We start from the raw sequence: 257,214 nt of genomic DNA on the forward strand, positions 1-257,214 counted from the left end.
ATTGTGATTTTTTTCCATGTGTTTTTCCCCCATGTTTTCCATATTTGGATTCTGAGTTTTTATTTTGGGGGCTTTTTAGTAGTTTCAGATTAACTCTAGCATAGCTAATCTTATTTTTTTTTATTGAAAAGTTTTACAATACATTTTTTAAAAAGACAAAACCCCTCCCAACCCCCTCCCCTCTCCCCAACCCTCCCCAACACCTCCCTCCCTTCCCCCTCCCCCCTCCCCGACTTCCCAGAGCTCAATACAGGGTATAAAAATACAAGCAATCATAGTCTACCTTATGCAAACAACAATAAAATATTAAATTTATCGCACTTTAACTCTTATAAAATAACTACAAGCAATATAAATATCACATCAGTACTTATTCAAATGCTAGATGAAACTTTTTAGTCCCGTATTTATTCTGAATATAATCAATCCATCTTCTCCACTCCACAATATATCTCTGTTGCGTATCATAGCTAATCTTAGAATCTTGGCAGTTTTAGGTAACTTGGGTTTGTTAATTGCAGTTGGGATTCTAATTTTCTACTGTTTCAGGTGAGAAATATGTTGTGTGCTTAGGAAGAAGAAGAAAGAGACCTCAGTTCCTGAAGTGTGCTCATTGTAATTATAATTGTATTATTGCTTGTTGTTGTTGTCATTGCATAGAATGAGGTTCTCACCATAGTTATTGTAATATTCCTTGCTTAAACTATGAGGATGAGAATATTACTGTTGTCATTATGTGGCCTACTCTCCAATATAACTGGGACTTTCAGTGGATCCAGAACCCAATGCAGGTGCAGTTCGAGAATTAAAAGTAAGACACCAAACCCTCAAGCCTTTAGTCAATAGTTAGCCAATAATTTGTGGAAACGGTGGTACCCTAAGTTTATATTAATTCATACTGCTACAGGACTGTATTCATGGAATGAGGTAATTCTTATCACTAGCAATGAATTGAAGCAGCAGGTTAAGACATGCATTCAGATGAAAGATGGAGATGGCAATAAATTAAAAAGAGTTTTGCAAGCCACTCCTGCTCCTTCTGCTATGTTTGATATCACTGTTATAGAGAATAACATTTTTTTCTTTTATGATATAGATATGGAAGTCATGGATACTAAATCCCTGACTGGTGCATCAGAGGAAACTTAACTACTGGAGATAGCTGGTGTAAAAATACTGTAGTCAATGTCACCATGACTCCAGACTATTCAAAACATCACTAGAAGTTTGTTTCAACTATCCACAAATGAGTCCTTGTATAAGGCTTATCAGAATTGTGCTATTGATGATCTGTACTGTCAGTGGTTCTATGCTTTGGAAGTTGTTAATAATGCCATGATGCAGGATCAAAAAGGCACGATAGTGTTGCTAATGCCTAGACTGTGAAGTAATATTTATTACTGTTACAATGATGAAAGTTTCCGAAATATGTGAATATGAGATGGACTGGATGGTGTTATCTGACTAAATTGGTGCCAGTGATGGAAGTGCAGGATGGGACACATATATTCACACCAGAACATCCCAGGTATTTACTAAATAGGAGAAAAAGGGATGATTCATTTGGAAAAGATGACATATAGTGGACTTTAGCCCTCTTATTTACGGGATGGAGATGGGAAATGATGAAAAGAATAAACAATTATACCAATATTATGGATGAATTAGTAAATGTAACCCAAGGTGATATAATGTTCTTAAGTGAAGAATTAAAAATAGTAAGGACAACATTGTTAAGACAAGAGCTAGAAATTGAAAGTTTAGCAGCTGCTGTGAGTGGGCAATGTGCAGAATGAATTGATTATAGTTGTTGTACATGGATATATAATACTTGTGAAGAGTTACCTGATTATTCTGAAATAATTGAAATACATCATGAACAAATACATAAATTACAAGAAAAGGCTAGAACCATAGAGAATCCCTTGAAAGGAGTCAGTGTTTGGATCTCTAACTTGACCGGATGGGTAAAACAATTAGTAGTGTTGGGAATTTTAGTATTGACAATTGGAATAATAATTTTTTGTTGTGTGCAGCTTGGACCAGTGATGATAACATGTTGTAAGGAATGTATGGTTGGAGGGAGAATGAAAAATGAAAGTGAAAAGGGTGGAATAATGTTGCAACAATTTGAAAAATATGAATGTAAAAATCAATAGAAAGCATGAAAAGAAAAAAGAGGGATTTGTGGGAAAAAGAACTTACTGTTTTTATAGAAACTGTAAGAAGACATGCTAGCCTGTGAAGAAAATACATTGTGTATATTTCTAATCTTATGAGCTTGGCTGAAGTTTGGAAACTATATGTAGGAGCTAGGATCAGAGGCCTTGCTATGTTAAAAAAACAGTATTAACCAGAATTTGCTGATACTCCAGAGACAACCCCTAGGAACTAGTAGACATAAAAGTAATTTGTAAATAAGGGCAGGAAGCAATAGAATTTGAAGAATGGGAGATATAATTAGAGATGGGGATAATGTATTCTTTTAAGGCATTTCGGATAGGTTGTGACAGCCTGAGTACTAAGCCAATGAGGAAAAGGTGGGAGGTAAATTTGTGACGGCAATAAAGAATATAAAGAAAGACTATTAATGATTTAAGGTGTGTCCACTGTACTTGCATGTATGTGATACACCCTCTTTGCAAAGTAGTTCAAATAAATTACCATTGTTTTCTCTTGGGAGCTTTAGCTGGTGATTGTTTATTCAAAATTAGACAACAAATCCCACATTTAGCATGCTTTGTGAATGTAGCCATTATTTCTAAAAACAAACTCAGATGACATGGAATAGTAAATATGGAGCTTGTTTGAAGCTACTGAGAAATGAAGAGGAAGTACAGAATGCCATGGGAGTCTCTAGTTTTTGACTATAACAGATCGATTGTAGTTGTGTCTGTGTATCACAAATGTGCACACAAAAACTAACAAAGAGAGACATAGCCCTTTATTTCTGAGAGTTGAGCTCCACTTCTGATAATTAGTAGTAGGATATCAGAATAGTTTTCTCCCATCCAAAGATTAGCATGGCCAATTTTGTGGCCCTAATTGGTGCTATTTTATAAATGACCTGCAGAGGTCGTTTCAAGGCAAGGAAAATAGATCTTTGGTCCTGTTAGCTTCAAAATAAAACAAGTTTAGCTTGCCTATTTATTTATTTATTTATTTAATTAGATTTTTATACTGCCCTATTCCCGAAGGACTCAGGGCGGTTTACAGGGCAGGATAAAATACAATATAAAGATAATATAAACCTTCTACCCTAAAAACTGTTATGCCTCATCTCAGGTACAGAAAATGTTTCCAAGTATTTCTAAATAATTCTATATAGGCAACAAGTAATGTTTATTCTGGTTTAGAACACTAATGAGACTACAAATAAACAGTAGTAAATGGATTGTTTGTTTATTTATTTATTTATTTATTTATTTATTTAAATTTATATACTGCCCTATTCCCGTAGGACTCAGGGCGGTTTACAGGGAAAATTAAAAGTTAAAATACATCACATACAATTAAAAACGATTAAAACTAAGATTAAATTAATCCCTGAACTTAACTAAAACCCCATTAATTAAATAATTAAAACCCCTCAGTCTGGGCCAGACAGCTCAAAAAACCAAGTTTTCAAGTCCCTACGAAATGAGCGAAGGTCGGGGGCGGTCCTAAGCTCCGTGGGAAGCTGGTTCCAAAGGGCCAGCGCGCCCACAGAGAACGCCCTTCCCCTGGGAATAACCCGCCGGCATTCCTTAACCGGCGGTACCCTAAGAAGGCCCTCCCTGTGGGAGCGCACAGGACGATGGGAAGTTGATGGCAGCAGCAGGTGTTCACTTAGATAATCCGGACCCCAGCCATTTAGAGCTTTATAGGTCATTACCAGCATTATACATACCAATATAATTAATTCAAGCAATTTTATGTTTATGTTTTCTAATTTTTGAAATTCCTAATGTTTGACCTTTCTGTTTATGTATATAAATATACATCTCTTTTTCTGACAAAAAGCAGCTGATTTCTTTTTTAGAAAGAAATTTAGATATTATCTAAAACTTTGGAAAAATAATGATGGATTAGGTTAGAATCAGCTGCTGGCATCTTATAACCATAATGCCTGTTCTCTGGGGTAGGTGATGAAATGAAATGCCCCTCCAGGTCTTATTAGGAAGAGAGCAGGCCAGTGTTGCCAAGGTAAAGGCAACTGTGCTTCTGGTTGCTAGGAGATGTGGATCCCATCATGGCAACAGGGTCGAATCCCAGGAAATAACTAATCAAGGGGATCTGAATAACTGACAGGAGGAACACAGTGCAATGGGGCATCCAAACAGTACCTCTGCCTCTTCAGTTTGATCTCTAAAGAATGACAATGACAATCAAGCAGTGGCAACAGTTGCCATAGCAACAAACATATTGTTTTAGATGCTCAGTTGTGCAGGACTATAGTGGTACTATGAAAAAGAAAAAGAAAAATGGAATACTGGGAGTTTTTAAAATCAGAATTTCCTGATTCAGGGTTGGAGTCTATTCTGGTATATAAACATATCTGTGCACATGTTCACAACGGGACACAACCACACACATGCATATTTGTTTTGAGGCTATTGTTATAGAGATTGTGGCATATTTGTAGTAATGCTTTTTTTAAAAAAAAAAGTTGAACATTTAACAAAGCACAGAATCAGTTTCTTTGAGACATTATCAACTCTCATCTAGGATTTAGAACAAGTTGTATACAATATGTCATCATAAATTCCTTGTGATCTGGTATTAACCCCAGCACCTTTTGGTGGAAAAATGTGTCTCTAGCCTATCTCTCTTCTGAAGCCAGAAAGGGTTTTTTTTGCTTCTTTGGTCAATTTGTTTAGTATAATGTGATTCCAGCAGTCTTGATATCTCCATAGTTTATGGATCATTATTTGTTTTGTTCATTCTGATGGTTGCAGTATTAACATATTTAGAAGCAGTAAAGAGAAAAGATCTATCCCATTTAAAACTTAATTTTTATTAACAAAGAAATGAAGGGGTTCGTGCCACAGAGGATGTTAGATTTAAGAATACATCAGCAATTTTAAGGAGCCATGGAAGGAGCCCCTGCAGACACAAATTGGCCCTGAGAGCATCTGGCAGATCAAAGACACCCTTGCTTTTTTTCTTTTTTTTTAAGTACTACATGTTCCATCAAAAAGCGCCATTGAAATCTTTGCGATGTTTCTCCTAGGTAAATGCATTCACTATGACAATGCTGTAGCACTTCAGTAGAAGGTAGAATCAAATGACTTAGGAGGAGATACAGAGTTCTTTAGGATTTTAAAAGGGAATAAGTAGCTCTTTCTAAGGTTTACTAAAACATTTAGCCATACAACTGCATCTCTACTTCAGAAAATGTCAAAATGTGATCCAGCATATTTCAGTCGGGTCTTCTGTCAAGCTTCCTCCAGTGGTGAAATCGAGGGTGATAGTAGTTGTAACTGAACAGGTCTTGGCTAGAGAGACTATTTTATCCTTTCCACCATCACCACCAACCCGCAGAAACATGAAAAGCTAAGAAGGGAAGGCTGTATGAAAAAGAACAAGCAAACATGCTTACCTTTCCTTTCCAAAACTGGTAATATGCAAATTAGTTGGATTTACAAACATAAGCTGTGATTCTCACTGTGCCCCTCTTTCTTATATCATTTTTTAAAAGAAAGAATGTGAAGAGGACAGAATAGACAATATTTGGTTCACCAAATATCCCTGGTGGTGGGTGGGATAATTCTGATTTGTAGAATTTATTCTTCCAGATAATCTAATTCTTACTTAGGCCATAAACCTGCATTTGACTTATTATACTTCCAATTTGAGGGGGGAGGGTCACATCACCTAATATTCCTCTATAAAAAACAAAATCTTCAACAGAAAGACTCAGAGTCTCCTTGTCATGCTTATTTTTATATGAAACGTGACAGTTTTAAGATCATCACCCAAGATCCTTGTATTGTTTCAATAAAGTTTGCCTCAAATTTAAGACCTAGAGTTGGAAAAAGAATTTCAGACGTATTTACCATGCAAGGGATTTACTTCTGTTAAGATTTACACAATTGACACATAAAAGGCAATGGGATCAGATTTTTAAACATGTAGGACAACTACGTTGCCAGGCTCAGAGACTTAATAGCATGTAATGATTGTTTCCCATATTAACTGTTACTTATTTATTTATTTATTTTGGGGACTTATAGGCCGCCCTATCTCCCGAAGGACTCATGGCGGCTAACAACAATAAAAACAACAATACAAAAGTTAAAAGAAATTAAATAAACAGTCCCAATAAATAAGTTAAACTAAACAATTAAAATTAAAAAAAAACATTTTAAAAAACCCTGTTGTCAGTACTTAGTTTATTTCTATATTATTTTAGAAGGATTTTTCTGGGATAAACCTATTTGCTCATTAAAATATGCAAAACAGTAAAAGAGCTGGGACTGGGGATGGTTGTAATACAGGATCTCTCTACTGTGACTCCATGTATATACAATTCACCAACAGAACTGAAATTCTGAAGGGTAAGACAGTGGAGGAATTCCTGGGCTGAGTTGCATCTGCAACAATTTATGTTCGTATGGGCAAGAAAAAGTCCTGAAGATAACAGTCCACAAAAAGTTTCAAATTCCAAATGTATAGTTTGGCTTTAAGACAGTTGCTTTGCATTTGAAACAGACTGCCTAATCCTTCTGAGACTGTTTAAACAGTTTGAAATAACTCTTCAGATTGAAAACATTTCAAAACCCCTAATTTCAAACATAAGTAACAGTTTCAAACATGAAGAATTTCAATTCAAAGTAGTTGTCTATAGAAATAAAGAATATTATTTACTCATACCTGATTATTTAGAAATAAAGAGTACTAATATTTGTTGATTCTACTAGAGGCATAGTTACCAAAATCAGCTGAAAAGATGGCCAGCTTCTTCTTGTCTCCTTAAAATCTGTTCTACACCACATCTGCAAATATTGGCTGGGTTCATAAAGTACCGGTACATAAGATAGCGGTTAGATTCTTACTATACTGTAAGAATCTAACTTATAGTATACTTATAGTATACTAGTCTAGCATGTTGTACCAAAACATTCATTCAGTTCAGCAAGAAGTATTCATGGTCTATAAATGTGGCCCAACAATAGTTGTCAGTATTCACATCCCAGGGAGCCAAACAGGAATACAGGAGCAAAGATCAGCATTATCCAGAGGGGTCTAAATTTCCCATTCCTAAGAAACTTTATTTAATTTTGAAAATAGTTTGTCTTTTTAAGGAAATGCTTTCTTGCTATTTAGTGAAATCTTAAAGCATTTACTACAGTATATACAACATTTAGGGATGCGGTGGCTCAGTGGGTTAGGACGGTGAGCTTGTCGATCAGAAGGTTGGCAGTTTGGCGGGTCGACTCCCGAGTGCTGCGTAACAGAGTGAGCGCCTGTTACTCGTCCCAGCTTCTGCCAACCTAGCAGTTTGAAAGCATGTAAAAAATGCAAGAAGAAAAATAGGGACCACTACAGTGGGAAGGTAACAGTGTTCCGTGCGCCTTTGGCATCTAGTCATGCTGGCCACATGACCACATAGACGTCCTCGGACAAGCACTGGCTCTTTGGCTTTGAAACGGAGATAAGCACCAGCCCCTGGAGTTGGAAATGACTAGCATGCATGTGCGGGGCAACCTTTACCTTTACCTTATAAAACATTTATGTAGTGCTCTTAGAGGGTTTACAATAAAATATTTTGTGATATTTTATGGCAACACTAAAAAAGATGAGTTTTATAATGCCCATGTTATTAATTAGGGGCAGAGGCTGAGAGAAGCAGCAATTGCTCAGAGCCAGCTAGAATGTGAAATTAAGCTTCAACCTTCTACATCATCATCATATTGACATTGGATCTAGTTATCTCTCTATTTTACTTTAAAAGTGTCTTTTAAAACTTTCTGTGGTCAGAGTTTTGTAAAGAACTGGCACATTGTTTACTTGATAGTGAACTGTTTTGAGTGTTTCTGAAAACAAATCCCATATGAATAAGAACTAAATGTAACAAAAATGAGTTGCACTGAGTCTCATGGAAAGTATCACAGGGTGATGGAATACTGGCCTGATCATAACAGGCATTAATGGTTATATGCCAACTCACATTTATATCTTTTGAAAATAGGTAGACCTATAGGATTTTGAACAGGTAGCTTCAGTAAAACAGATTGCCATATGTTTTCCAAAATGAAGCCACTAGAATCTGTTTTTGGCCTCAGAACCACATGGGTTATATTGTCTTGATTAAGGAAGGCAATGCTTTTTGTCTGCAGGTGTGTATTCATTTTACCGTGGAGCAGTCTTAAGGGCAACTAGAATTATATTCTCGTGTCAGAGAAAATGCAAGCTAGCTATATCTCTCACATCTTTTGACTTAGAAAGAGCAGCCTGGTACAGTTTAAATGTGATGGCTTGTCAAAATACATTAGATCCTATGCAGGGGAAACAGACTGGTGTTTCCTAATGAATTATTCTGTTCTCTCCAGAGTGGGGAAAAAAGAGAGGACAATTTCCCAGAATACCCTCCTCAGCAGATTATCTATTTTATAACAGTTGTGTCTCAGGAACTGAAGGCAGAAATCAACTATAATTGCCAGAAATTTAGAGATCATTCATATACCCTCACTTGCATCTTTTAACAGAGGAGAAGAGAGAAAAGAAAAAAAAGAAAGATCAACAAATTATAGGAAAAATCCTTTGGTTCTTACAGCAGACTTGAAAACATGTGGACTTGCGCTAATATAAAATAGATGCAGCAAAGACCTCAGTACTGAAGTTTTTGAGAAAAGGAAATAGCAAACTCAAGAAATAAATTTAATCAACAACAAAAAAATCTACCAATTGATCTTTATTTGAATCTACTTGGAGAAGTAATTCTACACTGAAGTGACTTGAGGCTTCAGACAGTGAATTTGAGGTCCTATTCAGGGTGGTGGTGAGGGTATTAATGATTCATAGAACGTAATCCATTAGAAAATCTTCCATCCAAATCTCATCAGAATGAATATTCACTGCTCTAGTATTTTTGTTGTCAACTCACATTGATTTCAATAAGCCTTGCACTGGTAAATTTCCTGTTGGATTATGTGACATGTTAAGTAATTCATTTAGATTTTCACTGCTTTGGATCAGTCTATGATCCCTTAATTCACATATATACAAAAGTATATATGTATATGTATATTTGTGCCCATTGACCATTGACCACTGATATTAGATTGAAGGGTTGAGGAAAATAGAGTATGACTCTTCTGAATCTGACAATACATTCATAACATTACTGTTTTTAAAAATGTATCTACAAGATTTATGAATCGATGGTTGTATAACTGTTATTTATAAGTACCTTGAAAACTAAAATATTCCAGCTGTCAGTGATATATAATTTTTCAAAAGAATAACTTTTAAAAACAAATACAGTAGTGATAACAATATATGCATTTTAAAAAACAGGAAGTTTGGTGCTGGTGACTGTGAAATCCTACGCACCAAATACCCTAAAGGAAGAAGTTGTGGCAAAAAGCTTCTTGGCATCAGTGAAAGCTTTCCGGACTAGAGCAGAAATAAAAGTTTGTTGGTGGATAGCCCTGCCCTAAACAGGTGGGGAAGGAATTCTGGGGGGAAAGAGAGGTGACAGGACAAAATATGGGTGAGTTAGAATGAGAAGTCATATTAATTGTATGTCCAGAGTGATGATCACCATGTTCCTTATCAGCCCGAGGTTGATCTGTGGGACTTACAGAATCACAAGAGGTGGATCTCCTCCTCTCCTGGGGTTCAAAGAGTTCCATGTCCTGGGAGGCAGTGGAAGGCAGAGAGCTGGTGAAGGCAGAAAAATCCAGGCTAGAAGATGCTGGAAGGCTGGGGAGCATAGGCAAGGAAGAAGCCAGAAGGCTATGAGGTGGCAGGGAAACTGAGGTTCGAGAAGAAGGCAACCTGCTTACAGGAGACAAGGAAGGCGAGGTCTGCTCACCGCTGTGAAGACAGACTGAGGTAGGATTGGAGGAAGACTGAGTGGCAAGCTGGCCCTGAAGAAGATTCATGAGATGCTGTAACTCTTGGCTAAGTTGGGAAACTTCCCGATTCAGGTTGTTTATCTGTAGGGAGGCAAGGAAAAATAAACAGAAAAGCAAGGCCACCCAGAATCTTTTTGGAAAATGTCATCAAGCATTTTTACAATATGGTATATTGGAATGATTATTTTATGTAGCAATAGTGGATAAGCAATAAGTAGCTTGCCTAAGATCCTTATATATTAAGGGTAAATATATTCTTCAGTATTAATTACAGCCAGTGGCGTAGCGTGGGTTGTCAGCACCCGGGGCAAGGCAAGTAATTTGCGCCCCCTAACCCGCTGGGTGGCCGCTGCACTGTCCCTCCCCCAGATAGTCCCTCGCTCTCTCTCCGCACCGCACCGCACGCCTGGCACCCCCCCTCCACAGTGGGCGGCGACCCAGCGGCTCGGATCGGATTCGCACAGCCAGCACTGCAGTGAGAGAGAGTGAGTGAGCCAGGCAGGGGCAGAGAGCTGCGAGTGTGAGCGCCCCCCCAGATGTTGCGCCCGGTGCGGCCGGTCCCCCCTGCACCCCCCACGCTACGCCACTGATTACAGCAATTCTTCAGTCTATCATGAGCTTCTAAGTTCATCTCTTGTGCCAAAGAGGGAAGGTCACTTCCTAGCTGAGCCACATGATCATGCTGAGCACTTTCTTTCTTAACCTCATTTTCTTCCTTCTTGATTAGCTGATCTTAGGAGTAAGATTAATGACTCAAAACCTGAGAAAAAGTATACTTCTATGATTCTTTTATGGATGTTATCATTTAAAATTTTTATTTTGTTCTCCAATGTCTCTTTCAGTGCACCTAGATCTTACCTACCTTATTTATCACCATTGGATATAAGATTTTACTTATGCATACTTACACATACAGAAACCCATATCTCTATACATTCACTTAATAGTATAAAACTTAGTATGTAGAATTCTGCTACTGAATTTTGTTTCTGAAACACTTTTATTAATCATTTATTCACTTAGATTCTATTTTTATATACATTATCCTGCTATCCATAATTATTGTATTGTACTGCAACAAATGACATATGCACTCCTATTAACGTCTTAGAAATGTTTCAGATCTTGAGCAATGTTACTGTACTTCTAGATAATCTCCAAGCTTTCCTCTCTACGTTGTGGCTTTCTGTGCTTTGATTTTTATTCTTTTATGATGTTGATAGTTTAATTTGATAGTGACTGTAATAAAGATAATTATCCATAAATATTTGTTTTTTGTCATCCAAACTTTTTTTTTTAAAAAAATTCAGTGGGGGGCAGATTTCATCACTTGTCTTCCTTTCTTTCCTTTTGTGATCAAACCCGGCCCAGACAGCATCCCTATCCATTTTAGCCAAAGTTCCCATTTTGAAATAAAAATATAATAATTAATTGATTATACAGTAAAGAGAAGTGCCTCTGAGCATGTATCAAGGACCCTTTCCATACTAAACCAATCATTCTGTTAATTTCTCTTCAGAGTGGGAGAGTTCCTTCCAAAACTAATGACAGGTTACCCATACATAACTGTTCAAAAATTAAATGCTGCCTTCACCTCTTGCTACTCGATGATATTTGAAGATGGTAGCCTGATCAATTGAGACGGACAAACTTTAAAATAACAGCCAATGATATTAAAACCTTCAATCTAATCAATTCATACAAGCCCTCTCACATTTAGGGATGCTGAACGCATTTAAAAAAAAATGGTCATCCTTATTTTGTCACTTGCACCCAGCTATCCATTGCAAGAGTCTCAGCATAAGAAATAGGGAAGACAATTAACTGAGAAAAAGAAATTGAGTGTTGTGAATCAACCAGCACCGATGATAATCTTCCTGTTCAAAGTCCAGTAAAGGACTCACACAGTCAATCAGTCACATTTTAAAGTTATGTGATTATTGAAATCTAGACTTGGATTTCTACTTATGTCATCCTCTGTTCTGGTGTCTGTAAGGAAATTATAGACAAAAGGACCCCAAGGAAGGACCCCTAGAAAGTGAGGTCTGGTGGAGATGTGGAGGTCCCTCGATAATCTGAGTTTTTCCATAGAATGCATAACACAAAGACAACTTAGAAAAATGATGGGAGAAAAAAGGAATGGGCAGGTTGTGTTGCTAGGTAATTGTCACCTAATTTAAATTTTAAATTAAATTTTAATTTAAACTCTTACACCCACAGTCAGAAACGCCAACACAGGGGCTGTCTATGCAATTTACACTCTCACCTTTCTTCATCCTGCCATGGCAGAAAAAAAAATACAACTGATCCAAAAAAACAAGGAGTTAGACACAAGGAGTAATCTTTGGGGAGCATTTATTTTTTCCACAGCTTCAGGCATCAAGTGAGTGAGAAGGAGGAGGAAGGACCTCAGATCAGGGCCAGCCTTGCCATTAGAGAGAAGAGGCAACAGTCTCAGGTGGCTGATGTCAAAAAGCAGTAGCAAAAAGTGCTTGTTTTTGCTTAGTTTATTGGTTATCTGTCTCTGTTGGAACACTGATCTATCTGCATCTTAAAAATAAGCAAGGAAAATGGTAAGATAAAACCTATCCACTCTAGATGAGTACAAATCACCAGATCATATTCCAGAATTCTGAAGATGCTGGCAGACACGATCTCAGAACTACTGAACCAAATCTGTTAAAGATCCTGGAGCACCAGAGAACTACCAGAGGACTGGAACAGAGGTGACATGGTTCCAATCTTCAAAAGTGGGGGGGAATAGATCCAGGAAATTACATACCAATCAGCCTGACATCTATACCTGGAAAGACCCTGGAAAAGATAATCAAACAATGAAGCTGCGAACACCTAGAAACAAGCAAAATTATTACTAGAAGCCAACATGGTTTGTCAAAAACAGATCATGCCAGACAAACTTTATTGCATTCTTTAACAAATTACTGGACCAGCGAAATGCTGTGGGCACAGTACACTTGGACTTCAATACTGCATTTGACAATGTGGACCACAATCTTAGTAAAATAAAAATATGTGGGATAGACAGCATCACCACCAGATAGATTCACAACTGGGTGACTAACAATACTCCATGTGTAGTCCTCAATGGAACTACATCTACATGGAGGGAAGCAAGCAAAAAAACCCCCAAAGTTCTGTCATAGCTCCAGTACTCTTCAACATCTTTGTAAACATTTTATTGGAAGGGATAGAAATTTGTAGATGATACCAAGCTGGAGAGAAGAGCTAACCCCTTAGAAAATAGGCTCAAGATCCAGAAGATCTTCACTATCTTGAACACTGGATCCTATCTAACAAAATGTAATTCAGTGGTGAGAAAAGTAAGATTTTACACTTAGTCAAGAAAAACCAAATACCCAGGTACAGAAGTGGTAAATACTTAGCTCAACAGCAGGAACTGTGAGAGGGATCTAGATGTCCTAGTGGTAAACTACTTAAGTATGAGCCAGGAGTGTGCTGCAGCTGCTAAAAAAGCCAATGTGGTTCTAGGCTACATCAACCGAGGGATAGTATTAAGATCACATGAAGTGTTTATACTGCTTTGGTAAGACCACATTTGGAATACTGCATCCAGTTTTGGTTTTGTTGTTGTTAGCTGCGAAGTCGTGTCCGACCCATCGCAACCCTATGGACAACATTCCTCCAGGCCTTCCTGTCCTCTACCATCTTCTGGAGTCCATTTAAGCTCACGCCTACTGCTTCAGTGACTCCATCCAGCCACCTCATTCTCTGTCGTCCCCTTCTTCTATTGCCCTCGATCTTTCCCAGCATTTGGCTCTTCTCCAGTGAGTCCTTCCTTCTCATTAGGTGGCCAAAGTATTTGAGTTTTAGCTTCAGGATCTGGCCTTCTAAAGAGCAGTCAGGATTGATCTCCTCTAGGACTGACCGGTTTGATCGCCTTGCAGTCCAAGGGACTCGCAGGAGTCTTCTCCAGCACCATAGTTCAAAGGCCTCAATTCTTTGGCGCTCAGCCTTTCTTATGGTCCAACTTTCACTGCCATACATTGCAACTGGGAAGACCATAGTCTTGACTATACGCACTTTTGTTGACAGGGTGATGTCTCTGCTTTTTAGTGTGCTGTCTAGATTTGCCATGGCTTTCCTTCCGAGGAGCAAGCGTCTTTTAATTTCTTGGCTACAGTCCCCATCTGCAGTGATCTTGGAGCCCAGGAAAATAAAATCTGTCACTACCTCCATTTCTTCCCCATCTATTTGCCAGGAATTGAGAGGGCCAGATGCCATGATCTTGGTTTTCTTAATGTTAAGTTTCAACCCAAGTTTTGCACTCTCCTTCTTCACCCGCAACAAGAGGCTCTTTAGTTCTTCTTCACTTTCTGCCATTAGAGTGGTATCATCTGCGTATCTTAGGTTGTTGATATTTCTTCCGGCAATCTTAATTCCAACTTTTGATTCATCTAGCCCTGCCTTTCTCATGATGTGCTCTGCATATAAGTTAAATAGGCAGGGCGACAGTATACAGCCTTGCCGGACTCCTTTCCCAATTTTGAACCAATCAGTGGTTCCGTGTCCAGTTCTCACTGTTGCTTCTTGACCCGCATATAGGTTTCTCAAGAGACAAATAAGATGGTCTGGTACTCCCATCTCTTTAAGAACTTGCCACAGTTTGTTATGATCCACACAATCAAAGGCTTTAGCATAGTCAATGAAGCAGAAGTAGATGTTTTTCTGGAACTCCCTAGCTTTCTCCATGATCCAGCGTATGTTGGCAATTTGATCTCTAGTTCCTCTGCCTCTTCGAAATCCTGCCTGTACTTCTGGTAGTTCTCGATCCACATACTGCTGAAGTCTAGCTTGTAGGATTTTAAGCATGACTTTACTAGCATGAGAAATGAGTGCAATGGTGCGATAGTTTGAACATTCTTTGGCACTGCCTTTCTTTGGAATTGGGATGTAAACTGATCTTTTCCAATCCTGTGGCCACTGTTGAGTTTTCCAAATTTGCTGGCAAATTGAGTGTAGCACTTTTACTGCACTGTCTTTTAAGATTTTGAATAGCTCAGCTGGAATACTGTCACCTCCACTAGCTTTGTTGTTGCTCAGCTTTTCTAAGGCCCACTTCACTTCACATTCTAGGATGTCTGGCTCGAGGTCAGTGACCACCTCATTGTGATTATCTGGGACGTTAAGCTCATTCTTGTATAGTTCTTCTGTGTAATTTTGCCACCTCTTCTTAATCTCTTCTGCCTCTGTTAGGTCCCTGCCATTTTGGTCCTTTATCATGCCCATTTTTGCATTAAACGTTCCCTTCATCTCTCCAATTTTCTTGAAAAGATCTCTGGTCCTCCCTATTCTATTATTTTCTTCTATTTCTTTGCACTGTTCATTTAAGAAGGCATTCTTATCTCTTCTAGCTATTCTCTGGAATTCTGCATTCAATTGGGCATATCTTTCTTTTTCTCCCTTGCCTTTCGCTTCCCTCCTTTCCTCAGCTATTTGCAAAGCTTCCTCAGACAGCCATTTTGCTTTCTTGCATTTCTTTTTCTTTGGGATGGTTTTGGTTGCTACCTGTTGTACAATGTCGTGAACCTCTGTCCATAGTTCTTCAGGCACTCTGTCTATCAGATCTAATTCCTTAAATCTATTTGTCACCTCTACTGTATATTCAACAGGGATATGATTTAATTCATACCTGAGTGGCCTAGTGCTTTTCCCTACTTTCTTCAGTTTAAGCCTAAACTTTGCAAGGAGAAGCTCATGGTCTGAGCCACAGTCAGCTCCTGGTCTTGTTTTTACTGACTGTATAGAGCTTCTCCATCTTTGGCTGCAGAGCATATAGTCAATCTGATTTCTGTGTTGACCGTCTGGTGATGTCCATGTGTAGAGCCGTCTCTTGGGTTGTTGGAAAAGAGTGTTTGCTATGACCATCGTATTCTCTTGACAAAATTCTATCAGCCTGTGCCCTGCTTCATTTTGTACTCCAAGGCCAAACTTGCCTGTTATTCCAGTTATCTTTTGGCTTCCTACTTTAGCATTCCAATCCCCCATGATGATAAGAACATCATTTTTTGGTGTTAGTTCTATAAGGTGCTGTAGGGCTTCATAGAACCGGTCAATTTCATCCTCTTCAGCACCGGTGGTTGGGGCATAGACTTGGACTACTGTGATATTGAATGGTTTGCCTTGGATTCGAACTGAGATCATTCTGTCATTTTGAGGATTGTATCCCAGTATTGCTTTTCCTACTCTTTTATTGACCATGGAGGCTACTCCATTTCTTCTGAGGGATTCTTGCCCGCAGTAGTATACCTGATGGTCATCTGAATTAAATTCACCCATTCCTGTCCATTTTAGTTCGCTGATACCTAAGATGTCGATGTTCAGTCTTGTCATCTCTTGTTTGACCACATCCAGCTTTCCTTGATTCATGGATCTTACATTCCAGGTTCCTATGGAGAAAAAATCTTTACAGCATCGGACTTTCCTTTCACCACCAGACACATCCACAGCTGAGCGTCCTTTCGGCTTTGGCCCAGTCGCTTCATTCTTTCTGGCGCTACTAGTACTAGCCCTCTGCTCTTCCCCAGGAGCATATTGGACGCCTTCCGACCTGAGGGGCTCATCTTCCAGCGTCATATCGTTTTGCCTTTTGGTACTGTCCATAGGGTTTTCATGGCAAAGATACTGGAGTGGGTTGCCATTTCCTTCTCCAGTGGATCACGTTTTGTCAGAACTCTCGGCTATGACCTGTCCGTCTTGGGTGGCCCTGCACGGCATAGCTCATAGCTTCATTGAATTACGCAAGCCCCTTCGCCACGACAAGGCAGTAATCCATGAAGGGGCCAGTTTTGGTTAGCATGATACAAAAAAAGATTTTGAGACCCTAGAAAGCATGCATAAAAGAACAAAAAAAAATGATTAGAGGTCTGGAGACTAAAACATTTGGTGAATGGTTGCAGGAATTGGGTATGTCTACATTAACAAAGAGAAAGATTAGAAGTGATAGTAGTTTTCTAATATTTAAAGGCTGTCATAGAGAAGAGGAGGTCAACCTATTCTCCAAAATACCTGAGGGCAGGACAAGAAGTAATAGATGGAAACTTATCAAGTAGAGATCTAACCTAGAACTAAGAAGAAATTTCCTGACAGTGAGAACAATTAATCAGTGGAATGACATGTCTCCAGAAGCTGTGGGTGCTATATGACTGGAGATTTTAAAGAAGATATTGGATAGCCATTTTTCTGGAATGGTATAGGGTCTCCTGCCTGAATAGGTTGGGCTAGAAGACCTCCAAAGTTCCTCTCCAAATCTGTTATTCTATCATTCTTTGCTTGTCTTTCTATATTCAACTGACCTACTGTATTCCAGTTGATAGAACTTGCACTCATATCATCATTACTAAACTAATATTCAATTGGTAATTCAGTTAACTTCTGTAATGTGTAGTGTATATATATCAAGTTCCTCAGACTGTAAGGTACAGGGCTTTTTTTCTCATAGAATGCTTAGAAAGACGTTCCGGCACCTTTTTTTGCAAAAAAAAATGCTTTTGCACAAGCTGTGCTGCTATTGGCTTAAGCCTATTGCAGGCTTTGCTCTTTTATGACTCATGGACTTCAACTCCCAGAATTCCTAAGTCAGCTATGCTATTGGCTTTTGGAAGCCAATAGGAATTGCTGCTGAGCTTGCCAAAAGACCCGGCAGGCAAACGTTGCAGCGAAGACAGGAACATGGCACTCTTCCATGCTCCCCAACTACACCATCTCAACTAGGTAAGTAAGATATTATTTTCAAATAGGATATCCAAGTATGACTCAAGGAAATTTTCCCTGCATGGAGGGAGTAGTGGTTTGTTTCACTTTGTTTTACTTTTCAAATTGCTGTAGGGAAGAAATGATGATTAGAAAAAGGCAAGAAGTTTTTTATTTTTATTAGGAAGAATTCATTTATCCCATGCTAGATCTTTGGGAGCGTAGTACCACCAGCACAGAACATTTGCTTTTCTGAAAATTCATTCAAATTCAATTGCTGATAGGGGCATTTGAAAAAAAATGTTATTTATTAAATTTATATGCTGAGTATGTCACCAGGATGACTCTGAAGTCAAGGAGAGGGCTTGCAACTTCTGTTTGTAGTTATCCACGTTTCTGCACACTGAGATAATCGGCCATTGTACAAATACAGAGCCTATCATACTTTTATATTTATATGGAACAGATACATTACCTGAAATTTTTGGAATGTGTAAAAAATTTGAACCAGCCCAGAAACTCATTTCCCATTGTTTGTGTATATAGAAAGTAAACCCTGAAATAGATTTGGAAAGATCAAGGACTTTGATTAAATGGAAATGTTGCTAAGCATAGAACTGTTGAGTTAATTTGCAGCTGTTTCTGCTGTTTTCTTTTTATGTGCTTATGATTTTAAATTACATTTTAAAATCAGCCAAATCAGGAATAAGATTGTGACTGAAAGAATACTAATTCTGAAATATAGTAAATATCTTTAACAAGTAACGTTAAATTTAGCTTTAGTGTAATTTGCTTGTTTACTGTAGCTAAAACTGAAAATTATATTTCTAAAGCATTAGTTTGGATCATTGGAAAGAAAAAAGATTTAATATTTATGATTCAAAAATATAAATATATGAGAAACATGTTTTTAAAGACCTTTGCAGCTTGTTCTCTGCCACAAAGGAATAACTAAAATTATGAAATTTAGAATCTAGCAAGCTTCCCCCCCATGGACAGAAGACAATCCATGGGAAATGTGAATCCATAATCCATAGCTTTAGCAGCAATAATAAATCTAATTATGCTATGCATATTTAAGTTAGCCAAACCCTGGAGCAGTGGTAGCAATCTTCTATCACAATGGCAAACCCTTTAAGATTATATATTGTTAATCATATAAGTGAAGAAATGAGGAAAACTGTGGTTAAAGAAATTGTTTGATCCAATAATAAAATTTCATTGATAATTGATGAATCAACCACAATAAGCAAAAAAAACTACCCTCATAGTATTTGTTTGATGCTGTATCAAAGGTATGGGAATGAATTCACCAGTAAATTTGTTTTTGGACTTGGTAGAACTTGAAAAAGTAACAGCAGAAGGAATATTTGATTCCTTACTCCAATGTCTTTACTCTTATGGGATGACAGAAGATTATTTGAAAAAATATTTGATTTCTCTGGCATGCGATGGTGCCGCTGTGATGATGGGATGTAAAAGTAGAGTGAAAAAATTGCTGTCAGAACGTTTTCCTTCTATTATAGTTTGGCATTGTGCTAATCACAGACTAGAATTATCAGTAGGTGATGCTGCCAAGGAAACTTCAGGAATAAATAGATTCCAATCATTTATTGATAAACTGTATGTCGTATACCATGCTTCACCAAAGAATAGCAGAGAGTTGCATTCATGTGCAGAATTACTGGGGACTGAGCTGCTGAAAATTGGAAGAATTTTAAGTACCCGATGGGTGTCATCTAGTTTGCGTACAGTTTTGGCTGTATGGAATAATTTTGAATCCCTTGTGTATCATTTTGAACAATTAAATGGTACCGCCCCAGACGCTTAATGGATCCCCAGAGGTTCCAGGCGGCGCTGGGGTCCCCACCTGCCTCCCTTGCTCACAGCTCGGCAGATGCCTTAGTGGAAGCCTGGGAAAGGATGGCCACTGAGGCTCTTGACCGAGTTGTACCCCTGCGGCCCCTGACCCGGTGCAGATCCCGTCGAGCTCCATGGTTCTCTGCGGAGCTCCGGGAGATGAAGCGTCGGAGACGGGGCCTAGAGAGCGGTTGGAGGTCCAGCCGATCCGAATCCGACCGATTGCGACTAAGAGCCTACATTAGGTCTTATCTCGCTGCGATAAGGGAGGCGAGGTCTAACCACTTCGCCACCCTTATCGCGTCCGCAGATAATCGCCCGGCCGCCCTGTTTAGGGTGACTCGCTCCCTCCTAAATCAGGAGGTGAGGGAGGATCCCTTGCAGGGTCGTGCCGAGGAGTTTAACCAACATCTGTCGGACAAAATCGCTCGGATTCGGACCGGTCTGGACTCTGACTGGGCAGAGTCTGACGTTCAGGATGCGGGCGGTCTTGTCGATATCACCTGGGAGGAGTTTGATTCTGTGACTCCGGAGGAAGTGGACAGGATCATGGGGAGGCTGAGCACCACCACATGTTTATTGGACCCGTGCCCTTCCTGGCTGGTCTATGCAGCCCGGGAGAGGACACGCAGCTGGTTCCAGGCAGTTATATCGGCTTCTCTGAGTGAGGGTAGCTTCCCCGCCGTCTTGAAGGAGGCGGTGGTGAGGCCTCTCCTCAAGAAGCCTGCCTTGGACCCAGCTGTATTGAACAACTTTCGTCCTGTCTCCAACCTTCGCTTTCTTGCGAAGGTTGTTGAGAGTGTGGTGGCGCATCAGCTCCCTCTGGTCCTGGATGAAGCGGATTATCTAGACCCGTACCAATCGGGTTTCAGGCCCGGGCACAGCACGGAGACGGCATTGGTCGCGCTGGTGAATGATCTCTGGAGGGCTCGGGACAGGGGATATTCCTCTGTTCTAGTCCTATTAGACCTCTCGGCGGCTTTCGATACCATCGACCATGGTATCTTGCTGCGGCGTCTCAGGGGACTGGGAGTGGGAGGCACAGTCTTACAGTGGTTCTCCTCCTATCTCCAGGGACGTTCGCAGTCGGTGTTGGCAGGAGGGCAGAGGTCGACCGCGAGGTCTCTCATTTGTGGAGTTCCTCAGGGGTCGGTCCTCTCGCCTCTCCTGTTCAACATCTACATGAAACCGCTGGGTGAGATCATTCGTGGCTTTGGAGTTGGGTATCATCAGTACGCTGATGATACCCAACTTTTCCTTTCGACCCCAAACCACCCCAGTGATGCCCTCAACGTGATGTCCCGTTGCCTGGAGGCGGTTCGGGTCTGGATGGGGAGGAACAGACTTCAACTCAACCCCGACAAGACCGAGTGGCTTTGCATACCTTCATCACGGGTTTATTCGGACATTCCACCTCTGGCTATGGGGGGTGAACTATTACCCCCCGTAGATAGGGCTCGCAACTTGGGAGTCCTCCTAGATTCACAGCTCACCTTGGAAGACCATATAGGAGCTGTGACTAGGGGGGCCTTCGCCCAGGTTCGCCTGGTGCGCCAGTTGCGGCCCTATCTTAGCCGGGATGATTTGTGCACGGTCACTCATGCGCTCGTGTCCTCTCGTCTGGACTACTGCAACGCTCTCTACATGGGGATGCCCTTGGGGACCACCTGGAAGCTCCAACTGGTACAGAATGCAGCCGCGAGAGTTGTGTTGGGAGTCTCCCGATACTCCCACGTTACACCTCTGCTCCGTGAGCTGCATTGGTTGCCAGTTGTCTTCCGGGTGAGATTCAAGGTACTGGTAATGGTGTTCAAAGCCCTCCATGGCATGGGGCCGGAGTACCTTAGGGAACATCTGCTGCCGGCATCAAGCTCCCTGCGCCCTGTGCGTTCCCACAGAGAGGGCCTCCTCAGGGTGCCACCGATCAGAGAATGTCGATTGGTGGCCCCCAGGGGGAGATCCTTCTCTGTGGGCGCTCCGGAGCTGTGGAATCAGCTACCGGTAGAGCTCCGGATGGCGCCCGATCTTCGCTCCTTTCGTCGCGATCTCAAGACGTTTCTGTTTGTACAAGCCGGCCTAGCCTGATGGGGATTGGTGGGGTTGTTTTATTCTTTGGTGTCTTAATTTTATCTTGGGGTTTTTAGAATTGTATTCCAATTGTTTTAAATTGGGCAATCATTTAATCTCTTTTTAATGTTTGTATTTAGTATTTTATTCTGCCCTGTGAACCGCCCTGAGTCCTCAGGGAGAAGGGCGGTATATAAATATTATTAAATTAATTAATTAATTAACAAGCAATGCATGATCCTACAAGAGATAAAAATGATAAATGCACTTACGATGGCTTGAAAAGAAAAATAACATCTACAGAATTTTTATTGGACCTAGGATTGATGTGTGACGCTCTCCAAGAATTGTCAGATTTAAGTTTGGATCTACAGGACCGCAACATCGACTTGTATAAGGCAAATAAGAAAATAAAAATACTGGTACAAGTTTTTGAAGAAAGAAGACAGAACTTTGGGCCCTATTATAAATGTACTGTTGCTGCTGTAGGTGATCTTCGCTTTCGTGGAGTTTTACTTCACAAAAGAGATTCAAGAAAGGATCCTCCCATTGACCCAAGTATATTTCATACAAAATTGAAAGAGTCAACTGAAAAAAAGATTACTTGATAGCAAAGATGATGAGTTGGCGTATTGGTCTCGCGTACTTGATCAGAAAAATTGGCCTGAAGATGTTAATACTCAACTGACATTTAGAGAAGTGGAAATTAGAAACTTATCAATCAGACTGCAACCAAATGAAAGAGAAATGATTCATGGATTCCGTGAATACATTCTCAAAAAGACATATCCAGAAAAATTATTGCATTTGATACGGACTCTGAATACCATAAGGGACGCGGTGGCTCAGTGGGTTAGGACGCTGAGCTTGTCGATCAGAAGGTCGGCAGTTTGGCGGGTCGAATCCCGAGTGCCGCGTAACAGAGTGAGCGCCTGTTACTCGTCCCAGCTTCTGCCCACCTAGCAGTTCGAAAGCACGTAAAAATGCAAGTAGAAAAATAGGGACCACTATGGTGGGAAGGTAACAGTGTTCCGTGCGCCTTTGGCGTCTAGTCATGCTGGCCACATGACCACGGAGACGTCCTCGGACAAGCGCTGGCTCTTCGGCTATGAAACGGAGATGAGCACCGGCCCCTAGAGTCGGAAACGACTAGCACGCATGTGCGGGGGAACCTTTACCTTTACCTTACTGAATACCATTCCTATTTCTTCAAGTGAATGTGAACGTGGGTTTTCACAGACGAATCTAATTGCCACCCCAACAAGAGCTTCATTAAAGACTAAGAAAATTTCAGCACTTTTGTTCATCAAACTTGTCGGACCACCTCTGAGACTTTTCGATCCTTCAAAGTACGTTGATCTGTGGTTACTCAGAGGACGACATTCTGCCATAGATACTAAGAGCAAGGAAAGGAGTCAAGAAGATTTGCCAGACAAGAATTGGACAAAAGTTTGGAATTTTCTATGAACATTTGCCTTAAATACAATAAATTAAATGTATGTTAAGAATTGAATATATAATTGTTTAATTATATAAATAAAATTATATAAATAAAAGATTAACAAGATGAGAGTTCCAGCACCTTTTTTTTTTTAGAAAAAAAAGCCCTGGTAAGGTAAATGCACTTTGCACATATTCATAAGTATTTCATTTCACATATAATTTTATACTTTTTACAGCAATGTTCTGATACAATAAACAGATTTTAGAATGGAGCCCTATTGACTCTGTCCACAAATTAACGCTTGTGTCTTACCTCTTGATTCAGCTTTCTGATGTTCTGCTTTACCTCGTCAGTTTCTGTAACACAAGATTGTGTTGGTCCTGTCCCTGGGAGAAAATCCAAAGGAATGAGGGATGTAATTGTAAATTTTCACAAGTTGGTTTCTAAGCTATCTCTAATATTAGATTCATATTAAGGTGACTATTTATGTATTGTTAAAAAAGGAGCCTTGGTGGAGCAGTGGGTAATGCCTCCTTAAGTAACACCAGCTGCCTGCAATTAGTGCAGGTTCGAGTCCCACCAGGCTCAAGGTTGACTCAGCCTTCCATCCTTCCGAGGTAGGTAAAATGAGGACCCAGATTGTTGGGGGCAATTAAAGCTGACTTTGTAATAATGCCGCTTGGGGGGGGGGGCGCGAAAGCCCTAATAAGCAGGCATATACATAGAATGAAGGCTACTTCTAAGCTTGTAAGCCGCCCTGAGTCTTCAGAGAAGGGCGGGATATAAATGGAATTAAAATAAAAAAAATGTGTAACCTAAACAAGAAAACAAAAAGATGAGGGTCAGATATTATTTATACTGAAATACAACATATCTCCCATTGCATTATGTTTTACATAATGCAAAATACTGTGCCCCACTGACCAATGTGTCTGCTGACTACCAATTGACAACTTGAAGGCTCTTCCTGCTTCTCTTCTGAGCTTGAACTGGACATATTTCAAATAGGTGAGCTTTGAACAAAGAACTAAAAGTAGATCCCTGGATTTCCTTCTTTATACTGTAATGAACGTGTAAGCATGGTTCATATATTGTTATATGTTATGTTATGTTTTATGCTGTGTTGTGTTGCTATATAACTAATTCTTTTTAAATAAAAAATAATGCCCCAAGAAAACATAATGCTTACAAAGAAGATAAGCCTGGTTGTTGTTGTTGTTTTTTTGGAGGGGGGCGGATGGCATCATGTCAGCTTTGGAGGGAATTTACAGGAATATACAAAATCTAAATCTCTATGCAGGGAAGAGAAAGAGAATGTTACAGAACCAGTTTCATTTCTGATGAAAAACTGATATTTGGGTGGAACATAGATAAAAGAGCTTTCAGTTACGTGAGCCTCCTCCAGCAGCAAAAAACTGGTACAGGCTGGACAGAGTATTTGCAAAGAAAAGTTGAATTTCACAATCCCTCTATACATTTTTCTATATATTTTATAACTTGTTGCACAGAGTAACCTTATGGGGGGAGATGGGCAGCATAAAAATTTAATAAACAAATGCATACTATAAAAATGTCAAGCAAGAAAGTCAAACTGCATACCTTGCTTTTACTTTTTTAATAAGGAAGAGTCAAGATCATGCTTGCACTCTTAGCAGCAGAAGACCAATATATTTAGAGAGTACCAGTTAAGGGAAAGCAAATTTAGCTTATAATGAGGTATTATTATTTATATTCCCTATTTCTTCTGGTAGGCTAACTTTGCATTATATCCTTTATTTTAGAAGATAACCTTCTGCCTGATGACTTCTTCTGTTTCAAGGACAATTTAATCTAAATCCCATTTAAAGGTAAAGAACCTAGAAAGAGAAACTAGGGTTGTTGAAGATGCTCATCAATATTGAAGACCAAAAGCATACGATGAATATAGACTCATAGATCACATATTCATAGTTTTCCTTATTATGCACAGTAGTTCAATTTAAAAATTTTATCATTTCAATTTGGTATATTATTTGGTACATCCATGTATTTACTTTCCAATTTTTGGGGACTGACTAGAGGTATAAAGAATTCAATTATGCTAGTCAAGAGTTCAGCAGCAATAGTTTGCAAAATAACATCCCTAAAATAAAGAATATAAATAATGTATCCTTGTACAGCTACACTAGAAAATTGTGAAACAGACTCCTGACTATTTTATTAGCTATCTTCAAGCCATTGCTCTCCAACCCCATCTTGAGCATATGAGATAATTCCCATCAATTAGCATTGGCTGCATTGGCTCTTGAAGGTGAATAGTTTTGGGAGGGATAGTAGGGGCTATAGGCCACATGATCAGGAAGATTTTGATGTGTTTGAGCAACATGGTGGAACTAAGGTAACATACGACATATGACCGACAATCTTTGCTGGCATGGCGAGTTTCTAGTTGTTTTGGAACTGTTGGTGAGACCGTTGGGAGTCGTTGGCGCTGTTTGAGTTTGTTCTGCCAGCAGCAAGATCTGACTGCTGGCCTAGTGATGGATTGTATTGCAAATCAGGGCTGTTTCCAGAGGAGGCAGAGGAGGAGAGGACCTGGAGCTTATGGAGTGAAGGAACTGGATGAGGCTGTCGGCAGGCCCAGAGGAAGAGAGAGAGGCTTTTGGAGGAGTTGGTGGCGGCAGCGGCGTGCTCCAGGGGTGAAAAGAAGCAGGGCCTCTTTGGGGAAAAGGTGGAAGAGTCAGGATCAGAAAAAGGAAAGAAGGTGAGGTTGTCAGAATACAAGTGAATTTGAGGGCTAATCCACATGGAGCCCCATTTCCATCTGTCCTGTTTGCCATCGTTCTCTCCCTAGAGACTAAAATGGACAATGTGAAATTTGAGCGGGCCACGAACAAGGAGTATATATCGGAGGTGGTGACCCTTTGAGAGCTGTATGCAACAAAATTTCATTTTGATGTATGCCAATTGGTGTACATTCAAAGTGACAATAAAGTTATCATTATCATTACTATCCATCAATGCTCATTTAAACATAAAATCTGCCAGTGCCATCCAGCCATTGAAAAGGCATTGCTCAAGCTTCTTGTGTTCCAAATGACATCTAGTTCTAGAAACATCAATGGTTTATTAGTGCCAATTAGCAAGCAGGCTATATAACAGATAAGTCATCTGACAACACTGCCCACTGTGATTTTGGTTATTATTTTTCTATTTAATTTAACAACAATAATTTAGGAAGTCAAAACAAAATCATCCATTAAAACCTTTTAAATCAAGACAGCTCATTCCAGGGCCTGGAATCTGACATAGCTTCCACAAAGCAACTGATAGGAAGGCAAGATTGAACAACCAGGGCAATATTCAAATTATGTGGAAAAACATAGGACTTTCTTAAATAGGGCTCTTTTCTCAAAGTTTTCTCAAAATTCACAAATATACACACTCTACTCTGAGGATTCTTTAGGACAGCACAAACAATCGGAAAATGTTTTCCTAATGAGAAACCATAATCAAAGGAGATGGTAAAATACATTAATATACTATAAAAATAAATATTATGCAAATAATAAACTCTTTTACATTTATTCCTTAATTATTTCATCAACCAGACACCCTTTGATAGATCTGATAGATCAGATGATGCTGATCAAAAGGCTTTGGTTGTTATATAAAAGTAAACATGGAAACAGAAGTGTTATTTTTCTATGAGACCTGTCATAAAGAGTTACTGACCAGGATCAGTGAGTTCCATAGATACAAAAGGAAGAGAAAGAGAACTATTTTTGGCTATTGCCATTTACAGTGACTAGGTTGAAGTCTAATTAATGGGTAAACATTGATGGAGGTTTGTGGCTGTGTAATAGAGAATTGGATTGTGTGATTTTTTCCCCTAATAAATTTATTTTCTACATGAATAGTTCATTTATAGTCATCATTAATGAAAGCTATTTGACAAAAATAGTTTCTCCAATTCACATTTTATATAAGATCCAAAAGTTTTTTGTCACATATTTGCTGCAGTAAGTTTAGATTCAATTTTATCTGCATTTGTTTTTTAAGGATATTATTGACAAATATGTAGAACAAATATGTTATCTGGCTTTCTAGTTATCCCTCATTTTTAATATTAAAATTAAAAGTCTTTAACTTGTACTATTGTATTTTTAAATATGATTATAATTTTTCTTCTCTTTTTTGTTGTTTACAATAGCAGCAAACATAGAGAACTATCTGAGTAAGCAAGGTACAATTGGTTTCTCCCTTTACAAACAAATAGAAAGTCTTCAATTACCTATTGTTTTCTGTTTTATCAGATTTGTAAAGCGATGATGAAAAGATTTGAAATCAGCCAGATTCAGATAACCCATTTTCCATTCAGTTCCATTTTTGTTTCCTGTCCACTCTGCCTTCAAGATTACACATCATAATTTGATGACAAATTGCTGCTTTTCAGTAAGATGATTTTTCATATTTGTAAAGACTAAATTGAGACTGTGGTCATGGACTTTTAGGGCCAACTATATCCACTCACCCAGTTGCAATGTATGGCTGTGAAAGGTGGACCATAAGAAAGGCTGAGCGCCAAAGAATTGAGGCCTTTGAACTCTGGTGCTGGAGAAGACTCCTGCGAGTCCCTTGGACTGCAAGGCGATCAAACCAGTCAGTCCTAGAGGAGATCAACCCTGACTGCTCTTTAGAAGGCCAGATCCTGAAGCTAAAACTCAAATACTTTGGCCACCTAATGAGAAGGAAAGACTCACTGGAGAAGAGCCTAATGCTGGGAAAGATTGAGGGCAAGAGAAGAAAGGGACGACAGAGAGTGAGGTGGCTGGATGGAGTTACTGAAGCAGTAGGCGTGAGTTTAAATGAACTCCAGAAGATGGTAGAGGACAGGAAAGCCTGGAGGAACATTGTCCATAGGGTCGCGATGGGTCGGACACAACTTCGCAACTAACAACAACAATATTAACAATAAATTTGTTAATTATTATTATTATTTTAAAGCTCTTGTTGATCTTTTTGCTGACACTTAGATTAGAGGAGACTGTTATGTATTGAATATATATATAAAGTTCCCTGCTAAAGTGAAACTAACTTAATTCCTACTGCTTGTGAAGCTAAAATGAAACTAACCTTTAGATGACCCTGACTGTTAACTCCCAACGGTTTTGGAGGGAAACTTTGAACATTCATATTTGGGCGGGTTTTTCAATTATTGTGATTGGTTAAGGCCCTGTGGGCTTAGAGTATAAATTACAGGCAATTGCCTGAAGTTCTCCAGTTCTAGTTTGAGTCAATAAATGATGTTGTACCTATGCTGGTCTGCTCCTTGCCTACTGAAGCCCACTACTCAATAGTGGCGACGAGGATAGGATGCTGCAGAGGAGAGAGCTGCTGCTAACTAAGAGACTGAAATGACTGTGTGATAGGCTGGGTAAAGAGCCCCGGCAGGCCTACTTCTCACCCCACACCTACAAGTAAGCCACACTGGAGGCACGCTGAAATCACTGGGTGTCAGACCAGGTAAAGAGCCCTGGTGGGACTACGCTCCCTGCCCTGCCTGCCAGTAATACACACTGGAGGCACAGATATGCCTGAGGGATCTGTTCCCAGGATCCCAAAGTGCAGCACAGCTCCAACTGCAGCAGTACAAGCATTAACCAGCACCACAGGGGCCTCCCCAAAATGGCTAAATTGGGAAGACTCAACGAGTTCACTATTACTCATCCGGAACAGTGGAGCTCATATGTCTCCCGAGTAGACAACTATCTCTGGGCTAACCAGATCACAGACGATGGCCTGAAGGCAGCAACCTTACTATGTGTCTGCGGACAAGTCACATTTGATATTGCTGAAAACCTGATAGCATTGGCAATATAGAGACTGTGGCCTATGCAGACCTCAAGAAAAATTAAGGGAACATTTTGAGCTGAAACTCTCAGTAATCACCTGGCGCCATGCATTCAAGCAATGTGAGCAGAGATCTGGGGAATCTGCAGCAGAGTTTGTGGCAGTTCTTTGCCAAGCTTCACACCAATGTGAGTTCCCTGACCTGGAAGACCGTCTCAGAGACAGGCTTATTTGTGGCCTGCATAATAGAGAATTACAGCAGCGCCTATTTGCCATGGAGAAACTGACATCCCAAGACGCATTGAAGGAAGTCATGGCGGAAGAGGCTGCCAGAGGGGCAGTGAAGATTCTCCGGCCATCTAAAACACACACCAGCTCCACAGCGATCCACCAAGAGACTGCAGAAGGCTTGGGGAGACCAGTGAGAGTGAAGAAATCAACTGTTTGCGGAGAGAGCCACCCAGACGGCCACGCTTCACCAAGCAAGCAACTTCCCCACAGAGCTGCACAAGCTGTGGGGGACAGCATGAAAGGGCAGAGCACTTGCCTGTGGAAGTGCCATGCCTGTGGAAAGCAAGAACACCTTGCCAGAGTTTGCAGAGGTCATCAGCAGGAAATGAAACCTGCGACACAGCAGCACAAGGGAAAATGGCCCCCAGGACAGAACAGAGTTGAATACTGCTCAGGAAGGTGTAGCATCCAACACACAGGGGCCCAACGTTCCATCAAATAAAAGATAAGATTCCAACTAAGACTGTAAGGGGTCCCATGCTCCATGGAGCTAGATACTGGATTGGCCCTGTCCGTTATCTCTTTCAGGACTTTTGACCACATTTTCAAATGTAGCCGATGGCGGGTCCCACTCAAATCATTGAGCTTAGTGCTAATGGACTTCCAAAATTGCCATGTTCCCATAAGGAGTAAGCTACAATTAGAGAATAATTCAGAGTTTGAGGGTCCCCTCAGCATAGTGGTCATAGAGGGACCATGCACTAGCCTCATAGGACTGGACTCGTTCGAGGCCCTGGGCATCAGGGTGACAGGCATCCATTGAACACAAATAGCTGATCTAGCAGCAGTATGCTAACAATATGCTGACTTATTCAGCACAGAGTTGGGACAATACAAAGGGGCACCCATTTCACTCAACCTCGATCCAGCAGTAACTCAATCTGATTAAAACTGTGCAGGGTTCCCTTTGCATTGAAGCCAAAAATTGATGCGGAACTAGACAAGCTGGTACAGCAGGGAGTGCTCTAACCGGTGGACTGTAGCCAGTGGGAGACTCCAATAGTGACCCCAGTTAAGCCTAATGGGGACGTCCACATCTGCACAGACTACAAGTGCACCATAAACAAGGCACTACAGCAGCATGCTTACCCTGTACCAGTAGTGAGCCACATCCTCGCTTCGTTCCAAGGAGGCCGAATCTTCGCTAAGTTAGACCTTGCCCAGGCTTACCAGCAGCTACCAGTAGACGATGCTACCACAGAAGCACAAACAATCATCACACATAGAGGTGCATTCCGAGTGTGCCGCTTGCAGTTTGGGGTAAGCGTAGCACCAGGGTTGTTCCAAAGTATTATGGAACGAACTCTGAAGAACATTCTTGGTGTCTGCCTGTATTTTGATGATGTCCTGATCACGGGGGAATCCGCGGAAGTCCAGGTGGAATGTCTCTGTGCAGTACTCCAACATTTCTGCGAGGCAGGCCTAAAACTCAAGAAGGAAAAGTGCCAGATCGGCATGGAATCCACAGAATTCCTGGGTTTCCGCATCAATGCTGCCAGAATCCACCCATCTGATATGAAGCTAAAGGCAATTCAGCAAGCCCCCATACCAAAATCCAAGGGGGAGCTACAAGCATTCCTGCGCTTGCTCAATTTTTACCACTCCTTCTTACCACATAAGGCTACCCTGGCAGAACCGTTACACTGCCTACTGGACAAAAAACACCCTGGGTCTGGTCGCACACCCAAGACAAAGCGTTCAAGATGGTAAAATCATTGTTATCCTCAGACTCCGTCCTAGCTCATTTCAATGAAAACCTACCAGTAATACTAGCCTGTGATGTTTCACCATACGGCACTGGGGCAGTACTAAGCCACAGGATGCCAGATGGTAGAGAGGCCCCCACTGCATACTATTCTAGAACATTATCATTGGCTGAAAGAAACTATGCCCAGATAGACAAGGAAGCCCTCGCCACAGTGGCTGGCATTAAGAAGTTTCACGACCTTATATGGATGAACCTTCACCATCTTTACAGAGCACAAACCTCTGCTTGGTCTCTTCACAGCAGACAGACATCAGAGATCCTGTTGCCGCGAGTGCTACAATGGTCCATTTTCATGGCTGCATACTCATACCGGCTAGTCCACAAGCCAGGTAAGGAAATGGGCCATGCCGATGCTCTCAGCTGACTGCCTCTACCACAGACTGATCTGGACCCAGCCTCAGCTTGTTGTATCCTGGTGATCCAGGACCTGCCTAAAGCACCCCTACATGCAGGGGAGGTTGCAGCTGAAACCACCACGTACAGAACGCTTAGCCATGTTCTCAACTGGGCGTTAAGGGGATGGCCAAAGACCTGGCCAGGCCCTGAGGTCCATCACTATGCTTCTCGGAAAAATGAACTGTCGGCCCACAAGGGATGTGTGCTCTGGGGCAGCAGGGTCATCATTCCACACAGTCTTCGCTCCAGGGTGCTGGATTCCTTACATGAGGGGTACCCAGGAATTGTTCAAATGAAGGCTATAGCCAGGAGTTACTTGTGGTGGCTAGGACTGGACAAGGACATTGAGAGTCAAGTAAGGAGTTGCCAACCGTAGATGCCAAACCCAACCGTAGATGCCACAACACCAGTGCACCACTGGGAGACCATGCACGCTCCATGGTCTCACATGCACATTGACTTTGTGGGCCCCTTCCAAGGGCAGATGTTCCTAATTGTAGTAGACAGTTATTCCAAGTGGTTGGAAGTGGTACCGGTTTCATCGATGAGAACAACCAGGGTCATCCAAGAGTTGTGCTGGCTGTTTGCCACACATGGTCTGCCAGATGTAATCATGTCTGACAATAGGGCACAATTCACGGCAGGAGAGTTCCAATCTTTCCTCAATGCCAATATGATTCAGCACATAACATCTGCTGCATTCCCCCCGCAACCAACGGTCAGGCCAAATGAATGGTTAGGACCACAAAGGAGGCGCTCAAGCGGATGACAACTGGGGACTGGAATCACTGCCTGGCGAACTTCCTCCTGTGTCAACACACAACTCCCAGTACAACAACAGGTCGCAGCCCAGTGGAGCTGAGGTGGGGCCATTGGCTCACCACAAAGCTCTACCGACTTCAGCCAGACAGAGTAGAGGCAGAGACGGCTCAACCAAAGCCCCCCAGGAACTTACAGCTGGGTGAATTGGTCTGGGCCAGGAACTATGGAAGTGAGGTACCTTGGGTGGCAGCTAGGGTAACTAAGATAATGGGGCCCTTGTCATACGAGGTTATTCTGGAAAATGATCATATGGTCAGATGCCACATTGATCAGTTATGGCGTCGGCAGGCTTGGCCAGTCCTGGGTGAGGATCCCAAGGCTTTATCAGACACACAAGAGAACTGTTTTCCTCTGAGTTTGCCTACATCACTCGTGGCTGCCTCTGGCGATATGGAGGTACGCAGGGCTGTAGAGCTGCCACCACTCACGGGCAACCTAAACGGCCATCACGACTCTGTTCAACTGGAGATGGATAATACTCCATTTAAACAGGATTCTCCAATAACATTGCAGCAGTCCACCAGGATCTGTGGCCCCCCGGCCTATCTCAAAGACTATGAATATTGAACGGACTGAGGATAATAAGTATCCTAGGGGAAAGGGGTGTTATGTATTGAATATATATAAAGTTGTGTTAATCCCTGCTAAAGTGAAACTAACTTAACTCCAACTGCTTGTGAAGCTAAAATGAAACTAACCTTTAGATGACCCTGACTGTTAACCCCAACTGTTTTGGAGGAAAACTTTGAACATTCATATTTGGGCAGGTTTTTCAAGTATTGTGATTGGTTAAGGCCCTGTGGGGCTCAGAGTATAAGTACAGGCAATTGTCTGCAGTTCTCCAGTTCTAGTTTGAGTCAATAAATAATGCTGTAACTATGCTGGTCTGCTCCTTGCCTACTGAAGCCCACTACTCAATAGAGACATGTCTACTGATTTGCTTATATATGTGTTTTATATCTGTTAATTAAGAGGAGGTGAAGAGATAGTGAAATTATTAATATTTACAATGATGACGTTGAGAAATTGCTTTCTTTGGATTGTTTTCTCTATCACTCCTTTTCTATTTCTTTTTTGTATTCATGCATTTTTTCTTTCCTTTCTTCGCTTTTTCAGTTTGCATTATCTCTTACTATTGTAATTAAATTTTTAAATAAAATTATTTTCTAAAAAGAGGAGACTAATTTTAATCTGATTATTTGAAAATGAGCCATGGTGATCCTCTTTTGAGTTCAGAGGAGATAAGTAATAATCTACAATATTTTTTAATGAGTAATGATGGTTAATGTATAAATAGCTTCTGATCTGTTAAGAACCTGTAAAGATCCTCTCTTCTGTTGTCAAGGTTACCTGTTATCAAAGGATCCTGCATCAAATTCTGCTGGGGTTGTTCCACATTAAAACTAAACGTTTGTGTCTCTGATGCTCCACTGTCATCTTCAATGCCATCAACAATTCTAGAGAGGTGGGAACAGGGAATCAACCAAGAGTTATGGGACAAAAAGTAAAGCTTCCACATTCAAAAACTTTCTCTCTATGAATAAGAAATTGAGTATAAAGAATACAAGCTACCTTTCTCCATTACTTCCTTTGTGTCCCCTACGATAACTAGTGTTTTGCCATTGTGTACAAAACACACAAAATTGATTTGCAACTCAGATCTACATTGTTAATCAAATGGATAATGTATTATCCAAACCCAAATACTATATAACCCACTGAGAAAAAAATACTCGTTCATATGAAGATGGAAAGCAGGTTTTGAATGGCGGCAGAGATACATATATCCACACAGATACCCACACAAAGAGATGAAAAATTATAATCTAGGGCAATGCTGACCCAAGATATTTGGCACATGTGACAGAAAATCCAAATGGCACAATCACTTTCTCTGGCTAATTAAAGTGGAGCATAACCTAAAGGATATTATAAAAAAAACACATTATCATAAAGGGCCACCTGATCAGGAATGAGCTCAATAGGAGTTACAAAGGAGCACCCAATCATCTTTGACTGTTTTTTTTAAAAACCAGAGATGGCTAATATTTGCATTCCAAACCACCAGGGCTGTGGGTTAGACTGGGATGTTGGATGTTCTTGCTGTCAAAAAAGCGCATAGATTTCTTTTTCTTCCTAGCATTTTGTCTACTAGTGCAGGTCTGTTTTTGGGGAGTGGGTGTCGATCCATTGGTTACAAAAGCATCTGACTGACCCACTTGTTGGCTGAGCCTGATGTTTTAGGCTGAGAGTGACCGCCCAAAGTCACCCAGCCAACTTTCATATCTAAGGTGGGACTAGAATTCACAGATTTGACTCAAGAAAGTATTTATCTGTATCTTAGAGAACAACATACAAGAGTATGAATGGCATTTGGCCAAATCCCAAAGTTTCTAGCTTTCCTGCTGCTTTGCTAGTGATCTAGAAATTTGTACTGGAACAGATCTAACAAAATAATACCTTTTCTGCTAAGCTGATCATATAAGGAAAATGCAAAATCAGAAGTGGAAGGAGGCACTAGAGGTAATACATTTCTAACCTTTGAATAAACTAAGTTACAAAGGAGTTTATGGGGGCTTTACTAATTCTATCAGCCTGGAGCAAAAGTATTAAAAGAATATTGCCGCAATCTATGGGATCCACACTAAATCATTGGCTTGCACAATGACTTATGTTCAAATTCTTTAAATCCCATCAACCATCCCTACCCAGCAGAACTTCTGATACATTACTACCTACAGAAAATAATTATTTATTATTCATTATCAATTTATCATAACTTCCAAGATTCCCACACATTCCCTTCTGAGAAGCATGTCTAAGAGTTGTTCTGGAACTGGGTGATGCCAAATCTAAATAAATAAATAAATAAATAAATAAATAAATAAATAAATAAATAAATAAATAAATAAATAAAGTCATTTTCATACAAACTGCCAACCGAAACCATAGAAATAGAATGTGATAAAATCATCCCCGATGTTTACAATTACATCATAATTACCAACAAATCTGAAATTTTGAAGGCTTCCTAAGAATACTTCGTCCATATTCCATATTTATAACAATCTTTCCCCAAAGGTATTCTCTTTTGATAACCGTCTAATGGTAAAACCTACTTGTTCATAAAGATCTTGAATCTGTAAAAATTAAATTTGACAAGCTTGATTTGTTGCTGGTAGGGGGCAGCTATGCCTGCAGATTTACCCCACCTCTGCTAAACAAATATAGGCAGCATTTGTGGGGGGGGGGAAATACAACAAAATCGAAGCCCATTCACATAATTATCTGATATTTGGCGTTCTGTATCTCTGAAATAAATTTCCCTAGATATTGAAATCAATTTGACCAAATTAAATTTTTAAAATCTTGGAAGTAATAGAATCATTTAGATCATGATTTGCATTTGGGCCAAAATTTCTAAAACTAAAGAAATGTAAGGTGCTAGTTAAGGTTAAAACAGAACTTTGTATTTGAATCGAATCTCTTCTACATGTCCAATCCACACTAATGGAACGAATGTTCAAGAACATATGGTGTATTATATATACATATTTCACGAGTTAAATCAAGGATGATGAGGCCCTCTTACCTGGGGCTGAGGTCTGGAGGCCCGCAGTGTGTGAGAGAGGGAATGAGAAGTTTGCTAGGCTTCCGGCCAATGAGGCCCTCACTGTCAAAATGTCGCTCCTCCTGATGGCATCGTAGAGAAGGACTGCGGACCCGGTTGCAGCGGACTGGAGACCGACAAGTTCTCCTCAGGGCAGAGAATTGGCGCAAATCATCTCCCAGAAGACTGCTGATCGAGCCCCGCCTTACTGGGCTGTTGAGGTTGGGCAACATGATTTTTCGACGTGTGATTGTAGCAGGTGAAGGCTGAAAGAAGTCCTCAGAGTCCTCACTGTACTCCTGGATGGAAGGTAGGATCTTCTCAGGGGCAGTGGCACAACTTTGAAGATGAGGCTGGCCAGGTGGGAAGAAGAACGTGTAGACTAATGAGGCCTATTTAATTTTAAATTCTTCTCACACACTAGCTGGGTTCATAGAACATGCTCAAACAATTTGCTAATGTTCTAAAGATTGTGTTTGTTAACTTTGGATAGCTTAACATGCAGCATTATCTAAACACAAGCCCAATTGGATAATTTATGATTCAGTGTAAGATGGAAACCAAAAAATGATTACTTGTTCTGAGTAATCAGAACCCAGCTATTGTGAATATATAATGTGTTATTGTTGAAATATAAATGAACTCCAGTAAGTAATTTGCGCTTGAAAATGTCCTTAGCTTTCAAATGCTCATTTATCATTATATCCCATGTTTTATAACTTTTAAAGTATAGATATTGATCTTGGAAGCTTAGCCAATTTTTCTTCCCATTTTATAACTTTTTGGTAACCAAGATGAAAACAAATAATTGTATGAACAAAACCAAGAGTAGACACTTGAAAAAGAAATTTTATGAGAACAGAAGCAATTCTGGATCACGATCCCAACTCAAATTCATACCAGTTCACAATCTAACACGAGAATTCAGCTCACTATAAAATATAGGGCTTTTAATGTCAAATTTGTCTTACAAATTTTTATTTTGGATGGAAGATAACAATTATAGACATTTAAACTTGAAATATCATTACAGTACCCTGAAATAGGATAAGATGATATCAAACATGTCATTGCTTGATTAAAAAAAGATGCCATGTCTGAATGCCCTCATCTGGATACGGTAGGTCATGATGAGAGGAAGTTTCCAGGATATCCCTATGTGTCACTGTTCATTGGTCCGGAAAATCTTCTATGTCATTCTTCTGCAACTGGGTACTGTTTAGATGCATTAAAACTTTAACTTCCGGGTGGGAAGGCATCGCCGCAGGCAGCCATTCTGGCTGTCAGCCCCGCCGGCTCTGTAGAGCCGCCGAAAACAGCACCAATCAGCTGTTTTGGCAGCTCAGAAGCCCCCTCCTCGGGAGAAGAGGAGGGGGTGAGCGCTCAGGTAGGGGTAGAGCTCTCCGGGGTCGCCAGAGCTAAAAGTTTTGGCGGCTGAAGGATTGAGCCCCCCCGAAGCCTGAGTTTGCTCCGGACTGCGGGGCACCTCTGCTCCGGGTTTTTTGGAGCAGAGCAGGGCATCAGCAACCATCCCTGCCAGCAAGAGAGAACCTTTGAGAACCTGGATGCAGGCAGAGCGATACAGGAGATCCAGGTGAAAGTGAATTTATGATCTTTAACTCAATGGACTTTGTGGAGTTTGAAAGTGAAAGTGCGTAGCAGGCAATAGTGGGTGAAAATGGCTGCCAAATCCTCTAAAGTTCCTAGAAGCGCGGGGGCTTCTCCGGTGCAGCAGTCTTCGTTACAAGCTTTAATGCCCCCTCCCTCTGCACCTGCACCTGTACCAACTGTTACAGTTAAAGACCTGCAGGATGTGCTGCAAGAGGCTATGAAAAAGCAATCACAACAATTAGCTGAGCTTATGGATGAAAAGCTTACAGAGCTTCTGGATGAGAAGTTAACAGAAATTAGGGCAGACATCTTACTTGCATTTCAAGGCATGGCTGTATGCATAGAACGCTTGGACGAGAGAGTGGAAGATCTCAGCCAAAATAATATTAGATTAGATGCAAAAATGACAGAGACTGAAAATGTGGTGGAGAAAATTGATAGTGATTTGACCTTGGTACAGTACCATGAGATGGAGTTTGCGGTGAGAATCAGAGGCTTAAAAGAGGATCCTAAAGAAAATTTGAAGAAAATAGTTTCTGAGGCTTTGGAAGGTGTGCTGGGGCGACCAGCAGATGCAATTATGGAAGATATAGATAAAATTTTCCGTGTTAATTCGTGGATTGCAAGACAAAGGAAATTACCCAGAGATGTGGTGGTTTATTTTACAAAGAGAGCAATTAGAAATGAGGTTATTCAAGCCTTTTATAATACTAAATTTGCAATTGCTGAGCAAGAAGTTTTGATTTTAAAAGAGATCCCTCCAAGAATTCTAAGGAGAAGGAAGGAATTTGCCTTTTTGGCACAAGAATTAAGACGACGTGATATTAAGTTCAGATGGGAGATACCAGTGGGTATGGTGGTGATGCATGGAGGCATGAGACATCGTCTTACTACAGTGTTGCAGGCACATGATTTCTATAGTAATGTTTTAAAAGCAGTCCCCATACCACTTTTGGAATCTACAAAGAAGAATGGTGAGGGAGAGCCTCAATTATGTAGTGAGAATTTACAAGGTGCTGAAGGAATGATGCAGATAGAAGAGAAAGCTACAGGAGTGGATCAAATTTCAGTATCATCGGAGGAGGCCAGAGACCAGAGGATGACGCGTGCTGCTTCGAGACGAATGAGACGAGAGCAAGAACAAGAACAGCAGAAAGTCATGATGGCACCTCCAAAACTTACTTATAGTGAAGCTGTGGGAGGAGCGTGACCTAAGAGAGTCCAGGTGATTTTGGAAGAAGCGCTCCAAAAGCTTCGGGTCGTGAAGGATGGCGACAAAGTTTCTAACTTGGAATGTTAATGGCTTAAATTCACCACAGAAGAGAAAGAAAGTTTTTCAATATTTAAAACAATTTAAGAATGATGTTATTTGTTTACAAGAAACACATATTAGAGTTACGGATCAAAAGTACTTATTAAATTCAAGACTGGGTACACAATTTATTGCATCCGCAACGGATAAGAAAAATGGAGTGGTTGTCTATGTTAAGAATACCTTGACAGCGGAGTTAATTGAAGCAGATAAACAAGGAAGATATGTTATAATTGAACTGTTAATAGAAGGCAAGAAAACACTTCTGGTTGGATTATATGCTCCTAATCAACAACAAGCAGACTTTTATAGTTTACTACACAGCAAGATTACTCAGTGAGATTATAAATCTTTTATTTTTATGGGAGACTGGAACGGTGTTTTGGATGTACAAATGGACGAGTGGTTTTTTTTAAAAGTATTCCAAGTCATGCTAAACTGCCTAAATCTTTTTTTGAAATGAAGGATGATTTGTAACTGCTAGATATTTGGAGAGAAAGAAATTTGCAAGAGAAGGACTATACTTTTTTTTTCTGATAGACATCAATCTTTTTCTAGGATTGACTTTATACTAATTACTAATGATTTCTTTTCCAGGATTAAGAAGATTAAGATTTGTCCAAGAACTATGTCTGATCATAGTCCAGTCTGGTTAGAGATAGAAAAAGATAATAGAGATAGGTGTTCCTGGCGTCTAAATGAGAATCTGTTTAGAAATCAGGAAAATGTGGAAGAATGTAAAAAACAGATGAAGGATTTTTTTAAAATTAATATGCATAAAGGTACTTCTATTGAAATGGTCTGGGATGCTAGTAAAGCTTATATGAGAGGTGTATTAATATATTTGAATAACAAATATAGACGCAATCTGGAATTCAGGAGGAAGGAATTAGAGAATGAAATTAGGGAAAAAGAAAAGGCTTTAATTTTGAATCCATCGGATGTGAAGATTAAAGAGGTAATTAATTTATTAAGGGGACAGTTCGACAAGTTGATGGCTGATCAAGTGGCAACTAACTTAAGGTATGCTAGACATAATACTTTTTGCAATGCCAATAAACCAGGTAGATGGTTAGCTTATTTGTTAAGGAAGAAGCAAAGGGCTTCTAATATAGATAGAATAGAACATAAGGGTAAGGTAGTGTATCAGCAGAGTCTTATTAAGAAGACTTTTGTTGATTTTTACTCTAAGTTATATGCTAGAGATAAGATTAGTGAGGCAGATATTGATGTATATTTGATGAATGCTAATATTCCTGTTCTTACACAAGAACAAAAGGAAGAGGTGAATCAATTGATAACTGAGGAAGAATTTTTTTCAGCAATTAAACAATTGAAAGTGGGTAAGGCGCCAGGTACGGATGGATTGACTGCTGTGTATTATAAAAATTTACAGTTAGAGATGGTAAATCCATTAAGGGAATTGTTTCAGACAATTCAAATGGGAGGAGGGGTGCCCCTGTCCTGGAAAACTGCTTTTATTTCTCTGATTCCGAAGGAAGACCAGGATGTCACCCAAGCAAAAAATTATAGGCCAATATCACTTTTGAATACGGACTACAAGATATTTGCTAAGGTTTTAGCTAATAGATTAATGAGGGTATTGCAACAAGTAATTCATGGTGACCAAACTGGGTTTATAAGTGGTAGACAAATGAAGAACAATGTGAGGCATATAGTTGATTAGTTGGAATTTTTGGAAAGAAACAATCAGATCCCTGCAGCGTTGATCTTCTTGGATGCTGAAAAAGCCTTTGATCAATTGGATTGGCAATTTTTGTTGAAAGTATTAGATAAAATGAATTTGGGGGATAAATTTTTACAACCAATTAGGGCACTATATCAAAAGCAAACAGCCCGTATAATAGTTAATAATAGTCTGACGGAAGTATGTAACATTGAAAAGGGCACAAGGCAGGGGTGCCCGTTGTCACCTTTACTATTTGTTTTAACATTGGAGATATTATTGATTAAAATACGGGACTCGGAAAAAATTAGGGGAATTCAAATAAGAGATCAGGATTACAGACTGAGGGTGTTTGCAGATGATCTGGTTGTTACGGTAACTCAGCCTGAAGACTCAGTTGTAGAACTGATGGAGATAATAATGCAGTATGGGAAAGTTTCTGGATTCAAGGTTAACATACAAAAAACTAAAATGTCTAAGAATATGACAGTATCACAAAAGGCTGTTTTAGAAGAGCTAACGGGATTTGAAATTGTTAAAAGGGTTAAATATTTGGGGATATATTTGTCACCCTCAAATGTAAAGCTATATAAAAATAATTATGAAAAGTTATGGGGAAAAGTTCAAAAAGAATTGGATAGCTGGAAAAAACTACAATTATCTTTATTGGGAAGAATTGCAGCAGTGAAAATGAATGTTTTGCCGAAATTTTTATTTTTATTTCAAATGATACCTATTCTTAAAAAGGACTCAAACTTGGAGGAATGGCAAAAGGGTATTAATAAATTTGTCTGGGCAGGGAAAAGGCCACGAGTTAAATTTAAGATTATGCAGGATACGCGTGAGAGAGGTGGTCTTAAAATGCCTAATCTTAAACTATACTATGAAGCTGCTGCTTTGTCAGCGATAAGTGATTGGATTAATTTAACACAAGTGAGATTATTAAATCTTGAAGGCCATGATTTGTTATTTGGTTGGCATGCATATTTATTGTATGATAAGAAGGTGGATAATGTGTTCAAGGTACATATTTTAAGACATGCTCTGTTGCGAGTTTGGAAATAGTATAGACATAAGTTAAATTATAAGATACCTATATGGGCAATACCGAAACACGCAATAGAAAATATAAGTGTTGGGTTTAAATATGATGTGACTACATATAAGGAAATTTTAAGTTTGGAAAGGAATGTATGGCATTTGAAGCCGTATAATATTTTAAGAGAAGAAAAGATTGTACAAACTTGGTTTCAGTATGGGCAATTACGGGCCAGGTGGAAAGAAGACCAGAAAATTGGTTTTTCAATGACTGATGAAAATCTGGTAAAGCAAATTAGAGATCAAGGTCAAGCACATATTAAAAGGATATATCTTGCATTGATAGAAATTGATTCAGAGACAGAACTTGTTAAAGATTGTATGATAAAGTGGGCTCAGAATTTTCAAGAAGTCATTACAATGGATACTTGGGAAAAGATTTGGGTGAGAAATGTAAAATTTACGCAAGCTCAAAACTTAAGAGAGAACTTTTATAAAATGTTTTATAGGTGGCACTTAGATCCTAAAAAAATAGCAAGTATGTATCCGAACTGCCAGCCTAAATGTTGGAGGTGTGGTGGTGAAGATGCAACGTATTTTCATATATGGTGGACCTGTAAAACGGTTAAAGATTTTTGGATTAAAATCTGGTGGAATATGCAAAAGATATTTAAGAAAAGGATAAAGTTTTGTCCGCAATTGTTTTTACTGGGTATTATTACTGATACTACTGTTGTGGACACTAAGTTGATGTTGAATTTAATTACGGCAGCAAGACTTTTAGTAGGGCAATATTGGAAGAAGGAAGAACTGCCGACTATAGAAGAATGGACTTTAAAAGTTTCCAACCTGGCGGAAATGGCAAAGATTTCAGCGTACTTGAAAGACCATTCGCAACAGAGATATATTGTGGAGTGGAAAAAATGGATTGATTATATTCAGAATAAATATGGGACTAAAAAGTTTCATCTAGCATTTGAATAAGTATTGATGTGATATTTATATTGCTTGTAGTTATTTTATAAGAGTTAAAGTGTGATAGATTTAATAGCTTATTGTCGTTTGCATAAGGTAGATTATGATTGTTTGTATTTTTATACCCTGTATTTAGCTCTGGGAAGTCGGGGAGGGGGGAGGGGGAAGGGAGGGAGGTGTTGGGGAGGGTTGGGGAGAGGGGAGGGGGTTGGGAGGGGTTTTGTTTTGTTAAAAAATGTATTGTAAAACTTTTCAATAAAAAAAACCTTTAATATGGATGTCTACACTGATAAGGAGTTAAATTCAAAGGCCTAGACAGGATTGTAAGTACAACTCTCTGAGCCACAAAGGAAACTTCTCAAATTACCCCTTGCCCCCGGTATTCAGGGCTAAATAAATAATCCCATAGCCAATGCAACTGAGGACACACAAAGGAAATGGAAGAAAAAAGTCACACAATCTCCTTATTCATTCTGTCACCACAGCTGTAATGGACTTGTCCTTATGAGGGTTTCCTCTCATGTCCCTATCCCCCAAAATATTACTCCTCCCCCTTTACTTGCTTTCTGCCATCTAATTAATGATAGCTGACTCTAGAACAAAAGCAGATGAGGTGATAGCTATGGTGTCTCTTCCATCACTTGTTTCCTCTTACCTACTGTACAGGGACTCCAAGATGCAGTTTCACTATATTTATGCCAATGATCCTAAATATCATTTCTGTAAATTTATTAGACTATGACTCCCAGTATTCCCAGCCAAGAATTTCATTCACATCCACACACTCCCCAAAATTCAACATAATCCAATGAAAAAACTTTGCCTACTTTTTCCTCAGTATAAACTTCACGTTACCTGGGATAAACATGGGGATCTGGTAAATCGGAGAAGCCCCTGGAAGAAAAGCAAAAACAAGAGCATGAAAATATTTAATTAATTACTTTTCACAAACCTATCCTTTGTGTGTTTGTGTGTGTGGAGGGTGTTTATGGGCTTTTTGGCACTAGTGTATTATGCAATCTCTTCTCTAAATTATCAAACACAGCCTGTTTCTTCAACACAAGCTACATCAAAGTTATTATTAAGAAATCACCACCTGCTGCCATTTTCAACCTCCCATCGCCCGGTTCGCTCCCACAGAGTCAGCCACCTCAGGGTTCTGTCGGCTAGGCAATGCCGGCTGGTGAGCCCTAGGGGGAGAGCCTTCTCTGTGGGCGCACCGACCCTCTGGAATGAACTGCCTCCGGAGCTGCGGACAGCCCCTGACCTTCAGTCCTTCTGCCATGACCTGAAGACATGGATGTTCCAACAAGCGGGCCTGGACTGACTATGGTTTTAAATTTGGCTTTTATTGGGTTAAATTGTCATTTATTTATTACATCCATTGTTTAATTCTTTTTTAAATTTTGTACTTTATGTTTTTTAATTTTTTATTGTTGTGAGCCACCCTGAGTCCTTGTGGAGAAGGGTGGCATATAAATTTAATAAATCTAAATCTAAGGAAGGAAGGAAGGAAGGAAGGAAGGAAGGAAGGAAGGAAGGAAGGAAGGAAGGAAGGAAGGAAGGAAGGAAGGAAGGAAGGGCAACATAGATAGCAAGTTTCCCAAATTCAAAATTTGCTCATTAGCTGAAAACAGTTAAAAATTCTGTGCCTAGTCATTCTGATGCAGAACAAAGCTATTAAAGATTGCTAGTCAAGTTAAGAATAGATAGTCATCAGGACAACAGGCAGCACACCACTTGGAATATCAATATACTGAAAGCAGCTGCAAGACAATTCTATTTACTTTATGTATAGCTTCAAACTAGCTGAATATATATTTCCAAATGCTTCCAACTACCCCATATTTAAAACCCTCTGATTTATTCAGGGTTTTCTGATCATCTATGTAAGACCTATTCCCATTGACTAGATAAGTGATTCTATTCTCAACAAAAGTCTTTTTTAGATCATGGCATGCAGGGCTTAGGTATTTCCTAGAAATGAATTCTAAATTCTCCTGCTGCATGAGACATTTGAGACTTAGATTTAGACTGAGTTCATAGACTGTTACGTACTGGGCTTTTTGAGGGAATACCATGTGGGTTGCTGGAGCAGCTAACAGCTCTCCAGCAACCCAGACTACAAGTCTCGTGTGCTGCAATTGGCTATCTCCAGGTGGCAATGGTTGATTCAAACCTTTTGGCTGCTGCCTAGGGGCTAGACTATATATTGCGGCTGGTTGCAGCCATTTCCCTCAGTATAGTCACAGCACAAAATAAACTGAGTTACCTGTACTCTGTTCGCATCTTCATTCCTGCATCAAAGAACCCGCTATTTAACAGTGGCGACGAGGGTGGGATTCTACTTCACTGACTAAGAGCTGAAGTCTACGAGGGAAAGGCAGCACACGCCGGAGGGAAGAGGCATTCCCCCCCCTCAAGGCCGGCTAGCAAGCTACGCTAGCGACCTCATGCTCAGTGGACTCATTCCCTGAGCCTGGAAGCAGGATCCTGAAGAATGCAGGAACTAGCAAGAAGAATCTCGAAAGTTGGAAAGCTGCGAGAATTTGATGTGAAACACCTGGAGGAATGGCCATCATATTTATCGCAAGTAGAAAACTATCTCAGAGCCAATCAAATAGCGGAAGAAGGACTGAAGGCCACAACGCTACTCTGCGTGTGTGGCCCAGCAACTTTTGATTTAACCGAGAACCTTTTTGTGCCGACACCAATCAAAGTGGTCTCCTACACAGATCTCAAAAAGAAGCTAACCGGGCACTTCCAGCCCAAGATGTCTGAGATGGCTTGGTGGTTCAAGTTCGACCAAAAAGTGCAGCTCCCTGGGAAGTCAGCTTCAGAGTTCATAGCGGGCCTAAGGCAGGCCACACACCTATGCAAATTCTCAAATTTAGAAGAGCGATTACAAGACCTGCTCGTCTGTGGCCTATGGGACAGAACGCTTTAGCAGAGACTATTTGCTAGGCCAAATTTAACGTTTTCTGAAGCACTGGATGAGGTGATGGCCGACGAAGCTGCCGGGGGCGCAGTTCAGACAGTTCAGCCCACCAACTCGACAAAGTTCGAAGAAACGGTCCATCGTGAGGATGCCAAATGCACCAGAAAATCTTCTGAGGAAGAAGAACCTGAAATCAACCGACTCCAAAAGCAACCCAATGCGCAACACCGCGACAGCTACCAGCGAGAGGACAGTTACAAGGCAGTTCTCTTACCGAGGTGTAAGGGGTGTGGCGGCAACTATGTTCGCGCCAATTGCAGATTTCGTTCAGCCACGTGTAGAGCTTGTGGAATGACAGGCCACATTGTGGTGGTTTGCAGAGCCCACCAGAGAGACCGGCTACTCAAACACCAGTCGGAAGAACCGACTAGGAGAGGTACTGGCGCCAAGGGTCCGGTTAGTGTGGGATTTTTCAGAAGCCATAGAAGCGTATGCTGCACCGCCCCTCATCGCCCCCTCAAACCCAAACTTAAGCTCATGGTAGAGCTACAAGGAGTTCCATGTAAGATAGAATTTGACTCTGGCTCTGCCATCTCAATTTCTCAAGACACTTTTAACTTCGTGTGTAGGCGCAGTAACAATTGGGCCAAACTAAGACCCTCAGATATAATCCTAACGGATTTTCAAAATGCTCACGTTAAAGTTAAGGGAGAAACCACCTTGTTGGTTAAGTTTAAAGGGTTTTTGGGGCACCTGGATGTAATAGTAGTAGGGGGCCAGAGAATGAATCTCATTGGACTCGATTGTTTTGATGCCTTAGGTATTCAGATTACTGGCATAAACTGGACACAAACTGCAGACCTTGCGTCAGTGTGCGAGGAATACGCGGATGTTTTTGATTCAACCCTAGGGACATACAAAGGCCCGCCTATTTCATTTAAGCTAGATCCCAATGTAGTTCCAATCAGGGTTAAGCCTCGTAGGGTCCCCTTTGCCTTAAAACATAAAATTGATTCCAAAATTGATAAGCTTGTACAACAGGGCGTGTTACAGCCTGTTGATGGTGGGGAGTGGGAAACTCCTATAGTCACTCCACTTAAAGCCAATGGGGAAATTCGCATTTGTGCTGACTATACATGCACCTTAAATAAAGCCCTCAAGCAACACGCTTACCCAGTCCCTGTGGTCAACCATATTTTAGCCTCATTGCAAGGGGGTACTATTTTTGCTAAACTTGATTTAGCACAGGCCTATCAGCAATTGCTGGTTGATGAAGCCACAGCCGCAGCTCAAACGATCGTGACTCACAGAGGGGCAAAGTTAAACGCTTACAGTTTGGAGTCAGTGTTGTACTGGGTATTTTTCAGGGAATCATGGAGTGTACACTCAAGGGTATTCAGGGCGTCTGCCCTTATTTTGATGATGTTCTTATTGCAGGGTAATCCCCTGAAGTATTGGCCAGTAGGCTCAGGGCTGCCTTGCAGTGGCTTCACAAAGCAGGCCTCAAATTAAAAAAGAACAAGTGTACTATTGGGGTTTCTTCAACAGAATTCCTGGGTTTCCGAATTGATGCTAATGGCATTCACCCCGCTGATTCTAAAGTAAAGGCCATTAAAATGGCTGCTAGGCCCAAATCAAAAGGAGAGCTACAAGCATTCTTGGGTCTCCTAAACGTCTATCACACATTTCTACCTCATAAGACAGCAATAGCAGAGCCCCTCCACAGGCTTCTAGATAAGAAAGCTCCATGGAAATGGACTAACTTACATGAAAAAAGTTTCCAGGACTTAAAAGCACTATTGTCAGAACAGTCCACTGTAACTCACTACAAAGAGTCTAAACCTGTATGTCTTGCATGTGATGCATCTCCCTATGGGGTGAGGGCAGTTTTAAGCCACATAGAAAAAAATGGGAAACAGGTTCCTATAGCATTTTACTCAAGGACATTGTCCTCTGCTGAGCGAAACTATGCTCAGATTGACAAAGAGGCCCTGGCCATCATTGCTGGAATAAAAAAATTACATGACTATTTATATGGCAGGGATTTCACAGTATACACTGACCACAAACCTCTGTTGGGACTGTTCACAACAGACAAACAAACCCCCCACATACTATCTCCAAGAATGTTGAGATGGTCTATTTTCCTATCTCCATACAATTTTAAATTAATTCACAAACCGGGCAAGGAAATGGGCCATGCTGATGGCCTCAGCAGACTACCACTACCACTAATGGATCCAGATCCGACTCCTGCTGCTAGAATATTGTCCATACAGGACATATCTGAGTTTCCCCTCCATACAGGGGACATTGCTGCTGAAACTGCCACAGATAAAATACTTAGCAGAGTGTTGTCATGGGTATATATGGGCTGATTGGAAAAAAATCCAAAAGCTCAGAATTTCAGAGCTATTTTGTCAGGAGGCATGAATTATCTGCCCATAAAGGGTGCATTTTATGGGGTAATAGAGTTATAATTCCCACTTCCCTAAGAGACAGGGTTTTAGAATCATTACATGAAGGCCATCCAGGCATTGTCAGAATGAAAGCTTTAGCTAGAAGCTACCTCTGGTGGCCTGGCCTTGATAAGGACATTGAGGCTCAAGTCCATGGTTGTTATACATGCCAGCAATCTAGGCCTGAAATGCCACAGGCTCCAGTTCATAAGTGGGAGGAAACGCACACTCCCTGGTCTAGGGTTCACATAGACTACGCTGGGCCTTTTCAAGGACAGCTCTTTCTTATAGTAATGGATAGCCACTCCAAATGGCTGGAAGTAATTCCAGTTCCTAATATAACTACTGCTAGGACTATCCAGGTGCTGAGAAAATTCTTTGCCACACGTGAGTTGCCAGATGTCTTAGTTTCAGACAGTGGGGCCCAATTCACTGCTGCTGAATTTCAGGCTTTCCTTAGAGCTAATCTCATCAGACATGCAATGTCTGCACCTTTTCATCCATCTTCTAATGGTCAATCTGAACGCATGGTGAGGACAATGAAGGAGGCACTCAGGCGCATTGTCACAGGTGACTGGCATCACAGATTGGCAGATTTTTTACTCTGCCAGCATTCTACGCCCTGCACTGCCACAGGCAAGAGTCCTGCAGAACTACGTTGGGGGAGGCGTTTGATTACTAAACTGGACAGGTTGCATCCAGATAGAGTGGCAGCAGAAGCCTCTTGACCAAAACCCCCAAGGTGGCTACACATGGGCGATTGGGTTTGGGCCAGGAACTATGGTCAAGGGAATTTATGGGTTCCTGGTCAAATAACCAAGGCATCTGGACCCCTATCTTATGTAGTGGGGTTGGAGGGAGGTCGGGTTGTCAGAAGACACATTGATCAGCTCAGGAAACGGTTTCCAGAATGGCCACTAAGTGAGGACTGCATCATAAGTCTCTCCCAAGGTCCTCAAACATGTGGTCAAGCCAGTCCTCACATGGACTATCAGGACTTTTCCTTCTTAACTGAGGCAGAACTGGAGGGAGAAATGGGGAGCCCTGGAGTACAACATGGGTCCCCTGAAGGAGCAAGCCAACCGAACTTCAGCAACCGCTGTGCCTACTCTGCCGAACTGTCTGACTCTGGGGTGGGCCAACTGGAGAGTCCAGCCAGAGTGCATCGAATCCCCTTGACTCAGGAGCACAAAGGGACACAAGTCTACCCAGCCCACTGGGTAAGCTGGTAGACCACAAAGTGATGGGAACTCCGAGACGTTCCTCTAGGGCTCACAAGCCTCCTTCATATCTTGCAGATTACATTGTAAAATAAAGAGTTATATGTTGTGTAAATACTGTTGCCACTTGACTACAGAACTAGTGTTATGATGTAAATGTCTAAAAGTGCCATTTTGGTAACCTATTCATTCAGACGTTGTTTAATAACATTGTAGTCCACATTGTTTTTTTATCACTTTACTTTAATGTGTTTGGATATTAAGTTTTGACAATTGTTGTGACTAATTGATATTATTATGGTCTGAGCTAAGGGGGGAGGGGTGTTATGTACTGGGCTTTTTGAGGGAATACCATATGGGTTGCTGGAGCAGCTAACGGCTCTCCAGCAACCCAAACTACAAGTCTCCTGTGCTGCAATTGGCTAACTCCAGGCGGCAATGGTTGATTCAAACCTATTGGCTGCCACCTAGTGGCTAGACTATACATTGCGGCTGGTTGCAGCCATTTCCCGGTGTTATGTATCCAGGTGCAGGCTTCTGCATAGCAGCGGACACCAGGGGGCGTTGGCCTGGAGGGTTTTGGCGGGAAACCCAGTTTCGGCGGGAAACCTAGGGCCAACCCCATTGGCTAGCCGCCTACCTGGCCAGGTATATAAGGAGGCCAGGTAGCCCTTGTTCTCCAGTACGCGACCCCCTCCCACAATAAAGCGCTGAACACGTACTCCGGCTGACGTCTCTTCCTTGCGTCGGACCCGCTACATTACACCCTCAGTACAGTCACAGCATGAAATAAACTGTGAGTTACCTGTACTTGTACTTTGTTCGCGTCTTCATTCCTGCATCAAAGAACCCGCTATTTAACACAGACTTTGTCTGGGTATGAGTTCTGTCCCAGCCCACGTCAGTCCTTGTTATGCTCACACGGAGAAATCCCTCTTCCAATCAAGCAGGCAAGAACCACAGGGAAAAAACCCAAACCCCTTTTATTATTCACAGACCGAGTCAATGTCCAGGGCAAACAAACACAGTTCACAGAAACTTGATCCTCAACACGAGCGATTGCCTTTGGCAACCAGTACCTCCCACACCTACCCTTTTATTATGCAGCTAAGGCGTGGCTTTCCTAATGCCTGCTCCTTTGCCTTTGGAGCAGCCCCATTGCATTCTTCTGTCCTGCTCTCTTTTCTTGCCGGCGTTTATGTGCATCCTGGATATCACCCAGCTGTGAGTCATAACTGTCCAACTCAGACTCCCAGCACAGCCTGAGCGTGAATAGAGGGGCCAGGCTCCTCTTCAGACTGTAAGTCTTGGAGCTCCTCAGAGCCATCCACTGACTCTGATGTCACTCCAGGCCCCTCCTCCTCCTCTGATTCCTCAGACTCAGCTACTGGATCCACTGGCTGATGAGCAATCACAACATTTGTATGTGCAAATGTTCCTGTAGGTAAAATCCTGAATCTTGCATCAAAAGTTAAATTGTCAAAATGATTTGGAAACCCTTAATGGCAACATAAGGAGATTCAGTATTTAAGGGCCTGAAGTCTCATTCCTAGATTATTAGGACTTTAAAACTACCATTGCAGCTTTAATTAGGTGAAATTTGTATAAACTATATAGCCACTTTCAGATATAGCAGCAATATCAAATGTAACTATGCCAGACCTGTGACATTATTGCCTCCCAGGAAGAGAAGAGAAGGTATGCTTAACATTGGAATCCTTGATTATAGCAGGTTCACTATGCATTTTCTTCCATGTAATGAAGTAATGTATTGTGGATGTTCCTAGTCTCTCTACATTTGATGTCTATCTCTATAAATTGTGCAATTGAGGAAACAGAGTGGGCTACACATCCTTAGGGACGTGGTGGCTCAGTGGGTTAGGACGCTGAGCTTGTTGATCTGAAGGTTGGCAGTTTGGCGGGTCGAATCCCGAGTGCCGTGTAACAGAGTGAGTGCCTGTTACTCGTCCCAGCTTCTGCCAACCTAGCAGTTTGAAAGCACATAAAAATGCAAGTAGAAAAATAGGGACCACTATACTGGGAAGGTAACAGCGTTCCGTGCCCCTTTGGCGTCTAGTCATGCCGGCCACATGACCACGGAGACGTCCTCGGACAAGCACTGGCTCTTTGGCTTTGAAACGGAGATGAGTACCGGCCCCTAGAGTTGGAAACGACTAGCACCCATGTGCAAGGGTACCTTTACCTTTACCTATACATCCTTTGCTCTGGATAACATAATCAGGAGAGAATGGACTTACATACTGTATGTAATTACTTTCCAACATTTTGTTGGCTGTGAAAATAGCAGCTAAGAATATTAACTGGAGAATTTTGAGAGCTGAAGTCCACATATCACAAAGTTGTTAAGGCTGAGAAATACTGGTCTGCATAATTATGGTAACCACATAGAATATGGAATAAAATCAAATCCCCCTTTCCTGTTCTACTTCCATAAGGTTGTGGGATAGAGACAAAATATAAAGGAAGCAGAGAACTTCCTTTCCATTATTACGTAGAAGAGCTCTTCCAGAGTTGTCAGAGTGGAAGCATGGATTCTAGTGGCTTGGACAAAGAAAATTCCTGCGTAAGTCGAATGATCTTCACTTAGAATCGCTCTGCCAGGATGAAGAGCTAAAGGCACAGGACAATGTCATCCATATCCACCTACCTCAATCTCACTACCCTCACGTAGGTTGAAAGTGAGGTCCTGCTGGATGTCTGCCATGAACTTGGCAGAATATTCAGGGTACAACTCCAGAACCTCAAAAAGTCCACGTAGGCTGATGTATTGGAGGTCACAGTAGGTCAGTGCCTTGACATCTGCATTGGTCTTGATGACTTGGTCTTTACTGGGCAGATCAGCACCAATAAGATCTCCTTTACCTACAAAAAGTTAAGGTTTGGGATATGTATGAATGGGATGGGAGGCAGAGAGGTTATTGCTGCCTCTGCCTTTGTATACTCAAACAATGTTTCAAAGTCATAGAATGAGTGGCTCACAAGTTATGCAAAGCCATCAAATAATTTGCTTCGTTTTCGTTTAGAGATTTGGACTGTCCTCTGTAATATGTAAATCATGGTTGATAACTTAATGGAGTGTGTGAGCTTAGGCCACTCTTGCTACATCATTCCATAGTTAAGTAAATCACAGTTTATTATGAAGTTCAAATGCAAATACTGTCTGGACCTTGGGACAAGGATTTTGCCTGATGAAGATGGATTGTATTGTTATTCTTTCTTTGTTTTTGATTTTTTAAAGTTTTTATTTTTATTAAAATTACAATAACTCTAAATTGCCTGCTTTCTCAGTTCTTACCATTCTTTTCCATGGCTATGGTAAACAGATTTACATCTGGTATTTACATTTAGTGGGAAATATTTATTACAATTTCACTTTTACAAAAAAGAGATAGAAAAAAATCCGGAAACAAAAACAAGAAAAAAGGGTTCCTCAGACTGTATTAGGTTTTGTGTTTTTTTTTTGTTCCATGTAGTAGATTCCCAAAACTTGGGTGGGAAAATTTGATCTGCTCTTAGTATACAGAAGACTGCGCTAAACATGGCTTCTTCCCCCACCTAGCAATGATGGCTAAGAACTCTGGACATTACTGTCAACACATCTGGAGACTGCTGGTGCTCAGAATCAATTCTGAAATTGACCTTTTGCTAGGTGGTGACTAAGTTCACACATTATGCTAGCTACAGCTTATCAAATCAAGGTTTATTGAATAAGCACCAATGAGCTGGATTCACACAGACAACTCTGGAACTATTGCCAAACAAGTCACTCACATTTGCTTTTTTAAATGACTTTTCTAAAGCTATACAGATTGTCCTGTGAGTTCCTGTACTTGTTAGAGAATATAAATGTCTAAAATGGATACCCAGCAGCCTTTTGTTTTGTCAAAGAGCTCATCCACAGTTTAATCATTTGCTGAACTTCACTTCCTAGCAACCAAGCTCATCATTCAAATTCTATAAATTTTCCGCATGGTCATATTAATATGCTTTCTTCTTTCCTTGAATTGGGAGGAAAATATATTGACAAAAATTGTGCTGCCAACACAGCCAAAAGAGATTACCCTAACTATAAGTTAACAATAAAGCAAGTAGTTTTGCTGCTTTGACATAATTTTATGCAGGATAGTTCCAAAGCAGTCTCAACTGTGCTCTGCAGCTGCTACCAGCTAGTGGTAAAAACAGCCACCTGTTGTATCCCTGAACACTGGGAATTTAAGCCTTGCTTTTTCTTTTTTATTCACCTGTCCTTCATTTTTGTTTCCTACAAAAATATTTGCATTCTTATGACACACACACACACACACACACACAGAGAGAGAGAGAGAGAGAGAGAGAGAGAGAGAGAGAGAGAGAGAGAGAGAGAGAGAGAGAGAGAGAATACATCTGAGTTTTTTCAAAACACCCAGAAGTTCTATGATTTTGCCAGAGAACTGAGAACTGAGAATCTGCTGTAATGATAGCTCTTGGTGCTATTTTGCCTTTGGATCATCTTTTCATTTTCCCTCTTGGAATTAATTGCCTCCATTAATAATTTTTGTTGGTTAAAAAGCCTCGGCTCTCTCCCCCTTCCTTATCCTATGTTTATGGAAGTCTGTCTCACTTTCCCTACTTTATGATTGCTGCAGTGCATGCACGCACACCCAAAAACATAATAATCAGATGTAGCAATAGAAGAGTTGCTGGCTGATCTCCTAAAGAAAAAAAGATCAGGTGTCTGGTCTATCTCACAATCAAAGCCCAAAGAGCCAACAACTGGATGTGGAGATGTTTCTGCAGCAGTCTTGTAGGATCAACTTATCATTGGACCTAACAGCATCACCTCAAACTTTTTTCCCTCCCAAGGTATCATAGGTAATCCACATGGAAGATTTTGTATAAAAAGAAGTAAGAAACTGCTTCTAAATTGGAATAATGGAATGGACCTAGTGGATTTACAATGAGAGGGAAGCAATGTTATGAGGAAAATGCCCCTGGAAAAGGTTTTGTAAAGTGTCTTTGTGCTAAAAGGAAATGAGTACAAGCTCCAAATCTGGACTATTGTTTAGTTCCCATTGTCCCCTGACCCAGGAACTATCATTCCCTGCCCAAATGGATGCTGTATTGCCTACTCTTTTTCCTGGGCCTTACCCAAAATGGCCAGCACAATGTTGTCCTTGAGGACTTCAAAGGATCCTGAGCACACAAAATAATTTGCTTGCAGGGCATCTCCCTGACGTAGTAAATACTCGCCAGGTGCGCAGAATGAGGTCTTGATGTGCAGGGATAAAGCCCGTAGGCAGCCACGGCTGGCACTCTCAAACAACGGCAACTGCAGAATGTCCTTGTTCAAGTGCATAGCAATATCAGCTCGTAATTCATCTGGGAAATCATGCAGGAGCTACAGAGAAAAGGCAGGAAGGATGCTTTTGTATGGAGTTTGGTGCCAATTAAATTTACTGCTACACCAGTGTTTTTCAGCTTTGGTAACTTTAAGATGTGTGGACTTCAACTCCCAAAATTCCCTAGCCAGAGGGCTGGGGAATTCTGGAAGTTATAGTCCACACATCTTAAAGTTGCCAAGCCTGAGAAACACTGCTACATTGTAATTTCCCATTGTGCCAAGATTTAACTTCCTTTACTTCTAGCCTGTTTAAACTACTCTCTCCCATCAGTTGAGGCCAGCTCACTTATTTATCAATGAGATGATTGATAGAAAATTGTCATATTTTGTAGTTTCAGCTGGAATTAGATAAAGGCGATTCCATCATTCTTTTCAGAATATCAGCTAGATCAGACTCTTTCTTTCATTGAAGCATATCTAAATGATGATGTTTTAAATCAACCTTCCCTTTCCCTTCCTATGTGGCCATTGCTAAGAGTTGAACAAACATGCATTGGGTGGGAAAACCTGATACACAAATCATTGTTACTCTTTAAGAACTTGTTCTTAAGCTTGGTGGATTCTATTTTTCATTTCCTTCCACCTCCATCTTCCTTTTACATAGAGAGGGAGCTTTTTTAAAAATATTTGCCTTTAATCCATTTTTCATATGACAGATGGGATTGAAAGTGTTTTAAATAAATGAATAAGGAGCAGCTGCTTTTATTCTCCATTGTGCAGGGTTGATGAAAACTCAGGGAGAAAAGTCTAAGAAATGTAAAACTATACTGTAGTCCAGAATCCAAGGAATGGGGGCGGGAAAAACTTGGGTGGGGTATAATTGTTGGATTCTAATAATTCATCATAAAAAATGGCAGTAAAACTTGGGGCAGATAGATTAAATTTCTGAAGCCAAGAAGAGAATAATGTGTCATCCATTCATCACTTTATTTTGAAAATCTCTTTGTTTTGGAGACTCCAAAGATTAAAAGAGATGTGAAGCAGGAATGATTAGATTTTGATCAGAAGAGACTTGGAAGGGTAAGGGCAAAGAATTTGGGAACTTTTGACTCCTCAAAAAAGAAAAACCTCTGAAGTGGGGTGCATGTGTGGAAACAACTACTCTGGAAGAAAACCCTTTAATTCTTTTTGCTATTTTCCTGCTCCATAATTCCTCTCTCAAAAGATGCTTTTACTCCAGGAAAAAAAATGCAACGTTTCTTCCTCCACTACTATTGCTCTAAGCCAGTGTTTCTCATCCTTGGCAGTTTGAAGATGCAAGAATTTCAACTCCAGGGGTGTCAAACTCACAACGTCACGTGACATGTCGTGACGTATTGCAACTTTTTTCCCATTGCCGGCAATGGGGTGGGTGCGGTTTCGCCATGATGCATCTGGCCCACGGGCTGGCAGTTTGACACCCCTGTCCTAGAATGTCCAGCCTGCATGCTGGCTGGGGAATTCTGGGAGCTGAAGTCCACACATCTATTACCAAGGCTGGGAAATATTACTGTAAGGAAAATAGAATCTACTTTGTATCTTTAATTTGGGGTTACATCCTGAGGTTTGGCAAGTTCATTTGTAAACTTTTTGTCCTCTGCTTTTATTTTCTCTCTCGTGTCTCCAAAATTAAAGCTTACCTCAGACAAGGTAAAAGCCAAGATTTATTTCAGAGTTACTATAATGCAAACTGATAGTAGAGTCTGGCCACATTAAAAGAGGCTAAAGATTGATGTGCTGATGTGGAAATAAGTTATTTTTGCACAAGCTATATTAAAATAAACCAGTGATGCACAAGGTAAGTAGTGCTTTTCTCTGAATTTGTATCATTTCAATAGCAATCCTTTATATTTCTAAAGATTTCACAATTATGGACTCTTCCAACCCATCAACAGCTATTACACTAGCTTGATATTTGAGATTGTAAAGCCTGCTCCTTCGTGCAAATAAATGGGTGACAAATTCAGGCCTCTTGAATTCATGCTGTCCTCTTTAGCCATTAGACAATGTTCCCTCCCAATCTCCCTCTAGAAAATTGCCCCACCTCATTTGCATCAATGCCATTGTTGACAGACCATGTGGTCTGAAAGTATTCCAGCATACGCTGCTTGAGCTGCTGGGGCAGGCGGTGGACACGGATGAAGTCCTTGAGATCCTTCATGCGGGTATGATACAGGGAGCGCCGTGAGTACATGCGTTGTATGATGGCTGTCACATTGCCAAAGACCACGGCATGCATCAGAGCTGAAGCAAAGAGAAGAAATGAGGACAAGCATTTATTTGGATTAGGTGAATGACCCTTCTAATAGGAGCTGCTTTCAACAGTTACAAGACCTGCTTCAAGGAAACCAGCCTTCAAACCTGGCATAAAAGGAATAAAGGTAAAGGTAAAGTTTCCCCCGCACATGCGTGCTAGTCGTTTCCAACTCTAGGGGCCGGTGCTCATCTCCGTTTCAAAGCCGAAGAGCCAGTGCTTGTCCGAGGATGTCTCCATGGTCATGTGGCCGGCATGACTAGACGCCAAAGGCGCACAGAACGCTGTTACCTTCCCACTGTAGTGGTCCCTATTTTTCTACTTGCATTTTATGTGCTTTCGAACTGCTAGGTTGGCAGAAGCTGGGACGAGTAACAGGTGCTCACTCTGTTACACGGCACTCGGGATTTGACCCGCCAAACTGCTGACCTTCTGATCGACAAGCTCAGTGTCCTAACCCACTGAGCCACCGCGTCCCTATAAAAGGAATAGCCCTTCATTATTATTTTCTCACTCTCTCCTTTCTTTTCTCTTTGCTAATATGGATTACAATTGAGCCCAAAATTTCTGTTGCTAAGTGAAAAATTTATTAAGTCAATTTTGCCCCACTGTACGACTTTCCTTGTGCCAGTTGTTAAGTGGATCACTGCAGTTATTGAGTTAGTAACATGGTTGTTAAGTGAATCTGGCTTCCCCATTAACTTTGCTTCTAAGAAGATTGCAAAAGATGATCACATGACCCTGGGACACTGCAACTCATAAATATGAGTCAGTTGCCAAGCATCGAAATTTTGATCATGTGGCCATGGGGATGCTACAATGGTTGTAAGTGTGAAAAACAGTCATAAGTCACTTTTTTCACTGCCACTCTAACTTTGAACAGTCACTAAATGAACTGTTGTAAGTTGTGGACTACCTGTAGGATGTTTTGGATTACAGAGGCTTAATTTAATCATTTAGATCCAGGGCTATGATGTAACTTAATAGACCTTCCCTTTCCCATTGCCTTTTTTCCCCCTCACAACTCCCCTTGCATAGTTGGAATCATATCTGAGACTTTGGGAGTTGTAGTCCAAATATCTAAGTTGGGAAAGATGGTTTTTGATGCCAGTGACATTTTTTCTCCTATTAGAGCATAAGAGAAGAAAAATATTTCCATACACAGGGTGTACTTACCACCAATGAGCATGGTGCAGATCGAAAATATTTTCTCAGCATCTGTGTTGGCACAGACATTGCCAAAGCCTACACTGGTCAGGCTGCTGAGGGTGAAGTACAGGGAGGCAATGTAGGCACTGCGGATGGATGGTCCACCCACAGAGATGTTGACATAAGGGGCCTCAATTCGTTTGCCCAGTTCATGGAGCCAGCCTGCTGGGCACAATGAAAGGTTAATCCTCTTGGGTAGGCAAGAGTTCAGAGTTTATATAGCTAGTGTCATTTTTAAAATTGAAATATAATTTGTTTGGCTTTACCTTAACATAATCTTTAAATTTATTTTTGTTGACATCATCAATGAAAGCTTCTAATAATAAAGGACTGAGTTTACTCATTGTTTTAAGTTCTGGTTTATTTTTTACCATGGTTTGTAGAATTACCCACAATAACTAGCTTTACATATACCAGGCCATGATTCACTTGATTGTGGTTTGTTAGAAAAATAACAATTGTTTGCATTCTTGCAACATGATAAGCTAAATAAATCATATTGATAAAGTCAACATGTGAACACATCCAGAAGTTATACTAAGTATAATAAGGCATCTTAGAACTTGAGATTTATAGGATGAAAGTCTCAAGAGGTCTGCCCTAAACAATTTTCTTGTCAAAGCAGAATAGCAAGTTAAATACTAGATCATCAATCATTTTTTAAATTCCATATTTCAATTAATCAAAATGGGTAGGACTTTCATCATAATAAGAAGCTTGGCATGTGGCAGATTTTGACATACACCATGCAAAGTCCCATTTTACTCTGATTACTTTGATTCTCCAGATCACTCTTCAAAGACTGTATAGCAATAGCACTTAGATTTATATACCACTTCATAGTGCATTACAGCAGTCTCTAAGCAGTTTACAGAGCCAGCCTATTGCCCCCAGCAATCTGGATGCTCATTTGACCAACCTCAGAAGGATGGAAGGCTGGGTTAATCTTGATCCAGTCAGGATCAAACTCCTGGCAGTGAGCTAAATTATCTGCAATATTGCATTCTAACCACTGTGCCACCATGGCTCCTTTTTTTTTAGCATCATCTTTTTTTTTGCACTGATGAGTCTGTTTGATTACTAGGGCAAATGGTGAGACATAAACGAGGGGAAAAGACTTCATATGTTGTCCCTATATCTATTTCTCATCTGATCTATAGCTAGTTATGAACTAGTTATGAACAAGGTGTTGCTAGTCTCTGGGCTTAGGAGAGAAAGGAAATTTCCTAGTTCTCGCTCCCTGCCTTATACTCTTTAAAATCTGGATTTTTTTTAAAAAAATGAAAGTTTTCTATTTTCAACAAAAGTATATTCCTTGAGATAATGAGCATGGGTTTTTTAAATGGGATATCCTGCTACTTAATTATTCAATATTCTTTCTGTCTGCCATACAATCCACCTGTCCAAGGTTTGGCAGATAAATAAGGAAACTTGGCCACCAAGCCTTCATTTTAGGATCAGTTCTGTCATTTAATCATCTAGAATCACAAAATATACATGGGTTTTTTTAAAAAAGCAAATTGTATAATTATTCCAATTCTGTTCAAATATAATTAATTGGAAATATTAAGTTTCAAAATTTCTAATACCTCCAATTCCAAACATATACAATTTGCTTTTAACTGGTGGAAAATAAATATTTATAATTATTATGTAAAAACATTACATTAAGCTTTAGTTATGATAGCATATTGTTGATTGTATTCTCGTAAAGTTGTAGAGAATTTTATTCTGGACATTTTATTTAACCATCCTCTAACTTGGCAACATCATTATAAGGCAATACTTCTGAAAGCCAAATCTATTATGACAGCCTTGTTTCAATATTTTTACTCAAAATCAGGGGTCTTCAAACTTGGCCCTTTTATGACTTGTGGACTTCAACGCCCAGAATTCCTCAGCCAGTTCACAAGTCATAAAAGGGCCACGTTTGAAGACCCCTGCTCAAAATGAAGATTTGTTCATGTAGTAATACAAGTTTTTAATGCCAATATTGCATATCAAATTTTATATGGAACTCCAATTTGGATCACATTTGCTAATAATAACATAACACAACTGTAGGTGAATTTTTTAAGATCTCTTTTAAATGTCCCATGTTATGTTCCAAAGTCTATTATTCTCTTGTTTAACATCTATATGAAGCCGCTGGGTGAGATCATCCTTGGCTTTGGGATGAGGTATCACCAATATGCAGATGACACCCAGTTGTTTATCTCCATCCCGAGCCAACCCAGTGATGCCCTTGACGTGATGTCCCGGTGCCTGGAGGCGGTGCGGGTCTGGATGGGAAGGAACAGGCTCAGGCTGAACCCCTCCAAGACTGAGTGGCTTTGGATACCAGCATCTCGCATTGTCCAACATGTTCCATCTCTTTTGATGGGGGGAGAGCTATTGCCCCCCTCAGAAAGGGCCCACAACTTGGGTGTCCTCCTGGATTCACGGCTTAACCTGGAACATCATCTAACCACCGTGACTTTTGCACAGGTTCGCCTGGTGCACCAGTTGCACCCCTTTTTGGACCGAGATGCCCTATGCACGGTCACCCACACCCTTGTCACTTCTCGCCTGGATTACTGCAATGCTCTCTACATGGGGCTGCCCTTGAAGTGCACCCGGAGGCTTCAGCTGGTGCAGAATGTGGTCGCGTGGGTGCTTATGGGAGTATCTCGATACTCCCATGTTACACCTCTCCTGCATGAGCTGCATTGGCTTCCAGTTGCCCTCCAGGTGCGATTCAAGGTGCTGGTAATTACCTTTAAAGCCCTACATGGCTTAGGCCCGGGGTACTTGCGAGACCACCTGCTGCCAATGTCAACCTCCCATCACCCAGTTTGCTCCCACAGAGTCGGCCTCCTCAGGGTTCCATCGGCCAGGCAATGCCAGCTGGTGACCCCCAGGGGAAGAGCCTTCTCTGTGGGCGCACCGACCCTCTGGAATGAACTGCCTCCGGAGCTGGGGATGGCCCCTGACCTTCGATCCTTCCGCCGTGACCTGAAGACATGGTTGTTCCAACAAGCGGGCCTGGACCGACCATTTTTTTTAATTTGGTTTTTATTGTGTTAAATTGTCCCGTATTTCTTATATTCATTGTTTAATTCTTTTTTAATTTTTGTATTTTATGTCTGTTAATTTTTATTGTTGTGAGCCACCCTGAGTCCTTAGGGAGAAGGGCGGCATATAAATGTAATAAATCCTAATCCTAATCTTGGAAACTGGGCAATGCCCTTTGATAACAAAGATTTGGTTAGCGCTGTTATAGTTTGGTTACAAATACGTTGTTTTTTTAAAAATGAGGAAGAATTCTCCAAATGAATCCTTTGTAAATATGTAGTTTAAACAGGTGACTCAAAATATTAGTTAGATTGGCATTGATCCTGATAATTTATTGTCCAGCGATATGTCATCAGCAGTTCATTGACCATGAATTGATTATGAAAACAAAGGCAATGGGATCGTTCAGTGTAGGAATTAATAGCTAAATCCAGTGTATGGTGCTCAACTGCAACTTTGGGAAATAATTATAAGGTATACTTTTCAACTCCCTAAATATTTGAAGAGCTTCTATTTTTGTAAATACAGAACATCTTTTTCAAAATCAACTTAAATAAGCTATATGGTAGATTGTTAAAAAATTCCCATCTCTCAAAGATTTTATGCCTGTAATGATGCTGATTCTGAAATGGTGGTTCATATTTTATTGTAAATTTTTAAGAGTCTTCAGCAGGAAGTTATCTGGCCTGTTAAATATTTAAACCAGGAACATAAAAAATTTCACTTGCAGATTAAAATATATTTACTTATTATATCTTTAAAAGCATTTTATTACTTTTTAAGTATCTTGGTGGTGAACTTGCATAATACTCCTTCCTTCTCCCATTTTCCCCACAACAACAACCCTGTGAAGTAGGTTAGACAGATTGTGATTGACTGGCCCAAAGTCATCCAGTCAGTTTTCATGCTGAAGGCGGGACTAGAACTCACAAGCTCCTAGTTTCTAGGCCAGCATTTCAACCATTATACCCAAATGGCTCTCTGTAATCCTAAAATTACAGCAGCAACAGATTGTTGACTATAAAAACATTGGCATTAGTAACAAATTAATGACCTCGGGTTTTAAGTGTATAATATATTCAGTGCTTTTTTTGTAAAAGAAAAAGGTGCCGGAACTCACACATGTCATACAACCTGCCTTGCCTACCCTACAAGGTTCCATCCCAAAAAGGTGCTGGAACTCCGTTCTGAGCATTCTATGAGAAAAAAAAGCCCTGAATATATTATTTATTAAATATTTTACTTGTTATTCAATGTCAAGTTTAGATTATGTTTATAATTTGGGTCCTTTTGACCATAAATAAATAAATAACAATAAAAGTTGCATCACTATTCATGGGATTCTATGTGCTAGCATGAAGTGTTGTTGATGTTGCTGACATTAAAGTTCTTATGCTCCAAAGCTGCTTTTCCCTAGATTAAATCAAATTATGTTGGACACTTGTGCAACTAGATTGCCACAGTTTGGCAAAAGCTTGGCAAAGGTGGTTCCAGCCCAGTGCCCTAAAAATGTTGCATTTCTTTCAAACTCTTTCAAAAGTTTAGATTCTATCCTGCTGAAATACAGAAGGTCCTGGCTATGAATTCTGCGAAGAGATGTGCCTGATGCTGTTTGGTGCAATGCACACAGGATTTGTATGACAAGGGCTTCACAGTCATGCCCTAAGCTCACCAATGTCCCAGGTCACAGGGTCGTTGCTCTCCTGCCGGCCGATGACATACCAGATGCAAGCCATCCAGTGAGCTAGCAGGGCAAACATGGACATGAGTAAGGTCAGGACCATGGCACTGTACTGGGAATAGCGATCCAGTTTCTGGAGCAAGCGGAGCAAGCGCAGGAGACGAACAGTCTTTAACAGGTGTACCAGGTATGTCTGGGAAAGGCAGGAAGAGAAAAACAGATTGACATAAAGGAACAAGCCACTAGACCATTCAGCCAAACCCCACCTGATCACAAAGATGAAGAAGTGGTCACAGGTCAGTAGCTGCAAAGTTCATGCATAATATTAAACATTAATGTGGTGATTTTGGGTTGATGTGTAAACTCAGCTACTATATTTTTAAACCATAATTTATTGCTTGTCTAAGAAATCATTGACTTGTGGGATCCAAATGACACTTTTCACAGTTTCCAACCCAAGTTCATGTTAAGATGTGCCCAAGCTCTTCTCAGGGGGTGGGTGGGTGGGCATGGTGAGTTTATTTCTGGACCATGGCCCTCACAGCTCTTCCTAGTGGTGTAACACAAATGGTACCACTGGACTAAAGCCAGGTCACCATCATCTGAAAGACAAGGTAAAACTGATAAGCCGTGAATTGGAGAGTAAGATACTGGACATTACTGATCTTCTTTTGTCCTCTGTGTTGTAAGGTTGCCCAGAAATCTCATTAGCCAAGAGGCTGTATTGAAGGCTTAAAGTGCTTGGTCTTAATGGCATGCACACCTCAACATGCCAGCCTAATGAGAACCCCAAAAAGAAATGAAAGGCAAGAAAGAAAGGTGCATCCAAAGAGAAGGAGCTAGGGGATCTCTCATTTGCCAGAAGAAAAGACTCTAAATGGAGTTCAGCTGGAATCAGAACAGTGTCTAGATCTGCTCTGATATTCATCTTGTCAATTCAATGCTGAATTTCAAAACTGTTATGTATTGGGCTCACTTGTAACACCACGTGGTAAGCTGGAGCAGCTAACGGCTCTCCAGCAACTCAGACTCCCCGTCTCCAGTGCTGCTATTGGTTGCCCCTAGGTGGCAATGGGTTGCTTCAAACCTATTGGCTGCCGCCTAGGGGCCAAGCTATAAATTGCTGCACGCTGCAGCCCAATTCTCAGTTCAGATCCTGCAAGCATATAAACATGATCATTGCTGAACTCATTTGCCTCATCTCCATTCCTGCGCAACGAACTCACTACACAACAAAAATGCTCAACTTTTCTGATTTTTTCCGGGGCTTTGAGGAACATACAAAACTTAGGCTGCAATCATGGTGTAAATATATTGTTAAAGAATGCCAATTTGCTGACTGGTTCTTGAGAAATTTTTTAAAAAACACCACTCTAACAGATTCTTTCATATGTGCCCAAAACTCACTATATTTCACTAATAGAAACAAGTAGATGGCTGCATACAATATATAGACAGTGATTCATTCTCCTGTGTACTAATCATTCTGTAACCCAGACAGCTGCACTTGTGAACAAGAGGGAAATGTGAACAGTTCAGAGGAATTCAATTATGCAGAAAAATGTTGAGCTAAAAGCTGACTAGTTTAGTGTGCATGAAACAATAACTGTCCCTTAACAAAATAAAATGGGTCAGCAGGAAGAATGAAGTTTTCTGAAAAAGTGGGTGTGAGGGTGACCCATTCATTATCACCTGAATCTCATTTCAAGAATCATGTTTACATCTTATGTCCAATTATGTACATGTCCTTCTACATAAAGCACACTATGATCAAAGTAAGTCCACTTCTTGTTCAGATAACGTGCTGAGTTAGTATAAAAAGCCTCAGTCTCAACATCTCCCTTGAAAGCAAAATCACCAAAAGTGGGACAGACCTTTATGTCGAGTGGGAATTAGAAAAGAGAGGGCTGCATAGTTAAAATCTAAGCTGGAGGTCTGGGATTTTGCAAGAGTGGTAATTACTATTTCCAATAGGATAACTTCATGTGACAGTTTTTATTTTATTTTCTTTCACAGTAAACTGTCCCAAACCCAGTGGACTTGGGGCAGAACAATAACATTAAATGAGAGGAGAAGGAGGAGCCCAAATCTATACCAAACCTAAAACTTTAATTACAAAAAAGCAAGGATAAAGCCCTTATTAAAAGACAAGATAGGCATCAGCAAGCAGCTGTGACCGAAGGAACAGTGAAATAAAAGTTCCTGGCAGACCATATTCCATAAGGTGGGTGCTATTCCAGAGAAGACCTCACCTCTCATCTCTGCAGAAGTGTGAGAGACTTTCAGCAGGCGCTTTATGCATCATGTCTGGCTAAGTAAATTCAACTGTGGCAAGGTGTTGAGAGGTTTAGGTCATTTTTCTCCACACCTGAGACAGTGGTAAGGCTTTACCTTCGCCTTAATGGAAATAGATTTTTCAGCTACTTCTAATAGCAAAATATCTGATGTATATAGGATGAATCTCCCCCAGGACCTCACTTCCACATATGCTAGGCCTGTATCTGAGTCTTTAAAATATAGACTTATCTGTCACATAAACTAATGAGAACTGATTTTTCAACTGAGTTTTGACATAATCAAGTTATCATATTAAAAGGGATGTGTTGGTAAATTCAGGGGGCATAGAGATTTTCAGAATAACCTCTTTCTAAAGGGGACATGAAACCCATTGTGGAAGGACAAACCAAAAGCTATTGTATCCAGTGAGGGGAGAATATGCCCAATGAGTATGAAATGCAGTGGGCTGAAGGATGGAGGAGAAGAATGAGTGAAGTGGAACATGGCTGGCAAACTGAAAGATCACCTGAGGGAGAGCAGCTGCTTGGCTGCAGATTATCCCTGTGGTAAGAGCTAATAACATGATCTGGTCTTCAAGAGCACTGCAATTAATGTCTGTAAATACAGCATGTTTACTACTGTTGAAGCCTTTAACATGTTCAATGGATTATTTTTTTTTACTCATGGCTTACTAGATATTAGACATACTAATTCACACAACAGAAGAATGGATGCTAAAGGTAATGGAGTTGGCAGGCAAAAAATTGACCATTTTAATTAAAGAGAAGAATCCATCTCATTTTGTTTCTAATGGGAAACCATCTCTGGACTTTGTGCTTGAACTTGAAAAACAATGACACTTTAATTTTAGGTTATGTTGACTAGATTGACTTTGTTGTTATAGAAATGGGTTGAAACAGATAGAAATGTAAAGCAAAAGATTGAAGTTGTAACTTTTTTTATTATACTGCATTGAAAAAAGTTGGAAGTCACCACATTCTTCTTTCTGTCTTTCTTTCTTTTTCTTTGCCCTCTTTTCTTTCTTCTTTATTTTTCCTGATTTTTTATTTGCATTTTATCTCATAACAAAAAAATACAAAACATAGAAAAGGGCTTACTAGATATTGATCCACCCTCCTTTATATATTTAGGCTAACAGAGAAAATATTGGTATTTACCATTATTTTGGCACCTTATCATGTGTAGACCACTTTACAGGAATAACATCTTTGACCTTGTACAATTATAAAGATCTGCTTGGCCATGTGGCTTAAAAGCTGGTGCCTCTGAATGGACTTCTCTTTTTGGAAATTCATCATTTGGCTGGGGCCTTTCTTATGGAGTGCTTTTGCTCATTACCAGGAGCAAATGTAAAGCATTACTCACCACTGGAACATTGAAGGCATAGAGGAGGTCAAAGGGCAAGGCTGCGATTAAGTCCACGAAGAACCATGTTGCCACATAGTGGAGGCAAATTGAACGCTTATTATAAACCACCTGGCCTGATTCACTAACATATGTGGTACGAAAATTCAAAATAATATCTGTCAAAAAAGAAAAAAGGGCACTTACACATTTACCAGTACCAACTCTCCATGACAGCATGTTCTACAGGAAGGAACATTTGATAATGCAGAATAGGAGTACACAGGGCTGTGTAGGATTCAACACCACAAAGTGCTTTGGGGGTAGCTCTTCATATTACTTGCATTTTGCCCAGGATCACACGGCTGTTCTACCGCATTGCCCAACTTGGTCTAGGAAACTCATAAGCAGTAGAAGTTGGAGTTTGTGCTTCGGTTTCTAGGAATCACAGCTATATATCTTTGGAATATTAGAATTCTATTATTGGCATATTGAAATTTGTTTAACATACGTTTAATTCTCTGTGAGGTAGAAAATACTCAAAACATGGAGAATTGTGAAAGTCTGAAGATTCTCTAAAAGAAAAGCCTCAATAAGTCCAACAATATTCTATAGGGACATCCTGGCTGTTTGGGGTAATACTTGAAAGCATTATTCAGTGGTCAAACATTGTATATTCCATTACTATGCAGGTATAGGGCTGGTACAAGGCTAGGAGCTGACTGTTCCTTATTCTAGAACAGTGTTTCTCAAACTCAGCAACATTAAGCAAAATTAAGACTACAACGCTCAGAATTCCCATACCCAGTGGGTTGGGAGAATTCTGGGAGCTGAAGTTCATACATCTTAATGTTGTTGAAGAATGTTCTAGAAATAAAGAATACTACATGATTTGGTCTCTGTTCTAGGAATGTTGATGCCCATTTCACATGTCTGCTCAGGTGTATCCCTTTCATCCCATTGTTAATATATATTTGACTCCCCCCAACCCAGTCTTAAATCCTTACCGACAATGAAAAGCATCTCCACTACAATGTCACTGACTATGGTGCTGCGGGCAGCTGTCAAGCTGTCCTCGGCGTCAGTGAAGCAGACATTGTAGGGAACAGTTACTGCCACATAGAAAGTAGCCAGGAGGATGAGCCAGTCCCACAGGGCTTTGAAGATGCTATAGTGAAGAAGGATGAAGCGTGACTTCTGCACATAGGCCACTTTGTACTCTGGCACTGAGGGCTTGTTTTCAAAGACATCCTGAAAAGGACAAGAGAGGAAATGCAATTTCAGCTATCATCATCATCATCATCTCCTGAGAAGCCTCCGGGGTGGGGGCGGGCTGTCTTACAATAGGCACTAGGCTGAAATCAGCACTTTTTGCAGGGAAGACATCTTCCTAATCCTGCTGAAAAATAGCCCCTGGGAATGGCATTGTGTAATAATGTCATTCTCTGGAGTGGCTGGGGCCAGCTCTGCTTAATAAGATTTTGTGTGAGGGAAAATAGGAGAGAAAAGAGGAGGAATAGAAGGACAGGGCAGTATATAAAACAAAAGGACCCCCCCCACACACACACACACATTGTAGAATGAGGTTACCTAGTCTTCAGCCTCAGCATTCCTAAACATAGTTTTGGAAAGCTTGGGAACAGCAGCCAGAGTTCCTGCAGAAGCTGTACCAAACTGTAATTTCTATTGTATGAAAAAGTCAAAACAATGTGATGCATAGAATATAATCCTATTGTCTTTTGTGAGTTTTATGTAATATAATTTAAATGAATTAACTTTAGTTTTTGTCTTGGATGTGTCCACTTCTTTGTCTTGTCACCATTTCTTTTGTCATTAACATGCTACTCAAAGGGGGAGTAAAATGTAGCCTTCACTATGAAAAGTGTCATACCACATTAGAATGATTCCTCCCAAAATCTCTGAATTCTCTTCCTTTTATAGTGGCATGAGTGTTTGTGAGTCAATAGGCTTACAATTGGTGGAGACACGAAGGTGGTTCATGACTCATATTACTAATTCATATATAGTAAGTTCTTCCTATGTTTCAAGAAAAACTGCTAAAGTAATAAACAATTTTTTTTAAACTAGACATATGCACAACTCAGAATATGAAATTATTATGAAACAAAATGTGAAATTATTAAAATCAGAAAAAAGTTAAAACATTTTGAGTATCTCAGGAAACAAAGCACTTGACATTAGTCCCTGACTTCCTCATTTTTCATTTCAGATGGGATAGCAATCCATGCTGATTGCTACTGACCAGCTACTTGGTGAAAGATTGACAAAAGACCCCATCAGGAAAAAAAACAGAATAAAAATCTCAGGCAGCTCTAATTGAAATAGCACTTCATTCTTATTCTGAATTCACAGATCTAACACGTAGGACAAAGAACTATTTTTTCATATTTTTTTTCTATTAGCAATTAGTTATTACCTCCCATTACGGCCAAGGAAGAGGCAAAACTCAGTCCAAACAAGCACTGAAAGGTTTTTCAAAAATTATCACGCTGATTTGATGAACATAGATGAGCACAATATATACACTCTGAATAAGTTCCAGTGTTCTGTTGATGTAGATTTTTCAGAAGATTTTTAAAATGAGGATTCATTTCATCTATTAAATCCTAAAGCTAGACATCAGCAGGGCACACAAGAGCATGAACAGAGAGAACACACAACCTCAGCAAAACAACTCACCAACATTTTACTGACAATCTTCATACAGCTTCTAAGCACTGCCAGCACCTATGTTTGAAGCACAGAAATTCTCACACCTGCACACAACTTTGCATTTACATGCTTTTTTTTACAGGCAAATATACTCACAGTATGCATATTTGCAAGTACATGCAAATACACTTCCATAAAGTTCAACTTCCCCATAGCAATTAGGAAAAAAAGTCTCTTAGTTTCCAGGCAAACAGGAATGGCATGAAAAAATTAAAGCAGTTTTCTCTTCTGTGGTCTGCTGGTCAGAGCATTCCTGCTGTGCTGGATGTGGTACCTATGATGTGCATCCTTTCTGACTTAACTGAATTAGCGAGTAAGCCAAGCAACAACAACACTGGACATGTGCAAAAGCAAGAGTGGTAGTGGCTGAATTCTACTGCAACCTAGCATGGTTCAGAAACCAACAGAAAGACATCTAGATGAGCCCCATGAGGTCTTCATCCAGAGGGAGCATGATATAGATGCTCCTAAAAAGACTGGTAGAGATATATCTAAGCAAATCACATGAAGCCTCCTCCCTCTCCTATGCATCTCTCAGATGACACGAGCCATTGTTCAAATAAGCTAACAACTGGCTGTGAGTTTAACCCAAGTTAGTGTGTGTCTGCCTGTGCTTTGGAGGTGGATAAAAAAGACCAGCTCTCAGAAGTAAGTCAAGAAAGCCCACCAATGGGAGTTTCATCTTAAGGAAGTCAAATTCCTTCACCATTTCAGCTTAATAAATCATAGAGTGTCATTGCCTGCCTTGAAGAAAACTTTACACCTTGCATTATTGATTCGTAAACAATGTGATACATTAATGCCAAGTCTGATTACTCAAAACAGGAATGGGTCTATCATTTGGCTTTTCTTGGTTCATTTAGACAGGACAGGACAGTTTATAATGTGAAGACTTAAGGAGACACATATACGTGTACCTTGCTGAGTCATCTATGACCATTTGTTGCTCAAGTGGTCACATGACAGCTCATTGGGTCAGAGGAAGTAGGTTTCAGGACAGATGGAATCCAATTTATCTGGTCTAGCATTTCCCTTCACTTCATTTTCCACTGAAAATACTCAGCAGTCTAGCCCTGAATTTACCATTTAGCAAAATAACTGCTTGCTTAGGCCACCAAAGGAAGGGGGCACCACAGAGTCCCATCCCCCCCCCCCCGCTCTGATGCCTTTAATTCTTTTGCTGCAACAACTGACTTTAGTCTAAGTGTTTATAATTGTCATTATTTGCTGTGTTAACTTTAATTTGCATTGTTTTCTTCGGCATGGTGAGCATCTAAAGTTTAAAAGCTTAGTTTGAAGGTGTTTTAGGTATCATATTGGTTTCTCTCTTATGATATGAAAAGTTGCTTCTATCAAGAGTTACCATTGCTGATATGTGCCCTAGGACATCAGTTGAACTTAGACTGACCCTGCAGTATTGATATGAGATTTATCTATAAGAGTGCTTTGTGATACCCTTCATGTCTTGAAAGACCTTGAAAATGAAAAATCCCAAACCAGGTTGTTCTGATAAACAGGTGTTCTGTATAAGCAACATTGCAGAAGACAATAAAACAGAAGTTAAGAGTACATTGCACTCTGTTGTCTCTTTTCAAAAATAAGACATTCAAAGCAGTTGATACATCATGTTTTGGACATCCCAATTAAAAATAATGAGCGAGAATCCACATCAAAGCAGATCAGTTTAACTTTCTGTGCAGTCTGACTGAACAAGATACATTTAATTCTAAACTGAGAAAGGAATTAAGATCCAACTCCTGAGTTGAAGCACTGTTGCCAACGAATCTGAATTTTTCTAAAGCTTGGAATATTAAATATTAATAGAAGTGCATAAGATTCCTTAATAGTGACCCAGCATGCCAATTTCCTCTGTTGTTTAAGGAAATCACTGATGAATGGTCCAGAGTATTTAGAACAGAGTTTTTTTTTCTTTAAAAAAGAAGGAACCATTTATAGAAAATGCAATATATTTGCCCACACCTAGCTGGAAAGAGATGAGTGAGTGTCTGCAATAAAGAAATAAAAGACTAGAAATAGTCTGAGAATTACAAATAACATTTTGCTCTGGAAATCTATACCTTCTAAGTGTATTTAGCTGCTTCCTCTCTAGGAAATTTGATGGAGGCAGTATATTTCTTACTAGTGAGGAGAGTATATTATCTGTCTCTTTATTGTTCAGCTTGTATATATACGGTATGTAAATAAAGTCAAATATAATAAGCTATTTAGGCCGCCAGAGAGCTCTCTTCTTACAAAAGGAACAAAGGAAATGAGACATTCTGGAAAATTTAAATATTTTTAACTGCATATGTAATATTTTTCTCTCATACACTTTTTGTCCCTTCTATCTTTTTCTCTTAATTTCTCAATTTCTTGCAATAAATTTTTAAACAAGGAAAAAGAAAATGCAGTGGGTTATATGAGTTTGAAGTACTATAGTTGCAGGTTACCATAACTCATCAAAATCTAGTCACTGGCCATCACTCATCTATGATAAGAAGGAAAACAAGGAGGGAGAAAAAAAGGAAGGTATAAATACCAAGAGGTTACTTCCATAGTAATAATGTTCAGCATTTCTTTTTTGTGTAGCTGCCAATCATCTCACATTACAACAAGCATCTGAATATGTCTCATATATGAAAATCAGAAGGAAACAGGATGTTCTCCTCCTACTTTTTCTACTACCACTCTAATACTTTGGAGGCCACTTTCTTTTTCAATATTCTCTTCCAAAACTCTTCAACGTGTGAAAACATGTGCACATCCCCTCACTGTGGATGAGGATCAGGACATCCCCTGCCCCAGAGCAAAGGCAAGCCACCATTATCAGCTTAGTATAAGTAAACACAGATTTTCTCATGGCAGAGAAGGGAGTTACCCAGCTTGTAGCTGGAATAGATATCTGCCTGCGCAGCTGCTTAGGCAGTTCTTCAACTAACTCTCCTCCCTCCCAACATCCAAGCACCACCACACTTCCCTCAAACAGATCAAAGCCTTTTAATCTGTCCTGGTCTCAGATCAGGAGGGAGCAGCTGTCAAGGACTTCTGAGTAGGAAATGAGAAAAGCAAAAATCTGGATTGTTAGGTGCACAGGATGGTTTTCTAGCAGCTACCAGAATCTACCCCAGAACATCCAGATGTATCTGGATGCACCCCAATTACATGGCCAGGTAGCATGTCCATTTCTCTACATGTAACTTAGAAACAAGCAAGACCACCTCCATTCTGCACAACAAACTCTGCTGAAAACAAGAAACAAGCTGCAGAAAGGAAGCTGAAAAATGCTGACTTTGCAATTTGCAGAAGACTTTTAAGAGGAATCCCTATGAAGCTCCCTTTAATATTGAGACAATGAATTGCTTTAGCTGTACACGTTTCAGATAAAATGCTAGCAGAGGGTAAAACACTTTTACAAAGTGAGTCTTACTGCTATTAACCACATAACAGACCTTGTGGTCACCTCGGTTTATATCTCTCAATTCATATCTCTTTGGAGATAGTATGGGAGTGGCCTTACATTAAAAGCTGTTAAGTCTTTAAAGAGAATTGCCCTCCCCATCAAAATATTCTCTGTGCCAGATGATCTATAGTGCTAAACAGAGACTGCAAGCTGTACTCTCATGAGCATCAAAATCTGCAAGATGGCAAGTGGTATGTTGTGAACAAAGTCCTGTATATTCAGCACATTCATGAAAATGGTGGGGCTTGGATTGCAATGCCAAACATGCCATCCTGCAGATTTTTGATACCCACTGTTCCACAGACACTGCACTATCCTGGAATGTCCTCTCATTTTGGCAGTGGGTGATTCTAAAGAGTTGAACCACAAAGTCCACAAAGAAATTTTGGATATATGCTAATGGAAAAACTATGTGACTATCATCATAACTATAGTTGAAAAAGCTTAATTCTCTCCCTTGCCCAGAAATAAGGGGTAAGAATGTAGGGGATATCTTTACACTGTTTATCTTCATCTCTGTCCCTTCCTTCTTGTTGAACTGCCTGGTGAGATGGTGCAAAGCATTCCGCCCTTGTTTCCTGGCCACCCACAAGTGGGAGCTCCTTGCCTTCTTGCAGTGATACTTTTCTGAAAAAAAAAAGAGTAAGACTAGAATCATGGTACCAATTATCAGACAGGAAGAGCTTGTATGTGGTGGTTCTTTCAACTTAGCCATTCTAACTTGCTTCCCTTTTCAACCAGAGCTATCATTGTTGTTTGCCCTCACTACCTCATTCTAAAATGCTGATTTCAGAATTTTATCTGTCTGTCTGTCTTGTATCTCCTGACCAGCTCTTCCTATTACTGAGAATTTCTATCAAGTGATTTGTGAAGGGTTCACACAGCTGCTAGCCCTAGGGCATCTTTCTAAGTGAAAGAAACAATTCAGGAAAGAGGATTATCATACAAGTTTTCTCAATAATTATCAATAGTTAAACTAGAACTAGATCATCTTCTCAAAAAGAGATGGCTGAGAAAGAACATTTATTTTATGTATTACATACATATTACGTATGAGCTAATTACCATGTTTTTCATAGCAGAACTCTAAATGCAAACATAAGATAAATGTGACTACTATGTCTATTAAACCCAATGTATTATTGAAAATAGGTATCTTCCTTGAAACTATTTTAGTTAATCCACCCTTGTTGATAAGGACCTGTATGCTGATTACTGATGGCTTTACTTCTTCCTCTGATATAGGGACTTCTTTGATTTAATCTAATCAAATATTTGTTTGGCTAGCATATTCTAATGGAGTTTCAGTAAAAAAAAACACCTGTTAACTCAGTTGGCTTTCCAAATTGTTCTTCTGACTAGCCAATCAAAATATATATTCTGAATCTAGAATTTCCACTATTGCTTTCACTGGGGAGATGTGTATAGTTCTGAACACTTAAGAATTTCAGTCTGGGAATATTTTTAGAAATGTGTACTTTAATGAAGCCTTTAACAGCAGTTTCATGCCTTTTTGTTTAGTTGCAAAATAACAGGGAAATCAGATTAAATGATTTACCAGTAAGCATTTGCAAAGGTTGCATGGACTGAAAACAGGCTGATTATTTCATTATATATTAATTCAGCCCCCTGCTCCTTGAGCCTGTTGTTTTTCCTCCAAACATCCTCACCTTCCCTTTTTTCACTGAGATGATTCTTTCCGTGACTCTTGGTAATATCTTTGAAGGAGAAGAGGAAAAGGACCACCTCGCTTTTCTCATTCTTGATAGGGACAATGTCCAGCAGGCACCAAAAGGCTGTTCCTAAACCAAAGAGGAAAAGAAAAAAAATGATCTCATGCAATCATCTGTCTTCAAGGGTCTTTGTCCAGTCCACCAGATCTGACAAAGCAGGCACACGCCAGATCCCCTCTGATAAATATTGTCATCTTGCAGGGCTGAGGAAGCATGCCTTCTCTGTTATGGTGCCTACCCTATAGAACAGGGATTCCCTCTCAAATTCAGAGGCCTGAACTCTCTTCGACTTCCAGAAAGCAATTAATATTTGACTTCTGCTTCAGGAAGTAGAGTCAGGAGGAGGTTAAGGGAATCTGATATAGACTTGATTGTGAAATTGCAGTACCTTATAGGACCATGGTTTTTCTTCCAAATGTTGGATTTGTTTTTCTTTTGGAAACTGATTTGACAATATCAATTCCCATCTTATATGCTAAATATTGCGCTGAATTGTGATTACTCAAAGCAATCTTTAGTATATAAGATGGGCATCCATATCCATACTTCTGAATTTAAAAATATTGTAGTTGCAACTGATCTTATTTCAAACACTGGAAAATAATCCAGTAGATAAATAGACACAATAACAATGATGCATCTTTTTCTTTTAAGCATTTTTATTAAACCAGTGGTCAGGTCTTTTTTTAACATCTATACATATATAATTTTTATTAATGAGTTTTAAAAACAAAGATTAAAAACATACATGAGAAGAGCTGGTTGCAGAGGTATATGGCTCACTCATTTACAATTATTAGAAAGATTTAAAGTAGATGAAAGAATTTATAGATTTGAATATTGTAAGACTGAGTTTGAAATAAAATTGTGTAAATATTAAGAATATGTAATTGCTAAAATCTGCAACAGAAGAAGAAGTGCAAGAATATATAATAAAGTAGGCTACAATGTTTGGTTATAATATACAAATGGAACAATAGGAAAAGGATTTAAATTTACACTGTGTTATAATCGTAAAGAGAGTTTATATAAAATGATGTACCATTGGTCTGTGTCATCAGTAAAAATGTCTAGAATGTATAAAGGCACTTCAAATTTACACTGGAATTTTGCTGTTGTACATGGTAACTGCAGTTTGATTACTTCATGCACAAAGAAAGATTCAACATTATGCACAATAGAAGAATGGTTGTTAAAGATGATAGAACTTGTTGAGCTAAATCAACTTTTTAATCAAAGACAATGCTATATCTGTGTTTATAGCTAATTGGACATTTTGGATAAATCAGAAAAAAATGAACTTATGATTTATGACTTTGATAGAACAGATTATAGAAAAAAGATGTGTGTTGTGGCAATAGAGTAAGAGCTAAAATTATAATTGTACTTATAGCTGCTGCTGCAAAAAAATTGAAAACTATTTCTTTGATTCTTTTTTCTTTCTTGTTTCTATTTTTCTTTTTTCCTTTCTTGAATTTTTAGCTTTCTTTTTTATTTCTTTAATTTCTCCCTTTTCCTTGCTTTGTTTTATTTTGTTAGTTTTTAAGAGAGGGAGAGGGGGAGAGGGAGAGGCTTAGGTCTCTGGAAACTTGTAGCTACTTGGAAATCTAGTTGGAATCAATCTTTTAGCTGCCGTTAAAGGTCTGTTTTATAGGCATTTGATGACCTCCTAAAATATACATTACAGAATAATGGCTGCCAATAAAACTGAATCTCTGTCTGCCTTTCCAGATGTTTTTTTGTCTGTAATTCCTTTCAAACCCAGCCAACACTCTAATGACAATGGATTATGGAAGCTGTAGTTAAAACATCTGGAGAGGAGCATCCTGCTGATCATTTGCATATATCCTTCAACTCCAAATATAGCACAGAGGTGAAATAATCATTGCTTTTGGCACCGGGATGGATTAAGAACAGCCACACTGAGAATTCATTTCAGAGGTTTGCAAAGCCCAAGCTGCTTAGTGGCTTTGTCATTTAAGAAGCCACAAAACGCATCATCTCAAATTGCCTCTAAAGAACATGGGTATCCTGGGTTCACGTTGGAACACTGTTTTAGCATTCCACTGGAAATACTTCCAGATTGCTTCCTACTGTTGTGGGGAAAACCAATTAATTGTGCATTCTGCAGTGCTCTATTATACTCCAGGACACTGTGTATTCTTCAATTTAAATAATCCACTTAGAGCATCTCTCCAATTCTGTCATCTAAAAGGATTTAGGTTCTACAGAAGCCTCCCAATATCACCGTCACCAGGGATTTGTCTTCTGGCTTGCATTCCCAGGCTCACACATGGAAGCTCCCATAAGCATTAATCAGAAAGCTGATCTTTAATGGGATGTTCCAGAGGTGGGCAATGGTTATGGAGCTCCTGAAGGCAAGCTTGTGATCTAATGCAGCCTCAGTGGGAAAGGGAGGAAATTAAATTTTAAAATCCACCAAAAGAAAAAGAAAAGTTCTGGAAACCTTACTTCCACCTCCAATTTTGGCAATCTATGTTCTGGTTTGGATGCACTGTGGTTTCCTTGACAATCCATCTTTTATGGCAAGCCACATTAAATTGCTCTGCCCTTCAGTGTTTACAAATCATTTCCCTATCCATCTTCCCTCCCATTCTACAGTTCTACAACTTGTATAGATTGGATTACTAAAACGTTCTTCTTTTTATTTTTTAATCTCTGGCAGGTTACCAGCAAAAACAGTATATGGGCTTTCAGGCAGACTTACAGAGTAGAAACTTTCCCTTTAAAATGTGAAGGCTAATGTTCTGAATATCCTCAAGCAGGTAACCACTAACTATTTCTGCAGTTACAAAATTCATACAAAACAACATGCTGGGCTCTTATTTTACATATAGTAAATAAGGAATTCTGCACCTCTGGATTCATGGCAAATGTGTAGGATATATCAGATAAAGCTTTGACCTGAGTGCCCTCAGGTTTTGTCCTGAAACCTGCTGTTGTCATATCCTCTGGAGTCACATTCTGAAGGAGAAGAAAGTCACATGAAAGGGCTTTCCCAAAACTCACCGCCCTTCTTGTAGAAGCAGACTTCTGTCTGGTATTCCTGCTTTCCTTCCAACACTTTCTCAATGCGTTGCAGAACTGCCTCACTGGTCTCACTGCCATATAGGAAACGGCAGCTGCAGTTTTTCTGCATGACTTCTGTTCGTGCAAAACCAGTAAGGTCACAGAATCCATCTGAGCAATAGACAATGGGGAAGCCACGATGTACTTGAGCGTTGGCCAGAAGAAAGTTGCTATCTGTGAAAGGCACAGAAGAAAGAATTTGACCCTGAATTAATATGTCAACTTGCAAATAGCTGAGATATCAAATGTTAGTAGTAATTTCAGTCCTAGATTGTTTCATGGAATGCTTTCTTCCAACAGGAAGATACCTAAGGAACCCCATTTCCCAAACCCACCGCCAGTATTGACTAGGTAAAGAGTGCACATCCTATCATCAATATATCATTTCTGATGTTATTGTTTCAAAAGCCACAAAATGTTTGTGATGAGAGGAGATGAAAGACATTTATGGGTGCATGAAAGTGCCATAGGCAACTGCACCAAATGTTTTAAGACTGCCTTTTAGAGGTGTTCTCCAGTTGAGGTCAACTTTCTTAATCCCTACCCTATACTGTACTTCTGTAGGGCAAAGCATTAGAAAAGTCTATCTTAAGAACTGCTTCCAGCCATATATTTCATTAAAGCATGTAAAAAAAATCCCACCTCTTTGAGCACAAATCAGTGACCTTTACCAAGGGCTTCCACGGAGAAGAGGCAAAGAAATCAAGAGGGTGGCCACTAAAGACTGATCCCTTTTTTAAAATATGCACCACAAGTTTAAAAAGTGGGGGCAAGGCTTCAGTTGTGTTGTTTCAGCCACTATCTTGACTTTTTGTCCCCCTGCAGATCCCCTTGATTTTTTTTATTGTCCCCTACTTTCGCAAATGTATAATTAAAAAACCTATTTTTTCCCAACACACAAGGCCAGGTTCTCATCCCATCTTTGCTCTTCAGTTCCTCCCTGGATAATACAATGGGGACACAGACTAAATAATATTTGCCAAGTATTGAGACTCACTGCAATTCTGTATCAGAAAGCTACATGTATGATGTGGCAACATCATCCCACATTTCATTAGAGACCCTTTTCCCACTGAGTTCCGCATTTTTAAGGTCAGAATGAAGGAAAGTCTCTGCTGCTATTTCTTTCTTTCTCATGGAATTAGAATTCAGTCCTGTTTTTGTTGTGTCACCTGCTTAGTGGTACTCCCAGCTTAGAGAGTCTCCTCTGTGCTGGTTGGTCTCTAGAGGGCTTTTGAAAGCTGACTAAATCTTTTTTGTTTACGTTGGACATTTTGTCTCTCTGCTACTTGATGATGTTGAGGCTTTGCACTAGTACACAGAACATTGTCAATGCCAGCTGTAGCTGTTTCTTGAAAAATGGCCCTATAATCAGTGATGGGCAGCTGATATTTCCTAAAAGCCTTATAATTATACTTCAACAAGACATTGTGGAAATTAACAAGGTTGCTATTGCATGGTGTTTAGAATTTTAGTCTGTAGAAGTGATATTATAGAAATTAGTCCTGACAAAGTACTTCAGAATGTCAACCAGTTCAGGGCTTCTGGTCTTGACAGCCTTATTTAGCAAAGAAAAGAAACCACAGGGAAAGATTGTTGGGAGTTTGGGAGTATGATGTCACCAGAACAGAGATAATACCCAGTGCAATTTCTCTCCAAGGAAAAGCTTTAACATATCGCAAAGGCCACTGGTCTTGATAAAAACTGGTGTTATTACTCTTGTAAGTTTCAGCTTGCATTCTATAATATGCTTTGATGGTTTAACAGACATGTTTTGCTACCAAAATGAAACAGGGCAGCAGACCTTTAATAGTATTAATGGCAGCCCAGTGGCATGGAGATAGATAATCAAATAAGGGATCTATCTATAACTATGACAGTTCTCTCCTTCTGGGGAAATAGCAATTAAAGAAGGGATCATCATTCTCTGGAATGCTCATAATGGACTGTTTTTTATTTTCAGGGTGACTTCCGATCCTCACCCAGGAAATCTGCTTTACACACATACACAAACAAACAAACAAACCAGTCCAAGGGTACATCCTCCCAGGCCTGCCCTGATGTAAGTGTCTTTGAATGTCATGGCTAGACTGTGAAATTCATGGTGTTATTGGGAGAAGGGCATTCCCAAGATGAAACTGTATATTCTTTTACTTCAAAAATTATCCAGCCAGCCTGCTATATTTTTGCCCCTACCTGTTCATTCTACTGATTGAAGTGCAAAGCTCTATCCTGATTATCAGTAAACTGAAAGTTTCATTAACAAACTGTAAATAGTCAATGTGATTAGCTCTCCCCTGGATTGTGTGAAAAACTCCCCTGCACTATGAATAAAAATGTAACTGCTTCTAGGTTTGCCAAAATTCAAAATATCCAGAAAGCTCAGAAGTGGGAATAGAAAACTGATGTCTTTCCCAATATTTCCACCCAATATGGCCAACAGCACGGTTGGTGGAAGTAAAGTATTGAACACAGAAAACACTGCCAAAAAACATTTTATTTTTAATATTTAGTGTATAGTACTAAATCATAGCCCCAAATTTAGCGGCACATTGCATTACTAAAATCTAGAAGCACGAGGAAGAGCAAGTTTCAGAAGCCAAGAACAGACATGCTTCACTCTCCAATGCTCTAATGCTTAGTAGTGGTACAATAGAATAGATCTGTTCTATCACCATTATACTAGAATTAAAGTAGAACCAGAGTCCAGCCCTGTATTCTGTCTTCTATGCTAGTCTCATAATATGGGGCAAGGAACACCCATAAGAAGGCCAGGATGTATTCCATGCACATTTTCAGCTTTTGCACATTTCCTCCCCACAAAGGGCTTGGAAATGTATTTGAAACGATGGGCATAACCTCCCAACTGAGCAGAACTCAGATTTATGATTTTTCTTCTGCATTGGTTTCCCTCCCCATTCTACGTTAACCCAGTTGGAGTTTTACTCAAGGTCATCTCAGGTCAGGGCTTGGATTAACTTGAGAGGGGCCAAGTGTTTCTGTGTGTCTGTCAAAACATAGTTTGCATCTGTAGCTAAGTCTAGTATTTGGCTTCCAGACTGCAGGATTAGGGGATGCTTAAATGGTTCCGTATTAAAATATCCACTCTCCATGGTCCTGAATATCTTGCTTCCATTCTCTCGCTCTTTTGCTCTCTCTCCACATTGAAAGACTAGCTTCCTGTGTAAGTACAAGAACTGCAGCCCATAAGCTTTGCTTTCAAGAGAATCCTAATGAACTTTTTGGCTAAATAACTAACACTGAAGTTCTCCCAATAGTGTAGAAATATTTTTGGGGATCAAAAAATTATTTTACCATGACTGTTCTAATTCTTTTTTTCCAATTGCATTTTCAGCTGTAATAATGAACTAGGATACAAATAAGGAACTAGCAGCTGTTCAGTTTCGTCTGAGGCATGAGATATCACTGCCAGTCCTTAAAACAGTAACTTCCACACAGTTAAATAATGTTTTATGCTTCAGATTTGTAGAATTGATAATAGACTTGTAAGTAGTTAAGGCACAAGTTTTTTCCTTTATATTTTATAACCTTGTAACAAATGAAAGCACAGAAAGCTCCTTAGAGTTCACCTATAGGTGAAAACTGAATGGAAGCATAAGGTTGAGAAATAGGATGGATGAGAAATAAGATAGATGAAATTATAGGATGGATGAATTTATAAGTGAAATATCTTCATTTTAGTTGGCCTTAGTTAGATTTAGGCATCAAATTCTATAATAGAGCACAGAGACCAATAATGTTTGGAATACAGGGTGTTATGTTTCAGGAAATGGGGAAAAAGCCCCAGATCAACTAACTCGATCTTATCTAATAGAGAAATGTTCACCAGTGAAATGAAAATAATGGAACTTTGGGGAAAACTGCCCATATCATCTTGGTATCCATTATTTCATGAAAATACAGAGATATAGAACTATAGATATCTGATTTAACAATAACACATGTGAAAACAGTGGCCTCAGCAGGGCAAAAAAGGCAGAATGTCAAAAGCAGCACTGCCACAAAAACTCTGTCCTTGTGTATATGCAGTGTGACATAACACACATGTACAAAAGGAGTGGAGCATGATGACAGCAGAAAGCTTCTGCAGAAGCCCTTGTACGAAAGTTTGTGATCTTGATGATCACAAACTCAACTTCAGTGTTTCTCAACCTCAGGAACTTTTTAGATGTGTGGGTTTCAACTACCAGAATTCCTCAGCTAGGAAGGGATAGCTGGGGAATTCTGGGAATTGAGGTCCACACATTTTAAAGTTGCTGAGATTGAAAACTCTACACGAGCAGCGTAGAACATGAGACAGCTGTCAAAAAAGGAAAGTAGAATCTTTAGGTTGCTTTATGATAACTCAGAAGCTAGTTTTTGATTTATTGGAAATAATCGCACCAAACTGATCTCCACTAGTCAAACCTCACGGGAATATTGTAACACATATTAAAAGGATGTAGACAAACTGAAACATGTTTGGGAGGGGGGAGATCTGTGAGGAACATTTGAAGGACCCGAGTAACTTTTATTGAGAAAACAGAGATTAAAGGGAAACGTGATTTTTCTTCCAACAGAGTATATGAAAGGTATGGGTATTAGTTAAATGTTAAGAAGCAGGTCTTAGTTGAAGAAAAAGATGATAGATTAATGTTAATGTTCTTCAAGCAGAAGCTGGTTTACCATTGGTGATGCTGTTGCTTTGGTCCTTGCCCTAGATCAGTGTTACTGTATTGACCTTGGCAACTTAAAATTTGTGGACATCAACTCCCAGAATTCACTCAGCATGCTGAGAAATTCTGGACTTGAATCCCACAAATCTTCAAGTTGCCAAGGTTGAGAAATACTGCTCCAGATTAAAAAGAATTGGAAGTAAAGATTATGCAGAACCCAGCCAGGTAACAATTATCTACAAGTGAGATAATTATGCTCAGTCTACACAGTTTTACAGCAGTTTCAGTATCTTAGAACAGAGTGTTTTCTAGATATATCTGGAAGGACCATGATTTGAACCAGGAGCATTTTGCATGCAAATTAATATCCTAATGCTAAGTTATTACCTTTTTCAGATAATCTCTCAGCTAGAGGACTTGACCTGCTAAGCTTCAGCAATGGCATCAGAGGGCAGAATGGATGATATTTTGTCATGAAATGCAAACTCTTTGGCCAAATGTATGAGCAATAGTTCCTTTCTCCATGCGTAAACTTTTATGGTTCTGAAATCTTTCCATTCTTTGGGGAATCTGGATGTTTTTGTTTTTATATTTGTTTTTCCAACTTAGATAACTCAGATCTAATATTGTTTTTATTTACATTGCATCTCTTTTTAAGTTCCATATGGTTCTTCTAATGGAAAAAATAAGAAAGAGGGAACTTGCCAAAAACAGGAGTCATATATTTAGATGCCAGACTTCATAACATTGGATAGGTCATGAGGACACAGCATTTCTGTGGATGGAAGATAATCCAACAAAAGCCATTCATGTTGGAGGCAATGAAATTTGTGCATTGAAAATCCTAAGCAATTGAGCCTCAGGATGAATGAATTTCACAGACTCTGTGAAATGAATATTAATCTTTCAATATGCAGCAGCCATGCATGATCCTTGAAAGACCTCCACAATTACAGTGCATTTGAACAGTCAGTTTCTGACATTCATGAATTTCTATTTTAACAATTTTAACAACCATTCCATCATTTTCTGCTTTAACCAAAATGGATAAGTTGGATATAGGAATGAAAAGTCTTACTCTACCTTTACTCTAATATTCATTGAGCCCTTCATTCCTATATCCAACTTATCTATTTTAGTTAAAGCAGAAAATGATGGAATGGTTAAAATTTTAAAATAGAAACTTTCTGTAGTCTAAACAGAAATACAGAATTCCTGTATTTAGGAATTTAGGAGTAACCATATCTCACATATAACCGAGAAACTCTCTCTCCTAATCTTAGATGTATGATGGCAAATATTTTATACATCACCAGCATTACTTTTCATTATTGATTTCTGTGTTCCTAACCATGAAAAGGTATTTGCTTAGATCTGTCTGAGCTTCCATTCCCATACTTCTCTGAACCCATTTTCAAATACAAGAGTCATCTGAAAAATACCAGACATAAAGTGAGTATAATTGGGCACATATACACCTTTTCTTGCACCATAATGCAAGAAGGCACACAAAACCCTTCAAAGTGCATTTAGGAACTGTCCAAGCTGGGAGATCCTTTTTTTTTTTTGCATATTTTTATTTAATATTCTGGCTTTTGTTTGGGAACTCATAATATCTTTTCATAATAACCAAGTCAAATTGAGACAGAGTCACTGACAGAGTCACCTTCCATAGCCAAATTGGATTAGAAATTGTATCTAGCTCCTATTGGAATAGCTCCTATTCCAACAACTTAACCACAACACTATACTTGCTCCCATTCTCTTTAAATAATAAGAATTCAGGTTCTTTTGATAGCCAGAAGAATATGAAAACTAGATAGTGAAGGAACTTACAAAGAGCAACCAATGCTTCATTTATAGTCTTATACAATGAAATATACCAAATATTTGTGGAAAATGCACATTATTATGTGTCCTCAGATTTGCCCGAATTGTACAGGGCATTTTTTTAGCCCTGACCAAACATCTGTGCCCAGTTCTAGGTAAGTGATATAATTAAGATATATATTATCATGACCTGCATGCTGTTCTACAAAATTTAATTATGATACCTCTTTTTCAAGGTAGTTGCACCAGATCATTGTTGGTTTAGTGAAGAACAAAGAGATGGGTTATGATAAAATGCAGAATTTGGAGTTAGGAGTGAGGATATCCAGATACCTTTTCTTAGAGAAGCCATTTCTAAGTTAGTCTCCTTAACAAAATGCTGAATTAGTTTTCATTGATCTTTTTGAAAGCATTTAAATCCTTCCCTTACACCCCACCCAATCCACACCATCAGAATCCTCTTAAGTCAAAATCCTCTAACCACAATATGGCATTTTAGTTGTTTCTTTTAAACCATGCATGATTACTACACCTTTCTTTTCTATTCACATCTTTCTATCTAGGCAAAGCGGGGTGAAAGGAAGGGAAAGAAAAGAGACTAACCTATGCTTAATTTAAATCAATGTCCCAAACTAGGATTTTATGGATATAAAATAAGAAAAGAAAACCATTTATAGCGCATGTAAAATTAAATTTATTTACTAGATCCCACACAAACCTATCAAGAATAACTTTCATGTGACATAGTTTTAATCCTTACATTTTCATACCTTGGTTTTTTAAAAAAATAATAATTTAATTTTAATGTAAACCAGCCTTTGCTGTCAGGGGTTGCCTAATAATTCCTAATAACTAGAAATACAGAGAAATGACTGTGTTAATGCTAATTAATGTGAATAAAAATTAATTTTGCATATAGGCAAAGTGATATTGATTTATACATCACTTTCTTCCTTCAAGCTCACAGGGTGTAATAAGATGGAGGGTTTGTGTCACTGTAAGTTGAGGGTGGGGACACGAAGGGAGGCTCAGCCAATCTCAGTGTATACATGGTTGTACTTTGACAATAAAAGTTCATTCATTCAAAGACTGTGTATGTCCTGGATATGCTACTCTTATTCCACATATCAGCATTTACCTAGCAGTGGAGGTATAATTCTCCAAACCATTTTTAAGGATGGAGTTTTGGTAATTTGTTTCAGTTAAATGAACCTTCATATGCATTGATCTAACTGCACCTTTCCTTGTAAATATGTTCTAGGGTTTGAGTTCAAGTACAATAACCCACTTGAAGTCAATAATTTACCATTTTGCAGGAGAAAAAAGAGGAAAAGTACAGTTACTGGACTGTCTGGAAAATAAAAGCTAGAAATATGAAAACAGAATGAGGAAAAAAAACCTGGAACGCTATTCAACCAGAGCATGCTTTCCACTGCTAATTCCAGAAGTGCTGTTATATAAAGACCTCATACTCATAGTTGCTAAAGACATAGATCTACCATATCTGGGCTACAGAAATATGGACCACCACAAGAATACAGATCTTCCAGTGGTGATCCAGATTTGTAACCCAAATATGTTGGTCTAAAATAAGGACCAACATGTTATTAAGAGATTGAAACTCTAAATTGATTCTAATGGACCAATTCTAACGATCCATTTTAATTATTGTAGTCTGAACTGCACCCCCCCCATAAATAATTTAAAAGTTTATTTTTCATTTTCAGAAAGGTAATCCCTAGACATAGAGATAGAAGATATGGGTGGTCCAAAGAGTTCACTGGCATTTAAACTTAGGTCCCTGAAATTGTAACAGAAGTTGTCAGCATTGTATAATCTAATCAAGCAAGCATACATACACTTAATAGTTCCACTGAGTTTTAAAGTTCTTATTTCCATTCCAACTAAAAGGAAAAAGAAATTTAGTGCACTTATCACCATTAAAAGTATTTTTTCTAAGAAGAAATAGTAATGTCCTGAATCATGGACTGAAAGATTGAGGCTGACATAGGAAACCTTATCTGATAGAAATTGCTTGGATGTAATCATATATAAATAAAATACACTGGGGTTTATTTATACTGTAGTGGAAGTGTAAGCAGTTTCATGACAAAGATCCTATATAACATTTATCATATACCATTTCCTACCTTTAATTCAAGTACCAAGTATTTGTTAATGAGATCCAAGGTTTTGAAATGCATAATCAGCCTTTTAACTAGGATACAACATTTCTGGGAAGTTCCATTAGTTAATTTTTCCTGAAAGCTAGAAACATCTGGTTAGAAATCAAAAGAAAAGGGGTTCACATTTTCATGGACCGATGTTCTATACGGATGGTGTCCCTGATCTATGTATTCTGTGCATCTTCACTTGTTCCACTGAGGATAGGAAAACAGGTACTAAACATTTTTCTCGAGGTGGGGGCATTTTCAAGAACATATGATTTCCATTGGTAGACTTGTTTCCTCACCTGTTCACTCCTGTCAATACTTAATATTAATATCAAGATAGCAGTACTTGATAGAATGAGCATTTGGTCTAATGGTCAAGGCATCGGGCTAGATAGCAGGAAACCATGAGTTCAAATCCTGCATTAGCATGAAAGCCAGCAAGGTGACTTTGGGCCAGTCACTCTCTCTCTCTCTCTCAGCCCAGTCAACTTTGCAGGGTTGTTGTTTATTTATTTATTTATTTTATTATATTTATATACCGCCCTTTCCCGAAGGACTCAGGGCGGTTTACAGGGTGATTAAAACAAAAAATACAAAAGTTAAAAACAATTAAAAAAATTATATCCATTCCTGAACAAATAAAACCCCAGTTAAAATTAAAATTAAAATTCTCAGCCTGGGCCAGAATATGGGGAAACCAGGAGGAGGAAGGTGTTGGATATGTTTATCACCCTGAGTTATTTGTAAAAATGATAAAGGCAGGATATAAATAAATAAAAAATAAAAATGCATCCATCAATGAGAAGGAAGGGAGGAAGGGAGGGAACAGGATCTTTCTATCAATCAACTTTAAAAAAAAAGCAAAGTCCAATCTTTCACTGTTCCATCCATAAACTGGTAACTCCGGCCCAACTACTTCCTTGTTAGTTAAATCCAATGCCCCTTCTGAAATTATATTGTTTGGAGGATCTCCTGATGCATCCATTGTATGGGATTTGCTACATTTTGTTTCAATGGCATTACAGTATTGCAGCCAAAATATTTGGTGGCTTATTGTGGGCTTGGCACCCCCCCCCCCACAATGTAACCTATGTCACAAGGCAAAGGCTGATGATGGTCAGCCTCATTTCCTCCACTCAGCAAAAGAAGCAGGAAATCTTCCTCTATGTAGCAAAACTACTTTACCTTAGTAATGTAAATAAGTGAATAAAATGCCCATCACTATCTGACACATAACATCCCATAAGACTATTAAACTGAAATCTAATAATATCTTACTGCATCCTGATTATGCCATTTTAGCAGGAATTGTGCAGCAATACTATAGTGTGAAATGGGACAGCAGTCAGCTTACTACAGATTTTGATACTCTTAACACACCTAGAAACCCAAAACTAGAGCTTCTAAAAGTTCAAGGAACAAAAGGCTCTTAAGAGTCAAGGAAGATCAACAAGAACAACAACTTGAAAAGTTCTTAAACTAAATGATGTGTACGACTTATGGTCCCTTATTGACAGATTGCCCCTCCCTCTGCAGCTTTGGGCTATTGTTTCACAACCTATGTACCAGGTGCTTTATTAAAAAGAGGTGAATGGGTCCCACCCTCTCCCCCAGAAACTTAGAACCTAACATATTACAATGACAGAGGGGGAAGGGAAAAGAGGGGCAAAATATTTTTAATTGGGGAGAAGAGATCATTTTTCATACCATCATCTATCAGGAAAGAAAAATTACTTTGCACATACTCAGAGGCATTCTCCTACACAGATCCACATTTCCTGGCTTTGAAAAGAGGAGGAGTGGCCTCAGATCAAAATTTTGGGGCAGAATCCCTCACTCCATCCCAGCTTATGCCATTTTGGACTGAATACACAAGGTCCCTTTTTAGAGTGAATTTTGGAGGCTAGCCAGTGGTTTAACTGCTTTATTGAAAGACAGATTCCCACCTCATGGGAGGGGGGGGGAGAAGATTAAAATGTTCCCCCTCCCCTCCCCAAACCAGGCCTGCCTACCATTACTTGGGTCTCCTTTCACACATCTAAACAAGCATAGTTTAAAGGAGAGCGCAGGTAAATAACTCCTAAATGTTTAATGAATGACTACTAAAAATGCCAATCTGAACAGCCAAAGGAAAGAGTTCATCAATTCATCTGAACAGCCAAAATTGGGCCCAGGGAGGAATTTTTCCTACAACTGCTGAGGCGTGTCCGCCCCCGAAAATATCGACCTTTTCCCTGATGGGGGAGGGAGAGTGTGTCTCAGGTTGCCGCTCGGATAAAGACAAAGAGGGTTTATCGGTTCTTTGTTAACTCGGGAGCGGGGAATCGGGGGAGACGGGGAAAGAAAGCGGGACGGGAGGACGCAGGAAGAAACGGCGCGGAGGGCCCGTCATTGTTCCTTTGGTTGGGCACATAACTCGTACCTCCCCCCCCCATCCCAAAAATCTCTTTCCTCTCCGCGTTTAAAGAGACCGGGGGGGGGAATCTTGAGGTGGCCTCTCACCCCCACCTGCCTGTCTCCTTCTCAAGTGGAGTTTTAAGTTTCCAACCAGGAGTAGGGATGGCGCGTCGGCCAGAGAGGGGAGAGAACGCTCTCTGGGTGCGGAGGAAAGCAGGGGAATCCAAATCCAAGAGTTTGCCCCGATCCCTCCAGTGAACTCCGCGAGGGACCAGGGCGGTGCCGCAGAGCTCTTCTGCCCGCCCTCCAAATACAAAACCCTGGCCGACGAACTCTCTTCCCAGCGATGGAGAATTCCAGGGGCCACTTACGTGTCCCGTCGAACCTGTTGGCGATGTTGTCCAGGAAGGTATTCTGTGGGGCTAGCAAGCCTTTCATCACCGGCATCGCGGCGGTGGCACCACCATCGGCGCCTTGCTGCCCCCGCGGGGTCCGCTGGCCAGCGGCGAGAGTCCCAAGAGCAGCCGGACTGAAAGAGCGCAAGATGGGGCGGCGGGTGGCGGAGGGGGGGGGGACGCGCTATGTCCTGACTGGGGCTGGCGCGAGGGGAAATGCGAGGTGAAACAGCTGCCTGGGAGCTCACCGCCTCCCTCCCTCCCCCTCGGCTGTCATTACCCTCTCTGCTAATCCCAGCCGTGCAATTAGCGGACTGGCGCGGACGGCGGGGCTGGGGAGGGATCCAGAGGGATCCCGCCCAGATCTCAGCGTCCGCTGTACCTCGTGCGGGTTCCCACGAGCGGCATTTCAAGCGATTAGTTCAGTGCACCGCGTGCAAACAACGCGGAAAATCCTTGGGCAGAATGGCCTTGACTCGCAACCAAAAAGAGCGGGCACCGGGTGATTAATCGAGGGGATTTCTTCTTTTTTTGGAAATCTACAGAAAATGTTAAGATAAAGTACAAATAAGAGGCAACATGTGAACCAATGGACCCACTGACTAGGGCAGACTTAACCTGGTTATTGAATTAATCCATTTTCTGAGTTTTCACAATAAACTAATCCAAGGGGCTGAATTCACACAATAGGAAAAAAGAAAGTTAAGTTTCATGTGTTGTGAGAATATATTTTTTAGGTTTGTACGTGACCTATTTGTTCTGTGATCACAATCACATGCTCACCCATCACCAATCAAAGATTATAAATTAGGTTCCATTCCTACTTGCAATTTAAGAAAACAGAAGGATAACAAGTTCTGGTGCTGAATTTTCACAAGTGAAATTGTGCCAACACTAAGAAGTGTCTTTTTCTGTCTCTTTTTTCTTTTTCCGAAATTGGAATGTGGAACTCAGTATGTTATACATGTTTACTACATATTATATGTTACATACACATGTCAAAATCTTTTGGTTTTATTTGTTGTGTGAAAATTCTGACTTTATGATTAGTTTTTACTAAAGGGCCTCACAGAATGCTAAATCCTATTTCAAAGGGATCTTTTTCAAATATTTGCATTCCTCTCTAAACCTCTGGATTCCCCACCCTCCCTTCATTAAATTAGCCCAAAGACTCTATTAAATTGATTGGGAACCCCCATGCAAACCTCAGACTACAGATAGCTCAATTCAGCAGCAATATAATTGACTGCTTGCCCCAATGAATCTGCGAATTATGATGCCTGCTGTCCGCGCAGAGGATGTTATTGGACTGAATTGTATTTAATGCTGGCTAGAAACAAATTACTGCTCAATTTGTAAAAAGTGAAGAAGATGAAAAAGGAAAGAACCTTTTATTTAAATATACATCAGTTAGCTTCATTTGGGCTAGGATTCTGTGCGACAAGGAAGCCCCAAATAAGAAGCGTTCCTGAGCCAACTTTGCACTAACCACAAAGATTTCTTACATAGTTTGAATTATAGATTCCAGATCAGACTGCCCTAGCCCTTAGATGGTCAATCAAACATCTGTCAGCACACAAAAGAATCTAGCACACAAAGAGATTTGGAGTAGCCAGCTTTCTTTGCCAACACTGCCCTCTGGCTGCCAACTGCTGCCAACCCCATGAAATCATACAAAAGCAACAGATCTGGTCAGGCAGTCTTAGATAGGCAGAAGCAGTTATTGTAGAGATAGATCAGTAGAGCTCAAACAGTTTGGGAACACAAGAGATTACTGCAGTGGAATTTGCCTTTAAAAAAAAGAAAGCTTTAAAAACCTTAGCATGAACCACATCTGGCATAAAATGGGATGGGCACTCCTGCTGGGTTAACATTCATGATTGACAAGGAAAATGTCAAGGAAATTCTGCGTGGATGTTTGGCTTGCTGAAGGTTTATTGGTAGTTTTATAGACAAATGGAGGCAATATAGACTAGGCAATTTTTGCTTTCCTATTCAGAGGTGTTGTGGCTCTGAGCAGCAGAATAGGGAAAAAACGTTCTTATATATCCTGCTTTCTGTATAAAAGAGTTTGAGAAGTAGAAAGCTGGTACAGATGGGTCATTAGCTGATCCATCAAGGGTTTCTGGGTTGAATTCACAAAGAGCTTTGGACAAAGCAGTTATTAAACACAAGAGGCTTTATTTGGAAGAGAATGTGGTGACAGATAAATGAAAGAGCTATTTACAGAATGAAAGAACTGCACCGCTGCTATCTTTGGGCAGCACCTAGCACCTGGCTGGTGCAAAATAGCAACCAACAGCAGTGATGATAGAAAGCAGGAAGGACTTGTGTAAACTCTTGAAAAGGGTTTCCTTATTTGTAATTTCTTAGTAAATGTGATTCACGGCGCTGGTCTTCTGGGGAGTCAGGCATCCCATGACTGGGTCAGGCTCTGCAGCACAGGGGTGGGCATCATCTGGGAGATGCTGGGTGCATTCTTGTTGAGGTGCAAGGGTACCCCACTTGCTCTCTTGCCCATTGTGAGAATCCCAGCAGCCTGGTTTTCTGACCCATGCAAAAGGCGGTAGAGGCGGCTCTGGAAACCCTTAGTAGTCGTGGTACTGCTACGCTTGCCGATGGTCAGGATGCCGGCGGCATGGTTGCCCATCCCATGGAGCAGATCAAAGATGTGGCATGAACATCTCTTTTGCCGGCAACAGTCTGGCATGGCTTGCTTGGCCCTGGCGAAGGAGCACAGCAGCAAGAACAGGAACACTGAGGTGGCCCTCTGAACCTGTAAAGACATGATCTAAGTGAGCACATTTCAAAGGTAGGTCAAAGTCGGAGAAAGTGTGATATCCCAGAACTACATGTCCCAGCATGCCTCATTAATATAAAACCTGGTCTGCATGGATGGAAGATGAAACTTCCATCAGAGAAGTTTCAAAACAAGGAACTTCCCCGTTTCTGCCTTAAAAAGATATTCTGTCGTGGAGATTACGTCACCAATGTTCCCCTGGCATGACTTTCATGAATATAATTAAAAAGATAAATTGGGGTCACCAAGGTTTATTTTAAGGTATGTTTTGTTGAATTGTGGGTGAGTTCAAACATTACACTATGAGAAACAAAAAGGTACATTATGGCTAGATATGATGTGTGAATCAAAAACCCTGAAAGTCTATGAATGAGGAATCAATCTCTGGAACAGGACAGATACCAAAGATATAAGGAAATTTAGCTGAGAGGGTAAGAAAGGCAAATTTAGTTTACTAGGTGGGAAGAAGATATTGAAACTTTTTAAACATTTTTTTTAAATCTGCAGAGATGTCACAGCAGCAAAGCCATCAGTTTTAACTGAGCAGTGAGCCAAGACATTGATGGTTGCCTGAAATAGACTTGCTTCTACCATTAGTCTAAAGCAGGGGTAGGCAACCTCGGCTCTTTTATGACTCATGGACTTCAACTCCCAGAATTCCTGAGTCAGCCATGCTGACTCAGGAATTCTGGGAGTTGAAGTCCATGAGTCATAAAAGAGCCGAGGTTGCCTACCCCTGGTCTAAAGCCAACTGCTGATTTTGTATTGAAAAGCAAGTGAGTAAATGGTTGTGTTATTTTGCCATAATTAAGAGTTGTATTTAGAGACAGAGAGAGGGATCTGAGATTTTACCTCTAGTTTAAAAAGTAACTTGAGCAATCCTGGGTGTTATGATCAGCTCTGCATAGCATCCAAGGCAGCTCTTGGTGCCCCTGAGGCAGAAAATCCTATAAACATCTCTAAATAATAAAGAGAATAGCTAGCCATTTGCTTCCTGTTCATGATACTGAAAATGATTGACTGCCTTACTCTGCCTAATAGATAGGGTACTGGCCACGGAGAAGAACATAATCTCAGGGGGTGGGGTGGGATGGAGGAGAATTGGATTTGATGCCTCCTGGGTGTGTGTTTGCACACTGCATATATATTGATTTGCAAGGTAGTTTTTAAATTAGGGATTCTAGCATGAGCATCCTTGGTACTAAAATGTGGCTCTGGTTGTGTTGATGGCATATTGACCAAAATAAACAGGAAATATCAGTGCTTGTTCTTGCTTTCAGCAGAGAATATTGCAAATAGCATAAGTGTAAACAAGTCTGCTAGCCTTGTCTAATCCTTGTGCAAAAACCTTGATTGATCAAAGCTAGGATGGCATTCGGAGGTCAAGGTCTATAGGTCCATCTGATGATTTCCTATATGAAAAATTGAGATTTAAAACATGAGGAATAAATTAAAAGAATATGAATTAGCAAATGAATGAAATAAAAGTAGATCAGAATAGGATAGAGCTGGAAGGGACCTTGGAGGTCTTCTAGTCCAGCCCCCTGCTCAAGCAGGAGAACCTATACTATTTCAGACAAGTGGCTGTCTAATCTCTTCTTAAAAATCTCCAGTGATGGAGCACCTACGATTTCTGAAGGCAAGCTGTTCCACTGGTTAATTGTTCTCACTATTAGGAAGTTTCTCCTTAATTCCAGGTTGCTTCTCTCTTTGGTCAGTTTCCAACCATTGTTTCTTGTCCTGGCTTGTGGTGCTTTGGAGAATAATTTGACCCTCTCTTCTTTGTGGCAGCCCCTCAAATACTGGACTACTGCTACCATGTCACCCCTTTATGACTGTGAAATTAAGAGAAAGACGAAAGATGTAACAGACCTGAATGAGGGTGGTTTCATCATGGAAAAATGGATAAAAAACATCTATGGAAGGTAAAATGCAGACTTAAATTATGAATCAAAGGACTAAAATTATGTCACAAAGTATGAATTGGTGCTATCTTGGCTTTGGATACACTTGAAAGTAGGATTTTATAGTTCCATGCTGTACCCCAGAGAATGGGGATAATGAAACCACCAGGGAACAATTGTATGGAAACCATACAATATTCTCAATGAATCTGACCTAGAGGAAAATGTTTTTCCACTAGGTTATACAAAGCGATGGGTGAAAATGTGAGGCAAGAGCACAGAAAAAGTCAAATCAAGTCATTTGGAGATCCAGAAAAGGATGCCAATTACCATTCAGAATTGAAAATAATAGCTTTATTCTAAATAGAACTAAATCTGTAACTAGTAAGATGTGCAAACTATTTTCATTATAATATTTTGAATGGAATGAGTGACTATAAATAAATAACAAGTTTTTTAAAGCAATTAAATTGTAAATTAAAAGTTCAGAATAGTTTTTTAGTGGATACACAGATAACCCTCGACTTATGGCCACAATTCAGCCTAAAATTTATGTTGCTAAGCAAGGCAGTTAAGTGATTTTTTTTTGCTCCATTTTATGATGTTTTGCCACAGTTCTTAAGTGAATCACTGCAGTTATTAACTGAATCATGCAGTCATTAAGTGAATCTGACTTCCTCAGTGCTTTTTTTGTAAAAGAAAAAGGTGCTGGAACTCACACATGTCATACAACCCGCCTTGCCTACCCTACAAGGTTCCATCCAAAAAAGGTGCCGGAACTCCGTTCTGAGCATTCTATGAGAAAAAAAGCCCTGGACTTCCCCCATTGACTGCTCATAGAATCCTGGCATGTTGCTGTAACAAACATGAGGTCATACAAGCTGGACTTGCAGTGGTCAGAATGCCAGGCATCCTTGCTCTCCTTCCCGATATTCCCATACATTTCCTTAGCATTCAGTTTTCTATCCAATAACACAAACAGCCATCTTATATACTCCATGCCCCCCCCAAGTATTTATTTTATTTTTAATTATTTATTTATCTATCTATCTATTTTCAGTATTTCCCATCTCACTTGCACATCTCTGAGCATTTTAAAATAAAACCACAGAATCATATAAAAGTCATAGTACGCCTGGTTTATATTTGTGGTCTTTGAATCACTCTTCTCCACAAACACCATTAGAAAAATTTACAGTCCTTTCCCCCCCCCCCCTCTTTTGTTGAATGATCCATTTAAGCTATCAAAGAGCAGCTATAGCAACTTATTATTAAGGACTTAATAGAAGTTGCAATCAGGTAGTTGATCTGTTAATCTGATTTTGTGAGTTCACACAGCCCACTAAACCAGTGTTTCCTCAACCTTAGCAACTTCAAGATTTGCGGACTTCAGTCCTAGAACTGATTAACTGAACAATCTGGGAATTAAAGTCCACACATTTTGAAGTTTCCAAGATTGAGAAACATTGCACTAAACCATGAATTTGTCATTCAGACCAGGTTTGCTGACATAAAAAGATGACTGGCTGGTTTGCATATGAACCAAATCTATGTTAATAATAAGGATGCTCTATGCTAAAGCATACCATTTTCCCTGAGAAGCTGAAATTAATTCTGACAAAGAAACTTAAGAATGCACCAAGGAGACCAGAGAATATAATATTGTAATAAGGTTGCTTTCCTAATAATAATGCCCTCCAGATATGCTGCACTGTAATTCCCATAATTCCAACCAACATTTCAATTATCCTTCCTTTGGTTAAATTAATATGCATTCAGATTGTAACAAAGAGACACTTCTAAATAGGAGGAATTGGGGAGGGGGAGCAGAAAAAAAGATCTGGATTAATAACTATTTGGGTCTTTTTGTTTTTCTAACATAAATGAGTAAAAAAGGGAGGAGGCTTTAACTACTTGTAGTGGGTGTCCTTGCACCAATGACTTCTTTTCAAGCCTCAAGGTAGCTCACATAATTTTTCTTTGCTGCTTCCCAGTTCTTTGATCAGGGTTAGTACAGGTGCATTATGCAAAGCAGCCACTGGGGTTATTTTATGCAGTGTGAACCCAGAGAATTGGGATGATTGAAAAAATCATGGATAGGTTAGCCATAAGTGTGTTCTGGGAACTAAGCCATTTTTTTGTACTTTATATGCAAAATAATTGATGTTTCAAAATGCAGATGGCATTAACTAGTAAGAGACATGGGGATCTATAACCCTTTTCTCCTTGATACTGGGAAAACATTCTTTTTTTTATTGAAAAGTTTTACAGTACATTTTTTAAAAGACAAAACCCCTCCCAACCCCCTCCCCTCTCCCCAAACCTCCCCAACTCTTCCCTCCCCTCCCCCTCCCCCCTCCCCGACTTCCCAGAGCTAAATACAGGGTATAAAAATACAAACAATCATAATCTACTATATGCAAACAACAATAAAATATTAAATTCTATCGCACTTTAACTCTTATAAAAATAACTGCAAGTAATTTATATATCACATAAATCCAATACTTATTCAAATGCTAGGTGAAACTTTTTAGTCCCGTATTTATTCTGGATGTAATCAATCCATCTTCTCCACTCCACAATATATCTCTGTTGCGACTGGTCTTTCAAGTACGCTGAAATCTTTGCCATTTCCACCAAATTGGAAACTTTTAAAGTCCATTCTTCTATAGTCGGCAGTTCTTCCTTCTTCCAATATTGCGCTACTAAAAGTCTCACTGCCGTAATTAAATTCAACATCAACTTAGTGTCCATAACAGTAGTATCTGTAATAATGCCCAGTAAAAACAATTGCGGAAAACATTCTTTATTGAGACTAATTTCATGAACTGGAGCAATTCAGCAAACCACAACCATTTTGTGTAATGGCTAATGAGACACTTCAAGCAAGTTCATGAGTAGGATCAAAAACCTGTAATACCTCCAGTTTGCGTTCTCCAGCTCAAAGTGTTTTGAGTCACACCGTTCAGTGGTTACATATAAACGGCAAAACTAGTGGCCATCAATAGCTCCCATCAATTTGTGTGATCCCTTTTTAAAAGTGACCTAGCCAGTGGCTAGAAGGAAAACAAAAACTCTCATTCATTTTCCTCCATATCGTGCATAATTTCATCAACTGATGCTATACACTAACTGTAACTTATAACTTGACCATTTGTTTTTTGAAACTAGCAAACCTAGTTTGCGAACTTTCTTTGCATCAAAAGTGCTTTAACTCACCACTCCATTCTCAATCATTTGGGCTCCTTTTTTTGCCACTTTCTCAGCCCCAATTTAGTATTTTCTTTCTGATATCCGGTAGCCAGAACTCTTTTTCCACCAGTGAATTTCCTGCAGTGCTTGCAGCTTTATTTTCATATATATATATTTATTAAATATTTTTAAAAGGAAGCTAAAAACCAATTCAGATGAATATAAAGTAAGAAAAAGAGAAGAAAAGAAGTCAAATAGAAAGGTAAAAAGTACAAGAAAAAAATAGGAAGAAAAAGGGAGAAAGAAAAAGGAAGAAAAAAAAGATACACAGATGTAGGTTCTGATCTTTACAGCAGTTATAAGTACAGTCATAAATTTACCTGTTTCTTTTTGGTTACAACATAAATCTCTTCTTTTACAATCTACCCTGGCTAATCATCTAAACCATAAATCATAAATTCATCTCTTTTTCTCTTTTAAGCAAAAATTCCAGAAAGTGTTTACAATCATTTACTTGCATCTTCTTTTCCAGATGGCTTCATATAAAATCTGGTATGGAATGCACCAGCGGCACTTAAATTATTCAGCACCCTCTCCTAATCCAGAGATATTTTTGTCCAGATCAAGAAAGACAACTCTTACTGGTCTCTTTTTCCATCTTCTCTCTCTCTCTCTCTCTCTCTCTCTCTCTCTTACTCTATTCAAGCACATTTACTGTTGACCCTTTGATTGTCTTCTCAGCACTGTTTCTTCATGCAGCACAATATCAATTTTTCTGCTAGGAATCCTGCTTCCCAGGATCCACCCCACAAAGGTCTTTGCTGAATGAGGGCTACTTGACTCGACTTTTCATCCATTTAATCCAAGGTTAACATCAACATCCTCAATGTGCATTTATTCAAGGTGGACATTTCTTCTACCTAAGGTCTCTAAATTAATCTGACCAGAGATAATATATTGCTTTTCTTCTCCATACCCTTCTTAGTGCTGATGCAACCGAGACGTGAGAGCACGGTAGAAATCAAGAGTCACAAAGAGAAATCAGTTACTTCTAAGCATAGCACAAGTTTATATATCCATTGCATCGATTTTAAATTGATTCAAATATTTGAGTTTCATAGGATTCTTTTCTCTACTGACCATTCTATACAATCAGCAAGATTGCAGTCTGCCATATAGACCCAAGCCTGTTGAAATAAATATTTTCAACATACAGATTTAATTTCAAGTTCTATAGTAACGTTAAGATTGGTCAATTATTTTCCATTATTTTCTAAATTAGTCCTCAGCGATTTTTGAGAGATTTTCAGCTTGCATCTCTCTTCAACTGCTGTTTTAAAGCCAACATAAACCTCTTTTTATACATTTTGGCCAATTACAAAGGGGCGTAACTGTTACCTTAATATTGTGGTTCATCATAGTCTTGGTTTCTTCAAGGCCACAAGAGGGCTTGTGATACCACCTTCCAGGGCAAAGCTCTAATCAAATGCTGGAAGAAGATGCCGTTTTATAAGGTCAGGTTATGTGCAACTGCATTGTTCCCATTTATGTCCGCCTCCCTGCCAAAGTAAAATTTTCCCCACCGTCCCTCAAGATACGGTCAAGAAAAAAAAGCTAAATAACCTTTTTGTGTACCGTCTCTTAGAGACAAGGGGAGACATCTACCTGCTTTGTCATTTCTCCTCAACTAACAAAACCTACAACTGTCTGCAGAACCAAGCAACCACTTAGAAACCTACAAAAGGAGCCGTAGGCTAGCCAGAGATAATGAGACAGGCTGCATTCGTAAGCATGGCCCCATTAGACTAATTGCCTCAAAAATACAGACCAAGAAGTTACTCATGCCCTTTTCTTTTCCTAGTCTGGCACGTGGTGTCAGCATACTTCCACAGAGGCACATGGCTCTTGAGAGAAGAGAATCGAGAGCCCCCAAAATTAGTCTGGGGAGAATGCATCATCCAACAGTCTTATACTTTTCAGTTGAAAGGGCTACTAAGAATGAAATTGTGAACTCTCTTTCTAACAAAGATAGGATCTTAAAAGTACACTATCTCCATGACCATCTCTTTGTGCATTGTGATAAGCGAGCCATAATATGGTTCATTTGGTTCTGGCTTAATGTGTTTTATGCATTTATAACATGTCATTGTATATTGTAAATTAAGACCTAACACATGTGAACTTAGACAGTTCTAATTTATTAAACCACAGTTAAACAAATCAAGGCTTAATTCATCAAAACCATCAGTTTCCATAGCTTCAAATCCTTAAATGAAAAAAGCAACCTTGATATTAAAAGCTCCTGAAAGAGTTGCATTCATGTGATTGTTGTTGTTGTTAGTTGCAAAGTCGTGTCCGACCCATCGTGACCCCATGGACAACATTCCTCCAGGCCTTCCTGTCCTCTACCATCTTCTGGAGTCCATTTAAGCTCACGCCTACTGCTTCAGTGACTCCATCCAGCCACCTCATTCTCTGTCATCCCCTTCTTCTATTGCCCTCAATCTTTCCCAGTATTAGGCTCTTCTCCAGTGAGTCCTTCCTTCTCATTAGGTGGCCAAAGTATTTGAGTTTCAACTTCAGGATCTGGCCTTCTAAAGAGCAGTCAGGGTTGATCTCCTCTAGGACTGACTGGTTTGATCGCCTTGCAGTCCAAGGGACTCGCAGGAGTCTTCTCCAGCACCAAAGTTCAAAGGCCTCAATTCTTTGGTGCTCAGCCTTTTTTATGGTCCAGCTTTCACTGCCATACATTGCAACTGGGAAGACCATAGCCTCGACTATATGCACTTTTGTTGACAGGGTGATGTCTCTGACTATAGCCTGCGGATAGCCTTGGGTTAGGCTGAAACAGGAAAGAAAGATTTAACTAGCAAGATATTCAAAAGACTTGACAAATACTTAAAACATATATATATATATCTCATATATATATGAGATTTGGATTTGTCACATATCAAAACAAAACAACATATTTCACAGGTTCTTCATGCTGAGTCAAATTATAAATGCTTAATCTGTGGAACTTGCTAGTAGACACAAATATGAAAGACTGAAGACAGCCCTGAAGCAACTTAGCAAGAGAGGCAGGATAATAGTTCTTGTTAACCTTTCTAAAAAATGAAGGCAAGAAGTGCTTTATATAGAATTTTATGGCTTGTGTACAGTTGTTGAACTTACAAAGATCAAAAGAAGACAGAGAAGGGAATATAAAATTCTTTTTTAAAAAAGAATAGGAGTAGGAGGATTACTTTCACAGGTTCTGTAATATCTTTTCATAGTAATTTCTTTTCTTTCTCAGACGTCTTGGAGTGGAACACCATGGCAAGTAATTTCACACTGATGTTGTTAGGACTAGAAAGGATTATGGAAAGCATTTATTGTCCTATTACATTCTTCCAAGGAGGTACCATGAGATATCAAATGTATGCTGAAGGAAGGGTCTGTACCTATCACTGTGGAATCAAAGACATTGTTTCTATCTCTGATTCACAGGGTAGAATTCCAGGTCTTGGAGTTGAGACGAGAACCCTCATGAATGTAGCACAGCCACATACGTGCATGCATGGATTAACATTAGATTAGATGAATGGAACAAAACTGCCTCCTTACTGAGGGTGGAATGTATTTCTGAAATCAATATAACAGACTGAAGTGCTCCCTCGCACAATAAGGCCCAAAGGTGGGAAGATCTATTCTCCCTTTCCTATTTAATAAGTTGTTGTCAAACATCTAAAATCTCTCTCCTCCCAAACCACAAAGGCAAAGAGAGTTACCCTCCTAGGGCAGGAGCATAATGCTCAATTTTATGTGTCTGTGAAATGTGGTTCTAATAAGCTTAAACTAGAAGGTCAAAGTGACAGGCTAACCCTCCATAATTCTTGATTCCAAGCATCTCAAGAAGTTTAGTTTTCTTTGCATCTCTGTGTAGGTTTTTGAAATATAAGGAAATGCACAACAAAAAAAGGGAAGGAATTTGCCTGAAAGAGCACGTCCTCAATGCTGCTGTTCACTCAGAAGCTGAAGGAGAACTGAAGGGAAAAGTAGGACTTGCTTTGCACAAGTGCAGTAGAGGATCAGCTTCTTCTTTACTTCCTCTTTTACTGCTTCAGGTGTTGAGGGACATACAAAGTTCTGGTTCTTGCTCTTCTGGAAGCCTCAACCATTGCTAATTAATGCTGTTGTAGTGTGTCTTTGATATTGTCTCTCCATCTAAATCAGCAGTTCCCAACCTTTTCTATACCCCGCACCCCTAGAATGCTTCTGATTTATTCTCACACCCCTTACAAGTGTTCGAAATAAAGGAAAGGAATTATGCATATAATAATAATAATAATAATAATAATAATAATAATAATAATAATAATAATAATAATAATAATAATGTTGGAAGGGACCTTGGAGGTCATCTAGTCCAACCCCCTGCTCAGGCAGGAAACCCTATACCATTTCAGGCAAATGGCTGTTCAGTCTCTTCTTAAAAACCTCCAGTGTTGGAGCATTCACCACCTCTGGAGGCAGGTTGTTCCACTGGTTAGTTGTTCTAACTGTCAGGAAGTTTCTCCTTAGTTCTAGGTTGCTTCTCTCCTTGACTAGTTTCCATCCTTTGCTTCTTGTCCTGCTTTCAGGTGCTTTGGAGAATAGCTTGACTCCCTCTTCTTTGTGGCAGCCCCTGAGATATTGGATCACTGCTATCATGTAACTATAATTTTGAAACTATAATTTTGAAATTTCTAAACCCAAGTTTTCGCACCCCCTGGAATATAGTCTCGTACCCTTGATTGGGAACCCCTGATTTAGATGATGGTTGTGCCCCCCCCCCCAAGTTTTCTGTTTTAGAAGGTTCCAGTATGGACTCTGTGCAGGTATTTAACCAATATACCTGAATGTTTAACACAGAAGTACCATGTTGATAATTCCTTGTCTAGGAGCCATGTGGTGGCTATTATTAATAAGCTAGTTTGAGTCTGTTGCATTAGTACAGGGTTCTAAGATCAAGGACGATCATTAGTACAAGGAACAGCCAAAAGAGAAGGTCAGGCTTTATTGAAAACAAAATCCAGCCCATCAATTCCGAAATAAGTCTTCTACGGTAGGCAAGAAAAAAGTACTGCAACCTTACCTCCTCCTCCCAAGTCCCAAAGAAAAATGAAAAATAGAGCTCAAGATACACAACCAAAGCCTTGCTTTGCACAAAGGCAGAGCATAGCAATTTTCATCTCTTCAATTCCAAATCTTGAAAAACCTTGAAAAGTATCCAAATTTAAAGAGTTGTGAATAATTTCTCAAGATAATGTTAAGCATTAGCTTCTTTAACTGAATTTCCTAAAGAAAATGGTGTGAATGCAATGAGAATACAATTGAAGAAACAGAAACAGTTTAAAATTTGGGTTTTATATGGTATACTGATTTATGATCAACATAAATCTTTGCAAGATTAACTGGTTTTATTTCCCCAGTCTGACTACCTCATTCCCCTCCTTTTTTCCCCCTTGATTTTTTTAAGGGGAAGCGGAAAGGGCAACCCTAAACTTCAAATTAGAAGAATAACCAAATTTAACCTAGGAAATCTTAAGAATTCTCCATCGCCATTCACCCTACACCCTTTCATTTCAGGAAGGAAACAAAATGCATACAAAAAACATGAAGACCTTCCTTTTAACCCAGCAGTTCTCTATCTTGCCTCTCTCAAATGTTGTTAGACTGCATTTCCATTATCCTCAACCATTGTAGCCAGTGTTCTATGGATTGTGGGAGATGTAGCCCAACATCATTTGGAACCACTCCTACTTCTGCTGCTAAACTGTTCTAAGGAAAGCTACAGATAACACTTCAGGCAGGGAAGAGTGGATGAGAAAGAGAAATTGTTAATATTGCCATCTCAAGAAGATCCAAATAGCAGTCCTCTCTCACTCATTAGAGGATTTGCAACAACTCATAACCAGAAAGGCTCATGTTTGCAATAGATCTTCAGCCAAGAATCCTCAAGCAATATTAGACAGGAACTCAACTTGGGCAATACCATCAGAGTCTATCACTATTCTTGCTAGGAGACTTAAGCAAGGAACTCCAGAACATCCCAGTTGCTATATCCTAAGTTCCCTTCAAAGGATCTGCATCATCCTTACTTGCTGGCCCTGGCCATTAGGAGATCTGTTTGTTGTTAGCTATTGGCTAATGAAGCCCTACTGAAATGTACAAAGATGTTTCTGTTAATTTTAGTGTGTCTTGAGTCAAAAATCTGTAACTTTCACATAAGCTATTTCCCAGGTAAGAGCCATATTTTCTGTCACCTAAAATTTTCTCCTTGGGGTGGTTGTTTGTCTTGCAATAAGGGACCCCTACATGTTGTTATAGACACAAATAATTGCAAATTGATTGACATTTTTTCATTTGCCTTCCCAGTGTTGGACAATCCTTACGCCGTGTCTTTTTAAGCACCTGCCACATTGTCTAAGTCTTTATATGACAACCCTTGTCCACAAATGCCACTGGTCCCCATAGTCTTAGCCGTTTCCAGTCAGGAAGAGCCCGGCTCGCAGGCTCCATCAGCTTCTGGGATGGGGTCAAGAACAGCTCGGTTGCGGAAGAGGTCAGGAGAGGCAGCTCCATTCCGTCCAATGCCACACGACTGAGCTGCATTGTGGATTTGCCATAGTGTATCTAGTGCTTCAGCCTTGGAGTGCTTGAGCAAATCAGCTTGGCCCTATGGGTGAGGAAAGGTATGAGAAAAGAAGGATGGTTAGAAAGCATAGGAAAGAAAATGTGAAGTTAAACAATGCAGTACATCGAATTTTTAATTACATTTCTGCTAGCTTGAGAAATCAGCAAGAACATCAGCAAGAAATGAATGAAATATTTATGGTTGGGAATGGAACATTGCTCAAATATAATTTTGCTCAATGCAGGTGCTCCCCAAATAAGTTTTTGTTCAAATCCTTCCCCTCCAATCTGGAGGAGAATAGTTTGGTCTAGTGTCTAAGGCACCAGGATAGAAACCAGGTGAGTGACCTTGGACCTGTCACTGTCTCTCAACCCCACTCACAACAAAGGATTGCTGTTGAGGGGAAATTTGGAGGAAGAAGGAAAATTACAAAAATAAAATAAAAGTGGGATATAAATTAAATAAATGAATAAAGAAATATGCACGTAGTAGAAAAAACAATTACTGTGAGAGGGACCTTGGAGTCCTAGTAGGCGATCACTTAAACATGAGTCAGCATTGTGTGGCAGCATCCAAAAAAAGCCAATACAATCCTTGGTTGTATAAACAGAGGCATAGAATCAAAATCACATGTAGTATTTAGTACCACTTTATAAAGCCTTAGTAAGGTCACATCTGGAATACTGCATCCAGTTTTGGTCACCACATTACAAAAAAGATGTTAAGACTTTGGATAAAATGGGGGGAAAAAGAGCAACTAAGATTATTAAAGGCCTGGAGACTAAAACATAAGAAGAATGGTTGCAGGATTGGGGAATGGCTAGTCTAGAGAAAAGAAGGACTAGGCAGGATATGATAGCAGTATTCCAGTATTTGAGAGGCTGCCACAAGGAGGAGGCAGAAGTTGTGGGTGCCACTTGTCTGAAATGATATAGGGACTCTTGCTTGAGTAGGGGGCTGGATTAGAAGACCTCCAAGGTCCCTTCCAGCTCTACTATGATTGATTGATTGATTGATTGATTGATTGGTTGGATAATACTTGTATATTTCTTCAAAGAAGAAAAAGCAAGTATTGCAAGGGGTAATTCTCAGTTACAGCCCCAAAATGTGTGCATTTATAATGAAGAGTATGCTTCTGGCCATACAAAAAATGTTCTTCTATGTATAAGATAGACAAAAGATTATCTATATTAGCATTTCAAGTCTGCAGCTTGCATTTCATTACAGACATACAGACTTATCAGCAAGTTAAATACTGATTTAGCTTTTCATTTTGCCTCTGTTGCTTGCTTTTAATGATTTTCTTAATAGAACTGCTTAAAATAATTAACTTACAAATGTATCTTTTAAACTTAATCTTTAGTCTTGCATATTTAACAATCTGGATAGAATTTAAATTGCAAACCTGTTCTGCGATTGGGGACAGAAATTATGTAGGGGGCATCAAATACATTGGCAAACAGAAGTGTTCAAGACTATGAAAAACAACACCCAAATTATTAAACATGTCTTGTAAAATCATGACACAAGATCCATTGCATTATTGCATATATATATATATATATATAAAGGGAAAACTTCTAATTGCAACATATGGACACCACCATCTGTCCATATCCCATGTATACGGCAGCCCTGCCCAAGCTACTCGATGTCCTCTCAGGGTTGGTGGTTGAATTCCCAAAACTCATGGTCTTGGGCGACTTTAACCTACCGTCCCTGGGAGGATCGTCCGAACTAGCTCAGGAGTTCATGGCTTCCATGGCGGCCATGGACCTTTCGCAAATAATTTCTGGACCGACTCATGAGGGAGGCCACACCCCCGACTTGGTGTTCTTGTCTGGACGGTGGCGTGATGATATCGGTGGGGGCACCACGACCGTTACGCCCCTGTCATGGACCGATCATCACCTCCTACGGCTAGACTTCCCCTTTGCCACCCCCCGCCGTGGGTGCACGGTGCCAACCAGATGGTACCGCCCTAGGCGCCTAATGGACCCTGATAGGTTCCAGGCAGCGCTTGGGAACCCACATGCACTCCCTGCTCACAGCTCAGCAGACGCCTTAGTGGAAGCCTGGGAAAGGGCAGCCACGGAGGCTCTGGACCGAGTTGTACCCCTGCGGCCCCTGACCCGGCGCAGATCCCAGCGAGCCCCATGGTTCACCGCGGAGCTCCGGGAGATGAAGCGTCGGAGACGGGGCCTAGAGAGCCGTTGGAGATCCAGTCGATCCGAATCCGACCGATTGCGACTAAGAATCCTCACCAGGTCTTATCTCGCAGCGATAAGGGTGGCGAAATCCAACTACTTTTCCACCCTCATCGCGTCCGCAGATAATCGCCCAGCTGCCTTGTTCAGAGTGACTCGCTCCCTACTGAACCAAGAGGTGAGGGAGAAACCCTTACAGGGTCGAGCCGAGGAATTTGGTCAATATCTGTTGGATAAAATCGCTCGGATTCGAACCGGCCTGGACTCCAACTGGGCAGAGTTGGAGGAACAGGACATGGAAAGTCTTGTCGACGTCAGAATTTGATCCTGTGACTCCGAAGGAAGTGGACAGGATTATGAGGAGGTTGAGCTCCTCCACATGCTTACTGGACCCGTGCCCTTCCTGGCTGGCTTATGCAGCTCGAGAGGGGATACGAGGCTGGTTTCTGGCGGTCATCTCTGCTTCTCTGAGTGAGGGTCACTTCCCCACCGCCTTGAAGGAGGCGGTGGTGAGACCTCTCCTCAAGAAGCCCACCTTGGACCCAACCTCATTGAATAACTTTCGTCCAGTCTCCAACCTTCGCTTCCTTGCGAAGGTTGTTGAGAGCGTGGTGGCGCATCAACTTCCTCAGGTCCTGTATGAAGCGGTTTATCTAGACCCGTGCCAATCGGGCTTCAGGCCGGGCTACAGTACGGAGACGGCATTGGTCGCTCTGATGAATGATCTCTGGAGAGCCCGGGACAGGGGCCATTCCTCTGTCCTAGACTTATTAGACCTTTCAGCGGCTTTCGATACCATCGACCATGGTATCTTGCTGCGGCACCTCAGGGGACTGGGAGTGGGAGGCACGGTTCTGCGGTGGTTCTCCTCCTTTCTCCTGGGTCGCTCGCAGTCGGTGCTGGCAGGGGGACAGAGGTCGACTCCGAGGCCTCTCGTTTGCGGAGTCCCTCAAGGGTCGGTCCTCTCGCCTCTCCTGTTCAACATCTACATGAAACCGCTGGGTGAGATCATTCGTGGTTTTGGAGTAGGGTACCATCAGTATGCTGATGACACCCAGCTTTTCATCTCAACTCCAAACAGCATCAGTGATGCCCTCGATGTGATGTCCCGCTGCCTGAAAGCGGTCCGGGAATGGATGGGGAGGAACAGGCTTCAACTCAACCCGGACAAGACTGAATGGCTGTACATACCGGCAAGCCAGGATACTCAGATCATTCCATCCCTTAACATCGGGGATGAGTTATTACCCCCTGTTGATAGGGCCTGCATCCTGGGTGTCCTCCTAGACTCACAGCTATCCCTGGAAGATCACATAGGAGCTGTGACCAAGGGGGCCTTCTCCCGGGTTCGACTGGTGCGCCAACTACGACCTTATCTGGACCTGGATGCCTTACGTACAGTCACCCATGCACTTGTGACCTCTCGCCTAGACTACTGTAACGCTCTCTACATGGGGCTGCCCTTGAGAGCCACTCGGAAGCTTCAACTGGTGCAAAGTGCAGCTGCACAGACACTTTTGGGGGCCTCCCGATACTCCCATATCACACCTCTCCTCCGTGAGCTGCACTGGCTTCCGGTTGCCTTCCGAGTGAAATTCAAGGTGCTAACAATGACATACAAAGCCCTACATGGCATGGGTCCGGACTACCTACGGGAGCACCTTCTGCCAACGTCAACACCCCTCCGTCCTGTGCGCTCCCACAGAGAGGGCCTCCTCAGGGTGCCACCGCTCAAGGAATGTCGGCTGGTGGCCCCCAGGGGGAGGGCATTCTCAGTGGGTGCGCCAGCCCTCTGGAACTGCTTGCCTACCGAAATCCGGATGGCCCCTGACCTCCGCACCTTCCGGCGCGATTTAAAAACTTACCTGTTCCAGCAGTCCGGCCTGGCCTGATAGCTCTTGGGGTCTCAGTTGTTTTTACTATTGTTTTTCTCTATTGTTCAATCTGTATACCTACCTTACTCTGTACACCGCCCCGAGTCCCTCGGGAGAAGGGCGGTATATAAAAACAAACAAATAAATAAATAAATACCCTTCTCCATCATAACAACTTATTTATCTCTGAGTAATATTTGTATGCTACCTCAATTAGGAAAATAATTCTAGGCAACATATATATTATACCTGTAAAAGCTGCTGAACATGTTTTTCAACTTTCAGCCCCAAAGATAAAAGTGGTAGACTTAGATTTCTCACGTGCTTTCAAAACAATAGCTTTACATTAAAATAAAGGTCTCTATTACATGCAGTGAATGCTGGTGGGAAAACTCAGAAAAACAAATACAAAAAACCCCCAATCAATAACCCTCTCTCTCATAAAAAGATAATTCCATGTAGTACAGTAATAAAAAATGTGAGGAGTGTTGCTGAAGAAAACTATTGATTTATTTCAATGTTCATTTGTTCCTTCCTTTTTGACTCCAGTTCTAACAGTTGCTAGAGGTGAATTGTTTGTCCTATTTTGGTAGTGCACATTATTCAGTTAGCACTATAAAATTATTCTAACTGTTCATTTTTTGTTTAATTAGTGTGTTATATTTACTTTTAGCATAAACATAAAACAGAATTATCTTCATTACTTTAAATCTTGGTCCATGTTTTAGATAGCACTAGAAATGGAAAAACAGCTGACAACAACAGTAAGTATTGCCAAACAACTTGTCGATCAGAAGGTTGGCAGTTTGGCGGGTCGAATCCCGAGTGCCGCATAACAGAGTGAGCGCCTGTTACTCGTCCCAGCTTCTGCCAACCTAGCAGTTCGAAAGTACGTAAAAATGCAAGTAGAAAAATAGGGACCACTATGGTGGGAAGGTAACAGCGTTCCGTGCGCCTTTGGCGTCTAGTCATGCCAGCCACATGACCACGGAGATGTCCTCGGACAAGCGCTGGCTCTTCGGCTTTGAAACGGAGATGAGCACTGGCCCCTAGAGTTGGAAACAACTAGCACACATGTGCGGGGGAACCTTTACCTTTATCTTACTTGATTTTTGTAAATTAAAATGAGAAAATAATCAAAACATGTAATGATGACAAACTCTTTACATTGGTTGGAATTGCATGGACTCGTAATTCTATACAAAAATAAAGAACTCCCTCCCACTATAACACTTGTATAAGCCGCGTAGAATCTCGAGGAAGGGCCCACTTATTGGGACCCTGAGAGATGGCTGGGCACGGGTAGGGGTCTCCGACGTAAACCTAACAAGAGGCCCCTGGTTAGTTTTTTGTCGAAATTTTTTCGGGGGTTAGGGAGGAGGGAGGGTACTTCTTTTGGTTGTTTAGACGAGGGGGGCAGTCCAACAACCTCTGTTCAGGCCAGTGCCGAGGCGGATCGCGGGGGGGAGGAGCGGGGGTCGGTTGCTTCTGGGGCTCCAGGGCTGGTCGTGGGATTACCCATTCCCACGACGTTAGGGAATGGCAGCAGGTGGAGGAACAGAGGGCCGTATCGATCTCAGGGAAGGTCTCTCCGCTGCTTACAAGCGGTGAGGCACTCCGACCCTCTGGCTCCGCCCCGAGGTCCCGGGAGTGAGGATGTGCAGCCTCCTGAGCTCCGGCTGGTGTACTTGAATGCCAGGTCTGTCGCTAACAAAGCTCTTCTCGTCCGTGACTTGGTCGAGGGTGAGCAGGCGGACCTGGCTTGCATCACGGAAACTTGGTTGGGCCCAGAGGGCGGTATTCCTCTGGTTGATCTTTGCCCACCAGGTTTCCGGGTGCTACACCGGCCTCGGGCTCAGGGTAGGGGTGGGGGAGTGGCTGTTGTTATGAGGGAGACCTTGTGCCCACGGGAGGCCACCGTTCCCCAGATAGTCGGGTGTGAGTCTCTCTTTTTGAGATGCGGCCCTGGTGCGCAGTTGGGCTTGCTGCTGGTGTACCTTTCGCCTAGTCACGCAGCAGCAGCCATGCCTGAGCTTCTTGATGTCCTCTCTGGGTTGGTGATTGAGTTCCCGAAACTTATAGTTTTGGGGGACTTCAATCTACCATCTCTGGGAGGATCATCTGAGTTGGCTCGGGAGTTCATGGCTTCCATGACGGCCATGGACCTGACACAAGTAATTTTGGGACCGACTCATGAGGGAGGCCACACCCTTGACCTAGTTTTCTTATCTGGACGGTGGTTAGATGATCTTGGTGGGGGCTCCCCAATTGTTATGCCCCTGTCATGGACCGATCATCATCTCCTGCGGCTGGTCTTCCGTTTTGCCACCCCCCGCCGTGGGTGTGTGGAACCTATCAAATGGTACCGCCCCAGATGCTTAATGGATCCCCAGAGGTTCCAGGCGGCACTGGGGTCCCCACCTGCCTCCCTTGCTCACAGCTCGGCAGACGCCTTAGTGGAAGCCTGGGAAAGGGCAGCCACTGAGGCTCTTGACCGAGTTGTACCCCTGCGGCCCCTGACCCGGTGCAGATCCCGTCGAGCTCCATGGTTCTCCGCAGAGCTCCAGGAGATGAAGCGTCGGAGACGGGGCCAAGAGAGCGGTTGGAGATCCAGCCGATCCGAATCCGACCGATTGCGACTAAGAAACTATACTAGGTCTTATCTCGCTGCGATAAGGGAGGCGAGGTCTAACCACTTCGCCACCCTTGTCGCGTCCGCAGATAATCGCCCGGCCGCCCTGTTTAGGGTGACTCGCTCCCTTCTGAATCAGGAGGTGAGGGAGGAACCCTTGCAGGGTCGTGCCGAGGAGTTTAACCAGCATCTGTCGGACAAAATCGCTCGGATTCGGACCGGTCTGGACTCTGACTGGGCAGAGTCTGTCGAGCAGGACACGGGCAGTCTTGTCGATATCACCTGGGAGGAGTTTGATTCTGTGACTCCGGAGGAAGTGGACAGGATCATGGGGAGGCTGAGCACCACCACATGTTTATTGGACCCGTGCCCTTCCTGGCTGGTCTATGCAGCCCGGGAGAGGACACGCAGCTGGTTCCAGGCAGTTATATCGGCTTCTTTGAGCGAGGGCAGCTTCCCCGCCGTCTTGAAAGAGGCGGTGGTGAGGCCTCTCCTCAAGAAGCCTGCCTTGGACCCAGCTGTATTGAACAACTTTCGTCTTGTCTCCAACCTTCGCTTTCTTGCGAAGGTTGTTGAGAGTTGTGGTGGCACATCAGCTCCCTCTGGTCCTGGATGAAGTGGATTATCTAGACCCGTACCAATCGGGTTTCAGGCCCGGGTACAGCACGGAGACGGCATTGGTCGCGCTGGTGAATGATCTCTGGAGGGCTCGGGACAGGGGGCATTCCTCTGTTCTGGTCCTATTAGACCTCTCAGCGGTTTTCGATACCATCGACCATGGTATCTTGCTGCGGCGTCTCAGGGTATTGGGAGTGGGAGGCACGGTTTTACAGTGGTTCTCCTCCTATCTCCAGGGACGCTCGCAGTCGGTGTTGGCAGGAGGGCAGAGGTCGACCGCGAGGTCTCTCATTTGTGGAGTTCCTCAGGGGTCATTCCTCTCGCCTCTCCTGTTCAACATCTATATGAAACCGCTGGGTGAGATCATTCGTGGTTTTGGAGTTGGGTATCATCAGTATGCTGATGATACCCAGCTTTTCCTTTCGACCCCAAACCACCCCAGTGATGCCCTCACCGTGATGTCCCGTTGCCTGGAGGCGGTTCGGGTCTGGATGGGGAGGAACAGACTTCAACTCAACCCCGACAAGACCGAGTGGCTTTGCATACCTTCATCCCAGGTTTATTCGGACATTCCACCTCTCGCTATGGGGGGCGAATTATTACCCCCCCGTAGATAGGGCTCGCAACTTGGGAGTCCTCCTAGATTCACGGCTCACCCTGGAAGACCACATAGGAGCTGTGACTAGGGGGGCTTTCGCCCAGGTTCGCCTGGTGCGCCAGTTGCGGCCCTATCTAAGCCGGGATGATCTATGCACGGTCACTCATGCGCTCGTGACCTCTCGACTAGACTACTGCAACGCTCTCTACATGGGGCTGCCCTTGAGGACCACCCGGAAGCTCCAACTGGTACAGAATGCAGCCGCGAGAGTTGTGTTGGGAGTCTCCCGATACTCCCACGTTACACCTCTGCTCCGCGAGCTGCATTGGTTACCGGTTGCCTTCCGGGTGAGATTCAAGGTACTAGTAATGGTATTCAAAGCCCTACATGGCAGGGGTCAGGAGTACCTGAGGGAACACCTGCTGCCGGCATCGACTTCCCTCCGCCCTGTGCGTTCCCACAGAGAGGGCCTCCTCAGGGTGCCACCGGTCAGAGAGTGTCGACTGGTGGCCCCCAGGGGGAGAGCCTTCTCTGTGGGCGGCCCGGAGCTATGGAATCAGCTACCGGTTGAGCTCCGGACGGCGCCCGACCTTCGCTCCTTTCGCCGCGAGCTAAAAACATACTTTTTTGAACAAGCTGGCCTGGCCTGATGAAGGGATTGGGGGGGGGTTTGTTATGGTTATTTTATTGAGTTTTAAAGATGTATTTTAGTATGTGGGCATTTATTTAATCTTGTTTTAAGTTTTGTAACTTGTATTTTTATTCTTGCCCTGTTCACCGCCCTGAGTCCTTTGGGAGAAGGGCGGTATAGAAATAGTATTAAATAAATAAATAAATTTTGTGACATTTGCTTTAGATTCTTTTCATACACTCCCAAAGAAACACACATTGTCTGCTCCTCACTTTTGATTTAAAAAGCAATTTTAAATTCTAATCTGATTGCTGGGGGAGAAAATAAAAGATTCTAGTGGGAAATGTGTTGTAAACATCTACTTCTTACATCAAATACGTGGCTCACAGAAACAAAATCTCTTCTTGTTCTTTTCCTCAAATGAGTCCAGTGACCACAGGATGGCAGTATGTGCCAGCTTTAGATTTTAGGGAAAGCAGCTTGCAAGAGAGATTGCAATGTCTCAATACACTCAAAATGTTTGTTGTTATTTTTCTAAAGGACAACCACAGGAGGCCCAATTAAAATCAAGGCGTGACAAAGGAGAGATTAGTCTTTTCCAGGACTGCTGTAAGTCTGGAGAAAATCCCCCTCCTAATCCTATGAACCCCACCACCACTATCACCACTCTGTATAAACAAAGGCATAGAATCAAGATCACATGAAGTATTAGTACTGCTTTATAAAACCCTAGTAAGACCACACCTGGAGTATTGCAACCAATTTTGGTCACCATACTACAAAAAAAAAATATGTTGAGGTCTTGGAAAAAGTTCAAAGAGCAACTAAAATGATCAAAGGCCTGGAGACTAAAACATATGAAGAAGGACTTGGGTTTGGCTAGTCTAAAGAAAAGAAGAAATAGGGGAGACATGATAGCACTATTCCAGTATTTGAGGGGCTGCCATAAAGAAGAGGGGGTCAAACTATTCTCCAAAGGACCAGAAGGAAGGGCAAGAAACAATGGTTGGAAACTGATCAAAGAGAGAAGCAACCTGGAATTAAGGAGAAACTTCCTGACAGTGAGGACAATTAACCAGTGGAACAGCTTTCCTTCAGAAATTGTGGGTGCTCCATCACTGGAGATATTTAACAAGAGGCTAGACCAGGGGTCGGCAACCTCGGCTCTTTTATGACTCGTGGACTTCAACTCCCAGAATTCCTGAGCCAGCTATGCTGGCTCAGGAATTCTGGGAGTTGAAGTCCACGAGTCATAAAAGAGCCGAGGTTGCCGACCCCTGGGCTAGACAATCACTTGTCTGAGATGGTACAGGTCAGGGGTCGGCAACCTTAAACACTCAAAGAGCCATTTGGACCTGTTTCCCATGGAAAAGAAAACACTGGGAGCCACAAAACCCTTTTGACATCTAAAATGAAGATAACACTGCATATATATCGTTTTTTTACCTTTATGCTATGTATAAAAAAAAACTACAGTTCATGAAATCAATGAACTGCTACAAAAAACACAAATTTTTATTTCTGCATGCAACAAAAACATTTTGAACTCCAAAAAAAAGATGCTGGGTCTAAGGTTACTTTCAAATAAAATACTCAAATGCCTATTTGAGTCCTCCTCATATTTATGAAATAAAAAGCCGGTGCAAACTATAAAAACTACAAATGGAAAAATGGAAAAGAAAAAAAATGGGGGGGGGAAGAAAAGGACAGGAGAAAGAGGGGAAAAAAACCTTTCTCCTTCATCCCAACAGGTAAAAACAATTTTAGTAGCTTATCTACCATCTTTAAATACCGCATAATTATCCACATACCTCATCTCTTAAATTTAAAAAAAATCTAAATATTTCATTAAATGTTCTTTACTAAAAGTCCAGTAAGGACAACCACATATGAGTCCTTCGGGAAAGGGCGGTATATAAATTCAATAAAATAAAATAAAATAAATATATTCATATTTTGTCTCTCTGTCTCTTTCTCCCTCCCTCCCTTCCTCTCTCTCTCCCTTCCTTTCCCTCTTTCTGCCCATTCATTCATTAATCCGGTCCGAGCACCCGCACGTACCACACACACAAATTTTTATAACTTGCTCTCGAGGGGATCGGGGATCGAGAGGAGGAGGAAATGGCCCAAACAGAATGGGACAAATGAAAACGGCTCCCTTAAGATGCCCGCTGCATCTTAGGCACCCCACCATGGCTGACACACCACAGACATTCTTATTCGGCTGGCTCTCCACCGGTGCTCCTCTCCTGCCCTTGGTCTGCCAGTCCTCTTCCCCCACTCAATGTGTGTGTGTGTGTGTGTGTGTGTGTGTGAGAGAGAGAGAGAGAGAGAGAGAGAGAGAGAGAGAGAGAGAGAGAGAGAGAGAGAGAGAGAGAGAGAGAGAGAGAGAGAGAGAGAGGGGCTTTTTTGGCTGCAATTCTGACTGGGATTGGGCTGTCTACTTGTGCCGGCAGAGAAGGCCGGCTTTGGGTCCGCCTGCCCGATTATTCTGGCTATGGGGATCCAGGAGAAGGAGGGCCTTCTCCACTGTGGCCCCTGTCCTTTGGAATCTCTTGCCCCTCGATATGAGGTTGGCCCCGACCCTCCTATCTTTTCATAAAGGCCTAAAGACGGGGTGTGCCAGTGGGCCTGGGGCCACAGTGGGGGATCAGCGCAATGGAGGTGGTTGATTGAGGAATAAGAGGAATAATGAGGAATATCCTCAGGGCCTTGTTGGTTGTCTCCCATAGTCCTGTTCTTTTCAGTCTCTCCCCCCCCCCGGGGGCAGGCTTCTGAAGGGCTTCCTTTCTGGGGCTGGAGCAGCCGGAACTGGAGAAGCAGGGGGACGAGAGAGGCCCCAAAGCTGCCACTTCACGGAGTAACCCTTGGGCCCTGCCGCTTCTGGAGATGTTTGAGGGAGGGGAGGAAACAGGGCTGGGGAAGAGGGGAGTTCTGGCATTGCTCTGTGCACCAGGCTGCCCAGAGATGTTGCGGGAGAAGACCAAGAAGACCTTCTTGCCCAGAAGGAAGCCCTTCAGGCTCTGAACTCCTGTTCTCAGGGAGTAGCCAGTTGGCCTGACACCCGGACACAAAAATACCCATGTTGGCCCATTTTGCAGATCAGGCTATTGATAGGAGCTACCCAGCAGCTAAACCACCAATCCAAAGCAGAAACTTCAGGGTGAAAACCTGCCACAGGCTCAGCCTCACCCTGACCTGCTGCCACTGCTCTGAATTAAGGAAAAGGTGAGGGTCCTCCGGGGGTGACTTCCATGCATATTTTGGGGGCAGCAGCAGCCACTGGTGCCAGCCTGCCCTGGGCACGCAGGTCAAAGGGTAGCAGCTGGCACGGCTGCAGTTGCATTGGCGCACCCTTTCCCTGTGGATCCCCACTGGGGAGTTGCGAAGCCCCCGGTCCTGCCAGAGACCCCGCACTTCCCCCTGACCAGGCAGCCAAGGGCTTTTCCCGGCTCGCCCTCAGCCTCCTCTGCGTGACCTGCTCCCAGGTGCCTGCCGAAGGCACCTGCTCCCAGGTGCCACCTGCGCCCCATTTACCGTGGGGCCTTGGGATCGACCGTTTCGGAGCTTGTGGCCTCATCCCCCTTCTGGGCTGCTCCAGCCACCCCGTTTATGATGTGATGCGGGAGGCTTCTATGCCAGTGGCTACCCCCTGGTCCCTCGTGTGCCAGGCCCCCTGTGGCAACGCCACTCCCCCGGGTCCCCGCCGGCAGGTGCGACTCTAAATAGCCCAATCAGGGACATGGCGGGTCCGGGGAGACTGAGGACACAAAGGCCAAAGCACAAAACCAGAAGGGCAGCTTTTGCGGGGCATGCCAGCGCCCTGCAGCCCAAGCCGGGTTCCGTGCAGTGGAGCCCGCGCACAATCCCTGCTCCATCCCAAGGGCTGTCCTCAAGTTCAGTTGTGGTCTGTGTTTGCGCTTTGCATGTGTGGACACACAATCTGACTGACAAAACTCATTTTGTGTTCTCAGCACTATCAGGGAGGTTTGCTACTACTCAGAGTGAGGGAGCGAGTGTCTCTGTCTCTCTTTCTCTCTCTGCAAATGGCGGAGAAGGACTGGAAGCCACAGTAGAAGGCTGAACGAGCCGCATGCTACTCCAGAGCTGCGGATTGCCAATCCGTGCTATAGGTTCTCCTGCTTGAGTGGGAGGCTGGACTAGAAGACCTCCAAGGTCCCTTCCAGCTCTATTCTATTCTTTCAAAAACAACTTCTCCCTAGGTGAGCAGTAGAATTTTCCTGTGTGGAAGTCAGTTTGCCTTTCTTTTTAATCCTGTCCAAGATGCATCTATAGCTAACAATAGTTGCCTCTTCTCATGTCACCATTCTTATTATTTAAGTTCATTATTTATTACTATTTATTTTTAAAAAATTATATGGATGTTCATATTACAATACATAAAACAATCTAAGTAGCTAACAACCAATGCTGCTGCATTCTGGATCAATTAAAGTTTTTGGATGGCATTCAAGGGCATGTTGCAATAGTCTAAATGGAAAGTGACCAAGGCATGAGTGACCATGTACAGAGTTTTCCAGTCTGGAAATGGGAGCAACTGGCACACAAGATGAATTTGTACAAAAGAACCCCAAAGCTAAAAGTGCCACCTGCTTCTTAGAGCAGGGCTTTTCAACCAGTGGTACGGGTACCACCTGTGATACATTGGAACCTGGCAGGTGGTATGTAACCATCCTAGAAAAGTGGCAGTGGGGGAGGGGAATGAGCTGAACCAGTGGCAGCACCACACAAGCCTGAGCGAGAGACAGCTAGAGCTGCAGGGCTGTCAAGGCTCAGCGGAAGCACCAGGATCAACGCCACTTTCCAGCTGATTGGTGCTTCTTTGGGGCTGCCAGGGCTCAGTGGAAGCGCCAAGATCAGTGTCAGGTTCCAGGTGGAGCTCAATGCTGATCCTGGCACTTCTGAGCCCAGAAGAAGCACCAATCAGCTGGAATGTTGCAGCATCTCCAGGGTCTTGTGATTGACATTCAGATGCTTGGCAACTGATTCATATTTATGATGGTCACAGTGTCCCAGGGTCATGTGAAGTGACCAAAACCTGCTGCAACCACCCGGCAGACGGGGGGAATAAAAACCAAACACCCCCTACCCCACCCCCGCTGCCAATCCTCAACAGAAATGCTCACAACAATGAAAACCTCAGACAGGCGGAAGAGCGCCACCGGGCGGGCAGGCGGGCAGGTGTCTTGCTCGGCTGTGGCTTGGGGGGCACTTTTTTCTAGTGCAATTGTAACTTTGAACAGTCACTAAGTGAACTGTTGTAAGTCGAGGACTACCTGTACTTCATCACTTTTTCCCTTTTTTTGTCATCAAGTTTTTGACACCTTGCTAGGTGACTGGTGGTACTCGGATGTTGCCATATCCTAAAAGTGGTACAATGGGTGAAAAGGTTGAAAAGCCCTGTCTTAGAGAACTCCCAAATTTTGCACCAATTCTACTCAAGGGAGTGCTACCTCGTCAACAGTTAAAACCAACAATTCTTCAGCTCTAGAGGACCCCACAACTCAAAGACACTTCATCTTGACTCCTCCCAATTCAGAATCTCATACCTCTAGGCACTGGGTAAGAATAGTATCACTTGTCTGGCCTGGGGAAAAGGTGTAAAACTGCATTTACCGTATATACTTGAGTATAAGCCGACTCGAGTATAAGCCGAGACCCCCAATTTCACCCCCAAAAACTGGAAAAAGTTGTTGACTCGAGTATAAGCCGATCCGCCGTTCTGCAAGCCTCTGCGGCCAGCAGAGGCTCGATCCGCCATTTTGCAAGCCTGAATACACAGGAATACCCTGTGTGGCCGCGGCTCTCGGGGAAGCCCTGGCTGTCAGCTTCCTCGCTCCACGCTGCCATTCGGGGCCCGCGCGTTCCCCGGGCAAATCGCGGCGCCCAGCAGGCGAGGAAACACGCCCGCTCCAGTCGCCCCCCCTTCCCTCAGGAGACGCGAAGCAAGTGACCGCCCGGAGCTTACCGAGGACTTGCTTCGGTGCTTCCAGGATCGCGCGCACCTCTCCCAAGCCGCCGCCGTCCGGAGACCTGCCGAAGTTTGGGGAGGTTTGGGGAGGTGCGCGCGCACCTCCCCAAACCTCCCCAAACGTCGGCAGGTCTCCGGACCTCTGCGCCCTGCCTGCCTGCTTCTTTCCGTAGCGGAAAGAAGCAGGCAGGCAGGGCGCGGAGGAACGGAGACCCGGCGACGTTTGGGGAGGTTTGGGTGCCTCCCCAAACCTCCCCAAACGTCGCCGGGTCTCCGTTCCTCCGCGCCCTGCCTGCCTGCTTCTTTCCACAGTGGAAAGAAGCAGGCAGGCAGGGCGCGGAGGAACGGACACCTGCCGACGTTTGGGGAGGTTTGGGCGCCTCCCCAAACGTCGCCGGGTCTCCGTTCCTCCGCGCCCTGCCTGCCTGCTTCTTTCCACAGCGGAAAGAAGCAGGCAGGCAGGGCGCGGAGGAACGGACACCTGCCGACGTTTGGGGAGGTTTGGGCGCCTCCCCAAACCTCCCCAAACGTCGCCGGGTCTCCGTTCCTCTGCGCCCTGCCTGCCTGCTTCTTTCCACAGCGGAAAGAAGCAGGCAGGCAGGGCGCGGAGGAACGGACACCTGCCGACGTTTGGGGAGGTTTGGGCGCCTCCCCAAACCTCCCCAAACGTCGCGGGGTCTCCGTTCCTCTGCGCCCTGCCTGCCTGCTTCTTTCCGCTGTGGAAAGAAGCAGGCAGGCAGGGCGCAGAGGAACGGAGACCCGGCGACGTTTGGGGAGGTTTGGGCGCCTCCCCAAACGTCGCCGGGTCTCCGTTCCTCTGCGCCCTGCCTGCCTGCTCCACAGCAGGCAGGCAGGGCGCAGAGGAACGGAGACCCGGCGACGTTTGGGAAGGCGCCCAAACCTCCCCAAACGTCGGCAGGTCTGTGCGGAGGAACGGAGACCTGGGGAGGTTTGGGGAGGTGCCCAAACCTCCCCAAACGTCGGCAGGAGGAACGGAGACCTGCCGACGTTTGGGGAGGTTTGGGGAGGCGCCCAAACCTCCCCAAACGTCGGCAGGTCTGCGCGGAGGAACGGAGACCTGGGGAGGTTTGGGGAGGCGCCCAAACCTCCCCAAACGTCGGCAGGAGGAACGGAGACCTGCCGACGTTTGGGGAGGTTTGGGGAGGCGCCCAAACCTCCCCAAACGTCGGCAGGTCTGCGCGGAGGAACGGAGACCTGGGGAGGTTTGGGGAGGCGCCCAAACCTCCCCAAACGTCGGCAGGAGGAACGGAGACCTGCCGACGTTTGGGGAGGTTTGGGGAGGCGCCCAAACCTCCCCAAACGTCGGCAGGTCTGTGCGGAGGAACGGAGACCTGGGGAGGTTTGGGGAGGCGCCCAAACCTCCCCAAACGTCGGCAGGAGGAACGGAGACCTGCCGACGTTTGGGGAGGTTTGGGGAGGCGCCCAAACCTCCCCAAACGTCGGCAGGTCTGTGCGGAGGAACGGAGACCTGGGGAGGTTTGGGGAGGCGCCCAAACCTCCCCAAACGTCGGCAGGAGGAACGGAGACCTGCCGACGTTTGGGGAGGTTTGGGGAGGCGCCCAAACCTCCCCAAACGTCGGCAGGTCTGCGCGGAGGAACGGAGACCTGGGGAGGTTTGGGGAGGCGCCCAAACCTCCCCAAACGTCGGCAGGAGGAACGGAGACCTGCCGACGTTTGGGGAGGTTTGGGGAGGCGCCCAAACCTCCCCAAACGTCGGCAGGTCTGCGCGGAGGAACGGAGACCTGGGGAGGTTTGGGGAGGCGCCCAAACCTCCCCAAACGTCGGCAGGAGGAACGGAGACCTGCCGACGTTTGGGGAGGTTTGGGGAGGCGCCCAAACCTCCCCAAACGTCGGCAGGTCTGCGCGGAGGAACGGAGACCTGGGGAGGTTTGGGGAGGCGCCCAAACCTCCCCAAACGTCGGCAGGAGGAACGGAGACCTGCCGACGTTTGGGGAGGTTTGGGGAGGCGCCCAAACCTCCCCAAACGTCGGCAGGTCTGTGCGGAGGAACGGAGACCTGGGGAGGTTTGGGGAGGCGCCCAAACCTCCCCAAACGTCGGCAGGAGGAACGGAGACCTGCCGACGTTTGGGGAGGTTTGGGGAGGCGCCCAAACCTCCCCAAACGTCGGCAGGTCTGTGCGGAGGAACGGAGACCTGGGGAGGTTTGGGGAGGCGCCCAAACCTCCCCAAACGTCGGCAGGAGGAACGGAGACCTGCCGACGTTTGGGGAGGTTTGGGGAGGCGCCCAAACCTCCCCAAACGTCGGCAGGTCTGCGCGGAGGAACGGAGACCTGGGGAGGTTTGGGGAGGCGCCCAAACCTCCCCAAACGTCGGCAGGAGGAACGGAGACCTGCCGACGATTGGGGAGGTTTGGGGAGGCGCCCAAACCTCCCCAAACGTCGGCAGGTCTGCGCGGAGGAACGGAGACCTGGGGAGGTTTGGGGAGGCGCCCAAACCTCCCCAAACGTCGGCAGGAGGAACGGAGACCTGCCGACGTTTGGGGAGGTTTGGGGAGGCGCCCAAACCTCCCCAAACGTCGGCAGGTCTGTGCGGAGGAACGGAGACCCGGGGAGGTTTGGGGAGGCGCCCAAACCTCCCCAAACGTCGGCAGGTGTCCGTTCCTCCGCGCCCTGCCTGCCTGCTTCTTTCCACTGTGGAAAGAAGCAGGCAGGCAGGGCGCGGAGGAACGGAGACCCGGCGACGTTTGGGGAGGTTTGGGGAGGTGCCCAAACCTCCCCAAACGTCGGCAGGAGGAACGGAGACCTGCCGACGTTTGGGGAGGTTTGGGGAGGCGCCCAAACCTCCCCAAACGTCGGCAGGTCTGCGCGGAGGAACGGAGACCTGGGGAGGTTTGGGGAGGCGCCCAAACCTCCCCAAACGTCGGCAGGAGGAACGGAGACCTGCCGACGATTGGGGAGGTTTGGGGAGGCGCCCAAACCTCCCCAAACGTCGGCAGGTCTGCGCGGAGGAACGGAGACCTGGGGAGGTTTGGGGAGGCGCCCAAACCTCCCCAAACGTCGGCAGGAGGAACGGAGACCTGCCGACGTTTGGGGAGGTTTGGGGAGGCGCCCAAACCTCCCCAAACGTCGGCAGGTCTGCGCGGAGGAACGGAGACCTGGGGAGGTTTGGGGAGGCGCCCAAACCTCCCCAAACGTCGGCAGGAGGAACGGAGACCTGCCGACGATTGGGGAGGTTTGGGGAGGCGCCCAAACCTCCCCAAACGTCGGCAGGTCTGCGCGGAGGAACGGAGACCTGGGGAGGTTTGGGGAGGCGCCCAAACCTCCCCAAACGTCGGCAGGAGGAACGGAGACCTGCCGACGTTTGGGGAGGTTTGGGGAGGCGCCCAAACCTCCCCAAACGTCGGCAGGTCTGTGCGGAGGAACGGAGACCTGGGGAGGTTTGGGGAGGCGCCCAAACCTCCCCAAACGTCGGCAGGAGGAACGGAGACCTGCCGACGTTTGGGGAGGTTTGGGGAGGCGCCCAAACCTCCCCAAACGTCGGCAGGTCTGCGCGGAGGAACGGAGACCTGGGGAGGTTTGGGGAGGTGCCCAAAGCTCCCCAAACGTCGGCAGGAGGAACGGAGACCTGCCGATGATTGGGGAGGTTTGGGGAGGCGCCCAAACCTCCCCAAACGTCGGCAGGTCTGCGCGGAGGAACGGAGACCTGGGGAGGTTTGGGGAGGCGCCCAAACCTCCCCAAACGTCGGCAGGAGGAACGGAGACCTGCCGACGTTTGGGGAGGTTTGGGGAGGCGCCCAAACCTCCCCAAACGTCGGCAGGTCTGCGCGGAGGAACGGAGACCTGGGGAGGTTTGGGGAGGCGCCCAAACCTCCCCAAACGTCGGCAGGAGGAACGGAGACCTGCCGACGTTTGGGGAGGTTTGGGGAGGCGCCCAAACCTCCCCAAACGTCGGCAGGTCTGCGCGGAGGAACGGAGACCTGGGGAGGTTTGGGGAGGCGCCCAAACCTCCCCAAATGTCGGCAGGAGGAACGGAGACCTGCCGATGTTTGGGGAGGTTTGGGGAGGCGCCCAAACCTCCCCAAACGTCGGCAGGTCTGCGCGGAGGAACGGAGACCTGGGGAGGTTTGGGGAGGCGCCCAAACCTCCCCAAACGTCGGCAGGAGGAACGGAGACCTGCCGACGTTTGGGGAGGTTTGGGGAGGCGCCCAAACCTCCCCAAACGTCGGCAGGTCTCCGTTCCTCCGCGCCCTGCCTGCCTGCTTCTTTCCGCTGCGGAAAGAAGCAGGCAGGCAGGGCGCGGAGGAACGGAGACCTGCCGACGTTTGGGGAGGTTTGGGGAGGTGCGCGCGCACCTCCCCAAACCTCCCCAAACTTCGGCAGGTCTCGGACGGCGGTGGCTTGGGAGAGGTGCGCGCGATCCCGGAAGCACCAAAGCCTCGGCCGCGCACAAGTCCTCGGTAAGTTTTTTTGTTGACTGGAGTATAAGCCGAAGTGGAATTTTTCAGCCCAAAAAGTGGGCTGAAAAATTCGGCTTATACTCAAGTATATACGGTAATTCCTATGCTGTTGAATGACGTAACCTAATGATTTCCTGCAGATTATAGATAGGAGAGATATCCTGAGCAGGATTTGGGAGGAACATCTAGGGATGTGTTCTTAAATCTTTTGGGTAGGCATGTTTTGGAAAGCATGCTTAGTTACGCAGCTTGCCAATCATGCCCAGACTTGCCAGAGTACTCTTACAGATATGATTTCTAACCTGAAAAAGGCTCCTAGAGCTAGGTCATCCCCAATCCAATGCTTCATCTACCTTGAGAGTAGTGCAGATCCATGCCCACAATTGGTACACAACCATTTACCATGTTGTCATTGATTCATAAAATTTCCATGTCTCTTCTAACAGCTGTGAGGCACACAATGAAATGTGGAGACTTGTTGTGAAGGGCAGAATTCCACGCATTGAATTTTGCAAAATATTATGAGCCAGAATGAGGATGGTTTGCAAATATATCCCTATTATATTTAGATTACCCAATTATTTTTATCCTGGTGGATTATGTTTTAATTAGAATGCTTCCTATTTTGCCAACATGCTGTGGAGTGGACCTCAGTTCAGATGTGCATTCCTCGAAATATTTGTTCTTCTATTTCTCACGATTAAAGTCTTAATAAGTGGAATTACAATAAACTACAGCTTCAAATTACCTTAAGAACAGTGATGTTCCAGGCAAAACTTTCCAGAGCTTTTTGTAACTTCCGTCCTTTCAGACCCTCCTTTGCCTCCAAGCGGTGCAATTCTTTATGAAAGCCCATCCCTGAAGAAATTCAGGTGAGGAGACAAGAGCAGCACAAGGGATGAAGGAGAGACAAAGCAGACAGTGTCAGAGGTTGCTGCCATCTCCCAATAAAATGATACATCTTTGATTCAGGCTTGAAATTTTCTTGTTCCAAGAATGCTAACAGAATAACAGTTAACATCACCCAACTATGTATTCTCACCTCACTATAGACCTATATAGGCTCTGTAATTTTTTGCAGTATTTTTAAAAAGCATGCTTTTTGTCCAGTGTAAATGGAATACTAGGTTGTACCATACTCAGGGCTTTTTTATTGTCATAGAACGCTCAGAACGGAGTTCCGGCACCTTTTTTGGATGGAACCTTGTAGGGTAGGCAAGGCGGGTTGTATGACGTGTGTGAGTTCCGGCACCTTTTTCTTTTACAAAAAAAGCACTGACCGTACTATAATGCCAAATGTGTCTTTTCATTAAACATTGTGGGTACTCTTCTACTCATCAATTTAAATTTTATTAATTGTTTACCCTTATCCTGGCCTGCTTTGTCCCCTACCTACAAATTAATTAAGGAAGCTTGAACTGCTTATTCAAAACAAAAGAAACCAGAGAGTCTTAAAACACTAGAAGACATGGAACCAAGGAGGTCTGTTTACTTAAAATATAATGCCGCCTCTTACCTGCTTGTTGCACTTGAATAATTTTGGCATGAACAGCATCAGCTGATTCAATTAATGTCCGGCTGGTTTGGATCATCTGGAGATTAAATGAGGGAGAAAGAGATAATGTGTCATAGTTGGATGGATTTAGAATAGCCGGTAAAGTGTCCCAACGTCTCAAGAGGCCTTTGGATCAGCCTTCCCCTTGCATTTTAGCATTTATAACAGGATAGACAATATAGTATTTTTTAACTGCTTCACTATTCCTCGAACCAGTGTTTCTCAGCCTTGGCAACCTGCAGATTTGAGGACATCAACACCCAGAATTCTCCAGGCTGGGGAAATCTGGTAATTGAAGTCCATATATCTTCAGTTGCCAAGTTGTCAAGTGGCCAAGATTGAGGAACACTTCTGTTACTTACAGCCCTTATTCCCTAAGAAAAGATAAATGTGGCCTTTAATTGTACCATTAAATGGCTCCACCATAAGCACACTCCTTTCGTGAACTATCTCTGTTCACACAAGTTAGTCTCTTGGTTAATTGTCTATGTACTGTTGTTTTGGGATTGAGGATTATTGTTATTGTTGTTTTTTATATTTTGCTAATTTGAAGAAATGTTCTGTTATATCAATTCCCTTCTTTATGGACAGTGTTAGTAAGCCCAAACTTGGGCTTGCCACGTCAAATGTCAACGGAAATACAAGCAAACCCTTCCATATATATTTTTTTAAGTACTTCAAACACAAGACAAAACTCCCCAGCTATTTCCAGCTTAGATTGCTGAGAATGATGGGAAATGTATTCCGAGAATGGCTGGATTCACATCAGTAGTACACTATATCACATTTTCTTAAACATGCCACATTGACTTATTTCTCTCATAACAGTAAGACATAAACGGTAGTTCACAATTTCTGGGTTCAAACAAATATTATTATGAGCAATATGATATACAAAAGTGTCTAATGTCTGAGGATCCAAAAACGGGAACTATGATTTTAAAGATTCAGATTCTGGACAAGAAACCAGAGGTTTGTAAGTTCTGGAGTCCCTTGCATATGAAAGCTGGCTGGGTGGCTTTGGCCCAGTCACCTTCTCTTGGCCCAATCATACTAATTAGATTAAAATTATTGTAGGAAAATTAGAAAGTGAGAGCATTATATATGTTGCCTTGAGTCATATAAAATAAACATGGGAGGAGGACAGCAGTTTTTGAAGCTTCTATATGTGTAAGGGTGTGACTTCTCTCACATACACTTTAAACTATACTTATTTTTATATACATAATTTAGTCTTATTCATAACTTAGCACCATTTCTCCAAACCATCATACGTATTTCCCCATTCTACTCACCCCCCCATTTTTTATATTTACAACAGCCACGTGAGGGAGATCAGGATAAGAAAGAAAGACTAGTGAGTCACAAATGGAATTCAAGAATGGGAAGAGACAAAGAATGTGCTGATTTTTCTAATCTGGGAAGAGACTGTTTTCTGGGCTTGATTTGGAGAGGTGTGAATATTTAAAACTCCCAATGAATGGTTGACAAGTGTCTGGAGCTGCTCAAAAAGAGCAGTCTCACCCTCCATTCTTGTGCTAGATAAATGTTCTAAAGACCAGTGTTCCATGCTTGCCTGGATCTACTACAAAATGACTTCTATTAGAAAGGTGAATTTGCCGGCTTATCAGAATAGAGCGCAATTCACTAAGAAGCAGCCAGCATTCACTGCTTTGGCCAGGGGGACATCAGCACAATCACCAGTTGCACTCACAGTGTCATAGGCAGCAAGTACTTTTCTCAAGAGTTCAGGAACAGGCCCCTGGGTCTCCATGGAAGGATACTCTTCACCCAGGTTGAGGGTGACAGCTGGGGGATTGTCCTTCTCGCTGGGCTGAAGCCATGTGGCCAGCTTCAAGATGCATTGTTTGATGTTGGCAGCTGGTGTTAGGCCACACAGTTCTTTGAAGGAGACCAAGGCATTCTAGGAAAAGAGGATGAGGGCAAAAAAACCAACTCAGAAGAACATCACTCTGCCCTATTCATTTCTGTTTACTCTTTTCTACTGCAACTTGTAATGACTCCATCCCCAAGGATTTAGAAATATGAAGGTCATGACCTTACCCCTGTTTGGGGGGAGAAATTTCTGATGCGTACTGAATATCAGAGTCATTCTGTACAATTCTTTTTCAGCATAGTCACACCTATCACGAAAGCAGTGAGGAGTGGAGGTGGGAGGCAGGCAAGCAAAGTCAGTGGGGAAATTGACAGGAGGGCACAAATGGCAACCAATGACGTCCTCACTTAATGACCTGCAGTGATTCACTTAACAATGGCAACCATATCAGCATTGCCATTGCTAAGTGTTGCACTGCACTTCATGACTCTGCTGCTTGGCAATGAAAATTCTGGACACAACTGCCATCCTTAATTGAGAGCTACTTGTAAAGTCAAAAATACCAGCAGGGGCAAAAGGCAAACTACTGAGCATTCAAATAGAATTAAAGAAAAGAAGAATTACTTATATTCAGTTTTAATCACAGAAAAGGATCACTGATTTCAAGTAAGGCTAAATTTAGATCTGATACACATATTTTTATATGAACTTTCCTGTGTGTTCAGGTTTATGCATGTATACTTTTGCTTGTATTTTTATTATTTAACATATTTCTATACCACAAAGAACTTATCACTAATGTCATTGATAATTTTATATACATATATACATATACATATACACACACACATACACACACATATATGTAATCAAATTGTTATTATGTAACAGTTTAGTAATTTATCAAGTTATTTAATTTGCTGGAAAAAGTTCATAAACTTTTCTATAGGTTTTAAAATTTCTGTGAAAATCTGTAAAAAAATGGGATTTAATTTGTTGCTTCAATTCTCTTAAATATCTGGAAATAACTATTCTAAAAAAGGTTCTTTGTGGATGAAAATATATCAACATTTTAATCTGATGAAAAATCAACAAATACTTAAAACCTAGTAATGGAAAAAGAATTTTTATTTATTTATTTATTTTAATTCTATTTATATCCCGCCCTTCTCCGAAGACTCAGGGCGGCTTACAAGCTTAGCAGTAGCCTTCATTCTATGTATATGCCTGCTTATTAGGGCTTTCACACACACCCCAAGCGGCATTATTACAAAGTCAGCTTTGACTATTACTCAAGATTTATGTATTTACTTAGAGGTATTCATCTGCTAATAGCTGAAAGTTATTTTAAGCAGATTGATAAGATATTTTGAATTTTTTCTACGACAAGGACAAACACAGTTTATTTAATTTATGGGTATCATGTGATGATGGGGAGGGAGGTCTTAACTTTTCTGACCTTCAACTTTATGACTGAGCATATATTTTGACTCCAGTTTCTCCATGGAACATAAATGACCATGTTAAAAAACCCCACAGTGGGCTAGATTAGAAAGTTATTATGTGATAGCAGGGCTTCTTTCCACATTTAGTAACAGGTGTGTTGTATTTCTGTGCTGCACTAGAGGCTGCAGGAGACACATTTGGAAGCTGTAGTGACTAAAGCATAATGCCAGTCCTTATTTGCATGACAAATTTAGACTGAAATCACCCGAGTTTTAAAATTGTATTTTTATACAATTTATTTATTGTTGCTTCCCAAAGCCATGGGTATTTAGGGATATGAATACTCTAGCTCAGCTTACTGCCAATAAAATTTTTAACAATATGCATTATTGCGAGAGAAATCTGTACTGTTTACAGCTACATAAGGGCTGATTAAATTAAAATTAAATTAAAAACATTTCTTGATTTCATAATTCAATCCAAATGAATTATGTCTAAGCAATATCTAAAGCTCCCAAAATAATGTCAGTAGGAAATGTGTTTGAATGATTTGCAGAATTTTAAAATAAAACAGTTAAAGGGTATGGCCGAGGTCAATATTAGTTATTTGCAAGAACTCTGGAATAAACAATCAGAATATCCCAAATTAGCAAATCAATGCCTAAAGGTTTTAAAGAATATTAAATATGTTCCTTGTGATTTTAAGACAAGATAATTCAACAAAAGGTTTTCTTTCATGTTTGTCAGACACTCCAAAGAATGTTTAAGAAGGCAGTTCACTGTCCTCTTTTCTATATTAGAAGAATAAAAGGGATGAAAGAATCTTTATTCTTATGACAAGGGCTTGTCACACTATTACACCTTTTGGTTTTATATCAATAAATTCATTAATATAATATTATAAAGAAAAGATACGTTTAAAAAGGTGAATGTAGTTTATGTGCTGGAAAGACTATTCTATATGATCAAGGTTTAATGTGTTTAAAAATGGGCTAAATAGCTTTTTATATGCAATATAATGTTTGTGCAAGTTTTTTAAAAAATTTTATTGATTTTTTTTCTTTTTTTACATTAAAGCAGTCAGAGTACTTTTTGCAAAAAAAAATCAGATCTATATTCAAAGGATTTCCCCCAAACCTCAAAAAATGTCAGTCTCCATCATCTTTGTGCAGACCAGGAGAAAAGACAGGTCTTGCCTTTAAGTCATTTTCCTAAAGGAAATTCATTTTTAAAATTATTTTTCGTTTTCATATGTTTCATCTTTACCATTTTGAAATGTTTCAGAATACAAACGTGGTACAGAAAATAGATTACTAGATGGTTTTCCAGAAAACTTCAAATTCCAGGGGCCACATTTTGCTCTTTTCCAAAATTTTGCCAACCACACTCAGGAGCCTAAGTTATTGTATCCCACTAACTGGATACCTGCATGTTCTCCCGCAGGTCTGTTGCTTCCCGCAATGGCTGAGTAGCTGTGCGAAATACTTCATCAATGGCCTTGACTCCCATAGCCTTAGTGGATGTGTACTCCCGCATGTGCCGTCCCTTACGCCCTGAGAGCCCCCGTCGCTGTGCTTTGCCTCCTCCCCGCCGGTTGGTGATGGCCATATGCACGAACAAAGTAGCATTGGGGAGTGGCTCACCGGTCACAGATTGAAGAGGCACGTGACGATAGCCTGTCTGGAGACACTCAAAGGGGATGGTATATTGAGCAATGAACTCATCTCCAATATAATCATCATCAAGCACCATGAACCGGAGAATGGCTAGCTCAGGGAGATTAACCTGGAAGTCCAGGGTTTCCTCAAAAACAGGGTTATCTCCACTCTGCAGCACTGTTTTGGTGCGTTTTTCTGCACAGTCAGCAGGAATACCATGCATCTCAACACAGACGTATGGCTCTACCACATCTCCCTTGGCTCCAGATCCTTTGGGTTTAGGCAGATTCTGACCACTAATGACTTTGAGATGCAATAATTGGGCTGAAATGCCAGGTAAGGTATCCTTGGTGTTTGCACTGAAGTAAGAGATTTCCTCACGCATAATTGCTGGGCGGAGCACATAGCCACAACCCCCATTCTGACGGAACCAGCCGGCATTCAGATCTATCATGAGACCAGGTGTCTGGTAGTTCATAGCCACCATCTGGCAGCCACATTTCCAGAAGTCCTGAGGGTTCATGTTGCTAGCATCAATGCGCATGGGGCTGGGATAAACTCGTGACAGGAAGCGCTTGTTGTAGGCCACAAAGTCCTCTGGCTCCTCATTGGCATAACGTCCAGCCTCCACCTCACTGAAAGAGCACACCTCCCAATAACACTGGCTCCGCCGAGAAGTCTCAAAGCTTTGGAAAGACACAGTCTGGCACAGGCTGATGAGATCTGAAAGTTCACGGCACAAGATGCGTTGAGAGCGGGGATGCTCTCTGTCCCCTTCAGAAAGTGGGAGGCCTAGCTCTGAGGCCTCATCATCATCAGATACATCTCCCTCACTTGACTGACAGTTTGGAAGAAGCTTCCGGCTTTTTATGAGGATGTATCCCTTGAGTCTTTCCGGAGACGGCAAATAGGTTTCATTTGGGTTTGGAGGTGTCAAGTACAGTTTATCCCCAAAAGTCTTCCTCAGATACTCAGCCATGAGCCTCTGCTGGGCAACACAGCAGCGCACTGAGAGACATAGGATAAGTGGAAACTTGGAGGACTCAAAAGCATATTCAGCAACAGCAGCCACCACCCTAGAGAAGGCCAAACGGCTCCCTGCACCAACCACAGGCTCGCCAGATGAACCATCGCAAACCACAAGTTCCAAGCTACGGCAACCAGCCTTAAGGGCTGCCACATAACCCCCAATGTCTGAAGTGGAGCCTCCCCAGAAGCAGCTGTCCTCAGCCAAGCATGCTCCATGTGCAGAGCTAATGAAATAATGGGAAAGTGGCTGATTCATGTCCTGGCACACCTTCCGGTGCTGTGGGTCAAATATGTCACAATCAGCTGAAAGGAGGTAGCGAGTGAAGCCATCAATTGCCAAGTAGCCCTTTTCCCGACCCTCCTTGGATGGCTCATATTTGGCAATGATCTCCATGCACATCTCTTCGGTTACTTCTTCCATACCCTGCTCTGCCTCTAAGAAACTCATCAGATCCCTCAGACCCATGTATTCTTTATTGCTGGAAAACTGAACCAAAAGGAAAAATACCTCAGGCCTGGTACATAGCTCACAATACGCCTTTATGAAGATTTGACAGTTCACCTCCTCTCGAAGTCGCTTACTGGCTGCTTTCTGGAGCTCTTTAAACTTCAACTCAATTGTTGAGGCCTTCATGCCAGGGTTGAGAGCACGAATGAGCTGCACAGCACGAGAAACTGGGATTTGACCCTCTTTTTCTAGATCTGCAATGTCAAAAACAGAAGAGATCCAGGAGGTGCGGGGATTTGGATAACCAGTCTCAGGAGCCTCATCCGGAGTGTGCTTCCCATATGAGGCCAAATATCGCAGCCCCATCACCCAAGCATTCACCACATCAGCAGAGCTTGCCACCAGGTCAAGGGATTCATAATTCTCTCCATAGATTATGGAGAATGCACATTCATCTGGGAACTGGTCTGAGAGGCCATTGGAACGCAGCACAGGAGTTTTTTTCCCAACTCGCACTTCCCTGACTGACTTGATTTCGATTTTGGCTTTCTCAGAATCCTTCTTGGATGGTTCCCAGTGCATGAAACGTAGGTCTGGGTCCAGCACAAAGAACCGGCTGTACATGCGGGAGTTAGAACGCACTTTTTTCATCTCACAGCCCTCCAGCATGAAAGAGATGCAGGCTGCTGTGCTGTTGAGCTTACGATTGCTAGGCATGGTGCTGAAGGAGACTGTCTTCTTCTTCTGGGGCTGCATATGGCGCTGGCGGGATACATCCTGCAAGAATAGGAAGGAGAACAGATAAATCAGGAAATGCAATGGAGGGTAATGCCTCATTTTTTTTAAAGGGGCAAAACAATAAAAAAAAAGATGAGGAAGAAAGGAAGAAATATTTGGCTTCATTCTGAATTCCATCATCCACTATGGCTTCCTATTATAGCAATGTGACTTGGAACGCAGAGAAAGGCCTTAAGCCAGAGTGAAGAGATTACCTCAAGGAAAACAATACAGGACATGCAAACCATGTAAGATGAAGAAACAAGGAGACTGTGAATAGTTTTTTTTTTAAAAAAAAATCTCAGTATTGATCTACATTACAAATAAAGACAAAATGACTGGCATATTTTTTTTAAATTGTTGCTTCATTCAGGTTGAGAGAACTATGGAAGAGACCCATTAGGCAGGAAAGGAGAAGCAGGTTTTTTTCTCAATGTGATCATGTTTAACCTTACCTCACTAGATAAGGCCCACTCCCAAGGTACAGGGGACAAATAAAGCCCATTCCTGGTGCTAAATATACCTACATCCGACTATTCTGCTCTTTCCTTCCCCTCTTCCTTCCTGATGGTTCAACCGGAATACCAGTTTGGGGAGTATGGCTGGAATTGACATAATGGAGTGAAAAATAACAGACAGTATGGAAGAAGAGGAGAGGAATGACAAAACTGAGAGTTGATTTCTCAAAAAAATTCTACTGAGACCTAAATCTTAAATATATATTAAATGTTGTATATTATGTGGACAGAGCCACACCAATCTTGATTTTGGATCTACCCTACTGTGAGGACTATTTTAACTCATTACTGAGTTGCTTGATATATGATTTAAAGGTAAAGGTAAAGGTTCCCTCGCACATGCGTGCTAGTCGTTTCCAACTCTAGGGGCCGGTGCTCATCTCCGTTTAAAAGCCGAAGAGCCAGCGCTTGTCCGAGGACGTCTCCGTGGTCATGTGGCCGGCATGACTAGACGCCAAAGGCGCACGGAATGCTGTTACCTTCCCACCGTAGTGGTCCCTATTTTTCTACTTGCATTTTTACGTGCTTTCGAACTGCTAGGTTGGCAGAAGCTGGGACGAGTAACAGGCGCTCACTCTGTTACGCGGCACTCGGGATTCGACCCGCCAAACTGCCGACCTTCTGATCGACAAGCTCAGTGTCCTAACCCACTATGCAATTATATATTATTATATTATATTATATTATATTTATATTATATTATATTATATTATATTATATTATATTATATTATATTATATTATATTATATTATATTATTATATTATATTATATTATATTATATTATATTATATTATATTATATTATATTATATTATATTATATTATATTATATTATATTATATTATTATTATATTATATTATTATATTATATTATATTATATTATATTTATTATATTATTATTACTGGACAGCCATTTTTTCAGTTTTGCTTCCTGAAGAATTTTCAGTGATTATGATAGACCCCTTCAAATTGAATACAAATATAATTTCAGAAATGTTTGCATCACATGGGAATCTTGAGAAATATGAAATTAACTTTTAATTAACTCTAATGTATTTAATCACATAATGTTTCTGACATGCTGCATGAGTTTAACAGAGCTAAAAGTGTTTTGCTGCTGGTTTACATTTATATTCAATGTCTGATGAATCTTGCAGCTGTGGCCAATAACAGCCAGCCAGCACTGATGGATTTTTCTGATACAGTTTTTCCATTGTGGCAATCTCTTGGTAAAACCTTTCAGTATGTTCATCACTGACTGTACCTAGATTTTAGAAAAAAAGTACAATGGGAATGCAGAAAATGAACCTTCAATGAACATTTGCATGTGATTTTGTATGCTGTAAGAAGTTTGTAATGGATGTGCTTTAACAGCAGTTCCATGTCTTTGTATGTTCTGTGCACAGGTACTGAAGGATGTACATTGTCATTGTGTAAGAACAGATTTCTATAAAACAGTACGTGATAGGTTAAATTACAGGTTATTTTCATGATTAGCAGCCAAAAATCTGTAAGATACACCCAAAAGTGTTCAGGAAGCATAATCTTTGTTGTCCAATACTATATTATTATAGTATTTTATTGTTATTTTTTCAGCTGCTTTGAACTTTTTTAAAAAGAAGCCCCAGGTACATTTTAATAATGGTTAAACAATTTCTCCACATGCATGCTTCAAGCTACATGTTGAAGGATTTTGAATCTCTCGTTAAACACTGCAAAGAGAGTAACAGAACAGCACAGAACTGGAGGGGAGCACAAGGGTTTTTGCCATTTTTACTAAAGTTACATTTAAATGCAACAGGATTTGTCTGCATGACACACTAAAATTTTCACCCACATCTCAACTAAAGTACTATAGACTCCATTCTTCAGCCATCAGAAAAAAGTCAGCATAAAATCAACTGTTCCACTATTAAACTCTGTCTTGCCATTGTAACTGCAGTTCTTCTGGCCGTTTATTCTTATTTTAGGTTTACAGAATATATTAAACAGACCTATCACCAGCTGGGGGAAAACCATCCACCAATCACACTGTTGTGATTGGCAAAATAGTTTTGAGAGATAGCCAGACCTGCATGATTTATTATATTTTAAAGCCAGGGATCTTTGCAAGCCCACATATCAGATAATGAGTGGTGTGTGTGTGTGTGTGTGTGTGTGTGTGTGTGTGTGTGTGCCTGATAAAGTGGGAATGCACAGAGCCCATGGATCAGTTATTTGGAGGGTATGCTTTGAACATCGGTTTAGTATTTAAATTAAAACTACACACAGATAAACAAACCATGAGCCACAGTTCTTTCAAATCCAGAGAAAGATTTTAACTTTTCCTCCCAATTTACCCATATGATGAATCAACAAATTGCACTGAGTTGCCAGAGAAGGTGATCAGAACCAAGGGGCAGAAGCTTATAAGCACCAGCCTGAAGTGACAAGTACAGAGTTCATCCCATCCCTCACACTGACTATACCACTACAAAGTTTGGCAGATTGTACACACCGTAAACTGCCAGATGCTATCAAGGGGAAAACAGTAGTTTAACTCTAGTAAAGCTCACCAGGCTTAAAGCTGCTCACATCATGGGCACATGGAAGAATAAAAATATTGCCAGAGGATGTTTATAGCATCATAAGGTAGAAGTGGGAAAGACTTTAAGCTACAGTTGGCATTAATTAGGCTGGGAAATGAATCTGCTATTCATTGCCCAGACCCCCTCTCAAGTTAACTACTGAGTCATTGGATTTTGCTCCTTCGTTGTGGAAACCAGATATCCCAGCAACCTGAGCCCATGACAGTCCAATGGGCTCAGAACCACTGTGTGTGTGTTTTGTGTATGTAGGTGTGTGTGTGTAGGTGTTCTTTTTCTTCTTTTTCGCCAAATAAACAGCCTCTAAGAAGTAAAGAAATGTAAGCAAAGCTACAGAAGCTGTGATATATAAGCAATTTCCACTTTGTAGCCACTTTGACTTCCCTTTATATTTCACAGAAATTACATTTTGTTTTGTTTTATATTTTAAAGTAAACGCTAGAGTATAATAGCAAGTGAGGCAGAAGTAAAATGTGGCATCAGCTGAATACCCGTCTAATAGTAAATTTAAAAGATAACTTTTTTTTTAAACTGACCCCAATCCAGTGGGAGACAAAAACCTATTTTGCAAAAGGAAAATGCAACAAATCAACACATTTCAAGGACAGAGATAAGCTGTTCAAATAATTCAGTCCAAGGAATGGTGATTCAGTCATCAACTAGCCCAATTGGAGATGGATGGGTTTAAGGCACAATCAACTGTTGCAAGTTAGACTGTGTTTGTATATATATCCTATCTGAGGTTAAAAAAAATTGCATCGATGACAAAGCTAAAGCAACATTCATATTTTAAAAATAGTCTAAAATTCAAATTCAGCTAGCTCAGGGTCCATATTTTCCTTCCATGCAGTTTTTTAAGGTTGTTGAGCTTGCTCCCCACTTTCCAAATTATTCTGTTTTCTGACCCACTCTGAAGATTGAGAAGAAACTACTCAAATGTGCAAAGGTCGTAGGGGAGCACTAATCCAAACAGTGGATTTGACTCTAGAGGATATCCAAGTGTCTCCTTTACAACACTGTTGTAAACTGATTACAATCTTGCAAAGAGTTGCAATAAATATCTCAGTGCTCAGGATTGGGGTAATGGAATGTAAGAAAGAAGCAATCACATCCAGCCATTTCAATCTGAGTCTTTTGTGAGCATTTACTCCAGTTACTCATGCCTTGACCAGCAGAGAGGAAAAAAATCCTATTTACTTTAGAGTTAAATTGATGCTAAAGAGTTGTGCTTTAATCCAATATCTGCACACCCATTAAGGCAATAAAGGGCTTTTGACCAGCATGTCAAACATACCTGGGCATCACTAGACTAGACTACAAAAACTCTGGCCTGAAGCTTACACAAGCTGTTAACAATCAGTGTTAACGTTGCTTGGATATATGGGTATATTTTAGGTATTAATACAATTTCTAAGACTGCCCAGTTGCCAAAAGGCAGTTCAAAGATTCAAGGCAGTATACAACTAGGACTGAAAACACCATAATAGCAAAGAAAAAGAAATGATAAAACAACTATTCAAAGGGATGAGAAACACAACAATTTGCTAACATTCCAATGGGGCCACAAACTGCCTTGACCCAATGCCTGCAAAATCACCTGGGTTTTTAAGGCCTTCCTAAAAGACAGCAGACTCAGGGCAGTACAGACTTTGGTTTGTATTGGACTGGATATAAGGTTACAGATGGCTGATGCAGTAATAGGTAACATATATCTATGGGCTTCCATAAGTTGTCATTGTTTTGTTGACAGGACTCATAGTATGTTAATCCTGTCTGATCTTATACAAAAGGCAGAAATTATTGAAGAAGGTGATCCTGCAAACATCCAGGCCCAAAGTCTTAGCTCAACAGTCTGAGTCACTAAAAGGCAATGTTTTTTTTTTAAAAAACCAGTATTTATACACATATAGAAATCTTCAGCTGTTTTAACACCTTGTCTTCAAGGGCACCACAAGATGGTTCATCTGGGTGTCTGAAAATTAATTGTATTTTTTCTCTGTCATATTTTGGACAACTGGGCAGCATTTTCTCATTGGGCAATATCATTGTCGGCAAAATGGGAACACTTCCAAATTCAAATCAAGGTGCTGGTGATGGCTTCTAAAGCCTGACATGGCCTAGGGCTGGAATATTTGAGAGACTGTCTCACTCTGATTCCATCCACCCATCCCCCCTCGATCCAGCAGGGAAAAAAAACATATTGCAGATCAACATGTTCCTGATGGGACAAAGGAAAAGAGCTTTTTCTATCACAGCCCTGTCCCTTCAGAACATCCCCCCCCAGGTGACACTAAGACTACTTTGCTGACCTTTTGGAAGAACCTAAAGACATGGTTTTGCAAATAACCAGCTAAATTGCTGCCTTTAGGAAAATGAACGAGGTGTCTCACAGCTTACATTTTTATTGTTTTAAGAGTTTTATTGCTTTTAATAATTTATTAATTCTTGTTTTGTTCTGTGGATGTTTAACTTTGAAAGAGTTATGGCTGTCTAACGGGTGGCTATATAAATTTAATAAACAAACACTATGATACACCCATGCCACTGGACTTGCACAAAGGCCAACTTAATAAAGCATTTGAAGAGCATCACTTATTAAAAATGCTCTATGAATGAAGCTTTTCTTCTTCATACAGCATATGGAGCCAATGTTCAACTATGATTAATAAGCAAAAGGACAAAACTGGCTGCTGTCCCAGATAGCAATTGGCTCCTGAGAGGGGAAATTTATTAACAGGAAAACCAGAAAGCCAGTGCTGAGGGCCACCAGTAGCAATGCCCACTTTTTTTTTTAAAGCTGCCACCCTCCCTCATTTTGTCAAGTCACTGTGATTGCAGCCACCCAGGAACTCAACGAACCTGTTCTATCTATTGGCAGCCAGACACCAGCGATGTCAATGGGGCAGAAAGCCAAGCTGATTTTTTTAGATGACATTTCACTTTGCCAGCCTGGGAAAGAAGCACATGAATATTTGTAGAGAAAAATCACAGATATTTCTAGATAGGCACTTTGGATCTATTGTTTGATGTGCTAGACAGGAAAGATCTAGGTTCAAAATACCCATTTAGCAATTTAGTTTACTACAGTAGGTAATTTCCACCTATTACAGTAGGTAATTTCTTTCTTAGCCTAACTTGCCCCACATGACTGTTGTAAGGGTAAAATGGGGGCATATGGAAATGTAGAGTTCCTGGAAGAAAGGATGGAAATAAAATAAATAATACATAATAAAGTATTTCTGGATGGGAGCCAATTTGATGTAGTAGTTAAAGCATCTAGTTAGAAAATGGGAGACCATGAGTTCTAGTCTCTTCTTAGGCACTAAGTCAATTTGGTGACCTTAGGATACCTTCTCTCTCTCAGCCCTAGAAAGGAGGCAAAAGCAAACTACTTCCTAAAAATCTTGACAAGGCAGTAATCAGGAATCAAAAATGACTCTAAGGTGCATGTGTACATGCGTACTTACCGGTAATGCCTTACTTGGTTGGTGTTTAAGGCACAGAGCTGGTATCTGCTATACCTTCTTTTCTCACCACATCACTAGTCTTTACTGTACTGGACCAGTTAACTTCCTGCCACCCTCATGCACTGTGATTATGACTGTGTTCCCAAACATACCAATCCAAGAATCTGAGTTCATGAGTGCACAGTCATTGCTGCTTCATCTGAAACATCTCATGTTCATGCCCCAAATAGTTAGTTAGAAAGTTGGCTTGTTCATTCTAGTGCACATCTAGCAATAAACTCTCCCTTTATTTAATAATAATAATAATAATAATAATAATAATAATAATAATAATAATAATAATAATAATAATAATAATAATAATAATAATAATAATAATAATAATAATTTTATTTGTATACTGCCCTTCTCCCGAAGGACTCAGGGCGGTGAACAGGGCAATAAATACTAAGATACAAAGATACAAAAATTAAGAAAAGATTAAACATAATGCCCAATGCAATACAACAATAAATTACAATACATTAAAAGCAATAATAAAACCCAAACCCATCAGACCAGGCCGGCTTGTTCAAACAAATAGGTCTTTAGATCACGTCGGAAGGAGCGAAGGTTGGGCGCCATCCGGAGCTCAACCGGTAAGCGGTTCCACAAATCTGGCGCACCCACAGAGAAAGCCCTCCCCCTGGGGGTCACCAGTCGGCATTCTCTGACTGGTGGCACCCTGAGGAGGCCCTCTCTGTGGGAGCGCACTGGGCGGAGGGAAGTTGATGCCGGCCGCAGGTGCTCCCCTAAGGTACTCCGGACGCATGCTATGTAGGGCTTTAAAGGTCATTACCAGCACCTTGAATCTCACCCGGAAGACAACTGGAAGCCAATGCAGTTCACGGAGCAAAGGTGTAACATGGGAGTATCGGGAGACTCCCAACACGACTCTCGCGGCTGCATTCTGCACCAGTTGGAGCCTCCGAGTGGTCCTCAAGGGCAGCCCCATGTAGAGAGCATTGCAGTAGTCTAATCGAGAGGTCACGAGCGCATGAGTGACCATACGCAAGGCATCCCGGTCTAGATAGGGCCGCAACTGGCGCACCAGGCGAACCTGGGCGAAGGCCCCCCTAGTCACAGTTACTATATGATCTTCTAAAGAAAGCTGTGAGTCTAGGAGGACTCCCAAGTTGCGGGCCCTATCTACGGGGGGTAATGACTCACCCCCCATAGAAAGAGATGGAATACTCTGAATTTCCCGAGATGCCGGTATGCACAGCCACTCAGTCTTGTCAGGGTTGAGCCGAAGCCTGTTCCTCCCCATCCAGACCCGAAACGCCTCCAGGCAACGGGACATCACGTCGAGGGCATCACTGGGGTGGTTTGGGGTCGAAATAAAAAGCTGGGTATCATCAGCATATTGATGATACCCAACTCCAAAACCACAAATGATCTCACCCAGCGGCTTCATGTAGATGTTGAACAGGAGAGGCGAGAGGACCGACCCCTGAGGAACTCCACAAATGAGAGGCCTCGAGGCCGACCTCTGCCCCCCTGCCAACACCGACTGCGAACGTCCCAGGAGATAGGAGAACCACTGAAGAACCGTGCCTCCCACTCCCAATCCCCTGAGACGCCGCAGCAGGATACCATGGTCGATGGTATCAAAAGCCGCTGAGAGGTCTAATAGGACTAGGACAGAGGAATATCCCCTGTCCTGAGCCCTCCAGAGATCATTCACCAGAGCGACCAATGCCGTCTCCGTGCTCTACCCGGGCCTGAAGCCCGATTGGTACGGGTCTAGATAATCAGCTTCATCCAGGACCAGAGGGAGCTGATGCGCCACCACGCTCTCAACAACCTTCGCAAGAAAGCGAAGGTTGGAGACTGGACGAAAGTTGTTTAACACAGCTGGGTCCAAGGCAGGCTTCTTGAGGAGAGGTCTCACCACCGCCTCCTTCAAGACGGCGGGGAAACTACCCTCACTCAAAGATGCAGATATCATCGCCTGGAGCCAGCCTCGTGTTCCCTCCCGAGCCGCGTAAACCAGCCAGGAAGGGCACGGGTCCAATAAACACGTGGTGGAGCTCAGCCTCCCCATAATCCTGTCCACTTCCTCCAGAGTCACAGGATCGAACTCCTCCCAGATAACATTGACAAGACCACCCATGTCCTGATCGTCAGACTCTGCCAAGTCAGAGTCCAAACCGGTCCGAATCCGAGCGATTTTGTCCGACAGATGTTGGCTAAACTCCTCGGCACAACCCTGCAAGGGTTCCTCTCTCACCTCCTGATTAAGGAGGGAGCGGGTCACCCTAAACAGGGTGGCCGGGCGGTTATCTGTGGATGCGATGAGGGTAGCAAAGTAGTTAGACCTCGCCACCCTCATCACCGCGAGATAAGACCTAGTGCAGGATCTTAGTCGCAATCGGTCATATTCAGACCGGCTGGATCTCCAACAGCTCTCTAGGCCCTGTCTCCGACGCTTCATCTCCCGGAGCTTCGCGGAAAACCATGGAGCCCACTGGGATCTGCACCAGGTCACGGGCCGCAAGGGTACAACTCAGTCAAGTGCCTCCATGGCTGCCTTTTCCCAGGCTTCCACTAAGGCATCCGCCGAGCTGTGAGCAAAGGAGGCAGGTGGGGACCCCAGCGCTGCCTGGAACCTCTCAGGGTCCATTAAGCGCCTGGGGCGGAACCATCTAGTTGGTTCAACAGGCCCACGGCGGGGAGTGGCAAAACGGAAGACCAGCCGCAGGAGATGATGATCGGTCCATTACAGGGGCAAAACAATTGGGGAACCCCAACCAAAATCATCTAACCACCGTCCAGATAGAAAAACCAAATCAAGGGTGTGGCCCCCCACATGAGTCGGTCCCTGAATTACTTGCGTCAGGTCCATGGCCATCATGGAAGCCATGAACTCCCGAGCTAACTCAGATGATCCTCCCAGGGATGGTAGATTGAAGTCACCCAAACCCATGTTTGGGGAACTCAATCACCAGCCCCGAGAGGATATCGAGAAGTTCAGGCAGGGCTGCTGCTGCGCGACTAGGCAAAAGGTACACCAGCAGCAAGCCCAACTGCACCCTAGGACCACGTCTCAGGAGGAGGGACTCACACCCGACTATTTGGACAACGGTGGCCTCCTGCGGACACAAGGTCTCCCTCATAACTACTGCCACTCCCCCGCCCCTACCCTGAGCCCGAGGCCAGTGCAGAACCCGGAAACCTGGTGGGCAAAGATCAACCAGAGGGATACCTCCCTCTGGGCCCAACCAGTTCTCCGTGATGCAAGCCAGGTCCGCATGCTCACCCTCAACCAGATCCCGGATGAGAGGAGCCTCATTGACAATGGACCTGGCATTCAAGTACACCAGCCGGAGCTCAGGTGGCTGCGCATCCTCGCTCCCAGAACCTCAGGGTGAAAGCAGAGGGTCGGAGCGCCTCACCACTTGGAGATAGCGGAGACGCACTCCTGGATGTTGATACGGCCCTCTGTTCGTACACCTGCTGCCATTCCCTAACGTCGTGGGGATAGGTAATCCCACGACCCGCTCCAGAGCTTCGGAGGCAACCAACCCCAGGCCCCCCATGTGATCAATCCCAGACCTGGCCTGAACAACAGTTGATGGACTCCCCATTTCCAACCAACCACAAAATCCCTCCCCCCTCCCTAACCCCACAAAAAATTTAACTAAAAAAGTAAGCAGGGGCCTCTTATTAAATTTGTACCGAAGGCCCCTGTCCCTGCCCAGCCATCTCTCAGGGTCCCAACAATCGGGCCCTTCATCAAGAGGCAGAGTGGAAAATAAGGCAGGTCGCACCCAGGATGGGGGGCACCCCTGAGGGCGAACAAAACCGTGCTAGAATAACTAAGGCGCATAATGATTATCAAATAAGTCTGGCAAAAAGGCAGACCTAGATCGAACGGGAGGATCTTAAGTCAGAAGGTGGGTGTCCAGACTGCAAACCCAGCTCCACTGCCACTTGAGCTGGGTAAACCCTGGAACAGATCAACCCCCATCCTCTCACGACGGTTAGGAGCGGGGAGCAGCATGGAGCACACAACCGGGGGAAGGCAATACCACCTAGAGCTCTCACCTCTAGGAAGGTAGCAGCTGGAAAATCTTAACCACTCTCCCACAGTGGTTTTACACCCGGGACCTTCCGAAACCATAGGGGAGAGGAAGGGGGGCGACAGGGCAAAAGAGTCAGTGGGTTAATCTAAGGCTAAAAGGCCTACAGAGTCACAAAATGGTGAGGAAAGTTCTGGCTACAGAGTTCTTCTTCGCGACGGGAAAGGACCAGGTGATAGTCAAACCAATAGAGGAGGAAACCAGGAAACCCATAGTACTTCCACTGGGCCACAAAACTCGGTCTAGCTGGTTTCTGGTGGCGCAAAACTGGTTTGTGCCTCCCAAACGTCCAAGGCACAAGCGTCCGCACTCCACCACTGGGCCATGGTCGCCATACCGGAGTGGCCGTGGCGCTCCAACTCCCCTCGTCGCCAGCCACCCCAGACGCCAACCAGAACATCTCCACCACTCCACCGCTGCTCCAAGCCGCAACTCCACGGTACCGACCATCAATCGGCCAGTGCCCCACAGAGCGCGGCTCCTCCAAGCAGCTGGAAAGCTCTCCCGAGCACCGCCAAGCTCCGCCAAGTTGTCCTGGGCTCCGCCAAACTCCGCCAGGCTCCCGCAACACCATAGCAGCACCGACAATCAGCTGGTCGGTGGAGTGTGGCTCTCACAAGTTCTTCCGAGCCCTCCGCCAGACTCCACCGGGCTTCGCTGAGCTCCCGCGGCACCAACAATCAGCTGGTTGGCGCCGCATGAAGCGAGGCTCTACCAAGTTCTTCCGGGCCTTCCAGGCCTTCCAAGGCTCCTCCGGACTCAGCCGAGGGCCCTCCGAAGGTGCAGGGCTCGCGGAGCCAACGGCAAGCTGCACAGCCGTTCCAGGAACAGCCACCAGCAACTTCTCTTCGTCCCCCGACCCAAGCCCCTTCACAGAAAGTAAAGACATTTCTGTGGGACTCCCAGGGCCGCAAAATTGCTGAAGCTCCTCACGGAGCTCAGCCGAGCACGTCTGCCATCTTAGCCTTTACGCAGTTTTAAAAGTAAGCTTGTGTGAGAAAACTGGCTTTCCCAAAATGTTAACATACAGTTCCTGTCATCCTGACTGATGATGATGGGAAGAACAGAGCAATATATGTGTGTGTGTGTGTGTGTGTGTGTGTGTGTGTGTGTGTGTGTGTGTAAAATGTTAGGCTAGAAAAGACTGTTGTAAGTCTAAGATTCCTATATGCAACTAAGAGGTACTGCATGTCTCCTGCAGTTATGAAATGCGAAACAGATATGGAAAACTGAGGAGGCAAGCATCATTTTCTCACTGCAGAGGTATCTATAATATGTTCAAATGGAGAAAAGAACTCTATACGTAGTCGATCCAAACAGAACACATACTGCTGAATCTGGCTCACACAGAACAATTGTTCCTCAGATAAACTGGTGTTTCTGGAACCCAGAGGTTTGAGGTTTCAATCAATGGCAATAAGAACTGTGAAAACCAGAAGGAGTAGGCAAGGGTATTAATTTGAGAAAGAAAGAAGAAAAAGCTGCATTGTTTCCTTGACCCACAACTGGAATGATGCCAGCCTAAGGCCTTTCCCAGGCCACCTGGAGATGTTTATGAATCCCATATCTTAGGAGGGGAAGATGGTACCATCCAGAGAAAGGGAAAGACAAAATTGAGAGAGAAGGGGAGGAAGAGATGAGTCAGGCATCATAACAGTTGCATAATGTGCCATCTCTACAGTTACCACAGGAAGGAGGAGAAATTGATGGTTTCTAAATTGACAAAGATCAAGGGATGGTGGTGGAGGAAGGGAGATGCTATTTCCACCTCATCAACTTTTGGCAGTAATAATGGGAAAGAGAAAAGGGTTTGACTCTCAATGTGTGGATGAATATTTCTGGAGCTATTTGGCTCCCACACATTAAAAAAACATTGATTAGAGAACGCTCTCTGAAGTGAAGATCCTATTTTTGGAGAATGATGAGAGTTGTACTTCAGTCATAGATGGAGTACACTACGTTAATTTTTTTTATTTGATAAGAAAAATCTGTTCATGAGCTCTAATTTTGTTTGCTCTAATTGTAGGGGCTCCCTAAGCCCTCTTACAGAGGTTATTTAAATCTACTGTACAATCTTTTGCTTTTGTTTTTTAAACCAGAGTTGAACCTAGGGTGAGTTTAACTCTGAAAGTTTTAATATTCAAAGAAATAATATTATAATATTGTATAAATAATATAATACAAAAGAAACCACAAAGAGTAATTGAGTCAAAATGCCAGAACATCATAAAAATTCAAGATCATCATTTGATTCATTGCCTTTTGTCTCAAAACAGTTATGGAAATTTAGTGCATCCTTCTGCAATTTAGTATCCTCCAGAAGGGATGGGACTGCAACTCCCAGAGTTCCAAACTCAAGGAACTCTGACATCAACGTATCTGAAGAGCACTAGGTTAGCAAAGGAAGATTTCACGCAAAGGATGTTGAGGATTTTGAAAGTAAAGATGGAGGAGCAGGGCAGCTGTTGGTGAAAATGCTTCTACTGCAAACTCAGTTCTTTCCTATCCACATCTCCCTCTATTACTGTACCTTTTAAATTTGGCAACTTTAAGGTGCATGGACTTCAGCTTCCAGAATTTCCCAACTAGCAGGCTGACTGGACAATTCTGGGAGTTGAAGTCCATATATCTTAAAGTTGCCAAGTTTGAAAAACACTGCTCTACTCTTTTTACTCTCGTTAAACACCATCTTTTTATTTAATTTGCTTATATATTTAAACTATTTATTGGGCCACCAATCTCATTATCACAACCTGGGAAGCTAGCAGTAATAAAAAAGCAACAATGAAAAACTGTTACAATAACAATCAGCTACTATACTGTAAGAGCTCTGTAAAAGCAACCAAAAGTTTTAATACCCTTGCTATTAAGAAACAGAATTTGCTTTCAGCTATATATGCACTAATTTTTAGTCTTACATTTATGTTTATAAGATGCTGACTTACTTCCCACTTCTCTTCTTATCATCATCATCATGGCATGTTTCAGGTCTGTCCATTAAACAGTGCCCCATCTGACAGGACACAAGTGGTATGCTTTTTTTGGTCAATGCACTTATATTCTGGAACTTATTCCCTTTAAGATCTGCCCTGAATGTGCCTGTTTTTTAAAAAAGCTTTGAAGACCTGGTTCTTCCCATAAGCAATGGCATCCCATCCTTTGAGTTGGACTGCTGTATAAATTTATGATTTCTTTCTTGTTAAGCTCTTTTTATTCAAGTTTTATTTTGTTTTAATTTACTGTACAGTTTTTAAACTTGTAAAAGTACCCAGTTTTTTTTAATGGGAAAACAAGTAAATATCTTTTTCTTTTTTTTAACCTGTGATGGTCTGGCATTCCTCAGCAATTGTCTTAGCTAAACATGCTCAATAGAAATGACAGATGTTTAGATCAACAGTTCTCAGAATGAGGTCTGGGGACTCCTGGAGGTCCCAAACCATTTTAGGAGGCCCAGGAAGGCAAATAAATATTTCAACATTTCTCAGATTTAGTTTCTAATAAAGTACCGTAAATAGTAGATATAACCCTATCAGTAATAATAGAGGTTCTTTTGAGGTCCTCAATCATTTTAAAGAATGCAAAGACCCAAATGTTTGACAACTGCTAATTTAGGTGATCATCTGAATCTTCACCTCGCCATTACCATTATTATCTAAAAGTAAAGGTAAAGGTATCCCCCATTGTTGTTTGACACTAGGGGAAGCTGCTCATCTCCACTTCTTGGCTGAGGGAGCCAGTGTTGCCTGGAAATACTTCCGTAGCCATGTGGCCTCCATGACTATATGTCAAGGTACACCAAATGCTGTTATCTTCCCGCTGAAGTGGTACCTATTTATCTACTCTCAGTTTTTCTAAAAAACAAAACAAAACCAGGACTTGACTCTCAGGGCTTAATAGATTGAGATAAGATTACAACTCCATCCTGTGTGAGTGAATCCCTTGCTTGCCATTTTTGTTAATGTTAAGGCAATTTTAATGTTAATATTTAATATTTTATTTAATGTTTTACTTTATTTAATATTTTATCTTGCTGTTTTTCATTTGGTTGTAAGCTGCCTCGAGTCAGGTCTTGGTGAGATGGGCAGTATATAAATTTAATAAATGAACAAACATACTGCTGGGCTGAAGGACTTGGCAAGGCCTCCTAACAGAGAACTGAGGATTGCTTCTCCTTCCCATCATCCTAGCAATGGTTGGACTCTGGTTCAAGTTTTGGCTTCTCTAGTTAAAAAGAATCCCAGGAAGCTTTTCTTCTATATATCAAATTGTCTCACAATGCCCATTTGTTTTTGTTTTTTTGTTTTTATTAAAGAGTTTTACAAAAACAAAGTTTTACAATATATCCCCAAATCCCCCCCACCCCAAACCCGCCCACTTCCCCCCCACTTCCCAGAGCCCATTTGTTGACTATCCTTTCCCCAATTCAGTAATTAAATCCTATTCCTATCTCATTTCTGGGTTAAGATAAAGCTTAAGTCATACAATGTGGATTTTCTCCATCCTTCCCATTTTGATCTCCATGTTACCATAGTTTAGCCTTGCAATTTCCACTTTTTTTTTTTGAAAATGCACTTTCTCTCTAAAGTGCTAGAAACTGTGTTGCATAATTCCCCAAATTATGTTTAGCATTAAAAAGCCAACTATTCCTTACACAGGGAAGTTAATCACTGAGGCACTGGCTCCCACCTCCTCTAATGCAGAGATTACATAATCCAGCAATCTTCAAAGTGATGGAACTTCTGGTGTTCTCTCCCTTACACAATTACCGCCATTTTGCAAACAATAGACAAGACCACAAACATCTATTTGAGTTCCGAGTCACTGTCTGCAAGATAGTCTTTGCTAATCCTTTCCTCAATCCTTGTTTCCCAAAAGAAGTCCACATTAGACTGTAGGAAATAAAAATAATATGAAGTTTAGCTGCAAAGGGGTCTTAATTTTGCAGTTTATTTTTAATTTCAAGTTGTTGCTATTTAGGTATTCACGGTAATCAAGTAATCATAAACTAGCTATTAATCTGGGTTCAGACTACATGCTGAACAAGGTAGTTATGTATGTAAAGTCTTCTCTGAGTAGAGTTCAGTGCCTGGTGATTAGGTTATCCATGTGGTTTTCTTAGAAATGGTAAAGAAAAGGTTTGCCATTGCCCTCTGCCAAGATGATTTTTTCTTTAGTTTTCTAGATCAGCCTACAGCCCTGATGTCTCCCCTCCAAATACATTTGGGCCCTGATCTGTTTAGTTCCCAAGCCCAAGGCAAGGTCAGCCAAGTGATTCCCTGTGCAAAAGCTATAATAAACTGGTTATTAAAGCTTTATTCTTAACCAGTCCTTATTGCACAAATTACACAATAAACCAAATCACAATAGAGTATGGCTTAGCATGTCATGCAAACAACCTAGGAAACATATTTGAACATCTCTCGGAGAAACGGGCAGACTCCTACCCCCAGCCAGAGATGGTACATCATGCTGCTTTGTTAAAATCCAAGGTCCTTCTCAATCACGCAGTTGGGGATGAGAAAACAGCAGCTTCGCCACTTCCTAAAGGGAGACCCCCTTCCTATACATTTGTTCACCAACAAGCCCAGCTGAAAGGCTAGATACAGACTTCCTCAGGAAGTTTGTACAAGAGAAATAACTTTTCCTGCCTTTAAAATCAGAACAGGTGCTTTAGCCTAAAGTGTGGTAATAAAACAGTGGAGAAGGAACACAAAGTAAAGTAAAATTAGAGCCAGGAAGGCATGATTCCCAATAAAAAGGCCAGACAAGCAACTTGCTTGGCAAAGGCTTAATTTAGAATAGATCTCACTGGAATTTGGCTTTTTATTGATCTTGGCAACTGATACCAGTAAGATAATTATCAAGAAAATCCCCCATGCTGGGGATACAAAGTTGGGTATCTAACTTATGATGCTCTAATAGGGACATGGCTTGGCTATTCAGAGAGGATTAAAAGGAGCATTGCCAAACAACTCTTACGTAAGTGTCTTCCACAACATTTGTGTACTCTTGACTGCAGCTGTTGCATCAGACTTACAACAGCAGGAGTGATGGAACATGAAGGCTGCAAGATTCATCCCAGCTAAAAAGCAACCTCCATCAAGCACCCCTTCTATCAAACATCATCTAAGAAGATGTAACAACACTGAACTCATGCTTCTACATACTACAGCAACAGCAACAGACACCAATGAAAACTTTTAGAAAGGAATGAGTGCCACAGTGATGCAAGCCATGTCATGAACATGCGATGGGCACTCCCTTTTGGTGATAGCACTGTTTTTCTTCTCCTTGCCTTTTGTATGGGACCTTTTTTCAGAGCTCACACTATAGGTTTTGTGTGTTTACCTCCTCAGAATGGTGGGAAACTGCACTACCAATTTTTAAATAGTTTTGCCACAAAATCTTAGTGATTCAGAGGTTGCAGAGGCTGGAAAAAGGTGAAAGCATCACAGACATTTAACTAATCACTGAGCTTTTATTGTAATTAAGATATAAAGTTAGGGTTGTTGTTGTTCTGTGTCAGGTCTTTTAGACTGTAAGCCTAATGACTGACCTCTATAAACTACTCTGGCATCTGTTTGGCTAAAAAGTGTAAAACTGTTTCAAATAAATAAGTAGCAGGTACACAATATTCTTCTGGGAGTATAGACATCTAGTTTGTAAGTTTTCCCAACACATTACTGTCATTACTCAATATTTGCCAATATTTTTTTTCTTTTTTAAAATAATTTTTCAGGCCAATATTCCTCAGATGGTGTTGGACCTCAATTCAAGAATTTCAAGCCACGCTTCAATTAAAAAATCCCCACTGATAACCCTGCAATGGTCTGACTCAGTTAATGGTTGCTTGATCAAAATATTTATTTGTATTATTTGTTCTTCAGCCCCTACATCTGCTCAAAAGCTCCCCCAACAGCTTACAAAGATTGCTAATGACAGTTCATATACCCCAGCCCAAAATGCAACAGATCACAAAAGGAAAATTTACTGAAGCAGATGAAGAAAACATATGAACTCAGGTTTAGTTATTCAGTTCTTGCAGGGAATCTTTGCAGAACAGAGAAAGAAAACAAGAGCTCTACAACTGCTCCTATTTTGGCCGAACTAGTTTCCCTGTTGTCATGATGTTCTTTTTGAAAATTAGGAAAATCAGTTTTCCAGTAGCAAAAGGGTTCAAATTCACCAACCTAAGGTAGAAGGTCATTGATCTGCTAGTAGTAACTTTCCAGCAGTGCCATTTTATTTTATTCATTTATTAAATTCCAGAGAAAAGGGCCCTCCAAGACACATGGACATACACACACGTATGCCTTTTGGGGCAAAACTCAGCAATTAAGCAACCAGCTCAACCAGGCTTTACTCTCAAAAATCAGAATGTGTTTATCTGCTGTGGAGTAGAATTAATTTTGCAATGGGATTCTGGAGAAAACTTTATTTATTTATTTGTTTGTTTGTTTGTTTGTTTGTTTATTAATTAATTAATGGGACTTATATCCCGCCCTATCTCCCGAGGGACTCAGGGCGGCTAACAACAACAAAAATTAAAGGTCTCTGTACAGTAAATTAAAATTTAAAATTGAAATAAATTAAAGATTAGAGTTAAAATTGTAAACATAATTAAAATCCCTGTCAGTCCAGGTCAGCCAGGTGGAAAAGGAGTGTTTTGAGGCCGCGGCGAAAGGATTGGAGATCTTGGGCCATCCGAAGCTCAGGGGGGAGCTGGTTCCACAGGGCTGGCGCTCCCACAGAGAAGGCTCTTCCCCTGGGGGTCGCAAGCCGACATTGTACCCTGAGGAGGCCTTCTCTGTGTGAGCGTACTGGGCGATGGGAATTCGTTCCCGGCAGCAGATGGTCCTGCAAGTATCCCGGGCCTAAGCCATGTAGGGCTTTAAAGGTAAGTACCAGCACCTTAAATCTCACCCGGAGGGCAACCAGTAGCCAATGCAGCTCATGCAGGAGGGGTGTAATATGGGAGTATCGGGGTGCTCCCATCACTACCCGTGCAGCTGCACTCTGCACCAGTTGAAGCTTCCGGGTGGTCTTCAAGGGCAGCCCCATGTAGAGAGCATTGCAGTAGTCTATACGGGAGGTAACGAGTGCGTGGGTGACTGCTTTATCCCATCTAAACTCTAGCTCTGGCTGATATCTTCAGAGCACACCTGAAAAGGGAGCCAAAGTGGACAGGGAATAACCGCTTTAGGAGCAAAGTCCAGCACTTGGGTACTGAAACAACTGAAGCATCATATCGGTCTTACTGCCTTTCCCTGCAATCTTTCAGATCTATCCAGACCTTCTCTTACTGGCAGGATACATCCCAAGCCAAAGGCTCATTTGAAATTCAATTGAGGGCCCAGCTGGAAAGCAGCCTTCTGCTCCTGCTGAATGCCCAAAATAGTTTACCAGCCACCTGTGAATTCTCTCTGAAGTGCAGCCTCTGCCGGTTCCCTGCCACCAACCTTTCCAAAGAGTCACATCTTTTGGCAGCAGCACATCTCCTGTGACAGCTGCAGGTGGGGATCGTTGCAACAGGGCTTCAGCTGTCACTTGCACACAGATAATACAGTAATCGCTGCATCAATCAGCCAGTGTAATGACGACAATGACTATAAAGCAAATTTGTGGAGAGGGGGAGCATTTTCATTAAAATCACATTTTAAAGATTAATCATGATTCTTGAACTACAGGTATCTGAGGGTCTCTATTGATGTGCAATACTCTTCTCCCTTAGTATTTGACAAAGATTTCACTATAGTTAAAAATTCATTTGTGCTGCCCTTTTCCATGCTACTGTGTAACAAACCCTTATTTTGGGGAAGATGAAAATGCTGTCCGAAGCACCTGGGGGCAGTTTGCTAGACTTATTTTAAAGGTTGCCAAAAGCCTTCAGATTTGGTAGTTCAAATGAAACATAAATTTGGTATGGTGACCCCAGGTCTGAATGGACAGAATTCAAAAATGCATATCCCTTCGAACTAATTTTACACAATGAAATATATAGTGAAGATTAATCCCCGTCTTCCTCATTTAATTACAGGGACCTCAGGAAGATAAGTTCAGCCACCAGATATTTTTTCATTTGAAGGTTAGACTTACAATGTTAGAAATTGAGATTTTTCCTTCTCTTGGGAAAGAAACAGTCTCCAGGAAAAGGTTTGCAGTGTAACGCGATGATGCTCAATTTACATTCCTACACATACAAATATAATAAAACAAGACCCATTATATTAAAACAAGACCCATTTTATTCAGTAAAGTAGGAAATCCACCATAGGTGGTGTCAGAAAAATACTACTGCACAGCCAAATAAATCTGGGGTACTTTTGGCTGGCACAGGGGTGGGAAAATGGATAGAGGTGCCAGGTTGTAATCAGTAAGGTGAGGTGAAAATTCAACTGCAAAGGATTTCACACCTATCAGAATTACATAGCCTTCCATTTATATTCTCTCCTTTCCTTGATTACTTCCTCTTGCTCAAATTTAAGGTCATATTGTTCGTGCAAGGCTCTTTCTTTGTGATCTATAAATACTGTTGTTATATTTTATAAATAACATTAATGATAGCCAAGAGAGGGAGAGCTGATTCCCAGATTGGCAAACAAAAATCCAAAATAACCAGTAGATGTGGCTTCCTCCATTAAATAGATAAACCTCTACCCCTTCATATATAGGAAGTGCATGAAAAAGGAGCACAATCCTCCCAGACAAATGTCCCTACAGACAGTACTGTAGAGTACTCCGATTACTACTCTGATTACTACAACCTACTACTTGATAAGATAGAAAAATGTGGGTTAGACAGCATCACCACCAGATGGATTCGTAGCTGACTGACCGGTCGTACTCAGCATGTGGTCCTCATCTACATGGAGGGAAGTGTGTAGTGGGGTGCCCCAGGGCTCTGTTCTGAGCCCAGTGCTCTTCAAAATCTTCATCAATGATTTGGATGACGGGATAGATGGGGAACTCATCAAATTTGCAGACGACACCAAGCTGGCAGGAATAGCCAATACTCCAGAAGATAGGCTTAAGACACAGGAGGATCTGGACAGACTTGAACACTGGGTGCTATCTAACAAAATGAAATTCAGTGATGAAAAAAGTAAGGTTCTACATTTAGGCAAGAAAAACCAAATGCACAGGTATAGTACAGGTGGTACCTTGCTCAATAGTAGCAACTGTGAGAGGGATCTCGGAGTCCTAGTGGACAATCACTTAAATATGAGCCAGCAGTGTTCTGCAGCTGCCAAAAAAGCCAACACAATGCTAGGCTGCATTAACAGAGGGATAGAATCAAGATTATGTAAAGTGTCGATACCACTTTACAATGCCTTGGTAAGGCCACACTTGGAATACTGCATCCAGTTTTGGTCACCATGATGTAAAAAAGATGTTGGGATTCTAGAAAGAGTACAGAGAAGAGCAACAAAGATGATTAGGGAACTGGAGGCTAAAACATGTAAGGAACAGTTGCTGGAATTGGGTATGTCTAGTTTAATGAAGAGAAGGAGGAGGGGGGACATGATAGCAGTGTTCCAATATCTCAGGGGCTGCCACAAAGAAGAGGGAGTTAAGCTATTTTCCAAAGTGCCTGAAGGCAGGACAAGAAGCAACGGATGGAAACTAATCAAGGAGAGAAGCAACCTAGAACTAAGGAGAAACTTCCTGACAGTTAGAACAATTAACCAGTGGAACAACCTGCTCCAACACTGGAAGTTTTTAAGAAGAGACTGGACAGCCATTTGTCTGAAATAGTAGAGGGATTCCTGCCTGAGCAGGCGGTTGGTCTAGATGACCTCCAAGGTCCCTTCCATCATCATCATCATCATCATCATTAACATTCTTAATTAACTTTCTAATTAGAACTCAAGACTCACTTTTATAATTAAGGGCTTGTAATCTGGGCTGTTCCCAGAAGGCTATTATGTACCACTTTTTTAGGTGGGACAGCACTAAAGGTTCTGACAGCAGTACAAGAAAATTGCAGGACAAAACCTGGAGATTAAAGTCCAAGTTTTAATCTCTGAACAATCCAGGAGAAAACTACTAGGTTTCACCCTCAGTTTGGTCATCTGCAGAATGGGAATATTAAGAATCTATCATGTAATTCTAAAATAGAGTTGACTGCTATAGCTATGTACATGTGAGCCAACGTGGGAGGGGATTAGTGGGTGCTATTCTTTATATTCATTTCACAACTTCCAAATTTACGAAATTAGCAAATTTGTCTCTTTTCTACAGAGCTCAGAACAACATATGGGGGGAAAATTAATCTCCTTTATTTTCATAGTAGGCTAGAGTGAGAAAGTACATTAGATTAATTCTGATGGTCTGGGTTTTTTCCCAGTGAATTTGGAAAGAGGTATCTATCTCTACCTATTTCAAAGACCAGACTTGAAAGGGAGTAGACAGCTCTTTCTCTCCCTTAATCTTTTGCTTATAAGTCAAAAAGAGTTCAGAGCAATAAAACTGCCACAATGGCCTTGATTATTTTGTTATGTTATTTATTTAAAATGTTTATTTAGCTGCCTATCTTTCAACCGACTCTGGGCAGCTCTAAATCAAAAATTAAAAGACACATAAAATAATTTTAAAAACAACTATTTAATACATATATTCTATTGTTATCATACTTGTTATCATATTGTAGGGTATAAACATAGTCCATCGTATACCTTCTTGTTACATTCAGGTGGTTCAATTACCAAGAAGCTCCTTGGTAAATTAACAAGTTGACTAGGGCCACATATTAGAATCTCCTGTACCAATGGGGGCTACTAGTATGAGATGAATCAGTCTACCACGTTTTGGGTCTCCTGAATATATTTCACTGAGTACCATTGTCTGTAAGGAGGACATGTTTGCCTTATATGAGAGTCTAGATCTTATTCAGTAGTGGACCGACTTTAGGACTCATGTGTCTGATATTAACCTTGGATTTTAAGTAGGCAAATTCCATTTGCTTCCAACCCACAGGAAGGCTGATGCTATGTTCGTTACTGAATTTCCACTTTAGCGGGAGAAGATGTTTCTTTGGTTTGGGGCTGGTATGACCTGTTTCAGGATCTCCGATACTCCCTCAAAGTTTGTGAACCTTGCCTTCATGCTTTTGTTGGTTAATGGCAGGAATTTCTTCTTCTCGTTGTCTGGAGAAAGACATTATTTATGACCTCTCTGTACAGTTTACTCCCCCTCCCTTCAATAGATTTGATAGAAGGAAGAATGTGGATTTAGAATCTGTACTCCAATTCTTCAGTCACAATTGTCTCCCAATGATCATGTTAGCTACAGTGAGGGGAAAACATTATTTGATCCCTTGCTGATTTTGTATGTTTGCCCACTGACAAAGAAATGATCAGTCTATAATTTTAATGGTAGGCTTATTTTAACAGTGAGAGACAGAGTAACAACAAAAATATCCATAAAAGCACATTTCAAAAGAGTTATAAAATGATTTGCATTTTAATGAGCGAAATAAGTATTTGCCCCCTTTGTAAAACAGGACTTAGTACTTGGTGGCAAAACCCTTGCTGTCAATCACAGAGGTCAGACATTTCTTGTAGTTGGCCACCAGGGTTGCACACACCTCAGGAGGGATTTTGTCCCACTCCTCTTTGCAGATCCTCTTCAAGGCATTAAGGTTTCGAGGCTGACGTTTGGCAGCTCAAACCTTCAGCTCCCTCCACAGATTTTCTATGGGATTAAGGTCTGGAAACTGGCTAGGCCACTACAGGACCTTAATGTGCTTCTTCTTATAGTCACTCCTTTGTTGCCTTGGCCATGTGTTTTGGGTCATTGCCTTGGTGGAATACCCATCCACGACCCATTTTTAATGCTGACTGAGGGAAGGAGTTTCTCACCCAAGATTTGACGGTACATGGCCCCCATCCATCATCCCTTTGATGAGGTGAAGTTGTCCTGTCCCCTTAACAGAAAAACACCCCCAAAGCGTAATATTTCCACCTCCATGTTTGATGATGGGAATAGTGTTTTTGGGGTCACAGGCAGCATTCCTCCTCCTCCAAACACAGCGAGTTGAGTTGATGCTAAAGAGCTCGATTTTGACCTCATCTGACCACAACACTTTCATCTGGTTCTCCTCTGAATCATTCAGATGTTCATTGGCAAAATTCAGACGGGCCTATACATGTGCTCCTTGAGCAGGGGGACTTTGCGGGTGCTGCAGGATTTCAGTAGTTCACAGCATAGTGTGTTACTAATTGTTTTCTTGGTGACTATAGTCCCAAACTGCCTTGAGATCATTGGCAAGATCTGCCCATGTAGTTCAGGGCTGATTCCTCACCATTCTTATGATCATTGAAACTCCACGAGGTGAGATCTTGCATGGAGTCCCAAACCGAGGGAGATTGACAGTTATTTTGTGTTTCTTCCATTTGTGAATAATTGCACCAACTGTTGTCACTTTCTTACCAAGCTGCTTGGCGATAGTCTTGTAGCCCATTCCAGCCTTGTGTAGGTCTACAATCTTGTCCCTGACATCCTTGGGCAGCTCTTTGGTCTTGGCCATGGTGGAGAGTTTGGAATCTGATTGATTGACTGATTGCTTCCGTGGACAAGTGTCTTTTATACAAATAGCAAGTTGAGATTAGGAGCACTCCCTTTAAGAGAGTGCTCCTAATCTCAGATCATTACCTGTATAAAAGACACCTGGGAGTCAGAAATCTGGCTGATTGCTAGAGGATCAAATACTTATTCACTCATTAAAATGCAAATCAATTTAACTTTTTTGAAATGCATTTTTCTGGATTTTGTTTTGTTATTCTGTCACTGTTAAAATAAACCTACCATTAAAATTATAGACTGATTATTTCTTTGTCAGTGGGCAAACATAAAAAATCAGCAGGGATCAAAAAACTTTTTCCTCACTGTACCAAGCCTCTGGTTATGAATTGAATACTGTCCAAACTAGTGTCTCCATGAAACTTGGCTAGCATGTTTACACTCTGGGGGAATGTTGATTTAGACTGTTTGGTCCAAAGGATGGACCTTGGCAAAACTGAGATCCTTGAAGATAAAAGTTATTGCTTCATACACTCTGAATAGCAAGATCTCCAATTTTTTTTGGCCTTTGGGATTTCTTCTTCATTTCTGTCTATTAGGGTCCCTGAATCTAGGGCTACCAGGGGGTAACTAATAGATGAGAGTATTGGCCTGATCTAGGGCTGCCTGGAGGAATGTTCAGGGGTGTCAAACTCAATTTCATTGAGGGCCGGATAAGCATTGCGGCTGCCCTCAAGGGGCCAGGTGGGTGTGGCCTGGGTGGGCGTGGCCTACTGTGTGGGCATGGCTAGAGTGCGTATGGCCTACTGGGTGGGCATGGGCAGCTCTACCTCGTTGGCATCAAGGGTGCCTATGGGGGCCTGGGCAGGAGTGGGACAGATCTGAGGGTCTCTGGCAGAAGGAGGGTCTCTGGGCCAGGGCCAAGCAGTGGGGGCCGTTCCTTCACTGTTTCCAAGATGGCTTCGTGGGCCGCATGAAACCACTTCACGGGCCGGATCCGGCCCCCGGGCCTTGTGTTTGACATGTCTGGTTTAGATGGTCAGAGAAAAGTTCATTCCTCACCATTTCCAAGTCTTCCACTTTGTGGTCTTCTCTCCTTCTTCTCTCATTAGACCACAGTACTGCAGATATGGCCAAAGAATGCTATTGTAGAGAGCCACAGAGATGGTCTTCATAAGCCATTAAAGAAACAACAAGGAAAAAAAGCATTCTTTAAGCCCTAGGAAAGGAAACCATGTTAGGAAGAAATTCAGATTGGCTTCTCCTTGACTCAGTGGCATATAACTATCTGCCAACTGTAACAAACTAACTACCAACTATCACCACCATCTCCACCACAGATACACCAACAACAGCCAAGCCTCCTACAACTGACCCCATCCCTTTGGGCCCCACACCTCTGGTGATCACAGAAAAATATGTGCAAGATCTATTTCACAGACAAAAGCCTGGAAAAGCACCAGGCCCAAACAAGGTAACTCCTTCTTGCTTGAAAGCCTGTGCTGACCAATTGACCAAACATCTTCACCCGCATCTTTAACACCAGAAATGTGTTATGTTGCTTCTTGCTTCAAATGCTCTCCTATCATCCCAGTGCCAAACAAACCCTCCATCAAGGAACTGAATGACTATAGACCGGTTGCTCTAACATCCGTAGTTATGACAATCTTTGAAAGGCTAGTGCTGGCCTACCTGAAAACCATCACGGATCTACTGTTAAACTCCTTGCAACTTGCCTACTGAGCAAATAGATCAGCAGATAATGCTGTTAATATGGTTCAGCACTACATCCTATAACATCTTAAATCTCCAAGGACCTATGCAAGGGTCCTTTTTGTAGAGTTCTGCTTGGCATTCAATACCATCATTCCAGATATTCTTCTAACTAAACTGATGCAGCTAGCTATGCCTGATCACACTTGTAAGTGGGTCATAAACTTTCTAAAAGCAGAAAGCAGCAGGTGAAGCTAGGCAAAATCATATCAGATACTGTACAATTAACACAGGGCCCTCCTCAGGTCTGTAACTCTCTTAATTCTATATACCAATGACTGAATCTCAAAGAATCCCTCTGTTAAAGTACTGAAGTTTGCAGTTGATACAACAGTGATGGGTGTCATTCAAGACAATAATGAATCTGCATACAGGGAGGAAGTTGAACAACTAGCCTTGAACAATCTTTAACTGAACACACTCAACACAGGAGAAATGATAGTAGATTTTAAAAGAAGCCTTCCTATTCTACCTCTTACAATACTAGACAATACAGTATCAACAGTAGAGACCTTCAGGTTTCTAGGTTCTATAATATCTGAAGATTTAAAATGGACACCTAATATCAAAAATGTCATCAAAAAAAGGACAACAAAGAATGTTATTTCTGTGCCAACTCAGAGTGTCATTTGCACCTCTATAACTGTCTGGTTTGGCACTGCAACCAAACAAGACAGACACAGACTTCAATGGATAGTTAGAACTTCAGAAAAAAGAATTGCTACCAGCCTGTCTTCCATTGAGTCCCTATATACTGCCACCAGCCAGAAAGAGGGCTGTGAAAATATCTATAGACCCCTCACATCCTGGACATAAACTGTTTCAACTGCTTCCTTCAAGACAACGCTATAGAGCAGGGGTGTCAAACTGCTGGCCCACAGGCCAGACACGTCATCTGGAAGCCGCATCCATCCCATTGCTGGCAATGGCAAAACCATCCCAATACGTTACGTGACGTCACGTGACGTCACGAGTTTGACATGTCTGCTATAGAGCACTGCATGCCAGAACAACTAGACACAAGGACATTTTTCCCCCATACCATGACTCTGCTAAACAATTAATTCCCACAACATTGTCCAACTACCTAGTAAGGTTGTATTACTATTATCCTTATCTTTCCTATTACCTATTTCCATATCTTATGACTATAACTTTTTTGCTTGTATCTTATGATTTACATTGTATTATTTAGTATCCCAATATGATTTATGTTGATTATTTTAGTATCATATGACTGTGACTGAGTGTTGTATCTTATGATTTATGAGGAATGTATTTTATGATGATTAAGATCATGATTTTTCACTTGTTGCTTGTATGTACACTGAGAGCTTATGCACCGGAGACAAATTCCTTATGCATCCTATCACACTTGGCCAATAAAGAATTCTAATATAAGAGGGAAAGATTTAAAACATAAGCAGACTTGCAAGATTCTATTATTATATAATCTATCTCAATAAAGTATAATTCTGCTCTTCCTATGGAGTCTATTTCCTAATCTGGGCTACTTCTTAGGGCTGACAACGATGCCCTTAGGATATCTGGAGGACAACAAATCACTGGGCTTCCAGGAATTAATATTATCCGATAAAATCAATTTAAAGTATATTGGTATAGTGATTAAGGCACCAGGCTGGAAACTGAGAGATTGAATTACCTGAGCCATAAAGCCAGTTGGTTGATTTTGGGCCAGTCATTCTTTTTTCAGCCTTAGGAGGAGGGCAGTGGGAAACCATTTCTGAAAATCTTATCAAGGACACTGCAGGTAGCAGTCCAGGCAGTTACCAGGAATCAAGACCAATTCAAAGGCACACCAAGCTTTGAATAATTTTTTCTATCAGTGAAAAGCATGGGGGATGATCAGCACCTGCTGCTGCTTGTTTGCTTCTATCCTCTCCTCAGCCTGGGCTACCTTAGTTGCCGCTGGGAACAGCAATGAGTAACTGCGAAAAGTATGTAGCACGTGGTCAACAACTTGGGAATTGCAGTACTGATAATATTTTACTTAGAAGATCATGGTGCAGAGTTAAAGGTGTTTGTTGCTGCTCAATGAGAGGTTAACCCCCTTACTCATTGCCTGTCATTGAAAAGATCTTCCAAGATATCCTTGGGATAAAATAAAATAAAATTTAAAAACCTAAGTACAATAACCAAGGTGCAGTTGAGATATTCATGACCTAGAGAACGGCAGTGGAATTCATAGGAAAGCATGTTCTCTAGAACAAAAAAGGACAGATAGTGGAGACCAGAGTTATCTCCCCATACATGAATTGACATTAGGGTTTTTTTCTAATCCTCTGCTTCTGGGGCAAAATGGAGGGAGACCTCTATTTCAGAGTGGCCTGCCTCCAGCATAGTAAAATCAGACGGTATCCCAACTTAGATTATTGGCAAGCTAAGCTATCAGTTTAACCATGATATGCAGTCACATTTATCATTAAGCCATACTTTTATCAATCAAAATGGCTGCTTCACAGGGCATGCTTAGCAAAGACCAATTAAATCAGATTATGACTTACTGTGTGACATAAAAATCCTGTAAGTAAATTTCATACATGCAAAAAGATGTAATACATCAAGCCCCACTCCAGGTGATTGTTCCACAATATATACTGCTCAAAAAAATAAAGGGAACAGAAAATAAGACATCCTACTATTAAATACAGTACATTGTGTTGTTTAAGTGTTCCTTTTATTTTTATTTTTGAGCAGTATATTTCATTTTGGGATTTTAGGAATAGTTTGGATCCTTCAAAGCAACTTAACTTAGAAATTTCTCTGCGTGTTTTTTTCCCTCCTGGATTTCTCTACTGTCTGCCCCTACACGTTGGAAAAAGGTTATTAGTCACACCATTCCTCGCACAACACTTCCCAGGACTCCCCCTTCCCCCAGCTACTGGGAACAATAAGCTTCCTCTCCACTTCTGCTCTCAAGTGTAAGCATTCATTTAGCCTTTAAAAGCACACCACTAGCCTTGAAAGACGAGCTAATTCCTCCTCCTTCTCTAAGGTGCAAGAGAAAGCCTGGGAGGGGGGGGGAGGGCTGGAACACAGCCCACACACCCTGTATTAATAGCACTGGAGCATCAATGCTTAAAATAGGCTGCAAGGAGCAAAGAGGCGGGTCTCGGGTGACAGCCACCTATTCTGGAGATGAGCATCTATGATGCAAGAACAGCTAAAAGCCAATTTTAGAAACACACACACCCAACCGGGGCATCTCCCCCATAGGCAGCAGCAGAAACCCCAGAACTGATTTGAAATTGTTTGGGGTAGAAGAAAAGAAGAAGAGTTATAACAAGATGCCATAAGGGAAAAGAGAGCCGGAGAGGAAGTGATGTAGGCCTGCAGATTTCCCCCTATAACTTATCATCCACAAACAGAAGGATTTCTAGTTAAAGCTCAGCTAGGTGCTGTCAGCTAAGCAGCCTTAGCTACTCTGAAAAATTAAGCTGGGATGAAACTCGTTAGTACTTGGGAGGAAATCCCAGATTATAGGCTAGACTAAGAAGCTGAAGTAGTATCTCTGAAGAAAGCAATGGCTGTCTTTTTCTGTCCTGTTAGCAAGAAGATTGCATGGATCTATCCACAGAGTTCAAATATATATATATATATATATATATATATATATATATATATATATATATATATATATATATATATATATATATATATATATATATATATATATATATATATATATATATATAGAGAGAGAGAGAGAGAGAGAGAGAGAGAGAGAGAGAGAGAGAGAGATAGAGAGAGAGAGAGAGAGAGAGATATCACAGCTTAGGGCTTGAACTCCAAGCTTTGAATGCCAAAGGTCAGTGATGGACCTTGCCACTGCAGGGTCAAGGAACAGAAAGCTCTTTGCCCAAGATCCTGCAGAAATGCTGTCAGCTCAGGAGGCAAAAAGATGGGCAAACAGACTGATATGGTATGCTGTGAGAAAGCTTCTTTCCTCAGTCCAAGGAAGATTTCTGCCCCCTAAATTTGCAAGCTACCAGTTAGAGAAGCAGCAGGGGTGACATCTACTTTCTGTTCAGGTCTGATAAAGTTCTAGAGATTGAATTTAAATTTCATATTAAAATGACATTTGAGAAGTCATTTAAAACAACAGTGCTGCAGTGATGGAGAGATACCTTTGTATGCATAAAATTCCAAAAAAATTGGTAGCTGAAAGGCCTTCAGCATAGCACCTGGTTGAATGGACCAATGACTCAGTATGAAGGCGGCTTCATCTGTTCATAAATTTTGTCGATATATTTTAGATAGTTAACTATGAACTTAATTTAATTTTTACACCCAGTCTTTTTTCTATGTGCTCATTTCTTCACAATTTCTAAAACAGAAACTGTAGATACTGCCAAAAATAAAAATGAAAATCCATTTAGAACATAAATCTGGCAGGGAGGGGGGAGAAGAGAAGGACAGAATTAAGAACATTTGTTTAAGAATATTCCCAAAATCCATTTATTTCACTGAGCAGCATGAACAATGTATCTGATGCACAATTAGAACATCAATACCTATAATTTTATTAAACTCGATAACATCGATAAGATGGCGGCGCCTGGAATGGCTGCGGCTGCATTGGCTCTTGAAGGCAAATAGTTTTGGGAGGGATAGTAAGGGCTATAGGCCACATGATCAGGAAGATTTTAATGTGTTTGAGCAACATGGTGGAACTAAGGTAACATACGACATACGACCGACAATCTTTGCTGGCATGGCGAGTTTCTAGTTGTTTTGGAACTGTTGGTGAGACCGTTAAAAGTCGTTGGCGCTGTTTGAATTTGTTCTACCAGCACCAAGATCTGACTGCTGGCCCAGTGATGGATTGTATTGCAAATCAGGGCTGTTTCCAGAGGAGGCAGAGGTGGAGAGGACCTGGAGCTTATGGAGCGAAGGAACTGGATGAGGCTGTCGGCAGGCCCAGAGGAAGAGAGAGAGGCTTTTGGAGGAGTTGGTGGCAGCGGCAGCGGCGTGCTCCAGGGGTGAAAAGAAGCAGGGCCTCTTTGGGGAAAAGGTGGAAGAGTCAGGATCAGAAAAAGGAAAGAAGGCGAGGTTGTCAGAATACAAGCTAACCTGAGGGCTAATCCACATGGAGCCCCATTTCCATCTGTCCTGTGTGCCATTGTTCACTCCCTAGAGACTAAAATGGACAATGTGAAATTTGAGCGGGCCACGAACAAGGAGTATATATCGGAGGTGGTGACCCTTTGAGAGCTGTATGCAACAAAATTTCATTTTGATGTATGCCGATTGGTGTACATTCAAAGTGACAATAAAGTTATCATCATCATCCAAAAAAAAACTTTTGACAAAGTCGACCTTTTTTAATCTTTTTTCATGTACATGCAGAATCTAAAAAATAGCGATATTTGATTTCATACATTTGATTCCAAATGGGACCTAATACAAAGCTATTTATTTCTGAGGGTTTTTTTACCACGAACATTAATTATCATTCTATGCATCCTGAGCATGCTGGATCTCACTAGTTTGTTTTGAGATCTTTCTCTTTAGAATCAAATCAAATGGTAACAAAATTAGCTGGAGGATCTTCTACAAACCTGAATGTCCTTTCAATCTGCTAATACCTTTTTTCATGTATGGATATTATGGCTTACTACACAAAGATCTATCTCAGAGAATAAACTAATTACAATTTAGTATTTATTTATCTCAGAATAAACTAATTATTATTTTTATTTCTTAGTTCAATTTCTAAAGCTACCCATCAAACCAGTGAACTCTGGGAAACACACAATATTAAAAACAATTAAAACATGATACGAAAAGAAATCAAATACAAAGACCAGCCAAAAGGTATTATAATCCATTGGTGTCAGCATAACCAGGAAAAGGGACCTTCACACACTCAGGACCCCCAGGTATGGGCATATAACCAGGTTTTCAAATCCTTCCAAAAAGCCAGCAGATTAGGGCTTCCTAATCTCAGGAAGGAGGATGATTAAGAGGGCAGCTACTACAGCAAAGAAGGATTGCCTCCTACTACCCAACAATTGGCATTCCTTGGCTGATGGAACCTGAGGATGAGAATGCCCATTTTGCTGGACCAGATTGGACAGGTAGAAATGAGTGGAAGAAGACTGTCCCTTAGGTAACCCAGTCCTAAACCATGAAGGGCTTTAAAGGTGATAACCTGTACCTTGAATTGCACCCAGAAACACACTGGCAATAATGGTGTTACATTTGCTGAATAGCCAACACTATTTGCAACCCAATCACCAGCATTCTGTACCAGCTGAAGCTTCTGAATGTGTCTCAAGGGCAGCCCTATGTAGAGTGCATTGTACTAGTCCAAGCAAGAGATCACAAGGACATGAATGACAGTGAGCAGAGCCTCCCAGTGCATTAATGAGTGCAACTGGCACATAATTTGAAGGTGTGCAAAGACCCTCCAGCTTCAACTACCACCTACTCTTTCAGCAGGAGTTTTGAATTCAACAGGACCCCCAGATTGTGTATCAGACCTTTCTGAGGCAGTGCCATCCCATTCCAGGGCCAAAGGTAGAAAAAACTTTGTAGCAGAAAGGCTAAACACCCAAAGCTACCCCAGTCTTGTTTGGGTTGAGCCAATGTCCACTGTGCCTCATCCATACCCCTACAGCCTCCAGGCACTGAGATAGGGTGTCCAGAGTAGACCAAGGTGGAGATATAAATCTGGGTATCATCAGCATATTGATGATACTTCACCCCAAACTGTCAACTCACCTCACCCAATGGCCTCATGTAGTTGTTAAATAAGAGGGGGGGGGAGAACTGAGCCCTGTAATACCCCAAAAAACAGGGGCCATGGACTGGATCTCTCCTCTCCTATCAATATCTGCTGGAACCAACCATGGAGGAAGGAAGAGAACTAGTACCACACAGTGTTGCCAGAAGGATGCCATAATTGACAATGTTGAAGGCCAATGATATATCAAGAAGAGCAAAGATGTATGCACTATGCATATGCTAGCCCGATTAAAAGGGATCCAGATAATCCACTTCTTCCGGGGTCCTTTGAAACTGCCATACAACTGCTTTCTCTGCAACCTAAAAAGAGAAAGTTGGAAGCTAACAAAGGCTCTCCAGATTAGTTGGGTCTAGTGATGGCCCCTTGATATATTAAATCATAAACTAGTACTAGCATGTAAAATAATAACAAATAATGGTATCATATTGGGTGACTTCAATAAAAACATCTTCTTTACTATTGAAAAACTAATCTATCACATCTGCACAATACAACAGAGAGGCAGAATGAAGAGCGGATCCAGCCATTGCAGCTACAGGTGGCAATATGGTGGAACACAAGTGGCTTTGATAGTATGCAGTTTAAGAAAGAAAGTGGGAGATCACATGGAAGTTCATAATCTGAGATTGATTTTGGAAGCTATCTTAGTCAAAGTCCTTTTATCGAGATCCAAAATACATGTGGAAGTAAAGCCAATGGAGAAGGATAACAGGAATGTAGTTCAATAATATTAAAAAGGTCATAGGTCTGCCAACACTCATTTGTTACTTTCTATCAATGATGCCATTCTATCTGGTGTAATCTATATATTAGCACCAGAAAATCATAAACAGTTTAAAAAGTAGAGAAATGTTGATTGCAGGAATCTCTGCATCACATTCAGACTCTTTTTGAACTCATTCCCCCCTCCAAAAAAAGTGTAAACATTGGTTCATTTTTGAATTGCTGTTTCTGTTAAAAAGACTTTCCTAACATTTCCTGTAATAGAAATCCATGATTCAATATCCTATTTCTAATATAATGGCCATCTTCTGACATTCCTAGATATGTGAAAAGAGGAATTGTATTCCTCTTCAGGCAATTTTTTTAAAGGATAAATATATCCAGTTCTTCCACTTTCTCATCATGAAAGCAGTCACCTAGCCATTTGCATTGCTCTTGTTTGTACCTTTCCCAATCCTGTTAGACAAATTTACTTTTTATAGTGGTGCCCAAAATTGGATATAGTACTCAAGGCCAATGCAGAATATAACATATCTCTTACATATGATTTGGAAATTATACTTCCACTGGTGCAGCCTAAAATCACATCTACATTTTTGCAACCACATCACATTGTTGACTCATATTTACCTCATGATCAGCTACAATTTTAAAATTCTTCTCAGATACTATTTTTACAAATACAGATCTATTTTTTCTAATTGACGAAGTTCCTGTTTAATTATGTTGTTTTCTAGCACATTAGTTGTTATCTGATTTAATTTCTGTATTAACTGCAAATAGGAGGGAGGTTTAAAATTAATCTTAGGCAGGATCAGAAACCAAAAACAAAGCTTTTTTATCTCCTGCCTTCCTCTGCCTTAACATCTTTCCTTATCTGCCTAAAGGCTATGAAGAAAGGGGTGCTCTTGCCAGAGATGTGAAGATAGCACTAGAAAAGGGCTTTTAAAGGTCATCCTGTTTTGTGGAAATCTATACTACTTTTCCTAGATTTTCCTAGAGAATTCCATAACTGTCCACATGCCTCTGATGCAGCAATTTCCTGTAAAACTTATAGTATCTCAGCACATTTTCTATTCACAAATATTCCAAAGAATCACAAAAACTTCCTTCTTTTTACCTGAGATATTGATATTTTTAATTTCAGCAACGTGGAATCCACAAAGTTTTCTCAGTTGGTGGGAAAAACTTATTAGGAAGGCTTGAGTCACTGCATTCCCATGTGTTTGCTTTAAAATGAAGCTCAGAACACAGCATATCAACCCAGCACTCAAGAGAAGCAGGAAGGCCTTTTTGCTCAAATAGGCAACAGATTCTCTGCATGCTCTCAGCAACACCTTAGGAGCTTCTAATCAAAGACAGACAATCTGGCTCTCTCCAGATGTTTGGACTTTAGCTCCCATTAACCTCAACCATCATAGTCAATAGCAAAGGCCTGTGGGAGCTGTGGTCCACAATATCTCTTTCAAAAATGAAGGCATGTAAATGTTACTTCCAAAGGTAATGCTAATTCAACGTGGGCAATGTTAAAAGAGCCTGGTTAATCCATAGTAGTAAAACGTCAGGAGGTAGCAGGTTTTCCATTAAAAAGTGTAAGGGATGTGAGTTGCAGGTCCCTTCATCAAATTTATAATTTGACTCATTAGGATTTAAAGTAACTTTTATTCTCTGCACTCTGCACTGACTTTACCTTTAATAATGCTTTAAAGATTACTAGTTTTCTTTTACTTTTATCTGGATTTTTTAAAAATATACTGCGCTCATTTTTGATAGCTCAGGCTGCCTTTAGTGTTATGGATTTGGCTTCTTTCAATCATTCTTTTGTGAAAATATGGCACTGAAATTGATTTAAGGCATTGTTAATCTCTTATAAGAGATATAGGTTTCTACCTTAAGAAGCCTTGGGAAGGCTGCAATGGTGAAAGGCAATTATTCATTGCATTGAATGAAACCAACATTTAACATGTCAAGTTGTGAAGGTGCACTAATGCCCCAAACACATCAAATAACATTGACAGCCCTTCTCTATTCAGACTCATCTGTCATAGAATGAAACCAGCAGAATCTCTAGGAAGAGATTTTTCACAGAGCTGAGACCCACCCACAGGATTACAAACTCCCACCAACTCATAAAGATCACGTTAAACCCTCTGTTTCCTTGGCTCCACCAAAGTGAAATGGCCTTGATCCCTTCAGTTTGAGTAAACAAGACATAAATAGCCCAAGGGAATCTGAGACCACTTCACAAAAGGGAAGGGGGTTCAAGGACAGAAAACAATTTTTGTCTTCCTACAAGGCTTTGGCTAATTTGCAGAAGACATCTCCTGTTAACTGATAGGCTAGCACCTTTATGGCCACCTGATCATGTGAAGGAATGATGATGATTCAGCTCATGCTCTGGCTCTTCCAGCTGAATGGATCAAGCCTAGGTAAAAAGCTTTGCTGGAAAACTGGAGGGGGGGAGAAACCTCATCACCATATGCAGCCATAGATAACACTCCCTCAGGAGACTGAGTTGATTCATACATTGTGGAGCAGTGTGGGGCTCTCACTTCTGCTGCAGAAGCTGGCCTTCATGACTTTCAGTTGACTTTTTTTTGGTGGTTTGATGTCTTGGGGTCCCCCCTATGATCCATAATCCTCCTCTTCCTAATGAATATGATTTAGGGATCTAGTAACAATGCTAACACCCTGGTATGAGAAACAATATAAGAGAATATGATATGAAAAATTAAACCAGGTTTGTTAAAGTAGAATAATGATCATCCTTAATTCCTTACAGACATAGACTGGAAATCTCATGTTAGCTATGGAGACGACCTCGTAATGAGCCAATTCATAGGTCTATGTTCTTTATTTATTGTATATCATATGCACCTCATTTATTAAAAAAACAGTCACAACCATCAGCAAGACTTGAATTCAATGTGCTTCTTGCCATTGGAAATTATTCAGGTGTTGGACTGCCGAACTTGTAGAAATATAAACATGTGAAAGATACCCCATTAAATTATACAAGTTCAAGAATGCATATAAAATGGCAGGGATTGCAAGCACCAATCCCCTTATGGAGAGCCATGTTACAGGTAGTCCTCAACTTACAACTGTTCATTTAATGGTGGTTCAACATTAAAACAGCCTTGGAAAAAAGTGACTTAAAATCTGTACTCACTGTTACACACTATCCCTGCAGTCATGTGATTGCAATTCAAGCACCTGGCAATCAGCTTGCATTTAACAACCAGCTACAGTGTCCTGCAATCATGTGATTGTGTTTGTGACCTTTTTTGCTGATTTCTGGCAAAAAAAATGTCCATTGGAAACACTGAATTCACTTAACAACTATGTGATTTGCTTAACAGCCATGAAGATTTGCTTAACAGCAGCTGTAAAAATTGTTGTAAAATTGGGTCCAACTTGACTTATGGCTGCAAGAACTTACGTTGCCTGGTTCTAATTATAGTCATAAGTTGAAGACTACCTATGAACATGTGATTCCCACATAAGATAATCCTGCAAGGCAGCATTAATAGGGATAATTACAGAAGGGTTACCAAAAAATGAAGTGGATGAAAAAAATCTTCCACTTGAATCACTTTTTGGTCTTTCATCACTTGACGGTTACAATAGCAGGGTACTATGGCATGTGTATCTGCAACTAATATTAGTGACAGTCACAATATGCATACCAGTTCAAATCCATTAGTTTTTTTGAGGTGGGCTCAAAGGCTTAACTTAGCTGCCTCCTCAGCCATAACCACTGAACTAACACAGAAAAATCAAACAACATTTATACATATAGGAACCAGACTTTCAAATGCATCTCTAGTAGAACTTCAAAGCAGCAGGATAAAAGTATGTGAAATGACTTTTCAAATAAACATTCTGAATGAGCTAAGGAGATTACAGGAAGGAGAAAGCAAAATTATGAGGGGTTCAAAGCAGTCTTCTGCAGGAGGGTGATAAAGAGTAGCAATCCAGCTTCAGGGAACAAAGAAGCTGGGTTCACATAACACTCTTTACCTGGTTACTGAATTTACCCATTTTAGGGATTTGGCTAATACACGTGACTTTGAATTAATCAAATAGACTGGATTTGAACATGTCAAACCAAAAAACCCCCCACAAAAAACCCAAACTGAATTAAACAAGCATAGCATGCTCTTTAAATGCAGTGCCTAGATTGCAAGTGACCTGGTTAAGTCCATCATATGAACTAATGTGAATGTTCAGACTGGGTTGAGCATATGAAATAAAGAATAGTTATGAAATTTCGCAGAGAGAGATTGTATTAATCAGAAGTAGGGTTGAATCCCCAATCTCTTTCTTGATCACACACCACTCACATCCACATCAATCTTCAGAATATCAGACAAGAATGAGGAGACAGCACCTTTGTGCACATGCAGAGTGCCTTTTCCTCTCCGTTTAGCAAACAAAGTAAAAAACCAAAGTATTTTCCCACACACACACAACCCAGATACATACACCTACTCATAGCAAGAGTCTCAGAACCTGTTGTTTTAGAAATGGGAGGAAGTTTAGTAAAGGGCATTCAGAAGAAGGGACGCTGCTGCATGGAAGGAAAAACAAATCGGTTAGGAATCTCTAGTCCCTCGGTTAATTTAGAAGGTCAGATGAGGGCAGAACCGGAGATATTCAGGTTGCGGGCTAGAAGAAATTGGCTTAAGTTCAGGTAGGTTGCCCTTGTGGATTGGGGTGGTGGGAAATCCCAGTGGGATTGCTATTTATAAAGGAAAGAGACGTTACGCCGAAAGAATCGACAGCAAGAGCCTCCCTATAGAAAGGTGGCGGGGCGGGAGGAGGCGCAAGCGATCGGGACCCACCTTCATAATGCCAGCGGCAGGGGCAGCCTTGGCCACGCCGGGGGGCTCTCTCTCGGCCGAGTTGTCGCGGCTGGTACCCGCAGAGCTGCCCGAAACGGAACATGGCGAGCTCAGGTCGTCCAGAGGTTCCACAGCGGCCGCAACACCTTCTTCTTGCAGCGGGACGCGGGGGGGCCCGGCCCGGGGCGACCCCGAAGGAGGAACGCAAGGAGTCCCGTCCGCCATCCCCCCCAGGGGCTCCCAGCAGCCGCACCGGCCCGGCCCGGCAAGAGTACTCAACGGCTGCCCCAGTGGCGCCCTCCGCCTTGTGCGTTTCCAGCCACCAAGCGCTCTCACTCGTGCTCCGGCGTCAGCGTGCCTTGCTCGCTTCGATTTGCTTTGCTTTGCCGGCGAAGGAAGGAGGATCGGACGCAGGGAACGATCGAGGAGACGCTACCTCCGCTGATGCCGCCGCCGGGGTAGAGGGATGACCGGGGCGGAGCCAGGCAAAGCACGGCCGCCCCTCTCAATCTCTATCTCCAAATGCTCTGCGGCCCCGCGTGGTGGAGCCGCGCGCGCCTGTGCAAGCGCCACGCCACGTCTCGCCGCGGTTGTGCCGGGCGTTAAATTCGAACGTGCGCTTGGAAAGGCGACACCTCCCCCCTCGCCGCCGCGCTAGGCTAAAATATATACAAACACATCTTTCTTTTATGTAGTTCGAATGGAATTCTTTTTAGTTAAAACAGTTCATACGCTCAGCCAGCAGCTGCTGTCAGGATCAAATGACCTGCATGTCACTGGGAATAAACCCGAGACACCCCAGGCGACCTAACCTAAAGCTGCCAAGAGAAGATAAGTGTATCCGTGTAAGAATCGGGCCTTCTAACAATACTGGGTTTGAGTTCCGCTCCATCAGACTCCCCTCCCTGTATTACACACGCTTCGTGGGGCAGAGGCGTAGAATTGCGGATATCCTTTCTCCTATTTCACTGCGTTTATTTTTTAAAAAAAATTAATAGGGTTACCAGTTAAATTAGGCTTATACAGTCGCAGTACCCAAAAGTTTTTAAAGAATTTCCCTGGAGCAGTTTCTTAATTTAACATTTTTGTCCACAAAGGAGGTAAGTATTCTCAGAAAAAAATGTACAGATATCCATTCACAGACAGTCCCATTGTTCCTAAATTGATTCTCTCCAGGTAGGCAGGAAAATAACTCTTATGGTTCCAAAAGAAGTACGACAAGCAGCCATAATGACTGGCAACTATGGGAGATGCAATCTGACACAATGGAGCATGCAGTGGCGTAGCGTGGGTTGTCAGCACCCGGGGCAAGGCAAGTAATTTGCACACACACCCCTCCACAGTGGGCGGCGACCCGGCGGATCGGATCGGAGCGCGCCCCCCCAGATGTTGCGCCCGGTGTGGCCGGCCCCCCCTGCACCCCCCACGCTACGCCACTGGGAGCATGGCACCATGGAGATATTGCCTTATAATTATTTGGCACCATAAATTCATATTCTGGCTTAGTACTGAGTCAACAGTCTTAATGCAATTTCCTATACAAATTACTACTACCTACCTTAACCTTCTGAAACCCCAGATTTTGTATTCCACATCTTCCTTATCATTAACCATAGCTACTGTTCAATGTATCTGGGGAAGATAGGTTAGCACAGGGCTTTTCAACCAGTGGTACGGGTACCACCTGTGATACATTGGCATCCGGCAGGTGGTATGCGACCATCCTAGAAAAGTGCTAGCAGGGGAGGGGAATGAGCTGAAAGGGTGGCAGCACCACACAAGCCTGAGCGAGAGACGGATGGAGCTGCAGGGCTGTCAGGGCTCAGCAGAAGTGCAAGGATCAACGCCAGGCTCCAGCTGGAGCTCAGCGCTTCTGAGCCCAGAAGAAGTGCCGGTCAGCTGGAATGTTGCAGCATCTCCAGGGTCTTGTGATTTACTGTACATTCAGATGCTTGGCAACTGATTCATATTTATGATGGTCACAGTGTCCCAGGGTCCTGTGAAGTGACCAAAACCTGCTGCAACCACCTAGCAGAGGGAGGGGGGGAAATAAAAACCAAATACCCCCCCACCCCACCCCCGCTGCCAATCCTGAACAGAAATGCTCACAACAATTAAAACCTTGGACAGGAGGAAGAGGGCCGCCAGGTGGGCAGGCGGGCAGGTGTCTTGCTCGGCTGTGGCTTGGGGGGCACTTTTTTTAGTGCCAATGTAACTTCGAACAGTCACTAAGTGAACTGTTGTAAGTCGAGGACTACCTGTACTTCATCACTTATTTCTTTTTTTTTTTTTTTTGGTCATCAAGTTTTTGACACCTTGCTAGGCGACTGGTGGTACTCAGACGTTGCCATATCCTAAAAGTGGTACAATGGGTGAAAAGGTTGAAAAGCCCTGGGTTAGCATAAAGACACTATGAAGCATAATTACCTTAAGTTTGGTTTCTTGACAGTCACAATAATCTGGGCTCACCCTAACCCCAAATCAAATCAAGCATATTTTATTTCCCATTTCCCCCTTGCAATTATGATTTGTAATACTTGATTGACACCTGAATACATTATGTGAGCCTCAATAATTGTTCAGCAAATCATAGCTTAGCATAATGTTAACCAAGTTATCTTAAGTCCTTGTACATGATCAACCCTCCCCTCATCATCTATCATCTTGAATACACAATGTCAAATTTGCCATATCCATTCCTGAGAGTTAATTACTCAAAAGTGAGTAGCTGGGATTATAGCAGCATCTTACAAACAGATGGCCTGTGACTTGAGAAGGGCAGTTCTCTTAACAAGGCTGTTTTGTGTTTGGAGTCCTTGGACAAAGTGTCTTCAGTTGGTCCCCGTCTCTGCTGGTGAGCCCTTGTAAGCTATACTAGGAGATGAGCAGTTTTTTTTCCCCATCAAGAGCTCTTCATCAAGACTCTCGCTTCCATTTAAGATCCTGTGATGGCCCCAAATGGTGACTACCTAAGGATAAAGTCTTTTCTCCAGACTCTGTACCCTGGAGATTATCTATCTGGCTAACTGCTGAATGTTATTTTTACACTAGCAACAGGACTAAATTTCCCACAGCATCAGTTTAGTGGCAGCAAGGTAGACCGTGTGGGACATATAATGCTATTCTACTGTGCTGCTTTTTCCAAAGCATTCTGCCTGAAGCATCTGTTTCACTGTTGAATAGCAGGGCTAGTTCTGATTGAAGGAGATTATAATTATGGCAGTCCAATTAGACATAGCTACCTTATTATTTTGGGATGCCAGAGGGCCCATAATGGGAAACCTCTGTAAACTTAGCGGTTGCCCAAGAATTCCAGATGGCAGGTACCTCCATTTAAAGCATGTTAGTAAAGGATGCAATGGTGGCATTTAAAATCAAATCTAGAGCTGAACTATGAGGAGACTATTATTGATTCTCTTCTGCCCAATTATTCTAAATGTTCTCTACTCCATCCATATCCCCTATCTCATTTTCTATTTTATAACCACAACAAATTCTATATAACTTCAAAGCCTACATCCGGGATGTTAGGTATGCTCTGAATCACAACATCTGTGCATTTAATATTAAATCATTATATATGATTAATTCATCCTGAATAAAGTCTATCAGTGCATTCATTAAGGGGTTGACACTGACTTGATGGCATTGATAAATCATGATTTATATGAAAGAGAAGGCAAATCAAAAAAGAAAAAAAAACACTAATCTACAAGCTATCTCACAGCATTTCACCTTTACTAGGTAGAATCATCTTCAAATAAATCCATTTTACCAGCCCGTAAAATATTAACTAATAATGGTCAAAATGAGAAAATAAATGCTTTTGCATGACACGCAAAGTCTGAACTGGTAGAAACCAGGATTAAAGTACTTGAGCAATTCTGGTATGTTGGGGAGCAATTGTGCCCAACGGTTAGCCAAGTTAGCTACTTTTGCCATGGTCACACAGGATATCCTCCTGTGCTCTGCTTTCTTTTTTGCCTGCCACCTGTAATAATAAAAAAAATTCTACCTGACTATGGATAAATTTATATAGGCAGTTTCTGCAAACTTTTATTAATCAGTGACTCAATTACCTGAATATAAAGAAAATTACATAAATATTGAATAATTGTATCATGGAGAATGTATACAAAGATAATCATGCGATTATAGCATCGCTACATATATTTGCAAGAGTCAGTCTGATGCAGTAGTTAAGGCATCAGGCTACAGTTCTAGTTCTATTTTAGGCATCAAATTAACTGTCTGTCAGCCCTAAGAAAGAGGCAGAGGCAAACCACTTCCAAGAAAACTGCAGGGACTTGTCCAGTCAGTTGCCAGATGTCATCTCTGACTAAAAGGGTCCAGATTATACATACATTTGCAGATGCAACAGCCAAAACAAATGGGTGAAACTCACTAGTAGGCAAAAAAGGAGCAAAAATCCCTTTTGTTTTTGTTCTTGTGTAGGACATTTTACATTTAAAATAAAATCGCTGCTGACCTTAGGAATTTTCACTTCCAAGTGTGCACAAAATAAGGAACTAAAGTTTTGGGATATTATATTATCTAAGAACAAACACTGGATACAAAGTGTAAGCTGAGATGTTGCACTCAAGGTTTGATCAACATGCTATTCTTTTAAACAACTTAATAGGTTAAACAAGCAAGACTACTGACTAAATTTACCCATCACTAAAGAAGATTTGTTTCAAGGATACTAAAGCTGGGATGCAAAAAGTCTGAAAGATCATGAGATAATACCGTAGGAAAGAGATGGAGAAAAATCTTATTCTTTGCTGCCCTCTAGAAGTCATTTATATGTTTGCAACCTATACCTGATAGCTTTAGTTTATATAATAAAGTACCCTTGGCTGAATTTGTCTAATATGCCATGTAATAAATCATGATTTCAAATGGCAGTGGTGATGGAAATTATACAACATGCTAAATCAAAAAAACAGCAAACCACATTATGCACTACATGAACCTGTTAAAAAGGTAAAGGTAAATGTTCCCCTGCACATGCGTGCTAGTCGTTTCCAGATCTAGGGGCCGGTGCTCATCTCCGTTTCAAAGCCGAAGAGCCAGCGCTTGTCCGAGGGCGTCTCCATGGTCATGTGGCCGGCATGACTAGACGCCAAAGGTGCATGGAACGCTGTTACCTTCCCACCGTAGTGGTCCCTATTTTTCTACTTGCCTTTTTACGTGCTTTCGAACTGCTAGGTTGGCAGAAGCTGGGACGAGTAACAGGCGCTCACTCTGTTACGCGGCACTCGGGATTCGACCCGCCAAACTGCCGACCTTCTGATCGACAAGCTCAGCGTCCTAACCCACTGAGCCACCGCGTCCCTTTTATGAACCTATTATCTTTCAGTTTATAAGAAAATGTTTAGTTTGGTCAACAGAGATCATTCATATTTACCACATACTGTTTGAAAAAGTATGTCAACAAACTGAACACCAGCTATGGTATCAAAGCTGGAAGAGTAGCTCCATGCTTGCAGGTCCACACACGAAAGTTTGCCTGAAAAAAAACCCACAACTCCCTGTTCCCCCCCCCAAACACACACAGCTGTAACCAGCAACTGCCATTTCATCAAGTGGCAGCAGCTGAAGGAAATAAGGTAGGAAATAGGTCCAGTCCATTACTCCTGTCAGATTTCTTATTTTCTTGAATTATAAGTAGCTGCCTATTACTTAAGAATCAAGACTTAATTTTAAGAGGTGGTGCTCAAGCTTGAGATTTTTTTTCACCTTTCAGTCCCATTCTCTCTGTTGTTGTTTTTTGAAACACTACCTCATTTGGAATGTTCAACCAGTGTGTTAAGCCATTGTTTGTTTAATTGTAGCTTACTCAATGAAACACGGTTCAGTTCATACAACATATTATTTATTTATTTATTTATTTTTATGCCGCCCTATCTCCCAAAGGACTCAGGGCGGCTTACAACAATAAAAAACAGCAGTACAAAAATTAAAAAACGAATTAAATAACAGCCCCAAAATAAATTAACTACAGTTAAAAATTAAAACATATTTAAAAACCCATCATCAATCCAGGTCAGCCTGATGGAAGAGAAAGGTTTTGAGGTCGCGGCGAAAGGACCGGAGGTCCGGGCCCATCCGAAGCTCAAGGGGAAGCTGGTTCCAAAGGGCTGGTGCTCCCACAGAGAAGGCTCTCCCCCTGGGGGTCGCCAGCCGACATTGTCTGGCCGACGGCACCCTGAGGAGGCCCTCTCTGTGTGAGCGCACTGGGCGATGGGAAGTCGTCCCCGGTAGCAGACAGTCCTGCAAGTATCCCGGGCCTAAGCCATGTAGGGCTTTAAAGGTAAGTACCAGCACCTTAGGTCTACTGAAGTCTGAAGTTTTTTCAATTAATAGAAAAATAGCAATACAGTATATATTGTGAATGCAACAATGAAGTGCATTAGTTGCCCTCAGAACACTGGTGGGTAACATGGGTTCCTCAAATGCAGCTAAAACATAATTCCCAACAGCATCTCTCAAGATGGCCGATGGTGAGGGATATTGTGATCTATAGTTCTCCAGATGTTTTAGAAAAGAATTTGACTTTGGAAGCCAGTAGCCTAAATGATGGTTTGGACTATTTAATAAACCATTTAACCACTCTCTAGCTTAAGCAAGCATTTCAGGGGCTCAGAATGGAACAGTATGCCGACAATACAAGTAAAGGCAACCTTCCATTCTTCATGTTGCCAGAGATAGTCTGGGAGTTGTGATACCAGTACATCCAGAGGGCAACAGGTTGAAGAAGATTAAGTTAAAGCAGTATCACTTCCAGTTTCCCAAGATGTAACTCTTCTTACATGTTCCTTGCCAGGTGAAACCGCTTTTCTGCCTTCCTTCCTTCCTTCCTTCCTGCAGATGGCTGGGACTCAAGAGCCGTTTTAGTGCAGCTTCAGACAAAGGACTCTTTGTGAAATTGCCAGTTAAGATGTTTAGACTTAAATGGCACAAAGAGACTTATCATGCCAAACTGGATGGGAAGTATAGTTGAGACCTTTGCACAGCCTTATTTGCCTGATTGTGTAGGCCAGTGTTTTTCAATCTGGCACCTTTAGACTTCAACTCCCAGAATTCTGCAGCCAGCTGATGTCCTCACATCTTAACTATCATCAAGGCTGAAAAACACTAGTATAGCTGATTTAAAACTGTTGAAGAAAAAATAAGAAAAAATTATTTCAAAAACTTTTTCTTTGAATTTTTGCAAGTTTGCCAGTATAATGATTAAGACTGTGATTAAGACTGTCCAGCATAGAGAGACAATTGAGGTAACAGGTTCTTGCTTGCCCTATAGCTGACTCCTTTGGGGACAGATGCTATCCCCTCATGAGAGTTCACGCTCCTTATTCAGGGTTTACATTGCTCATTTAGGAGACCACAGCTTGATTTTGCACTTAAGAAAGACTGCTGCTCCCAGTTAGACACAGAGGTTTCTGCAAGGCTCTTATAGGTGTCACTAGAAACCAATGTATAATGCAAATAACATTTGCTTTTTAATCAATGCAAGTTGGCTGCTCATCCTCTTTTTCCCCTACCCTACCCCACCCCAGCCACCCTTTATCTTTGGACACTTTTTAAAAAATGACTCAGGCATGCATATACAACCATTGAGGTCAGTAAACACAGCCTACATACTGTAGAAGTCGGCCATGCCTGAGAAAACAAGCAGGCTTTGGTGGAACATATAGAGGGCAATGTCAGCACTGGATGGTCTGAAATGTGTGCTCTGCTGTGAGGAAAAAGGACTCTTTTTGACACATTTGAAATTGCAGAAAGGGTTGGAGATCTTGCCATTGTAGATTAGAGAGAACAAACTACCTGGCTATAGGTTGCCCAGATGCCTGTCCAAGGTGAAAAAAGAAAGACATTTGAGTGCTCTCTGCTGACTGCATTGTTTAATATATGAGATGGTAGGGATGAATTCCTTTTTGCCTTCTGCTGCAAGGAATGGGAAACAAGTAGAAATATAGATACACATTTGATGTGAGCATAGTTTTGGCTCGCAATACACCAGGCATTATATAGCCACTGTCAGAATGCCCTTCTCATAAAGCAAAATGAAATGAATGCAAGTGGCTGTTCTTAATTTATCCTCAATGTGTGTTAGTGCTCGGTCCAACGTTCTAAGGCAAAATGCTTAAAAGAATACAAGTGAAGAATGCTAGCCTGTTTTTCATTCTTCCTACCGTACTTGTCCCAGAGAATAGAGAAACTGCGAATCATGAGGCAGAATGTCCAAAGGCATTCCAAATTATTCCAAATGTCCAAAAATGGTTGACAGAAATATCAGAAATGATTTATTTGCTTTGAGAAAGGCAATATTCTTTACTAATCAAAGGATGGAGCAATATGTGTTACAGTGGCACGATTCTGCCCCATTTATCAACCAACCAAACAACCCACAAGCCCGCCCACCCACTAATCTATTCCCATTTATAAAATCTCATTCATTTTTTTCTAAGTCGAATGCTTTCCTCTCCATTTACTTACTGAAAATTGGTGGCAACAGAATAGGGAGCTGGAACACAGAAAACATAGAAGGAGTCATGCAGGTTTAGTAAGCTCTACAAATCTAGGCATGGCTATTCAAAAATAAGCCAGGGTGTCTTATAGCAGGGCTTTTCAACCTTTTCGCCCATTGTACCACTTTTAGGATATGGCAACATCTGAGTACCACCAGTCGCCTAGCAAGGTGTCAAAAACTTGACCAAAAAAAAAAAAAGGAAAAAAGTGATGAAGTACAGGTAGTGCTCGACTTACAACAGTTCGCTTAGTGACTGTTTGAAGTTACAATGGCAATGAAAAAAGTGCCCCCCAAAGCCACTGCCGAGCAAGACATCTGCCTGCCCGCCTGGCAGCGCTCTTCCTCCTGTCCGAGGTTTTCATTGTTGTGAGCATTTCTGTTGAGGATTGGCAGTGGGAGTGGGGTGGAGGGTGTTTGGTTTTTATTCCCCCCCTCTCTGCTGGGTGGTTGCAGCAGGTTTTGGTCACTTCACATGACCCTGGGACATGTGAATCAGTTGCCAAGCATCTGAATGTAAATCACAAGACCCTAGATATGCTGCAACATTCCAGCTGATCGGCCCATCTTCTGGGCACAGCAGAAGCGCCAGGATCAGTGCCGAGCTCCAGCTGGAGCCTGGTGCTGAGCCTGGTGCTTCTGCTGAGCCCTGACAGCCCTGCAGCTCCATCCACCTCTTGCTCAGTGCTGCCACCGGTTCAGCTCATTCTCCTCCCCCGCTACCACTTTTCTAGGATGGTCGCATACCACCTGCCAGGTGTCAATGTACCACAGGTGGTACCTGTACCACTGGTTGAAAAGCCTTGTCTTATAGCACTACAGAATTGTTTGAATTATTGCCTTAAAACACAAACCTATAATATGCCTAAGCACCATTTTTTTTCCATAATGTAGCTGAATTTTCACATATAAAGGACAAAGTTACCAAAAAATTAAAATATATTAAAAAGCAATAGTTTTAACTGCTTTCTGTGTGGCACAATATGTATCAACACAACTTTCATATGTAAAGCATCATGTGCTCATATTCAAAAAATTCAGCTGCAGCCTGAAAAAAGCAGCAAAAAGAAAAACATAGTTCCTGTTTGGGAAAAATGTCATTATCAGCTAGTTGTTTCTTAAATAATAGTCCACAAATAAGGCTTAATAGTGGTATAACTTTGAAATACATTGTATTTTACAATACGCAAAAGTTGAAATGGCCAAAAGTCTTGCATTAAATTACTCAAGGAGGAAAAAACCCCAAATTGCATTAAGACAGGTGTGTGAAGTGTGTCACTTGTTTGACAATGAAATAGCCACACTGATATGATGTAATACCTATACAGATCTTCCTCATTATGTCTCCCACTTGTCTCAAGGACTCCTTTTGCAAATATTTATTAGTGCATAAACTCTGTAGCTCGTGTTTCTTGTTATGAGTATTTCGACCAAATTGTTATTATATTTGTTCAGTTACAGGCACAATATTTTTCCCTCTGAGTATACTGGGTATCTGGAGTTAAAAACCACATTAGTCATTACTATCCTGACAATACTTTATTGTAGCACAGATTACAACATTTTTTCAAAACATGGATATTTCATCAAAAAAGGATATTTTTTCACATAAATGGCTTTTGTGTCAAAAAAAACCCCTTAAAAGCATTTAAGCAATATATCTTGAAGCTGTTCTCCCTTTTACAGTTTAAAACAAAAATGAATACATTAGCTTCATAAGTTTTTTTCAAACACAAACAATATATTTAGCAGAAAATTTTACTCTTTATACCATTTAAACATTTGGCAAAACAATTCTTTAAAATAGTGCAATGTTTGTATGTCTCAGTTTTATGGATATCTTCCTCCACACTATGAAACAATAGCCAGACTCATTTGGACTAATGAAAATGAAGTAGGTACAGTCCACCAAGAATATGTGTGCAATTTATACTAAATTAAACAGAAGCACCATTAACATTAACAACATACCTTTGTTGCAGATCTTTTTTCATTTTGAATGGGCATACCAATTTATATAGCAGAAAGCATTCCTATGGGTCAGTTTTATGTGCTGCTCTTGAACAACAACCAAAGGCATTTGAACACAACTTAGTTAAGGTGGGAGTTGTTCTTGTTATGGAGGAAAGGGGTCAATAAAACCTCAGGTTTCTAAAAGTCATGTAAATCATGGGCAGTAGGGAGCCTCTGTAGATGTGTGAGATTTTGAAACCTATTGTGAGCAGGCTCAGCAAAGTAGATGCAAAGTAGACTTGCTCATGTACAAACAGCCTCTTACAAATATTCATCTATCCAAGATTAAATGGTGATTGTTTAGCACCTTACCTTAGGTATTTGGTTTTTTTCTGGAGAGATGTAAATATTTCCAGAGCATTGGGGCCAGCCAGTCATCATCTCTAAGAATTTGTCTCTGTGGCTGTGTGAGTCCAGAATTACTTCCAGCAATAAAGGTAATGTTAGAGAACTCTGGTGTCTTATTTCTTTCTTTTTAAAAAATAAATGTCAAATGGTATAGTAAGTTTAACAGATATCAGGGGAGAGAGATTGATGAGCACATTGGTAGTTACAGGTATTGTATGCAGTCTACAAAAATGCAAATTAAAATATTATGTTGAAAATGCCACTATGATCAGGAAAAGGCCTTAACTCAGGAGTAGAATGTATCATTTTTGTGCAGAAATCCAAAATTTAATTTCTGAAATGGAGACTCCTCTGCTGGAGACAGTTTTCTACTATAGACACAACAGAACCAGCAAATATATTAAAACTGGGGTCCACCCGTTGTGCTAAATCATAACCTGATTGATTTGGCTTTGGATAACAACAACCTTCACAGTTACGATTTGTTGACCATACTTTATGGCTTAACACAGTGTGTGAACCAGGCTGCTATGACTTATCATTAAAATAAGATATGGGGAATTATGAATTATGTGATTCATATGTAGTTATGAAAACTGCAAGTCTTATCCTTCCCTTTCCACTGATCATGATGGTTCAGAATGTTGGAAACTGCAATCCATAAAATCTGGGAGACTGCAAATTCACCACTTCTGCAAATTCACCATCTCTGCTCTGTATTTTTATTTGGAAGTGAATTCCATTGATAGACTTGGTAAGATTGTGCTGATACAATAACTACATAAAATTATTAATATTTGCTTTAAGGACAGTAAGGATGTTTGTGTGCAACCTCAAAAGAATCTTGAGACAGGAAACTAGTTTGAAAGAAAGTCGGCTAACGTATAATAAAGTAAGGAAGTTGAGGCTAGGTCAGCCACCCCTATAAATTGCTAGCTGGAATGATAAGTATTAGTGTCCATTACATCTGGAGGGCACCAGTTTGGCCTAAGATATGAGAAGTTTTTGAACTGGGTATAAATAATACTTCCCAGGAACATTCTATCCCAGTTTAGAAAGTGGTATTTGAGAAGCATTATTGCCTACAGTCATTCAAATAAAGGCAATGAAAAGACTAATCAAAAATGAGAGAAAAAAGTAAACTATCAGGAGAAGGATTTCAAAACTATGAATGAAAAAATTGAAATTAATGTAAATAAAGTTCAAATAAAGTTCAAAGATTTAATTTGTGCTTGTTGTTGTTAGTTGCGAAGTCGTGTCCGACCCATCGCGACCCTATGGACAATGTTCCTCCAGGCCTTCCTGTCCTCTACCATCTTCTGGAGTCCATCTAAGCTCACGCCTACTGCTTCAATGACTCCATCCAGCCACCTCATTCTCTGTCGTCCCCTTCTTCTCTTGCCCTCAATCTTTCCCAGCATTAGGCTCTTCTCCAGTGAGTCCTTCCTTCTCATTAGGTGGCCAAAGTATTTGAGTTTTAGCTTCAGGATCTGGCCTTCTAAAGAGCAGTCAGGGTTGATCTCCTCTAGGACTGACCGGTTTGATCGCTAGAGACTAAATTATTACTGTAGCATAACTGTATGGTCCTAGGACATGTCCTCAGGACTTTCTTATACTAAAGATATTGTAAGAGCCTACTGCTGACTGCAACAATGACTGTATCACTGCACAGTGAAAGAAGATGAAAATAAATGTATTATGGCGAGAAGGAATTATATATATATATATATATATATATATATATATATATATATATATATATATATATATATATATATATATATATATATATATATATATATATATATATATATATATATATATATATATATATATATATATATATATATATATATATATATATATATATATATATATATATATAAATTTTTTGGATTGCTAACAAAGAATTAAAGGGAAACTAATATAGCTATTTCAAACTTATTTGTTCTCATCAGTCAGATATATATATATATATATATATATATATATATATATATATATATATATATATATATATATATATATATATATATATATATATATATATGTATGTATAAATTTTAACTACCAGTTTTTCAGAATAATGCAGGGAGTTAGGAGAGAAATTTACTTACGTCACAGGTATTAGCAAGAGAAGTATGTTATAGTAGTGAAGCAACTAACCCTATTTTGGGCGGGGGAAATCCATTTTCCAAAGACAATAGCTATTGATGCATTTGCTGATGATTCCACTATAATGAATACACTATCCTAAAGAGTATCATAGTTATTTCTAGAAATGACTTGTTTGAGAACACAATATTAGCAGAAAGCAAGAAATTGTTTCAACAATATCTGATCTTTAAGGATGACTTCCAAGTGACTAGACTTTGTTTACCCTAAAGATATATATATTTTCTAACCTTCAAACAGTTGTTATAAGAGTTACCGCCAGGGCAAAGTACATATAACATGCTTTTTCCTAGCTCAATCAGCAGTTGGGGGAGTTCCTGAGGAGTAAAAAGTAATCAAGCTCCTCTGTTGCAAAAATTTTTGCTTAGATAAAATTACCTAATGTTTATATTTTAAAATAAGCTCTCTCATGCCCCACATGACTTTTGTTGGGTAATTTGTCAATCCCAACAAAAATATAATTGTGGCTGGACTAGAAATTGGACCATTTTTCTAAATATAGCACCTGGCCCACAGATATATATGTAAAATCTGTAACTGTTAAAATAATCTGAGCTTTAATGAATACTAGGTATAAAAATAGTGCATATATGAATCTGTTTTCCCAGTTGTTCAGCCTAATGAGGAGGCAATGTGGGGAGAGCAGAGGAATATAAAAGTTTGTTGGGACAGTTAGAAGTCAGAAGGTTTTTTTCCCCTCTGTACTTAGCAGTCAAATCCTTGGAACTGCTCTCCAGTCACTGCCCTCAAATTCAAGAAGAGGGAAACCATTATTCTAAGTGTAATTCTGCATTTTAATGAAAGCATCCTCCACAATCTGCTGTATTTGTGATTTGTAGGAAAAGGCATCTGACATGTCAAAAGTCAATAGCACTAAATTACTTAGAGGTAAGCAAGCATCTTGCAACAAGGCAAACTGAAAAAGCTGGAAGTGGGTTGTAGGCCTACCCAAAAAATGGGGCTCCAGAGCATTCAGGCAGGGGTGGGCTGCACTGCATCAAAGGCTCAAAAAAAAAGAAGAAAAAAGCAATGCTCCCAGAGTGAATGCCTCTTTTACACAGAATGCTGCACACAGGCATGTACCCTGGAAGCGTAAGTTAAACGCAGGCACAAGCATACTGTTTATCTCGGAAGAAGCAAAGAATAGAAATAAAGACATTAAATGACAAGGTTTTGAATAAGGCTTACTCTCCATAGCTCAGTCGCTTCTTGTCCCAGATACCAAAAGGCCTCTAGACAAGAAGGGCAGTGTATTACATCCTGGGAGGAGGAGGAGGAGGAGGAGGAGGAGGAGGAGGAGGAGGAGGAGGAAAGAGAAGGGTTCCCAGCATAAATGAAATGATAGCTTGGCAGAAGGAGACGGTGTGCAGAAGCGGAAAGCCTGAGGCAAGCTTCTCAGAAGAGCAGATGGAAAATCAAGCAATACACTCTACTGCCTTCCCCACATGGGTGAGGGGAGAAACAGTACCCACTGTCCCTTTGGTACCTTACCCTCTCAGCCAGAGGTTCCCCACAGGGTGAAGAAACCCATTCTTACAGCAGCTACAAACTCCCTCAGGGAAGTGCTTCTAATATTTCACAGTTGCCTCATGGTCTCTCCAGGGAAGGAGCAGGATCAAGACTGATTATGGGAGATCCACTGGCTGTCAATGGGGCGCCTCAGCAACTCCTCCACATGTCTTGCCACATCCATTGAATCATCCAAGTCAAAGTCTCCTTCTGGATCCAGCACTGAGTCAGGACTGAGAAAGAGAGAAAAACTCTGAATTTCAAAAAAGCTGTTTCTGAAATCTATTTCGGAGAACTTTCTCAAGAGGCTGTTTGGAAGACATTCTAACGATCTGGCTTTAGAAAAATATGCAGTCCTCTCAAATTCATTCATTCCCCCCCCCTCCAGTTTAGGGAGGGGAGGGCTATGACTTTTCCTAATTCTTTACATTTTTAAAATCTTTATAGACGTGATTTCTTACATTTTCATCTTTGTTCTTACTAGGGAAATACTGAAAAATGGGATATCCAACTCCACAGGTAAGGTGAAATTTAAACATTGCCCATAGGGTTAAGGTAACATGCTTTATTTGCAACAGAAGCAAGTGGTAAAAGCCTGAATTGAATGCATTTACTATTTTAGACTGTGGTAAGTGGGTATAGGATCACTTTATAAAGATGTCACCTTTTGCATTAAAAAGAAATCTCTGTGTAAATTAAAAAAAAATATTTCAATAGGAAATGATAAGGTATAGTGCAGAATCTTTGTTGATTGAAGGAGTGCAAAAGGATTTGTGTAGCATGCTGAAGGACACACTCCCCAAAACAGGAAACATATGGGGAAGGCACTGCAAGAGTAAATGGTTTTCTTAAGAACCTGTAAAGCTTAAGGTACATTATTATCATTCCCCAAGTGGCAAAATATCCTCTTCATAGGGCTCAAATTTAAGCTCCATACATTCTGGGGAAACTCTGGGGATCATAAGCAAGATGTTGGTGTGCCACAGTTCTTGTGCCTCTTCATTTTCTCCCGGTTTATTATTTTTTCTTCCTGTATAGGGACAGCATTCAAAAATAGAACACCCACTATACAAGCTCTTTCCATGAGTGGCAGTAACCAATTGGAGATTTGAGGAGTTGGCCAAATTAGCTTTGCAATGTTTGCCACTGTGGTGTCCAGGAACATTTCCCATGCCATGTCCTTCTCATAAATCACACTATTGTCCTCCAAATAGCTGTTTAGTGGCAATTTAAATGAGGTGGTTTAGGAAAACCCTCACCAGTGGTGTCCCCAGACACCCCAGACATCAAAATGCCTCCTTAAGTAACACCAGCTGCCTGCAATTAGTGCAGGTTCGCATCCCACCAGGCTCAAGGTTGACTCAGCCTTCCATCCTTCCGAGGTAGGTAAAATGAGGACCCAGATTGTTGGGGGCAATTAAGCTGACTTTGTAATAATGCCGCTTGGGGGGGGCTGAAAGCCCTAATAAGCAGGCATATACATAGAATGAAGGCTATTGCTAAGCACATTGATTTGTGCTTCTTAGAGTGTAAGCCGCCCTGAGTCTTCAGAGAAGGGCGGGATATAAATGGGATTTTAAAAAAAATGATGCAAGCAGCACTTCAGTTCAGATATAGTCCTTTTTCTGAGTGCATCAAGAAAGGAGTGGCACCCAGCACGATGCTCTGAGACTTCTTTTATTATTCCAGTGAAAGCTGCAAGAGCCCAAGGACACTACTGTCTCTTCTCAAATACCATTTTTCTTATTAAGAATATTAATATTAATTAATTTTCTTAATATTATTCTTATTTTTATATACTCCGTTCCCCATCCAGGGGGCTGATGAACTCCTCAGCTTCTTCTAACCTCAGTTAACTGGGCAGTGATATGACAGCAACCTCTTTCTTAAAGCAGATGGAGGAACATGCAAACAGAATATTTATGTTGCAAGATTAGTATGTTTTCAGCTATAAAATTCAAGACACTACAATAGCAGAAAACTTTCAGTGTCAAAGGTCTTGCCTCACTTACTTTTGTGTGTACATGTTGTAGTGAGGAGCAGGAGGGCAAACAGCCGGTGATGATGCTTGTTCCATGTAGGAAGTCCCAACACCAATAGAGTCTCCTGATGAGGCAGCAAACCTATGACAGACGGAGCAGAAACAGAGAAAGATTTTTGCCTGACACCAATGGATTCCTCAGTGATAAGAAGAACATAAACTATTTGGGGATGATTTTATGGAAAGCAGGAATACACATTTCAGATTCCTTCCTTGAAATAAATATCCACAATTGTCCTGGTATGAAAAGAATCAGAAAGCAGAGACATAACTGCACAGAGAACCCAAACTATTTTTTTTAGAAAGTGCAATCAACAAGCTACAACACCTTAATATCAACTTTTTCTCATTCCTATCTTTGCACTGAAGCTAGCAAAATGGATATTCAATTCATGTTGCTTGCTTCTAGTTTTTAAAATTATAAATCCTGTTGGGAGATGGAATAACTAAACCTGAACATGGGGTGCTAGCACAATTATTGCACTCCTAGCTGAAAAGATAACTCTGAAAAGAGAGCTGGGGGAAAAAGAATTGCAATTGAAAGTAAATAGCTACCACTTCTTCCTTATTTTTCCCTCCCTTTAAAAAAATCAAAATGCATTTTTTCAACCCACAGTACTTACTCTGGTACAACTTGCTTAATCTGTGGCTTTACGTATCCATCTATAGCCTTTGCTGCAAAACCAAGGAGATGGTGTGTGTGAAAGAGAAGCATATAGACACTATATAAGACAAAACTTTACCTAGGAATCCCTTTCGGAAATAGTAGTAGAGCATGCTGAAACTCTTCCCAGAGAGGAAAGAATAAATTTGGTTGGTTTGTTTTGTTGGTACAATATTCATTCTGAAAGTTACACCCTTCCCTTTCCTTGTGGATCTGCAAATCTTTTCTTGAGAAAAATCCATGTTGAAGATTTGCATATAAGTATATTTTGAAACTGCTCAAGATAAATAAGTAAATTGAAACACATTTTATTCTTCTCAACTATTCAAACTGTAAAAACAGTCACTGACATGGACATTAAGGGAACCTTTCCTTCCTCAGCAAAGAACAAAAACTATCTGTTTTACTTTAATTGTCTTTATCACTATCTCCGTCTTTTAGAAAAATATGCAGTTCCAATGTAGCTGTACCACTTTCTTTCTTTGCACTAGCATTTACCTCTCTTTTTAATAGTGCATTTTTTAACATTTTCTGACAATATTTTTAACATTTCCTGTAATACCAAGGGTGTTTCTAAAATTATATATATCATTGTAATACAGTTTACATGGCCAAAGGAAAAAGGATTTGAAATTGTCTAGGTTCCTCTGCTGGGGATGAAAGTATTATGTATATATGTATCCATTAGAAAAGGTAATGGTCAGAAAAAAATTAGGCACTTTCCTGCAAATACCTGAAGTGATTGGCATATAATATTTGGAGAAAACATCTTCCTTGGGTCTGTCAGGATACACATAAGTGAGATATGGGAGATCACCAAGGCGGTCTGCCAGGGAGCGGATGGAGAAGTCACGGGTGGTGAAAGGCATTAAGTTCCAGAACATTCTCTCAGCTGCAAAAAAAACCCAGATCATAATCAGATAAAAGAATATATGCTCAATATGCAGAAACTACCCTGCAGACTTTAAAGGTATTTCTATGGATTGCAGGAAATACAGGATATTCTTACGATACAGCAGGAGAGGCCAAGAATTCCAGCAACAATGGGTAACAACTGTGTACTGTTTATGCCACCTCTGTTTAGAAAGGTTCTGATCTAATGTTCTCATGGTGATCAAAATAGGTATTAATGTTGTTGAAAAAGAACTTACCATTTTCAAACTTCCAGGCAACTGTAATCCCTCCAATTTCAGAGTCACTGAATCTCAAGAGGAAAGTTCCATCTGGTTTGCTGATTAGCAAATCATGTGCTTGCTGCTTGTTGATAAAACCTAGAATAGCCCTAGAGAGGCGGAAGTGATAAGAGAGAAATCAGCCAGCAAAGTATCTAGACAGGGAAAAATAAGTTGAAGGGGAATAGGGAATAGGACTTTTACCCATCATTCCAGTGAGGCTTCAGATGTTTTTTCAGGACTTCCATCACTCCATCAAACCACTGCCAGAATGTATAATTTCGCCCTGGAAGATTCTCCTAGTTAAATGAAAAGAAAGAAAAATATGGATCTGGAATCTTTCTATGGTTGTTGGAGGTCTTTATATTTTCTCTGATCCTGTATAAATATATTAGAGCAGGGGTGTCAAACTCAATTTCATTGAGGGCCGCATCAGCATTGCGGTTGCCCTCAGGGGGCCGGGTGGGTATGGCCAGGGTGGGCGTGGCCTACTGGGTGGGCGTGGCTAGAGTGCGTATGGCCTACTGGGTGGGCATGGCCAGCTCTACATCATTCGCATCAAGGGTGCCTATGAGGGCCTGGGCAGGAGTGGGACAGATCTGAAGGTCTCTGGCAGAAGGAGGGTCTCTGGGCCAGGGCCAAGGCAGTGGGGGCTGTTCCCTCACTGTTTCCAGGATGGCTTCGCGGGCCACATGAAACCACTTCGCGGGCCAGATCTGGCCCCCGAGCCTTGTGTTTGACATGTCTGTATTAGAGAAAGAACAGATTTATAGCAAAATACACAGGCAATTGTATTCATCAGAAACATAATACACATTCTTTTAAGGCTAAGTGACTCCAAACTGATGGAACAGTAGTTGGGAAAAAATGGATCTGAATGATTAACTATGGGAGATTTTTATTTTATTTTTATTATATATCTCTGCATTGTTGAGTGATTCTCAATTTTTAAAAGGAATTCAATTAGTTGCCTGTACAGTTGATTTAAGTTGTACAAAATTCATGCATGTAGTAAACTTTGTTTTATATACAGTCCTCAAATATATTTCTGCTGATGCAAGAAGACAGTTCATATGGTGATATTATGAGACAGTGTTTAAACTATTTCCAGAAGGATTTTGATGTATGTCTAATGAAATAATAAACTGAAGTTGTTCTGTAAGGAGCAAAAGTTCACATACTACACAAACATGTAGCTTTAGATCATTTTTCTCAATAAATAAATGAACATTTTTTATTAAAATATATTTTTAAATCATGTATTTAACTGGATTTTCTTTATCTAGTTTTAATACGTGTGGAGTATAGATTGTGTTTTAGGCCACATTTATGCAGAAATATTGAAAGTTCAAAAAGTCTCACAAACGTTTAAGCATCATTTTTTATGTTTCTTTTCACCTGATTGTAGGCATCTTTTATTTTGTTACATTTTGTGCAACTTTTGTATTATCTGTAAACCCTAATCTGTTCTCCCCTCAGTGTCACTTAGCAAATGAATTAATTCTGAGTCTGTTTTGAAAACAAGCAACCTCCAAGTTTAATGGGAGCCTATTTAATATGAAGAATGAGCTCTAAAAATTAGGAGTTCAGAATTTACTGTCTGATTAATACATTTTAGTCTATATTATGCAAGAAATAACTCAGTATTCCTGAGCTGTTATCAAAGTTAATATATATGAATTTATTCTTTTGGTTTTTAACCTTGTCAAAAAAGATTTCCTCTCTCTTCACAGTTGCATGAATGAACTCTTCTAGCATACTTAGGATTATCATTAAGCTTAATAGTAAAACTGTTTTATTGTTCTCCTCCTTTCTGTGAGGTAAATTAATGTTATTCCCTTTTGCAAGGTCAAGGACTGAGATGAAGAGATTACCAAAGAGCGGACTTCCAGGTGGCAAGGCTCCGTCGATGGCGGTCATTTTTGACCATCAGCCCCGTTGTTCCATTCAAATTGCAAAAACAGCGATAATCAGCTGTTTCACGGTTTGGGAACCCCCCCTTTGGGAGAAGGGGGGGGTGAGCATTCAGGTAGAGGTAGAGCTCCCCTAGATCCCCAGGATGATTAGTCTGGGGAACGAAGGGCGAGAGCTCCCTCGGAGCCTGAATTCAACTCCGGACTCGGGGACTCCTCTGTTTTAAGGCTTTAAAACAGAGCAGGACGCTGCAACCATCCCTGCATTCAATATTGAACTTTGGATTACTCGGACGCAGGCAGAGCTGAGCAGGAGAATGCTGAAACTGCAAGTACAAGATCTTTAACTTTGGGGAGTTATTTTTTTCTTCTCCAAAGCTTAATCTAAAAGAAAGGGGAGGAAGATGGCGCCGGAATGAATTTTTAAAAGCTGTAAAAGACTCTTTTAAAAACATTTGAAGCTGGTACAAAAGAGATTTACAAGATTCGGAGACTTAAAAGGAAAGCAACAAAGTTGTAACCTGGGTTTTTAAGTTGATCTGTGATTTTTTAAGGACTGGGTGAAAAAGTGAAAGTGAGAAACGAAAGTTAATGAGTGTTAAAATGGCTTCCAAACCACCTAGAACTCCTGTTTCCAGAAGTGCGGGGGCATCACCAGCTCAACAACAATCTATATTTCAGACCTTGATGTCATCCCCCACACCACCCTCATCAATATTAACATTAAAAGACTTACAAGAGGCATTAAAACTTCAATCTGAGCAAATTGCGGAGCTCATTAGTGAGAAAAATAAGGAAATAAGAAAGGATATTTTACTGGCATTCCAGGGGCTGGCAGTTTGAATTGAGCATTTGGATGAACGTGTGGAAGAAATTAACCAAAATAATTTGATATTGGAAGCTAAAATATGTGAAGTTGAGAATAAAATGGATAAGATTGATGATGAAGTGGTAATGATACAATATAGAGACATGGAGTTTGCTTTGAAGATAAGAGGTCTGAAAGAAAACCCACAAGAAAATTTGGAAGAGACATTTGCAAAGGCCGTGGCACCCATATTGGGTTGGCAAGCTGAAGATTTTATAAGGGAAATAGATAGAATATTTCATGTCAACTCTTGGATTGCCAGGCAAAGAAAACTACCAAGAGATGTGGTTGTTTATTTTACAAAGAGAACGATTAGAAATGAGATTATTCAAGCTTTTTATAATAACAGATTTAAAGTGGCTGATCAAGAGGTCCTAATTTTGAAAGAAATTCCATCAAGAATTTTAAGAAAAAGGAAAGAGTTTGGTTTCTTGGTAGATGAATTAAAAAAACGACAGATCCAGTTCAGATGGGAGATACCAACTGGGATGGTGGTGAACTATACAGGTACAAGATATCATCTTAATACAGTTCTGAAGGCAAGAGATTTTTATTGTAATGTACTGAAAGTAGATTCACCGCCACTCCCAGAATTCAAAAGAGGAAAGGAAGAAGGAGCGCGACAGCTTCAGATGGAAGGAATACAGTATGGTGAAGAAATAACCTCGCTGATTGTAAAAGAAGCACAGCAAACTTTGGAAACTGCGCAGCCCCTGGTACTATTAGAAGAGCCAAAGGATCAAATAATGACACGGGCTGCAACCAGACGAAAGGAATGACAACAAGAACAACAGAAACAGTATTCTAAAATCACAGCTCAAAAATCTACTAATACTGAACCAGTGGGAGGAGTGAGACCAAAGAGGTAGGTGTTTATGGATCTGCGAGATATGCTTCAAAAGCTTCAAGCTGCAAAAGAGGGCGACAAAGTTTAATAGAAGGGAAGAAAATACTTTTAATTGGAATATATGCACCTAATCAACAGCAAGGAGAATTTTGCAAATTTCTACACAATAAAATAACTCAATGGGATTATAAATTGTGTATTTTGATGGGAGATTGGAATGGAGTTTTGGGCATACAGTATTTCAAATCATGTTAGAGTGCCCAAATCTTTTTTATTAGATTATAGTTAACATTTTTCGTAGAATTTTATTTAAAATTATGTTAGTGATACAATTCTAGGTTTAGATATAGTTAGATACTTACAAGAACTGATTACTCCTATATTTATATAAGAGCAAAGGGATCTTTGGACTAAATTTGTTGGAATTCGTAGAAGATATTTAAGAATAAGATAAGGTTTTCTTTGCAGTTATTACAGATTGTATTGTTGAATTTAATAGCGGCAGCAAGACTTTGGGTATCGTAATATTGGAAGAAGGAGGATCTGCCTACTATAGAAGAGTGGACTTTAAAAGTTTCGAACTTAGTAGAAATGGTAAAAATTTCAGTATATTTGAAAGGTTAATCGCAGCAAAGACACATTTCGGAATGGAGAAGATGGATTGATTACATTCTGAATAAATATGGGACTAAAAAGTTTTATTTAGCATATGAATGAGTATTAGAATTTAATAAGATGTATTATTGTTTAGTTATGCTTAAGAGGAGTTAAAGTGTGATAGGATTTAAAGTGTATTTATAGATAATTAGCATATTCTAGCTCAGGGGTGTCAAACTCAATTTCATTGAGGGCCGCATCAGCATTGCGGTTGCCCTCAGGGGGCCGGGTGGGTATGGCCAGGGTGGGCGTGGCCTACTGGATGGGTGTGGCTAGAGTGTGTATGGCCTACTGGGTGGGTGTGGCCAGCTCTACATCGTTCGCATCAAGGGTGCCTATGGGGGCCCAGGTAGGAGTGGGACAGATCTGAGGGTCTCTGGCAGAAGGAGGGTCTCTGGGCCAGGGCCAAGGCAGTGGGGGCCGTTCCCTCACTGTTTCCAGGATGGCTTCGCAGGCCACATGAAACCACTTCGCGGGCCGGATCCAGCCCCCGGGCCTTGTGTTTGACATGTCTGTTCTAGCTCAAGCTTGTTAGATGCAATACCCTGTATTCAGCTCTGGGAAGTCGGGGGGGGGGGGTAGAGGGGGAGGGAAGGGTGTGTTTTATGGGGAGGGGGGAAGTTGAGGGGGAGAGGGAGGGATGGGTAGGTTTTATGGGGAGGCAGGGGCAATTTATGTTAAAATCTACTGTAAAACCTTTCAATAAAAAAAAGAGAGAGATTACCAAAGAGCCTAAGAGAAAGCAAGAAACTGAACGCCAACAGTTAGGTTTTTCTTCTCTTTATAAGAACAAAACTTTTCCTGTACTTATAAAGAAAAGGTTCTCAGTAAGACCACCAACAGACTAAGTTCTTTTAGTGAGCTGATGGTTTAGTGATTTTAAAGACAGAGTTGTTCTTTTGAAAAAGGCATGAAATAAATCTGCATTCACATGACTTAGCTATTTATTGTATCAGCTGCAGGTGTAGTTCCAAGACAGTTCAGGATTACGATTACAAACTGAATTGTCCTTTTTTTAATCTCAAAAGCAGACTGAGCAGCACAGAGAAAAAGAGAACACACGACAGAGATGCAGGTGGGAAATGAAAAAAAAAACTGGGGAGAAAGTTATGGGGATGGAAAGGCCTGCAGGCCAAACTACTTCCCACAAAGTGGTTTTCTGGAAAATCTGATTGTTAATTGGTTTCTTATTTACCCTGTTGAACTGAGCCCAGGAGACAGTCATATTGTTATAATCTTCCAGATGATTCATGTTGCTATTGAAGAGCTTTTGGGCAAGAAAGAGGAAGTTCTCTTTGGTGAGTCCACGACTGCTCTGGACTTCAGACTTGAACTTCATGTTGAGAGCCTCGCACAACTGGGACCACATCACTTTGTCTGGCACAGCAAAGGGCACACGTCCTGGCTCTGCAAAAGCGTTGTCCCACAGCACTGTGGCAGTGGCATTATTATCCTGGCTGCCATGCACAATTACCACCACAGGCAGAGATAATGTCTTCACCTGGAATACCAGCTCATTGCCACCTACACTGAAGTGAGACTCAAAAAGAATGGTGAACTTCTCCTCAGTCACTGACTCAGCACCACGACGATCTGAACGCTTGATCCGCTTCAAGGACTGCGGATGGATGAGATAATAGAGGTAGACACAAGAAACAGGAGACAGAGCACAGATTGTCAGAAGTCTACATAACATTCAAGACTAAAAACCTTAAGCATGAACTCAGCTATATACTCAGATCATCCAGGGGAAATTTACTTTGTAATTTTACTTTCCACACCAAGTTATTAAAGGCTAAATCTAGAGTCAATCTTTAGATGTTGGACTACAATAGGTGATGAGGCTTTCTCCCTTAGTTACATTTTCAAGAGGAAAATCAACAGTGGGGTGTGGAGCTGGAAGTAGATAGTGTGAATCAGTGAAGGCATCTCTCACCATGTTGCGGAAATGAGCACTCAGTGTTCCAGTTGCCTGATGATATTCCATAACACAGGAATTGTTCAAGATATCACCGCTGGACTCACTGCCAAAAGAAAGAAATGGCAGCTAGTTGAATGCAAGCCAACACACCATTGGTGATTAGCTATCATCCCACTGAGAATGTTAATTTTGCACCATGGAGATACTGATGATATGGCTCCATCCGGTGGACATTTTAGATTGGTTATCATGGCTTAATAAAATCTGCTTTTCAGAATTCTGAGACATTTATTATAAGCAAATGAATGTATAATGTACACTGAATTACCTAAAACCAAGCAATCACTTTTTGCTCTGTTGCCCTTGTCTTAATCTTTTAGGTAAGCTTAAAAGTTTCCTATAATGTTCACCAAGTTTCTACCTTCTCAGGAGAAAGTTTTCTCCAACCAAATTCTGACAAACTGTGACAAGGATATAAGTAATGAAAGCTGGCTTAATTACAGGTTGTAAGACTGGCAAAGAAGCAATCAAATAAGAAGGCTTAAAGCTTCTAGCCCTGAAAGTTAGGTTGAAATTCAGACTAACTTTCTTGCTTTTAATACTTTAGCATCTTGGATAAACAGTGAAAGTTACTAGATACCTTGCCAACGATTATATTCTTGTTTAAGAATATTAATGGCAAATTTCTATTTATTAATTTATGTTCTTCACATCATCTTTTGACAGCTTTTCTTAGTGCAGCATCCTTCAGAAGTGTTGGGATTGGAAAGCCGCACTTATGGAGGATAGCAAGTAGTAAGAAAGTGGGTTCAGGAGAAATGGACATTGTCCTCCTTTCCTTTGCTTCCTTAGCCTGTACGAAACATACATACTTGCGGGTACTCTCATTCTTGAGTAGAGCTTTGGCTTGCTGCTCACTAATGATGGTGGCCTTTACTTGTGGGGGGTTCATATGAACATTTAACTTTCCTCCAACCAGCAGTCGTACTGTTGCTGCAAACTTAGTCTGAGTCTTTAGCACCTGTGGAGGCTGCTTTTCTATTATGAATGTGCTATAAGGAGAGAAGGGGGGTGGGGGGAGGGGAGAGACCAAGTCAATTGTTACAGAAGGTGAAAGGTTGCAAAAAAGTCCTAGCTTTTGTGACTCAGTATATTCATCTCATCAGCAAAGAAAACAATGGCAAACTACAAACCCCAATGAAGCCAAAAACAACAACCCACATCTATAAACTACAGGTATACCTTGACTTATGACTGGATTTTTGGCCACTAAGTGATATGGCCTTTCAGCAAGTCACCACATGACCAGGCCCAATTTTGCCACCATTTTCACTGAGGTCATTAAGTGAATGAAAGAAAGCCAGCTTCCCCAATTGATTTGACTTGTCAGAAGCTGGCTGAGAAGGTTGTAAATTGCAATTATATGACTGCTAGATACTGCAACTGTCATAAAAAAGAGCCCAAATTGTGATTACATGACTTCAGGTGTGGTTGAATGGTTGTAATTTTGAGGATGAGTCATAGATCACTTTTCTGAGGCCATAACTTTGAACTCTCATTAAAGAAATGGTCCTAAATTAAGGACTAGTTGTACGGAAATATCATAGTAACAACCCACAACTCGCAAAAGAAGTTGGGTAATAACAACACACATCAGACAAGCAAAAAAGCATTGAAATAGCTAGAACTCCAATAGAACCAGAAGTAGAGTACCTATATAACATATTCTAGTGCAATAGATATCTAAGCAACTTCATCAAAGAGCATTTATTCAGATAATCAACCCATCCCTTGAAAAGGAAAACTCTTGCATATCAAAAATATCTCAGTAACTACCCACAAATTATTACACTCCTTTAGCATCACAGGATGCCATAATCCAACAAATTCTATCCAAAATATCCTAAAAAAATCCAATGACCCAACTGTCAAGAAAGATAAAAGAGGGATCATTTACAACACAGACCAAATCAATATTTATTATAGTTTAAGACCAGCATAAGGAGGGTAGGGTACAAGGAATTCAAAAGCATTAAAAAAATACAAAAATAAAATTACATGAAAAGCTAAAAAGTATTTAAAAAAATCTTCAGAAAATCTAAAAAAGTGGTGAACATAAAAAGCAAGGCAAATTAAATTTATCATAATATAAAATACACAATGATGATGGTCTAAGAGCTCATTAAAATTGATTTGTGTCACAGGTCATTTACTGACAAATTTAAGTGCTGCTGTGATAATATTATTTGGAATATTATTGCAAATAACTGTTGAATCCATGATATAATATATATAAGCAACTTCCACCAATTTTAGTAACCAAAACTTTTGTATCTTTGAACAAACAACAATTCATTCTAATAATAAAAGGTCTTTGTAGAAAGCAAGTATATCTAACGACACAATCCTACCTAGTGACTAGAGCAGAAATGATGTCTGTGACGGTGCCATTAACATCTGAGAGCAACTCTTCAATGGGCCCAGGAATAGGCAGCTGCTGGTATAAATGTTCAGCACGGCGTACTTGTTGGCGGTTCTGGCAAATGAACTCAGCCAGTTTTTCACACCTAGGGAAGAAACTCATTATATTCTAGTTGTTCAGAAACTAGATGCTAGAAAGTAGTGCTGCAGAATCTTGTGGCGTCTGAAAGACTAACACATTCATTCTTGAAAGACTAACAACTTTAGAATTAGGAAAAGAAGAGGGAGTATATGTAGGGTTAGTTAGGTCTAGGGAAAGTCGTATGTGATGGGGAGCACAAAAAGCCTTAGGGAAAATGATCCCAACACAATATATATTTCCTAATGATGCCAATCATTATGCTGAATATCTATGAATGTCATTTTAAAAAAACAGACAAAGCTCAAAATGCCTAAAATCACACTATCTGACAGCTATTTCAGATTAGAAATTCAAGAGAAGTATTGGATTATACACAGACTATGGGCTACCTTTTGCAATTTTTTTCACTATCCATCATTGTTATTTATTATTATTTGGGTTCAATTAAGTTAGGATACTGGATCAATTCTACATTAATGTTGTTTTGCATTTCAAGAGATAATCATTTAAAAATAAATGGCCCTGTCAAATTATGTTGTGTAGTAGCCATGTATAGTTGTTAAGTATGGTTTTTAATTTGATTATTTAATTTTGCTTGTGGATTGTTAATGTTATGGATATGCTGCACAATGTAATTGTTGGATCAACCATAAATTTAATTTGAATTAGCACTGAGCCTGAAGATATAAAGAGGAGGCAGGGATGAAGGTTATTTTAAAAAGCATTCCAAATTCAGATTAATAGTAATCTCCTTTTCTGGTTTTTATTTCTGTCAATCTATAGGCCAGGATGCAATCCTGAAAATTCTACAGGAAAGATATCAGGATGTAAGGACTAGTTATAGCAGCTATTTTAAGCTGAATGCAAGCACTCTTATGACATACTATAGGCAGTATAATCTTCTCATAGAAAGGAGTGCAAAATATTTAGCTTATATAGAATGGGATTAGTGAAAATCATTTACAGATACAACTTGCAAGTAGTCCTCATTTAATTATCATTTGTTCAGTGACTGTTTGAAGTTACAATGGTGCTGAATGTGTTGTAGTTAAGATTGCTGCTCAAAGTTACGGCCATTGAAGCACATAATCAAAATTTGGGTGCTTGCCCACATTTATGACTGCAGCATGTGCTTCGATTCTCCCCAACTGGCTATCTGCCCTCACCCTTTTGATTGTCCTACACTCTGTTGTTGTGAGAGCAGTGGGAGGAAGAAGATGGTGAAGGTGAACTGGGGGCAGAAGGGGATAGTGGTGGATACCAAGAGTAAGCATTGCAGTGCAGGGTGACCAAAAGCGCAGAGTGGGGGAAGAGACAGCTGAGTGGAAGAAGTTAAAGCAGAGATGAACACAAGGCAAAGAAGCATGAATTGAAGAGGGCTGGACTTAAACCATTTGTGGTAACATAATGACTCTAAGCTGATGACGTGCTTAACTCCCCGCTCCCCAGCTCTGCCTGCTCTTCTCCTACACCCTCTTTCCTCTCTAACCCCTGCCCCCTCTCATGCTATCTACCATGCTTGCAGGCCATCTAAAGGCCCCTCAGGAGGGCCACCATTTCCTGCTAGTTGCTGCCTCCTCTTCCACTGGATCAACTCATCATCCAAGATTATAGTCTGCTGCTTGCGAAGCAAAGCCAGTGTCTGCTGGTGCTTTTCAGCCAGTTCCTGAGGAGTACAAAAAGCATTTTGAATATGGTATTAACAATAACAACAACAAAAAAGCCTAATAGGAAAGAAAATAGAAAGTCAGAATTAGGCCTTGGGAGGCTGGGACTTACTACACGATACTGTTGCAGTGTCTGAGCCTCCCGGTGTAGCCAAGCTTCCAGGGATGACTTTTTTTGCTGCAGAGTAGGCTCACGGACCATACGTTCCTGTGGGGTTAGCTGAGAGAGCTGAGTGAATTGGGCTAGAAAGGAAGCATAAAATTAGGCCTTGCCTTGAATTACCTCAAATTACATCTCAGCTCCCACCTACCAGAATACCTTGCATTCATGTTTATCTGTGTGGCTGCTTTATAAGTGGTCCTTGGCATACTGCCCATTATCACTGTATGTCATAATGATAAAACACGTTGGTCAAACAGGACCTACCCAATCTTACAACATATTTTGTGGCAGCCATTAAGTGAATACCACAGTTGTAAAGTGAACATGGTGATTGTTAGGTGAATTCCACAGTCATTAAGCAGACTAATGGTTCACTATGGATGCAGTTTTGCCAAAAAAACCAGAAATGCCATTTTTCAGCAAAACCATTGTAAAACATGGTTATATGATGCTGCCTATGAGTGCCCTAAATTCAGTCCCATGACCATGGAAGGGGGCCCGATCATCAGAATCTGGGTTTTAAGTCCCATTTTTTAGGTTGACTGTAACTTTGAACAATCACTAAGTGACTGTCTATAAGTCAAGGGCTACCTGTACTACTTTCTTTAAAAATCCAGTTGAAGAACATAGGAAAGAATACCATCCATCCAGCTCACTTCACTTTACACTTGTTCTGCAGGATTTTCAACAGAGGTCTGTTCTAGTGCTACCAGGAGATGCCAGAGTTGACAGTGGAATGTTTCATATTCAAATGTAAGTTCTATTATATGTTAGAATTCACATTATGAAGGCTGGATATTAGTAGTAGAACTGCAATTTTGTTAATGAGATACTATTCCTCCTCTGTTCCCACAGATATACCTTGTAGATGAAGGCTCTCTTGGTATTGGATGATGAAATATTCCTGATGCTGCTGAAGCTTTTTCAGTTGGTTCTCAGTGTCCTGGGTGATCAGGCGTAATTCATCAAAAGTCTGGTTGATCTGAAGATGCTTCTGAGTCACGGCATCAGCCATGCTGCTAGCCAGTAAAGGGCTCTGTAAATATAGAAAAAGTACGGATATTATTGCCAAAGAAATATAGACTAATATAGGAAGGAGAAACATTTATGCAAAAGGAAATAAATCACACTCACATTTCTAGCTTCTCGAACTAGTCGTTGCTCGTGGTATAGGATGTGTCGAATACAGCGTACTAACTCCAGAGGGCAGTGTTTATATGTATTCTATAAAAGAAAGAGTGAACAACCTAAGAATGGGTAGAAGGAGTGGCAAACTAGCCTTTCACTCAAAGCAAAGTTTGAAAACACCTTCTTTTACCTTCCAAACTCCCAGCCTCTGTAACTCACCTGTAGCTGAGTGGCGTAATGACCCAGTTTGATCTTTAGAAGGAAGCCATCCTCGCCCACTTGGTGCTCTGCCTTTTTTTGAAGTTCCTGGATCAGTCCGTCCAACAATTGTGCAGCTCTGACACCCTCCTGAGGATTGTCAAGGTCTATAGAATCCCTGAAAATTAGATCACAAAGCGGAGGTGGGTAGGTGCAGAAAAGTCAGTACTCTCACCTGAGAACAACAAAGGTATCTTTGATATAACCTGGGTCAAAATGAGAAGGCAAAAGCAGCATATGTTGCCATTTCTGGATGTTCATACAATGGGCAGAAACTCTGGAACAGGTAGTCCTTGAATTATGACCACAACTGGAACCATAATTTTCACCAATAAGCAACGCAGTTGTAAAATGTGATGTTATGTGATCACATTGCTTAATGATGGTTATCACTGCAGTAAGGTAATCTGAGGGGAGTAAACCAATATTCAAGACCAGAACAATACACCTAAAATAATATGCTTCCTGTATAATGCAGGACAAAAGTTTGTTTCAGTCATAAAAGATAAATATCCCATTCCATATCTCTGCAAGACCGAAAATTCTGCTGGACAACCTGGTTTCACACTCCCTTACCATGGCTGTGCCTCAATCCACTGGGAGAGGTAATGGCGAACCTCTATGGGGAAATGTTGTCCGTATAAGGCCTGCATTTGTCTTAGAGCGTCTCCCTGAAGTTGTTGAGCTTGGATCCACACGGCCATAACTTAGCACCTCCTAATGAAAACAAGGTAGGAAAAGCATAAAAGCATTGCTTCTGGAATTCTTTCCAATCCCTTAGTAATATTGCTGCTCCAGGTCTTGTGGCTAAGAGTGAGGAAGAAACATTATTAGAATGAAAAAACCAATAGCATTCTTAACTGTTGCACAAAATTCACAGGGATTTTTTTTTAAAGGTCATTTCTCCACAGTATCTGGCCCTGCCAACTTTTTTGTTGCTCTCTCCCCAATCAAATATGTGGTCCAGATCTGTTCTGGTTTTGGAAAACTAACCTGCTGATCAACAGGCAGTTCTGACCCATTTTACATAATATATTTCAGGGATTCTGTTGTGCTGAAAAATTTGATATATGTTCAAATACGTATATAACTATTATATACGTATTTGAACATATATCAATAATAGGATTGTACAACCATTCAGATTTTAAAAAAGAAAAGCCATTTTGGAGTACACATTGCTCTATGCGTAGCACCTGCCTACAATTCTTTTAAGCTTTTTCCTAGGCTTGCAACATGCACATTCTGAATCACTCTTTCCCCTTTAAATTTGGACAGCTGCCTATTCCCTCACCAATAAAACTTTTCTAAAAAGCAATCCCACTCCCTATCCCCCCCTTCTCCACTCTCAGTCTAGAATTTTAATGCAGCTGCAGCATTATACCATACATTCTTGGGCGATCTGGGCAAGGTCTTTTACATATCATTCATCTATGATGTTGATATATGGATTTAGTACCTCTCTAACAGAAGTTTCATCAAACATCAGACAGACCGGTGTATTACATTAGTGAGTCACAAGGCCTAATACAAGCCATTGCCCACAAGTAGTTACACTTCTACACTAGCAACTTGGGCCTATAGCTTTTGTGGCTGTTTCCCAGCTGCCCTGACAGGAAGGAACAGTTTCCTTCTAGAACATCAGCTGTCTCCAGTAGCCTGTTCCCCCCCCCCCCCGCCTCCAATCATTCAACAGCAACACTCACCCACACACTTTTAGGTGTCTAGCAAGAGTGCCAGAAACTACTGGATATGTTATCGAAAGAGTGAATTGAAGAAGAAAAATCACTTGATGTTTATCGTAAAGGCAAGGAAAAACCCAGGAATGAATAAAGTACAACTGATGAAAAAAAGAGAAAACCTTCTGAAATAGTCTCAAGTTTTGAAAATATTTATCTTTAACGTTCTTGGTCATTTTAAGTCCTGTCTACTTTCTAAATTTCTTGCAAATTTATCATATCTAGGTATTTCTTAAGGAGCAAGTATTACTTGCTTCTTAAAATACCTAATTAACATGTTACTATCGTCCGCTGTTGTGCTGATGAAATGACTCTGAAGAAAGTGAGCTTCTCAACTTTACACCTTCCCAGGGTAGCTCCTAAGTACGCTCTCTGAAAGCGTCTCAAATATCTTCAAGACCTTCCCAAGGAGGAAGAATTTTGAATAGATCTCTGTTAAACCTATTAATCAGGGGACAGAACTTAACAGAGATGCTTTCAGTGATCTCAGAAGACTCATGCCAGAGTAGAGTTGGAAAGATTAGCTCCTGCCTACTTCCTTCTAGTGCTGCTTCTCTATTTCAAAGTTAGGGATTGTATTCCTGAAACTAAAAATTGAAGATAACATATTTAAAAAAAATGAACAACTGATTTGACAGAGGCAACAGTTATTTGCCATACTCTAAAAGTCAAATGTACACAGGCAAACTACCTACCTATCTCCATAATATTAAGCTTTTTGAGGAGAAGAGAACAGAAGAGAAATAAAGAGAATAGCACAAAAATGTTTTCCAAAAGCTAAGTCAAGAAAAGGTTTTTCAAAGTTTCAGTTCCTATATATTAGACCCAGTTCCATCAAAGTTGGAGGAAACTTTCTTGTATACCAGAGTGAATGTTTCTTTGTCTTATTAGCAAATTCACCTGAAAAACAAACACTGAGATTGTAAAGATATTACTTTAGTAAGAATACAGTGCTGTCCAAAAGTTGAATCTGAATGAGAAACTAGAAATCAAAGTTTACTTACATATTGGTGATATTTCCTCCCTTTGGAGGGACCTGAATTATTGGTCACTCTGCACAAGCTGTTGCAGTAAGACCTTTTCCTCTTCACTTCTTCTCAGCCAATATATGGCCAAAGATTGAGCACACAGGCAATAGAAGACTGCTGCACTCAACCAAGTCCCTAGCACCCAACTAAGTCCGTAGCTCTCACCCTCTGCTTTATAAGCTGAAATTCGTCCTTCAGAAGAACAGTCTTTTTGCAAACATGTACTTTCAAGGATTCTTGAAGAGCTAAGACAGATTAGATTCGAAATTACAGTACTAGGAAAAGCTTGTCTGGGCAATATTCCAAGGCTACAATGGTGACAAAACAATCTTTCCTTACTGTCCTAATACAGAATAGACATGATCATGTATTTTGTTTTGAGTTTAGATAAATGAACATTATTTTTTTTGCCAATCCTTCCTAAAATGTGGGCCATAAGCCACAGGGGCTACAGAGTTACTGTAGAAGATCCATGGGCCTTTTGCCTGCAATGAGATGGAAAGGAGAGAAATATTGTCTAAGGCAGGCATGTCAAACTGCCGGCCTGCAGGCCGGATGCATCACGACAAAACTGCACCCTCCCCATTGACGGCAATGGGGAAAAAGTCACGATATATTGCGTGACGTCATGTGACGTCGCACGTTTGACATGCCTGGTCTAGGCTGCCTGTATGTGCTACTATATACATTATTTACTAGCACAAAGTTTGCCAAGAAGACTATATGGGGTTACTTATCATCAACTATCACCTGCCTTGGCAGAGTCTACCCTGTAAACTCCTCTCTCACTCCGCTCAGCACAGTGCCCATTTTTTAAGGTCCCATTTGTTGGCTCACAGGCCTTTTAGCTTTTGGATCTTTGCAGAGAAGAAGGCAGAAACGTCCATTCATCCAGAGGTAAGCAAGAATTTACAAGTAATCCTAGTTTAGCCACCAGAACAAGAACCAACAACTCAGTTGTTAAACAAAGCAGTCATTAAGTGAAATTGCAACCATACTCATGTTCTTACTTCCATTGTCTTTAGTTTTACAGTCCTATAAAGGATGTAAATGTGATGATTGTTGTAAAATTACTTTTTCATCAATGTCATAACTGTGAAACATTTGCTAAATGAGGTGGTTGCTAATCAAGAACTATCTGTAATTAGCTCTACTATTGCTGCAATCTTGATATAAATAGGTAGATCAGACCCAGCAGTCATTATTTTTCAAAGCAAATATCACCATCAGAGGAGGGAGTTTCCTTAAGGCTAATGGGGAAGGAGAAACTGGGCAATTTATGGCTTTAATAACAAATTTTTGTATGCAAAATCTTTTTTTTTCATTTTTATAAATGTTTTTTATGACTTCAACAAGAAATATAAATAAAAACTTAGATTGCTGTATAGACAGTCACAGCACAATGAAAAGGCCAGCATTAACAAGATGTGTTCTAATTAAATATTGTGGTATAATAAATAAGAAAATATATTTCTCAGACTGAAAAGTATCCCCATGATTCAATTAGTATTGTGATTAATAAAATACAAATTAAAGTATTACTGAATTTGTAATAGCTTTGGTCATTGTGTTTTATTTCAATCACCAAATATTAAAAGTAGAAGGGAAGCATTAGGAGGCAAGGGGGTCTATCTGCATTTTTTTTGTCAAAAATGGTATCTTATTCAAATACTTGGGAAGCCTAGTTACATGTTACTATAGCTGCCTTATTTCTTGCATCCTCATTCCATCATTCTGGTAAATGAGATACATACATCCAGCCCTTCAAGGCAGTCCATCAAAAAGTACCAGTCATGAAAATTAAGATCGGCCTTATTGTAAAGTTACCGTAACAAAATTCTGCAAGTCTAAAAGTACCTTTTCCTACCCTTACTTTTATTCCCCTGAACACTGGCAAAAGTCCTTTCTTAGAAGCTTCACTCCTACCTGTCCATCGGGCTCAGATTTTTACCAGACTGTTGGCTGTTGTCTCCCAAGGTGATTCCAACATAGCATTAGACATTCATTTAGAATTCTGAAAATATACTGTGGATATCCTCACAAAAATGTGGAGGGCTTGTCATTCATAAAATACCTATCATGTTCTGGATTGCCTCCTATAAAACATCAGTTATCAAGATATTCCCCCAAGATTCTGATTCTTACTTTCATCTTATATTTTTTCCCCTACAAATAGTTGCATATATTTTTGGACACATCATATACCCATAGTAGGAACTGGGTACAAATGGATTTGGGCAAAGGCATTCTTAACCACAGATGCAATTTGCACTTCAGCCAAGAGTTGTGAGTCCAAGAAGACCTTCAAATTGTGCATCTGTTGTCAGAGGAGGAAGTGCAACTGCATTCAGGCCTAAAGATACAACTTATTTATTTATATCACATTTAGAAATTGTCATCTCCCTCACCGAGTGACTCTGTGAATAGAACATCTCCAAGTTCCAGGGATCCAAATCATCTTGTTAGGGTTCCACTTGAGGCCATTTCTCCCCATCCAAATATTATCAGCTTTGAGGGACCACACACAATAGGAGCTTCAGACTTGATTTCCCCTCAATTCTCATCAATACTGACTGGATCTGACCATAAATAAAGTATGAAAATGACCTTAATGTGAACCTTTCTATTCCTAATTCCAATAGGAAAACATTCACTGGAAAACATTGTTTTGTTCAATAACTATCATCATCATGACAATAGACAAACACCTACCTAAAACATCAGAGAACATCACAGTGCCTCTAGAAGATTTTCAAGTACAGTCATAAAGATACTCATCTGTTGCTACTTCTCAACGCTCATATTTAAAGCACAATTTGCTGCCTCTCAAAATAGAGGCCTGCAGGTAGCAAGATGAATATCTATGTTTAGAGACATTATTCTTTATGAATGTGTCTAATCCTCTTTGAAAACTATCTAAACTAGTGGCCATCAGTACATCTAAAATTGTACAATAAAGAGTACATGTCTTTTTAAAAATGCAGTACCTTAGAACAGGAGAACATTTTAGGCTACGTTTTTCTGTCCTCAAGTAGGAAATTTCAGTGTACAGTTGTTACAGATGAAATGAAAACCAAAAAAACCCTGATGAGTTGTACAACTGTTGCATCTCCTATAAGCATGCAACACAGAATAAGGTTAGGCAAGTTATAGTTGTGTTACAGCCTTGGATAACACCTATGTTTTACAAAAAGGTCAAATTAACATGATACATATTTTGGTTACACAATTATTTTTTATTTTTTATTTTATTTTAATTTATATCCCGCCCTTCTCCGAAGACTCAGGGCGGCTTACAAGCTTAGCAATTAGCATATTCACAGATAAAAATATACGTTTTTTAAAAAGAAGCTAACCACTTTTCCACTTTATGTCATGGCATTCTTCTCCTTTATGCAAAATTCTCTCTAACCCAGCTCTATGTAACTCTTTTTAACAATCATTTCACCATGTGAATGAATGTAATAACTTCCTTTTTAAAACAAAATACAGAAAACACCCTATCGCTAAAAAGGAACTTGAAAGTGTAGCATGTAAATACTAGAAATATGGATTCATCCCAAACAAGCTTAAATTAAGATCCTAACATACAAGTGGTCCTAGGCTTATGACCACAATTAGGACCAAAATTTCTGTTAAGCAAGATAGTTGTTACATGAGTTGTGCCCAATTTAATAACCTTTTTTACCATGGCCATTAAGCACATCATTGCAGTTGTTAAGTGAATTACACAGTTGTTGGCTTCCCTTATTGACTTTGCTTGTTGGAAACTGGCTGGGAAGGTTGCAGATGTCAATCACAAGATCCCAGAACACTGCAACTGTGGCAAATATATGCTGATTGCCAAGTGCCTGAGTTTTGATCCTGTGACCATGGAAATGGTGCAAAAGTTATATGTGTGAGGACTGGTCATAAGTCACTTTCTTCAGTGCCATTGTAACTTTGAATGGTAACTAAATGAATACTTGTAAATTGTACCTGTACATGCGTATTAAAGCACTTTCAGAGATAATCTTATTTCCACATTCTACATTGCATTAAACGCATTTGTAAATTTAGTATGCCTTACCATTAATTTTAAGATCCAATAGTTCTAGCTATAGACCCAGGGGAATTTGCAACCTTTTATTAGCTGCTCTGTGTATCTTATCCCAACCGTGCCATACAAGCAAAAGGCTTCGGCCCACTTTGTTGTCCCCACCCCCAACACTTTTGACTGGACTTATTGCACAATCAGTATGTGGCTTATGCAGCATCCTGCTTTGAGTGTAGACACATATAGGGTTGAGAGAGAGAAGTGAGATGGCAGAAAGGTGTTAGCCTATGCCCATCATCATAGTTGTGGGATACAAATAATGTGAGAAGTGATTCCCCTGCATCTATTTTCAAACCAAAGAATGTTAAATTTGGTTAGGTTTTGCAATGTAATGCCAAAGTTATCAAGAAAATCCCATAGTTGCTGCCCTCCTTCAAACCCCTTCAACTTCTTATATAAGAGGAAAAGGAGAATTGGGGGGTTCAAGATTGTCAGAACACATAACCCCCTGCCCCTATCCCAAATAAAATAACCTGCCCTTTAAAACCTGTCCTTAACATTTGTACAGACATAGAAGAAATGCTGAAGAAGAAAGGATGTAAAAGGAGGAGATAATAAGCGCAGAGCTTGCAATAAGAGATGTCATAAGCAGGCATGTTTGGCCGTCAAGGAAGGCCACAGCTTATTTAATTTTCAAAACAGGATAGCTATTTGGGAATTGTTTTAAAAAAACATTCTATCTGTTTCTGTACGATATAAAAGTGGGCAACAATTCATTGGCCTTCTTTGTCTAATTGAATATATATTTATTGGGAAAACAAGCAAAATGTTTATCAACTGGGGAAAAGAAATATGAAAATACTGACTCCCACACAAAATGTTTAAAATAAAAACATATTCCCTCCACACCTAAGATATTGAAGAGTTTGTTGAAAGTAGTGGCTATAAACAGAATTTAAAATACTGCATGCATGCATGCAATCAAAAGGAGAGGGGTCATTTTGTCATATTATAAACCAAGATCAAATTAAGGCGGCATTATTGGCTTTAGTGTACCATGAGAAACAGAATTGTAAAGCCAACCTGTTTTGCCAAAGGTACAAATGTCAAATGGCAGATTAAAATAAACAGGGACTAAGCCTTCTAGTATATTAAATTGTGGCCTGTGTATTTTTGCTTTTGCCAATGAATGCAGGACACATGTTATTCTACTGCCTGGGTCAGTCAGATGGGAGAACCTGTTTTATCAGCAGTCTGACTCCAGCCATATCGTACAGGAAGTGCTGCTTGCAAGAAGCTGCTGCCACCAACACTTTCCTTACAGGGAGAAACAGTTAAAAGGTGACACACCTTCTGTCAATTAACAGATGCTTATAGCTGTCCTGCCTCTTCATGGATTACTGCCTTGTCGTGGCGAAGGGGCTTGCGTAATTCAATGAAGCTATGAGCTATGCCGTGCAGGGCCACCCAAGATGGACAGGTCATAGCAGAGAGTTCTGACAAAACGTGATCCACTGGAGAAGGAAATGGCAACCCACTCCAGTATCTTTGCCATGAAAACCCTATGGACAGTACCAAAATGCAAAACGATATGACGCTGGAAGATGAGCCCCTCAGGTCGGAAGGCGTCCAATATGCTCCTGGGGAAGAGCAGAGGGCTAGTACTAGTAGTGCCAGAAAGAATGAAGCGACTGGGCCAAAGCCGAAAGGACGCTCAGCTGTGGATATGTCTGGTGGTGAAAGGAAAGTCCGATGCTGTAAAGATTTTTTCTCCATAGGAACCTGGAATGTAAGATCCGTGAATCAAGGAAAGCTGGACGTGGTCAAACAAGAGATGACAAGACTGAACATTGACATCTTAGGTATCAGCGAACTAAAATGGACAGGAATGGGTGAATTTAATTCAGATGACCATCAGGTATACTACTGTGGGCAAGAATCCCTCAGAAGAAATGGAGTAGCCTTCATAGTCAATTAAAAAATAGGAAAAGCAATACTGGGATACAATCCTCAAAATGACAGAATGATCTCAGTTCGAATCCAAGGCAAACCATTCAATATCACAGTAGTCCAAGTCTATGCCCCAACCACCGGTGCTGAAGAGGATGAAATTGACCGGTTCTATGAAGCCCTACAGCACCTTATAGAACTAACACCAAAAAATGATGTTCTTATCATCATGGGGGATTGGAATGCTAAAGTAGGAAGCCAAAAGATAACTGGAATAACAGGCAAGTTTGGCCTTGGAGTACAAAATGAAGCAGGGCACAGGCTGATAGAATTTTGTCAAGAGAATACGATGGTCATAGCAAACACTCTTTTCCAACAACCCAAGAGACGGCTCTACACATGGACATCACCAGACGTTCAACACAGAAATCAGATTGACTATATGCTCTGCAGCCAAAGATGGAGAAGCTCTATACAGTCAGTAAAAACAAGACCAGGAGCTGACTGTGGCTCAGACCATGAGCTTCTTGTTGCAAAGTTTAGGCTTAAATTAAAGAAAGTAGGGAAAAGCGCTAGGCCAGTCAGATATGAATTAAATCATATCCCTGTTGAATATACAGTAGAGGTGACAAATAGATTTAAGGAATTAGATCGGATAGACAGAGTGCCTGAAGAACTATGGACAGAGGTTTGCAACATTGTACAACAGATAGCAACCAAAACCATCCCAAAGAAAAAGAAATGCAAGAAATCAAAATGGCTGTCTGAGGAAGCTTTGCAAATAGCTGAGGAAAGGAGGGAAGCGAAAGGCAAGGGAGAAAAAGAAAGATATGCCCAATTAAATGCAGAATTCCAAAGAATAGATAGAAGAGATAAGAATGCCTTCTTAAATGAACAATGCAAAGAAATAGAAGAAAACAATAGAATAGGGAGGACCAGAGATCTTTTCAAGAAAATTGGAGAGATGAAAGGAATGTTTCATGCAAAAATGGGCATGATAAAGGACCAAAATGGCAGGGACCTAACAGAGGCAGAAGAGATTAAGAAGAGGTGGCAAAATTACACAGAAGAACTATACAAGAATGAGCTTAACGTCCCTGATAATCACAATGAGGTGGTCACTGACCTCGAGCCAGACATCTTGGAATGTGAAGTGAAGTGGGCCTTAGAAAAGCTGAGCAACAACAAAGCTAGTGGAGGTGACAGTATTCCAGCTGAGCTATTCAAAATCTTAAAAGACGATGCAGTAAAAGTGCTACACTCAATTTGCCAGCAAATTTGGAAAACTCAACAGTGGCCACAGGATTGGAAAAGATCAGTTTACATTCCAATTCCAAAGAAAGGCAGTGCCGAAGAATGTTCAAACTATCGCACCATTGCACTCATTTCTCATGCTAGTAAAGTTATGCTTAAAATTCTACAAGCTAGACTCCAGCAGTATGTGGATCGAGAACTACCAGAAGTACAGGCAGGATTTCGAAGAGGCAGAGGAATTTGAGATCAAATTGCATTGCTGAGAGTTTGGAAAAAATATAGACATAAGCTAAACTACAAGATAACTTTATGGGCAATACCGAAACATGCAATAGAAAACATAAATGTTGGGTTCAAACATGATGTGACCACATACAAGGAAATCTTAAGTTTGGAGAGGAACGTATGGTGTTTGAAGCCGTACAATCTTTTACGAGAAGAGAAGATTGTTCAAACCTGGTTTCAATATGGTCAATTACGGGCCAGGTGGAAAGAAGACCAGAAAATTGGTTTCTCAATGACTGATGAAAATCTGGTAAAGCAAATTAGAAATCAGGGTCCAGCACATATCAAACGGATATATCTTGCATTGATAGAAATTGACTCAGAAACAGAACTTGTTAAAGATTGCATGATAAAGTGGGCTCAGAATATTCAAGAAGTTATTACAATGGACACATGGGAAAAGATCTGGGTGAGGAACGTAAAATTTACGCAAGCTCAAAATTTAAGAGAGAACTTTTATAAAATGTTTTATAGGTGGCATTTAGATCCTAAAAAGCTTGCAAGTATGTATCCAAACTATCAACCTAAATGTTGGAGATGTGGTGGCGAAGACGCAACGTATTTTCATATATGGTGGACCTGTAAAAAGGTTAAAGTTTTTTGGATTAAAATCTGGTGGAATATGCAGAAGATATTCAAGCAAAGGATAAAGTTTTGTCCGCAATTGTTTTTATTGGGCATAATTATGGATACTACTGTTGTGGACACTAAGTTGATGTTGAACTTAATTACGGCAGCAAGACTTTTAGTAGGTCAATATTGGAAGAAGGAGGAACTGCCGACTATAGAAGAATGGACTCTAAAAGTTTCTGACCTGGCGGAAATGGCAAAGATTTCAGCTTATTTGAAAGACCATTCGCAACAACGTTATATTATGGAGTGGAAAAAGTGGATTGATTACATTCAGAACAAATATGGGACTAAAAAGTTTCATTTAGCATTTGTGTAAGTTTTGATGTGATATTAGTATTGATTGTAGTCATTTTATATGAGCTAGAGTGCGATAGACTTAATAGTTTATTGTTGTTAACATATGGTTGTTTATGATTGTTTTTACCTTTATACCTTGTATTTAGCTCTGGGAAGTCGGGGAGGGGGAGGGGGGAAGGGGTGGGGGGAGGGTTAGGGAGGGCTAGGAAGGGTTGGGTGGGGGGAGGGATTGTTAAAGATAAAATGTATTGAAAAACTTTTCAATAAAAAAAAATTGCCAACATACGCTGGATCATGGAGAAAGCTAGAGGGTTCCAGAAAAACATCTACTTCTGCTTCATTGACTATGCTAAAGCCTTTGATTGTGTGGATCATAACAAACTGTGGCAAGTCCTTAAAGAGATGGGCATACCAGACCATCTTATTTGTCTCTTGAGAAACCTATATGCGGGCCAAGAAGCAACAGTGAGAACTGGACACGGAACCACTGATTGGTTCAAAATTGGGAAAGGAGTCCGGCAAGGCTGTATACTGTCGCCTTGCCTATTTAACTTATAGGCAGAGCACATCATGAGAAAGGCAGGGCTAGATGAATCAAAAGTTGGAATTAAGATTGCTGGAAGAAACATCAACAACCTAAGATATGCAGATGATACCACTCTAATGGCAGAAAGTGAAGAAGAACTAAAGAGCCTCTTGTTGCGGGTGAAGAAGGAGAGTGCAAAACTTGGGTTGAAACTAAACATTAAGAAAACCAAGATCATGGCATCCGGCCCTCTCAATTCCTGGCAAATAGATGGGGAAGAAATGGAGGTAGTGACAGATTTTATTTTCCTGGGCTCCAAGATCACTGCAGATGGGGACTGTAGCCAAGAAATTAAAAGATGCTTGCTCCTCGGGAGGAAAGCCATGGCAAATCTAGACAGCACACTAAAAAGCAGAGACATCACCCTGTCAACAAAAGTGTGTATAGTCAAGGCTATGGTCTTCCCAGTTGCAATGTATGACAGTGAAAGCTGGACCATAAGAAAGGCTGAGCGCCAAAGAATTGAGGCCTTTGAACTATTGTGCTGGAGAAGACTCCTGCAAGTTCCTTGGACTGCAAGGCGATCAAACCGGTCAGTCCTAGAGGAGATCAACCCTGACTGCTCTTTAGAAGGCCAGATCCTGAAGCTAAATCTCAAATACTTTGGCCACCTAATGAGAAGGAAGGACTCACTGGAGAAGAGCCTAATGCTGGGAAAGATTGAGGGCAATAGAAGGGGACGACAGAGAATGAGGTGGCTGGATGGAGTCACTGAAGCAGTAGGCGTGAGCTTAGATGGACTCCAGAAGATGGTAGAGGACAGGAAGGCCTGGAGGAACATTGTCCATAGGGTCGCGATGGGTCGGACACGACTTCGCAACTAACAACAACAATAGCTGTCCTGACACAAGCAAGCAAGCATTTATCAAAGCCATATTCTCTTACCAAATTGTCTTTCTTTGACCTCTTCCAGAAGTGCCTGGCCTATTTCTGTCCTACAACAAAGGCTAGAAAAAGACTGGAGTTGGAGTTAGAAAACTAAAAGTGCAACATTTCTAAATTTCAAAATCTGAGGATGAAATTAAAAACTGAACTGAAATTAGTACCAAAAGACAAATTTGGAAAACACTAGAAAATATCAGGCAGTACTGTATTTTAGATATAGCATGACTGGATAACCGTAGACCAGACATGTCAAACTCGCGACGTCATGTGACGTTGCGCAATGTATTGGGATGGTTTTGCCATTGCCAGCAATGGGGTGGGCGCGGCTTCCGGATGATGCATCTGGCCCACGGACTGGCAGTTTGACACCCCTGCCCAAGACCAAAAGGTTCAAATACCTGAATATCCTTTTGTCTCTTTCAACAAACTACACAATATTTGAAAACACATGAAGTTAGGATTGAAGGAACTGCCATTTAGCTTAGAAATCACTACCTCAAAGTAATTCCTTTATCCGGTTACAGAAAAAAATTGTTTCCTACATATATCACAATAATACTTACTACCACGTCCAGACATGATTTTTTTTTCTGAAAAAAGCTTATGAATATGAAAACCCACTATTATACCTATGGGGCAAGGGAATTGTTATACAAGGCATTGAACTAGAAACTCCCAACAAGACCAAGTGCCTGTGAATGAATCTTTGGTGTATCTGGAACATGTGTCATTTTCCTTGAAGCATCAGAACTTAAAATTGAAAGCAACACTAGCAAAAGTAAGAAGCCAAATAATTTAGAATAAAGGGGCTTGCCCTGTACTCCACAGAAATTTATCTGAGAACTCCAAGAGAAAGGCCTAAACTAGCAACTTTTTTTTTAAAAAAGCTGTGCAATATCTAGTATAAGTGCATATTCATAACACACCAGTGTTTTGAAATTTGAAAATTAATAATCTAGATTCTACTAGTGCAACAATAGAAAAGAAACATCCTCTTAGCTACTTCTCTTCCAAATCCTAAATGCCTCTGTGTTGTTCATTTAGAACACTCAAGACTGAAGTTCAATGCACTGATACCCACAATATATGTAAAGAAATCAGAGAGATCTCAATACTTCTAGTATATTTTCTCAGTATATTTCCACATACAAATTTTATTTTATTTATTTTAATTCCATTTATATCCCGCCCTTCTCCGAAGACTCAGGGAGGCTTACAAGCTTAGCAGTAGCCTTCATTCTATGTATATGCCTGCTTATTAGGGCTTTCACACACCCCCAGCGGCATTATTACAAAGTCAGCTTATTGCCCCCAACAATCTGGGTCCTCATTTTACCTACCTCGGAAGGATGGAAGGCTGAGTCAACCTTGAGCCTGGTGGGACTCGAACCTGCACTAATTGCAGGCAGCTGGTGTTACTTAAGGAGGCATTAGCCCACTGCTCCACCAAGGCTCTTAAATATATCATGCTTGGGCAAATCTATAAGGGCAGTTTGCACAATCACTGCAACATACATTGGCTCCTAAAACACACACCATATTCTCTCAATGCTTTTCTATGTTAAAATGTCATTTTTTCCCCACTAATTTTATTCACAGATTCTATATTTTATTTTATTTTTTAAAGAAGTTTCTAAACTGTATAACTGTACAGTTCTTGTTCAGTGGTACCTTGGTACTCATTGTTAATTGTCTCTGGGAGGCGCAATTAGTACCAAAAACAAGTACCAAATGTATTTTTCCCATATGGAATAAAACAGTGAGTCACAAGGCAGCAGATATTGACAAGTTCTAGCTTGTGAGTCAAGTACCAAACAAACAGGACAAAATTTTCAATATGTTCAATACCAAATTCAATGCGTTTCAAAGCACTTGAGTAGCAAGATACCAATGTATAAGCAATTTCAGATTGCAGATGTGTTTGCAAGCAAGGTTAATGTAATGTATTGGGCTTTGTCTTGTTAAGGGAACATCACATGGGTTAATTGCTGGTAGGTTGTTTAAGCAGGGAAGCTGGCTAACGGCTCCCACCTCCTCAGACAACCCATGTCCAGCACCGCCATTGACTGCCTCTAGGGCAGCAATAGGTTGCTTTAAACCTATTGGCTGCCGCCTAGAGGCCAGGGTATAAATAGCTGCATTCGCAGCCCCGTTTCTCAGTTCAGTTCCTGCAAGCAATAAACAATGGTCTTTGCTGAACTCACTCACCTCATCTTGTCATTGAAGCAACGAACCCAGTATCTAACAGTTAAATTAGCCACACTTCATTCACCTATCAGAGATGGATGGGGTGCAATGAGAGAGAGAGTGAAAAATAAAAATAACTTCTTGATTCAGCAGAGTTAGGGTTTGATAAGAAGAAATTTTTTGAAGGAAAGTCAAAATAGGATTTCAAAACTATTTGTCATCAGTAGACATATCTGAAAATCTGAGAGCAATTACAGTGTAAAGATACTATTGCAACATCACTGCTATGATCAGTATTGTCATTCACAAAACATCCCTGTGCCAGAAGGCAAGCCAACTGCTGGGCTGCAGTTAACCACAATGTTATTTTCTAAGAATGCTTTTAGAATCTATGTGATACCCAGAAACATAATTAAAGTGCATACTATATTTGAGGCCAGGGTTATGCTTCCCAATACCTCCCAACACTTTTTAAAAAAGAGAATCTTAAATATTAAATAGAGCAGAAAAGGGCAGATGCCAAGGAATGTTAAAAGTGTTACTGGACACAATATTATGGTACTTTCTTAGAAATTTAGATATTATTTCATTTCATTTCATTAAATTTGTATACCGCCCTTCTCCCGAAGGACTCAGGGCGGTGAACAGGGCATATATAAATAGAAAATACAAAAATTAAAAGAGAATTAAACAATTGCCCAGATAAAAACAGTAACAGTATAAAAACCCATTAAAAACCTTAACGTCCCCCGTCAGGCCAGGCCAGCTTGTTCAAATAAATGGGTCTTCAGACCGCGCCGGAAGGAGCGAAGGTCTGGTGCCGTCCGGAGCTCAACCGGCAGTTGGTTCCATAAAGCCGGAGCGCCCACAGAGAAGGCCCTCCCCCTGGGGGCCACCAGCCGACATTCTCTGACCGGAGGCACCCTGAGGAGGCCCTCTCTGTGGGAACGCACATTAGGAAATAACTCTGTGCTGTACTTCAGATTTGAAGGGAAAATGTTCACAAGTGCTTTTAGGAGTTGCTAACAGATGGCACATTAGCACCCCTATTTGCTCCAAAGCAATTTTTCTCCTCTGAATTCAGACTGCTATGCACACTTATTAGGAAGTCAATGGACTGTGAATTGTCCAGCAGGAAAGGGCTTATATGTATAAAAATGATGAAGATGGGATGTTTTTGTTCTAGAAATTTGCTGTTACTTAACATGTACAAATGATCTTGTGAAGATAATACATAAGTGACTGGGGTGAATATTTGTCTGCCGAAGTACATAGCCCACTAACAGATACAGAAAAGTGACAGGTTAGTAATTGGAGTCCAGATTGACATAGGTTGCAAAATACACATGACCTTTAACACGCCGCTTACTTCTCCCAATTTAGAATACTACACACTAGCATGTTCCTCATATTAGCATTGTAACAAATATACTGTAATCTACTCACTGTCAAACCCTACTGAGCAGCAAGTACAATAAGAACAAGTCCTGCCACCACAATTATTTACAAAATATCTGTTAGTGTAGATTCTGTTCCAGGGGAAGGGGGGAAAACATGCTATTAATATCCATCTAATAGTGAAGAATTATACTTTGGGCATGGAATCATATTCTTGATGGTATGTTAAAGGAAAACAAAACGTATCTAAAATACGGATTTTGTTAAACCTGGATGATTACCAGCTTTACTCTAGAAGAGTAAAAGGGATAGCATTGAGAATACAAATATAATGCTGAAGTCTAAATATAACATATTAGTTAAATATTATTCAAAAATGAAAAAAATTCATATGGCATGAATACCTAATTGAAAAACTATGGAAATTCCATAACAATTCTAAAAGTATGTGTATATTACATATTAAAGAAACTTTAGCAAAGATGGCAGGCAATTGAAGACCTTTAAGTCCTACCTAGTACCGTACTTTATTCTGAATTTTGCAATGACTCAATTCAGCCCCTTCTGTCGCTTACTGAGATACCTTCCTCCCCCCCCCATCCATTGTCATACTACTGAATGTCAAGTATTAATCATTTCCATCTGAAGTGCAGGAACTATAATTCCATCTCTTCCATTTTCTTCTGCTGGCTATCTATCTATCTATCTATCTATCTATCTATCTATCTATCTATCTATCTATCTATCATTTTATATGATTATCCAACTCACGCATGGTGACTCCAAGTGGCGCACAACATTAAAAATCTACCTATGCTTGTTCTAGTAACTAGTAACTAGCTTCCCTTCCTTTTGAGTTCCCCATTTCTTTCAATATTTGGTCTTCTCAAACCATCCCTTTGGCACCCAACATTAGTTGCCTCCATCGATCTCTGCATCTATGAGTCAGATATATATATGACATTTTGCCTATGCTCTTATTTACAAATTTCATGCCTTGGCAAGAATATCCTTTATATCATGTTTGATTTGTTATTAGAATCATTTGCCTGAGTTACTAAACAATCAAAGGAAATTTGTAGTGCAAAAATGGCTGAAGTGGAACATGATGTGTTATTATGTGCTATTGATATTTTGGATCTTATTGATAAATTTGTGGATATTGCTCAGTCATTTATCAGGTTCTTCCTGATAAGTCTAATGTGCTTTCAACTGGATCTAGACTACCTGAAAAATTTCTAAGGGGATTTGGTTTATTTTATAACCTTCTTTGCTTAAACAATATAAATTGTTTAACTCAGAGTCATACTGATATAAATAGATGCCTGAAAATTGTAATAGCCTCATGGAGAAGACAAATATAACATTAAGACTGACAGAGTGGGAGAGAAAGGGGGAAGGACTCCCTGTTAATTATTATTTTAAGCAAGAGGTAAAATATTAAGTTTTTTAAGGGACTGGCAAATCTTCCAATTTTCTTTGCGGTTTAATTTCCAGATTTTCAATTTTATTAATAGGCCAATATTTTGAAGTCAGTTTCTTTTAAGACTTCAAGATATGCTTGTTAAAAACATTATGATACAATGGAAAGTTATTATTTGGCCCTTTTCATATCTTTGGCAAGGACTTGATTCCTCATTTTATTTAGAAGTTGTTCTTTTCCAGTTTTAAAGGCTGGAAGATTGGGGATAGAAATCATATGAAAAATTCATATTTGGGATAAATCCAATTTGAAGATTTTGTGGGTGTGCACATTTATCATCATCATCATCATCATCATCATCATCACCATCATTTCAAAAAACCTGTGTAGAAAGGAGTATTAATATTTTGAAGCAGAATGCAGTAATAAGTAGGTTGCGGCACCTATCTTGACTCAGAAGCTAATCAGAGTTGGGTTAGTCAGTTCTAGGCTGAAAGCAATTCAGACAAAAAAAATACCTAGAAGAAGGTAATATAAAGTACTTCCACACTGTTGCTAAGGCTATCACATGGCCAAGTCACTGAAGTTGCAAGAAGGTGAGCTTAACTAAAGAGAGACTTTAAAATATATCAGCAAAACAGGTTTTAGACTAGGGAATAGTGGAATACATTAAAAAAAATTAGTACTGAATGTCAAATGATAAGTTGAACAAGCCAGCCAAACCTTTGAAATCCTTAAAAACCAGTTACTTTTATTACAATAAATCTGGAAGGAAACTACAAAGCCATTAAAAAAAGTTGCTATCTTTGCAGCACATCCATATTCTAAGAGAAAATTAACATTATTTAAAGGAATATGCAATTATAAATGAAAATGTATTTTGGCTGCCAAGTCAAATTAGTCTGACAACTATCAAATAAATTGGATCTCATAATTATGTATAAAGTTGTTCTACTGACAATCGTAGATTTTAATAGGCCAAAATTATTCTCTCATATGAAATATTCAAGATTCAGAGTACAGTAGTTGTTTCCTGCAATAATTTGAAATAATAGTAGCACTCGGGAATCTACAAAGAATTAACTAATTAACTAATTAATCTAAATAAATAAATAAATAATTTTCCAATGTTGGAGAACTAAGATTTGCACCTTTGTGTGTGTGTGTGTTTGGAATTACTGACTAAATCAAATAACTCATCTTCATTACTTTCTCACAGCAGTGCATATACACTATACCAAAAAAGTTACAAATTGCACATATGTATGTTTATAAACATTTCAGACAAAATGCCTGTTCATGAAGGAGAAGAGCAGGCAGAACTGAGGAATGGGGTTAAGTATGTCATTGGTTAGAATCGTTACATTACCAGAAAAGTCCAAACATCTTGAATTCCATTGACCTTGATTTGGCATCAATTTAGTACGGAACTTTAGTTGACTATATTATTATGTGTAGACTTGAGCAATAAATCTTCTGAACTGCAATTTAATGTATAATCCTGATCCTTTGTGCCTGACATTTAGCTAAGTATAATACTATACATTCCCAGATACCAACTAGAAATTAAGACACACGTTATTATACATTATGTTATTTTTTTAAAACTAAACAGATATCACAGCTAATTTAGATAGATTCAGGTACATGCTGGAACAATTCTCTCCCTCAGGAAAAAGTGCAATACAAATACCCCTCGACTTATGACCATAACAGAACCAGCCCATTATGATTCTAAGTTGTGACTGTCATAAAAAAGACTGAGCAGATTTTATGACCTTTACTGCAGAACTCATTAAGAAAATACCATAGTCATTAAGCAAATCTACAGTCATGTGACTGTGGGATGTTACATTAATTTGGGCCAGTTGCTGAGCACCCAAACTGCAGTTTTGTGATCACGGATGGGGAGGCATCAGAACTTTGGAACCAAGTCATAAGTACCTTGGGGAGGGAAGTTGTAATTTTGGATAGTTGCTAAGTGACCAATCCTAACTCGAGGACAATTTGTATAGTCCTTTCACATTTGCATTCCTTCTGCTTGGCCATAAGATGCAGAACATACCTTGTCTGAAAAGCTAAATGGCATATCATCCAAAAGAGCTTATATCATCCCTCTGAGTCAAACCTCAACTTCTTAGAAACAAAAAGACTTGGGAACAGACCCTACTATAATCATTGCAGTAGAATATAATTTGTCATCAATTTCTTTCTAGTGGTAATCATAATACATTATACAATAATATCCATATGGTGTAGTAACAATTTGCACCTAAACATTGGCAAGACGAAAGAGATGGTGTTAGACTTCCGGAGAAAAAAGGAGGAACCTGCCCCACTTTACATCGAGGAGGACTGTGTGGAGAGAGTTTCCTCCTTTAAATTTCTGGGAGTCTACCTCTGTGAAGATCTGACCTGGAAAGTTAATACAACCCAGGTGGCTAGAAAGGCCCAACAGAGGCTTCACTTTCTTAGGGTCTTGCGGAAGAACAGGATAGAACAACGGCTAATGACCCTCTTTTACCAGTCTGCTATAGAGAGCGTCCTCTCGTATGGTATTGTGGTTTTTGGTATGCTGGTCTGACAGCCGCGGACAGGAAAGTATTACAGAGGCTAGTGAGCACAGCACAAGACATTGTGGGCTGTCCCCTGACACCACTGGATGACATCGCCAGGGCTCGTTGCCTTGGAAGAGTGAGGAAGATTCTCAGGGATGACTCACACCCTGGATGGTATCTCTTTACTCTCCTAACATCCGGTAGGAGATATAGGAGTATAGCCAGCCGTACCAACAGGCTGGAAAATAGCTTTTATCTGTGGGCTGTTAGGCTTTTAAATGGGATATAATCTCTGTGAACTTATGCAGAATTGACTTGGGAGGCCGGTGTGTGTGTAGTTGGTTCACATGGTGTGGTAGGATGGAGGGTTTGTTGTCACTGTGTGTTGGGGGGAGAGAGCACGGGGGTAGGCTCAGCTAATCTCAATGTACACATGTTGTACTTTGACAATAAAGGTTTATTTATTTATTTTATTTATTTAATATGATGACTAGATAAATAATAATCCTGGAATGTTAAATGAGGCACGTCCCTACCTTGGTACAGCATCAATTCTTTCTGTCAAAGAATTCCTCAGGACCAGTTTTCTCTCTATAACCAGGATTAAGGATGTAATATCACATCCTAAAAATGCATGGAAAGTTGGAAGAGCACATATGAAACTTCATACATAAGGCCAGAATGAATTTCATGAATGGACAGGCTACAGATCTATTTTTCTGTTATCTAAAGGCAATCACAGTTCAGCAGCAATAGGAACACAATAACTCACCAGTATCATAAATATCTATGATTAGCTGGTAATGATTGTATTCTATACATGCAATAATTTAGCAAATCTTGGCTCCTTCATGGTTTTATGAAGAAAATCATGACAATCATACTGCGGTAGCATATCAGGTACTCCCTTTTATGATAACCAGTGCCTTATCTGTCTCATCAAATGACTGGATGATTGCCCAGGAAGAAGTATAATTCTCATTATGATTTTGTATATGTTATAGTGTGCTTAGACAGCAGTACATGTATACGTGCATATATGAATGTGTTATCATTCTTTAAAAAATATTAATCATGTATTAACCCAGAAATTGTACAAAACTTTTGCCTTTTGTAAAAAATGAACTACTGTTTGGCCTCAATGAATTAGCTGCCTCATTAATATAACTACATAGTTCATGGGATAAAAACAGCTCTTATTTTCAGGAAAGACAGAAGTCACCTATAATTATCAAACAAATTTTAATTTTTAGAAATGTGCAACAGCTCCACTTTAGGTATTATGAGGAGCAAGGAAAAGGGGTGAAAATATATCAAATCTGTGACATGATACTTTATTTTCAAATGTCAGAAGAGAGTGAAAATAGCAATATATAGCACCAGAAAATGCATCAGCAGCCTTTGAGATGTGCTAAGATTAGAACAAAAATCTTTTAAAAAGAACTGGAGATAGATGGAAAAAAGGGAGGAAGAATCCCTAAAATATATTTATATGAATGATGGGGAATATAGATCAGCTGAGAAGAGAAAAAAAGAAGAACTGGCAAGGAGGAAAGAGGAAAAAATGAAAGGGGGGGGCTAAAAACAAAGGAAGGAAGTTACATACCATTAAGATGCTAGTGAGATATACAGATACACATACACATGCACACACAAATGCATACACAAACACAGATTGAAAGGTAAGGAAGCTGATTGAAACCTGAAAAATTATGTTAAAGTGTCCTAAAGATAAAAATGAAACTTTATGCCGAAATCAATGAAAAAAAAATAAGATTTTGGGACACCTGGCTCTAAATACTTCTTTCAACACAATGTCAAAAGACATAAAAAATGAGCCATGGATACCCATACAACTTTAGCAAAAACTTCTTTAGTTTTTCTCAACTTACTACAGCACAACCAATGCAAACTATGAAAAGAATAATACTGCTACACATCAAAAACATCTCAGAAACAATTAACAAACTATTACAACCATTGTATCTTTGTAGTGCATAAGCCAACTAAATCCCTCCAAAGTTATCTTGAATACACCAAAAGACTTAATAGCCCAAGAAGAAAAAACAGGAGTCATGTACAATAGTGTAATGATTGTAAGAGCCACTATAAAAGACAGATTGGCTGAAGACTAGCAGAGTGCATTTGCAAACACTAACCAGTGGTCAGAAGACACAATAAAAAACAGCTTAATTTCACAAAACCTGGACAGTCGTAACCATAGTTTCAACTGGGAAACCATGAGAATCCTAGACCAAGCTAAATTCAAAATGCAGGGAAATTCCTGTAAGCTTGGCACTCAGACAAATCAGCAATCAACAGGCGCATAGAGATAAACAACATGTACACACCATACAAAAGAAACAATAAAAAAGCTAAAAGGGAAACAACATCATGAATACCAGGATTAACACCAGACCAACAGTAAACAATACTTTTATTAAGGAACTACCAAGGAGTAAACAACTACCCATCAACCCAGACAGGTCAAGCTACTCCATATAAACAGAGAACAAACTCACTTCTTTCCAGCACTGAAGATGTTACCTAGTCTGGAAACAAATGTCTACAGGCAAGCAACCAGGCTCAGAAAGCATCCAAAATTCCACAGGAGGAGATTTGCTTCCAGCAAGACTTGCCTCTATGTCTTTCATATTACGGCAGTATGTTCTACATATACTCATGCTGTATTTCCACCCGTTGTCTTGAACAAGGAAAACAAGCTGCCTTGCTACTTTGCTATATCACGAAGCTTTGGCACTCCATTTCCCAATGCCTCTTCCTGCACAATAATGTACTTAGCCAACAAAACCCCTCACATGTAATGATCTAGCAGCTGGCTGGGCACATGAAACATGAGAACAACTAACATAACATTTTTAAATAAAAGGAGCTGGAGAACTTAGCAAAGCAAAGCTGTTATTTTTTCCAACAAAGAATTTTTTTTAGTGCTTTACTTTTTATCACCATCCAAAGAGCAGCCTATTTTGCACATTCTTTCAATCATTCTTAATTGATACATTGGCTTATAATAACTTCATCTCATAATTGGCAGAAATTGTTTAAAAAGAATAACTGCACAAGAGTAGTAATAATGTGTAATTCTTCACAGCACTTCTTGCTGAAAAATAATAAATGCCTTTTAAAAGAGGACACTGTATCTCCAATTACGCTTATGCATGTATTTTTATGGTTTCTTGTTTTTTTAATATGCATGTTTGGCTTGCCTGCTGGTTTAATATTTCATTCCTTCAAAGAAAAAGGAAAAAATAAAATAAAAATGTACGCTTTCCAGTTTGCAAACCCACATATTACACAATTTCTTGAGTTATTGCATAATGAAGTAATAGTCACAAATATTTACCCAATACAGAAAGACAACCATTTGTCATATTTGCTGGCATAAATGAAATGCAGTCTGATACCTTACCCAATACTGCGTGCTAACATGCCATAAACAATTTATTGTTTAATGATTGGATTATGTACTGGGAATATATTTAACACAAACTAGACAGAATAGGAAAAGGGGAATTTATTTTCAGTAAGTGCAGATTGAACAGCCTAATAGTTGTTAAAACTATTCTTATATGTTTATAATTTACATATATTACATTTTATCTTCTTCTACCCCCACTTTTCATATTTGATTCTATAATATATGTTTGCCTTCATCAACTGCAGCATTAGCTATCAGGGCTGCACAGAGCTTCAGGTCCAGGTTCAAACAGATGTTTTGGATTGTGTAGGACCACTACTACAGTAAGGCAAGGTAAAGGTAAAGGTTCCCCCGCACATGTGTGCTAGTCGTTTCCGACTCTAGGGGCCAGTGCTCATCTCCGTTTCAAAGCCAAAGAGCCAGTGCTTGTCCGAGGACATCTCTGTGGTCATGTGGCCGGCATGACTAGACGCCAAAGGCGCACAGAACGCTGTTACCTTCCCACTGTAGTGGTCCCTATTTTTCTACTTGCATTTTTACATGCTTTCAAACTACTAGGTTGTCAGAAGCTGGGGCGAGTAACAGGCGCTCACTCTGTTATGCGGCACTCGGGATTTGACCCGCCAAACTGCCGACCATCTGATTGACAAGCTCAGCGTCCTAACCCACTGAGTCACCGCGTCCCTACTACAGTACCTTTCTGCAATCCTTTTAAAACAGCCAGATGTTTCCAAGAAAAGGCACAGCTGCTTTAAGGTGCTGCAGGCAGATGCTGTATTTGCATCTGGACACAATCCAGAACACTTTGTATGTTTTAGGAATTACATTAGTATATAATGTAAATGTCATATATATTCATGAAATGCATATAGCATTTGTATTACATGCTAATAATTTAATGATAAAGAAATTATCATTGTAATGAATATATCAGACAAGAACAAAAGTAGAAAGTAAGCCATAGAAAAAAGGTTTTTTTTAAAAAAATTATCTATCATAACAGAGTTAATCTGCAGCTAGTTTCACAGATCACGCTCAACCAAAATAAACTACATTATGACTTACTCCAATGTGTATTACTCAACAAACAAGAGGCACAGCAGTAGTAATAATAAAATAATGCAAAACCAGCAACTCCTGCTGATATTGTTGGATTTCTCCAGTTGTCACTCACTAAATTAGTTCCTCTATTCATCCATTCTATTAACTCAGGATCAACAAATGTGTGAAGGTGTGGCCAAGAAATGTGGCTAAAACTGAAACTTAATCTGACACAAATTTTCATGCAATCGGATTTGTCTCATACACTAAAATGAGCTTCTCCAGAGCAAAACAGGAACATAGAACAACCCACCAACATGTTTATATCTCTTGTCAAAAATCTGCTTAAAAAAATAAGTGTACGTTTTTTAAAGTTCTCACCAAATGGATTAGCTACATTTTTTTTTTAAAAAAGGAATTTATTTATATTTTTATGGGCAAGGTGGCTGAGAGTATCTCCAAGTAGTAATTACAATTAATTATTGATTTATGACCACAATGAAGCCTGGAATTATACATTGTATGTTAATGCAGTCATATGCCAAAGCACCATGTAAGAAGAGCTAACTTTATGATTGTTGTAAAAAATGGTTGTAAAGCAAGTCAGCATAGTTAAGTGAACCACATGGCCATTAAGTGAATCACATGGTCATTGAACAAATCCGGGACACTACAACTGTTTTTAAATGTGAATTGGTTGCCAAGAGCCCTTAAGCCGTCCTGAGTCTTCGGAGAAGGGCGGGATATAAATGGAATTAAAATAAATAAATAATGCAATCACATAACTGGGAGGTGGGGGAGTCATAATTTCAAGGGCAGGTAAGAGGTAATTTTTTAAAGTCTGAGATAACTTTGAACTGTTATTTAGCGACTGGTGGTAAACGGAGGACTATCTGTACTGATGTTTTGCACATTCTGTGTTTCTCTTTAGGAGAGACATAAGTTGATGAAGATGACCAGAGAGCATCCTCAAAAGGCTGTGTAACCGTTAGACATTTAATTTTATCCTTTAAAGGGCTGCACTGGAAAATATACATAAGAAAAAAAGAGAAAGAAATGTGCATGAAGCAAAGGCTTTTTCAGATATGTATCGCAATGTAAGGTGACTGTAAACATTCTGTATTGTAAAAGAATCTCAGGAACAGAACCAAATGCAGTCTGCATGGGGGGGGGGGTTGTGAATCCATTAAAAATCTTTGAAGAACAATATTTATACCAATCTCTACATCCTTGCTGTGGTCTTCGAAGGGACATCAAAGAAAAATCTGGGGTTAAGGAAACAGTGCTGGAAAGCTATATGAAAACAGAGTTCAACTAGCAGATAATCGAAAGGGTAAGGACATTATTTTTCAGAACAGCTGAAAATTAGAAACTGTGTTGAAGGATAAGTGATGGAGAAGTCTAAAACCCACCCACCCACCAAAAAAACCCCAAACAGCATGTTCTTACTGAGGGAAGATCCTGTCACCTCAACCTGATTTTTTTTTAATTATGTCGAAATTTGGATTTTAGCAAAGCATTTGATACAGTTCCACATGATGAGTTCATTGTACAGGCTAGGGACTTACCCACTGGGTGCTTTAGTGGATAGGAAGTTGATTGTTAATGGGGCACTATCTGAACAGAAACCAGTCACAAGAGGTGTACCACAAGGCGCAGGCCTAGGTCCTGTCCTGTTTAATGTGTTTGTAAGTAATATACCATATTTTCCGGCGTATAAGACGACTTTTTAACCCATGAAAATCATCTCAAAAGTTGGGGGTCGTCTTATACGCCCAGTCGTCTTATACGCCGGAAAATACGGTAACAGAAGGATTTCTAGGTAAGTGTTTTGCTGATGACACAAAGGTGTGTAATAATAAAGGTGTGTGTGATGTTCCTGGAGGTATTCATATCATGGCATTGCTGGAAAATTGGTCAAAATGTGGAAACTGCAGTTCAATGTTTCTAATTGTAACTTAGGGGAAATGAATCCTCTGGCTGAGCACAGTATGGGGGGTACAGTGTTGGACAGAACAACAGAAGAAAAGGATTTAGCTGTGCTCACAGCAGATGGCTGCAAAAAAAAAGCAAACAGTGTGGCCAGGCATCTGTGAAGGCAAACAAAATTATGGGATAGATCCCTAGAAGGATCACCAGCAGGAAAAAAAGAGGTCCTAATCCTGCTATACAGGGCTTTTATAGACCTCATTTGAATCCTGTGTCCTGTTCTGGAGACTTCACTTTAAAAAAAAAGATATTGATAAGATTGAGAGTCCAGAGATGGGCAACAAAAATGATGCAAGATATGAGACAAAATATATTAGGAGAGATTGGAGGAACTGAATATGTAGAGCCTGGAGGATAGAACAGAAAAGGGAAGTTCTCTGATTTCATTTTTCCACTGCAGAATGGGGTTGGTTTTTTTCTAGACCTCCTACAATGAGATCTGGCCTTCTGAAGTTTTCTTGATTGATTGATTAATTATGTACTATCAAGTCAGTGTCAATTCTTAAGTCATACAAACTTTCTCCAGTCCCCAATTTGGTACAAACAATGCATCAATTGCTACTGTAATTGAGTCTATCCACTTGCTGCTGATAATCTTTTTACTGTATTTCCCAATATTATAGAGTTCTCAAGAGCGTTAGGTCTTCACATGTGCCTAAATATGAACAAAAGTGTCCTACTATGAGTTTACACTTGGGGCAAGACAAGGCAGCACTGATGAACTCCTCCTCAAGGCTGAATCATTTCCCTCTTTCTAGAAATAAATATAATTATAAAAGTGATCAAAAGTACTTTTACTTTACATAAGACATAAGGTAACTGACATGAAACTACCCCATATGCATAATCAAACATAGGGTAAATTTGATTATTTTTCTAATCCTCTTTGATTTATTCTCTAGGGGGAAAACAATATAATCCCACAACACAAAATATCCAATATTAAAAAAAATCAATAATTTTATGGTTCTACTTTCTTGCTTTTTAAAAAGGAATTTACATTGATTACAGGACGATACAGTATAAAGATATCTCAATAACACATGCTGCACTGACTGATATTGAATTAGTTATGTGGCTAAAAGTGCACTACCTATGCTTATAAAAATAATGCAGTTAGAAATCTAAAGGACACTTTGCCAAAGAAACAAGAAACAAAACGTGCACATATTTGTAAATTATTCACTTAATAGCAGAGGAATCAACTTACCAACTAATGGAAATATCTGTTTTATCTAAGAACAGCTGCTCAAAGTGTGCTGTAGACTGAAACATTCCTCAAGAATTGCCAATATAAGGGAAAAGAAATCTATTTTTCATTCAATACTTGCATACAAAATCTTCAGCCATAAAGCACTGACATAATACCAAAATGCCCACTATTGTGATAGGCAGAAGAAAGGAAGGAAGAAGCATATCAACCATATTATTTTAGATATTCCACTAGCTGGAACGTGAGGCAGATGTTTGTCTACATCAGCAATTTCAGGTGATGGACTGGGCATGAACGTATTTGTATTTTCAGCGTAGATAGGTATATCCATTTTTTTAGCCTGATGCTGAGTGTAATTTAATACTAAATCTATACTTTTATTCAGTCCATAGTCTTTATGTTAGGAATGACTTTAAATTTCATACCTGATAACTTGAACTTCTAGTATAATTTTTAGATTTCCTTTTTTCCTTATAATTGGTCTCAGAAAGAGTTGTAGAGAATTTGAAAGGTTGCCCATTTTTATTTCTTTCAGAATGTCCAATTGCATTAAAATAATTTTAAAAAACATAAACAGGAAGCTGGCATACTACAAAGGAAACCATCAGCCTCTAGCATTTTATTTATTTGCCACAAAGTATTTGGTACCTCACAAAGGTGCCAATGGGTTGATAGAAATCATCCTAGAGGGCTAGTTGAACTTCCACTAAATTGGCATTTGTGACTGACTATGTTCAGACTCCATTTTGTTAATAGGCAAGTATTCCATTGTGGCCATTTTATATAACATAACCAGTTATAATTGCAAATATGTCCCAGACCCCAAAGTTTGCATTTCCCTGCCAGAGACTGCCCAAATAACCTTTTTCTCACCTAAAACTAGGGCATTGCAAAATAATATGAAAACTTGCTAAAAATAAATAATAAATAAGACCTGAATTAGTCAAGGAAATTAGCACTGGATGACTTCCCACAGTATTTTAGTGGCCTTTAAAGATGAATACTCTATAGCTATATAGATATAGAAATGGAGATAGATATAGCTGTAGACATACATATGTCTGATTTAGGTTATAGCTACAAATATAGCTATAGGATATAGCAACAAATTTACTAAATGGGAGCAATTTTTTTTAACAAAAATGCTACTTATTGTTAAAAATTTCCTAAGTGGAGATAAAATAAAACAACAACAAAGTAACCATATGAAATTACAGAAATTAAAATACAGATAGACCTTACAGTATGAAAATAATACCAGATAAAAGCAGCAATAAATTTTATCTAAAGCTTATATTAGCAAAATTGTATAAAATAGGTTATGAGATTATCCTTCCCTGGTTTTTATCCTTCTGTTCAAAATGTAAGGACTTCCCATAAGCCCTTATGTGTTCTTGGACCTACATACCCAAAGAATTGGGATTCCTCCATTTTGCCAAATCCATAGATCATATCTAAGTGGTTTCTTCCATGCAAAAGACCTTCTTGGCAGGTGAGATGAATGTAGCACTATTTATGAAAGTGAACTTCTGTCACGTGGACTTTTTGAATCAGACAATACATTTTATTTGTTTAGGCTTTCAAAATAGTTAATTATCTAACTATTACTTTTACTGATAACTTTGCCTCTAAGGATGGACCACAATAAACTATCTGTAAATACTGTTTTGAAAGCAGTGAATACATTTAAATAAACTATATGAGAAAAAAATAGACAAACACTGCAAATTAAATCATGTTCACATTTGGTCCTGTAAAAATAAATCTTGTAAGAGCACTGGGAAAGTTATATATTTCATTATTGTTTCAGTTCAGGTTTTAAAAGCAGACTTTAAAAAAGAGAGATGTATAATGTGCTTAGTGTTACCTCACACCGTGAGATAGGTGACATATAAATTTGATAAATAAATAAAAATAATTAAGAAAGTTGTACGTTGTTCAGTAGAGGCCACATCATTTCATAGCCACAGTGAAAAGAAATACAGTGATGTCAACACCTAAGTGCAACTATTTTAACTTAACAAGCAGCAAAAAAAAATTCAGTGGCTGAATTTGAGAATTGGAGAAATAATTCTTGTTTCTTGAATTAGCTAGCACCTTAACTATCAAATGCCACAGGAAAAGACAGACACCAAATCCTTAGACAGGCAGGAGAGAAGGCCCATTCCTTAACACTTGCCCAAATGACACTGCTTTGAAATTGAAACTGACCATACCAACTTGGGGAAGAGGGAGAGAAGGGAGTCTGCATGCAGATTTATTGCTTCTGGAACCGAAAGGTAAACATTCCCTTTCTCTAGCATACATATTCTGTTTACAGCTCAACAGGAAAAACAGACAACAACAAAAATTAAACTAAACTAACAAAAGCTCTAATCTTCACCCAACCTAAGATTTAAAAAGTTCATCAGCCCAAGAATTTATCTTGAGCCAAGGGTTACATAGCAACCTATTTTCAATGCAAAAACAAAATAATAGTTTTGAGCTTATGCAATTTAGCTCTTATAGATGGGGTTGCCTCTACGGACGAGCTAGAAGATACACAGCAATCCAGCCAATTTGTGCCACCAGATCCAGCATTATGCCCATGTTATATTTTAAAAACGCCATGGAAATTTGTCTCTGCCTGGAGTTGGGGGCTGAATAGCTTTTTCCTTTTCTCTTTGGAAAGGGGGCGCCCTGTGTCTGTTTGTAAGTGGAACCCTGAAAGCACTTCCCCCAGATCGCCCTAGGCTACCGTCACTTCTTTACAAAGTGATTCGTCGATTTGATAAACAACATTTTTCCTGTCGCATTGGTGGCGTGTTAGATCTTTACGTGCAGAGTCGGAGATATACAGGTGTTTTGCGAAAACTGCACCCCGTTAATTCTGTCGTCTCAAATAACTTTCACAAGAAAACAGGGCAACCCTTATCTCGTTCATAACACACATAATATTCAACCCCTGCACGTGTCACTCAGTGGCAAGTATTTACCACCATTTGCGTATACACACAGGGAGCCAATCACGTTAAGATTACAGCCATACGTATCTAAGTGACACACACATACAAGGAAACACGGGTTCGCCGCGCGCGCGCGGGGGTTAACTGTTCCCAGGTAAACATAAAGCGCTTTGCACGTGCCTGAACTAAAATATTACTATTGGGCTAAACGGCCTTTTCGGCTTCGGCTCATAAAGGGTCATGCACATCTTTTAATTTATTGAGGGGAGAAAATATACACCCGTCTCCTTCGCAGGATATTTGATTTCCACTATAGGGAAGCGGCATGGTGTCCCGGCCGCGGCGCGGGTATGTTTTTCGTCGCCCTTTTCACTTCCTGCACCCACAACTCCGGTCTCTTACCTGGGCCGGCACGGCCCAGCCCGGTCCCGCAGTCAGGATCCTCCTTTCTTTCCGGGCCTCGCTCGGTCCCACAGCCCTGCCCCCGTCACAGCCTTGGTTCCAGCCACAGCCCTTCCTGCCTTCGCGACCCGCCTCCCTCCTTCTCTCTCCCACGACCAGACCCGCCTCCGTTGCCGCCCGAAAGTGGGGGCCGATGTGGCTAGCCGAAGCTCCCCTAGTCACAGCCTCTGCTGTGCTTCGTAGAGATAGAGAAGTGGTGGGAGAACTCTAGCAGGCTGCGAGCCCGCCGCCCCCTTTCCCTTCTTTGGGAGCGCCGCGTGCGCCAACCATACCCCGGACGAGAGGCACAACTTCCCCATCAGCCCCTCTCCAAAGCGCGCCAACCCAGCTCGCACACTATACCTTCGGCCCACAAAGAGTGCCTCGACCGCGCACACACGCACTTCCCCGTCCGGAACCGTACACTCTCACATTCACTTATGTAGCAGAGAGGGCCCCACCTCCAACCCAATGAATGTACTTTCTTTCAGCCTCAGGAGACTTTGACTACAGCCCGCGATTCTGCCACAAATTGTTTGGTCTTCAGAATTGGCGTAGTAGTACGGTACGCTTAGCCCGGTGGGGTTTTTGAAGGGCTGGATGCTGCATTCGAATCCTTGAATACTTTAAAGTTGTTTTGTTTCGTTTTGTTTCTGGTTAGATTGTTGCAGGAGCTCAGCCTGTTTGGATCGAATTCATTAAATGGGTCAGTTCAATAAACAAGTCAGAATTATACAGTACTGTATCACCCCAATCTTACAGCCTTCACACTTTTAATTATTTTTTTCCCCTTTATGCTGCTGCTGTTTGGAATAGCCCTTCTCATCCAACACACACAGCTTTCATGGGGTATGTAAGTTATAGGGTGGGGGCAGAAACATGGCCTCATTTTGGTTCTGGTTTGCTCACAATACACAAATAGCATTGCCATTGCTAAACACAACCCAGTTTTCTGAGTTCACATGCTGTAACCTACTGAGCAGGTACTGAATCTCATCCTATAAGGCTGAGTTCTTGCCACCACATGCTAAGGCACGCGCGTACACACACACACACACACACACACACACAGAGGGGGGGAGGGAAGAACAAAGATCTAATTTTTTTAATCTCTACTTTTCTCCTATATTTTTCCCTTGAAAGACCTTCCCAAAACTTACTGGTTCATGGAAATCTTTGGCACAAAAACCCTGCCATGCATAGACATCCTGTATCTTATAGTGAAACATGTAATGACAAGAAAATGCCTTTTGTATGCAAAGGTGCTTTTAGGCAGATAATAACAGATAACAGATTTGGGGTACTACTCAATCTTCTCTCTTAACAGTTTTTCATTGTGTTTGTAATGTTGTTTCTATTAAAATACAATAATGTATTGAAAATATGAGCAAACTAATGAGGAAGATTTGTGTCCCCTAGCTACATTAGAATTCTTTGTGTGAAACAGGAAAATTGGACAATAAAAATCCTGTGAGAAATAATGTTGGTCTCTCCTGTAGCAAATTTGCAAGTCTCTGAAGCCCAAAACAGTTCTTGAAGTTACTCAGTAATAACAATAATATTAGTAAACTGTAGTACAGTACTAGTAAACAGAAACATGTGTCAGGTTTTCAGCCATTTTCTATCTTTTCATGTTATGTGCCTATACAAACCTACGAAGCAATTACACTGTAGCAGTCAATACAGAACATTATTTGATCAAACAATTTATGAATTTAAGAAACAGTTCTAATAAGCTAAAGTAACCAATAACTACAGAGGAGGAAGCTTGTAAATGCACGTTTTGAGAACATGAACAGAGAGTCCAAAGTAGCTTCCAGAAATAGATAATCTGCTTGGAAACCTGTTTTTCCAAGTCTCCAGGTTCCTAGATTTCCACTGAGTTAAAATAGAATAAAAGAATCTTGGAATAAAACTTAAAGTTTTAATTAATTTAAATTAATGAAGTTCACATAGTGATTTGAATTATAGAGATAGTGTACTGTAATGGTATGTGGGAATGAACTTGGGAGACAGGTTGAAAGCTGCAGACTAGACAACTGTCAGACAAGCAGCAACTGAGTCTGCAGAAGGAATTTTGACATGCCAAACATCTCAGAAAAAGACACCCCCCCCAGCCTCTTGGATGAAAAAGTGAAAGGCGAGGAAATGTATTTTCAGACTTTCAAGATTTTGTTAATGAAACCGTACAATAAAGTTAAAGCTAATATTTCTGGGTGTGCTGCTTCTGACGTGAATCTTGCAAGTCTGGAAATCCCTTCTGGGTCATTTGCCCTGTTCACATTCCATAGGCAGATTCAGTTGCTGCTTGACTGATCCATAGGTTATGGCTTCTCCACCTGTCGGAAGCCAGATCTTCCCCATATACCATGACAGGTGTCTGCTTGAGCCACTTGTTATACCTTCTTCTTGTTTTGGACTTGATTCATCTCTTCCCTCTTGTCACTTTGGGAACCGATGTGGCCTAATTTCTGTCAAGATCATCTTCCTTACTCTCTGTAGCACTCCGCATACAGGGACTTCAGGCTCAATCACTCTGCTTCTGATCACAGAGGAAGGAGGAGAATCACCTCAGTCCCATGCCTCCCATTTCTAATTACAGTATTTGGGCCAGAGGGATATAATCAGGGCTTTTTAAGAGCCTTGGTGGAGCAGTGGGCTAATGCCTCCTTCAGTAACACCAGCTGCCTGCAATTAGTGCAGGTTCGCATCCCACCAGGCTCAAGGTTGACTCAGCCTTCCATCCTTCCGAGGTAGGTAAAATGAGGACCCAGATTGTTGCGGGCAATAAGCTGACTTTGTAATAATGCCGCTTGGGGCCCCCCAAAAGCCCTAATAATAAGCAGGCATATACATAGAATGAAGGCTATTGCTAAGCACATTGATTTGTGCTTTACATTGTAAGCCGCCCTGAGTCTCCGGAGAAGGGCGGGATATAAATGGGATTAAAATTTAAAAAAAAAAATTACATTTTTTTTTCTCATAGAACGCTCAGAACGGAGTTCTGGCACCTTTTTTGGATGGAACCTTGTAGAGTAGGCAAGGCGGGTTGTATGACATGTGTGAGTTCCGGCACCTTTTTCTTTTACAAAAAAAGCACTGGATATAATGATGTATATAATGATATTGAAAGCCACTTAGATCAAGATTTTATACAATCTTAATTGCTTCTGCCAGTAGCTTCTCTTTTTATTAATTTTGTTTCTTCCTCTTGTTATTGCAGTTTTTGGTCTCTAATTACTTTGAATTGGTCAATCATCCTTACATTAAAAGGCTGATAAAAATAAACTCATATAGTTCCAGCTACTTTAACTCCACACAATGTGTACTGAGGTGAAAGCAGAGCATTGCCTAAATTTTATGTTAAATAATAGCAGTAGGTAACAGCATTTTTTTTATCTTCACTGCATTATGGCAAACAATATTGAGCTCTTTACCAGTTGATGCCGCTTGCTGATGTCTCTATAATGAGTGGAAGTAATGTCGCAGTATTTAGGCTAATATGGCGCAAAACTACAAGCTGCATTATGATGACATGAGAGGATGCATAACCTGGGCTTTCAGACTGGTACAACCAGTTTCATAGCCTCCACCTGTCCAGCTCACCTCATGGGCCCGGATTATTTACGGGAGTACCTTTTGCCGGCGTTAACTTCCCATCGTCCTGTGCGTTCCCACAGAGAGGGCCTCCTCAGAGTGCCGTCGGTCAGGGAATGTCGACTGGCGGCCCCCAGGGGGAGAGCATTCTCTGTGGGCGCACCTACCCTCTGGAATCAGCTCCCTGTTGAGCTCCGGATGGCTCCCGGCCTTCACTCTTTTCACCGCAACCTGAAGACTTGGCTATTTGAACTTGCCGGCCTGGACTGAGGGATTGGGATTTTAGATTTTAAATTTTAGAACATGTTTTATTGTTTAGGGCTACTTGGTTTAATTTATTTTAATTTTTGTATATTATGTGTTGTATATAGTGTTTTAATTGCCCTGTAACTGCCCCGAGTCCTTCGGGAGAGGGGAGGTATATAAATCCAAATAGTAAATAATAAATAAATAAATAATAAATAACTATCAGCATGGCTGTTCCTGCTTCTATTACAAAAGGAATCAAGGGAAGCATTTGTCCTGACCGCATACAAAGTTCTTGTTTCGAGTTCCTGTTGTTTTTATTAGCATGTTTCCTCCTCCATTTTCTCAAAATATATTTACTTATATTTATTGTTCAATAAAAAGGCCCCCAACAGCATCATATATAGGTAGTCCTCACTTACTGACCATTTTTCAGTTACCATTAGGAATCATAACCATGCTGAAAAGAGTGATTTATAACCAGTCCTCAAAGTTGTGCCCGTCACAGTATGCCAGCAGACCTGTAATCACAAATTGGGCATTTGGTAACTGTATAATTATGAAAGTTGCAGTGTCTCATGGTCATGTGAATCATGTACAACCTTCATTGTCAGCTTCCAAGAAGCAAAATCAGTGGGGAAGCCAGCAGTAAGTTGAAAGTTGCAATCACTTAACATTTCATTTAATAAATGGGGGTGATTAATGTTAGTAAGAACAATGATGATTCATAAAAGATGTTAGAATAACAGAACTCTGTAGAGTTAGTTTTTTCACAAAACTTTCATGGCTGTTTAAAAAGTTGTCCCCATATACATGCCCTTGCATAGCTTTGTGCTTCACTGATGGGTCCAGCAGAAGTGTTTTTTGTGCATATGCGAATGAATAGACAACTGGAGAATATTTTCAGTTTTCCAAAGGATGTGGCTGTTTTAACAGAAAAAAAGTGATGGTTGAATGCTTGTTGTAAAGCAACACTTTTGAATATTTAGCATGGCCTTCTTAGATATTATTCATGATAAGCAGTAGCATAATTATTTTCATCTCCAATATAAAAAATAAAAAGACTGTTTTGCTCTAATATCTCTGTTATATAAAAATTGGGCTATAGTTTTTGGCTCAAGCCCTGAAACGTGGAGAAAAGCTGCATTTTAGATGTTAGTTTGAAAAGAAATGGAAATGGAAATGCAGGGAACCTGGAGTTGTATAATCTTGTCGATCCAAGTAACATCTGTGTTTAATACATTAAAATAATGATAGCAAATTAAATCACTTTAATGGAATTTATGAGATGTGATGTGATAATAAATTATGTCCCTTTTTATGAAGATCTGTATTCTAAATGAATAATAAAAGGGAAAATCTTTTTATTTTCTATATTTTGGTGAATCACACTTCAACCATTATTCTGACAACTTTAAGAGTTATTATCAACTATCTCTAGATAACCCATGTGTTCTCCTTTTTCCAGTTGTGAATACAGAACAATGAGGCAGACCGTTATTGATATGTATTCATCAGTTTATTGTTATTGTGTTCACATGTTAATGACATATTAATTAGTTATGTTACAGCAAGTTGGGAAAGGTTCGTGAGGTAAATCTCCCTTGACAGTTCAGCACGCGGCAATTTGACAGCTGTCAAATTGCCGGCCGCCAACACACAGGCGCAACGTTGACAGCTCCACACGCGGACCCTAGCTGTCAGAAACTAACGCAGACGATTGGCCGAGCCTTCGAGCGGGAAAGCAGCGGGTCCAGGGATTGGCAGAACCAACATTCAGCGGACTATATAAGGGGGCTGTGACCCCACTGTTTTTGCCTTGGTGTACAACAATAAATCACTAAGCTGAACCTGCTGTCTTCGCGTATCCCTATCTTCACAAAACACTGGCGACGAAGGTGGGATCGGCTTGCTGAGCTGAAGTCACTGAGCTTAGGAAGGGTTCCTTCTGGAGGCTCTGAGCTAAGTCACGGGAAGTTGTAACTTCCACCTCAAGCAAGCCGAAGGAGAACCGAGACAGCATGGCAGCTTTCGGCCAGATACGCGAGTTCGATACTCGATTCCCCGAGCGCTGGGAATCGCACCTTGGCCAAATTGAAGGCTACCTGTTGGTCAGCAAGATAACCGACGACCGGGCTAAGGCGGCCGCACTCTTGTACCTCAGCGGAACCGCGGTATACGACGTGGCCGTCGGCCTATGCAGCCCAGAGCCGGTCGTGCAGGTGACCTACGCGGAGCTAACAGAGAAGCTCAGTAAGCACTACATGCCGACCCATTCCGAAATCTACTGGAGGGTCCAGTTCGCGAGGCGTCGCCAAAGACCCGGGGAAACGGCAGCAGACTTCGTATCGGGAGTGAGACAGGCCGCCAGATGGTGTCACTTTCCGGACCTGGAGGACCGGATAAGGGACCAACTGGTCATCGGCCTCCGAGACGAGCACCTCCAAAGGAAAATAATGGTGAAACCGGCCCTGAATCTAGCTGAAGTCACTAGAGAGATTCAGGCATACGAAGACACCCACTCTGAAGACTTCGCCAAGGCTCAACAAAACCAAACCAGGGCCGCGAATCAAGGGGAAACAGCCCCCAGAGACCAAGGCGAAATAGAAGATTTCACCGACGTGGACGCCATCCACCGTCGACTCGAAAAGGTCCAAAGCCGGACACCCGACAACAAGGAAGGGGCAAGACCCAAGAACATCAGCCGAGAGCCCCGAGTCACTTGCGCCAGCTGCGGAGGGAACCACATCAGGTCCTCCTGCAAATTTAGAAACGCCCGGTGCCACAACTGCGGAAAATTGGGGCACATCAAACCCGCATGTAGAAGCCGCAACCGTGGGGAGCTTCACGAAGTTGAAACAACGTCCCCAGGTATGACACCCCGGAGCTGGGAAAAAATCAGGGGCCCAAGCCACCTAGTACAGGCTATTAACAAAACGGAAGGAGGGGGGAGCAGCCACAAGTTAACCCCTAAAGTAAAAATTAAAGCCAAACTACAAGGGGTACCTTGTGAACTAGAGGTGGACTCCGGCTCAGCCGTCACCCTCATATCAGGGCAGACCTTCAAGGAAATTTGCCAGAAAAACAGGAGACAAATTCCCTTAAAACCTCCCCAGGTGAACCTAGCAGATTACCAGAAGTCCCCAATACCCCTGAAGGGCCAAGCAGAAATTTTAGTGGAATTTAAAAAATTCCGAGGCCCCCTCAAGGTCCTAGTGACACAAGAAAACAGGTCGAACCTAATCGGCCTAGACTGGTTCAGGGCACTAGGCATACAACTAACGGGCATCAACAGGGTACAGGCCGCAAACCTCGAAGACGTCTGCAAACAATTCGCAGACGTTTTTGACGGTTCCCTTGGAACTTACACAGGGCCCCCCATCAACCTTAAGCTAAAGCCGGACATACCTCCCATTAGAATACGAGCCCATAGGGTCCCGTTCGCCCTCAAACAAAAAATTGATGACGAGCTGGACCGCCTCGTCAAAATAGGAGTCCTAGAACCCACCGACGGAGGGTCCTGGGAAACCCCTATAGTTACACCTATAAAACCTAATGGCCAAATTCGCTTATGTGCCGATTATAAAGCTACTCTAAACCGGGCACTTAACGCACATGCTTACCCGGTCCCCGCGGTGAAAGACGTCCTCTCTTCGATCAGGTCCGGCGCCATCTTTGCCAAACTTGATTTGGCGCAAGCGTATTTGCAGCTTCCAGTAACTCCTGAAACCGCAGATGCGCAAACGATTGTAACTCACCGCGGGGCTTTTAAAGTCAAGCGCTTACAATTTGGCATTTCGGCAGCCCCAGGAATCTTCCAAGAAATAATGGAAAAAACTTTAAAAGGAATTCCTGGGGTATGCCCCTATTTTGATGATGTCCTAATCGCAGGCGAAAACGAAGAAAATTTAGCAGGTCTCAAACTTCACAAACAAAAATGCCAGATAGGAGTCCCCTCAACAGAATTTTTAGGTTATAAAATTGATGCCCAAGGGGTACACCCCACTGATGCAAAAATTAAAGCTATCAAAGCAGCCCCAACACCAAAGAATAAGCAAGAGTTGCAAGCGTTCTTAGGACTCTTGAACTTTTATCACGCATTTCTACCACATAAAGCTACCCTAGCCGAACCATTGCACCGCCTCTTAGATAAGGGACGCCCCTGGCTATGGACATCGGAACACGATGCCAGTTTCATAAAACTCAAAAACGCCCTGTGCCATAGTTCTACAGTAACACTATTCAGGGAGGACCTTCCCCTCTGCATCGCCTGCGATGCATCTCCATACGGTATTGGGTCAGTATTAAGTCATCTTTCGGACTCAGGAGAACAAAAACCCATAGCATTCTATTCAAGAACCCTAACGAAGGCAGAAAGAAATTATGCCCAAATTGATAGAGAGGCGCTAGCCATTGTTGCGGGGGTAAAAAAGTTCCACGACTACCTATACGGTAGAACGTTTACCATATTCACCGATCACAAACCCCTTCTGGGCATATTCACGTGGAACAAACTAACCCTGCAAATACTTTCACCCAGAACATTACGTTGGTCAACCTTCTTGTCAGCTTATTCATTCCAATTAGTCCATAAACCGGGGAAAGAATTAGGGCACGCTGACGGGCTCAGCAGACTGCCCCTGCCGGAATCTGACCCAGACCCAGCTCCGGCAGGACGGATCCTGGCGATCGCAGAACTGCCAGACACCCCCCTGACAGCTAAGGACATCTCCACAGCCACAGCCACCGACAGGATATGCAGCAGAATATACCAATGGGTCTCCGCAGGATGGCCAACCTCATGCCCAGGGGAGGAATTTAAACCATACTATGCCAGACGACATGAACTTTCAGCACACTTAGGGTGCCTCCTATGGGGAAACAGGGTAGTAGTTCCCCAAAAACACAGAGGAAGGACATTAATAACACTGCATGAGGGCCACCCAGGGATTGTAAAAATGAAAGCCCTAGCTAGAAGCTATGTTTGGTGGCCGGACATAGATACCAACATAGAAAATTATGTCGCAGGCTGTTACCCTTGCCAGCTAACAAGATCAGCCCCACCGCAAAACACACCACACAGATGGGAGGCAACAAAGAACCCATGGTCCAGGGTCCACCTGGACTTTGCCGGACCGTTCCAGGGGCAAACATTCCTTATAGCTGTAGATAGTTTCTCAAAATGGCTTGAAATTGCCCCAATCCACAGCACTACCTCTATTAACACAATTCAGGCTTTACGGGGGTTTTTTGCTACACACGGCCTCCCTGACACCCTTGTCACTGACAATGGACCCCAATTTACATCCCGCGAATTTCAGATATTCACGAGGGGCAACTCTATTAAACACGTAACATCAGCTCCCTTCCACCCCTCCTCCAACGGGATGGCTGAAGTTATGGTAAGAACCACCAAGGACGCCCTCAGAAAAATTGTTCAAGGCAACTGGCATCGCAGACTCTCCCAATACCTTCTTGCCCAGCATACCACACCTTGCACCACCACCGGAAAATCTCCAGCAGAACTACGATGGGGACGAAGACTGATCACCCGTTTAGATAGAATGCACCCAGACAGAGGCAACATCGAAAACGAACATCCCCTTCCATCAAGAACTTTTTCCATTGGACAAACCGTATGGGCCTGTAACTATGCATCGGGACCAAAATGGCTGCAAGGCACCATAATCGACCAAACAGGGCCACTTTCTTACATTATACAAACACAATTCAACGAACACATCCACAGACATTTAGATCAATTGCGGAAGCGACAACCCCAAAACATTCCACCGCCCACCCCGCCCCGCACATCACCACAAATGCAAACTGAAAACCGACAACTTCCCACATTCTACCAACCAGCACCAGGGGAAGGGGAACAAGAGAACGTCGGAACCCCAAGACGCTCCAGCCGAAGAAGACAACCGCCAGCATATTTACAAGACTTCGAATGGGGGGGCAATACACAACAACGGAGAGGGAGGAATGGTACCAGTTCAGGGGAGGGGTAAGGGGTGATATGTATTCATCAGTTTATTGTTATTGTGTTCACATGTTAATGACATATTAATTAGTTATGTTACAGCAAGTTGGGAAAGGTTCGTGAGGTAAATCTCCCTTGACAGTTCAGCACGCGGCAATTTGACAGCTGTCAAATTGCCGGCCGCCAACACGCAGGCGCAACGTTGACAGCTCCACACGCGGACCCTAGCTGTCAGAAACTAACGCAGACGATTGGCCGAGCCTTCGAGCGGGAAAGCAGCGGGTCCAGGGATTGGCAGAACCAACATTCAGCGGACTATATAAGGGGGCTGTGACCCCACTGTTTTTGCCTTGGTGTACAACAATAAATCACTAAGCTGAACCTGCTGTCTTCGCGTATCCCTATCTTCACAAAACAGTTATACTGGTTTTGCTACTTTTTCATAATGTGTTATCATATTATGTGTTCCCCATTGTTTACGTGTTCTGTGATTAATTACCCATTCTTTTATTTATTTGTTTGTTACAAGAACAAGGAGTCCTTCCAAGAGAGACAGTGCTCACCATATGAGCAACTAACAGATAAATCATCTGCAAAACTCTTCACTGAAGACTCACCAAAACATAACTGTTCCCCAGTATGCAAATCAAATTAGTAATATAATAAGAAACTAGTCTAGTGGCAAGCAGTATAATAATTAGAAATGGAAACTAATGCTTAATGCTTCCTAAATGCAATTGGTTCTGGATTATGAAAATTGCACCTAGAGTGTCTCCGTGACATCAGTTGTCTGCTTTACCTCTCTGTGATAATAACTGCAGAATTTAATCTAAGCCAAGGTTCCTGAGGTGTCATTTTCCAATTTCAGTGCTTATTTACAGTAAAAATAAATAAATAAATAGATAAATAAATAAATAAATAAATATGTATCTCTGGGAATATCTCTCAATATTTGCAGGATTTGTTTTTTTAGTTATATTGACAATATTTGTATTGCTACTTTAAAACTTTTGACAATTAAATCAATTGAAGTCAATTAAATCAAGATATATATTTTTTTAAAAAAATCCAAATGCATAAAACTATTGTGCTATACAACTATCACTTCACCCTGGTACCTACATTCTTAGAACTATATAAGTCTGTCTTATCTGTTCTCCTAAAGCCATCAGGATGGGTCCCATTCTCTCATCATTTATAGGCAGCTTCCATCATCTCTATTGGGAAAGGAAAGGAAAGATTTTACACCTGGATTCAACTACTTGCAGATAACTGTGCATCAGGACTTTGGTTCCAGTTTTTATAAAACATTGTACCTCCAACATGTCTATTTAAGAATGATTATGGGAACCATAACTGGGAGTCTTCACTTATTCAGGCAGATTCTTATGGGACTCCAGGCAGAATGGTTGCTTTGTGTAATATTATAAGGAAATTAATATTGGTAGTAAGCGGTAAGATATAAATTAAATTGTCCAGATGCCATTGCAGGAAGGAGAAGCAGATACTTTCCCCTCAAATGTGAATAGTTTCCCTGCTTCTTTTCCTCAAAGGCTGATGTTAACTTCAGAAATGTCCAGGTGGTTTAGCAATGCTTGACCCTACAGCTTCTGAGATTACATAAAGTTAATTAAACAATGTTCTATAGTTCAAGTACTTTTTAAATCTTGTAACTCATTTATTTCTCACTGAAAAACTCCAGTGTGTTGCTTGATAAACTGAAAAAAATTGATAAAATGCTTTGATTTTATATTAAAGAAATAAAGTTGTCTTAATTATCTTTAACATATGAATTAATCTTTCAAAGAACACAATTGTTTACACTCAGGTTCCTTCTAAAATGAAAGTATGACACTGGCCTTCACTTTTTTCCTAGCTACCAACAAAAGAAGATGGTCAGTTCTCTTTTTCAAAAAAATAAGTGGCATAATCAAAGACAGTAAAAATAATGTTTCAGAAAAGATAATATGCCTTTTGAGAATACATCGCCACCCTCTTTCTCAATTCTTAGTATCTTGAACCCTTGTGCTAGCAAAGTGTTGTAAGGTTTATTGACAGAATTAGCCCATCCCCACTGGCCATGGCTGGCTGGGGAATTCTGGGAGTTGAAGTACATGCATTTTAAAGTTACCAGGGGTGAATAACATTGGTTTAGAAGATTTATATTGTGCTGACAAAACTTTGCAATGATTTCTGTAAGGAGGAGACTTGCTTTTTCAGTCTTTTTTCTCTGCAGTCTTTTTTCTTGGTGGACCAAGAAGACAGGTTAATTAATTAGTTTTTAGGTGTTCCCATAATATGCTTGACTTGGTGGAGTTACTTTAATTCTATGCAAGTCTGGGTCAAACTGCTGGCCGGTTGCATCATGTGGAGGCCATACCCACCCCAGCTCCAGCAATGCCAAAAAAGTTGCAATTCGTCGTGTCACATCACATGACACAGCGAGTTTAACACCCGTGCAGTAGAGGTTAATTTACTAGGTCAAACATCCCCTTTTTGGTGTTTCCACGACACTTAAAACACATTGTCTCACTTAAGCTTGTATGGGAACAGGGCTATAAAGAAATTTAGTGCTGGATTTTGGAGCATGCCCTTCCTTTGCTAAGGAATCTTGATCCTTAAAAAAAATTACTGAAATCATTTTGCAAAATGAAAATCTTCTATGGAAATGATTAGCAAATGGTAAGTTCTAGAGAAATGATAAACTTTTGGAATACCCAGAGAATGCAGTTTTCAGAGAAAGCTGTTCCAGAAGCAGAAGAAAACAATTACGGGCATTTCTACCTCTGAAAAGAGAGAGTATATCAAGGGAGTCATCTTCCGGAAAGCAGTTCCCATGAATCTTGTGTGTTCTAACCAGACAGATGCAGGAAGCAACATAGACAGCGGTTGTCAATATTTCAGTGCTTTAGGTGGCCACTTGGGAGTTTCCTGCACTTTCACTTTCAGTCGTAGATGACAGATTCCACACAGCCATTTTCAAAAATATAGCATGCTCTTGTTGGAACTGAAGTTATGTAGTATTTATTTCTGCCGACCATACTAATTTATTCAAGACAAATTTATTTAAGTATTTGATACTTGGACTAAAACATATTAATTAGTTCATGCAACTACAGTTAATAACAGAAGGAATAGAGATTGCAACTCTGGTTTTTTAAATTGTATTTTTCCTATTGTTTTATATATAAGCTTGTGATCTAATTAATTTGGCAATAATATAAGAGAAATGGCAGAAGGAAGTAATGCTTTCATGAACACGTTCCTTTGAATCCTACACTAGAAAGCAATCATCAGTTGATCAACATAAACGTTCCACTTAATAGTGTTTAAGAAGCCGTCTAGAGCTCATTGAAATAGTCCAAACTGTGAGGTGACAAAACCATGAATGGCCTCTAGGTTGAGGAACAGATGCAACTGGTACATGAGACAAATCAATGCAAAGACTCTTCTGGCCACAATTACCACCTTCTTTGTGATCGCTTGCTGCACGCCCAAGAAGACCCCCAAGTTGTACACCAATCTTGAGTAGGGAAGTGCAGTGGTCTTGTACCATCCAAAACCAATAGTGAAAACATCCCAAAGCTGGAGGTCTCCAACAGGATTATCAGTATTGAGCCAAAATCTGTTTTTCCCCTTCCAGACTCAAACCTCCTCCAGACACTGAGCCAGAAAATTGAAAGTTTCACCTACACAGCCCAGGATTGAGATTTATGGTTGGGTATTATCCAGACACTGATGAAACCAAACTCTAAATTAATAGATGACCTCACTCAGCAGTTTCATGTAGATATTAAACAGGAAGGGGGAAAGTGTAAACCTTGAGGCACTCCACAAATGAGGATCATGGGTATAATCTCCCCCTACTGACCGGAGAGGAAGATGACAAAGCATATTGCCCCTCCCTCACTTCAAAACTTGCAACTGGTCTAGAAATATGATAGTCTCAAACATTGTTTGAGACAGGCCAATTGAACTGGCTTTATCTCTTTTCAGGGATGGGTGCACCTTTGAACCAGAGGGTGATCAAAGACTGATTTGCCTATGACAGTGGACTGATAGCAATATCCTCCAATTCCAGATCATGTTACAATTACCCCGAGGAAAACCTAGATTTAATGTGCAATCTCCAGTGTGCACTGAGTCCTTCATTATTCGGGAAAGGTCTATGATTGTCATGAAGGCCATGAATTCCTGAGCCACTCCATACTCAACATTCCCACAAAACAGGCCCCCCAAGAACCATCAACTTCATGGTTTCCACCACCAACCCAGCAATCAAGTCTAGCAGCTTAAGCGGGGATGATGCTGTGCAGCATAGTAGTCAGTATGGCAGAAGCAACCCCAACAGTTCTCAAAGGCCCAGCTTCAGCCAGAGAATCTTACATCTGCTGATCAGAGCCTCTATAAGAGCTTCAACTATTTGGGGATACCAATTATACTCCCTCCAATGATGTTTCAGGTGATGCAAAACCCAAAACCTAAGTGGGCTTATTTCCAAGAGGGAAACACTTTTCTCTCTAAGCCCACCCAGATGTCAGTTGCACACACCAGATCAGGTCCCTCATCCAGAGACATTATTGGATTACTGTGACCAAGTTAGAAAACATAATCTGTTCATTCTCATTTCCTGAAAGATTTATAAACAATGTTATAAAGTTCCTGAACAGTCATTATTTTATGGGTCATGAAGCTATGATTAATAAAGTACAAATAATCAGTTGTGGTTTTGGCATATAAAAACAGCTTACAGTCAGGTTCTACAATTCAGATGAAATGTGATGCTATCATTTATAGAGTGAACAAGCTGTATGCAGTAAAGATAGCTCACTTATTCTCAGTCACCATGGCCCATAACAATTTCTCTTACCATTTTGTGCAAACGTGGCTAGACCCTGCCAAAGGTCTCAGTTGCAAGTCCTGCTAACCTAATGTCAACAAAAGCACTGCCAAGATGGACAGTGAACTTTGTTTTGGAGGTTACAGAGGATAAGACCTCCCACTTTGAGAGAAGCAAGGAACCAGGCTTTAATTTATGCCAGGGTTCATACTGAAATGGCAAGGAATCAATTCTGATTTTGTTATGAAAATGTAAAACAAACAATATAAAAGAGCAAAGCTAGAGATTATGTGTAATTTTCTTAATATTAAGCAAGAAAGGAAAGAACATGGGTTCAATTCTTTATCTGAAAGAGATAGAAGTATAGTTTTAAAAGATTAGGGAGTCCATTTCTCACAGGCATATTTCTTACAACTAATGAAAGTCAAATAGCAGAGCAGTAGGATAAATGTGCCATACTTTCTATTCCTACCTTTATCGAATGGAAGTATAGAGGGCCAAGAGCAGGAAACTACTGGATTTCTCTTAAAAGAAACTTGAAATGAGAATTGGAATATTGGGGGAAAGGGGAAAAACATGCCTGGGACTAAAAGAAAAAAAGAAACACCTTTCCTTTCTCTCCATTTTGATGAAAGAGTGTTTAACGTGGACATTGTTCATATAAACCAAAATCTGAACTGAAATCAGTATTCCAGTTCAATACTACAAATTGTACCCCTCAGTACTTTGGATGCAAAAGTAGAAATGTTATACAGTATCTTCTGCAGTATAGCCTTCAAAATTTGATGACTTCAACATCATTTAATCTTATCTTCTAAATGAATGCCAGAAGTCACTTAGACCAGTAAATAATCTATGGTTGAGAAATAAGCAATCATTATCTGAACCCAGAAATTCAAGGAATAGGGATTGTTAAGAAGGGTCGAGTTTTGAGTCCTTGCATTGTAGAAGGAAGGAGGCCTGACCTTCCACAGAAGGAAGTAGGCCTGACCTTCCACAGAATCCCAGAATATCTGACTGTTCCTAACACAGACAGGCGAGATTTTTGTAACATAGGTGTCTAACAAAAAAACACTTCTCCTTGAGCAGATTTCGTCCTTCCTCCCACAGTCTCTATAGTTTTTAAGATTGTGACACACTACAGTCTCTCTTCTTTTTCTCTAGCTCTTACCTGCTTACCTCTGCAGCATTCCTTGAAATCCTGCTAAAATTAAACAAAGAAAGCAAAGCAATCCTTAGGTGGCATTGTGGTATCTCAAGTGGTATATCTCTTTTCCCCACCATCTCCCAGAATGTAGAAAAATCCAGGACACAAGATGCTTTTATGTGCAGAAGTAGAATATGTCAATAAAATTCTGAAAAAGTTCATTCAAAATGAATGAGTGGATAGACAAATGAATGACGTAGTATGAGACTTGGCTGGCTCCTTGGCAAGCAATTAAGAAGATGGAGGGTGTGTGTGTGTGTGTGTGTGTGTGTGTGTGTGAAATGTTTGTTAAGTATTTAGAATGCACTTTCTTAAGTCCCAAACACGGGACAAATCTTATTTCCTGTTTCAGCCTAACCCAAGGCCATCTACAGGCAATATTGCACTAAATTTTAAAACTGCCATTTTTTCCCTAATTCATGTATGTTATATACTTCTTGATCAACATAGATGAACCACACACACACACACACACAAACTTTGTTTGTTAACTGCAGTATTCTGCAGTTTAAGCAGAATAAATGGGAAGCTCTAATTATCAGACTCTTGGTACATTGGGGTCATATCAAAAAACACATCCTCTTTCTTATTGGATTGACAGCTTGGGTTTGCCTGGCCTGATTCCTGGGAAAAAAAATACTGTCTTAATATATCCTTTCCAATTGCTTATGTATTTAGCAATGTTGCATTTCTTGCAGAAGGCAAGTTTCTTTCATAATAAATGTGAATACTAAAAAAAGCATAACTAAAGAAAAATACCAGATAGGCCATTCTTTCCACAACAAACTCTGATTATATTACGTGCTCTAATTCTGCAAGAATATGGTTTGCTACTTTTACTACTATATGTTAATCTTGGAGCTTTTTTTGCATGTAATAAACCATACAAACAAGAAAAAAAAAACAAAGGAAGATATGGAAATAATAGAAATAACTGCTTAACATCTATGCTTAGCAACATAATACTTAGAAGAAATGGATTATCAATAATTTTTTGACAGATTTTTCAAAGAACATATTGCACTAAATTTTAAAACTGCCATTTTTCCCTAATTCATGTATGTTATATACTTCTTGATCAACATAGATGAACCATGTTCACTGCTCAGAATGGCCAGAACCATAATTTAATTTAAAAATTTGTTTGCACTTAAATGTAAAAGCAAAATGAGTGCGACTTTTAAACATTTCATTTTTAGAAACAATTATTCACTGACATGCTTTTGCAAAAATTCAGTTAAATTCAGAAATACAAGCTATTACAAATTGCACTAAAATATGAGAGGAAATAATCAAGTTTTAAAATTATAGAATGTACAGAATAATTAGAAAGCAGAGTTAATAAATAATATAAGTTATTAAAGAAATGTTATAAAAACACTATCAGATCAGGACATTTGCTACAATTTTTTCATTGATCTATGTGGCCAGCAGTGCAAATAATAATAATAATAATTTAATTTTTATACCTGTAGATCAGAAACATGACGTCTAATTTTGAATGCCATCCCATTCCCTTTGTGGTACCAAAAAATGTACCCCCAATTTTGAACCTAAAAAAAAATCAAAACAAAATCGTTCTCAAAAATCAGGATAAATTTAGTAAGGAAGATTCATCAAAACTTCATAAAGAAATTTGCATGGACCAAAAAAGAATGATGACATAGTATGTATATGAATAATTGTAAAGATGAGCCTAATCTAACAACAAATTGTCCAGATAGAAGATTTTTCAAATTGTTTTGATGAGGAGTCTAAGTCATCTGGCAATTATTCATGATTGCTCTTTCTGACAGTTCAATCAATTCAAAACACCTGTTTCAGAATTACCATCTGCAAAAGTGAGAGGGGCAAGCAACATTCCTAATATTTGCAAGATTTGGAGATTTGCCTTTTTGAAAACCTAAAAACATATTACAGTACGTTATTATAATGTAATTGAAGAGCTATTCTGCCAGCGTATGACAGAACAGAAATCTTATGAGGCCAAGTTAATATGTTCAGTAATGTATTGTGGATAAGAAAAAAATCATTAATAGCTGAAAACAAGAAAACTGTAATTAACAATTCATAGGAATTTTGTCAAAGAAACTGAAATCCCTACTTTGATTTTAACAGAATCTTAAATGTGACATAAAGTATGTTTATATTTTTAATATTACCAAATAAATCTATCAAATCAAATTATTCAGTTAAGGCACATAAGGATATTTTATTGTATAATTCATTGTATTTTGTACAATCATAATCTTTCAAAACATTTATATATTTTAGAGGAAAAATTCTCCTCCTCAGAAAAAGTTAACTATCCTAGATCTATTATTTTTATGAATTATATTCTATGTTTACAAACTGTTTGAAAAACAATGATCCTATTACTCATGGTAAACTGTATAGCCAATACTATAATTTAGTAATACTATTATCATTTATTTAGCCATAAAAGGTAAAGGTAAAGGTTCCCCCGCACATGCGTGCTAGTCGTTTCCGACTCTAGGGGCCGGTGCTCATCTCCGTTTCAAAGCCGAAGAGCCAGCGCTTGTCCGAGGACGTCTCCGTGGTCATGTGGCCGGCATGACTAGACGCCAAAGGCGCACGGAACGCTGTTACCTTCCCACCGTAGTGGTCCCTATTTTTCTACTTGCATTTTTACGTGCTTTCGAACTGCTAGGTTGGCAGAAGCTGGGACGAGTAACAGGCGCTCACTCTGCTATGCGGCACTCGGGATTCGACCCGCCAAACTGCCGACCTTCTGATCGACAAGCTCAGCGTCCTAACCCACTGAGCCACCGCGTCCCTTCTTATTTAGCCATAGTCACACCATATATCTATTTAGTTTACTTGTTAGCCAACTAAGGTGGCTTATGATGTTATTTTATTACAAATTTGCAGTTTTCCACTGTATTTCACCTTTATGCATTACTATAAAGATTAATTGCTGCCTTTGTCAAATAAGATTTTGGATAGTGCTCAAGATATGTAAATTACAATAACAGTAACAATAATAGAGTTGGAAGAATCCTTGGAGGTCTTCTAGTCCAACCCCCAGGCAGGAAACCCTATACCATTTCAGACAAATGGCTGTCCTGTCTCTTCTTAAAAATTTCCCAATATTGGAGCATTCACAACTTCTGGAGGCAGGTTGTTCCACTGATTAATTGTTCTGTCAGGAAATTTCTCCTTAGTTCTATTATGATTCTGTAAAATAATAATATAGCACAATATGTTTGGATGAATAATAGTGTAACTCTAAGGAGACTTACCCCTTCATGGATTACTGCCTTGTCATGGCGAAGGGGCTTGTGTAATTCAGTGAAACTATGAGCTATGCCGTGCAGGGCCACCCAAGACGGACAGGTCATAGCAGAGAGTTCTGACAAAACGTGATCCACTGGAGAAGGAAATGGCAACCCACTCCAGTATCTTTGCCATGAAAACCCTATGGACAGTACCAAAAGGCAAAACGATATGACGCTGGAAGATGAGCCCCTCAGGTCGGAAGGCGTCCAATATGCTCCTGGGGAAGAGCAGAGGGCTAGTACTAGTAGCGCCAGAAAGAATGAAGCGACTGGGCCAAAGCCGAAAGGACACTCAGCTGTGGATATGTCTGGTGGTGAAAGGAAAGTCCGATGCTGTAAAGATTTTTTCTCCATAGGAACCTGGAATGTAAGATCCATGAATCAAGGAAAGCTGGACGTGGTCAAACAAGAGATGACAAGACTGAACATCGACATCTTAGGTATCAGCGAACTAAAATGGACAGGAATGGGTGAATTTAATTCAGATGACCATCAGGTATACTACTGTGGGCAAGAATCCCTCAGAAGAAATGGAGTAGCCTTCATAGTCAATAAAAGAGTAGGAAAAGCAATACTGGGATACAATCCTCAAAATGACAGAATGATCTCAGTTCGAATCCAAGGCAAACCATTCAATATCACAGTAGTCCAAGTCTATGCCCCAACCACCGGTGCTGAAGAGGATGAAATTGACCGGTTCTATGAAGCCCTACAGCACCTTATAGAACTAACACCAAAAAATGATGTCCTTATCATCATGGGGGACTGGAATGCTAAAGTAGGAAGCCAAAAGATAAGCGGAATAACAGGCAAGTTTGGCCTTGGAGTACAAAATGAAGCAGGGCACAGGCTGATAGAATTTTGTCAAGAGAATACAATGGTCATAGCAAACACTCTTTTCCAACAACCCAAGAGACGGCTCTACACATAGACATCACCAGATGGTCAACACAGAAATCAGATTGACTATATGCTCTGCAGCCAAAGATGGAGAAGCTCTATACAGTCAGTAAAAACAAGACCAGGAGCTGACTGTGGCTCAGACCATGAGCTTCTCGTTGCAAAGTTTAGGGTTAAACTAAAGAAAGTAGGGAAAAGCGCTAGGCCAGTCAGGTATGAATTAAATCATATCCCTGTTGAATATACAGTAGAGGTGACAAATAGATTTAAGGAATTAGATCTGATAGACAGGGTGCCTGAAGAACTATGGACAGAGGTTCGCAACATTGTACAAGAGGTAGCATCCCAAGAAAAAGAAATGCAAGAAAGCAAAATGGCTGTCTGAGGAAGCTTTGCAAATAGCTGAGGAAAGGAGGGAAGCGAAAGAGAAAAAGAAAGATATGCCCAATTGAATGCAGAATTCCAGAGAATAGCTAGAAGGGATAAGAATGCCTTCTTAAATGAACAGTGCAAAGAAATAAAAGAAAACAATAGAATAGGGAGGACCAGAGATCTTTTCAAGAAAATTGGAGAGATGAAGGGAACGTTTAATGCAAAAATGGGCATGATAAAGGATCAAAATGGCAGGGACCTAACAGAGGCAGAAGAAATTAAGAAGAGGTGGCAAAATTACATAGAGGAACTATACAAGAATGAGCTTAATGTCCCTGATAATCACAATGAGGTGGTCACTGACCTCAAGCCAGACATCCTAGAATGTGAAGTAAAGTGGGCCTTAGAAAAGCTGAGCAACAACAAAGCTAGTGGAGGTGACAGTATTCCAGCTGAGCTATTCAAAATCTTAAAAGACGATGCAGTAAAAGTGCTACACTCAATTTGCCAGCAAATTTGGAAAACTCAACAGTGGCCAAGGATTGGAAAAGATCAGTTTACATTCCAATTCCAAAGAAAGGCAGTGCCAAAGAATGTTCAAACTATCGCACCATTGCACTCATTTCTCATGCTAGTAAAGTTATGCTTAAAATCCTACAAGCTAGACTTCAGCAGTATGTGGATTGAGAACTACCAGAAGTACAGGCAGGATTTCGAAGAGGCAGAGGAACTAGAGATCAAATTGCCAACATACGCTGGATCATGGAGAAAGCTAGAGAGTTCCAGAAAAACATCTACTTCTGCTTCATTGACTATGCTAAAGCCTTTGATTGTGTGGATCATAACAAACTGTGGCAAGTCCTTAAAGAGATGGGCATACCAGACCATCTTATTTGTCTCTTGAGAAACCTATATGCGGGCCAAGAAGCAACAGTGAAAACTGGACACGGAACCACTGATTGGTTCAAAATTGGGAAAGGAGTCCGGCAAGGCTGTATACTGTCGCCTTGCCTATTTAACTTATATGCAGAGCACATCATGAGAAAGGCAGGGCTAGATGAATCAAAAGTTGGAATTAAGATTGCTGGAAGAAATATCAACAACCTAAGATATGCAGATGATACCACTCTAATGGCAGAAAGTGAAGAAGAACTAAAGAGCCTCTTGTTGCGGGTGAAGAAGGAGAGTGCAAAAGTTGGGTTGAAACTAAACATTAAGAAAACCAAGATCATGGCATCCGGCCCTCTCAATTCCTGGCAAATAGATGGGGAAGAAATGGAGGTAGTGACAGATTTTATTTTCCTGGGCTCCAAGATTACTGCAGATGGGGACTGTAGCCAAGAAATTAAAAGACGCTTGCTCCTCGGGAGGAAAGCCATGGCAAATCTAGACAGCACACTAAAAAGCAGAGACATCACCCTGTCAACAAAAGTGCGTATAGTCAAGGCTATGGTCTTCCCAGTTGCAATGTATGGCTGTGAAAGTTGGACCATAAAAAAGGCTGAGTGCCAAAGAATTGAGGCCTTTGAACTCTGGTGCTGGAGAAGACTCCTGCGAGTTCCTTGGACTGCAAGGCTATCAAACCGCTCAGTCCTAGAGGAGATCAACCCTGACTGCTCTTTTGAAGGCCAGATCCTGAAGCTAAAACTCAAATACTTTGGCCACCTAATGAGAAGGAAGGACTCACTGGAGAAGAGCCTAATGCTGGGAAAGATTGAGGGCAATAGAAGAAGGGGACGACAGAGAATGAGGTGGCTGGATGGAGTCACTGAAGCAGTAGGCGTGAGCTTAATGGACTCCAGAAGATGGTAGAGGACAGGAAAGCCTGGAGGAATGTTGTCCATAGGGTCGCGATGAGTCGGACATGACTTTGCAACTAACAACAACAAGGAGACTTAATTCTTAAGTGCGTAAAGTAGATTTCAAACATATCTTTTTAGGAATAGTATTCCAGAGTGAATTTTATTATGGAAAACACTCTCCTTTGAAATTAGATACATAAAATATACCCAGTGAAGAAAATGTGCTTCAGCAATGAAGTGCTTCAGCGATAAATAATTAGTGATTCAAAGAATTTACTCTTCTGAAGGCTTTATAAGCCAAGGTAGCACTGCAATCCCATACACCTGTTATATTGGTCGTAGCAATACATTTCTACTCTCCAGCAACTCAGCCGTTGCCTTCAGGAACTAACTAATAGTAAAAGTTTATCAAATTCACCATGCCTGGACAAGTTGGTTTATGGCCAACCAGAAGAGACACACATCTCTGCAGAATATCTGCCTGATACAGAAATCAAGCCCCAGGATTTAAAGGACTTTTCTCCTGTGTTTTTCAATGTGCTTTCTTTACTACATTTTCCAGTGAACATAATTTTCGATATTCTTTCATGACCTTGAAAATAGGTGTCATCTATTCCAATGCTGTCTTGCTTGAGAATTGCTATTCCTCTTTTGCCAGCTTCAGCTTTTACAGCACCTGACAGTTAAAAGGTCACTTATATATGCTTAACTCCATATGCTTAACTCCAGCTTTGCATAATACTTTCAGGATATCTTTATATCTGTGTTTCTCAACCCCAGCAAGTTTAAGATGTGTGGACTTCAAGAATTCTCCAGTCACTCCGAGCTGAGCCATCTTCCATTTGCAGGAACTTGTATCTTCCAGTAACTCATCAACAGAGGTTAAACCTTTACCATTTTGCAGAGTAATTTTACATTATTTTAATCAAATGAATAAGGGACTAAAGTCTTCCCCTCCATTATTTATGCTTAGATTACTTAAATGCCAAACAATAACAACAGTAACAACAATTCACATATTTGTGGATAGCTGGGTATAGTTTCCTGCTTCTTTGGTCAGTTGTGGTAAGCATTGATTTCCTCATGTAGTGTATTATCTGTCTTTTGAGGTTAACAGCAGAAAAACATCCATAGGATTAGTATAAAGGGTTTCTGAGGGTTTGAAGAATGGAGGGGACCTGAGTCTTATAAGAAGTTGGAATTCACAAACTGCAAATAGAAGCTATAAGACATCTGTACATTATTACGACCACAATGGAGCCTAGAATTTATGTTGCCAAGTGAGAAATTTGCTAAGTGGGTTTTGCCCCATTTTATGACTTTTTTTTACCATATTTGTTTAGTGAATAACTACAGTTGTTAAGTTAGTAACATGATTGTTAAGTGAATCTAGCTTCTCCATTGACTTTGCTTGTCAGAAGGTCACAAAAGATGATCACATGACCCCAGGACACTGCAACTGTCATAAATATAACCAGTTGTCAATCATCTGAATCATGGGGATGCTGCAGCAGTCGTAAGAGTGAAAAATGGTCAAAAGTCACATTTTTCATGTCATAACTTTGAACAGTCACTAAATGAACTGTTGTAAGTCAGGACTACATATATTTATTGGGGTATAGCTTCCCAAACTTCAAAGACAGGTGCTCAGCACTTCTGAAGTTTTGTGCGATGCCAGACCAGAAATCAGTATTAGATGGGTTAGGTAAGATAAGATAAGATGAGATGAGATGAGATAACCTTTATTGTCATTTTTTTTTACTGTGGGCACAACAACACACATCAAAAATGAAATTTAGTTGCCTGGTCTCAAAGTGAAACACATATATGACACACACTTAAACATACTATATACAACATATGTATACACCCACACCCCATACATATACCGTACATAACAAATAAATATTAAATACTGACCATCTTGAATATGTAATGGAAGAAGGAAGCTTGAAAGTTCACAAGGTTAATGCTATATGGAATGAATCAATGGCTGAATCTGGATGTTCTGCTGTGGATACCACGAAGCCTCCTCCCAGAAGGTAACAAGGAAAACAGGTCGTGAAGAGGATGTGTAGTGTCCCAGATAGTCTTTCCCATGATGTGCTATTTCAGAGCCTATGAATATAGTTCTCTATATCAGATCGCTCAAATAGATGTTTACTATTGAACTACTTTTTTCTCATGTTTCTTCCTGTCAACATAAGGTGCTTTGAGCTTAAAACTACTATTTCAAAATGCATATTCAAACATCACTCCAAAATTCAGCCATGACAAGTTAAATATTTCAAGCTTCTTGAAATGCAGAACTATATATATGACAACCACTATATATATGATGATCTCTAATTGATTTCCAAGAAAATTGTTCCTCTTTGTCCAATGTGGGAAGTAAAAGCAGTGTGTTTTCATGGAAACATTTTCCTTTTGAACAACACCTTCAATTACCCTCTAAAAATTTGGGTATGTTTGACAAGAAATGAAACATTGGGGAAGGGAAGATCCTTGAATAGTTCCACCTACTTGTGTTGCCAAATGTGCTTGGGAATATACCAAGCCAACTATACAGCAGCTGAATATATAAGATCCAACAACTGGTTTCCCCAAATCTTTCTCAATGCTATGGGGAATCTTTGAGGGGAAGCAGCATGAAAATCAATGGTGTTTTATTCTTTCTTCAGATGTGTCCTCATAGCAGCTAAATTCCATATGACTTACAGTGAAAGAACTAAATGTCATTGGGGACAGGAGATCTGCAGTGATCTATATGGATAATCTATTTGGATTATGTTTTTGCCTGTATTATGCCACTCCTGAAACAGCTTTGAAAATATTGGCTAGTGATATCCTAAAGGTAAGCAATCCCTGGGTCATTTTCAGTCTTAGCCCCATAATTATTAATCCTAAAGTTTCCAAAATATGCTACTAAAACTCCACAGAAGCAAAAAAAAAAAACAAAGACCATGTGGCACCTTGCATTCAGCATTTTTGGCTAGAGAGATTTCCTAATTTTATTTCATTTTTAATACAATGGACTTGTGTAAAGAAATGTACATGCTGTCGTTTTATGTCATGTTTTTGAATATAGAATAGAATAATAATTTTATTGTCACTTTGAATGTACATTAATCTGCATACATTAAAATGAAATTTCATTGCATACAGCTGTCAAAGGGCCACCACCTACGATGTACACTACATAAATATGACAAAAATAAATAAATACAGAATTATGCATACACCCACATATATTATATGACACAGAGAAACAACAGTCTAATTCGGGTTATGCATATATGTGCATGGCGAGAAAAACGAATCTTGTGAATATGTACATGCATGCATTGATAAGGTGTTTAAAATTTCACCTGTGTTGATATTCTGATCAAAACCTCCCAAGATATTTGCAATATTTCCTTAATGATACAAATACTGAAGCTAGAGTTGCAATTTTGATTGCAGACAGACTTAATTGCAGATTCCCATTGTTGCTACAATGAGCAAGTTGCATAGCCATATTTCAACTTAAAATAACTGAGAGATGGAATTGAGTTCTACTGTGAAACTGTAGTTAATCCTGAGAAAATGCAGTAAAGAATTGAAGCAGTTACCCCAGATTTTGCTAATGCAGTCATATACCCCTATTCTTACCCTCCCTTCCTTGTCACGTTTAGGACTTGTTTTGGTGCCATATTTGATTGTAATTTGGCAGTTCTAAAAAAAAGTTCTGGATT

At 40.9% G+C, this 257,214-nt stretch overlaps 3 protein-coding genes across 3 annotated transcripts; all 3 read right to left on the reverse strand.

Annotated features, from left to right (window-relative positions):
* Positions 1-5,379: 5,379 nt before the first annotated feature.
* KCNH4 (potassium voltage-gated channel subfamily H member 4) lies at positions 5,380-88,885 on the reverse strand (the record flags this gene model as incomplete). The annotated part of the gene is made up of 17 exons (XM_081346179.1): positions 5,380-5,535; positions 9,789-10,145; positions 23,479-23,552; positions 33,626-33,732; positions 35,868-36,238; positions 43,364-43,402; positions 51,794-52,008; positions 54,274-54,523; positions 56,550-56,749; positions 57,936-58,130; positions 62,695-62,896; positions 66,367-66,524; positions 67,353-67,596; positions 73,038-73,165; positions 74,209-74,340; positions 77,302-77,535; positions 88,810-88,885. 17 exons carry the CDS (start codon positions 88,883-88,885, stop codon positions 5,380-5,382), a joined length of 3,138 nt encoding a protein of 1,045 aa, XP_081202305.1.
* Positions 88,886-101,761: 12,876 nt separating this feature from the next.
* LOC308679177 (inactive phospholipase C-like protein 2) lies at positions 101,762-169,973 on the reverse strand. The gene is made up of 6 exons (XM_081346516.1): positions 169,465-169,973; positions 128,646-131,132; positions 125,652-125,861; positions 123,899-123,974; positions 123,131-123,240; positions 101,762-103,435 (listed from the first exon to the last, which is right to left on the reverse strand). Exons 1-6 carry the CDS (start codon positions 169,687-169,689, stop codon positions 103,250-103,252), a joined length of 3,294 nt encoding a protein of 1,097 aa, XP_081202642.1. The 5' UTR covers positions 169,690-169,973; the 3' UTR covers positions 101,762-103,249.
* A 5,423-nt stretch (positions 169,974-175,396) lies between these two features.
* On the reverse strand, positions 175,397-231,296 carry LOC308679171 (signal transducer and activator of transcription 5B). The gene is made up of 21 exons (XM_081346509.1): positions 231,193-231,296; positions 200,481-200,621; positions 199,866-200,022; positions 199,653-199,742; positions 199,380-199,554; positions 198,468-198,598; positions 198,203-198,354; positions 196,537-196,692; positions 194,998-195,177; positions 194,141-194,228; positions 193,400-193,822; positions 188,124-188,218; positions 187,899-188,029; positions 187,481-187,639; positions 186,707-186,758; positions 186,055-186,165; positions 184,025-184,275; positions 180,323-180,481; positions 177,967-177,994; positions 177,295-177,414; positions 175,397-176,624 (listed from the first exon to the last, which is right to left on the reverse strand). Exons 2-17 carry the CDS (start codon positions 200,606-200,608, stop codon positions 184,149-184,151), a joined length of 2,355 nt encoding a protein of 784 aa, XP_081202635.1. The 5' UTR covers positions 200,609-200,621; positions 231,193-231,296; the 3' UTR covers positions 175,397-176,624; positions 177,295-177,414; positions 177,967-177,994; positions 180,323-180,481; positions 184,025-184,148.
* Positions 231,297-257,214: the final 25,918 nt, after the last annotated feature.

The sequence above is a fragment of the Vipera berus genome (assembly GCF_964194415.1).
Source record: "Vipera berus genome assembly, chromosome: Z".
Classification (NCBI taxonomy): Eukaryota; Metazoa; Chordata; class Lepidosauria; order Squamata; family Viperidae; genus Vipera; species Vipera berus.

Coding starts and splice junctions, on each gene's coding strand:
- LOC308679177 (XM_081346516.1), bottom strand. CDS start 169,689: ATGGCGGACGGGACTCCTTGCGTTCCTCCTTCGGGGTCGCCCCGGGCC. Junction 131,133..169,464: donor CTGCCGCTGGCATTATGAAG/GTGGGTCCCGAT, acceptor CTATTCTTGCAG/GATGTATCCCGCCAGCGCCA. Junction 103,436..123,130: donor GGAACATCACTGTTCTTAAG/GTAATTTGAAGC, acceptor CCTCACCCATAG/GGCCAAGCTGATTTGCTCAA.
- LOC308679171 (XM_081346509.1), bottom strand. CDS start 200,608: ATGGCCGTGTGGATCCAAGCTCAACAACTTCAGGGAGACGCTCTAAGA. Junction 198,599..199,379: donor AGAGAGCCTTCATCTACAAG/GTATATCTGTGG, acceptor CTTCCTTTCTAG/CCCAATTCACTCAGCTCTCT. Junction 184,276..186,054: donor TACAACATGTACACACAAAA/GTAAGTGAGGCA, acceptor TCTCTTTCTCAG/TCCTGACTCAGTGCTGGATC.